At 47.3% G+C, this 284,947-nt stretch overlaps 8 protein-coding genes and 1 pseudogene across 18 annotated transcripts; 2 read left to right on the top strand and 7 right to left on the bottom strand.

Moving 5' to 3' along the window:
• Positions 1 to 15,439: 15,439 nt before the first annotated feature.
• Positions 15,440 to 19,342, bottom strand: LOC141562594 (14-3-3 protein zeta/delta pseudogene; annotated as a pseudogene).
• A 2,295-nt stretch (positions 19,343 to 21,637) lies between these two features.
• On the bottom strand, positions 21,638 to 27,219 carry GNG8 (G protein subunit gamma 8). 2 transcript variants are annotated; one of them, XM_074306969.1, is made up of 3 exons: positions 25,988 to 27,219; positions 24,126 to 24,245; positions 21,638 to 21,868 (listed from the first exon to the last, which is right to left on the bottom strand). In XM_074306969.1, exons 2-3 carry the CDS (start codon positions 24,207 to 24,209, stop codon positions 21,740 to 21,742), a joined length of 213 nt encoding a protein of 70 aa, XP_074163070.1. In that variant the 5' UTR covers positions 24,210 to 24,245; positions 25,988 to 27,219; the 3' UTR covers positions 21,638 to 21,739. The 2 variants fall into 2 exon arrangements, with proteins under 2 accessions (XP_074163070.1, XP_074163071.1); XM_074306970.1 differs by lacking the exon at positions 25,988 to 27,219 and having other exon boundaries at positions 24,126 to 25,409.
• A 21,983-nt stretch (positions 27,220 to 49,202) lies between these two features.
• DACT3 (dishevelled binding antagonist of beta catenin 3) lies at positions 49,203 to 66,072 on the bottom strand. Its single transcript, XM_074306968.1, has 4 exons — positions 63,511 to 66,072; positions 57,074 to 57,170; positions 56,768 to 56,917; positions 49,203 to 53,447 (listed from the first exon to the last, which is right to left on the bottom strand). Exons 1-4 carry the CDS (start codon positions 63,799 to 63,801, stop codon positions 52,072 to 52,074), a joined length of 1,914 nt encoding a protein of 637 aa, XP_074163069.1. The 5' UTR covers positions 63,802 to 66,072; the 3' UTR covers positions 49,203 to 52,071.
• A 144-nt stretch (positions 66,073 to 66,216) lies between these two features.
• On the bottom strand, positions 66,217 to 79,959 carry PRKD2 (protein kinase D2). Its single transcript, XM_074306967.1, has 18 exons — positions 78,856 to 79,959; positions 75,655 to 75,793; positions 75,171 to 75,302; positions 73,832 to 73,986; positions 73,408 to 73,630; positions 72,337 to 72,414; positions 72,099 to 72,252; positions 71,049 to 71,166; positions 70,875 to 70,952; positions 70,375 to 70,636; positions 70,211 to 70,263; positions 69,909 to 69,981; positions 68,998 to 69,104; positions 68,679 to 68,840; positions 68,225 to 68,323; positions 67,491 to 67,758; positions 66,877 to 66,962; positions 66,217 to 66,711 (listed from the first exon to the last, which is right to left on the bottom strand). Exons 1-18 carry the CDS (start codon positions 79,120 to 79,122, stop codon positions 66,469 to 66,471), a joined length of 2,697 nt encoding a protein of 898 aa, XP_074163068.1. The 5' UTR covers positions 79,123 to 79,959; the 3' UTR covers positions 66,217 to 66,468.
• Positions 79,960 to 80,996: 1,037 nt separating this feature from the next.
• STRN4 (striatin 4) lies at positions 80,997 to 94,228 on the bottom strand. The gene is made up of 18 exons (XM_074306955.1): positions 93,941 to 94,228; positions 90,718 to 90,821; positions 89,187 to 89,260; positions 88,958 to 89,036; positions 88,437 to 88,616; positions 87,852 to 87,993; positions 86,814 to 86,964; positions 86,191 to 86,304; positions 85,777 to 85,892; positions 84,798 to 84,973; positions 84,676 to 84,723; positions 84,177 to 84,298; positions 83,722 to 83,892; positions 83,469 to 83,609; positions 82,922 to 83,020; positions 82,727 to 82,813; positions 82,129 to 82,372; positions 80,997 to 81,925 (listed from the first exon to the last, which is right to left on the bottom strand). Exons 1-17 carry the CDS (start codon positions 94,211 to 94,213, stop codon positions 82,203 to 82,205), a joined length of 2,247 nt encoding a protein of 748 aa, XP_074163056.1. The 5' UTR covers positions 94,214 to 94,228; the 3' UTR covers positions 80,997 to 81,925; positions 82,129 to 82,202.
• Positions 93,760 to 98,842, top strand: FKRP (fukutin related protein). Of its 9 annotated transcripts, none has more exons than XM_074306960.1 (4): positions 93,760 to 93,829; positions 95,550 to 95,600; positions 95,755 to 95,888; positions 97,130 to 98,842. In XM_074306960.1, the coding sequence occupies exon 4, from the start codon at positions 97,171 to 97,173 to the stop codon at positions 98,665 to 98,667; it is 1,497 nt and encodes a 498-aa protein (XP_074163061.1). In that variant the 5' UTR covers positions 93,760 to 93,829; positions 95,550 to 95,600; positions 95,755 to 95,888; positions 97,130 to 97,170; the 3' UTR covers positions 98,668 to 98,842. The 9 variants fall into 9 exon arrangements, with proteins under 9 accessions (XP_074163061.1, XP_074163057.1, XP_074163060.1 ...); XM_074306964.1 differs by having other exon boundaries at positions 93,811 to 93,829; positions 95,553 to 95,600; XM_074306962.1 differs by lacking the exon at positions 93,760 to 93,829 and adding an exon at positions 95,059 to 95,097.
• Positions 98,843 to 99,047: 205 nt separating this feature from the next.
• SLC1A5 (solute carrier family 1 member 5) lies at positions 99,048 to 105,823 on the bottom strand. Its single transcript, XM_074306966.1, has 8 exons — positions 105,091 to 105,823; positions 102,563 to 102,605; positions 102,415 to 102,468; positions 100,912 to 101,078; positions 100,563 to 100,796; positions 100,065 to 100,259; positions 99,767 to 99,901; positions 99,048 to 99,678 (listed from the first exon to the last, which is right to left on the bottom strand). The coding sequence occupies exons 1-8, from the start codon at positions 105,609 to 105,611 to the stop codon at positions 99,438 to 99,440; spliced, it is 1,590 nt and encodes a 529-aa protein (XP_074163067.1). The 5' UTR covers positions 105,612 to 105,823; the 3' UTR covers positions 99,048 to 99,437.
• A 22,374-nt stretch (positions 105,824 to 128,197) lies between these two features.
• Positions 128,198 to 132,227, bottom strand: AP2S1 (adaptor related protein complex 2 subunit sigma 1). The gene is given in 7 exon segments (XM_074306953.1): positions 128,198 to 128,566; positions 128,682 to 128,741; positions 128,934 to 128,959; positions 128,962 to 129,012; positions 129,015 to 129,045; positions 130,823 to 130,972; positions 131,860 to 132,227. Coding segments are annotated over 7 exon segments (636 nt in total). The 5' UTR covers positions 132,076 to 132,227; the 3' UTR covers positions 128,198 to 128,464.
• A 7,138-nt stretch (positions 132,228 to 139,365) lies between these two features.
• On the top strand, positions 139,366 to 281,765 carry ARHGAP35 (Rho GTPase activating protein 35). 2 transcript variants are annotated; one of them, XM_074306951.1, is made up of 7 exons: positions 139,374 to 139,550; positions 200,918 to 204,792; positions 232,724 to 232,868; positions 265,720 to 265,797; positions 269,139 to 269,270; positions 273,677 to 273,782; positions 278,292 to 281,765. In XM_074306951.1, the coding sequence occupies exons 2-7, from the start codon at positions 201,112 to 201,114 to the stop codon at positions 278,647 to 278,649; spliced, it is 4,500 nt and encodes a 1,499-aa protein (XP_074163052.1). In that variant the 5' UTR covers positions 139,374 to 139,550; positions 200,918 to 201,111; the 3' UTR covers positions 278,650 to 281,765. The 2 variants fall into 2 exon arrangements, with proteins under 2 accessions (XP_074163053.1, XP_074163052.1); XM_074306952.1 differs by lacking the exons at positions 265,720 to 265,797; positions 269,139 to 269,270; positions 273,677 to 273,782; positions 278,292 to 281,765 and adding an exon at positions 244,292 to 244,458 and having other exon boundaries at positions 139,366 to 139,550.
• Positions 281,766 to 284,947: the final 3,182 nt, after the last annotated feature.

The following is a 284,947-nucleotide window of genomic DNA, read 5'->3' as shown; positions in this document are numbered from 1 at the left end:
AAGTTCAGAGGTCTGGCCCATAACAGGGGGCAGTTTGGAAAAGGAGGGGAGGCATTAAACTTGTAAGCCTCATATTGACTTAGAAGCCCACATATTAACTAAATTAACTAAATAGCATACTCAGATCCCAGGTCCAACACTCCCCCCCCAGGCAGTTGGGGGTAAGTGACTTGCCCAGGGTCACACAGCTAGGAAGCGTTAAGTGTCTGAGGTCAGATTTGAACTCAGGTCCTCCTGACTTCAAGGCTGGTGCTCTATCCACTGCGCCACCTAGCCGCTCTCAGGTCCAACACTTTAAAAAAATTAATAATGTTTTAATTCTCTGAATACATGCAAAGATGATAGCTTTTAACATTCACCTTTACAAAACCTCGTTTCCAATTTTTCTTCCTCTTCTCCCCTTCCCCTCCCCAAGACAACAAGAAATCCAAAATAGATTAAAATCTAAGTAAGTGGTTAATACTTATGATTTGCAATAAGCAATCCTTATCTTCAAGATGTTTAGTTGGTTATTGCAATTTACCTTGTAGATGTGCTTGTCTCTTCTATTAAGGACATGAGATTTGCAAATCATCAGTCGCTTTTATGCCTGGGTTGGTGGTTTCCAATTTTGAAGTTGTCGATTCATACAACTCTGGATCCACACCTTATAGTATAAAATGACAGTCAGTGATGGCAGGATAAAACATGAGAGATTCTTCTACATATATTTCCCTATTCATCAATAAGTACCCCCAAAAACCAGATCAAAAGGGGAAAAAACATGAGAAAGGAAAAAAAAAAAAAAAAAAAAACCAAGCAAACAATCACCAACAATGACAAGGTGAAAATACTATGTTTCAATCCACATTCAGTCCCCATAGTCTCTCTCTGGATGCAGATGACACTTTCCAGGCCAAGTCTATTGGAACTGCCTTAAATTGCCGCATTGTTGAAAAGAGCCAAGTCCATCGCATTTGATCATCACATAATCTCCATGCTGCTGTGTACATGTTCTCTTGGTTCTGCTCCCCTCACTCAGCATCAGTTCATGTAAGTCTTTCCAGGTTTCTCCGAAATCAGCCAGATCCAACACTCTTTGGAACACAACAAACTGATTTAAAAACAGAAGATTTGGGGCAGCTGGGTGGCACAGTGGATAGAGCACCAGTCCTGAAGTCAAGAGGACCTGAGTTCAAATCCAACCCCAGACATTAACACTTCCTAGCTGTGGGATCCTGGGCAAGTCACTTAACCCCAATTGCCCTGCAAAAAGGAAAAACAAAACAAAATTTAAAAAGCAGAAAAGTTATTTCTTTAGTGACAAGCAAGTTGAGTACACCAGGAGAGATGTTTCAAAGAAATACTTTTAATTTGCCTGGGAGTGATTTATTCTCTATTCTGAGAGCTAGGGGACTCCTCTCCCCCTCCAGTTGTGAGAGTCGGAGCATCAGAAGCTGGAAGCCTCTAGACACTAGAGACAGAACCTGCAGAATCCCAGACAAAAATAGGCAGAGATAGCATATCAAAGTAATAAGCGGAGAATCTGGGTGGGAGAGAACTGGAAAATAACATCTCCCAGGAGAAAACCAAAGTGGTTCCTGACCCCAAATGCCTTGGTTGCCTGCTTCTAGAGCCACTGAAAGACATTACGGATGTTGGCAAGACAATTCTTTCCCTTTAAAATGGAGAACAGCTTTTTGTGGTAACAGAGTAGATACCCATCAACAAGGGAATAGCTAAACAAATTATGGCACATTAATGTAATGGAATATTACTGTGCTGTGAGACAGAGCAACCATAACAAATACAGAGAAGTGTGGAAAGAGCCATATGAACAGATGCAAAGTGAAGTAGCAAACACAAGGGTTCAGTCAATAAAACACTCATTAGGAGCCTGTTAAGTGCCAGACGCTGTTCTAAGAGCTGGGGAGACAAAGATAAAAGACAGCCCCTGCCCTCAAGTAGCTTACATTCTAACAGGGAATCCAATAGGCAAACAAATTATACAGGATAAGAAATTAGTAGCACAGCAAAGGCTTTAGAAATAAGAGAGATTGGAAAGGACTTCCTGCAGAAGGTTTTGCAAAGGTGAATATAGAAAACTATCTTTGCATATATTTGGAAAAATAAAATACCATTAAAAAAAAAAAGACTTCTTCATGAACTGATGTTGAACGAAACAGGAAGAATCAGGAATACATCATACGCAATAACAGCAAAAATGTGATGATCAACCATGAAGGACTTGGTTCTTCTCAGTGGTTCAGTGATCCAAAGCAGTCCTAATAGACTTTGGACAGAAATGCCATCTGCATGCAGAAGAACTATGAAGACTGAATGTAAATCAACACGTTACGTTCACTTCTTTTCTTTTTTTTTTTAATCTCTTCCATGGTTTTTCCCATTTGCTCTGATTTTTCTCTTCTTGCATGATTCATAAAGCAATATAATATATATGTATATATATATATATATATATATATATATATAATATTTTTTTAAAAGACTTCTTGTGAAAGGTGAGATTCTGGCTAGAACTTGGAGAAAGTCAGGAGGCAAGGATGAGGAAGGAAGAGCATTTCAGGCTTCGGGAGACAGTCAGTGAAAATGCTTGCAGCAGAAAAATGAAGAGAGTTTTTCATTTAAAGAGCAGCCTGGAGGCCAGTGTACTGAATTGGAAGAGCATACTTGGGGGTGAGATGGAGTTGGGGTGAGAGTAAGGTTTAAGAATACCAAAGGAAGGCCAGGTTTTGAATGCCAGAGGATTTTATATTTGAGCCTAGAAGTGACGGGGAGCCAACGGAGTTTACTGAGAGATGACGCGGACATCTGAGTAAAAGCTGGACTGGAGTGGGGGGAGACTTGTAGCAGGCAGCCCAACCAGCGGGCTATTGCGTATATACATATTGTGTATACACATATACACACATACATATAATATGAGAGAGTCCCTACCTGGCAGTGTCAGGGAAGAGAAAGTGTCATTTGTGGGAGATGATACAAAGATAAAATCGACGGGCCTTTGTAACGTGCAACATAGGAGGTAAGAAAGAGTGAGGAATCAATGAGAGGATGGGATTACTCTGGAAAGTTACAGAAAAATTAGAGGGAGGGCAGGCCTTGAGGGGAAACATCACAGTGAATTCAGTTTAAGATATCTACCGGACATCCAATTCAAGATGGAGATGTGAGGCTGGAGATCGGAAGACGAGTTAGAGCTGGATAAGTACATAGAGATTAATGAGATCACCAAGTGAAATAATGAAAGGGGAGAAGGGAAGACCACCCAGAACAGAACCCTCTGGAGCCAGTGGTTAGCAGATCTGACCTAAGGAAGAGCCAGAAAAGGAGATTGAGAGTGTTTATATAAGTAGGAAAAAGAATCAGGAACAAATATCTTGAAAACATGGGGGGAATATCATTAAGGAGAAGAGGCTGACCAAAATGTCAAAGGCAGCAGTGAGGTCAAGCGGGATGGAGACTGAGAAAGGGTCATTCCGTTTGGCAAGGCAAGAGATCGTAGTTACTTTGGAGAGAGCAGTTTGACGAAGGATGAAGTCGGAGCCAGACTTCCCAGTGGAAGAGAGTGAGAGAAAAGAAAATCGTCAGTGTTTTCAAGGGGTTTAGGGAGGAGAGAGAGGGGACAATATAGGAGGGGTCAATAGCTCAAGGGAGGGGTTTTTGAGAATGAGGGAAACCTCTAAGCAGCTAGTAGAAAAGGGGAGTTTGAAGATTAATGAGAGAGCGATCATGACGAAGGAAACAATCTGCTAGAAAAGACAGGATGGATGGGATTGGAGTATTTAAAGGAATTTGTCTTGGCAAGGAGAAGGACCACTCATGGGAGACTGGGCTGAAGGAGGAGAGAGTGGCAGAAGACATCTGGTAACGATAGGAAGAAGCCCCAGCTCTTGGGGAATGGCCTACACATGGAAAGAACAACACAAAGCAATAGAGAATGAGTGTTGCGTTAAGGCTGGGGATGCTGTTTTTCCCATGTAGGTTATATGACGTGGTCTTTCTAGACATGGCTCTTAGGGAGGCAAAAATAGATCTTTCTAAAGTCTCCTTTCCATCCCCTTTTCTAAGGGAGACTTTAATTCTTGCCAAGAAAAAAAAAAAAAGGTTTGGGGTCATGAGATTGGCCACTCTTCTCTCCTCAGAGAGAGGGGATAGAACGATAGTAATCTGATCCCTTAAATAGTAGTATTATTAAGGGCATACACACACATATACACACACACACACACACACACACACACACACACATATATATATATATATATATATATACACATATACACACATCACATATAATATTTTCTATCTATCTGTATTAGGTTCAGGCTTTGCTTTGATTGCTGTCCCTTAATGGGGAAAAAGTGCTCCAAACTCTATAGCCAAAGCTCTGCTCATCAAATGCCCGTTTCACAAGGAATAACAGTTTACTGTTGTTTTTGTTCAGTCATTTCAGTTGTATCCTCCTCTATCTGGGATTTTCTTGGCACAGATTTTGGAGTCGTTTACCATTTCCTTCTCCAGTTCATTTTACAGAAGTGGAAACTGAGGTAAATGCTAGAATCACACAGCTAGCAAGTGTCTGAGGTCAGATTTTAATTCAGGGCTTCCTGACTCCAGATCCAACACTATCCATTACATCAGCTAACTGCCCAGTAATGAATAAGCATAGGATCAGCAAATAAACCCATTTATCCAAATCGATAGCAAACTGAAAACAGAGAAGGTATACATATGGGAATATATACCAGACAAATACAGAGTGAATTAATTCTCCCATTGGAAGCTTGATAATTCCGCTCAAACAAAAGAGAGAGCTTCAGATCTTATCCAGAGAGAAATTCCCCAAGCTCTCTAGGGTAACAAATTGAGGGGAAAGACATAACTGAGGTTCCAATTCTTCTGTGTCAGTTTTTTCCGGAAGTCTTTCTCTCCCATCAGGAATTTGAAGAGAGAATCAAGTGTCTTTTTCTTGAAGATGAAAGCCTAAAAACCATGCCCCCTATTCTCCCAAGCTCTCACTGATTCTGGGGTTCAGAAAGTGTGAGGAAAAAAAAAGAAATAATGAAGGGCCTGGTTTCAAAGAATGGGAAGATTTAAATCAACATCCTACTCAGCTCAAGAGAAAGAATTAATGGATTTGAAATGGGGACTGAGGCATATATTTTTGGACACGGACAATATGGGAATTTGTTGTGCTTAATTACACATCTTTGTAACAGGTTTTGTTTTTCTTGTCTTCTCAATGGTGGGGAGAGGATTCACAGTGGTGAGAAGTGAAAAGAAGAGGTTAGAATTTGGTAAAAACAAAAATAAAATTTAATTTAAACAAAAAAAAAAGGGAAACCCTGAGTGATTAATCTCCAGTAGTGAGATTTGCCTTATGCAAATGGGTAACATTGACAAAATTACAAAGTGCAAGCTTGGCCCCAAAGCAGGTAAATAAGAAGGCACTTCCCCTGGCTCCCTTGGGTGGATATGAAATATTGTATAGAACATCAGATTTGTTAATGTACTGATTATTGGTTTGTTTTTCTCTCTTTTCTTTTTCTTTATCTTAAAAAAACTTTATCTAAAAAAAAAATTTGTCATAATGAATAATTTCCTGGATAGATGGAGAGGGAAGGATACTAGGGGAAATTGAGGTGAATAGAATGAAAGATAATAAAAAAATCATTTTTTTAAAAATTAGGTGTAAAAATCAAACATTACATAATAGAGATATGTTTTGCATATAATCTTTCTGTTCTTTGGAAGTGGAAGTGATTCTTGATTTTTGTCAAATTCAGAACAATAAATTAATTATCCTTTTTCAAATGGAGTGCAATAATCGGCTCTCATTAAAAGGGTATCTAGATATACCAGGAACACCTAACCTAAGAATGGAAGTTTCCAAAGTAGGAATAGAAATGCTAATGTTGTGTTTTATAAACTCCAGCTTTGTGTATTTCTTTGGATCATTTGAAGTTTAGAAGTCTTTCTGATAAATTTATGAAAAAGAATGATGAAGCTGAATGGAACCTAGGCAGATATTGGGAAGCTAGAAGTGTTTCTTGGCTCCTGAACAGAGAACTGGGTAAGCAGTCTATATTTACCCATGTGAAAAAGAGGCCTGGAACTATTAACTCAAGTTTGGAGCACCACCTGGTGGTTCGTGCCGAGTTTTATTCTGACTAGGTATTCCAGGACACACCCCTGAGAGGAACATGGGCATTGACACCCATCCACCTGTCACTCCACTTCTACTTACCAGGTAATTTCTTTCCTCCACTTAACTGAAAAATAATTGTCTGAATTTCATTTTTTTATTTTGGTTTTGTTTCTTTTATCTTAAGGGAATTTTCTTTTTTCTAATTGCATGTAAAAATATTTTTCAACATTCGTTTAATTTTGAATTGCAAAATTTTCTCCCTTCCTCCTTTACTTCTCCCCTCTCCAAAGCAAGGAATCCGATAATATAGGTTATCTATGTACAATCATTTTCAACATATTTCCCATATTAGAAATGCTGTGAAAGAAAAATCGGAACAAAAGAGGAAAAAACAAAATAAAATGTGAAGATAGTATGCTTTTATCTGTACTGTTTCCATTTCTTTCTCTAAATGTGGTTGGGATTTTCTATTCCATATCTATTAGAATTGTCTTGAATCACTGTATTGCTGAAAACCACTGATAAGTCTGTCACAGTGACCATCACACAATCTTGCTGTTATTGTGTACAATGTTTTCCTGGTTCTGCTTACTTCACTCAGCATCAGTTCACATAAGTCTTTCCAGGCTTTTCTGAAATCAGCCTGCTCATCATTTCTATATATTTTGAAAATGAGGCCTTATCAGAACCTTTAACTGTAAAAATGTTTTCCCAGTTTATTGCTTCCCTTCTAATCTTGTCTGCATTAGTTTTGTTTGTGCAAAAGCTTTTTAACTTGATATAATCAAAATTTTCTATTTTGTGATCAATAATGATCTCTAGTTCTTCTTTTGCTCATCATTTCTAATAAAATAATAGCATTCCATTATATTCATATACAATTTATTCAGCCATTCCTCAGTTGATGGGGATCCCCTCAACTGAATTTCATGTTTTCATTTTTTTAATTTTTATCTTTTTTTCTTCATTATATTTATTTTTTGTTTTGTTGGTGAGGCAATTAGAGTTAGGTGAGACTTGCTTAATTTGTCATTTCCTTCTCCAGCTCATTTTACAGATGAGGAAACTGAGACAAATGGGTTAAGTGACTTGGCCAAACTCACAAAGCTAGTACATATTTGAAGTTGGATTTGAATTCGGGTCTTCCTGACTCGTGATCCAGTGCTTTATCCACTGCATCACAGAATATAACATGACTGTAAAAATAAAACCTTAAAAAGAAGTGTCAAACATTTGAGAATAAGAGTGGTAACTAACAAATTCAACCCAGGGTTTGCCATAGGAAGTGTTTGAAGCAAGATTGGAATACAACTCTTTTTGCCTCAAACACTCTATCCACTATAATGGCTTCAGGCTATTTTTGGTGTGAATTATCAGACATATTTGATCTTTCAACAATTTCTTATGTGGTAAGAGTAAAGAATAGTACTTGGAAACTTATCATTAAAGAAAGGAAAGACTACACATCTCAGATTGGCTAAGATGATAGGAAAAGGATAATGGTAAATGTTGGAGGGGAGGTGAGAAAACTGGGACACTGATACATTGGTGGTGGAATTGTGAACTGATCCAGCCAAAGGGCTATAAAACTATGCATAGCCTTTGATCCAGCAGTGTTTCTACTAGGTCTGTATCCAAAAAGATCATTAAAAAGGGAAAAGGACCTGCATGTGCAAAAATGTTTGTAATAGCCCTTTTTGTAGTGGCAAGGAACTGGAAAGTGAGTGGATGCCCCTCAGCTGAGGAATGACTGAGTAAGTTATGGTATATGAATGTTGTGGAATAATGTTGTTCTGAAAGAAATTATGATCAGGCTGATTTCAGAAAGGCCTGGAAAGACTTACAGGAACTGGTGCTTAATGACAGGAGTAGAACCAAAAGAACACTGTGCAAAGCAACAACAAGATTATATGATGATCAACTGACAGACATGGCTCTTTGACATGGCTGATGTTGAATGAGGTGATTAGAACAATTCCAATAGACTTGGGATAGAGAGAGCCATCTGCTTTCAGAGAGAGAACTATGGGGACTGAATGTGTGGATCACAACATAGTATTTTCACCGTTTTTTGTTGTTTGTTTGCTTGATTTTTTTTCTTTCTCACTTTTTTCTTTTTTGATCTGAATATTGGTTTTCTTGCTGTGTAGGGGAGGGATGAGAGAAAGAAGAATTTGGAATACAAGGCTGAAAACTAATTTTTCATTGGGATAGCTAGTTGGTGCAGTGGATAGAGCGCCAGCCCTAAAGTCAGGAGGACCTGAGTTCAAATCTGACCTCAGACACTTAATGCTTTCTAGGTGTGTGATCCTGGTTAGATGACTCATAATCCCAATTGCCTCAGCAGAAAAAAAGAAAACTATATTTGCATGTATTTTGAAAATAAAAATAAATCAAAATAATAAAAAATCTTCAAATGACTTCCCCCAAAAAAGAAGGAAAGACACAAGCATATTTTGAGCACTTACTATGTGCCAAGTATTTTATAAATATTTTATTTGATTTTCACAATCATCCCAAGAGGTAGATACTATTGTTGCCCCATTTTACAGATGAGAAAATAGGCAGACAGCAGGGAAGTGACTTTCCCAGAGTCCCACAGCTAGAAAGTGTCTGGGAACTCAATTCTTCACAGGCTTAGTACTCCACCCACTGTGCTATCTAGCTGCCTCCTTCTGAAGAAAAGAAATTGCTTAAATGATTGAAAGCTTTAATAAGAAAACAGGGTATATACTGAAAAGGTTGATTAGGTCTCAGATTCCTATTCACCAATTATATATCCTAAGAGGATCAAAGGACCATAGATTGATAATAGGAACAGATCTCAGACATTATCTAATCCTGAAGTGTCAAGCTTTCAGCAGCTTCCAAAACTCCAGAGTGAGATCAGAACCAGATTAAAATGCAATTGGAATATGAAAAATATGTTTCAAAGGATTATACATATATAACCTACATCAAATTGCTTGCTATCTTGGGAAAAGGGAAAGTAAAGAGAAAGGGAAAAAAAGAACTCAAAATTTTACAAAAATGAATATTGAAAATTATCTTTAAATGTATTTGAAAAAAATAAAATACTTTTTAAAAATTAAATTGAATACAAAATTTTAAAAAAAGAATAAAAAAGAAAGACAGAAAAGGAAAATAAAATAAATAATATCTTGTTATGTGTTCAGCAGAACATCAAGGAGGATTCAGAATATATAACAATAAATTTCTATTTTGTAAAAGCATATATAATAATAGAAGAGACTATATTCATGAGTGTCCATCTTTCCTTTGCTTCTTTGTAAGTTATTCTTTTGCTCTTTGCTGTATACTTTTTACTTTATCCCCTTTCATCCTCTCTCACATCCTCTAAGCAAGCTACAAATATAAAATACTATTACAAAAAAAAAAATGTAATTGAAACATATTTAACAAAATGAGTAAAAATACAATGCAATATGGTTAATTTGTGGTTTTCTAAGTCAATTTTCCTCCATCACTTTGTGAGTTTGAAACCACTAACAACCACATTTTACAGAGGAACAATTTAGGGCAGAAAGGTGAAACAGTTACCCCCGAGTCAAACATCAGAGCCAGGGCCTCTGCCTCCAGAATCCCTGACTCCACTCCCTATCTCTCTAGTTCTGGGATCTACATTTCTCTGACACCGAAACCACAGGCTCAATTTAGTTCTGAAAAGACAGCTGAGGAAAAATCATTAAATTTGTATCAGTCACATAGGCAAATTACAGTACTATGGAACTTGCAAGCTACTAAGTCAGATACAAGAGGGGAGAGGAAAGCATAAACATCCAAAGAGGGGCATCTTCTGTATATGTACCAACAAATACAAGGGCTTGCAAAAGCTAGAGCAATTTGGCAGGGAGCAGGATGTGCAGGAGACAGGCGCTAAGTTCCAGATAATTCCACTCAGCAAAATCAGAGAAGACCTCTTGAGCTTGTGGAGGAGTAGAAAGACAAGAGTGGGAAGGAATAGTGCAAACTGCAGAAATGAACAAGCTAAGAAGGGGCACATGGGCAAAGGCCTACCACACCAGACGGCATGGATGACACCCTTGTGCTGACTCGAGAACAGAAATGAATTGTTTGTAAGCAGGTGCTACCAAAACTAGGAAAGAGGCTCTGGTCTTCTAAGAGAGGATGGATACAGGAAAACAGTTCTTCAGCTTACTCCGAACATCTGGTCACATTTGGGCTATCAAAGCAAGGCAAGAAGGCATTCCTGGTCACCCAGACTTGAAAGCATAACCTCACAGAAATCCTTCTAATAAGTGGAACCATGAGCAGAATCCATTGTCCTAATAAAAATAATAAAGGCTCTTGAGGTCCCACTGGTAGAGTCAACCACAGAGAGCGTGCCACTGAAGAAACCACTCTGTCTTCTGCTGCAGATGTGGGACAAAGTACCCACATATGTAATAAGTGCCGGCAATGGGAGAGCCAACCACAAGTTTATCCGAGATTGAATGGAATGAGCCTACCTTTGGGAAGCAAGCATAGGATAAGAGGCAGAAGTCAGCCAGGTCCTGAAAACATTAATTCTGACTTCCTCACCAATGATTTCTGACTCTGAAAATTCAAAGTGTGCAGTATCCTGCTATGCTAAAGGGCAAGTCCCAAGTGACTGTTGTTTTCGAGACATTTTATGGGAATAAGCAAAGGAGACCAGATGAAAAGCCTCATCCCACGCAGGGATATCTAATAAATTTCCTTGCTGAGTTGTTGTTGTTCATACTTTGTTTTGGAAGAGGACCAGTGACACCGTGGGGGAGGTCTTGACTTGTACATGAATTGGAATTGAGACAGAGTTGCGCAAAGTTGTCAGCCTCCTCTCTCAAAGCCCAGTAGCAGGGCAGAAGTCAAAATGACTAGCGATGGCCCCAGATGACCTTAGCGTCTTCGGTATCTGACCTCGTCCTAAGGGCTCCAGTGCTTTGGCTTACTTTGTGGCCATTGGAAAAAACTGTTCTCATCTACCTGTTCTGCCAGGGGATGTTTTCCCATGCTTGGGATAGACATTCCCCTAATTTACCATCCAGTTTGAAGCCTCTCAAACTTTAGGTTTAAACCTGGTTTAGTCCATTTACAAGATGGTTTTCTGGGATATGGCCACTGTACATGCTTCTTGGAGCTCACAGGTAAGGGTGAAGAACACCAAAGGTGGATGAGCAGCTCTCATACCAAGGATACCCACATCCCTACAGAGAGAGGAGAAGAATAAATGCGATCAAACACAGTGTCAGCATGTGGCCTCCATGCCCAAGGTTAGCAACATATGGAGGGAGGATGAAGCCATGAAAGAGGGAATCAATACCTCAGACAAAGGTGCTCAGAGCATCTCAGGGCACATCCTTATTTAACAATCATTTGAGAGGAAGAACCAGTATAATGCCAATGAGAGGCTAATCCTTTATTTCTAGGCCCAGTAAAATGAAAATATTTTCTAAATAACCTAATAAGGAGGAAAGAATGAGGAACAGGGAAGTATGAGGTAGAGGAGAATATAAAACTCATCCAACACTATTACAGGAGAGGCTGAAACAGTGCAAGGCCATAGCACTCAAACCATTTTTCACCAGTTGACAGGATTGCATTTGAATAAAGAACCTCCGCAGACTATGAAAGGGCTAGGACTTTGGGGACTGATAAAAGCTAAGTATATTTAGAATAAACCTAAATTGTTAAGGGAATGTGAATGTAATCGAATATTATTGTTCTATAAGAAATGATGCGCAAGTTCATTTCAGAAAATCCTGGAAAGATTTACATGAACTGATTCTGAGTGAAGTGATCAGAACCAAAGGAACATTATATACAGCAGCAGCAGGATTGTTTTAACGATCCATTTAACCTATATCAGTTTGCTTGCTGTCTTAGGAGGGATCACGGAGGACAGGGGAGAAAAATTTGGAACACAAAGTTTTGTGAAGGTGAATGTTGAAAACTACCTTTGCATGTATTTGGAAAAATAAAATACCATTATATTTTTAATGTGATGAGCAATTATGATAAACTTAGCCCTTCTCATCAATACACTGATTCAAAACAATTCCAACAGACTTCAGATGGAAAATGCCATCCGCATCCAGAGAGAGAACTGGGGAGACTGAATGCAGATCGAAGCACACTTTTTTGTTTGCTTGATTGCTTTTTCCTTCTCATGTTTTCCCCTTTTTGTTCAGATTTTTCTTTCACAACATGACTGACATGGAAACATATTTAAAATGATTGTACCTATATAATATATCAGATTGCTTGCTGCCTGGGGAAGGGAGGAAGTAAGAAAGGGAGAAAAAAAGTTTGGGACTCAGAATTTTTTTTAGAATTTTTCTTTTCATTTTAATTTTATAAGGAGCTCAAAATATATACCAAAATTATGTAACGTTCTTACATCAACCCTAGATAAAGGAAAATTTTCATAATAGCTTTTTAGTTTTCAAAAGACATGCAAAGATAGCTTTCAACATTCACCCTTGCAAAACCATGTGTTCCAAATTTTTCTCCCTTCCTTCCTACCTTCCCCCTCCCCTAGACAGCAAGTATTCCAATATAGATTAAACATGTGCAATTCTTCTAAATATAATTCCACATTTATCATACTGCACAAGAAAAATCAGATCAAAAAGGGGGGAAATGAGGAAAAAACAAGCAAGCAAACAACAAAACAAAAAAGATAAAAATACTATGTTATGCTCCATATTCAGTCCCCATAGTCCTCTGCCTGGATGCAAATGGCTCTCTCTATCACAAGTCTATTAGACTTGGACTGAATCACTTCATTGTTGAAAAGAGCCAAATCCCTCACAGTTGATCATCACATAATCTTTTGTTTCTTCTGCTTTTGTTTCTACTGATTTCACTCAGCATCAATTCATGTAAGTCTCTCCAGACCCTGCTGACCATTTCCTATAGAACAATAATATTCCATAGCATTTATATAACATAGCTTATTTAGCCAATGCCCCAACTGATGGGCATTTACTCAGTTTTCAATTCTTTCCACTATAAAAAGAGCTGCCACAAATATTTTTGCACATGTGGGTCCTTTTCTCTTTTTTATGATCTCTTTGGTTTATAGACCAAATAGAGACACTGTGGATCAAAAGGTATGCACAGTTTTGTAGCCCTTTGGATAAGTCAAAATATTACAAAAATGAACGTTGAAAACTATTCTTATAAGCAATTTTATAAATAAGTATATTGAAAAAAATTTTAAATAAAACAAATGGTTAAAAGATTTGTGATCACCAAGGAGGTAGATAACATATTAAAAGTATGTCCTGAACTTGGTGGCCATCTGTGGACTGTCAGTATTTGATTAGGACCAAAGCCTTTTCATGATTTTGGAAGAGCATTCAAACAATATAATAGAATTTGTTACCTGAACTCTTTAATCATCTAAGTGACTTACATGAAAACTTATAACACAAAAATACTGACACCTCCATTCAGAATGGATCCATAGAATTTTAAAAAGCTTTTTTATTTTCAAAATATATGCATAGTTTTCAACATTCACCCTTGCAAAAACCTTGTGTTCCAAATTTTCTTCTCCTTCCCTTCCCCCCACTCTCTTCCCCTAAACAGCAAGTAATCCAATATATGTTAAACATGAGCAATTCTTCTATACATATTTCCACAGTGATCAAATTGCACAAGAAAAATCAGACCATATAATATAATTTATTCAGCCATTCCTTAACTGATAGGCATCCACTCAATTTCCAGTTCCTTGCCATTACAAAAAGCACTGTTACAAAACATTTTTGTACATGTGGGTCCTTTTTCCTTTTTTATGATCAAAGAGTTCACATTTCAAAAGGGACAATGACGTGCAAGTGCCTGTGTCCAACAAAGAGGGTGGCTGGTGACAAGGCAGAAAGAGAAAAGGTATACCGGACAAATTGGATCATGGGTTTAAAATCCAAGGGAAACTATAAGAGTAGCAATAAATGCTTTTAAAAAGAGACTTTGGAAGCACAAACCTGAGAGTTAACCAATGTCATCACAGACCATGAGATTAATAGCTTCTATAAATTAAAAATATGCCATACCAAAAATTTAAGTAGGACACACAATTTTATTCAGACCATTACCTTTTTTCTTTTACTCTTTCTTTCTCTTCTTCTTTCTTTCTTTTTTCTTTCTTCCTCCTTTCTTTCTTTCTTTCTTTTGTGACTAATCTGTGGCCACAGAGTTAATAATACCAAATATGTGAACTCAGATCCATTGCTCTCTCCACAATCCACCCAGCTGCCTTTACCTTTTTTGTTTTAAAGGAGAAACTGAAAACCAGGGGCTATCAAGAAGAGTAATGTTTGGAGCAATCTGAAACGCATAGAACTTTTGATAATTTACTTATTAAATTATTAATTATTAAAATTTTTAATAATTTTGATAATAATTAACAAATTTAAACTTGTTTGGTTATTTAAGCCCATTATAGCTACCAAGTGAGAAGTCTTCAAATTGTACAATTGCCTTCAGAGGAATTTCAGAACTAAACATTTGATTTACATGAAAATCTGAAGGGAAAGTAGTTGAAGAATCCATTCATAAAACTTTTGTTCCACTTAGATCACACATGTTCTTAATAATTATTCTTGGATTGTTCATGAACATTTTGTAAGAAATTAAACAAAGCTAGCCAACATCTCATATTTATGTGTTAACTACTTTTTTATGGTATGCAAATGTTAGGCAAGTATTTTTAGAAAATCAGAAAAGTAAAAAAACCTAAAATAAAGTTAAAAACCTGGTTTGTTATTGCTATGCTTGATACAGTGACTTTATGAAAATCGAGTAATGCTTTTTTGTGAAAATTGACATCATGTTTCTTCCTTTCATTTTATTTTTAATAATAATAGCTTTTTATTTTTCAAAATACATGCAAAGTTTTCACCATTCATCCTTGCAAAACCTAAATTTCTCCCTCCCTCCCACCCTCCCCTAGATAGCAAGTAATCCAACATAGGTTAAACATATATAGTTCTTTTAAACATATTTCTACATTTATCAAAACTTCATTTTTATTATAACTTTAGCTGTACGTTTGTTCTTAGGCTACCTACATCTTTTAAACTTTTTTTTTGAAACAATCAGGGTTAAGTGACTTTCCTAGAGTCACACTATAACTTTAGCTATACATTTGTTCTTTTTTTTTTTTTTTTCCCCCTGAGGCTGGAGTTAAGTGACTTGCCCAGGGTCACACTGCTAGGGAGTGTTAAGTGTCTGAGACCAGACTTGAACTCAGGTCCTCCTGAATTCAGGGCTGGTGCTCTATCCACTGTGCCTCCTAGCTGCTCCTGTACATTTGTTCTTGGCTACTTTTAAACTTTTTTTGACGCAATCAGGCTTAAGTGACTTTCCTAGAGTAACACAGTTAGTAAATGTCAGAAGCCAAATTTAAAACTCCGGTCTTCTTGAATCCACAAACTGTGCTCTATAACCCTTTGCCATCTACTTGCCCCCTAACCATCTAAATATAAATAAAATAAGGGTGACAAAAGCAATAAAAACAGTCGACTGGTAACTTTACTAATAATTCAATGTGAATCGTTTCTGTATATCTCCAGAGTAAAATGACTGGGCTAAAACTTTGTCTTAAGGACCATTTTCGCAATTGCAATCATAAAGATGTACACGTTGGGATTGTGATTTCCCAAGAGACACATGGAATGACACGTAATATCTGCGAGACATCTGTTTTTACCACGGCCATGAGTGCTCCAACTCTAAAGTAACCACAATAACGACACTGATGGTTGGAACCAATTAGCCCTTCTCCCCCTCCTCCCACCATGAGAGGCCAACATGGACACAGAAGCTGTTTTAATACAAACCTTGTGAGATATACGATGTGAACACAACCTTGTGAGATATATAATGTGTCCAGAGTACTATGACAGACCAGTAAAACATGCATAAAAATTCCACTTCCCCCTCTTTTCCAGCAAGGCAACTCCCCAGATGTTAACTGGCTCCACTCCCCTAATATTAAATATAAAAACCACATGGGAAATACAAAAATTCACAAAGAAGTAACATTAACTTGTCAAAAATCATAAACAAAAACTATTTGTGGTACAGTCTGGATGACTAATGGTCTACTGAATAAATATTAGAATGAGGCTGACAAAAGCTGGAAAGCTGGTTAACTCTCCCCTCCTCCTGCTGCTTCCTTGGCTCTATGATGTCCAAGGCATCTCTCAGTAATTGCATTAGTAGCTTTTGCCTTTGTACAATTCCTCACTTAACAATCAAGTCTAGCAATGGCTTCATCCAAAGCTGATTCTGCAAATGAGCAGACTTTCTCTGGAGAATTCTAATAGAGAATAGAGAAGGGCAGATCCAATCTTCTAGGAAGCATTGATTACATCTGCTTGGGTCTGATTTCAAGGCCTCCCAATATGCTCTTTGCAAGCGAGCAGCCGTTCCTTTCTTCTCCTCACCAGCAGCCACCTCAGTCAAAGAACAGTCTCCTTTTATTTTCAAATAGAAAACTTTGCTTTCTGCTTGTAAAGCTTTAGGAATCAAGAATTTTTCTAATAGAGACAGTACATCATGGGTCTCCATTTTCTTCCTGTATTTTCCTGCCATTTACTATTTTTCTCAGCTTTTCTTCCATCTTTTGCTTCATATTTGAAATGACCCTCCATGATGATCTTTGGACCCTTGTGACATTTTTGTAAGCAATAGAGAGAAGCTTCCTCTTCTCATTGAATAATTCAGCAACTTGTTCAATTACAGACTTCATGCAGGCTGCTTTTTCATTCTGGCCTTCCGCCTTCTCAGCCAATTTGGCCTTTTACACCAGCTCATTTTTATCTATGACTGAACACTCTGTGCCTGGAGTCAGTGGCAATGGAGGCAGATAGACCAGTGTTCAGTGGCTTCTGGAAGACAGTGGTAGCAGCAGCAAGGCTGGCTGGCTGTATATCTCTCAGGTCCTTTAGAAACCATTTGAAAATCTGTCTACCCGAAATCAGTCAGTAAACATTTAAGTATTTATTAATATAGCAGATACTGTATGGGACATGAGAGACAGAGAGACAGAGACAGACAGATGAGTAAATAAGTAGATATGTAGACAGGATAAATACGTAGATACGTAGATGGATGATGGATGGAGACAGACAAAAAGAAAGAGATAGATGGGTAAATAAGTAGATATGTAGACAGGATATATTGATCGATTGATTGATTGACATATAGATAGATAGATAGATAGATAGATAGATAGATAGATAGATAAAGAGAGACAGGTGAATAGATATGTAGGCAGATTGATTGATAGATGGATTGATGATAGACAGATAGATGGCTAGATAAAGAGAGACTGATATATGGGGTAATTAGGTGTGTAGACAAGATGGATAGATGGATGGATAGATAGATAGATAGATAGATAGATAGATAGATAGATAGATAGATAGAAAGATAGATGGATGGATAGATAAAGAGACAGGTGAATAAATAGACATGTAGACAGATTGATTGATAGACAGATGGATGAATTGATGATAGATAGATGGCTAGATAAAGAGAGACTGATATATGGGGTAATTAGGTGTGTAGACAAGATGGATAGATGGATAGATAGATAGATAGATAGATAGATAGATAGATAGATAGATAGATAGATAGATGGATGGATGGATGGATAGATAAAGAAAGAGACAGGTGAATAAATAGACATGTAGACAGATTGATTGATGAATGGATGAATTGATGATAGATGGCTAGATAAAGAGAGACTGCTATATGGGGTAATTAGGTGTGTAGACAAGATGGATAGATAGATCCATAGATAAAGATAAAGAGACAGATGAGTAAATAAGTAGATATATAAACATGATTGATTGATTGATTAATAAATAAACAGGTAGATGGATGGATTGATGATAAATGAACAGGTAAAGAAAGAGAGGCAGGTAGATAGGATAATTAGGTATGTAGACAAGATGGATAGATACACAGATTGATAATTAGATAGATGGAGATAGATAAAAAGAAAGAGAGACAGGTAAATAAGTAGATATATAAACATAAAGATTGATAGAAAAATAAACAGGTAGATAGATGGATGGACAGATGATAGAGAGATGGATGGGTAGATAGAGAGAGAGATGGGTAAATAGATAGACAAGATGGATAGGTAGATAGACAGATTATCTATAGATAGATAGATACATAGATAGAGGCAAAAGAAGTTTCTGATTTCAGGGAGCTCACTGGTCCACGGCATCACTATATAGTGCAACAATCTATAAGCATCATTAATAGCTGGGGTCCTGGTTGGAAAAAAAAAAAAAGACTACATGTTCATAGACTGGAAGTTTTGAATATGAAATCTAAATTGGACAAGGACAGCATGTCAGGAGCTAAAATGCCTGCATTATCTGCCAGGCAGCCCGGGCTTCTCAGTGTTGGATTTATGGAGCCCGGATCCTGCCAGAAGACAAAGAATTTGCCTGGCTTGGTTTCAGCAGTTTGAGCCTCTGCCCCAAGGTGTCTTGGGGGCACCTGCCACTTTTCTGTGGCTTATGGAGGAAGTCGTCGGAAACCTGAAATCTGAACATAATGAGGGCTATCTGAATGGCGTCACCTTTGAGAATGTCCTGCAAAAAAACAGGAGAAAAGCCAGATGGAAATGTGGTGTCAGCTACAGGAAATAGGTCTGAAACTGTGACAAACTTTAGTCAGGCAAAACTTCTGTCTAACATGTGAATCATGGAGCATCTCGGCAAGGAGAGATCACAGGAAAAAACAAAAATATTCCCCAAGTGGCCACCTTTGAGTCCGAAGGACTTCTCTGGGATTCGGTAGCCATTATCACAAATGAGTAATGGTTCTGCTGTTGTTGCTAAACCCACTGGGGTGATGCAATGGGAGAAGGGCCAGGTCTGGAGTCGGAAAGATTCATCTTCCTGAGGCAAATCTAGCCTCAAATACTTACTAGCTGGGTGACCCTGGGTCAGTCACTTCACCCTGTCTGCCTCAGTTTTCTCATCTGTCAAACGAACTGGAGAAGGCAATGGCAATCCACTGCAGTATCTTTGCCAAGAAAACTGGAAATACCCGAAATGACTGAGCAAGGACAACTGTCTCACTTATGAGCATTATTGAGAACCAGTAGACGGGCACTTTGGTGAGCTGCTGGAACCAGCAGGAGGCGGCCATATTGGTAAGTGTGTGATAATAACTTAGCCTGTGGCCCCCAGATATCCCCTCGTGGGTCTGGATGGTTCTAAGGGTGCCCTTTGACCTGCTTGCAGATCCATGCTAGCCTGAGAGTCTCGGGAGCTGTCCTGTTCCCACAAAGTGTCACCCATCACATTTGCCAACAGGATGGAGAGGGAGAGCTGGGGGGGGGTATCCTTTCTATAATCTAGCGTTCTTGGCCTTAAAGTGGGCTATCACTGAGAAGGTCAAAGATCCCAAGTGTGGACGGACACCGGACTGCTGGGCTGTAACCAGCACCAGGAAGCTGTTGGCTGCCAGAGATGAGCCGGAGCCTACGACTTCAGAGCAGGCTCCCCTCCCCGGGAATGAGAACGGGGCCGGATGACCAGACGTTAGGGTGAGCCTTGTTGTAGGGTGCAGGGGATTCTGAAGACCCAGGGACCCTGCCTGCCATCCATGAGAAGCACCAGAGAGTTCTGAGTCTCCGCAGAGTTCATCCGGCGTGTTTCTGCAGCTTGGGGACCAGAGTCCGGCACCACGTGGGCAGGAGGGAAGTAGCCAGGCCAGAGCCCTGGGCTTCATCCCATTCAGCAGCGAGCTCGAGAGGTCTGGACCCACAGGACACCAGGTTCCCCAGGCCTCCAGGGAACCGTCCTGCCTCTGACCTCTCCCCTTCCCTGCCCTAATGCTGAGCTTCCTGCCCCTCCCCTTCCTCGCATTTCATCTGTTTCAGGCCTCTCTCTTCCCATCCCAAGTCCCCTGGCTCTCTGGCCAACCCCTCACTTTATGTAAATCCAGTCAGTCCCCCCAATCTTTCCATTGGCTTTCCCAATGCCGTCACCTAACAGACTCTGCCTGCAGGCATGGGATTATAAAGTCAGGATGTAGAGACTGTGTGTGTGTCTCTCTGTCTCTCCCCTCCCCTTTCTCTTTCCCCCTCCCTTCCTCCATCTCTCTTTCTTCTTCCCTTCCTCTCTGTCACTGTCTCTCCCTCCCTGCTTCCCTTCCTCCCTTCCTCTCTCTGTCTCTCTCTTTCCCCCCCTTCTTTCCCTCTCCCTCCCTCCTTCCCTTCCTCTTTCTGTTTCTTTCCTCTCTCCCTTTCTGCCACTTTCCCTCTCTCTCCTTCCCTTCCTCTCTGTCACTGTCTCTGTCTCTCTCTCCCTCCTTCCCTCTCTCTGTTTCTTTCCTCTCTCTCCCTTTCTCCCACTTTCCCTCTCTCCCGCCCTTCCTCCATCTCTCTCCTTCCCTTCCTCTCTCTGTCACTGTCTCTGTCTCTCTCTCCCTCCTTCCCTCTCTGTTTCTTTCCTCTCTCCCTTTCTGCCACTTTCCCTCTCTCTCCCGCCCTTCCTCCATCTCTCTCTCTCCTTCCTCTCTGTTTCTCTTACTAACACACACACACCCATTGCACAGTTGGGGACGTTGAGGCCCCCAATCCGGACTGCACTTACCCAAGTCTACCCCCTAGCCTCACCTCAGAAGCGGAGTTGGGGGCCAGACCTCCCTGCATCGCTGGCCCCTTGCCCCTCCCCCACCCCCTGACCTCACAGCCCCTTTTCCCCCAGAATTTCACTCCTCACAGAAGAGTTGTTCTACCTTCCCCCCTTTGGGTCCTAAGCTGAGCCGATGGGACTCTAAGAAGCCCCCGGGGTTCCCGGGTTCTGGAGTTCCCGGGTTCTGGCGCCTCCAGCTGCAACTCTTCCTTTTTCCACCTAAGCGGCCCCCCCCCCCCCCGCAGCCCAGCCCCCCAGAGCGCTGCCTCGGTCGCGTCTCCCGGGGGACTCCAGCAGACATGATGCAAGCCGGGCCGGAGCCGGCGGCGGGAGGGGCTGCAGAGACATAATTACAGCTCGCGGTCCTCCCGGCAGGAAGGAAGGGACCCCGGGGACCCTAATCTAATTGTTAATAGCTGAGCAGCGACCTGTCCCCTCCCCCGCCTCGCCCGCTTCGCGGTCCCATCCCCGGGAGGAGGGAGGGCCCCTGCAGTCTCGCCCCTCCCGGCTCCCCCCGGGACGCCCAGCACGGGGCCGCAGGCCTCTTAGGGACGGGAGGGGAGGGGCCGTGTCGGCATCTGCGCCGGCGACGGCAGCCCCCGGGAGGGCCCAGCGGGGGGCGATGTCGGGGGCCACGCAGGGGCTGGCTTAGAGCCCGCCCGGACGCGGCGCTCCGCCTGCCGGGAGATGGGCCGGACACCGCACTCGGACCTCCGTCCGGGAGGGGCAGCGGGGCGGAGGGAGGTGCGGGTGCCGAGGAGAAGAGGGGAGGGGGCGGAGGGAGGGGGAGGGCGCCCTCCGCGGAGTCCCCCCCGGCTCGAGCCGCCCCGCCCCTGCCTCAGTTTCCCCACGAGTCCGGAGCTGCCTTAGCCACGCATTTTATTTGTATTTGGGGGCCGGGGGCTCAGAGCAGGACGCAGAAGAGCCGTTTCTCGCGGAAGGGGTTCTCGGCCGCGGGCAGCGGGGTCACCAGCGGGTCCTCCTTCACGTGCGCCTCGCAGAAGGCCAGCAGCTCGGCCGCGGCTTTGGACACCTGAGGCGGGACGTAAAGGGTTAAGAGCATCGCCTGCCGCCCCCCGCCCAAGCTCGCCGGGGCCCTCTTGGGAGACACCTTCTGGTCGAGTCTGGAACTGCACCGAGCAGTGCCACCACGTGGCCAGAGCCTCAACCGCAGTCTCCTTCCCAGATCCAATGATGGCCGCGCCCCCGCGTGGCAGAGCTTGGCAATGCAGCCTCACCCGGCTGCCCGTCAGGCTCACCCACGGGCGGGGCCGGTCTGGGGTCCCCATAGCTCCAGTCCCCGGCCAAGCCCTAAATCTCAGCCTCCCTCTTTTCCTCCCGCAGCGACACCCGCTGGCCGATCCCAAAACTGCAGCAGAGATGGAAGAACAGGAGTCTCTTCTCGCGCCTGATGTCAACAGTGGCAACAGCAGCGACCCCCCGAGTCCAGCGCTTCGTGCCACAGATCGGAAAACTGAGGTCCGAAGGGTCTCAGCCAGGCTACCAGGGAGTAAGAGGAGGAGCCAGGACCCAAACCCGGCCACAGCCCACGCTCCCCTCCCCCTGCGCTCCCACACACCCATTTTACAAGTGAGGAAACTGAGGCTCGGGAAGTGGAATGGTCCCATCCAGGGTCCCCCAGCCACAGCCCCTTCCGTCAATAAGGGCCCAAATTCACATCAAAGAACTTCCGCGCTGGAAGGGACCGCGGCAATCAGCGGGCTCAGCACCCCTGCAGCCCGCCCTCCAAACGGCCAAACAGCCCCTCTTAAAGTGAAGGGGAGTCCCCGGCCTCCCAAGGAAGCCCATTACATTTTCCTGTGTGCTCCTAGTCTTGCCCTTTGAGTACAAATAAAATAAGCCTAATCTCTCTTCCACATGTAAGTACTCAGAGATCTCCTTCCCAGAAACCCCTAGTCGTCTCTTCTCCAGTACAGATCACCGTCCTCCAACTTACAGCCTTGGAAAATGGGGGGGCGGGGATTGAGTCCCTGGCCCTGGCTCACATAGCCAAGATAGGCCAGAGGCAGGAGGGTTGAAAATCAGGAAAACCTAAATCCAAATCCTCCATCAAACCCTTACTAACTATGTGATCCTGGGCAAATCACTCTGCTGCTTTGTGACTCAACTGCCTCACTAGAAAGGTGAGAGGTTGGATTCAATAACCTCTAAGGTCCAAGGTTTAAATCCAAGCCCCTGGGATCATGGCTCTGAGGCTAGTCCTCTATTAAACCCCACGGGCCTATATGGCGTATATTGCCCTTTTATCCCCTAAAATTATGCTTTTCTTAATGTGACTCGTGATCCATTACTCTTTCCTTCCTTCTTTCTCTTTCCTCTTCCTCCTCTTTTTCTTCTTCCTCTTCCATATCATATTGTTGATTCATACCGAGTTTATAATCCATTAATGAGCCTGGTTTTTTTCCTCAGATAAATTTCTAAGCATCTTGAGTTCAAGAAAACCTAAGTATAAAGGTTTTCTTTCATCGTTATTTAGGCCTAGGTTCTGATTAGTGTGAATAATGAATCCCCTGAATTGGTCCTTTATTTGAATTTGCACTACTTATTTCCATTGGACTGAAACCAGTTACAATATTTTACATAATCGTATCTTCAAATAAATACATTTAACCTCTTCAGGGGATTTGTTATTTTCATTCATTAAAACCTGGCTGCCCATCTCTAGCCTGTCAAGATCTCTAGGATTCCCAAAGATCTTGACAGGCTTAGATGCGCAGCTCATCTAGGATTTGGGACTCCTTTCATTCAGAGCCAGCTTTGCCTCCCAGCTTTCTATTATCTCCAAATGCCACCTATGCCTTTATTTAAGTCATTAACTTAAAAATTCAACATTATAAGCCAATTGCAGATCCCTCAGACACTCCACTGGAGACTTATTTCAAAGTTGCCCAGGCCATTACAATCCATCCAATTATAGCTTCATCTAGCTCACATCGTGCCTTTTTTTCATAAGGATTAAATGAGATCCTTCACAAGATGCTTTTAGACTTATAAAGCACTCTTTTCTGTAACCCCTGCAAAGTAGATGGCACAAGTACTGTTATTATCCCCATTTCCAGGTTTGGCAACTGAGACTCTGAGAGGTAGGAACTTATCATTAATCACAGAGGAATAAGTATCTAAGGCAAGTTTCAAATCCATTCTCCTGACTTCAAGTCCAGTTCTTTTCTCTGATCCCACTGGATAATGCAAGTCCTGGGCTGAGGAATGGATCCCTTTATCCCTATTTTCCTAGCCTCCATTTCCATCTCCCAGTTCCCAAAGTGTACCTTCATACGTTCGATGTTGACTTCCAACTTCAGCTGCTCCACTGTCTTGCGGGCCTCGGCAATCTTGGCCATGTTGTTGGACATTGTTGGAAGGAAGTGGTTAATGCTCCCACAGATGCCCTAGGGACAAAGAACAGGGAACGGAAAACTGGAAGGAATTAGAAGGAGAGAGTCAGAGAAATGGAGGGAAATTTGGATGAAAGAGAGGGTTGGAAGACAGAGACACAGGAAACAAAAATGGGGAGAAACAGGAGTGGAAAACAGAAAAGAGACAAAATGGAAGAAAAGAGTCGTGAGAGAACATAGGGATAAGCACAAGAATAAAGGGTCAGGAATAAGGAATGGAAAAGGGATGGGGGCTGGGGATTAGAGAAAGCAGCCATGGAGGGGACAGATGGGCAGAGGGATGAAGGATCATGAATGGAAAAACAGAGGCTCGAAGGAAGAACAGGATGCAGAGAACTCGGGGTGGAAAACAGTGGGCCATTGAAAGGACGAAAGAAAACAAGCATGGAGGGGCAGAGAGAGATAGAAGGAGGGAGGTTGAAAGAGAATGATGAAGGACCAAGGGATAGAGTGTCAGCAATGAGAAACAAGGGACAAGAATAGAGGAAACAAGAATGGGAAAAGGGATAGATTTGAAGGATAATGATTAGGGAAGGGAAACAAGATAGGGGTGGATGATGGGGAAATAGGAATGGAAAACCAAAGGGTGAGGGAGAATGATGCAAGAAAATGAGCATGGGAGAGAAGGATGGAGAGACAGAGTGGAGGGGCAAGAGTGGAAGGAATTGGGGATAGAGACAGAAGGATAGAGGGATGGGGGGGTTGGATGATAGGGATAAAGAACAAAAGGATGACGGAAAATAGAAACTCAATGAGAGGACAGAGGGAGGGAAATAGGAACAACCAGAGAGATGAAGAGACAGAGGAGTGAAAGAGATGAAGGACAGTGTTGGGAGAAACGAGGAAGAACAGGAATAGGGGACAGAGGGATTAAGAGACTGAAGCAGCAAGAAAATGGAGGAAAGCAGTTATTGAGGATACAGGTAGAGAATGATATGGAAAATAAGCAGATAGTGATGAAGAAGAGAGTAAAGGAGAATAGGAAAGAATGGGGTTAAGAGGGAGGAAGGGAGACGGGACATAGAATTGGGAACAGGGAAGGGCGACTAGATGGGGGTGGTCTCCGTATTAGTTGCCCCTCACCTTGGTTGTCTATATCCTATCATTCCTCTGGAGCTTAGGGAGGTGGGGGATGGACTCTAATCATGTCTTTTTTGAGTGTCATGGCCAAGGTTGGGGGGGGGGGAGATGGAAAGGAGGGAGAGCACTGCCCACACCAATTAGCACCAGCTCTAAAGCAAAAGGGAATTAAGGTCCTGGTGGGAGAGGAGGGGGGGCCTGGGGAGGTGGGCTAATTAAGAGCTAAGCACCAGCTGCCCCCTTTTCTCCTCACCAGGAGGCCCCCCACTCTTCCCAACCTGCAGTTCCAAGTCACTGACTCATTAGCCAGCACTAGGGGAGAGAAGGGGCCGGCAAGCAGTTTCCCATCCCCCAGAATACACAAATCTTGAGCTCCCAATCCTGGGAGAGAAGGAAAGAGGGACAGAAGGAAGGGGACAGAGAGGTGGGGACAGAGGGATGGGGGCAGAGGGGTGGGGACAGAGAGATCTGACAACAACAATGGGGAATAATTGGATGGAGAAACAAGGAGATAAAAACACAAGAAGATGAGGGGGGAGAAGAAATGAAGGGATACAGATAGAAGGACGGAGAGAGAAATGGTTGGTTGGAGACCCAGAGATTCGGGGGCAGAAGGAAGACGAATGGAGTGGAAGGGAGCAGGAAGAGGCTCTTACCTGTTGCTCCTTCTCTGCCTCAATGGCAAAGGCTGAGGCTGGAGGGAGCAGCTGCCAGAGCACCCTGGGGACAGCCCCGCCCCTGCCCCCCTCCCCTCCGATCTCTCACACCCTCCCCTGCTCTCCCAGTCCCTAGGGCCTCCTCAAGGCCTGATCTCACACACGCACACTCAAGCGTGCACACGCGTGCGCGTGCACACACTGTGAGTTTCACACACGCAATCAGATGGGCAGTCACACACTGTCGCAACACCCGGCGCTGATACACTCGCAGAGACTGCCCTAAACACAACGGAACAGTCACAGGCGCCCAACCGGCGACCCCGGCATCCACAGGGGCACGGACACCCGGCTTAATGAGGGGCAAACAGTGTGAGACACGGTTAAAGGAAGCCAGTCCCACGTGCAAAATGTCACACACTCACATACACACTCACACACACACACACTCACACACACACACACACTCACATTCACACACACCCCGAGAACCATGATGTCTTTATCAGACAAAGAGATCCCGCTCTGCTCCCCGGCCCAGAACAGCCAGTTCTGAGCCCCTCTCTTGCTTGGAATGACCCCAAATTCCCCAGAGCCCAGGCTGCAGTGCCTGAAATAGCCACGGGGCGGTGACAAAGGAGCAAAAAGGAGGCCTCCTAAATCCCCAGAAGGCCAGTCTCAAAGATCTCAAAGCCCCTTTCTTAGCCGCTATCCAAGGTCTAAGTCTGGGGCAGAGTCTTGCACCCACTCTCTATGTATCTGTATATGACTGTGTGTGTGTGTGTGTGTGTGTGTGTGTGTGTGTGTGTGTGTGTGTGTGTGTGTGTGTGTGTAAGAGAGTGTATGTGAGTGTGTATGTGTGTAAGTGTGTGTGTAAAAGTGTGTGAGTGTATGAGTGTGTGTGTGTGAGTGTGTATGAGTGTGTGTGTGTGAGAGAGAGACAGAGAGAGACAGAGACAGAGAAAGAGAGAGAGAGAGAGAGAGAGAGAGAGAGAGAGAGAGAGAGAGAGAGAGAGAGAGAGAGAGAGTGTGTGTGTGTGTGTGTGTGTGTGTGTGTGTGTGTGTAGGAGAGGTGTGATAGTGAACACTTGTATCTGGGTCCATGCAGTACCAGAATATTAAAGCTGAGAGGTAGCTCAAATCATTGTTTCAGCCCTCTCATTTGATGCTTTTGGAAACTGAGACCCAGAGGGGAAAACTAGGTCACCTGAGTCAGGAGCAGAGTTCTAAAAGCCCCAAGCACTCAAGGAGAACAGACAGCCCTCCCCCTGCCCCCATCCACCCCAGCTTTCTGTCTCTTGTTCTTTTTCCTTCCATCCCATCCGTGGCCCCTTCTCGTCTCCTGCTCTCTATCTCCTGGAGATCTCGTCAGCTCCCAAGGGTTCAGGCATCATCATGATGGAGATGACGCCACATACCCAGCCCTAATCTCTCTCCGAGCTGCACCCCCAATTCTAGCTGCCCCCTCAACTTCAACAAGTCCAAAATAGAACTCATTTCTCTTCTCCCCTAAACTCCCCCTTTCCATCTCCAAATTTCCTTTTTTTCTATTTAGGATAGCATCATTCCCCCGATCAGTAACCTCAGAGACATCTTGGACTTTTCTCTCCCACGCCTTCCATGTCCACTTGGTTGACAAGCCCTAGCCATTCCAGGTGACTCATGTCTCCTGTATATATGTCTCCTCCTCTCACTATTGCCAAACCAATTCAGGGCCTCTCCACCTTTCCTACATTGTTCTTCTCTCCGACCCATTTGTAGATTTAGAAATAATCTCCCTAAGTCACAGGGCTGACTGTCATTTTCCTGCTCCAAAATCTGTAGTGACTCCCATGAATTCTGCAATTAAATAGGGACTTTTGGGTCTGCGTTTAAGGCCCTTTTCCTTTGTGGAGGCAATCGGGCAGGTTCACAGACTAGCCTGATAATTTGAGTTCAGATATTCCTGACATCAGGGCCAGTGACCTAACCACTGCCACCTGGCTGTCCCTATTTAGGGCCCTCTCTAATCTGGCTGGGGCTGACTCCTTCCCTTATTTCACATCACTCCCTTTCATGACTATGTCCCAGTTGCTTCTCAAGGAACAGAAGTAATAAAAGCAGTTGGTGATCTGAAGTCACCAAAACTGAGGTCAAATGCCAGTTCACTCTCCTATATGTGACCCTAGGTAAGTCACTTAAGCTCTGCCTGCCTTGATTGTTGAATGGGGATAATCACAGGACTTCCTTCCTAGAGTTATGAGGATCCCAGGAGAATATTAGGACACTTATTAGCGGGGACCTGACTCTTGTTTCCTCCCCCCAAGCCCAGATTTTCACGTTCCAGCTGTTCCCTAATGAACACAAGCAGTTAGATGGCAATGCAGTGAGCTGCAAGATTTGGCTTAAAGTCCAGTAACCCTGGACAAATCACTTAAAATCTCTGCCTTACTCTGATGATCTGTAAAAGGAGATTAATTAATAAAAAGTATCCCCCTCCTAGGGCTAAGGATAAATTGCTGGAACCCTATCTTTCCAGAAATTAGCAGGAGTCAGGACCACTAAATGTCTTTATTCTAGATCTTTACCTTCAACGCCAGGTCACGAGTGCGAGAGAGCGTGAGTTCCACCACCCAAGTTTCTCTTACTCCTCCCACACAAGTCACTTCCCCCTCTTTGTCCCACCAATCAAGTCAGCACAGAACAGCTGGGGAGGGTCAACCTTCAAACAAGTTAATAGGGAACCGTCCAATTGGCAATTAGTCTCACGTGCTTCATTATCCAAGTGCATTGCTCAGTTCTAGCCCTTTACAATAAATTGAATCAATATTTGTAAAATGCTTACAAACCTTAACTGATATACAGATGCTAACTATTTTGACGAGGAGATGTGAGACAGAGGAATAAGCATTTATTAAGCACCTATTGTGTACCAGTAACTATTTTAAGCACTTCACAAATGAAAATAGTTGAACCTCACAACAGCTGAAGATAAGTGCTGTTATTCCCTCTTTATACTTGAGGAAACTGAGGCAGATGGAGGTTAATGCCCAATATGCATTCTGAATCTCATTTTCATTGTATAGACAGGTGCTCCTCCAACAAAAAATGCTCATCTTCCTCTGTAATGTTGGGCCTAGCTTTCTGGAGGACCTCAGGATGAGCCTTGATCTTAGTGTAGGAGGCAGGAGGGCCACCAGGAGGCTGGCCAAAGATGGAATGTCTCTCTTCCAGTCTTTCTTAGCCTTTATATACCTTTTTGTAATTACATCATTACAGCATACTGATTATGTGTGAACTAGAGAACCATGACATCACCACGCTGAGTACTGAGTATACATGGGAACTAGAGAACCATGACATCACCACGCCAAGTACTGAGTATAGATGGGAACTAGAGAGCCATGACATCACCACGCTGAGTACTAAGTATATATGGGAACTAGAGAGCCATGACGTCACCACTCCGAGTACTGAGTATACATGGGAACTGGAGAGCCATGACATCACCACGCTGAGTACTGAGTATACATGGGAACTGGAGAACCATGACATCACCACGCTGAGTACTGAGTATACATGGGAACTGGAGAGCCATGACATCACCACGCTGAGTACTGAGTATACATGGGAACTGGAGAGCCATGACATCACCACGCTGAGTACTGAGTATACATGGGAACTAGAGAACCATGACATCACCACGCTGAGTACTGAGTATATATGGGAACTAGAGAGCCATGACGTCACCACGCTGAGTACTGAGTATACATGGGAACTAGAGAACCATGACATCACCAGGCTGAGTACTGAGTATACATGGGAACTAGAAAACCGTGACATCACCACGCTGAGTACTGAGTATACATGGGAACTAGAGAACCATGACGTCACCAGGCTGAGTACTGAGTATACATGGGAACTAGAGAACCATGACATCACCGTGCTGAGTACTGAGTATACATGGGAACTAGAGAACCATGACATCACCGTGCTGAGTACTGAGTATACATGGGAGCTAGAGAACCATGACATCACCACGCTGAGTACTGAGTATACATGGGAACTAGAGAGCCATGACATCACCACGCTGAGTACTGAGTATACATGGAAGCTAGAGAGCCATGACATCAACACGCTGAGTACTGAGTATACATGGGAACTAGAGAACCATGACATCACCACGCTGAGTACTGAGTATACATGGGAACTAGAGAACCATGACATCACCACGCTGAGTACTGAGTATACATGGGAACTAGAGAACCATGACATCACCACGCTGAGTACTGAGTATACATGGGAACTAGAGAACCATGACATCACCACGCCAAGTACTGAGTACAGATGGGAACTAGAGAGCCATGACATCACCACGCTGAGTACTAAGTATATATGGGAACTAGAGAGCCATGACGTCACCACTCCGAGTACTGAGTATACATGGGAACTGGAGAGCCATGACATCACCACGCTGAGTACTGAGTATACATGGGAACTAGAGAACCATGACATCACCACGCTGAGTACTGAGTATACATGGGAACTGGAGAGCCATGACATCACCACGCTGAGTACTGAGTATACATGGGAACTGGAGAGCCATGACATCACCACGCTGAGTACTGAGTATACATGGGAACTAGAGAACCATGACATCACCACGCTGAGTACTGAGTATACATGGGAACTAGAGAACCATGACATCACCACGCTGAGTACTGAGTATATATGGGAACTAGAGAGCCATGACGTCACCACGCTGAGTACTGAGTATACATGGGAAATAGAGAACCATGACATCACCACGCTAAGTACTGAGTATACATGGGAACTAGAGAACCATGACATCACCACGCTGAGTACTGAGTATATATGGGAACTAGAGAGCCATGACGTCACCACGCTGAGTACTGAGTATACATGGGAACTAGAGAACCATGACGTCACCAGGCTGAGTACTAAGTATACATGGGAACTAGAGAACCATGACATCACCGTGCTGAGTACTGAGTATACATGGGAGCTAGAGAACCATGACATCACCACGCTGAGTACTGAGTATACATGGGAACTAGAGAGCCATGACATCACCACGCTGAGTACTGAGTATACATGGAAGCTAGAGAGCCATGACATCAACACGCTGAGTACTGAGTATACATGGGAACTAGAGAACCATGACATCACCACGCTGAGTACTGAGTATACATGGGAACTAGAGAACCATGACATCACCACGCTGAGTACTGAGTATACATGGGAACTAGAGAACCGTGACATCGCCACGCTGAGTACTGAGTATACATGGGAACTGGAGAACCATGACATTAACACGCTGAGTACTGAGTATACATGGGAACTGGAGAACCATGACATCACCACGCTGAGTACTGAGTATACATGGGAACTAGAGAGCCATGACATCACCAGGCTGAGTACTGAGTATACATGGGAACTAGAGAACCATGACATCACCAGGCTGAGTACTGAGTATACATGGGAACTGGAGAACCATGACATCGCCACGCTGAGTACTGAGTATACATGGGAACTGGAGAACCATGACATTAACACGCTGAGTACTGAGTATACATGGGAACTGGAGAACCATGACATCACCAGGCTGAGTACTGAGTATACATGGGAACTGGAGAACCATGACATCGCCACGCTGAGTACTGAGTATACATGGGAACTGGAGAACCATGACATTAACACGCTGAGTACTGAGTATACATGGGAACTGGAGAACCATGACATCACCACGCTGAGTACTGAGTATACATGGGAAATAGAGAACCATGACATCACCAGGCTGAGTACTGAGTATACATGGGAACTGGAGAACCATGACATCGCCACGCTGAGTACTGAGTATACATGGGAACTGGAGAACCATGACATTAACACGCTGAGTACTGAGTATACATGGGAACTGGAGAACCATGACATTAACACGCTGAGTACTGAGTATACATGGGAACTGGAGAACCATGACATCACCACGCTGAGTACTGAGTATACATGGGAACTGGAGAACCATGACATCACCATGCTGAGTACTGAGTATACATGGGAACTAGAGAGCCATGACATCACCAGGCTGAGTACTGAGTATACATGGGAACTAGAGAGCCATGACATCACCAGGCTGAGTACTGAGTATACATGGGAACTAGAAAACCGTGACATCACCACGCTGAGTACTGAGTATACATGGGAACTGGAGAGCCATGACATCACCAGGCTGAGTACTGAGTATACATGGGAACTGGAGAACCGTGACATCACCACGCTGAGTACTGAGTATACATGGGAACTAGAGAACCATGACATCGCCACGCTGAGTACTGAGTATACATGGGAACTGGAGAACCATGACATCACCAGGCTGAGTACTGAGTATACATGGGAACTGGAGAACCATGACATTAACACGCTGAGTACTGAGTATACATGGGAACTGGAGAACCATGACATTAACACGCTGAGTACTGAGTATACATGGGAACTGGAGAACCATGACATCACCACGCTGAGTACTGAGTATACATGGGAACTAGAGAGCCATGACATCACCACGCTGAGTACTGAGTATACATGGGAACTAGAGAGCCATGACATCGCCAGGCTGAGTACTGAGTATACATGGGAACAAGAGAGCCATGACATCACCACGCTGAGTACTGAGTATACATGGGAACTGGAGAGCCATGACATCGCCAGGCTGAGTACTGAGTATACATGGGAACTGGAGAACCATGACATCAACACGCTGAGTACTGAGTATACATGGGAACTAGAGAACCATGACATCGCCACGCTGAGTACTGAGTATACATGGGAACTGGAGAACCATGACATCGCCACGCTGAGTACTGAGTATACATGGGAACTGGAGAACCATGACATCAACACGCTGAGTACTGAGTATACATGGGAACTGGAGAACCATGACATCACCATGCTGAGTACTGAGTATACATGGGAACTAGAGAGCCATGACATCACCAGGCTGAGTACTGAGTATATATGGGAACTAGAGAGCCATGACATCACCAGGCTGAGTACTGAGTATACATGGGAACTGGAGAACCATGACATCACCACGCTGAGTACTGAGTATACATGGGAACTAGAGAGCCATGACATCACCACGCTGAGTACTGAGTATACATGGGAACTAGAGAGCCATGACATCGCCAGGCTGAGTACTGAGTATACATGGGAACAAGAGAGCCATGACATCACCACGCTGAGTACTGAGTATACATGGGAACTGGAGAGCCATGACATCGCCAGGCTGAGTACTGAGTATACATGGGAACTGGAGAACCATGACATCAACACGCTGAGTACTGAGTATACATGGGAACTGGAGAACCATGACATCACCATGCTGAGTACTGAGTATACATGGGAACTAGAGAGCCATGACATCACCAGGCTGAGTACTGAGTATACATGGGAACTAGAGAGCCATGACATCACCAGGCTGAGTACTGAGTATACATGGGAACTAGAAAACCGTGACATCACCACGCTGAGTACTGAGTATACATGGGAACTGGAGAGCCATGACATCAACACGCTGAGTACTGAGTATACATGGGAACTGGAGAACCATGACATCACCATGCTGAGTACTGAGTATACATGGGAACTAGAGAGCCATGACATCACCAGGCTGAGTACTGAGTATACATGGGAACTAGAGAACCATGACATCACCACGCTGAGTACTGAGTATACATGGGAACTAGAGAACCATGACATCACCACACTGAGTACTGAGTATACATGGGAACTAGAGAACCATGACATCACCACGCTGAGTACTGAGTATACATGGGAGCTAGAGAACCATGACATCACCACGCTGAGTACTGAGTATACATGGGAACTAGAGAACCGTGACATCACCACGCTGAGTACTGAGTATACATGGGAACTAGAGAACCATGACATCACCACGCTGAGTACTGAGTATACATGGGAACTAGAGAACCATGACATCACCACACTGAGTACTGAGTATACATGGGAACTAGAGAACCATGACATCACCACGCTGAGTACTGAGTATACATGGGAGCTAGAGAACCATGACATCACCACGCTGAGTACTGAGTATACATGGGAACTAGAGAACCATGACATCACCACGCTGAGTACTGAGTATACATGGGAACTAGAGAACCATGACATCACCACGCTGAGTACTGAGTATACATGGGAACTAGAGAACCATGACATCACCACGCTGAGTACTGAGTATACATGGGAGCTAGAGAACCATGACATCACCACGCTGAGTACTGAGTATACATGGGAACTAGAGAACCGTGACATCACCACGCTGAGTACTGAGTATACATGGGAACTAGAGAGCCATGACATCACCACGCTGAGTACTGAGTATACATGGGAACTAGAGAGCCATGACATCACCACGCTGAGTACTGAGTATACATGGGAACTAGAGAGCCATGACATCACCACGCTGAGTACTGAGTATACATGGGAACTAGAGAACCATGACATCACCACGCTGAGTACTGAGTATACATGGGAACTAGAGAACCGTGACATCACCACGCTGAGTACTGAGTATACATGGGAACTAGAGAACCGTGACATCACCACGCTGAGTACTGAGTATACATGGGAACTAGAGAGCCATGACATCACCAGGCTGAGTACTGAGTATACATGGGAACTAGAGAGCCATGACATCACCACGCTGAGTAATGAGTATACATGGGAACTAGAGAGCCATGACATCGCCAGGCTGAGTACTGAGTATACATGGGAACAAGAGAGCCATGACATCACCACGCTGAGTACTGAGTATTGTAACGTGCTCTCCTGGCAGTTACAATTACTAGTCTGTCCTAGACCCACCAGAGTACCTTAGACCACTGTCCTTTGTAGTGTGAGCTCTACCCGGCTCGCCTCCTCTGAGGCCTTCTAAGGTCTCTGGCCACAATCTCTTGAATCTATAGCTTAATAATCGGTAGCGCACTCAAGAACAACCACGTGTAATCTTAAAAGCCTTTATTATACCTACTCACATAATGCCCTAACTGATGCCCTGACTTGTTGGTTCCCGAGTGAACACCTGGTCAGAAGACCCATGTGTTCACTACCAAAATCCTTACCTCTTTCGGCTACCCATCTTGGCTTGGCCACCCAGGCTAGGAGCCAGGGTGAACAGCAGGAGGTTAAAGAGGGCGGTTGCTGCCTGCAGTGGGCTTACATAGGGCCTGTGAGGTCACACACACAGCCAATCAGCGAGAGAGTCACCCATTACAAAACTATCTCAATATGGCCAGGATCCCGCCCAAGGGCAGTCCTAATATCCATAGAAATTACTTCCGGGCCTCAATCTCCCGATGCACTGTGTCCGCCCATTTAAAGGGCCCTTACAATTCCCTTTCTCTTGTTTTGCGGGAACCGCACATCTCACCAAGCTAAACTTTTAGCACCAGCTATAGTTCACTTGATCCATGAGATGACAGTGTTATGCCCAAGGAGGTACAAAGCAGCAGATCAGTAAACAGAAGTATGACAATAAGAACCAGGCTCAACAGTGGCCCAAGTGTTCAACCCATTCATCAAAGTCATACTCGAGATAATAAGCCAAAGAGGTTGGATGCCAATGAGGTAGGATGTCAACACTGAGGTGGGAAGTCAACAAGGTAAAACATCACAATTCTAGTTAACAAATATCAGTAGGTAGGTTGTCACAATTCTAGTTACATTTATCACAGTTCTAGACCAATTCTAGTTTCTTACAATTTTCTGTTGCACTTTTCACACTCCTAGAACAATTCTAGCTTATCACAATTCTCAATTGCACTTTTCACAATTCTAGAACAATTCTAGCTTATCACAGTTCTCAATTGCACTTTTCACAATTCTAGAACAATTCTAGCTTATCACAATTCTCAATTGCACTTGTCACAATCCTAGAACAATTCTAGTTTATCAAAATTCTCAATTGCACTTTTCACAATTCTAGAACAATTCTAGCTTATCACAATTCTCTATTGCACTTTTCACAATCCTAGAACAATTCTAGTTTATCACAATTCTCTATTGCACTTTTCACAATTCTAGAACAATTCTAGATTCACAGGTGCACATAAGCAAAGTCATGTCCAGTAACATTGTCTCAATAACAATGGCAGGTGGGTGTGTTGGTTTTTCACCCACTAATTTAAAAGCATAGTCCTTCAATAGAAAGCATAGGGCAAAGCCTCTTCCCAGGCCACCATATGGCAAGTAGCCACGGGAGAAGCAAGCAGGCCCATTGTCCATTTACAGTCTTTATATTGCGTATCACCCAAAACAGTCCATTTCAGCTGCAACACTGGAACTGTGTCTGCTGTCTCTGGTGTCACGGTCAGGAGGGACATTGCTGCCATCAGCGTCTGAAGGGCTGCTGACATCTGGCTGGTCCCTCTGGGCTGTTGTCTGGTCCTTCTCTTGGATCCCCAGGTTACAAATGTCTCTGGTGGGGATGAACTCTGCTGCTGGATCTGCACCTAGGAAGGAATGTCCCCGGGGCCCAACTTGGGCCTTTCCAAATGCCATCCAGGCCTTTCCACATCACAGTGGAAACAAAATTGTTGTCAAAAAGATTAACAAGTCAGACAAAAGTCAGTCTGTCACTTAGCTGCACTTTCTGTGTATGCCTGAAGTGCATTGCTAAGGTAAAATGCAAAGAATTTAAAAATGTAAAACCAAAATAGATTAAAAATATAAAACCAAAATAACTTTAAAATGTAAAATCAAAATACTTTGAAGATGTAAAATCAAAAATGTTTAAAAATGTAAAATCAAAATTTAAAAATTGTAAGCAATCACATATCCCAAAATTCCCTTCTCTTGTTTAGAAGAGAAGATCTTGGGGATAGTCTGTGCAGTAATGACTTTACTAGAACACTCGGCTATATCCCTGAATTCTTTTGCCTAAAAATCAAAGTTTGAGTTTCTGATACCGAATTGTACTCCAGGAGTGTGAATCAATAAATCTGATATTACTTTTCCTCCTGGGTCAAAGATCACACACTGTCTATTTATTCTAGTGATTAAAACAGCAATTTTCCAACCCATTCTAAACATAAACACTGTTTTATAAGTACCCGGAGGGGGTTGGGAAATCAAGCTCACCTGTGGAAGTGGAAAATCCACGAGGTAAGAAAAGAGGAGTTCCAACTCTCCAAAGACGATCCTAGCAGTTTTAAAAGTATAAAACTCCACTCTCTCTAACTGCAAGGTCTTATCCCTGTAAGGTTTCTTAGAAATTAACTGAACTGTATTTTTAAAACTTTTCTGATTATACTCAATACCCCACAATTCCTTTTTGCCTTGGGGCATAAAGCCTACTCCTGTCTTTTGAAAAGACACTGGAGTTTTAAATGGATTAATGGGCAGTGCTGATGATATTATCGCCCTTCCTTTTCCTCCTCCCCCTTCTCCCTTGGCCCAAGAAGGTGAGGCAGAGGGAAGAAGAATTGGAAAATTCCCCAAAGGCTGATTTAAAATCAAACCTGAGCTTTGCACATAAAACGAACTAAACTTCTCAATGAAAGAGTAATCAATAAATTCCTTAAAACAACAATGCACAAGGTAAACCAACAAAACGCTAAGAAGAATTTCTACAACTGAAGTCCATGTGATTCGTTTATTTCCTTCCTTAGTTTCAGCCACTGGTTTGAACTCTTCCTGTTCTATCTGTAGTAACCTAGCTTTTTCTTCTTTCTCTATCTCCATCTGTAGTTTAACCTGCAATTCCAGCAACTCTTGCTGTGGCATTTTATACTCTCTACTGTCATACAATCGCATTAGCTCTAGGTTGCTCCCTCTCCTAGCTCTATTTACTGGGTGTGGGGATAGCCTTTGTGGAGCTTGATTACAAGCTTCCTGCTGTTCTTCAGTGGTGATCTTTGTTAAAAGATCTTCCATCTGGCTCTTTAACCTCTTGATATAAGCATTATGTTCAGCTGTGTCCTTGAGCCTGATCCCAGATTTACCTGGGTCCATATTGCTTCTCTGTCTTCCCTCCTAAGTGGCGTTTCTACCGGATCTTTCAGAATCTTAATTCTGAATATTAAATATTTTCAAAACCTGATAATTCCTGATGTGTCCACGTTGAGCGCCATTTGTAACGTGCTCTCCTGGCAGTTACAATTACTAGTCTGTCCTAGACCCACCAGAGTACCTTAGACCACTGTCCTTTGTAGTGTGAGCTCTACCCGGCTCGCCTCCTCTGAGGCCTTCTAAGGTCTCTGGCCACAATCTCTTGAATCTATAGCTTAATAATCGGTAGCGCACTCAAGAACAACCACGTGTAATCTTAAAAGCCTTTATTATACCTACTCACATAATGCCCTAACTGATGCCCTGACTTGTTGGTTCCCGAGTGAACACCTGGTCAGAAGACCCATGTGTTCACTACCAAAATCCTTACCTCTTTCGGCTACCCATCTTGGCTTGGCCACCCAGGCTAGGAGCCAGGGTGAACAGCAGGAGGTTAAAGAGGGCGGTTGCTGCCTGTAGTGGGCTTACATAGGGCCTGTGAGGTCACACACACAGCCAATCAGCGAGAGAGTCACCCATTACAAAACTGTCTCAATATGGCCAGGATCCCGCCCAAGGGCAGTCCTAATATCCATAGAAATTACTTCCGGGCCTCAATCTCCCGATGCACTGTGTCCGCCCATTTAAAGGGCCCTTACAGAGTATACATGGGAACTAGAGAGCCATGACATCACCAGGCTGAGTACTGAGTATAGATGGGAACTAGAGAACCATGACATCAGCGTGCTGAGTACTGAGTATACTTGGGAGCTAGAGAACCATGACATCACCACGCTGAGTACTGAGTATACATGGGAACTGGAGAGCCATGACATTACCACACTGAGTACTGAGTATATATGGGAAATAGAGAACCATGACATCACCAGGCTGAGTACTGAGTATACATGGGAACTGGAGAGCCATGACATCACCACGCTGAGTACTGAGTATACATGGGAACTGGAGAACCATGACATCACCACACTGAGTACTGAGTATTATGGGAACTAGAGAACCATGACATCACCACGCTGAGTACTGAGTATTATGGGAACTAGAGAACCATGACATCACCACGCTGAGTACTGAGTATACATGGGAACTAGAGAACCATGACATCACCACGCTGAGTACTGAGTATACATGGGAACTAGAGAGCCATGACATCACCACGCTGAGTACTGAGTATACATGGGAACTAGAGAACCATGACATCACCACGCTGAGTACTGAGTATACATGGGAACTAGAGAGCCATGACATCGCCACGCTGAGTACTGAGTATTATGGGAACTAGAGAACCATGACATCACCACGCTGAGTACTGAGTATACATGGGAACTAGAGAACCATGACATCACCACGCTGAGTACTGAGTATACATGGGAACTAGAGAGCCATGACATCACCACGCTGAGTACTGAGTATACATGGGAACTAGAGAGCCATGACATCACCACGCTGAGTACTGAGTATACATGGGAACTAGAGAACCATGACATCACCACGCTGAGTACTGAGTATACATGGGAACTGGAGAGCCATGACATCGCCAGGCTGAGTACTGAGTATACATGGGAACTGGAGAACCATGACATCACCAGGCTGAGTACTGAGTATACATGGGAACTGGAGAGCCATGACATCGCCAGGCTGAGTACTAAGTATATATGGGAACTGGAGAACCATGACATCACCATGCCGAGTACTGAGTATACATGGGAACCAGAGAACCATGACATCACCATGCCGAGTACTGAGTATACATGGGAACTAGAGAGCCATGAAATCACCGTGCTGAGTACTGAGTATACACGGGAACTAGAGAACCATGACATCACCACGCTGAGTACTGAGTATACATGGGAACCAGAGAACCATGACATCACCATGCCGAGTACTGAGTATACATGGGAACCAGAGAACCATGACATCACCACGCCGAGTACTGAGTATACATGGGAACTGGAGAGCCATGACATCACCACGCCGAGTACTGAGTATATATGGGAACTAGAGAACCATGACATCACCATGCCGAGTACTGAGTATACATGGGAGCTAGAGAACCATGACATCACCACGCTGAGTACTGAGTATACATGGGAACTAGAGAACCATGACATCACCAGGCTGAGTACTGAGTATACTTGGGAGCTAGAGAACCATGACATCACCACGCTGAGTACTGAGTATACATGGGAACTGGAGAGCCATGACATTACCACGCTGAGTACTGAGTATATATGGGAAATAGAGAACCATGACATCACCAGGCTGAGTACTGAGTATACATGGGAACTAGAGAGCCGTGACATCGCCAGGCTGAGTACTGAGTATACATGGGAACTGGAGAGCCATGACATCACCACGCTGAGTACTGAGTATACATGGGAACTGGAGAACCATGACATCACCACACTGAGTACTGAGTATTATGGGAACTAGAGAACCATGACATCACCACGCTGAGTACTGAGTATACATGGGAACTAGAGAACCATGACATCACCATGCTGAGTACTGAGTATACATGGGAACTAGAAAACCATGACATCACCACGCTGAGTACTGAGTATACATGGGAACTAGAGAGCCATGACATCACCACGCTGAGTACTGAGTATACATGGGAACTAGAGAACCATGACATCACCACGCTGAGTACTGAGTATACATGGGAACTGGAGAGCCATGACATCGCCAGGCTGAGTACTGAGTATACATGGGAACTAGAGAACCATGACATCACCAGGCTGAGTACTGAGTATACATGGGAACTGGAGAGCCATGACATCGCCAGGCTGAGTACTAAGTATATATGGGAACTAGAGAACCATGACATCACCATGCCGAGTACTGAGTATACATGGGAACCAGAGAACCATGACATCACCATGCCGAGTACTGAGTATACATGGGAACTAGAGAGCCATGAAATCACCGTGCTGAGTACTGAGTATACACGGGAACTAGAGAACCATGACATCACCACGCTGAGTACTGAGTATACATGGGAACCAGAGAACCATGACATCACCACGCTGAGTACTGAGTATACATGGGAACTAGAGAACCATGACATCACCAGGCTGAGTACTGAGTATACTTGGGAGCTAGAGAACCATGACATCACCACGCTGAGTACTGAGTATACATGGGAACTGGAGAGCCATGACATTACCACGCTGAGTACTGAGTATATATGGGAAATAGAGAACCATGACATCACCAGGCTGAGTACTGAGTATACATGGGAACTAGAGAGCCGTGACATCGCCAGGCTGAGTACTGAGTATACATGGGAACTGGAGAGCCATGACATCACCACGCTGAGTACTGAGTATACATGGGAACTGGAGAACCATGACATCACCACACTGAGTACTGAGTATTATGGGAACTAGAGAACCATGACATCACCACGCTGAGTACTGAGTATACATGGGAACTAGAGAACCATGACATCACCATGCTGAGTACTGAGTATACATGGGAACTAGAAAACCATGACATCACCACGCTGAGTACTGAGTATACATGGGAACTAGAGAGCCATGACATCACCACGCTGAGTACTGAGTATACATGGGAACTAGAGAACCATGACATCACCACGCTGAGTACTGAGTATACATGGGAACTGGAGAGCCATGACATCGCCAGGCTGAGTACTGAGTATACATGGGAACTAGAGAACCATGACATCACCAGGCTGAGTACTGAGTATACATGGGAACTGGAGAGCCATGACATCGCCAGGCTGAGTACTAAGTATATATGGGAACTAGAGAACCATGACATCACCATGCCGAGTACTGAGTATACATGGGAACCAGAGAACCATGACATCACCATGCCGAGTACTGAGTATACATGGGAACTAGAGAGCCATGAAATCACCGTGCTGAGTACTGAGTATACACGGGAACTAGAGAACCATGACATCACCACGCTGAGTACTGAGTATACATGGGAACCAGAGAACCATGACATCACCACGCTGAGTACTGAGTATACATGGGAACTGGAGAGCCATGACATCACCACGCCGAGTACTGAGTATATATGGGAACTAGAGAACCATGACATCACCATGCCGAGTACTGAGTATACACGGGAACTAGAGAACCATGACATCACCACGCTGAGTACTGAGTATATATGGGAACTAGAGAGCCATGACATCACCACGCTGAGTACTGAGTATACATGGGAACTGGAGAGCCATGACATCACCACGCTGAGTACTGAGTATATATGGGAACCAGAGAACCATGACATCACCAGGCTGAGTACTGAGTAGACATGGGAACTAGAGAACCATGACATCACCACGCTGAGTACTGAGTATACATGGGAACTGGAGAGCCATGACATTACCACGCTGAGTACTGAGTATATATGGGAACTAGAGAACCATGACATCACCAGGCTGAGTACTGAGTATACATGGGAACTGGAGAGCCATGACATCACCACGCTGAGTACTGAGTATACATGGGAACTGGAGAGCCATGACATCACCACGCTGAGTACTGAGTATACATGGGAACTGGAGAACCATGACATCACCACACTGAGTACTGAGTATTATGGGAACTAGAGAACCATGACATCACCACGCTGAGTACTGAGTATACATGGGAACTAGAGAGCCATGACATCGCCAGGCTGAGTACTGACTATACATGGGAACTAGAGAACCATGACATCACCATGCTGAGTACTGAGTATACATGGGAACTAGAGAGCCATGACATCACCAGGCTGAGTACTGAGTATACATGGGAACTAGAGAACCATGACATCACCACGCTGAGTACTGAGTATACATGGGAACTAGAGAGCCATGACATCACCAGGCTGAGTACTGAGTATACATGGGAACTAGAGAACCATGACATCACCATGCTGAGTACTGAGTATACATGGGAACTAGAGAGCCATGACATCACCACGCTGAGTACTGAGTATACATGGGAACTAGAGAGCCATGACATCGCCAGGCTGAGTACTGAGTATACGTGGGAACAAGAGAGCCATGACATCACCACGCTGAGTACTGAGTATACATGGGAACTAGAGAGCCATGACATCGCCAGGCTGAGTACTGAGTATACATGGGAACTAGAGAACCATGACATCACCGTGCTGAGTACTGAGTATACATGGGAACTGGAGAGCCATGACATCGCCAGGCTGAGTACTAAGTATATATGGGAACTAGAGAACTGTGACATCACCACGCTGAGTACTGAGTATACATGGGAACTAGAGAACCATGACATCACCAGGCTGAGTACTGAGTATACATGGGAACTGGAGAGCCATGACATCGCCAGGCTGAGTACTAAATATATATGGGAACTAGAGAGCCGTGACATCGCCAGGCTGAGTACTGAGTATACATGGGAACTAGAGAACCATGACATCACCACACTGAGTACTGAGTATTATGGGAACTAGAGAACCATGACATCACCACGCTGAGTACTGAGTATACATGGGAACTAGAGAACCATGACATCACCACGCTGAGTACTGAGTATACATGGGAGCTAGAGAACCATGACATCACCACGCTGAGTACTGAGTATACATGGGAACTAGAGAGCCATGACATTGCCAGGCTGAGTACTGACTATACATGGGAACTAGAGAACCATGACATCACCAGGCTGAGTACTAAGTATACATGGGAACTGGAGAGCCGTGACATCACCACGCTGAGTACTGAGTATATATGGGAAATAGAGAACCATGACATCACCAGGCTGAGTACTGAGTATACATGGGAACTAGAGAGCCGTGACATTGCCAGGCTGAGTACTGAGTATACATGGGAACTGGAGAGCCATGACATCACCACGCTGAGTACTGAGTATACATGGGAACTAGAGAACCATGACATCACCACACTGAGTACTGAGTATTATGGGAACTAGAGAACCATGACATCACCACGCTGAGTACTGAGTATACATGGGAACTAGAGAACCATGACATCACCAGGCTGAGTACTGAGTATACATGGGAGCTAGAGAACCATGACATCACCACGCTGAGTACTGAGTATACATGGGAACTAGAGAGCCATGACATCGCCAGGCTGAGTACTGACTATACATGGGAACTAGAGAACCATGACATCACCAGGCTGAGTACTAAGTATACATGGGAACTAGAGAACCATGACATCACCACACTGAGTACTGAGTATACATGGGAACTAGAGAACCATGACATCACCAGGCTGAGTACTGAGTATACATGGGAACTGGAGAGCCATGACATCGCCAGGCTGAGTACTAAGTATATATGGGAACTAGAGAACCATGACATCACCATGCCGAGTACTGAGTATACATGGGAACCAGAGAACCATGACATCACCATGCCGAGTACTGAGTATACATGGGAACTAGAGAGCCATGAAATCACCGTGCTGAGTACTGAGTATACACGGGAACTAGAGAACCATGACATCACCACGCTGAGTACTGAGTATACATGGGAACCAGAGAACCATGACATCACCACGCTGAGTACTGAGTATACATGGGAACTGGAGAGCCATGACATCACCACGCCGAGTACTGAGTATATATGGGAACTAGAGAACCATGACATCACCATGCCGAGTACTGAGTATACATGGGAGCTAGAGAACCATGACATCACCACGCTGAGTACTGAGTATACATGGGAACTAGAGAACCATGACATCACCAGGCTGAGTACTGAGTATACTTGGGAGCTAGAGAACCATGACATCACCACGCTGAGTACTGAGTATACATGGGAACTGGAGAGCCATGACATTACCACGCTGAGTACTGAGTATATATGGGAAATAGAGAACCATGACATCACCAGGCTGAGTACTGAGTATACATGGGAACTAGAGAGCCGTGACATCGCCAGGCTGAGTACTGAGTATACATGGGAACTGGAGAGCCATGACATCACCACGCTGAGTACTGAGTATACATGGGAACTGGAGAACCATGACATCACCACACTGAGTACTGAGTATTATGGGAACTAGAGAACCATGACATCACCACGCTGAGTACTGAGTATACATGGGAACTAGAGAGCCATGACATCGCCAGGCTGAGTACTGACTATACATGGGAACTAGAGAACCATGACATCACCATGCTGAGTACTGAGTATACATGGGAACTAGAGAGCCATGACATCACCAGGCTGAGTACTGAGTATACATGGGAACTAGAGAACCATGACATCACCACGCTGAGTACTGAGTATACATGGGAAGTAGAGAGCCATGACATCACCAGGCTGAGTACTGAGTATACATGGGAACTAGAGAACCATGACATCACCATGCTGAGTACTGAGTATACATGGGAACTAGAGAGCCATGACATCACCACGCTGAGTACTGAGTATACATGGGAACTAGAGAGCCATGACATCGCCAGGCTGAGTACTGAGTATACGTGGGAACAAGAGAGCCATGACATCAGCACGCTGAGTACTGAGTATACATGGGAACTAGAGAGCCATGACATCGCCAGGCTGAGTACTGAGTATACATGGGAACTAGAGAACCATGACATCACCGTGCTGAGTACTGAGTATACATGGGAACTGGAGAGCCATGACATCGCCAGGCTGAGTACTAAGTATATATGGGAACTAGAGAACTGTGACATCACCACGCTGAGTACTGAGTATACATGGGAACTAGAGAACCATGACATCACCAGGCTGAGTACTGAGTATACATGGGAACTGGAGAGCCATGACATCGCCAGGCTGAGTACTAAATATATATGGGAACTAGAGAGCCGTGACATCGCCAGGCTGAGTACTGAGTATACATGGGAACTAGAGAACCATGACATCACCACACTGAGTACTGAGTATTATGGGAACTAGAGAACCATGACATCACCACGCTGAGTACTGAGTATACATGGGAACTAGAGAACCATGACATCACCACGCTGAGTACTGAGTATACATGGGAGCTAGAGAACCATGACATCACCACGCTGAGTACTGAGTATACATGGGAACTAGAGAGCCATGACATTGCCAGGCTGAGTACTGACTATACATGGGAACTAGAGAACCATGACATCACCAGGCTGAGTACTAAGTATACATGGGAACTGGAGAGCCGTGACATCACCACGCTGAGTACTGAGTATATATGGGAAATAGAGAACCATGACATCACCAGGCTGAGTACTGAGTATACATGGGAACTAGAGAGCCGTGACATTGCCAGGCTGAGTACTGAGTATACATGGGAACTGGAGAGCCATGACATCACCACGCTGAGTACTGAGTATACATGGGAACTAGAGAACCATGACATCACCACACTGAGTACTGAGTATTATGGGAACTAGAGAACCATGACATCACCACGCTGAGTACTGAGTATACATGGGAACTAGAGAACCATGACATCACCAGGCTGAGTACTGAGTATACATGGGAGCTAGAGAACCATGACATCACCACGCTGAGTACTGAGTATACATGGGAACTAGAGAGCCATGACATCGCCAGGCTGAGTACTGACTATACATGGGAACTAGAGAACCATGACATCACCAGGCTGAGTACTAAGTATACATGGGAACTGGAGAGCCGTGACATCACCACGCTGAGTACTGAGTATTATGGGAACTAGAGAACCATGACATCAGCACGCTGAGTACTGAGTATACATGGGAACTAGAGAGCCATGACATCGCCAGGCTGAGTACTGAGTATACATGGGAACCAGAGAACCATGACATCACCACGCTGAGTACTGAGTATACATGGGAACTAGAAAACCATGACATCACCATGCTAAATACTAAGTATATATTGGAACTAGAGAACCATGACATCATCATCCTCAGTACTAAGTATATGTGGGAACTAGAAACCATGACATCACCATGCTAAGTTCTAAGTATATATGGGAACTAGAGAACCATCATGTCATCAATTCCACTGAGCTAACAACACCTTGTTGCAAGTATCCTTGTCCAGCGCTGCGCCCTCTACACTCCTCGATGTCCCTCGGGGCTCCTTTCCCATGGCAAGTCCCCCCATTCTATCTCAACCAGTTGCTACGGTGTGGTGTTGCTTGGCGCTAGGAGAGTAGGGGTTATTTCATCTATCTTCCCAGCCCTAGCACTGTTCCCGGAGGTAGGGAGAGTTAGAATAGGCGACATTAGAATTTAAATGCCTGGAAATCTCGGGTCCTTTCAGAACTAATCCCCTTCCCCCTGGGCGTGGGCAAGCTGCCAGGGGCTTCTCTCCCCCGAGTTGCCTCGCTTGTCTCCTTCCCTTCCTCCCACACTCCTTTTCTTCTGTCCCGAGGCCTGCGCTTGGCTCGGCTCCCGTTTCGCTCTCTCCCCCCGCCTGTCTCAGTCTCTGTGTGACAAGCTGGAGACCCTCCAGATGGGGGTGATCGGGGCTTCGGGCTGACGCCCCGGAAGGCTCTGCCCGGGAGGCCATCCGAGCCAGAGCCGGTGCCCTGCAGAAGCCGGGGCGTTACCGGGCATGGCCACATTGAGATTCGAGGCCGGGAAAGCTTGCTCTCTCTCCGCTAGCTGCCCAGCCCGCAGAGGGAGGAGATCGCCTCTGAGGGAGCGAGAGCTCCCCCCTACCCCCCCCCCCCAGCCTCTCCTTCCAGCACAGACTCGAGCTGTCATTTGTCAGCGCTGTTGCGTGGCTGGTGCCCTGGGAGGCGCCTGTCGCCTGGCAAGATTGCGCTCCTGCTTGGATTTCAGGAAATGTTCTCAGAAAATAATGTTCGGATTCCAAGGCCAAATGACTTTCTCCTCTCTGGCCTCAGTTTCCCTATCTGAAAAAGCGAAGGCTCCACAGAAGAGCTTTGTGTCTTTTCTTTGTCTCTCTTTGCTCCCCGCAGCCCCACCTCCCGTAATTCCCCCAGTCTCCAGGGCAGGTGCGGAGCTGGGCTTCCAAATGATCTCGCGCCCCCCTGGGAACCGCGACCTGGGGGCTCGGGGGACAGACTGGGCTCTGGAAGGGGCCCCGGGGCGGCGGCATCTGGGAGGAGGAGATCCCCAGGGCCTGGAGGCCCTGGACCAATCAGGGGACGCCCCGGAGAGGCGGCGACAATGGAAGGTGGGAGCAGCCGAGGGACCGGGCTGAGGAAGGAGGAGGGCCCCAAAGAGGGGTGGGAGGGATGCTGAGAGAAGGGGGCGAGAGTTCTCAGCTCACCCAAATTCGGTGTTTATTTATAGGGGTTGAGTCAGCCGGCGCCAGGCCGGCTATGAAGTGGGGAGGGCAGAGAGGAAAGGGGGGGCCTTCTGCTGCTGCTCCGAGGCTGGGGGCTTCTGAATCCTTGGCGAAGCTGGAGTTTTGTTTGGGGGGTGGGTGGGAAGGAGGGAAGCCTGCGCGTCCCCTCAGCCCCAGTAGTTCCAAGTCTGGGCGGGGGGGGGGGTAGAAGGTAACGGCAGCGGAGGGGGAAGGGGCAGCGAGTCCAACATCTGGAACACATCAGGGGCGGCTGGAGCTGCCAGGAGGGATCAGGCCCCCCCAATCACAGCGCGTTTGGAAGCAGAAGTCGGCGCCAAGACCCGGGGGGTGGGGGTGGGGGAGCGGGATTGAGAGGGGAAGGGGAGGGGGGAGGGGTCTGTCCGCCGGCTGCTCCTTCCCCAGCCTCTGTTGCACCTCTGGGGCTCGAACATTCTGAGGGGGATGGGGGCAGGCTTCCCAACCCCCTCCTGGAGGAGAAAGCGGCGTCTGTGCGCGGGAGCGGGGGGGGGGGGGCGCCACTCCGAGCTTCTCCGCCGGCCCCAACATCTGCTTCTCATAAAGCCGAGCCGCGGAGAGAGGACGGCCTAGCCCTGCTCCCCACCCCCCAGAGCCAGGAGGGGGGCGGGGAGAGAAACCCCTTCGAGACGATCCAGTCTGTAACTAATTGTCCCAGGCCTCCCTACGCAGTTTCAGTGGGGTACTACGGCCTCCATCCTTACGGACCCATCCTAACAGCTCTGCCTCTCATCACCTCCCAGAAGCCTCTCGCATCCTTCAAGGCTCAGCCCAAGCGCCCTCCCGGAGATAAGGCCTTAGGCTTCTACGTGTCCAGGTCCCTTCCCCCCATCCCCCCTTAGAGTGTGAGCTCCTTGGAGGCAATCCGTCAACAAGCTTTATTAGGTGCCTGCTAGGGGCCAGGCTCTGTGCTAGGCGCTGGGGAAACAAAGACAAAGGGAAACAGTCCCTGCCCTCGGAGAGCTTCCATTCTGTCGGGGGAGACAACGCGGACATAAATAAATATATACAAGATATTTACCAAATATTTACAAGGCCATGGGGGAGGGCCACTTAGCAGCTGGGGGGAGGGGAGGAGGGAAAGAGTATTAGGGATGACCTCTTCAGTGGAGTCTTAAAGGAAACTAGGGCTTCTGGGAGATGGGAGTGAGAAAGGAGAGCATTGGAGGCACTGGGAACGGCTTCTCGGTCTCCTAATGCCTATCACAGTGCCTTGGAACATCTTAGATCAATAAAGGAATTGACCGATGGGTGAGGGCAGCTTCTGTGCCCGGAAACTGAACGAGTATCTCCCTGCCCACACAGGGCACTCAATAAATAGTCCGGGAGTGAGGTGGATGGCAGGACCACAGCTGGAAGGAATCCTGGGGACGCCAGACACACACAATAATCCGATGTCAGGCTTGGGAAGCATCCTGAGAGACTCAGCTTGTTCTCCCTTTTTTTTTTTTTTTTTTTAAGAGACAGAGACTTATTTCAAGAAGCCCTTCCAAAAGGCTTTTCCAGACTCTCCCGATTATCCGTGCTCCCCACCCGAATTACTTCCTATTTTATATGAGAGGCAGCCAGTCCGAGTAAATAGAAAGCTGGCCTCCGCACCAGGAAGACGTGGTTTCAAGTGCTCGCTTTGACGCTCCCTCGGCTGTGTCACCCCGGACAGTTCCTTGAAATTCTCCGTGTCTTAAGCAGCTCTAAAACTATAGTTTGCAGAGGTGTGTGTGTCTGCAATCATAGAGGGACTGTCCTCCCCTGGGAGTTACCTAAGGCCATGAAAACAGTCCCTATCCTTACCCTGAATGGTTTTTCCTTTGTATTTACTTGTCTGTGGACTCTTCGTGGGTGTTTCTGCCCAGCACAACCCAAGTCTCCTATTTCTGGGTCCCCAGCTGCTAGTTCAGTGCAGGGCACTTAATAGGCACTTAATAAAAGACAGGTGACTCAAATTGAATGCACTCTCTCTCACCTCCGCCTCCTGGAATCCCTGGCTTCCTCCAAGGTACCAGATGACTCCCCTGCTCAAGAACTCCTAGAGCTCCCTATTGGCACACTGGTGCTTCTCTGACGAGAAGCCTGGAAGCTTTTCTTGGTGTTCTTAGTTATCGATGTGATTTCTCTTCCTGGAACTGTCCTTCATATATACAGAAATGAAATCGGGTTCTGCCCTCGAGGAGCTTCCATTCTTGGGGGGGGGGACAATATATGTTGGTTTCTATGATATAGATCATGTAGCTCCAGCAGAATGGGAGCACCTTGAGGGTTCATTCATTTCCCCTTTATTCCCTGGGGCACGAGGCAGCAAGGCTAAGGGGTAGCCAGACGCAAGGACCACCTGGTTCAATGATCACTCCAGGCTGTGTGAGCCTGGGCAAGGCTGAACTCTCAGCCTTGAGACGGGAAGTAATCCTCTCTAACTAGCGGTGCTTGAGGAGAGGCTTGTCTGAAACGGTAGAGGATGGTTCTACAAGGGCTTTTCTTCACCAACAGAGATGGAGTACAATTCTGCAGCCGCTATGGTCTTAAAGAGTTGCCTAAAACATTGAGGAAGTGAAGTGACTTGTCCAGGGTCACACAGCTGGAATGAATCTGAAATGAAATTCGAACCCAAGTCCTTTGGACTTCAAGCTTGCCTCTCTAAACACTGCGCTATAGAAAACGCATTAAAAAAAAAAAAATGCTTATTGGAGCTCTCTCTGCCCCGCCATCCCGTCAGGACCAGGGCCAGAGCAAGCCACCAGGGGGATAACACGCTGAATTTATTTACAAAGAGAATATAGAAATAGACAGGGTCTGGCTCCCGCGGGGCAAGGCGGGGTGGGCACCGGACGAGATCCGAGTCCGCAGCCTTCCCACACGCACTCGCCCGGGGAGCCGCCGTCATTTTAATAAATACAGCCATTTAAAAACCAAAACTAATTAGGAATTGGTGCCCTCTGGCCCTCCTGCCTGGCCCTCTCCTTGGTCCTTCCCCCAGGCACCCTGTTTTACTTCTCGTCCAAGGTCACCAAGAAAGAGCGAAGGAAGCACCAGGGAGCTCAGGCCCTCGCCTACTTTTCCGCCTCCAAGCTGGATTATAAACAGAGCGATCCGGAGATCGCAGGGAGGCTCAGCCCTGCCGGATTCCACCTGAACCCAGCCAGCAGCAATCCACAGTGTACTCAGTCAGAGGTTAGGAGGGTAGTCCCACGTCATCTACTGGCTAGCTAGGGCTTCTGGGGGAAGTGGAAACGTGGCCCGACTGAACGGATTGTAAACTGGCCAGTGACGTGGGGAAGGGAGAAGAACACCAGTGAGGAAGGAACTGGGGGGACCCGAACTTTGAGGATTTCCTTGGCCAGAGAGGATGAGGAGAGTAGAGACCCCTTGAGTAGAGGGCAGGGGCTCCTTAGAGGCTCGTAGATTCCTAGAATGTCAGAGCTGGCAGCGACCGTAGAAATCGGACGTCCAACCGCCTCGCACTGCAGAGGCGACTAAGGCCTCAGGAGGGGAAAGGACTTGCTCAGGATCACTCAGCTAGTGAGTGGCAGAGGCGGGAGTCGAGCCCAGATCTCCTCGATCCAAATTTCTTTACAACACGCTGCCTACTTCATTGAGTCCATTCTACAGCCAGGGAAACTGAGTCCCCGAGTTCGCCCACCGCGAATCGATGAGCGAACTCTGGCGTTCTTGGCTCCCAGTCCAGTCGGTCGAAGAAGAGCTGGGCGAATAGCCTCGGCCTGCGCCGCACCAGCTCACACTGTGGTCATGACCTTCAGCGATCCGGAGCGGAACCGTAGGATCTTCTTCTTGAGCGCGTGGGAGGCCTTGATCTTGACGAAGACCTTCCCCTGGGCGCCCCCGGGGCCTCCGCCCGGCCCGGAGGCTGCCGACGCCGCCGCCAGCTGCTGGGGCCACACCAAGCCGCCGCCGCTGCCTTCCGAGTCGCTGGAGGCTGAGCTGAAGGCCAGGGACTCGCCGTCGCTGGCGCTCGACTCGCTCTCGCCGTAGGCAGGACCGTAGCCCCCCGCGCTGCCTCCCAAGGGAGGGCCCCGGCGCCCGACGGCTGCGCCGCGCCCAGCCGAGCACTCGGAGTCGCTGCCCGCGCAGCCGTACAGGAGGCGGCGCGGAGGGGCAGGCGAGGGTCCCGGGAGCCCTCCGACGGCGCGGCCCCCGCCCCCGCGAGGCGCCGCTTTGGGCCGCCGCCCTCCTTCGGCCTCCTCGCCGCTGATCTCGGCCGTGGAGCGCCAGCGGCGCGAGGAGGCGGGGGCCGCGCCGGCCGGGGTTCGACGGGGCCGGGCGGGCCGCGGCTCCTCCCTCTCCACGGTATGGTACTTGGTTTCGCCCGGGCCGGCGCCTGGCCTATTCAGAAGGCTGTTTTCTGACTGCGAGCGGGCGGCCTTCTTGCCCCGCGGGGAGCCCCGGCGGGCCGCGCCGTCGGGGAACCGGCCTTTCCTGGTACCGCCGGGCCGGGGCCGCTCCCTCGGAGGCGACAGCTCCACGCTGCGGCCCCGAGTGAGCGGGGGAGGCGGCGGCCCCTTGCGGCGGGCAGCGCGGGCCACCGGGGGTCCTCGGACTCCTGCGTGTGCCGCGGGGATGTACTGGGCCTTCACCAGCCGGCCCTCGCCCGGGCTGGGGGGCGAGGAGCTCACTGCGGGCGCCGGCTCGGCCGGGGGAGGGCTAGAGTCCCAGGGCGGCCAGCCCCCGGGGCCCGGAGAGCCGCCCACGCCGGGGTGCGGCTGCTCCTCGGACCGCTGCCGCGCGCTGTTCTGCCGTCGGAGGGCCGCCGGCGGCTCAGCCGGCCCGGGGCCGGGACTGGTGCGGGGTTGGCCCGGCCCCGGCCGCCCACGCAGCCGCCGCCGGCGCCTCAGAAGGCCCGAGATGTAGCTCTCTAGGTGGCGGCCCGGGGCAGCGCCGTCCGGGGGCCCAGAGACGGGGGAGTCCGGGTAGAGGCGGCCGCGCAAGCGGGGGCTCTGCAGGGCCACCGCATGGAGCGGGCTGGGCGACAGGAAGGAGGTCACGCCCCCGGGTCCGGCCTCCTGGGCAGCCGTCGGGTAGGGAGCGGAGAAGGATCGAGGCACCGCTGTCTGACCTCCAGCGGAGGCCTCCTGGGAGCTGGGGCCCGCTTCCCCTGCAGGGAGAAAGGAGACAGAAGGGATGGGGACAGTGTCTCCGAGAACGCGCCCCTTCCCCCATCTCTTGCTCTTGCCTCACCCCGTTCCCTCCCCTTCCCTCCCTCCTTCCCTCCCAGTGAACCCGTCCGTCAGTAAAAAGGCTGTGAAGAGATTCCAGCCCCATTACTGTACCGACTGGAAGTCAGCGTGCTTTGGAAGAGATCCTGGAAAGCATCTGGTCTCTCCATTTAGCAAATGAGGAAACTGAGGCACCCCGAGTCGCAGGGCCTTGTCCGCGCAGGCTACCAGAAGACCCAGGGATCTAGCCTGTCATTCAGAACCCCTTCCTCTGAGCTGAACCTACTCCATAAGGCACTTCTCTAGGAGCCCCAGGCGGGAGGGAATGGTTCCTTGGCCGTCTGGGGTGGCCACTGAGGGCAATTCCCGACAGTTCCCTCTGCGCTTCTCTGATCAGGGTTAGGAGGGGGCTAGCTGGCTCGAGAGCGGCCTCAGACACTCACTGGCTGTGTTTGCCTCAATCCATCCGAGAGGGGAAATGGCAAACCTGGCCAGGATCTTTTCCCAGAAAACCCCAGGGCCGGTGCTGGCATTAGTGTGACCACAGGGTCACAAAGACGGGGCAAGATTGAACACAAAGGAGTAGAACTGAGAGACGGCATGGCCCAGAGGAGATGCCTTCTAGCCTAAGAGCCAGGAAGACAGATCAGGGCCCCATCTCCCGCCCTACGTCTTCCAGGGCTTTGGACAGTTCCCTAAAATTGACCCAGGGGGTTCACCTAGGGTTCTGTTGCAGGACCAGCCCCTATTCCTATGCTCTGTATCCTGAGAACCTGGGAGCACATCTCGCCCCTGACATTAGGACTCCTATAAGGGCTAACAGGAAAGCCACAATCAGGTTTAAGTTAACAGGAAGCATACGGTATTCATGGGGTAGAACCATGATTTATTGAGTTGAAATCAATTATCTTGCTTAGATTAAAAACCTATTCCATTCATTCAAGACCTTTTTGAAATCATCCAGGGTATCACTCAGTCTCCCTGGGCCTCAGTTTTCTCCTCTGTAAAAATGGGGGGTGCATCAGTTGGGGAACAGCTGAATAAGGGATGCTATATGAAAGTTATGGAATAGTGTTGTTCTGTAAGAAATGACCAGCAGGATGATTTCAGAGAGGCCTGGAGAGACTTGCAGGAACTGATGCTGAGTGAAATGAACAGGAGATCATTATTATGTGATGATCAACTGTGATGAATGTGGCCCTTTTCAGCAATGACGTGATTCTGGCCAATTGCAATAGACTTGTGATGGAGAGAGCCATCTGCCCCCCACGGAGAGGACTATGGGCACTGAATGTGGAGCACAACATAGTATTTTCACCTTTTTTTGCTGTTGTTTGCTTGCTTCCCCTGCCCCTTTCTGCTTTTTTTTTTTCCTTTTTGATCTTTTTGATTTTTTTCATATGCAGCATGACAAATGTGGAAATAAATATAGAAGAATTGTACACGTTTAACATATATTGGATTACTTGCTATATAAGGAAAGGAATTGGGGGAAAAAATTTAAAACACATTTGAAAACTATGCATATATTTTGGAAAGAAAAAGCTAGCAAGAAAACTGTATAATTATATACATATATTGGATTTAACGTACATTATAACATATTCAACATGTATTGGATCACCTGCCAACTAGGGAAAGGGAGGGGAAGGAGGGGGAAAGTTGGAACACAAGGTTTTGCAGGGGTCAGTGTTGAAAAATTACCCATGGAGCTGAGCAGTGGAGTGGATAGAGCACCAGCATTGAAGTCAGGAGGACCTGAGTTCAAATGTGACTTCAGATACAACACTTATTAGCTGTGTGATCCTGGGCAAGTCACTTTATAACCCCAATTGCCTCAGGGCAAAAAAAAAGAATGAAAGAAAGAAAAGGAAAAAGAAAAATTATCCATGCATATGTTTTGTAAATAAAAAGCTTTAATAAAAAGTGAAAAAGAAAAGAAAAAGCTAAAAAAAAAATGAAGGGGTGGACAAGATAGTGGATTAAGTGGTGTATTTGGGGTCATACTTGGGAAATTTCAAATATTAGCTGTAAGATGCCAAATCACTGAAAATCTAAGTTTCAGTTCTTGTAAAATGAGAATACTCATAGCATCTACTCATGCAATGATCCAATGAGATACATAAAATGCATTGTACTTCTCAAAGCACTGTTACTGTTTGGTGGTTGTTTGGGGGCAGGTAGATGGTGCAGGGGGTAGAGTGCTGGGCCTGGAGTCAGAAGGACTCATCTTCCTAGATTCAAATCTGGCCCCAGACACTTACTAGTTGTGTGATCCTGCACATGTCACTTCACCTTGTCTGCCTTGGTTTCCTCATCTGTAAAATGAGCTGGAGAAGGGAATGGCAAATCTCTCCCAGGATCACTGCCCAAAAAAACCCCAATTGTGGAGAATGGGGACACAGCTGACCAGCCAAGCTCTTTGCAAACCTCAGAACACCAAGTTGCTGCTGTTCCCTGATGTCCTTCCAGCCAGAAGGTAAGAATTCTGAGGAGCCTTTGTTCAGAAGCAGCCCTGCAGCCCGGAACATTGGGCAGCTGGGCCCGCCAGGCAAGTGAGGGAGATCTCGCATCCAGCTAATTCTCCTGCCCTGTCCCCTCCCTGCAAGCCTGTACACAGAGCTGGCCCTATGCCCTTCTCCCTACTTGAACACACACACACACACACACACACACACACACACACACTCACACTCACACTCCACATATACACACACCACAGACACACACACACCCACACTCCACACATACACACACACACACACCACACACACCCAACAACCACAGACACACACTCTCACACTCCACACACATACACACACACCCCACATACACACTCAACCACCACACACTCACACTTCACACACACACCCCACATACACACACCCAACCACCACATACACACAAACACACACACTCACACTCCACACACACCACATACATACCCAACCACCACACACACACACACACACACACACACACACACACACACACACACTCACATACACATACACCCCCACTCCACATCACATGTATACACACACACACCACACAATGCACATGCACACATGCACATACCCCACACATACATATACACACAAACACTTATTTAAACACATATACACATGAACTTCCTTCAGATGCTCTTAGCTAAGTTTTTTTCGAGTTATGAAATTCCATGATTTAGTGGCCCCATTTCCCAAGCCTTTTCCTCCCATCCTCCAATCCATTCAAGTGTCTTTTTTCCTGTCCTTCTTACCCAGAGACTTGGGCCTCTTGCTGGCAAATACTCCCCGGGGCTCAGAGGGGCCTAGCCGGCTGTAGGAACCAGAACCAGAAAAGCCACTGTCGCCTCCAAATGTCGAGGGAGGGGAGTCTGGACCAGTCGGAGAAGGGCCTTCATAGAAACCTAAATGAGGTAAAGAAGGGAGAGACTGAAGGACAGAAAGAGGGGTGGAGGAGGCAGGGGAGAGATGGGTGAGAGACAAAAAGAGGGAAGGTAGATTGGGCCCTCAATTTGGAGAGCTGAGGAGATTTAGATTGAGGTTGCTGGGTTTCCTCTCACCTGAGCTCAGCCCAATATCTTCTTCCAGGCCTTCAGCATCCAAGCTCAGCTCTCCCAGGTGTTGACCCAGTTCCCACATCAACCCGGGCAGGGCCTCCTGGAACAACAATGGGTGTGAGGGGAAGGGAAGAGGAAGGACCCCAGGAGACACTCATGCAGACACAGTCGAGCTCTTGCCCTGTCCCCTGCAAAGAGCATCAGGAATAAACAGGACTGCAGGTGAGGAAAAAAAGAAGGAAAGCAAGCCAGAGGCTCCTTGGGGGAGCTAAGTTTAGGACCTTATACAATCTTCAGACTTTGGATGCTTAAGCTAAAGGAGCCTCGGAATCGGAGAATCTTCTGTTCAAAGCAGGAGGCATCTTTGCATACACTGACCATGTTGCTCCCCTGCTCAAGAAGAATCAGTGACTCCCTTTTGCCTCTACAAGGAAACTGTCCCTGTTGGCAGCACTTCTGCATTGTGTAATGGGCTAGTTCCAGGCTGATTATCCCATCATGATGTGCACTCCAGCCAAAGTGACCTTGCTGCATCCACTACAGGACTCTGGTCTCCTTGGATTTTACACAGGGTTTCTGTCAGTTTGAAATGCTCTTCCTCCTCACCTCCATCTCCCGGAATTCTAAACTCCCTCCAAGGCCCTGCTCATGCTCTCGAACTTGCTATTTGGCCCCCACCACCCCAGGTATTCATTTTGTATTTACTGATCTTTTTGTTTCTTCTCCAGTGAATTGTAAACTCCTTGAGGGCAGGAACTTTTACTTTTGTCTTTGCATTCTCAGCACCCTGGACAGTGCCTGCCACACAGTAAGTGCCTAATGAATGCTTGCAAGCTGCCTAAAAGCTAGAAGAATCGGAGTCCCTGTCTTGTGTTACTTTGGGCAAATTGATTCCACTCTGTACTAGACTACTTTGAAATCTGGGAATCTGGGTGGGGAGAGTTTTCACGCCTAGAGTTCCCAGCTCCCTGGATCTTGACCCTGGAGGACATTCCCTAAGGCTCCTCCCATTCTTAATCTGTTCCTGAAGGTGTGGGAAAAGACTGGAAGGGAATGAGCTTTCCCTAATCAGCTCTGGGAAACAACTCTTTCCAACCCTCCCCTATCCCCTGGACTGAGGTAGGAATTTTCAAGTCAGCTCAATCCACAACCCCTCATTAAGTGGCTAGTGTGGCTTGGGAAGCTGCAAAGCTCCCATAACCGCCAAGGATACAGGAGAAAGGGTCCTAGATTAGGAGTAAGAGTTCTTGACTCTGCTGCTTACTAGCTGGGTGACTGATGACTCCTTCAAGCCCTCTGAGTTTCAATTGCTCAAATGAAAGGTGTTGGATTAGTTGGTCCTGGAAGTTCCCCTCAGTTTCCCTTCTTTGTAAAAAAAAAAAATAAAAAAAAAAATACTGAGGTGGTTGGTCTCAAAGATCTTGCGATCCCTTCCTATTCTAAAGCTCTAAAGTGTCTGTTCTGAAGGGGTTTCCAGACTGGTAAAGGGCCACGACAAATGCACTTTTTGTGAATGCCCAAAGCGTCTGGTCAGTGTCAGCCATTGACAACTGCCATGCAAAGTATGAGAGAGGTGAAGGAAGGGTGCTCCGAGGAATCTGAAAGGCTTCCGGGGGGGAGGAGAGAATGAGCTTGGCTTTTAAGAACCCATAGGACCTTAGCAGGTATCCTGACGTCCCCTGCTGAATGCAGAAGGGAGGTAAAGATCATCAATCTTGGTCGCCATAAACTGAACTCAGACTTTTGGGACACCCTGGAGATACATTCTTGGGAGGGGGCTTGGATTATTATTGCAAGGGACAAGGCTTGGATTATATTGCAAAGGCCACCTATGCTTATCTCACCGAGGATGAGTGATTGATTGGTCTAGAGCTATTGTGCTGGGTCAAGAGAAAGGTGAGGGTAGGGACAGAAAAGACTTTTTAAACTGTAAACCCTTACTGACCAAAAAGCTAAGAGTTAAAAGGAGCTTCCAGGGATGCAACTGACCATTATAGTGGGTCTGAACTCAGGAGAACCCGAGTTCAAATCCAGCCTCAGACAGTTACTAGCTGTGTGACCCTGAACAAGTCACTTCACTTCTGCCTGTCTCCCTTCCTCATCTGTAAAATGAGAATAAGAATAGCCATTATTAGCACCTCCCTTCCAGCATTTGCAACTGCTTGGCACAAATAGGTGCCATATGGATGCTAGCTGTTTATTAATATTTTTACCAGCAGCTGCCTTGAGACAGAGGCACATGGAAAGTGCAGGTATTATCACCTCCAATTCCCTAGAGGGGAGTTGCTGAGTCTATATCCCAGGGCGGATTGATGGGAATTTGCTTGGATGCTTGAAGAATTCAGGGACTCAGCATTCTAGAGAAAGGTGGGAAAGCCTCACCTTGCCCACAATACCTCTCTCTCCCTCAGCCTATACTTTTCATCCAGGTTTCTATGAAGTCCTTCTCCTGAGCACATTGGGGAGATCCTTTGATTGTGCCCCCCCACATCTCCTCTCTTCCCCAACACACACACACACACACACACACACACACACACACACACACACACAAAGGAAAGGAAGTCAATACACAACTTAGGGAGAGAACACCTAGTCTTTTTCCTGAGTTATTGAGTTACACAATTTCAAAGGAAAGGGGGTGATCTCTTTAGTACCCTAAGTTTCTTTCCTTGCAGTGAGAGATGCCAAGGGCACCTGAGGATGGCGCTAGAGAGCCAGGGACCAGCATGGATCTCTAGGCTTGAGAGTGGGGCTTAGGCTAACCAAGCTGATAGTCCTTCTTGGACAAATTCAACCCCTTAGCTTAATAAAACTAGGCCTGAAGGTAACCCTAGGACAGAAGGAGACTCACTGAGCTGTCCAGGAGAGAGGTGAGATCTCTTGAGAATTTTTTTTTCTTTCTCATAAGAATACCAGTCATGGTAACATGACTTTGGGGAACTTTGCAGAACCTTGGGAGGAGATCAAGGCCTACCAAAGGAGAACAAGCCATTGTTCTTGCACCACTAGAACCTTTTATATGTTTTCTGAGGGGAAAAACAAAGATTTCTATAGTTGATATATGCAGTTACCTTTTCTGCTGCCATCAGAGTGGAGGACTTTTACCTACGGCTATGGAGCCCCAGACAAAAGCCATATTAGACATTACATTCTGAGTTTTCCCCAGAGGATACTGGGAGAAATAAAGTGAGCCAATAAGTGTTTTTTTCCCCTATATTCCCCATGGTTGAACCTGGTCTCTCTAAAACCAGAACTTAGGGGATGTAGGTCAATGTTTGTAAAACTTTATACGTTCATCAAATCTTTCACATAGAAACTTAAAATAGTGGATGTTTACATTCACAGAAACTTAAAATCTAGGTCTTTATACTTATAATTATACGCTTTAAATACCTCAGCATTAGATAATGTTGAAGCTAAAGGCAGACAAAATTGAAAAAAAAAAATTAGGATCCATAATGTTGAAACTAAAGGCAGACAAACTTGAAAAAAATGAGGATCCACAAGTAAAAATACAACTGCTTTTTGTGGCAGGGAAGAACTGGCAACTAAGTAGGGTGCCAATCAAGTGGGGAACGGCTGAGAAAACGCTGCTTAATGAATGGGATAGAATGCTCCTGGGCCATTGTTTGCATGCTGAACCCCTCTTTAGCCTGGGAGGTCTTTTGCCTTTCTTTGCCAGATTTTAGCGCCCTGTTGTTGTGGCTGTTGTTGGTCCTCCATTCTAGAGTTCCATGACATCAGGGAGGTGATGCTATGACATACAAAGGAATAAGGGAGGGAGGGCTGTGCAAAGTTCTCAGTCACTTTCTTCTCCAGAGTCAGCCGGCGGCCAGATATAGATCAGACTGGAGATGACACATTGTAGATTTTAATAACTGTTTATAGGCTGACCGACATAAGAAATAACAAAAAAAGAGATGGATTTAGAGAAACCTGGGGAGGCTTTCTTAACTGATACTGACAGGACGAGAGCTGGCAGGACGATTCATACAATCACCAAGTCTTTGAAAGACTTTGGATCTCTGATCAAGGCCATGACTAACTATGATACCAAAGGCTACAGAGGACACTGCAGAGAGGTGATGGATTCAGGATGGAGAATAGGACATTTTGGGGACATAATGTGGGAATTTTTTTTTTACTCTCATATGTGCTAGGAGGAGTTTGTTTTCCTTTTCTTTTCCTTTTAAATTGAGGATGGGTAAGAAAAATGAAACGCCTTCTTCATTGAAAAATTAAATTAAAAAGCCAAAGTGCGATGCAAAGATAACTTCCTTCAACACCCTCTTTGTACATTTGGGGAACTGAGGCCCAGAGTAGAAGAAGGTCGTGCCTTCCATCCGAAATCCAGATCAGGAACCAGGTATGAGCAGGGCCAGTCCCTGCCCCCTCCACGATGATTCCTGACCCTCAGACAAAAGCTTCCTGTCTGGGTGTTAGGGGTGGTCCGGGAGCTGGGCGGGGAGGAGGGGCAAGGGGCAGGGCTTCGCCAGAAGAGCCAGCTCCTTCCCTATTTAGGGCAGAGAAGGGGGCCCAGGAGGAGATTCTCCCCACCTCGCCCCAGCCCTCCCTTCCACTCCTTCAGGGCTGGATGCCAGAGAACACAGTTGAGAGACCCAGGATTTCATAACACTCAGCGCTTCCAGCTCCTTTATTCCAACCCCTCCTTTTACAGAGAGGGAAACTGAGACCCAAGGTTGCACAGCGAGGAAAGCCAACCCCCCCCCCCGCACTCCATTCCTCTTCTAGACTTGCCTAAGTGGCCCTTCATCCCCCCTGGAAAGTCCATCTAAGACTAACTTTGGTCTCCTGCTGCAGGGCAGCCCAGTCCCCCCACGAGGGTGCATTGTGCACGCGGGGCCCCAGCTGAGAGATGGGTTTCCCCCACTACCCCCTCCTCACCCTCTCCTCAGAGAGTATATTTAGCCCTCCTCCTCCAGCCCGTGCTGTCTCTCCCTCCCTCCTCCTCCCTCCCTCCCCCGCCCCCCTCTATGCTCTGCCTGGAGACAGCTCTGACTGGGGCGGCCTCTCCCACCTCCCCGGCGCCCCCCCTCAGTCTTCCTGACCCCAAGCGGATGGAAGAACCTTCTTCTCCGAGACTCCCCAGGGCGCCCAAGCCTCCTCGCGCCCACCCGCGGTGAGAGAGCCTTCTTCGCCCCCTCCCCCCACTTTCTCCCTGCCGGATATGGGGAGGCACAAGGGAGAGTCAGAGAAACGCGGGGATGGGGAGCGATGGAGACGTAACGAGAAGGAGCCTCAAAGCCAGAGATAGAGACGCGGGGATGGGGAGAATCATCTTCCCCTCCCCCAGCTTCCTGGCCACCGGGCTCCTGCACCCCCCCGCCCAGCGCAAGTTCACTGCTGGCCTGGGTCCTCCCCCCCCCTCTCCTTTCTCCCCCTGCACTCTCCCACCCCCATCCCCATCCCAGTGGTTCTCTCCTCTCCTGAAGAAGGGCCGAGGCGGAGGCCAGGAGGGGCGGGGCCTCCCACAGCTGTTTCTGCTTGGAGAGAGGAATGTGGCCAGGCCCTCCCGGGGGAAGGGGGGGCGCGGGGAAGGAGGTCTGCAAAGCCTAGGCCTGTTCTCCCCATCCCCCTCCATGGGTTAAACCTACCTCCCCCCCCCTTAAAAAAACGGGCTCGCGTTTCCTCCCCCGACCGAAGGCCAGGGCTGGGCCGAACCGGAGGAGATCCAACCGGGGAGCATCAGGTCGGGGAAATGGGGGTCCGGAGGGAATGTCACGGGCTTGGGGGGCCGGAGCAGCGCTGGAAGGAGAGAGCGCTGGATGCTCCAAAAGGGACGCCTAAAGGAAGGGAGACCAAGCGATGCTCGGCGAGACCCGGCGAGGGGCGCCAGGGATGCAGGGAGACAATGCCCCGCCCCCCTCCCAGTTAACCTTCGCATCCCCAGTCCAGGTCTGAGAGCCCCAGACTAAGCCCGAGTCCGGAGGGGGAGGGGGGGTCCAAGCCCCGGCCACGGGCCTCCCCCGGGCTCTGGCCCTGTCCTCCAGCGAGACCTCCAAGTCCTCCAGCGGGAGGGGAGCGAAGGAAAAAGAGGAGCCGGGCCCGAATGAGACCCGGGGAGGGGGAGTGACTCAAGTCCCCCCCTAACGGTGGAGCCCCCTCCCAGTGCTGCCCAGGCGGAGAGGGGACCCCAGACTCAGCTCCCGGAGCGGGAGGGACCTGAGGACGGCGTGGGGAGGGGTCCGCCCCCTGATTCTTCGACTCCCCCTCCCTCTGCGGTCCCTTCTAACGGATCCGCGGCCGCGGGAGAGGGAAGGGGCCGACATGCACCCGGAGGGGAGGTCCACGCACGGACGCTGGCTCAGACGGCGCGGGATCCGCCGCGGGGGGGGGCGAAGTCCGAGGGTCCGGCGGGGGGCGTCGGGAGGGGCCGGAGCCCCGGGGGGATCTCGCAGCGCCCGCTCCGCACTCACCAGCTGCTCCTCCAGCGCCGCCGCGGCCCGGCGCGCCGCCGCCTCGTCGTCGTCCTCCTCGCCATCGTCCTCTCCCAGGGCCTCGTCCTCCTGGTCCCGGCCGTCGTCGGCCGCCCCACCAGGCCCCGCGCCCGTGGCCAGCGGCTGGCCGAGCCGGAGCGCCTGGCGCACGCGGAACTCCTGGCGCTCCCGCAGCCAGTGCAGCTCGCACAGACCCGCCAGGCTGCCCTCCAGCCAGCCCCTTAGCCGGCCCCTCTCCGGGCTCACGGGGAACGAGAAGGCCCGGATCATGGCCGCGTCGTCCCCTCCGCCGGGCCTCGGCCCCCGCTCCCGGCTTCCCTGGGGGCCCCCAGCGCCCCGCCGGCCGTGCGCCCGCCCGCCGGTCCGGCCCGGCTGTCACCGTCTCATCTGCATAGGCCGCAGCCCATTGGGCCGCCGAGCCAATACTGATCTGCATCTCCCCGCCCCCTCGGCGCTGGCAGCGGACTGTCTATTGGTGACTAGACGGGGAGCCACGCCCCCAAGCTCTCCCAGAGGCAGGACCATTGGTGAATTTCCTGGGTCTTAGCTGTAAAGATCTGCATAGACCACGCCTCCCATCTCCAGACCCCTGAGTTGGGGAACATCGGTGGGCCTAGGGGTTCCGAGTCCTCATCGCCGATATAGCCACGCCCATTGCACATCCTCACTGTCCTCGGGGGTTGCCGGCCATTGGTGAGATTTGCGTTGTCTGCATAAACCCGCCTTCCCCTCCTTTCCCCGTTTCATTCGGCCCGTCCCACGCCATTCGGCCCTCCCGGATTTGCCACTCAGCTCTGTCCTTCAACGGCATAGTCCCACCCCCACGCCTCAATCTCTCTTTTCTTCCTGCGATTTGCTGTGCAAAGATAGTCCTTGCTTCACGACGAGCGCTGATTCGCAGGTCTGCGGACAGGGCGGGGCGGCTCCTTTGGACCCTCCCCATTATGGGCGGACATTCATAGACTGGTCTCTGGGATCTTGAATATTATAATTAGAGAAAGCTGGGCGGGGATAAAAGAGAGGACCGAACGCCCTTTCTCTTCTTCGCTCACCCAATCCGCTGACGGTGAGGGGAAGAAAGGCGGCCCCTCCCTCAGCTCCTCCCTCTTCCCTCCCCAAATCCTCGCGTCTCTCCGCCTCTGCCCCCATGCTCCAAACTCTACCACCGCCAGCAAGCCTTCGGCGCTTCCTCCAGCCTCCAGCAGCATCCTCTCCCTCCTGGGCCTGCTTCCGATAATGACCGCGACGGGCCCGGAGGGAGCAAAGCCTGGGGGAAAGAGCTCCGGAGGTGGCAGTCACGGAAAATGGAAGATGCTTGAGGGCAGACCTGGTTGGTCTGTTTCCTCCGGACGGAGAAAGTCCTCTCCCAACAGCCATCTGCAAGAGCCTGGACCTAGCCCGGGTCCCCCGGCCAGCGAGTGCCCCGGGGCTGGGGGCGCCCCAAAGCTGCCTCTTCAGAACGCGCGTTTCGTGCTCTGAACGCAAGCGTTTGGAGGAGTTGGTCATCACCCCGGCATTGATGTGATGCCCTAAGATTTGCACGTGGGTCGTTTGACCTTCACCGCTGCCCTGGGAGCGAAGGGCCGCTATTATCCCCATTTTATAGATAAGAAACAAAGCAGGCGGGTAAAGGGCCTTGCTCCGGTCACACAGCTAGCTTCTGAGGCTAGATTTGAACGCAGGACTTCCTGACTCCAGGATCCAGGACTCTGCCCCTGGATTGTCCTTTTGTCTATTTAATTCCAGAACAGGGGGGAGAGGGAGAGTAATCGAAGGCAGGTTTTTGTCCTCAGAGAAGAAAAAAGGGAGGAAGTGTTCCTTAAGCTAGGCCAGAGGATGGCCCAGAGACCATTGGCCGGTGCGTGCTCTGGCCAAAGGGCTGCATAGGGAGCCAGAATCTGAACCCTCGCCTGATGTGGGCGCAGGCAAACCATCTCCAGTCTGAAGGGCTGTTTGCTTATTTAGAGTGAGAACTGGGCCTCCATGGCCCACGAAAGTGCTTCAAAAGTGGCCTCCTTCTGTCTGCTACAGGGACAAGGGCAGGAGACAATCTCTGCCCATTTCACCAGTTATTCTAAGCAAATTCCATCCCATACAGACCTCCCTCTCTCTACCTACACGGTCTCTTAAGGTGCTCTAGCTCTGCTATTCCCTGTCCTCACGCCCTCCCAATCTGCTATCCCCTGTTCTAAGCTCCCTCCCAGCTCTGATACTCCCTAGTCTGAGGGCCCTCTCAGCACTGACATCCCATTCTAAACTCCCTCCCAGCTCCAACATCCCCAGTTCTAAGGGCCCTCCCGACTCTGATATTCCATATTCTAAAGGCCCTCCCCCGTCTGACATCCCCTGCTCTAAGGGCCCTTCTTTCTCCTGGTCTTTGGGAGCTCAGTTAGACTTCAGAAACGTGCTCTGAGCTTTACGCGTCCCTTCCTTCCCAGTCCCTCACAGGCGCATAGAAAGCAGAAGTCCCACTCCCCCGACCGCCAGAGAAGGAGGCTGCTGCCGACGGCCGGCCACAGAAGTTGTGGGACACCGCGTCCTGCGGGGGCGTCCATCCGGAGCCCCGGGGTCCTTATGCTGGGGGCCTGAGAAGGCCCCCAGAAGGCGTTCCTTCAGACCCTCGAAGAGTCACCCTCTAAGAGAAGCACGCGGCGTCGGGGGGCAGTCAGACCGACGGACAATGGGGAGGGCTCAGAAAGGTCCCTTTACTGTTCCAGGGGAGTTTGCTCAAGGGAGGGGCGTGGAGGCGGGGCGGGGTGAGCGCAGCCCGAGCTGCTCCTGGTCATCCCTCAGCCCACCCTGGGCCCTCCTCCCCCTCCAGCTGTAAGGGAAGGGGGCTGCAGGGGAGAGGGGCTGCAATAGGGCAGGCGGGTCCATCAGAGAAGGGGCAGCCTTGTGGCGGCGGAGGCGCTGGGAGGTCCCGGTTGCCAAGCAGCCTCAGAGGACGCTGACGCGCTCGGCCAGGCCCTGCATCTCGTGGTCCGGGGGCGGGAAGGCCTGGGCGGCCCTTTCCCCGCCCCCGGGCTCCCCGCCCCCTCCCGTCTCGCGCAGGTGTGCCGGGTAAGGCAGCGTGTGCTCGGCCGCGAACTGCTCCCAGCGGGCGTCGTCACTCTCGTGGGTGATGTGCCGCTCCCCCATCTTGCCCTCGAGCTCCCGCAGGTCCAGCCACGTCTGGTAGTCCTGGGAGGAGAGGGGTTAAGCAGGGAGGGGGCCGCCCGCCAGCCCCACGGCCAATGGGATCCGGACGCTCCGCCCCTCGTGGCCGCCCGGCCAATGGGAGAGGGGCCCCGCCCCCGCCCCTCGTGCCCGCCCGGCCAATGGGAGGGAGGTCCCGCCCCCGCTCACCTGCAGCCAGGGGTGGCTCAGGGACTTGTCCACGCTGTAGCGCTTCCGCATCTTCACCTGGAGCAGGTTGTTGATCAGGTCTATGGCTGTGGGGGCGGGAAAAGGCTGTGGGGGCGAGCCCGGCCACTCTAGGAGAGCCCCCGGGAGAAGCCTCCCTCCCTGGCGAGCCAAGCCCTCCTCAGGGTGTGGAAAGCGGCGGGTTCAGTTCGCCCCTCCACCCTCCGTGCATTTCCTCCCCTCCCTAGGGCTACCTCGCAGCGTTCCCCAAAAGCCCTTCAGTGCCACAGCGGGGCTTGCCTCCGTGCTCCCTGAGCCCCCCCAGGCAGGGATTCAGGGGCCGCCCCCCCAGGTGTCTGGCCCGGGGCCTCGCGGACGAGGAGCGAGCTCGCCCAGAGGAGGCCCCTCCGTCTCCACTCAGTTGCACCTAGAAGCCTCCCAGGGTTTCCCGGAGACTCTGGGAGGCCGGTCCACTGGCCAAGCGGGGAGGGGGGAGGGGGCAGAGATGCCGAAGCCTGATACCCAAGGCTCCCGCGTGGGAGGCTCGAGCTGAGCCATTACCCCCCCCCCCCACTGCCCAGCGGGGAGCCTCCCGTCCTGCCCTCGGGCCGGGCTACCTCCGGCGGAGATGTGGCTCCAGGGGCTGGCTGGGTACATGAAGGCCGCGTTCTGGATCTGGTCGTTAATGTCCTCGTCCTCGTTAAAGGGGAAGGTTCCGCTGAGGCTCACGTACATGATCACGCCCACGGACCACATGTCCAGGGAGCGGTTGTAGCCCTGATTCAGCAGCACCTCGGGGGCCAGATAGGCGGGGGTCCCCACCACGGAGCGGCGGAAAGACTTCTCCCCAATGATCCGGGCAAATCCAAAGTCACACAGCTTCACCTGCGGCGGGAGAGGGCCTGAAAACCCGCCTAGCCACGCCCGGGCCCCTCCGGAATGTCTCAGCATCGGGGCTTGGAGGAACTTCCGGGCATCCTAAATCCCTCAATGGGGGTGTCCAGCCTGGCATATGCGCCCCGGGGCCCCAGAGACCACGCCTTCCAGGCACCCCTCCCGGCCCAGGCCCCATCTTGTTCCAGGATCAGAGATCCAACCATCGCTCCCAAGGATCCCATCCCTGAGATCTCCCAGACCGATTCTCTTCCCTCCCGGACCATCCATCCCCTAATGTGTGTTGTCTCTCCCTCTTAGAATGTAAGATTTCCAAGGGCAGAGCCCATTGCACTCTTGTCCGGGCGCCCCCAGTGCAACAGGACAGGGCTTGGTACACAGTAGGTACTTAATAAATGCCCTTTCATTTACTCATGTTCAGGAGAGAGGCCTAAGAAGGGGCTCCCCAAGAGCTGACCTGGGGGAAGGGGTCTGCTGAGGCCAAAAGCACATTCTCCGGCTTCAGGTCACAGTGAACGATGTTCTTGAAGTGCAGATGTCTCAGGGCCACCAGGATCTGGGGGAGGGGGAGACAATCAAGCAGGGAGCCAGGGAAGAGAGCCCGCCTCTCCTCCAGTCAGTCCCCTGGCCCCTCCTTCCTCATCCCATCACCCTGGCCTAGGGGAGAAGGAATGGAGAGGAGAGGGGACGGATTAAGGGGTGAGGGACAAAGGATGGAGAGAGGAGGGGGGAAAAACTTAGGAGGGAGGGGAATAGGAGAGGAGGATTATAGACTGGGGGGCTAGGACAGAGAGAGGAGGGGGACAATTGGGAGTAGAAAATAGGATGGAGAGGGGAGGGGGACAGAATTAAGAATGGAGAAGGGAAGGATGGGGGGGACGGGCAGGGAGCCCGGGGCCCCAGGCTGTCACCTGGGTGATAAGGAACTTGGTGAGCCTCTCAGGCAGCCGACCCTTCTCACTGGACAGGATCATCTCCAGCATGTCCCCGTGAAGCTTCTCCATCACCACAAACACTTTCTCTGGGGTCTCAAACATACACTCCAGGTTCACGATCCCTGGGTGCCGGAGACTCTGCGGAGCCGGAGGGGAGGGTTCAGGCCACCTCACTGGCCACAGAGCCTCCCTCAGACCTCCCCCCGCCATGACCGGGCAGGAGCCAGGATGGGCACGGGCCGGGCCGGGCACCTGCCATCCACAAGGATTCTCGGCCCACTGCCCGGGGGCTCACCTGCAGGATGGCCACCTCGTTCCGGAGCTGGCTCTCCTGCTTGGTGGGGAAGCGCAGCTTGTCAATCACCTTCACAGCCACGTCCCTGCCTGTCTTCCTGTGCTTCCCTGCGGACGGCAGGCGTGGGGTCAGACTGCTCCCTAACATCAGCCAGAGGCCCTCATTCCGAGTCCCAGAAGGAGCGCCAGGCTGGGATCCTGGGGCTCACACTAACGGGCTAAGTCAAGTGAAGCCCTGAGACTCAGCTTCCTCATCTGCAAAATGGGGGTAATAATGACCTCATCCTATTTGCCCTTCCAGGATCATGTCACTGTTCAGTCATTTCTCTGACTCTGTGACCCCATCTGGGTTTTCTTGGCAGAGACGTGGATGGCATTCCTTCCCCCGCGCATTTTACAGATGGGGAAGCTGAGGCAGTCAGGGTTAGGTGATTTGTCTAGGATCACATGGCTAGCAAGGGTCTGAGGCCAGTTCTGAATCCAGCTTTTCCTGACCCCAGTACCAGTGCTCTCACAAACCTTCCCCGGGAACACCAACCAGTATTGTCGGAGGCACAGCTCGAACCCAGGACCTCCATAATCTGCAGCCAGGGTGGGAGGAGCCCCCTCCCATCACATACCAAGCATTCAGGGCACAGCTTCAATCGAGGAAAGCGGCTGACCGCCCCAAGACTTTGGGGACACCCCACAGAGGAGACCCCGATAAGAATTCGGGGGACACTGAAGTTTGCCAATTCACTCAGCCCTGTGCAAGGAGCGCTGCTCTTATCCCCCTTTTATAGACAAGGAAGGTGAGGAGACCTCCAACTCTGGTCTTCCTAAAGCCAAGGCCGAGCGCCACCTAGCGGTCTCACGAGGGGCTCTTGGGGGATGGGTGGCAGGTCTCCCTCCCCATGGGCCAGGCGGTTTTACCTCCGTAGACTACTCCAAACTGCCCAGAGCCCAGCACCTCGTCCGGGAAGATCTGGTACACTGTGGCGATGTCCTGGGGGAGGCAGAGCGGTCAGGGAGGAGGGGGGAGGTATGGGGGGCCAGTGGGGCAGGGCAGAGGGGGGGACTGAGGAAGGTGGGAGGGAGGGTGAGGGGCGGCTGGAGGCTGGCTGGCTGGCCAAGGGAAGGTGGGAGAAAGGGTGAGGGGTTACAAAGGGGCAGCTGGAGGCAGGCCGAGGGAAGGTGCAGGGGGCCATTCAGGGGGAAGCGGGGCTGAGTCTCACCACATTCTCCTGGATCTGGCTGTTGGACACAGAAATGCTCACGGAGGCCTGCCCTGCAGAAAAGGAAGGCAGAGATCAGGCCGGTGGCCCAGGCCCCCAGCCCGTGCCAGAGCACCCCTCACCCACCCAAACTTGCTGGGCTTCAGGGGCAGCCCGTGACTCACTGTGGGGGGCGTGGCCAGGGGTGCTGGGAGCGTCCTGCAGGATGACGGGCATCAGGGCCTGGCGGATGGCCGTCTCCCAGCCCCGGGCAGTCTCGGACCCCTGCCCGCCACCTGGGCCACCGGGAGCCAGGATGGGCGTCTCGCCAACGAAGTAGGTGGTGTTTGCGGTGACGATCTCAAAGCAGTGTGGGTTGGTGCCCGGAGGTACCAGCGAGAAGTTCTGGGCCGGCTCCACAGCCAATATCTCAGAGAGGGGGATCTCCTGGCAGAACGCAGGAGGGCACAGGTCAAGATGCCTCCGGGGACAATGAGAAGTTGGGTTCTGTTTCTAGAGCCCACGGTACACGATTCTGGCTCTCCGCCACACTACCCAACCCCCGTCATCAGCAATGTGCAGGGGGCTCCCCCAGGAGCCCAGAGAAGCCCCGGGTCCAAATCTGCACTTGCACCGAGGCGGGGTCAGGCTCGGGGAGTGGGGGTGGGAAAGGACCCGGAGGTACCTTGTAGTATCGGTTGGTTGTGTTGTTCTGGAAGAGGGTAAGGCACTTGCAGTCCAGACGCCAGTAGTGACGCTTCCTCTGGAAGGAGAGACAGAGCGGTCAGGCCAGAGGACCCCAGGAAAAGGCAGCAGTGGCCGCCGGCTCCCCGCCCCCGGGGGCCCCAAGCCCACTCACCAGCGTGTCCTTGTTGCTGTAGTGGACAACCCAGCCCTCCCGGAGGGTCGTGCTGGACTTCCGAGTGGTGTGTCTCACAGACTGGACAACGCGCATCAGGGGGATGTACCCAAGGGAACTGGGGGCAGCGGGGGAGGGGGGAAGAGTGAATCACAAGGGAGCAGTTAAAGTCAGTCACGGACACGTCACAGACGGAAGGGGGCCGAGAACACTCATCAGAGGCAGGAAAGAGCCAGTGACGGGGAGGCTGGGGAAGGGCAGGCAGACAGTTATTGGGGGACCTGTCGCGTGCTTCAATCATTACAGAAAACAGTTTGGAACGGAGCTCAAAAGGGCAAGGGCAAAATGATTAGCCCTGTGACCCAGAATTCCCACTTCTAGGCAGGGAGCCCTCGGCAGAAAGCGAGCTTTCCGGGACGCTCAGTATTCGCTGCAGCATTTTAGGGGCAGCCAAAAGTAGGGAACGGCTTCGTTTTCCACCCGTGGGGAATGGCCAGAGCTTCTGAGGGGGGCTGTTTCTGTACCGACATAAGAGCCAGCATAAGGTCGAGAAAAAGAAAGCTTAATGCTACGCAAAAGCCCTGGGCCTGGAGACAGGAAAACAGAATTCAAATCTGGCTTCAGACTTCCCAGCCGTGGGAGCCTGGGCAAGTCACTGCACCTGGTCTGGCTCAGTTTCCTGCTCTGTAAAATGAGCCGCAGAAGGACATGGCCAACCACTGGGGCCTCTCTGCCGAGGGGTGTCAGACACAATTGTGACCAAGGACACTCCCCTCTTTGCAGAAGCAGGAGCAGCAGGAGCCATGAAAGCTCACACAGGTTAGTTTGGATGGATTGTTCCTTCCTAACCTCATGGACACGGGATGGATGGCTTGTTGGGGACTGAGCTGGGGAATGACAAAAACCTGTCACTCTAAGTAAGGAAACTAAAAGAATCCGGTCTCAGAGCCAGAAAGGACCCAGAAGCAGAGGGTGTCGGGGTCTGGTGGATAAACTGAGGCCCAGAGGGATTCACCAGCTAAAAGTGGGGCCCGGCTTGAGCGTCCGCACCTCTGTGCCTTGCCGGCTTCTCCCTCCTCCTCCTCGCTGGCTCTCAGGGCGTTCTCTGCGTGGGAGCCGGGGATGACCCCCCCGTCGTCACACTCATCCATCAGGGAACTCTTGTCAGAGTCCCCAAAGTCGCTCGCCTCTTCCATGGGCACATCTGTGGGATGGCACGAGAGGGACCCCTGAGGCGCCTCCATCCCATCAGCCCGGCCCTTCCCTCCCTCCATGCCCCCCGACTCACCGCCATTGAGGAGCGCCTCTCCCAGGCAGTCGTTGGGGACTCGGGTGGCGCAGCGCTTGTGACAGTTAAATTTGCAATCTGTGGGAGGGGAGGGTTAATGGAAAGGCTCCTCAGCCCCCCTCTACCACCCCCGGCCATCCCCACCACCTACAGGAGCCAAGGAAACATCCATTTAGGCAACTTCCCTTCCCTGTTACCCCCAAACCCCATGACTAGTCCGGAGACCCTCCAACCAGCACTAAGAATCCCTGCTCTGGAGCAGACCTCTGAGAAACACCCACTGATGGCCCATCGGACCCCAAACTTCAATGTGGCTCCCGCCATCAGCTCTGTAAGTGGAGAACAGAGTCTGGAACCAGACTCAAGAACAGTCCTGCCTTTAGAAGTCAGACAGCCCCAGACCCTGAGCCTCTCAAACACCAACTCTGTGACTCAAGGGTCCCCTAATCCCTAGGGTTCTCTGGAAGAAAACCTAGCACCCGCGGAAGCGGGCATCTTGCTGCGTCACTCCATTCTGGGATCGACACTCTGGGACGCTGACTTTGCCAAAGTGTTTGTTTCCCCATGGTTTAGGGGGTTCGGGCTCTCCGCTCATTCGTTTAAAATTCTAACATTCTGAAATCTAAAACTAAGACTAAGAGGCCCTTTTAAGTCTCATGTTTCTATGGTTCTCTATTCTAGTATCTGACTCCAAGGTTCACTATTATAAATCTGACTTTCTAGGGGTTTGTTTCTATGGTTCTTTATTCTAGGTGTCTGACTCCAAGGTTCACTATTATAAATCTGACTTTCTAGGGGTTTGTTTCTATGGCTCTTTATTCTAGGTGTCTGACTCCAAGGTTCTCTGTTATAAATCGGGCATTCTAGGGATCTGTTTCTGAGGTTCTCTGTTCCAAGTCTAATGTTCTAGGTGTCTGGTTCCAAAGTTCTGTGTTCTAAGTGTGGTGTTCTACATGTCTGGTTCCCAGAATTTCCAATCTAACATTCTAGTATCTCTTCCTAAGCTTCTGAGTTTCTTTGCTTCCTGGGGAATCCATGACCCTTGTTCCCCTCTGACCTCTACCTGCTGACCTTTGCATTGGAGGCCTTGTCGGAAGAGACCCTTCAAGAGCTTCTTGCAGGCCTGGCAGACAGTAGGCCGAGTGTAACTGTGGATGAGGAAGGTGTGGGGGACCTTGACTTTGGAGAGCAGCAGCTTGTCCAGCTCAATAGGGCGGCCCATGTAGGACGTGGAGGAGGAGGAAGAGGAAGATGAAGGCAGGCGGCGGGAAAACGCCTCCGTTGAGCTGCGACTCTGTCCAGAGAGAAAGGAGATCACGGTCCCCTTTCCGTCTTCCAATGCCTGATAGCCCCGCGGCTCTCGGACTGAAGTCCAGTTATTTGGGGGAGTAGGAGGGAATGCTGGAAGAGGGAAGAATCCAGGGCCCAAAGCCTGGCTCCTTGGTCCCGGGGCCCCTCCCGCTGCTCCCACCAAGCCCCACAGCAGGGCCCTCACCAGCTCATCAGGCGTGCAAGGCAGAGACTCGGACGTGCCCAGCCGAAGAGAGTGCCCGCTGGCCAGCGAGGTGGAGGAGAGGCGGCGCTTTCGGGCCCCGCTACAGTTGTTGGGGATGCTGAAGGCACAGCGTTTGTGGTAATTCAGCCCACAGCCTGCAGGGAAGAGGTGGGGGGAGGAACATCATCGGGGGACAAGGGGCGGGTGGGGGAAGGAACATCGATGGGGGACAAGGGGAGAAGCGGGGGGAGGAACACCATCAGGGGACGAGGGGGAAGGAACATCATTGGGGATGAGGGGCGAAGTGGGGGAAGGGGCATCATCAGGGCACGAGGGGAGTGGTGGGAGGAGGGACATCATCAGGGGACGTGTCCAGATACTGCTCCTGTAAAGAACCAGCCATCCTGGACCTGCCTCCCACTTCACATAGTCAGAGCCCCTTCTGAACAGCAGTCCTCAGCCCTCTCATCCAATCACCAGCTCAGCCCAGATGTTGTCCAGGAAGTTTTCCTACACCTGAAGTCAGCCTAGAGCCCTTCCACCTGGCTTAATTCTTCCTAGAACACCTTCAAGATTCTCCCCCATGACCTCAAAGCCACCGACACCCCCACGCCCTCCTCTTTCTAGGCACTCCCCATTCCACAGCCTCCCAGGGTGCTCTCATCTCTCAGAAGGCCCCCCCCCAGTTGCCTGTCACGGAACCAGAAGATGTTCCACCTCTGAGGTGACCCAGTCCGGCCTTCTCCTCCTCTCTTAACAGGGTCCCCCATTCTGTCCTCTCTGGTTCTCACCGTGACTTTGTGACGGGCACAAGCAGCACAAAAGGCACCTCATCTCAAGTTTTTTTTAGAAGCTGTGAATGGGACAGTGGGAGGGCCCTCCTCACAGCTCGGGCTCTGGGACCGTCTCCATGCTCCTTATTCCTGGGACTGCTGCCTTCCCTCTGCCTGCGCTTCCTCGTCGGAACAGAGACTGGCCCGGTTCCAGGGCACTCTACTCTTAACGAGCTCTCCTTCCTAGCCCAGAGGGGCCCTCGGAGCCAGGAGCTCTTGGATCGCTACCACAGCCTAGTACCTGTGTGACCCTGAAGAAGTCACTGACCTCTCAACTTTCTAAGACCACAAGCTGAAGAGCAGATACTGATCTGTCCTGGTAGGGGGACTTGCTGACCAGGAGCTCCCTACACCAGAGAAATCACAAGTTAGGTAAGAAAAGAAATCTGGCTAATTAGGCCCTAAGCTCAGGGGTTCCTTTCTGCTAAAAGAAGAGCCCCTAAATTTCAGCAGCCCAGCCAGAGCCCAGATCACCCTGCCCTAGGTACGCCTCCCTCCCGGCTCACCATCGCACTTGAGTCCCTGGCGCACCAGGCCGAACAACATCTCCCCACAGTGGTCACAGAAAGCGGGCGCTCGGTAGGAGTGGACTGTGAGGGCGTGTGGACGGATCTGGAAGTCCTCGAAGGTAGCAGAAGCTGGGGGGGGGCGAGTGAGTCATGGTTAGAACTTGAGAGGAGGGAACAGGATGGGGGGCCCAGCCCAGTGGCAGTGTTAAATAAAAGCTTGTTTCCTTCCTTTCCTTCTGATGGGCAAGAGAGACCCCTAGAAAGGATCTCAGGGGAACCTGAGCAGGGCAGCGGCCCCCCGCCCTTATTCCTTACCCCTGATTCACTGTAGCCTGGGGCAACTAAGTTTTTGCCTCAATTTCCCCTTTCGTCAAACAGAGGAGAGATGCAAAGGGTCCTTCCCAGTTCCGACCTTAGGTCCTGGTTTGACAATTCTCAGACTCACAGGCTCCCGGGGGCAGAGGCCCCCCCCAGCCCTTACCGGACAGCACCACCTCCACCAGGTCTCCCTCCTGTATGTCCCCGGCAGAGCGGACCAGCTGCAGCAGGTTAGCAGAGGTGGGGTCGTGCTTGAAGAGCAGGATCTTGTCATAGAGCCCATAGAAGCCACACTCGGGGAACTGGGGGAGGGGAGTCTCCAGGTCATCTCCCAGGGCTGGGCCGTCCCCCCCCCAGACCCCCAAACCTCTGCCCCTCCCTTCCTTCCCACCCCAACACACAGACCAGGTGTTCTGGGAGGAGAACCCCGAATGGGCAGGGTCAATGTGAAGAGCAGATGGGGAGGGGGAGCGCGACACCTGGGGTCTGCTCTGGTTCTGGGGCCGGGCAGGAAAGCCTAGTGATCCCAACCAGACCCTTTCCCCCACCCCATTTCCTTCCGGATTCTATTGTTCTCCAAACACCTGGCCTGAAGCCCAGCCTTGGGAGGGGGGGAGGAGGGGGCAGGGATGACAGCAACATCAGGAATCAGGACCCAGAGCCCAGGGCTGCGTGCATGGGGGGGAGGGGACGCGTAGGGGAGGGATTCTGGGCTCTGAGTTAAAAGAGAAGAAAGGACTAAGTGCCCCCCAGACCCCCAGGGCCCGAGGGTTCACGCACACATTGCTGTTCCTGATGGGCCTCCACCCACAGCCCACAGGCTGGGGGGGGGGGGACAGGAAGTGAAACTGGCTAGAAACAGAAAATGAAACCAAAGCAGGTAGAGCATGGGGAGGTGTAAACATGCCTGGACTGGAGAGGGGCTGGCACCTGTCCTCCCAGCCTGACATTCGGAGTTCTAAGGCCCTCCCAGTCCCAATATTGTCTGTTCTAAGTCTCCTCCCAGTCCTGACATCCCCTGTTCTAAGGCCCTCTCAGTCCTGACATCACCTGTTCTAAATCCCCTCCCAGTCCTGACATCCCCTGTTCTAAGTCTCTTCCCAGCCCTGACATCCCCTGTTCTAAGGCCCTCTCAGTCCTGACATCCCCTGTTCTAAGGCCCCCTCCCCCCTCTGACATCCCCTGTTCTAAGGCCCTCCCAGTCCTGACATCCCCTATTCTAAGTCTCTTCCCAGCCCTGACATCCCCTGTTCTAGGCCCCTCCCAGCCCTGACATCCCCTGTTCTAAGTCTCCTCCCAGTCCTGACATCCCCTGTTCTAAGGCCCTCCCAGTCCTGACATCCCCTGTTCTAAGTCTCCTCCCAGCCCTGACATCCCCTATTCTAAGTCTCTTCCCAGCCCTGACATCCCCTATTCTAAGTCTCTTCCCAGCCCTGACATCCCCTGTTCTAAGGCCCTCCCAGTCCTGACATCCCCTATTCTAAGTCTTTTCCCAGCCCTGACATCCCCTGTTCTAAGGCCCTCCCAGTCCTGGCATTCCCTGTTCTAAGTCTCCTCCCAGTCCCAATATTGTCTATTCTAAGTCTCCTCCCAGCCCTGACATCCCCTGTTCTAAGTCTCCTCCCAGCCCTGACATCCCCTGTTCTAAATCCCCTCCCAGCCCTGACATCCCCTGTTCTAAGGCCCTCTCAGCCCTGACATCCCCTATTCTAAGTCTCTTCCCAGCCCTGACATCCCCTATTCTAAGTCTCTTCCCAGCCCTGACATCCCCTGTTCTAAGGCCCTCCCAGTCCTGGCATTCTCTGTTCTAAGGCCCTCCCAGTCCTGACATCCCCTGTTCTAAGTCCCTCCCAGTCCCAATATTGTCTATTCTAAGTCTCCTCCCAGTCCTGACATCCCCTGTTCTAAGTCTCCTCCCAGTCCCAATATTGTCTATTCTGAGTCTCCTCCCAGCCCTGACATCCCCTGTTCTAAGGCCCTCCCAGTCCTGGCATTCCCTGTTCTAAGGCCCTCCCAGTCCCAATATAGTCTGTTCTAAGGCCCTCCCAGTCCCAATATTGTCTATTCTGAGTCTCCTCCCAGCCCTGACATCCCCTGTTCTAAGTCCCTCCCAGTCCTGGCATTCTCTGTTCTAAGGCCCTCCCAGCCCTGACATCCCCTGTTCTAAGTCCCTCCCAGTCCCAATATTGTCTATTCTAAGTCTCCTCCCAGTCCTGACATCCCCTGTTCTAAGTCTCCTCCCAGTCCCAATATTGTCTATTCTAAGTCTCCTCCCAGCCCTGACATCCCCTGTTCTAAGTCTCCTCCCAGTCCCAATATTGTCTATTCTAAGTCTCTTCCCAGCCCTGACATCCCCTGTTCTAAGGCCCTCCCAGTCCTGGCATTCCCTGTTCTAAGGCCCTCCCAGTCCCAATATTGTCTATTCTGAGTCTCCTCCCAGCCCTGACATCCCCTGTTCTAAGTCTCCTCCCAGTCCTGGCATTCTCTGTTCTAAGGCCCTCCCAGCCCTGACATCCCCTGTTCTAAGTCTCCTCCCAGTCCTGGCATTCTCTGTTCTAAGGCCCTCCCAGTCCTGACATCCCCTGTTCTAAGTCCCTCCCAGTCCTGGCATTCCCTGTTCTAAGTCCCTCCCAGTCCTGGCATTCCCTGTTCTAAGGCCCTCCCAGTCCTGGCATCCCCTGTTCTAAGGCCCTCCCAGCCCTGACATCCCCTGTTCTAAGGCCCTCCCAGTCCTGGCATCCCCTGTTCTAAGGCCCTCCCAGTCCTGGCATCCCCTGTTCTAAGTCCCTCCCAGGTAGGACACTCAGATATTCTCTGCCAATGCTGGTCTTAGACATCAAAATCAGGATTCCCTGAACTCCCAAGGTGCTCCCCCACTGCAGGGAATGCTCGAGGCAGCACACACTCACCGACACACTCACTTACATTCACTCACACTCTGGCTCTCACCTCCCCAAGCCTCCAGAGCCCCCTCCCTCTCTGGGACCCAGCTCCAACGTCCAGCTTCCACCAAACCAAGGGGAGGCTGGGAGCCTGGAGCGGGTCGGGGCCCAAGCTCCTCTCTCTCCACCTGGGCCGGGCCCCTCCCCCCCACGCTGGCACACCTGGCCGGGGCTCCCACCCCCTCCCCCCTCCCCCAGAACTCGGCCTGTGAGGACTCGCCGCGGGCCCGGGGGCTCTCTCCGCCTCCAGGTCTGGAAGCCTGGGCCGCCCCCACCCCGGCGCTGTCCCCAGCTCCCTTCCAAGGAAGGAGCCTTGTCCCGGGGTCAGGAGACCTGGGTTTAAGGGTGGCCGTGACCGGGCCTCCCACTTGGGCTCCAGGGCCCCCGGGGCCCCCTCCCCTTCCCCGGTCCCAGCCCCACACCTTCTGGTCCACGATGGAGCACGCCAGCTGCTTAACGTGGGCCAGGTCCGAGGCGGCGGGCAGCAGCACGAACTCGCGCGTGAGTCCGATCTGAATGTGGAAGGAGACCCCGCCGGAGCCCGGGGCCAGCAGCAGGAGGGGCGGCGGCGGCGGCTGCTGGGGCTGCTGCTGGGACAGCTCGGGGCCCGCGTGCGCTGGGGGCGGCGACCCCGGCCCCGGAGACTGCGGGAGCCCCGCGGGAGGGGAGGAGGCGCCGGGGGAGGCCATTGGGGGGCCGCCTCACGCCCACATCCACTTGCGATCTGGGGAGGGGTCGCGTGGGTCGGGGGCAGGGAGGTGCAGCCCCGAGCAGGAGTCTCCGCGCCTGGGGGGCTCAGCCGGCTCGGAAGACGAGGGATGGGGCACGGGAAGGGAGCCCCAAGTCGGAAAGGTCCGAACACCCCCGCGGGCCCCCACGCGGGCGCAGCGGAGCGGACTCGGGGGGCCCTGGGGAAGTTTGGGGGAAGCGGGGGTTACCGGGTGGGCTCGGGTTCGGCGGGCCGGGGTCGCGGTGGCGGCGGGAGGGCGGGCGGGGGTCGTCGGACTCCTTTCCCGCCCCCGCCCCCCGCACTCAGAACTTTGTAACTCGGCGGCGGCGGCGGCGGCGGCGGCGGCCCAGGAGGAAGTGTCCTGACCGACGGCAAGAGCAGCCAATCAGCGTGGCCTGGGGTGACGTCAGCGTGCTGGGGGGGGCAGGACCCAAGGTCCCGCTTAGGGGTCCGGGGACCCCGCTGCCCCCAAAGCCCCGGCTGGTTCTCCAGGAGCGGACCGGCCTGCGAGGGCCCGGGCGGTTGTCTCCCCGGGTCCGGAGAGTGAGGCTGGGGGCCCCAGGGCGACTCCTCCCCCACATCCTGACCACGCCCCGCCGAGGTCCCGGAAACAAACTTTCCCCAGCGCGGCGGGAGCCCACACGCGTGGGGCCCCGGCCCGCCCAGCGTAGACCCCTCTGCCCGGGCTTCAGAGCCCAGGACGCCCCGGAGGAGGCTGCCCCGGTGGTGGGAAGGAAGCCGTGCGGCTCTAATCGGGCACCTCCCCCCCCGCAGGGGTGGGAGAGTGGGGGCCTCCAGGGCCGTAGTCCTGAGCCCCGAGATCCCCCGGCTTAACTTGGAAGGGAGCGGTGGGAGGCTGGAGGAGCTCGGGGAGGAGGGGCTCGGCAGGGGGCGGGATTTGGGGGCAGAGCGGGAGGCGGCCTGGATGACTGCCCCCCGCCGGTGGAGCGCCCGACTTCAGGCAGCAGCGGAGGACTTTGGAGACGGAAAGCCTTTCGTCACGGAGAAAGCTCCCGTGTCCCCCTCTTTTCCCCTGCCCCCCGGAAGCGGCCTTTCTTCCTCCGAGGCTGGGGACCCCTCCGCAGGCCCCGAGCCCCCTCCTCCAACTGCCCCCCTTCCGGGGGCTTCTAGTGGCCGCTCCTTCATTTCACACAAGAAAGTCCGTCCTAAGCCAGCCTCGAGGCCCCGCTGTGGGGGGCAGAGAAAGTGCGAAGAGGGGTGCTGGGGGAGGGGCACTCCTCGGTTCTGGAGGTAGTGGCTGTTTATGCCACATCCGGGCCGGCCCCGGGGAAGGAAGTCTAAGGCTTCAGCCTGAAACCCTGGCCAGCACGTGGGGGGGAGGGGGGCCTCCAAGCCCCACCTCGGTGAGCTCCTGGAGTCAGGCTGGGGGGGGAGGGGCCAGTTCTGGACCACTCCCAGCCCAATCTGTTTATCTGCACCAGGAGGGACCAGATGGTACCTGAGATCCCTGTGGGTCCCCCCCCCCCTGGTGGGAGCTGCCCCGGGCCAGAAGAGGGGAGGGCCTCTGGGCCTTGGAGCACAGGCTGTGTGAGCCAGCTAATGAGAAGCGACTGCTCCCCGACTTTCGGCAGAGAAACAGTGGCTGGGCTGCTGTGCGCTCTGACACCGTCACCGTCTCTGTCCCAGGGGGCCTTGGGCAGCCAGGGGAGATACGGTTCCTGGGCTTCACTTCCTCCCACCCCACCCTCCCCCAAGTTGCAAACTCCCCCCTTCTCACTGAAGAGCAAGCCGGCTTTGTCCCTCACAGGGGTCCCCTCCCCCTCAAGTCCCAGGCCCTGGATCCAGAGCCCAACAGTTCTCCCGACACCCAGGTCTTATTCCAAAGGTTTTATTGAGGCAGGTCTTCACATACAATGGGGGGAGGCAGGAAGGAGGCCGGGCGAGGATGGGGAAAGAGCTGAAATCAGGAGTGAAATAAATATACAAAGAAAAGCTTGGGAACCCTGAGGGGGGGGACAGGGGGACAGACGGACAGAGACTATCACACAGTGATAACAACCAAGGGAAGGGCTCTGGGAAGGCTGGGGGAGGGGAGAGCTGGGCTTCCATTTAAAATTGTATTGATTTATACAGAATATACAGTGTGAAAAAGGGGTTAGAGGGGGAAAGAAAGGATTCCACGTTGCTCCCTCAAGTCAATGAGGCGCCCCTCACGTCCCTTGTGGGCCCCTGGCCCCAGAGGGGTGCTGGGATGGCAGGAGGTGTCCCCCCCAGGCAGTCGATGCTTCTGGTTTGGGGGAGGGGCTAGTGTCTGCAGTACGGGTGTGTTTCTAAAAGTCTGAGAGGGGGACCGCTGTGGCCATCCGGGGACGCCATCTTGGTCCCCCCAACCTTTCCTTCCTCGGGAGGATGTGGGTAGAAAGGTCCTCCCAGGTGGTGCATCTCTGCTGCCCTAGAAGAGGGGCCGGCCAGGCAGAGGGAGGGTCTGCACTTTTCAGCATGAAGGCTCCCCCCCCCTCCACCCAGCCCTATTACTGTGGCTCAAAGACCAATGGAAAGCTCTGGACTCTTGAGTCCGGGCCCCAGTGGGGAGGAGAGGGGAGAAAAGGAGCCAGTTCCGAAGGGGCGGGGAAGCATCAGGCCCCTTCTGGCTGGAGAGAACGGCTCCCCTCCTCAACCCCAGTAGAAATGGGGAAGGTGACCGAGGAGAGGGCCAGCCCCACAGGCTGCTAGCACCATGAGGCTCGGAGCGGAGGCTTCTTGCTCCCCCATTCCAGACGTGGAGTGCAGAAAGTCACCGGCTGGAAAACAGGGGAGACGTGGTGGACAGAGACCTAACCCCACTCAATGAGAACCCCCTCCTGTCCCCCTCAGCCAGGGGACGCAACATTAGAACCAAAGCAAGATGAAGCCGCCACTTCCCCCCAAACCCCACTCCCAGCAGGGACCAGCAGCCCAGCGAGGCAGGACACGGTGTCACACATAGGGCGCCCGGCCGACTCACCTTGGGGGGCCACCTGCCCCGCCCCACCCTTCCTCGGGGAAGAAGGGGGAGGTGGCGGGGCACGGGACGGGGCGTCATACAAACACCTTGGCCAGGGCATCGGCCCCGGCGCTGGCAATGAGCGCCTTGCTGGGATGGCAGGCCACGGCATGAATGGCTTCCTCGTGCTTCTTGCGGTGTGCTGTGATCTCTTGCACGCAGGTCTTATTGTCCAGGCTCCAGAGGCGGAGGGAGCAGTCATGGCCTTGGGGGAAAGGAGCCCGTGACCAGAGTCCAGCCATCCCCCTGCTCCGGCCCCTCAAGCCCCCAGGCTGACCCTCTCCCCAACCATGTGCAGAGCTGGGACGAGAGCAAGGCACGCCCCCTCCCCTCCCTGCCATCCAGTCCCCACAGCTGTTCCCTTGCTGACATCCCCCCTCCTGACCATCCCCGGGCCCAATTCCAGCTTCTTTCCTCAAACTGTGCTCAGGGCCTTCCCTCACTGCCCTAGTCCAAACCCTTCTGGCCCTTCTTTGCCGAATGCCTCACCCCACACACTGTTCTACTCTATTCCCCCTTTCCTGGCTGGGCCGCTTCGCCCGCTCCCAGAAGAACTTACTTCCGGACATCAAGAAGACTCCATTCGGGTCCACAGCCAAGCAGGTCACCGCATCAAGGTGAGCGACCATGGAGTGCACAGATTTACCTGTCCAAGTAAGAGAGCAGGTACAAGTGTGGGTGTGCCCCTGTGTGCACACCTACCTCAGCGCATGCCGGGAAGGGGGGGGGGGGGATGCAGGCCACCCGCTCCTACCTGTCCGATTGTCCAGAAATCGGATGCCTCTGTCATCGTGGGCAGTAATGGTAAGGGGCTGGTTGGGGTGGCTCACCACCTGGTTGATCTGGGTGGGCCCTGAAAGGAGCAGAGTGAGTGAAAGACAAGAAAGCACAGGACTGGAGATAAAGTCGTGCTCACCCATGGCCACATTGGGTCACCTCCTAGCACTGGGCCTCGGTTTTCCCTAATCTGTAAAATGGGAGGTTTGGATAGCTTCTAAGGAAGTTTTTAGCTGCCGACTTGCCCATTCTGGGGGCCATCCAGTGATCTCTCAAGCAGAGCAAGGATAGCTTTGCTGACTGTACTAAGCCTGGGGCCACAGTGTAACCAATGGGGCCAGAATCTGCTCCAGACCCTTCCTTGAGGCCTCCGGGGGGCACTGTCGTGCCCGCCTCAGTTTCCCTTTCTGACTCACAGGGAGAACATGACCTTCCCCCCAGGGGGAAAATAGGCCTGAGTAACAGGTCGCACCACGGGGAGTTTGCTCAGGGCGAGGGCCCCGCCAAGCCCCGCCCCCACTCACCACTGCTCCCTCGGGACTCCAGAGTGAGAAGGGCACTGCCAGTCTCCAGGTTGTAGAGGACCGTGTCACCTGAGCGGAAGGAAGCGACGGCCTGGGCCGGCTCTGTGCTGGTGAAGGCCACGGAAGTGGGGATGCCATGCTCTGTCCGGAGTGAGAGAGGGGGAGCTGGCCATGCCTCCTCCCACCCCCACCCCATCCTTCCCACCAGGTTCTGTGCCCCTGGAGGATGGGGGCTCTCCCTCCCCCCACTCACCGCCAGCCGTGTGGAAAGTGCACAGGCAGGTGGGGCTGTGGCCACTAGGGTCCCAGATGCGAATGGTGCCATCCGCAGAACAGGAGGCCAGGCGGTGTGAGACGGGGCTGAAGGCGAGGCCCCACACGGCGTCCCCGTGGCCCTCCAGGACGCTGCTCAGCACACTGGGGTCTAGGCCCAAGCCGCAAGAAGGGGTCAGCGTCAGGGTCGGCTAGACTCTTCCCCCCACCCCCATCCTCCCGATTGGTGGTGGAGGGCCCTGGGTGAAATGGGGAGGGGTGCTAGCACATCCTGGGCTTGCTGCCGGGGCACGTCAGTGCCCCTCTGCCTTCCAAGACAGGCTTTGGTCTCTGAAGGGAACACAAGAGGCGTGGCCGCCACAATCCACAGCCTCCTGGGTCTCTGGGAAGGGGCTGGGGGGCAGGGGCGCTCTATCCAGAGGGAGGAGCCCTCACCATAGCCATCATAAGGGTCCATATTGAGGTCTGGGATCCTCCAGCAATGGATGCGGGCATCCGCGCCACCACTGTAGCAATGCTCGCTGTGACTGCCCATGGCCACCGCCAACACGGGGCCCCTAGAGAGGGGAGGAATGGCAGGTGAGCAGGACGGCAGGAGGGACGGTGGGTGATGGGGCTGCCCTCATCACAGCTCTCCTCCCCAGAGCATCAGGGACCACAGGCAGGTGCCCCCGCTTGCCCCTTCTCAGGGCATAATCACGAAAACATAGGACCCCTGTCCAGGTGCCCACTGTGTGCCAGGCACCAGGCTAGGCACTTTACACACTCTCCCTCGAGCTCAGGAAGGAAGTGCTGGGAAGTACAAGCAGGCAGTAGGGCCCCAAGCGCTCGATAAGGGTCGCAGGCCGGGTTGGAAGCCACATCTATGGGCACAGTGGCACCCCCCAGCGGCTTCCCAGCAAGTATGCCAAAGGACAGGCTGCCCGTTACCCACCTGTGGGCCCGGAAAGCGTGGATCGGCTCCACATCCAGAGCAGCATTCCTGCACGGGAGAGGACACGGGGTTAGTGGGCAGGCCGCGGGCCCCCGCCGCCCCTTCCCCAGGTCCCCACTCACTTCTTGGCCGTCACAGTCTTCTGTAGGTTCCAAAGCTTCAGGGTGCCGTCCTCCGAGGCCGTGAGCAAAGCTGACTCGCTGTGGTGGAAGGCCAGCGAGCGGATGCCGTCATAGTGGGAGCGGAGGGTGAATTTGGGGTTCCAAGTCTTCTTGAAGGCATCTTTGCTGTCAGAAAGCTGGGGGAAGGAAAGATAGGGAATCTCTGCGTTAACCCTCCACCCTCCAGGGATGCCCCAGGAACCTTGGAGCCATCCATCCTCCAATCTCTGCCCCTGCACTATTTCTGTGGCATGGACCCCACGGGCCCTTCCTCAGGTTTTAGAAAAGCGGGCCACAAAGGAAGCGGTACTCCCAGACATGCAGATGTTGAGGGAGGGGGCAGTAGCCGCCCCCAGTTGCAGGAGGCGGGAAGGGGGGAGAGACAGACACTTGTCCCAGCTGCTCTGCTCACTTGGGGCCAGATACCCCCAGCAGCCTTGGCTCCCCCAACCACTAGATTACTAGCTGGGGTCACCGTGCCCTCTCCAAATCTAGTTCACAGACCTGAGGGTGAGAACCGCCCCCCCCTGCCCTGGGAGCTCACCCTACCCCACCCAGGGACAATGGCTTCTGCCCACGGGCTGTCCTCCTGTCTTGGTGGCCAGAGGGACCCCAGCCTTGGCTCCTGCCTCCAGTGGAGGGTCAGCACCATGTCCCTCCCGTGCAGCCCTTCCCAGGCTCCTCTCCTCACTAGTCCCAGGGCCAAAAGCAATCTCAGGGCCACCTCCTTAAAGCCCCTCCTCTTATGGATGACAAAACAGAGGCCTTGGAGATATGACTTCCTGGAGTCATGGGGATGCTGACCGGTCAGGCCCCCCTCTAGGCGGCAGCCCAGGAGACTGTTTTAGAATCAGGAGGGGGCCTCCGGGGTCCAGGGTCGGGTCCCAGGCTCTGACTCAGGCTGCCCTGTTAATAACCTTTGGGAGGTCCCCACACTCACGTCACAGCTGAGGTCGTTGTCGTTGCTGACGGTGAGATCGGCCAAGTCCCCCAGGCTCACCTCTCCACCCCCAATAGTGTCCATGATAAAGACGTCGGAGGAAAAGCCAAGGGAACCTGCAGAGACAAGCCAGCTCATTGGAGAGTCCGGACAAGGCCTGGGCCTGGAGTCAGGACTATAACTCTCTCTGCTGCTGCTGCTGGGACCTCTCTGACCACTGACCCACCTGCCCCGCCTAGGGGACCTCCCACAACCTCCGGGGAGCTCCCCACCATCCCCGCCAAAGCGTGTTGACCAGAAGGCTCCTATCAGTCCAAATCCTCCTCCTACCTGGCCCCTGCAAGTCCCTCCCAGAGGCTTGGTCCCCATTCCCCAAAGGCAGGAGGGAGAGCACCAGAGCCCCAGCACCCTCACCGTCATGGGGCCGGGGCTGTGGCGTGCCAGGGGGCGGACCGGTGCCTTTTGGGGGCAGCCCATCAACATCCCGAAGATCAGCCAGCATGCCCTGCAGTTTCACCCGCCGACTCTCTGCCCGGGGTGGGAAAGGAAAGCCAGAGGGGCTGAGCTGCCGGGCCCCTCGGGGCTCCCCACTCCCTCTCTCTGCCCCATTCCAGGAAGGCGAGAGCAGCCTGAACCCACCTTCCCCCGGCCCCGCCCCCCAAGAAGCATAAGATGTCTGGGTGGGGCAGGGACTGGAAGTCCATCCCCATGCCCGGGGAAGCAGAGCTGGGGGCAGGAGGATCACCAAGCCAAAGAGCAGGGAGAAGAGGCTTCTCCCTCCCCCCCCCCCTGCCTCAGGCCAACCTCCCTCTTCTTCCGGCCTGTGCTGCTCGGGGTCCTTGGGAAGTCTGGCCTGCAGCCCTCTCCCTCTCCCCCAGGCCCCCCGCCAAGGGCAGAGGTCAAGCCTGCAGGCTTCCTCTAGGCCTCCAGAGGAGACTTCAGGAAGCCTGCCCGTCAGAGGAAGCCACGCACTGGGGCAGGAAGCAGCTGCGGGCTGGGCCAGGAAAGGCCGGCCCTCCATGACCCCCTTTTCTTACCCAGCTCAGTGCCGTCTCCGGAGCGGCGCGCCTCAGCAGACCCTTCCCCATCTTCCCCAGAGCCCAGAAAGTCAAATTCATTGATGGCATCCTCAGAGTCTTCGTCGTCATCTTCCTCATCCATTTCTGGGACCAGGGGCTTAGACGATAACTGAGAGAACAGGAAACCAGGGGTTGAGGGCTGGAGCTGCAGGAGGACACCTGGGGGCAGACCCAGCGGGTCTTGGACAAGGGGCTCCAGTCCACTTGCCAACAATCGTGCCTCCCTTATGGTGGTCTCCCCACCATGTGCACAGTCAGGGCTAACCCTAAACCCGACATTCAAGGCCCTTCCCTCTAAAACCACATGAGACCTGGCTCGTGTAACCCACTCCCCCTCAAAGGCATCAACCACAGAATGCCTGAAGACCAGAATGAACAGGCCCCTCAGCCAGCTTAAGTGACCCCCTGCATCACTCAAAGAAACAAACCAACAATCAGGAAACCGACCTGATGGGCCTCCAACTAAAACTCGAACCCAGGGTCCCAGTTCAGAGAAACCAACACCACCTGCCACTTCCCTCCCATCTCAGACCTCCCCTCCTTGCTGTGTCTTCTGTACCTTGCTGGACCTTAATACTCCGAGGACTGAGTTAGGGCCTACCTAAAAGAAGCCCAAAGTGGGCCGGGCCTGAGGCCAAAGTGGGCCGGATCCAGGCCTGAGACTGTCCTAAGCCTGTCCTAAGCCTAAAGCAAGCCAGGCCTAAGGCCGAGACAGGCCAGGCCAGAGCCCCAGATGGGCAGGGACCAGGCCTGAGACTGTCCTGAGCCTGAGCCTGAAGCTGGTCCTGAGATGAGCCCAAGGTGGGCTAGGCCCGAGACTGGCAGACTTGGGCCTGAGGCCAAGGCAGGCTGAGACCAGGCCTGAGCCTGTCCTGGGCCCAAAGCGGGCCGGGCCTGAAGTGAGCCCAAGGCGGGCTGGGCCCAAGGTTGGCCTCCCTCACTCCCGCCCTCCTGCGGCTAGGCCAGAGGCTGCCCCAGGCTGCCAGGTCGGCACACCTTGACCCGTTGCTTCTTGGGCTGCATGCTCTCCAGCTCCTCCTCCTCGTCGCTGTCCTCTTCCTCACAATTCTGCAGGAATGGGATCTTCTCCAGCACGGAGCTTCCCAGCCGCTCTGCACCTTCCTTGCCTGCAGCATTCCTGCCCAAGACACAAGTGAGGGGATGTAGCCAGAGCTCATCCCGTACCCCGAGCCCACCCACCCCCTCCCAAGCCAGACTGCTGAAACCCGGGGGGAGCCTGGGGAAGACGTGGCCTAAATCCCCAGCAGAACGAAGTTTGCCCTGGCTGGGCTCTTTGGTCCTAGGCCCCCTCCTGACTTGGCTGCTGCTGTGGGCGGGGGACACTCTCTGCAAGAGCCCACTCCCCACACATAATGTTTGGTAAATCCAGAGACTGAGCCATGACTATGGAAACACCCAAACCCGCCTGCCGGAGATCAGATGCACCACAATGCCTGGCACATAGTAGGCACTAAACGAACGTCCCCCGAAGCTTGATGCGGCCAGCAATCAGCTTTGGGGAAGGAAAGGGAAGCGAAGGGCAGACCCAGGCAGAATCGGGACGCAAGGCAGAGCCCTCACCTCTTGATCTGCTCCTCGATCTGCTTGGCCAGCACCGACTCCCCTGTGGGAAGCCCTCCAGGGCTGCTATCACCAGGCTCGGCTGCCCCGTTCAGCTCCACGGAGCGGCCCAGCAGTGAGCGCACGCGCTTCGAACGCATATCCAAGATGGTGTCTGTGTAGCCCACCTCCTCCAAGTACCTTTGAGGAAGGAGGAAGGAAGGTGGTCTGGGGGGAAACCTCTAAAGGGCTCAGAAGCTCCAGACCTGAGGCAAAGCCAACGAGGAGAAGGCAGGGGCCTCCTCTCAGACAAGGGGGGCACCTCCCAGGAAAGTTCTTCCCTCTTCTCGCTGCTCCCCCTCCCTCAGCCCAGGGAGGGAGGATCAAAGCGGGAGCTACGAGGCTCTCGGAAGAGGCTCAGCCGCAGGGAGGATGGGAGCTGGGAAAGGCTCCTCACCCAGGACCTCCCCAGCTCTTTCAGAAGCTCACCCCTGCAGCCTTCAGAGGCCTTTTGGGCCGCCCTGCACCCTCTAGACACTCACTGTCGGAGCAGCTGCCGGCCTTCCTTCCACACCAGCTGGCTGCTCTCCAAGGAGACTGACTCCACAGGCCCATTGGGAACTGAGCAGAGAGAGAGGGGCTCAGGACAGCGGCCACCCCCCCCCCACAAGGCCCCCACCCACCCAGGGGCTTGGGAAGGAGCCCCGGCCCCGCCAATCTGCCTCCCTAAGAAGGCTGGTCCCTGCTTCCAGGAGTCCGCTCCACACACACCTTGCTCCAGCACCTCCGACTTCTTCTCCCCTTGGTTTGATTCCGTCCCAAACTTCAGTTTGTGATACTTGGCTCTAGAAGAAAGGAGGCTGTCAGGGAGGCCAGCTTCAGTGAGCCAATGCACTTTCATTTCTAAACAGACGAGTACGCCAAAGCTCCGAAGGGAGGGCACTAGAGTGTAAGGGGGTCCTGACCCCAAAGAATTTTGGAACTGCTCAATTAATTCAAACTCAAAAGCTGGGAGGGCCTCTAGGAAGGCAGGCTGGGCATTCGAGGCCCTGAACTTAGAGTCTGGTGACCTTGGACAAGTCCTTAGCCTTCCCCCAAAGGAAAAGGAGGGTGGCGGTCTGGGTTGCCAGGGGAATTTCAGGGCCTCCCTCTCATTTCACTATTCGTCACTGCCTTGGTGCTACCTTTCCTGGACGTCTCCAGACTGACTGCTCAAGGAGGTAAAGGCGCCCAGAACCACCTCCAAGTCCTCCCAGGGAGACTTTGTGATGGGGCAGGGGCTTGGGTTAGGGGAAGCTCTAGGGGCAGCTCCTGAGGAAGCAGGGCTGCCTAGCCACCTGGGCAGAGAGGAGCCTCAGTTTCCTCATCTGTAAAATAAGCCCTTAAGGGCCCCCAGCTCCCGCCCCAGGGTGAGCCACAACTCTCCGTCCCCAAAACTGCAGCCTCCTGGATGTCCCCCCAAGAGTGGGGGGAGGAGGGATGCTGACAGCCCTTCAGAAATGTGAGGGCGGGGGCAGTGGGGCCTGGAAGACAGCGGGCTTCAGAGGGCCGCGGGCACCGCTGCCAGGGCCAGACTTCATGCCCCAAGGGCAGAGCGAGGAGCCCGGGCGCCTCGGAGAGGCTGGCTTCGGATCAATATGAAGAAAATCTTCCTGACAACCAGTGGCACCCAAGGGGACACCTTGGGAAATAACAGGCTCCCCCTCCCGGGAGCTGGGCTCCCACTGTGAAGAGGCTAATGCTGGCACGGAAAGCTCCAGAAAGCCACCATTCCAAAGCCAAGCACCGTACAGTGATCCCTCCTCACCACCCGGGAGAAGGCCGGCCTGCAGCAGGGGCACAATTGGCAGCTAGGACCCCTGCCCTGCCCCACCCTGGGCAAGCAGCTAGCCTCTGTGGCCCCAGAAAACAAAGAGGTCGGAGCAGAAGCCACTGCAGCTTTAGACGAGGCTCTCAGTGCTTGTGTATCCAGGCCACTTCTCGTTCCTGGATTTCCCCATGGTTTTCTAGCCCTCTAGCTGGTTATATATCCAGGCTCCCCAAGCAGAGGACAAAAGCCCTCTGGAAGCAGGGACTTCTCGTGCCCTCGGCCACGGCTTTGGCGTGGCACTAACGTGGCCAGGCTGTGCAGTCCAGACAGGGCCTCCACGCTGCCAGCCGGCAGAACCGCTCTCCCCACGCAGCCCCGTCACAGTCCTGGGCCAGCCCGTCGGCGGAGCCAGGGGCCCCCGCACTCCTTCTGGCTCCGATTCTGCCAAGGAGAGCCGGGGTATGTGGGCAGGGGGAGGGGAAGCTCACCCACCGTTCCTGCTTCAGTGCAAACTCTAGCATTTTGATCCGCCGAACCAGGTCTGTCTTAAGGTTCTCCTGTCCCTTTCTCTCCCCTTGGAGAAAAGCCACCTGGGCCTGAGAGGAGGAAACAAAGAGAAGTCAGGGGCAGGAGAAACCCTTCCCAACGCGACACTTCCGGGGTCAAAGCAACGTAAGGCACAGAGCCTCTAAATCGCTATGGCCTGCATGGCCGGAGGAGGAGGAAGGAGGGAGTGCCCGCTCTCTGGAAGCCTTTAGCAGAGAACTGCTGCCGAGAAGAGCCCGGCTCGCTATTCCCCGGCTGAGCCGCCTGCCCGGAGGTCCTTGTTACCACCAGCTCCTCCTAGGCCTGGCCCAGGCTCTCTGGATGACCACAGCAACCCCCCACAAGCCGAAGGGCTGCTGGGTAACGCCGAGCCGAGCCTCACCTGGGGCCCGCTTTACAGGACGCCCCCAACCAAGAGGCTCGAGGGGAGGCCAGGGGAGAGGCGCTTTAAGAGACAAGACACTCTGGGAGGCCCTTCCAGGTCCAAGATTAAGACTCTGTGACCCCTTGCTTTGGGAGGAGGCTCCCCCAGCATCTGCCCTCCACCATGCTGTCCACCCCGGTTAGGAGGGGTCCAGCCCCGGACTAGGGCGCTTTCCCTCCCCAGCATCCTTACCCTACATCCACATCCCCACTCAAGTCGCCAAATGACGCTTTTACTCAGTCCCCCTCTCTGCAACTCCAGCTGGAAGGCTTCTGGCCTGCCCACACACCGACCCTTCTGCTTCCCAGCCCAAACTCCGCATCCACACCTGCTGAAAGCGGGCCCTGCACTTGCCCTCCCAGGAGCTTCCTGCCTTCCCGCTTGTAGAACCAGAGCCGTGGGCCCAGGGTCTCTCTGAAACCTCTTGTAAGGGCTCGGCGTGGAGCAGCCCCCTCCTCGAGGTCTAGTCCTGCCCACTCACCCAGCACCGGACAGAAGGGCAGGGCCGGGGGGGGGCAATAAATCACCAGAAAAAGCTACAGGGCCCAAAGAGCTCTCACTAAGGCCTCCTCTTCCTCTTCCCTCCCACCTTGAGGATCACACTTTCCCCCGAACCCCAACTTCCTGAAATCACCCTCGATTCTGTCAACCAAGGGGGTGAGGAGGCCCCCAGCGGGAAGGGGAGGTGAGGGGGATGCCAGTCCCTGCCCAGGGCTGGGCACACTCACACTGCCCATGGGCACACACATACATCCCCCCACATTCACCCCCTCTCTTTGCAGGGTCCCAGGTTCCCAGACTCCCACCCACCCAGTCAGAGCTGAGAACCGTCTCCCACTTCCCTTCCTGCTGTTCCTCTCTCTCCTTCCTGTCTGAGAGACACCAGCTGGCTGGTGACTAAGCCAGGCTCCCTCTCCTGGGTGAAGGGAGCCCTAACGGTCACCCCACCTCCGCCCCCTGGAAGGGAGCGACCGCCAGGGTCGGCCTTCTGCCTCCTGCTCTCAGAACTACTTTTCCTCCCAAATGCATGGAAGGCTCTTCCAAAAACGCTGCACCGTGCCTCAGGGACGCTGACAGGCTGCTGTCTCCTCGGAGGGAGGGACTTTTACTTTTTCCCCTTTGGATCTCTAGCACACAGTAGGTGTTTAATGTCTTAAGATCCTCACTTAGTAGGAGATTCACCCATCAGGTGAATGCTCCTGATCACAAAGCTACATGGGAGATCCGAATATGTCCCCGAGTCCCCTCATGATGCCAGAACAGTCCCCGTCTTCAGGACGCCCATGCTGTGGCCCACGCTGCCCACCCATCTGGTCTGAGACCCTGAGGCTGGCCTCGGACAACAGCCCGCACCCTTGTCACGCCTCGCAGGGCTCCCGGAGGCCGGCTCCCAGCAGCCTTCTCCTCTCCTCTGCAGCCCTCCTGGAAAGCGGACTCAATCCCTGGGAGCCGGCCCGGGAAAAGCCGGGAGTCGGAGGCCCCTGGGCGGGTGGTACATAAAGCACTTCACAAAGGCCAGGAGAGAAGGGCCCGGGGAGTGTCCCCGGCCCCTCAGATAAAGACGAGCCATTGCAGGCCCAAAGGGAGGGTCCGGGCGGTCCGGCAGAGGGCCCCGAGTCCACCGCCCGCCCGGGAGGTCTCTGACAACAAAGTGCTCCCTGGCCTGGGGAGGAGCCTGGGGAGGAGCCTCGGGAGAAGCAGGCCCAGCTTTCACCTGCTTCCTTTTTCTTCCTCCCCATTATCCCTTTTTAGAGTCAGATTTTCCTGCCCAAGGTGACAAATCCAGCAATGTTTTCAAGGCCGGTCCCTGCTTGCATTTACAGGCGTGTTTGCTGCCTGGGAGGAGGGAGGGAGAATCTATCTTTAGGGGTATGGAGAAAACTAGAATGGAAGCCACAAGAATACGCTGCTGCAGGAGCCCCGCCCCCCGGGCCTTGCTCCTGTCACTGCTGGGACGCTCAGGGTCCCGGCCCGGCTGGGACCCCTCCCCCTCTCAGCAGGAAGCAGCACATTGGGGCTCCCCCCCGAAAGCAGCCTCGGGTAAAGGGGCGCCGGGCACTTCCGGAGGCGGGACGCCGCCTTCACGCCCACCTGCAAGCAAATCCCGGTGCAGAGCTACTTCTCCCACTTCTTCCCCAAGGCCCGAAAGCTCCGGCGGTGGGGGCAAGGGCCCCCCCCCTACCCACTCCTTCCCTTTCCCCTCCTCCATTCCAACAGGCCCCGAACGCGGGAGGGGGGAGTTCCCCGGTCCCCGCATTCCCCATTGTGGGGGGCGCCGGCCCCCCAGTCTCACTTCTCACCCGGTGATTCGCGTTAGGAAGGACAGAGGGTGGGGGAGAGCTGGGGTGGGGGTCTCCGCGTCTCCTTCCCCGGGGCTTAGAGGGTCATTCCCCCTCCCACGGTGAGTGGTGGGGGCACTTTCCGCGGTCCAGCCTTCTCCTCCTCCGCAGGAGTTCGAGGCCGGACCTGGGGGGCGCTCCCCGCTCCCCCCTCTCCCGCAGGAGCTCGAGCCCGGCCGTGGGGGGGTCGCTCCCCGCTCCCCCTCCCCTCCCCACTCCGCTCCCTCCCGCGGGGAGGGGGGGTGGCGGCCATTGCTCTCCAAGATGGCGGCGGCGGCGGCGGCAGCGGCGGCGGGTGAGGGGCCCGGGGCTCGGGCAACGGCGGGGGGCGGGCCGGGCGGGGGCGGGCCCTGGGCCGGGGGGGCGGGGGCGGGGGCGGCGGCGGCCCGGGCCGGGGGCGGCTCACCTGCAGCTCGGCCCGCTCGGCCTCCCAGCGCGCCTTCTCCGCCTCGAAGCGCGCCCACTCGTGCTGGATGAAGTGCAGGATGCCGGGCAGGCTCAGCGGCTCGGGGCCCGCCCCGGGGCTCCCCCCGCCGGCCCCGCCCCCGCCGCCCCCGCCGCCCTTGGCGGGGCTGGGGGCCGGCGGGCGGCAGGCGGGGGCGGTCGCGGCGGCGGCGGCGGCGGCGGCGGCGGCGGCTGCGGCGGCGGCGGCGGCGGGGGCCGCTCGCTCCTCCATCATGGAGGCCGGCGGCTGGAGCGCGCGCGCGCCCTCGCGGGCCGCCTCCTGCCCCGCGCGCCTCCCTCGCGGACGGCGGTTGCACGCGCGCACGCGCGCTCGAGCCCGCGGGGATGAGGGAGGGGGGAGGAGCCTCGCGCCCTACCTCCGCGCGCCAGCCCGCGCACGCGCGCTTTCAGCCCCCGAGGGAGGCGCGCAGGGCGGCGGCCGCGCGCCGGGAGGGCTGCCCTTGGTCCTAGCCCTTTGACACCCCTCCCCTCAGCCTCCTACCCGGCATCCCAGCCGGTCTATCCTCCCGGCTCCGCCCCTCGCCCCGGTTACTTTAGCAACCGAGAGGCCTTCCCAATCTCGAATCCAGCCCACCTCTCCTTGGCCCCCTCCCGTTCCAGCCCCTCCTTAGAGCTCTTTCTCTCCATCCTTAAATGGTTGCTATAGAAACAGGGAACCAGTCTGCACGCTGTCTCTTGGATCCCCCGCGGTTGCCATAGCAACTATGACCCTTCACACTACCCCTCTATCCTGCCCACCCTGGGTACTACAAATTGCCAATCCTGGATCCCTCCCCCCCCCATGGGTTGCCATAGCAATCCTGCCGGCCTCAGGGAGGCTCTTCTCCAACCCCCAGCCAATCTCCCCCCCCCCAACCTGCTTGTTTGCCATGATTTCAAACCCTTACCTTATTCTCTCCTCTCCCCCAGAACTTGAGGATACCCTGGGCCAGGATCAGTGGCCCTACCCCCATTCTCCTAGGCCAGTTGCCATGGGAACCACTATAGAGCTGTTACCATGGTCCCCTTAATCTTGCCCCTTCCCAGATATCTGCTGAGTCCATCCCTACCTCTGTTGGTTGCTATGGTATCCAGGCCCAGTACCACACCTAGACCCCAGTGAGCTAATGCCCAAAGAAAGAAAGGGTGATTGCCATAACCCCCCCCCACTATAATGGGTAACAAGCTGGGGCGAGGATTGGGAAGGGGTCCTGATGAGGAAGGATGGTTGCTGTGGTAACAGGCTCTTCTCAGTCTCTCTTAAGGTGTCCAGACCCACTCAGGGTTGGGAGGGAGAGGCAGTTTGCTATGGGTTACTCCCTCTTTTCCACTTACCCCTTTCCTAATTCTAGACTGATGCCAAAGGGGGAAGGGAAGTTACCAGTGGTTACTCCCCCTTTAAGGAGAGGCCAAGTCGTTCCCTTCCCCCGTCAGCTGCGCCAGGCAGAAAATCAGCCCTGTCCCTTTCAAGGGGGGCGGCTCACTGGGGTACACCTGAGGGGATAGGAGACCTGAGAGCGGGGTCCCCAAATCGCATCTAACTCAGGTTTTTTCCCTTCCTAACTCTTCAGAAGGAAAAGCAGTCAGCCTTGGGGATTTCTATACTCCTCTGTCCTAAAAAGGTAAGCTCTGGGGCCCCCAATCTCGGGCCTGCTGGACTAGGATAGAGACTGGGCTGGAGCGGGTCTGGGGGAGGCCACTCTCCCTTTACCACGATGCCCACCCTCATTTCTCAGCATCCTAGACCTTCAAAGAACCAGAACATCCCTTTTACAGACGGGGAAACTGAGGCCCAGAGAGAGGAAGGGACTTTCCCTAAGGGCACGCGGGAAGTCAGGGTCAGAGCTAGGATTGCCACCAGGGCCTTGGAGATGACGTCTAACGTCCCCGCTCGATCCAGCAGTCCACTGGTACGGTAGTTGTCTGTGTCTGTCTCGTCTCCCTCCTAGACTGACCTTCCAGAGAGGCCTGGCACTGGGCCAGACCCTTCTCCCTGCCCCCCATTCCGCCTCCCCTGCCCCAGCCCAGGGTCTCGCTCCCGGGGGGCACTCCTTGGTGATGAGTTCACAGAGGGGAGGCTGTTCCCACTGTTCGGGCAACTTACCCAGAACCCTTCCCTTCTATGCCTCAGTCTCCCTATCAGTAAAATAATAGGACTCAGTGATCCCCAGATGCTCTCTGTAGGGGCTCAGAGCCCCAGGAGTTGGCGGGGTTAGCCTGTGGGGTAGCAGGGAGCCTCCACAGTCAGTGAGCTTGCCCCCTGGCTCGAGGCCTTTAAATACTCGTGTCCTGGGACCAGCCGGGCTCCGTAGGAGAGGCCTGGGAAGGAAGCTGGTTTTCGGGGCTGAGGGCAGAGACGAGGAAGCTTCCTTGGGCTGGCTGAGGCTGCTGGGACCAGTCTGGGCACGGCTGGGGAGAAGGCGCAGGGAGCCCAGGCTGCCGACAGTGAGCCAGCCCCTCCTCCGGGAACGCCTGCCCCTCCTCCAGGAGCACCTGCCCACCTGGGTCCAGACCCCGTGTAGAAGAGGAATGGAGCAGCCACTGGGGCCTCTGGGGGGCTTCGGAATGAGGCCGCTTCCCTTCAGCGGCCCTGGGTGGAAACAGGCTTGCCGGCCTCTTCCAGAACTCAGCCTCCATTCTCTGGTCCCTGCCCCGGGGCTTAGGGCTGGGCACTGAGTCATCCTCCCAGGGAGAGTGGAGAGGCTGGCTTCCCTGAGGGGGGCTGGGGCTCTGGAGAGGGACAGAAGAAAGGAGCAGAATTCAGTCCTGGGGAGGAGCATGAAGTCCTGGCACGTGGGAGACCCGCAGCAGACCCCCGGGAAGGCGGGGCCCTGTGCTCCGGGACACCGCGGCTGGGCCAGGATTGGCGAGCTGTTTACGAGGGGCGTAAATTGGAACAGGGACCCCCCCCCCCCCCCGCAGGACCAGATGCGGCGCTGAGCTAGGGCTTGGCTGCTGGGAGAGCCACGAGCTAATGGCCCTCTCACGCCTCAGTTTCCTTGGTAAAAGAGCTCCGAACCCTGCTCTCCTTAGGGAGTCAGTCAGGGTGGGCTGCTGGAGGGGACGTGTTGGAGGGAGGGGAGGAAGGGGAGTTTGGGGGGTGAGCCCGGCCTCACCGTCTCCCCGCCTTTCCCCCCTCCAACTCCCCCAGGCTGCCAGGATCCCAGGGCTAGCCCCACTTTCGAAAGCCAGATGCGTCTCACCCGGTGCCAGGTCGCGCTGGCGGCCGCCATCGTCCTCAACCTCCTCGTCTTCTTCTACGTGTCCCGGCTGCAGCAGCAGCGTCGGCGGGGGGGGCGGGCGGTCCGGCCCCCCCGCCTCGCCCACTCGGCCCCCGACCCCCGGGTCACCGTCCTCATCCGAGAGTTCGAAGCCTTCGACAACGCGGTGCCCGAGGTGGTGGCCTCCTTCCTGCACCTGGACCCCAGCCAGCCCATCGTGGTGGCGGCCGACACGCTCCCCTACCCGCCCCTGGCCCTGCCGGCCGTCCCCAACGTGCGGCTGGCCCTGCTCCGGCCCTCCCTGGATCGGCCGGCGGCCGCCTCGCAGCCCGAGACGTACGTGGACACGGAGTTCGTGGCCCTGGTACCCGATGGCACACGAGCGGAGACCCCCGGGCAGCTCCAGCGCATGGCGGAGGAGCTGAGGAACACCCACGCCCGCCTGGTGGCCGCCCCCGTGGCCACCGCGAACCCTCCCCACTGCCTGGCGCTGGAGGTGAACGTGCGCGAGTGGACGGCCAGCTACGGACCGGCCCCGGACCCGCCCTTCTGCGACGCGCTGGACGGGGAGGTGGTGGTGGTGGTCCGCACCCGCGACCTCTTCAACCTCTCGGCCCCCCTGGCCCGGCCCATGAGCACCGGCCTCTTCCTGCAGACCTCGGTCCGCGGGTGGTCGGTGCGCCTCCTGGACCTGCCCTTCGCCCCCGCCCGGCAGCCCCCCCTGGCCACGGCCCACGCCCGCTGGAAGGCCGAGAAGGAGGGGCGCGCCCGGCGGGAGGCGCTGCTGCGGACGCTGGACATGCGGCTGGTGAGCTGGGAGGGCGGCCGGCAGGAGTGGTTCGGCTGCGGCAAGGAGACGACCCGGTGCTTCGACACGGTGGTGGGCGACACCCCCTCCTACCTCTACGAGGGCCGCTGGACGCCGCCCTGCTGCCTGCAGGCCCTCCGCGAGACCGCGCGCCACGTGGTGGGCGTCCTGGAGGCCGCCCGCGTGCGCTACTGGCTGGAGGGGGGCAGCCTGCTGGGCGCCGTGCGCCACGGCGACATCATCCCCTGGGACTACGACGTGGACCTGGGCATCTACCTGGAGGACGTGGCCAACTGCGAGCAGCTGCGGGGGGCCGAGGCCGGCTCGGTGGTGGACGAGCGGGGCTTCGTGTGGGAGAAGGCCGTGGAGGGGGACTTCTTCCGGGTCCAGTACAGCGAGACCAACCACCTGCACGTGGACCTGTGGCCCTTCTACCCCCGCAACGGCGTCATGACCAAGGACACGTGGCTCGACCACCGGCAGGACGTGGAGTTCCCCGAGCACTTCCTGCACCCGCTGGTGCCCCTGCAGTTCGCCGGCTTCTTGGCCCAGGCCCCCAACAACTACCGCCGCTTCCTGGAGCTCAAGTTCGGGCCCGGCGCCATCGAGAACCCGGAATACCCCAACCCCGCCCTCAAGAGCCTGGCGGGCAGCGGCTGAGGGGCGCCAGCGGCCGGCCCTCGGGGGGCTCGCCCGGAGCAGCGGAAGAGACCGAGTCTCAGTCGTGCATGGAGAGGATGGAGGCCGTCCAGGAATGGGGGGGGGTCGCGGGGAGGGAGACAGGGCAAGGGAAGCAATAAAAGACCCCCCTGCTACCGGGCTGGCCCAGACTGTGTGTGTGTGTGTGGTTCGGATCCCTTCCACCACCAGGGGGCGCTGTCCCCCAACTCCTGGGGCTGCTGGAGGGGGCCTGGGGAGAAAGAGGGACCCCCGGGCTGGGGGGGCAGGGGCTCCGCCTGCGCCTCAGTCCTTGGTCTTCAGCTCCCCAGGCCCAGTGGGCTCCGTCCCGACAGGTCCCCCACATAGCACAGGAGCCAGAGGACGGTTAGACACACATTTATTGCCTCAGACCCGCCCCTCCCCAGCCGCTGGGCCCAACGCCAGGGAGGAGGCCCGCCAGTCTGCTCCCCTCCCCCGCTCTCTGATGGCGCTGTCGCTCGGGCCCTGGCTGTCCCGGGCACGGGGAGGTGGGAGGAGACACCAGACCGGTCAGCAGGGGGCGCCGAGTGTCCATCTGGGGTCCCCGGGCAGCTCAAAGGCAGCCAGAGTGTTCCCGCTCAGTCCAGCCGTGTCCGGACCTGGTGGTCAGGGCCCCAGGGCCGTCCCCTCGCCCAGAACACTAGGGAGGGAGAGCCCCCGCAGCGGCCAGAAAGGGAGGGCCCGGCCGTCCACAAAGGATGTCCGCGAGCCCTCGGGAGCTGGCCCCGGGCCTACATGACCGACTCCTTCTCACAGGCGCCCGTGTCCCCCGCGGGGCCGCCAAACTGCACTTTCCTCAGAATGAGGGGGTCGGCCTCGGGGGGCAGCACCACCACGGCGGCCACGTCTTTGACCTCGGCCAGCTCGGGCTCCGGCCCGCCCGGGCCCGCCCCGTCGTGGTCCACGTAGCACTGCAGCAGGCCGGCCCCAAAGGCGTCCCCTTCCACGTTGATGATGGTGCAGAAGCGGTCCCTGGGGGGCCAGAGGAGGAGGCGTGAGCGCCCGCGGGAGGCCGCCCGACCCCCTCCCCCACTCCCACCCCCACCCACGGCATACTCACACCAGCCAGTCCACGGCCAGGATTAAGGAGATGTCTTTGGTGGGCAGACTGATGGCCTCCAGGATGATAGCCAGGGTCAGCACGCCCCCTGCTGGGATGCCAGCCGCCCCCACGCTGGACGCAGTGGCCGTGATGCTGCCCCAGGGAAGGGTTCAAGGGTCAGCCCCAGTCACGGCCGGGTCCCTGCCCCCACCCCCAGATGAGCCCCCCTCCCCCGGCTCCCGCCCTCACATCCCGTCTGCTCCACCCCCCCCCATCCTCAGGCCCCGTGCCCCCAGTCCCCGATCTCCCCGCTCACAGGATGGTGAGGACTTGGATGAACTTGAGGGGCACGTTGTTCATCTGGGCAATGAAGACGGCGGCCACACACTGGAAGAGGGCGGCGCCGTCCATGTTGACCGTGGCCCCGATGGGCAGGATGAAGCGGCTGATGTGTTTGGAGACCCCGTTTCTCTCCTCCACACACTCCATCATCAGCGGGAGCGTGGCCGAGCTGGAGACAAGCACGGGTACCGGAGTGGGTCCCGGCGGTCCGGCCCGGTCCGATTCTGCCCCGGCCGCCCGCCTCCCCACCCCCAGTTCAGAAGACCCGCGGGGCCTCGGACCGACGCACTAGAAGGCAGGCGGCCGAGTCGGGCCTCTTGGCTTTTCGCCAGCAGGCCACTGGGGCTCGGAAGATGCGGCCTTCGGGTGGGAGGTTCGGGTTCCGGAGCGCCCGGGAGCGGCTGCACTTGGCAGCCCAGGGGCTCTCGGAGCCCTTTGTCAGAAGGCACAGGAAAACGGCCCCGCTTCCTACCTGGAGGAGGTCCCGAAGGCGGTGGCCAGGGCCGGCACAATCCCCCACAGGAAGCGGTAAGGGTTCTTGCGAGTGATGACGAAGTAGATGAGGGGCAGCACGAGCAGCCCGTGGATGATGTGCCCCAGGATGCAGCAGCCCACGTACTTGCCCAGGTTGGCAAAGAGCTGGCCCACGTCCTCCATCTCCACGATCTTGCCCGCAATCAGGAACATGATGCCCACGGGGGCGTACCTGCGGGCAGCGAGAAGCGGCCCCTCCCCCGTGAGGGCCCACCCCTCAGCCTCTCCACCCCCGCCCCGGGAGCCAGACCCCCGCCTCCAGGAGGCCCCGCTCCCCACAGGCCTACCACATGATCCAGGACACCATTATCATCGTGGCCTCGTTGAAGGAGTTGAAAAAGCGGATGAGCAGCTCCCCTTCTGCGCCCATCTTCCGGAGGGCAACCCCAAGCACCATGGCGAACACCACCAGTCCCAGAATGTTCATCCCTTCCACTTCCTTGCCAACAGGGATCTGGGGCGGGGAAAATCGAGACAAAACAAAGGTATGTTGTACCATTAGTAAGCACCTGCTGCATACAGAAGGCGTCCCGGGGAGAGGTCCTGGAACGAGTGCGCCACAAGGTGACTCTGTGAGGGAGGAAAAAAATCGAAAAAGCCTCCTTGGGGGAGGTGACCTTCTAGTCGCGTTGCGAAGGACCGGTGAAATTATAACTGGTTCAATAGAAGGAAGAGCAACTGGACTGTCACCATGGGGGTGAGCCGCCTCCAGAGTGCACAAAATAAGCAGGGCTGGGGCTGGACACGGCCATCCCCCAAACGCCTCGGAGTCCCCAGGCCCCAGGCCACGAAGAGAAAGGCACCATGGGAGAGGAGCCAAGGTGAAAGGTTGTAGAGAGGAGCAGTGGGTGGAAAGGCCGAGCCTCAGTCACATCAGAGCCAGGCGCGAGCTTGGGTCCAAGGAGGACAGAAAGAGAAGATGCACAGGGCCTGCCCACGTGGACTGGACGGGACAGCTCATCTCAGGAAAGGCAGAATTCCAGGGGTCTTCTCACTGCCTGTGGGATCCAGACCCCCCAGTACCACTCGGCCTTTCCCAACTTGACAAGAACTGGCACGCTTCGTTTCCACTAACTCCCCTCCAAAAAACCCTCCTCCCACCACTTGCTTTGCTCTGATTTCCTTACAGTCACTGGGAAGCCCAGTCCAAGGCCGACTGAACAAGAAAGTGAAAAGCACTGGAAAGTCAATTGATGAGCTTGGGGGAGAAGAAAAGAGGGAAAGAGGGAAGAAGGAAAGGACGGTGGGGGAGGAGGGGAGAGAAAAAAGGGGGGAGGAAAAAGGAAAGGGGATAAAGGCAGACAAAAAGGAAGGAGAGAAAGGAGAGAGAGGGGAAGGAGAAAAAAGGGAGAGAAAAGTCACAGAAAGAAGAGAAAGGAGAGGGGAAGGGGAAGAGAAAGAGGATGAAGGGGGAAAGGGAAGAAAAGAGAAAAGAAGAGGGGAAGAAGGGAAAGGGAGGAAATGAAGAGAGGAAGGAGAAAAAAAGGGAGAGAGGGAAATAGGAGAAAGGAGAGGGGGAAGGAGAAAGAGGGAGGGAAAGAAGGAGAGAAGGGAAGAAGAGGGAGGGAAAGAAGGAGAGAAGGGAAGAAGAGGGAGGGAAAGAAGGAGAGAAGGGAAGAAGAAAGAGGGAGGGAAAGAAGGAGAGAAGGGAAGAAGAAAGAGGGAGGGAAAGAAGGAGAGAAGGGAAGAAGAGGGAGGGAAAGAAGGAGAGAAGGGAGAGGAAGGAGAAAAAGTGAGGAGACCCAGAAGGAGAGAGGGGAGAAGAGGGGAGATCCCAGCACCCCCCTTACCTTTATCGTGGTCATGGTCATGTTGGTCTCATACAGCTTGTACTCGGTGGAATACTGGGGAGAAAGGAATTGGGGAGAACAGGAGGTTATTTGCTGAGCCCACTCTTCGCCCTCCCGCCCTCCCGTTCCCTTGACCCTTGAGACTTACGGAGCGGAAGGCAGCTGACACAAGGTTATCTGGAAAGATATTCCTATAAAAAAAGACATGGTTGAGTACGGAGGAATCAAAAGGAGAACTCCCCGCGCAGCCCAGTCACCCGCTGGCCCCCATCCCATTCTCGGGGGGCTGTTGGCCCTGTCACCCCAGCGGAAGAAGGGCGAGAGGAAGGCTGGGATCAGGCTGTCCCCTCTGGCCGGGGAGGCCCGTGAGGAGCATCTTCACCATGGGGCAGGGGGGGGGGCGGAGCAAAACAAAAGGCAGCCCCTGTCCAGTCCCATGCTGGAGCCAGGCCCGGGGAAAGGGGGTAAAGGTGGGGAGAGGGGAGAGAGCCGGGGACACCAGGCCCAGCGCTGTGGGTTTAAGGGGAGGGGAGGTGTTCCTGAGACAGGCTGGGGGCGGCCTCCCCGCATGCCCCTCCCCCCAGCACCACCCCACAGAGCGGGGGAGATCGTGGTGACCAAGTGTGAGAAACTTGGGGTTAGTGACAGAGAAGGGGAAAGGGAAGTAGCAGGCTGACAAAAACAGGAGGCCTCCTGGGCCCGGAACCGCTCTGGACTACAGGGCCTAGATTGGGGCAGCCCCCGCGGCTCCCTGGTGCCCTCTACCACTCCCTCCCCTCTCCTGCAAGCGTCTGATTAGCTGCAAGCTGGCAGGAAGCGCCAAGAACCCCCTGAACCCCCTTTGGCTGCGGGCGGCCCCCGCCCTGGGAACCGAGAGTGGAATCTGCAGATCCCCTTTTCGTGGGTCGGAGGCTCAAGCCACCCTTCCTCCAGGAGACATGCACACATGTGAGCAGGAAACCTGCGTGCATCTGTATAAGAACACGCGCCTTTTGTACAGACTTGTTTCCGTAACTCGAGACGGCTGAGCATGGGAGGGGAAAAAGCGCCCCTCTGACACCTCCGAGACAGATGGCTGGGCCAGCCACGGGTGGGGGAGGGGAGCCGAGCACCCTCTCACCCTGCAGGTCACCCTCCTCTCCCTCCAGCACCTGTCCCAGGACAGATGGCTGCCCAGGAGACACTGCACAGGGAGCTTTGTTCCTGGGATGGCCCCGATATGTGTCAGGGAAAGAGCTTCCTGAGAAGCAAAAGGGGTGTGAGTGTGTGTCTGTGTGTCTGTGTGTGTGAGTCAGTGTGAGTGTGTGTGTGTGAGTGTGAGTGTGTGTGTGTGAGAGTCAGTGTGTGAGTGTGTGTGTGAGTGTGAGAGAGTCAGTGTGGAGCGTGTGTGTGAGTGTGAGTGTGTGTGTGTGAGAGTCAGTGTGTGAGTGTGTGTGTGAGTGTGAGAGAGTCAGTGTGGAGCGTGTGTGTGAGTGTGAGTGTGTGTGTGTGAGTGTGAGTGTGTGAGTGTGTGTGTGAGTGAGTGTGTGTGTGTGAGTGTGAGTGTGTGAGTGTGTGTGTGAGTGAGTGTGTGTGTGTGAAAGAGGAAGAGAAAGAACAGATGAAAAGACTGAGTGTGTGAGAATGTGCACGGTGGGGGAGGGTACGCGCCCTGGAGGCAGCCCCACGCTCTCTAAGCCCCGGGGAGAAAAGGCGCCGGGGCCTGTGGCAGGGTCGGGGGTGCTGGGAGGGGGAGCATGAGCAGCCCCTGGCCGGGCGGCGGATGTGCCTCTACCTGAGCTCCCTCCTGCCCCCTTTATCATTAGACCGCAGGCGCTCCGGGTTATCTGGGGCCGCCTGCTTGTGGGCCGGGCCCTGGGGCGCCCACTGGGCAGAGTAAACAGAGCCCCAGAAGGCCGAGCCGCCCCCAGTTCCAGAGCAGAGGAAGGAGAGGTCTGAGCGGCCGGATGCCAAGTGCGCCCCAGACTGTCTCCTTTACCCCGAGCCCTCGGGCCGCCAGCGCCGGCCGGCCTCAGCTTCCCTCCCCGGGCAGAGAGGAGGCTCAGAGAGCTTAAGCGAATGGCTCCAGAAGGCAGCTCTTTCCTAGCCAACATTCCATTTCCCTAAACAGAAATACTGAATCATCGGCGGAGGGGGGGGGGGGGGGGGGGATCTGGACCCAAGTGCCTGCTCCAACCCCAGGACTGGGCTTGGCTTCCAGCTGGAGCCGGGGGAAAAGGTCAGGCGGGCGGCTCCCCGGGCCAGTCAGGGGCGCTGACCCCCACGGAAGCGGTTGGAGGGAAAAGCCTCCGCCCCCCCCAAAGTCGCCCCGCCAGGTGGGAAGCATTGGAAAGGGCCCGGCCCGCCCCCGCCCCCAGGAGGAGCAAAGCACAAAGCGCATCCCGGCTTGGGCCGGCAAACGGGGGGGAGGGGGGGTAGGGACGGCGCCGGGCGAGCCCTGTCCGGTCGGTCCATCCCTCGCTGACGGCGGGGAGGGGGCTCCAGGGGCCGGGAGAGGGCGAACTTGCGCTCGCTTCCCTGGGCCAGACTCCCGGGCTCAGCCACGTTCTCCCGGCGGAGCCCCGGCGGGGGCGGGGCGGCGGCCGGCTCACCCAGTGGACAGATGGCGGGGGAGCCCACATCCGGGCCCCACGTGGCAGAGAGCCGCCCCACGCGGAGCCCGCGGCGGACGCTTACCTGAAGAGGTCCAGGAAGGAGTCGAGCACCTCCTTGGTGGGGGGCAGCTGCGCGCCCAGCGCCCCCCCGGCCTGCGTGCCCACTCCGGGGCTCAGGGCGAAGGCCAGTCCGACGCCCAGGGCCGAGGCCAGCAGCGTGGTGAGCAGGAAGAAGAGCAGCGCCCAGCCGCCCATGCGGCCGAGCGAGGCCGGGTCCAGGCTGGCGGCGCCGCCCACCAGGCTGCACACCACGAGCGGCAGGATGATGAGGCGCAGCAGGCGCAACAGGAGCTCGCCGGGGAACGAGAAGGCCACCAGCTGCGCGGGGTTCAGGCGCGGCCCCCAGCGCGCCACGGCCAAGCCCACGGCCGCGCCGGCCGCCACTCCGGCCAAGGTCAGCAGCACCAGCAGGTTGGCGCGCAGGCACGAGCGCACCCGCGGCGCCCGCAGCCCCCCGCCGCAGCCCGAGGGCTCGGCGCTGGGGGGGCCCGCGCCGTTGGCCGCGCCCCGCTTGGGGCTGCCGGGGAGCTTCTCGGCCACCATCTCCGCCCCCTGGGGTCCTCGGGGCCGGGGGCCGGGCGCCGCGGAGGGCTCCGTGAGGTCCGAGAGCCGGCTCCCTCGAGGTCCCCGGACGCCCGGCTCAGGTCTCCACCGCCTGGGGGAGGCGAGCTGCTTCTTCTCCGGGCTCCGAGCCTCCCGCCTCCGGGAGGGCAGGGAGACCAAAGCCCGGGCTCCCGGGACCACCGCCCGGCCCCGCTAGCCCAGCGCCGGGGACCTCCGAGTCCTGCGGTCAGCGGGGTCCCGGGGAGAGCCTGGGCTCCTGGCCGGCCGGCCCGTGGGTCCGCGGGAGCGCACAGCTGGCCGGCTGCGGCGCGGAGGCGGCGCCCGTCGGGCAGGGGACGCGACAGCCGGCGTTCCGAGAGCCAGTGAGCCAGGACCGAGGAAACCCGGGGATTAAGCCCGGGCTCCGAGACCGCCCCCAGTCCGGCCCGCCCACACTCACGGGGGCGGGGCCCCCGGGGCGCTGATTGGCCGAGGAGCGCTCCGCGCCCTCCCCCCCTTTTCCGGGCCCAGTCTCGACTCCCGGGCTGGGGGGCGGGGGAGAGGAAAACAATGCGCGGGGCGGGACTTGTGGGGGGCTCGGCCGAGGAGGTGGAAGGCGAGAGCCAGAGGTTTTCCCGCCAGAAGCACCAACCGGTCCACAACGGCCCCCAACGGTTCCGCAGCCCCAGGATCCTCCCGGACTGCACACGTGGAACCAACAACGCTGGGGGAGGGGCCTAGAGGGGTACGGGGAGAGGGAGCATTAGGAAGCCTCGGAGGATGGTGAGGAGAAGGACCTTGGGGAGCTACGAGAGATGTTGGGGACAGGGACCATTAGGATGCCTCCGGGGGATGCTGGGGAGAGGGACCTTGGGGAGCTACGAGAGATGTTGGGGACAGGGACCATTAGGATGCCTCGGGGGATGCTGGGGAGAGGGACCTTGGGGAGCTATGAGAGATGGGAAGCATTAGGAAGCCTCAGGGGATGCTGGGGAGAGGGACCTTGGGGAGCTACGAGAGATGTTGGGGACAGGGAACATTAGGAAGCCTCGTGGGATGCTGGGGAGAGGGACCTTGGGGAGCTACGAGAGATGTTGGGGACAGGGAACATTAGGAAGCCTCGTGGGATGCTGGGGAGAGGGACCTTGGGGAGTTAGGAAAGATGCTGGGGAGCTATGAGAGATGAGGAGGGGGAGCATTAGGAAGCCTCGGAGGATGAGGAGGAGAAGGACCTTGGAGAGCTACGAGAGATATTGGGGACAGGGAACATTGAGATGCCTCGGGGGATGCTGGGGAGAGGGACATTGGGGAACTATGAGAGATGTTGGGGACAGGGAACATTAGGAAGCCTCAGGGGAGGCTGGGGAGAGGGACCTGAGAGAGCCAGAGGGAGCCTGGGAAGCTACGGGGGAAAGCTGCGGAAAGAGACATTGGGGAATTATGAGGGATGCTGGGGAGAGGGAGACTCTTGAAGTTTCTAGGGTGTAACCAGAGTGGTCCCTTCCCCTGCAGAGCGAGGAGAAGGCTGGCTCCGGAGGTGAGACGATCCGGGTTCCCGTCTCCAAACGCCTATGGCTTTAGGCAGCTGCTAACTTTTCGGAACCTTTCGGAACCTCCGTCAATCAGCAAGCGTTCATTAAGCACGTCCTGCGAGTCAGACTCCGTGTGGAGTCCTGGAGATTGTTTTTCCTCCCTTCTAGAAGGCGACCTTGAGAGCGGGAGGGGGTACAGAGCTGCAAGTGAATTGGCTTTAGCGAGGTGCAGTCACCTGCCTCGCTTGTCCCTCCAGAATCAGCCGGGTCCAGTGGCCAGACACGGGTCTGGACGCCCGGAGATGGCCGCCGCTGTGTTGGAAGACCTTGGTCTTTTAGAACTCGGGACTTTGACAAGTCTCACTCTGCATGAAGTCACTGCCCCTTCAGGGATCGAGACAGATAAGAAATGAGGCAGAAAATGGCCTCTTTCACCAATTAAAAAAAAAAAAATATATATATATATATATATATATATATATATATATATATATATATATATATATATATAGGGGGGAAGAGACCTTCGGGGTTTCTGGTCCCAACAGGAGAAGGAAATAAAGGCAAAAGCAGGTCCTGCCCTCAAAGAGCTCATACTCTTTTTATTTTTTCTTTTTAAAATGAATTTGATTTTTTTTTTACTTTCAAAGTCACTTTACTTCCTCCCATAACCATCTTGCTCCCCCTCTTCAAGAGAGCCAAATAACAAGGAGTTTTTTTAAAGAGAGAGAAAAATCTCCCCAAAACAGGAATACCAGAAAACTTGTAAATATGAAAACATGTCATTACACACCAGTGGACACACCCCTACTCCCTCCCGGCAAGGAACGCTGGGAGGTGTCTGCATCTCCTGTCTGAGGCCATGCTGGTTTGGGATTTGCTCTTGTTTTGTGGCACCTCCACTTGCTTATTTCATTTGTCTTTGCATAATAATATTCAGTGTATTTTTTTAGTTCTTGTTTCACAACTTAACATTATAAAAGTGGACCACAATTTGTTCAGCCATTTCCTAATCCACGGGGAATAACTTTGTTTCCAATTCTTTGCCCTCACCAAAAGTGCTGCTATAAATATTTTAGTGTATTGTGGGGACGTTCTTTTCATCAATTACCCTTAGGATATATATCTAAACAGTGGAACATCTGAGTCAAAGGGTTTGGACTTTGAAATTCCCTAAATGGAAAATGCTTTCCAAAATGGTTAAGACTGGTGACCACAGCTCCACTAACAATGTATTAGTATGCCTGTCTTTTTTTTTTTAATAAAGTTTTTTATTTTCAAAACACATGAATAGTCTTCAACATTCACCCTTGTGAAACCCTGTGTTACAAATTTTTTTCTCTGTCCCTTCTCTCTCCTACAAGGCAAGCAATCCAATATATGTTAAACGTGTAATTCTTCTATACATATTTCCACAATTATCATGCCACACACAAAAAAAAATCAGATGAAAAAGGGGAAAATGAGAAAGAAAAAGTGCAAGCAAACAACAAAAGTGAAAAGGCATGTTATGATCCACACCCAGTCCCCATAGTCTCTCTGGGGCTCTTTCCATCATAAGACCACTGGAACTGGACTGAATCACCTCGCTGTTGAAAAGCAACCATAGCTCCACCAACAATGCATTAGTGTGTCTTTTTTATATATAAAGCTTATATTTTCAAAACACATAGTCTTCAACATTCACCATTGCACTCTTGTTAGTGATTTGGGACATTCTTTTATATGGTGGCAAACATTTCACAGTTCTAAGAACCATTTGTCCTTGTTTTTTTTCACCACTTATTTATTGAAGAATGGATTTTGCTCATATTTTGGTCTTCTGTTAGCTGTGCCTCTTGGATATTGGATGATTTTTCTTGTGCAGCATAATAAATGTGGAAATATGTATAGAAGAATTGGACATGTTTAACATACTCAATTGCTTGCTGTCTAGAGGCTGGGGAGGAAGGGAGAACAATTTGGAACACAAGGTTTTGCAAGGGTGAATGTTGAAAACTATTTGCATGTATTTTGAAAATAAAAAGCTATTTTTTAAAAGGATATTGAATTATCTGAGAAATATGATAAACATTTTTATTTATCATCACTACCTGGCACAATGAATAGAGCATGTGCCCCGTAATCAGGAGAATCTGAGTTAAAGTCCAGGTTTAGATATTTGACAATTACTGGCTTTGTGACCCTGAGCAAATCATTTAACCCTGATTGCCTTTTTGAAAAAAAATACTTCAGCCTGTAATTGTTTCTTCTCTTCCATTTTTTTAATGGTATGACTTAATTAAATTGAGGACTCACATTCAAAAGGGCAGTCAACTTGTAAATAACTGGGTTTATATAAGACACAAAGAAAATGGAAAGCAATCTGGAAGGGGGAGGGATTAGCAACTGGGGATCCTAGGAGATCAAAAGGAAAAAAAAAAGGAAAAAAAAAGGAAAAAAAGGAGAAAGAAGAGAAGTAAGATACAGACAGTGCTTTCTAAGTGTTTACAATCCTCAAACTCCCATGGGTATGCATTCTAGGTGAATTTCTAAGCCTGGGAGCCGCCTGACAGCCATCTCAGAAAGGACCTGAGCAGGAGTGGACATCCCACAGACCCAGGGATGATAGGAATCTGCAGATGTGCAGGACATAAAAATACTCCAAGTTTGTCTCTGTTCTAAAGCACCTGCTAAAGTCTTCCCCACCCTCTCCCAGAAGGTATCTGACTTCATCACTGCACTCAACTCTTTACTCACTGGACTTGATTGATTGATTGTTCCACTGATTTCTAGCCTTAAAAAAAGTTTTAATAAATCAGGTAAGCTTAAAGGTGTGTCTAGTGTACATTCTTTGCCCTGGAGAGAAGGTTAAGTACCTGTTTACCTGGATCTGGGGATCTCTCTCCACTATGCCCCTCATCTTTCCATCTGGCTTTTCTGGTTTGTCTCCCACCTTTAGAACATAAAGTCTCTTGTCTTTCTTTTTACGTATCTGTAGTCTCCATGTTGTCTGCCACATGCTAAGAGCTTAATGTTTTATGATAGCGTTTTATTTTTCAATATGCATGAAAAGATCATTTTCAACATTCTCCCTTGCAAAATCTTCTGTTCCAAATTTTTCCCCTCCCTTCTCCCCCCAGCTCCATCTAGACAGCAAGTAATTCAATATAAGTTAAACACTTGTAATCCTAGACATATTTCCACATTGCTCGTGCCACACAAGAAAAATCAGATCAAAAGGAAAAAATGAGGAAAAAAAAATAACCAAAAAAGGAGAAAATACAATGTTGAGATCCATATTCAGTTCCCACAGTCCTCTCTCTGGATGCAGATGGCTCTCTCCATCACAAGTCTCCTGCAATTAGCCTGAATCACCTCATTGTTGAAAAGAGCCAGTACATTGCAGTTGACCAAAATATCATCTTGTTGCAGTGTACAATGTTCTCTTGTTTCTACTCACTTCACTCAGCATCAGTTCCTGTCAATCTTTCCAGGCTTTTCTGAAGTCAGCCTGCTGGTCATTTTTCATAGAAGAATAATATTCCATTATATTCATATCCCATAAGTCATTCAGCCATTTCCCAACTGATGGGCATCTACTCAATTTCAGGTTCCTTGTCACTACAAAAACACTTTTGCGCAGGAGGGTTCTTTCCCCTTTTTTTGATCTCTTTGGGATACAGATCAAGTAGAGACACTGCTGGGTCAGAGGGTATGTACAATTTTAGAGCCCTTTGGGCATAGTTCCAAATTGAGGAGCTTAATATTTCAATGCTTGTTGCCTCCCCCCTTCCCTCCCTCTCTCTCTTCTTGGACTCAAATCAGTCTCCTCTGATGAGTCACTTCGACTCTTTTTTCCTTTGAATAACATTTTCCTCAGCCAGATATAAAAACAATTTTAACGTTTTAAACTTTAAATTTTTTACAAGTCTTGAGTTTTAAATTCTCGTCTTCCCCGCCTCTTTCCCTGATATAGGTTACACATGTTCAATCATGGAAAACATATTTCCATATTAGTTAATGGTCATCCAACCTCTTAAAAAGACACCGGATTCCAAGTTCTCAAGTCCAGCGGGCAGCCCGCGCACTCCATGTGCAATCTCTAAGCATTTGCTCCAGCAGTCCCCTTTGGGGACTTTGGGGGACTTCCCATCACTTCCATTTCCCAGAATTCATGATTACTTCAGTCTCAGTTCAAGCACCAGCTTCTACATTTCCTGATCCCCAGTGAAATGATGATTGATTTCCTCTGTTCTCTGGGACCCCGACTGTGTTTATAGATCATCCCAGCCTTAGATCGCAAACTCTTTGAAGGGAGGGAGCCATTCACTGCTGTCCTTGTGCTTAGGACATTGCCGGAACATAGCAGGTGATTAAGCAGTTTGTTAACTGACAGAGGACTGGGGCTTGTTCCCTCCATTCCCAAGGCTAGGAATCCTTCAGCACAAAGCCTCAGTCTCTGGCCTCCGACCAGGAGCTCCCTGAGGTCAAGGCTGAGCTTCCATACTCATAAGGGGTAACAGGAAGCTGCTGTAGATGATTATTCCACATTATCTGCAATTGAGCCCAGTTCTCTGGTTGTTCTGTGTAGTGAGGGGCAGACAAAGCATCTTCAAAAACTGTTCCTTCTCTGGGAAGATAAGCTCTCTAAGGTCCCACACAGCTCCTCTCCCTCCCCCCAGATTGTAGCTTTGTCCAGAACATGACAGATGTTAGAGATTTAATTGGGGGTGAGGTACATTATGACACTTGGATTCTAGTCACAAGACAAAGATTTAAGGCAGGAAGTCTCAGAGACACTATGCAATCCAGAGGAGCCTCTGCTGGGTCTCATAGGCCGTCAACCGGCATTTATTAAGGGCCTACTTTGTGTTAAATGCTGGGGATACAAAGAAAGTAAAAAGAAATTTCACATTGTAACAGGAGACAGCCATTCTGTGCAGATAACATAGATACAGCCTAAATGGGAAAGAAACTAAAAGGAAATTGCCTTGTAGAAAGTAGGATGGTTAGTTAGTTAAAGGAAGGACAGGAGGCAGAGATAAAGGAAAAAAAACAAAAAACAAAAAACATGGTCCAGGTATGGAGACCATCTTGCAGATGCTTGGAGTTAAGAGTGAGAATGTCCTGGGGGCAGCTAGGTGGCACAGTGGATAGAGCACCAGCCTTGAATTCAGGAGGACCCGAGTTCAAATTTGGTCTCAGACACTTAACACTTCCTAGTTGTGTGCCCCTGGGCAAGTCACTTAACCCCAGCCTCAGGGGGAAAAAAAAAAAAAAAGTGAGAATGTCCTGACAGAGGAATAGCAGGGAGGCTGATGTCCAGAGATCACAGGACAAAATACAAATGAAGTTCCCAACGGCTGTCAGGTTGTGTGTGCATCCCCTTTGGTCCAGTAGTGTTTTTACTGGGCCTGTATCCCAAAGAGATCATAAAGGAGGGAAAGGGACCCACATGTGCAAAAATGTTTGTGGCAGCCCTCTGTGTAGTGGCCAGAAACTGGAAACTGGGTGGATGTCCATCAATTGGAGAATGTCTGGGTAAATTGTGGTATATGAATGTTATGGAATATTATTGTTCTGTAAGAAATGACCAGCAGGATAATTTCAGAGAGGCCTGGAGAAACTTACATGAACTGATGCTGAGTGAAATGACTAAAATCAGGAGATCATTATACATGGCAACAGCAGGATTATACGATGATCCATTCTGGTGGACGTGGCTCTCTTCAACAATGAGGTGATACAAGGCACTTCCAATAGACTTGTGATGGAGAGAGCCATCTGCACCCGGAGAGAAAACTATGGAGACTGAATATGGAATCAAAGCAGAGGCTTTTTCCCTTTTTTCTTTGTTTTTTTTTTTTTTCTTTTTCATAGTTTTTTCTCTTTTGATCTGCTTTTTCTTGCGCAACAATGACAAATATGGAAGCATATTTTAAAAGATTATATGTATTTAACCCATATCAGATTATTTATTGTTTTGGGGAAGGAGGAGGGAAGGAAGGGAGAGAGAAAAACTTGGCTCACAAAGTCTTACAAAAACAAATGTTGAAAATTATCTTTACATGTATTTGGGAAATAAAATACTATTGAACGTTTTCAAATAAAATGAAATCTAAGTTGAAAAATAAAGATAGTACGTAAACTTCAGATACAGGATGAGGTCTTCTAGCTTTCAGACCTCAGCCAGGATCCTGACCTTCTCTTTCTCTTTTAAGAGGTAAAAGTGACTACGGAGACTATTGAGGCATGAGGAATAGCCCATGCCGAAGCAGGAAATAGAAAGGCAATATAGTAAAATAATCAGGCAAATTTAGCTGCAGATAAAACCCTGAACTTGGGTTCAGGAACATAACCTCAGGAAGGGAAGGCAGTCAATTGTGAAGGACTTTACACTCCAGACAGTTGACTACTTTGTGCAGCCACCAGATGCTAAGATATGGATTGGGATACTAAATATAAGAAAGAAAAGGTAGTTCCTGCACTCAAGGAACTTCTAAAGGAGGAGGACAATATATCAAAGGTAAAAAGTGGAGTAGAGGAAGGAAGAGATGAAGGTACCCAGCTTTGGGGTCATGGTGGGAAGAGACTGGAGAGTGTCCTGGCAAAGAAAGCACCAGGTGCTAAGACACTGATTGGGATACTAAATATAAGGGGGGAAAGGCAGTTCCTGCTTTCAAGGAACTTCTATTCTAAAGGAGGAGGACAATATATCAAAGGTAAAAAATGGAAAGGAGAAAGAAATGAAGAAAGCTACCCAGCTTGGGATCATGGTGGGAAGAGATTGAAAAGCATCCTGAAGAAGGAAGCACTGATTGGAATACTAAATATAAGGCGGGAAAGGCATTTCCTGCCCTCAAGGGACTTTTGTTCTAAAGGAGAAGATGATCTATCAAAGCTAAAAACTGGAGTGGAGGAAGGAAGAGACAAAGGTACCCAGCTTGGGTTCATGGTGGGGAGAGTCTGGTAAGCAGCCTAGAGAGAGATGAAGACTTAGACCTCTTCCTTAAAATGGGCCTCTGGGAGGAACCAGCTAACGGAAGGAGAGTCTGCATGGGTGAGGCCAATGGGAGATGTCCAGGGCTTTGGAAGCTTTGAGGGGGAATGGTTTCCAGAGCCTGAGATTCCAGCAGATGTTCTGGAGAGGAAACTGAGGTGTTTGTACTTAATCCTCAAACAACAGGGACACCAAGGAGGCCCCAGCGGCAGAGGAGGAAGCCACAAAGTTAGGTGGCCATTAGCCGTACCAGTTTGGCCGCCCTGTGGACTATGGGCTGCTCTTAGTTTCCTCTTCAGTAAAATGGGAACCCGGGGGAGGGTTGGAGCAAATGAGCACTCTTGAAATTACATAATCTTAAATGGCGACAGTGGCCAGTGACTCTGGCTGGAGGGGATCCAAGACAAATCCCCTTGGATGGACTCAAGTCACCTGGCAATATCTGGTCTTAACCGGAAAGCAACTGAAATCGGGCCAAGATTCTTAGAATAGCTCTAGCCTAACGAGGCTGCACAGCTTCCAGCACCCTTCCCTCTGTGTTCCCTCCAGCACCTCCCCACCCACCCCCGGGACTCCTCCTCTCAGGAGACCACCCATGGCCGCCCCAATCTCCCTCCAACATTCTCTAGCTCTCTGTTCTCAGAACCCCAGAACCTGAAGGACTCCATTTCTGACTGGGAAATCATGATTTTGGAACCAAATTATCATGTGTGTCAGTTTTGGTTTTCCCATCTATACAATAAAGTTCATAGATCCAATGAAGAGTCCATGAAATCTCTAATTAAGGAATGAAAAAGCATTTATGAAGTGCCTACTATGTGCAAACACTAATGGAAAAGCCACACAGCCCCAGTTCTCACAACATGAGATTACAGCAGCAAGGTAGCTGGAAAGGTCACATAAAACAAGGACTCTTCTTGAATGTCATTTCCATGGATAAAACTACATTTGGTGTCAAGAACTTTCTTTCCTGGGTCTTTAGGAGCTTTGGCTGCTTCAGGAAGCTTGTGGGAAGGTTGTAGACAGATCCCCAAAAAGCTGCTTTCCTGAATGATGGTTGGGGGGGTGTATTTGGATGGTAGACAGGTTGGTGGATTGGAGAAAAGAATACAACAACAAGGGATCCTTGGATTTACCTACAAGCAGGTAGTGCTACTTGGTTGGGAGGTGATGGTAAGAAGGCTGCTTGCTGGAACCCTGAAATTCCCAGAAGTTTATAGATTCTGACACTGGACTGTCTACCAAAGGAGTGCCATAATTTCCTTAGGCTACTTCAGACAACTGAATTGCCCTGAGTCAGAATTTGAACCCAAGTCTCTAGGTCCAGCACTCTTACATGTATTTGGAAAACAAAATGCTATTGAACATTTTCAAAAAAAATAAAATCTAAATTGAAAAAATAAAGATAATAAGTGAGCTTCAGATACAGGATGAGGTCTTCTAGCTTTCAGGCCTCAGCCAGGTTCCTGACCCTCTCTTTATCTATTAAGAGGTACTCTTAACAGTTACTGTTACTCTTAGGCCATCTCTAAAGTCCTGTCCTGTTTAGATCTGATTTTATCATTCAAAAAACTAAAGGGAGTCAAAGTCATAAAGAGAATACCTAAGGACATTTTTAATCCCTTCTCAAATCACACCTTTCCTCCAACAAGGACTCTCACTCGGTCTCTAGGACAAAAAACAAAGGTGGTGCTCAGGTCCAGAGAGCCACAGTAAGTGAGGAATTACAACTCCAATCAGTCAGTAAGTATTTATTAGGCTACTATTGTTTGCCAGGCGTAGTGCTAAACCCCCGAGGGATACAAAAAGAGGCAAAAGTCAACCCCTGCCTTTAAGGATCTTAACAATTTAATGAGGAAGACATTAAGAAAGATGAACAAACCACATAAAAGGAGCAAAGTCCCAGGAATGAAAAGGGATTGGGGATGAATTATAAAGTGATAGCCATCAAACAAACTGATGGAGGTTTAGATTACCTAATTTTCCCCTCCAGTATCTTTTTTAGGTAGATCAGTGGAATAGATTAGGAACTCAATATACAGTAGTCAGTTGTGTAATGTTTGATAAACCTAAGACCCAAGCTTTGGGGACAAAAAATTGCTTTTTGGCAAAAAGTGCTAGGACAACTGTTTTTTGTTGTTATTTTGGGTTGTTTTTTTTTTTTTCCCCAAGGAAACTGGGGTTAAGTGACTGCCCAAGTTCACACAACTAGTAATTATTAAGTGCCTGAGGCCACATTTGAACTCAGGTCTTCCTCATTCTAGGTTGAGGAGAACTGGAAAGCAGGTTAGCAGAAACTAGACATAGACCAACATCTGAGATAAGGGCAAAATGAGTACAGGATTTACACATAAAGGATAATGGCTTAAGACAATTGAGGGATGTCAGATCTACAGATAAGGAAAAAATATTACCAAAGATGGAAAGTATTATGGGATATAAAAGGGGTAATTTCAATTACACCAAATTAAAAAGGGTTTACCCAAAGAAAACCAAAGCCTCCAAGATTAGAGGGCAGCAGAAAACTGGGAGGGGGAAGATTTTACAGCAAGTTTCTCTGACAAAGGTCTCATTTCTCAAATATATGGAAAACTAATTCCAGTTTGTAAGAATACAAGTCATTCCCCAATTGATAAGTGGTCAGAGGGTATGAACAGAGAACTTCAGAAGAAGAAATCATGCTCTAAATCACTTTAGAGCAGGGGTTCTCAAACTACTCCCCGAGGGCTAGATGCGTCTGAGGACGTTTTTGGCCCGCCGGGTTATGGCAAATGGGCTGAGGGGAGGAGACAGAGTGGGAGCTTTTGTTTTTACTATAGTCCGGCCTCCCACAGTCTGAGGGACAGTGAACTGGCCCCCTATTTTTAAAGTCTGAGGAGCACTGCCTTAGAGAAATGAAAAATTAAGACAATTCCACGGTACCACCTCATCCCTACCAGGTTGACTCATGACAGAAAAAGAAAATGACAAATGTTGGAGGGAAGGTGGGAAAATCAGAACTCTGAGGACTGTTGGTGGAGTTGTGAACTGATCCAGCCATTCTGAAGAGCAATCTGGAACTGTGCCCCAAGGGTTATAAAGCTGGGCGTACTTTTTGAACTAATAATTTTATGGATAGTTCCAGACCTCAAGAGATCAAAGGACACCAGCCCTGAATTCAGGAGGACCCGAGTTCAAATCTGGCCTCAGACACTTAACATTTCCTAGCTGTGTGACCCTGGGCAAGTCACTTAATCCCAGCCTCAGGGAAAGAAAAAAGAGAGAGATCAAAGGAAAAGGGAGAAGGCCTGGAAGTACAAAGATATTTATAGTCGCTCTTTTTTTGTGGCGGCAAAGAATAGGAAATTGAAGGGAAGCCCGGGGACTGAGGAAGGACTGAGCACGGTACATGATTGTCATGGAGCACTGTTGTAGGAAGAGATGAGCAGGGGAGTCTCCATGAAGTGGCAGGAGCAGGACAGCATCGCACATAATATTGCGCAAAGGTCGATGGTCCCTGACTTTTCTCAGAAGCACAAGAGGATTCTGGGGCCTCTGATGAAAAATGCTTCCACTTGCAGAGGAGGAACGATGGGGTCTGACGGCGATTCAAAGCAGGCTTTTTAACGTGTTTTTCTCGTTTGTTGTCGGGGAGTTAGTGGGAGATGCGGGACTGGACCTGAGCAGAGCAGCGGGATTTGAGAATCATCCGCATAGAGACGGTGATTACATCCCTGGAAGCTTCACCACAAAGCAGCAGGAGAGAAGAGGTCCCGGGATAGGCCCTGGGAGACATTTAGGGTCAGAGAGCAGGATTCAGCCCAGCAAGGGGGCGGGGAGGAGCCATCAGAGGGGCACGAGGAGGGGGATGCACCCTGAAAATCCGGGGACAAGAGGCTCACGGAGGGGAGAAGGAAGGGCGGACCCAGAGCCGGCGGGCGCCCGGGGCTCACCCTGGCGCTGGGCGCAGGGTCTCCCCGAGAGGCGCCCAAAGGAACTCGCTGCGCCTGCTGCAGGAAGGGGAGAAGGGAGGACTGAGCCGGCTCTATGCTGAGGACCGCACCCCGAGGCCCGGAGGGAACCGGATGCCAGACGGGGGGCGGGGAGGAGAGGCCAGCCGAGGCCTCAGAGGAAGGCGCAGAGGATGTAGGGAGACAAAGGGGGGACTGGGGCTGGAGGGGGAGCGCCCGGGAAAGGGAAGTGTCTGAGCGTGGCTCTCCTCCAGGGCCTTCCTCCTGGGGCCACAGGCTCCCCTGCCCTGGAATGGGCCCCCACTCCAGAACCGCAAGGACTCGCCCCTTCTCCAGGCCTCGAAGGATGCAGCGGTCGGAGAAGTCCTGAGCCGGGTTCTAGAGCCACGGTCGGAATTCTGGACTCGCTGTGGGACACGGGGAGGGAGGGCCTCTCCCCCTCGGCCTTCCTCCTTCACCCGCGTAACTCAAGGAGTGGGACTGAGGGGCTCTGAGCCCCCTCCTCTGGGGGCGATTTTAACCCGCTAGAACCCGGGGTCTCTCCAGTCCGAGGCGCTGGCTCCTGCAGGGGGGGGTCCAGCACAAGTCGGGTTAAGAGTGCTCGGGTGGGGATTGGCCAGGACGGCCACACCCCCTTTCTCCCCGCCCCGCGGGGTGCTAGCGCCCCTTCTTCCCGCTGCACTCCCTCCGACCCAGACCCACCCCTTGGCTCCAATTCCCCGGCTACACTTAATCTCTAAGGGAAACAGCTTCGGGCTTTCCCAAGCCCCAGCGCGCTGCCAAGGGGAGGCCGGGCCGGGCCGGCCGGGGAGGAAGAGGCCGCGGCCCAGCTGCGCCCTTGCCAGGCTGCCATCGTGCGAGTCTCGCGCCTGGCCCGGCGGAGGGGGAGGGGGGGCAGCGACCCCAGAGCGCGCCCCCCCCTCACGGCCGCGGGGCAATCGACTCCACAAGCATTTATCGAGCGCCTACTGTGTGCCAGGCACATCGGGGAGAAAAGAAACCGGCCTGCCCTCAAAGAGCTTCCGTTCCACTCGGCCCTTCTGCTCTGGCATCCCCCGGAGTGGAGGTGGGGCCCCCTTCCCCCCTTTTAGGGGCGTCGAGTATCCAGCTTTCCATTTAAGTAGGACAGAAACTTCCAAGAGAAAGTGACGCCGAAGTGCATGTCGGGAGAAGACGAGACTTCGTCCCACGCAGCAGACGCCAGTGGGGTCCCTCGGGGATGGGGGCAGCTGCCTCTCCCTGCCCCAGAACCCGAGCCGGGCCCGAGGGGGGAGGGGCCGCCGGGGCAGCTCCCTGCCACATAACACCGGCTCCTAAATAAATAATGGTCAGAACCTCGGCCAGATCCTCAGGTGTGACCGGGCCGGGGAGGGCGGCTCTTTTCTCCGAGCTCCTTCTCCACCCACTTTCCAGATGGGAAAGTAAACAAGCCCGGGGCGAGAAAGGCCGCATTTCACTGCAGCCCCAAGGCTCCGGGAGCGCGACCCCCCCGCCCCCTCCGCCCTCTTCTCCCCAGGCCGGGGAGGCGGAGCAGCCAGTCCGCAAGCACTGGTGAGGCCCCAGAGCCGGGCACCGCGCCGAGGAAACTGAGAGGGGGAAACTGGGCGCATCCAGACCCGCGGTGCCAGCCCGGAGCCCCCAGGCCTCGGGCAGCGCAGAAAACAGACGGGGGAAGAAGGCGGAAGTCTCCGGCTCCCGGGCAGCTGGAGCCGAGCGCACTGGGGAGCGATTTGCCTCAGTTTCCCCAACGGCATTTCCCTAGGGTCGTGAGAACGGCCCGCGATGTGCTTCGTAAAGCACAAGCACAGTCCACCGCGGCACCTGATGAATGCCTGCTTAAGGAAACCTCGCTGGGACTCATTTCCTTTTCTTTTTTAAATGTAATTTTAATTTTATGTTATTTTCTCAATTACATATAAAAGTTTAAACATTTTTTTAAATTTTCCAAATTCTCTTTCTCTCCTTGAGAAGGCAAGCAATTTGAGCTAGATTATCCAGGTGCGGTCGATGCAAAATATTTCCATAACAGTCATGTTGCAAAAGAAAATACAAGCCAAGAAGAAAAAAGGAAGGAAAAAAGGCTGCTTCAGTCTGCATTAGTTCCTTCTTTGGAGGGGGAGAACATAAATCTTTGGGAGTTGACTCAGCCGTGGGCCTCAGTTTCCTCATCTGAAAAAAAGAGGAGGTTGGACAGGACGGCCTCAGAGGTGCCTTCCGACGCTAAATCTCATTATCCCCTGGAATCACTGGGCCCTTCTCATTGCCCCCAACACTGTGTCTAAGTAAGTTGGAAGTTTGTCCCAATCTTTCATCTCATCTCTTCTCTCTTTCCCTGCCTTCCTCTGTCTCTCCCCCTCCTTTTCTCTCTCTCTCTGTGTATGTGTGTCTCTCTCTTTCTGTCTCTCTCTCCCTCTTTCTCTTTCCCTCTCCTGTCTGTCTGTCTCTCCCTCTCTTGTCTCTCTCTGCCCCCCTCCTTTTCTCTGTCTCTGTATATGTGTCTGTCTCTGTCTCTCCCTCCCTCTCTTTTTTTCTCTTTCCCTCTCCCTTCCCTGTCTCTTGCTGTCTCTTTGTGTATGTCTCTGTCTCTCTCTTGTCTCTGTCTCTCCCTCCCTCCGTCTCCCTCTGTGGATGTGTGTGTCTCTGACTCTCCCTCCCTCTTTCTCTTTCCCTCTCCCTTCCCTGTTTCTCTCTCCCCGTCCTTTTCTCTTGCTATCTCTGTGTGTGTCTGTCTCTCTCTTTCTGTCTCCCTCCCTCTTTCTCCCTCTTCTGTCTGTCTGTTTCTCTCCCCCTCCTTTTCTCTGTCTCTGTGTCACACACACACACACACACACACACACACACACACACACACACACACACAGAGTTTACTTGGAGCAGGCTTGATGTGGTCAAGTCATCAAGCCGTCCTCAGGCTCTCCTGTAACCTTATACTCTGACCTCTCCTCTCTGTCCCCGAAAGAACAGGTGTTGACCTGCCTCCCTAAGCTCTGTCTCCTGTCTGCACCTAGATACTCCTTAATCACAAGGAAAGGCTGGGGGAGAGGGGCACGGGGAAGCCCAACTCCTCTGTTGCCTAGAACCTCGGAATCACAGAATCTGAGTTGGAGGGGAGCTCAGTAGGCATCTGGTTCAACCCGAAAGCAAAAGGAGCGCCCACCATTAGTCGTTCAGGCGGTTTTCAGTTCTGCCGACTCTTTGTGACCCCATTTAGGGTTTTCTTGGCAGAGTTACAGGAACCGCTTGCCAGTTCCTTCTCTGGCTCATTTTACAGACATCGTGAAGTGACTTGCCCAGGTCCCACGACTGGGAAGTGTCTGAGGCCGGATTTGAACTCAGCAAGATGAGTCCTGATTCCAGGCCTGGTGCTGCGGTGTCCCCTGGCTGACCTGTGGCCAGCTGAAGGACGCTATAAATAGTCAATTAAACCTGTGTTTAAGGTCCTCCAAGAAGGTAGAAGCGCCACCTCTCACTTTGGCCCGGTCCATTTGTGGACCGCTCTAACCACTAGGAAATGTTTCCCAACATTAAGCCTGCATCTGCCTTTTTACAAACGTCCTCTGTCACTTCTGGTTCTGCCCAAGTCCAATCCCAACCCCTTCCTCCATACTTGGATCCCATCATCCTTCCTTCTCCTTCCCCACCCAGTCTTCTCAAGTTAAATATACCAGTTCTTTCAACCAGGGCCACCTGACACAGACTGCAGGCCTTCACTCTCCTGGTTGCCCCACTGTGGGCACTCTCCAGGCAGCTTATCGATGCCCTTCATCAGCCAGAAGTGGATGTAACATTTCAGATGAGGTCTGATGAGGGTCCAGGGCAGCGGGACCATCATTCCCTGTTCCTGGAAGCCAAGATCCTCTTGAATTAGCTTTTGGCTCATTTGGGCCTGGATCCCCCTGCTTTGTAGCCCTTTCCCAGAACAGTTGCTGCCCCACTTTATATTCAGATGGTGATTTTTGTCTACCCGAGTGCAAGACTTTACATTCAAGCCCAGTGAATTTCATCCCATTATATTCTTCTCAGGGCTCCCATGTCAAAATTCTTTTGGCTCCTGGCTGTACTCCAGAGTGCAGCACGCCTCCTGGCTTGGTTTCATCTGTACATTTAATGAGCATCCCACTTATGCCTTTATCCAGAGCGTTGATAACCAGCTTAAACAGCACACAGCCAAGCTTGGGGCCCTTTGCGAGAGACTTCCTGCCACCCCGTCACTGAATATTTAATAACCACTCTTGGAGAATGGCCATCAAACCTGTTCTAAAATACATCCAGCATAGCTGAAGCAGCAAAGAACCCTTAGGGAAAGACATAAGGCAGCAGATGTCAAATCATCATCCCCGTCTTGAGCACCGTTTCCCTTCAGATCCTGATGGGATAGCCCAAGAGCCTGAAGCCAAGAGCCTTGGATTGAATAAGTGTCCCCCAAACCAGTCCCTATAACCATCACTGGGTTTCGAGGCCCTTATGTAGAAGCGATCCTCCTTGTTACCAGCAACAATCTGGTGCCCCCAGCCACCATCCCTGTGGAGATTGCCTGAAAATGGCTCCCACAGGGGCCTGAAGATTTAGAAAGAAAAGTTTTCATCACCAAGTGCTTGCTACTATCAAACCCCAATGTCAGAAACTGAATTATTTTATCAGAGGAAATGGCCTTCAAGGAAAAGCATAGCTATCTGCTTTGCTGCTGCCCCCTAAGGATCATGGGGCTTTTCTATCTCTGTAGCTGACATCTTCCCTGTGTTGTTATCTCCCCCATCAGAATGCAAGCTTCCAAAGGCCAGGGGCTGCTTAGCCCATAGTAAGCACTAAAGAAACACTGCATCCATCCAAACATCCATCATCTGAATGTTTTCTCTTCTCTTTGATGAGAATCGCACAAAATGTTCTGCTGAAAACTTTGTACCTAACTTAGATCCACATTATCTTCCTCAGATACCACGTAATCTCTTAAAAAAAAAAAAAAAAAAAAAAAAAGCCTAGACCAGTGTGACAGATTGAAGAGGAAGTGATGTTCCAGGGGCTGCTTAGCCCATAGTAAGTGCTGAAGAAATACTGCATCCATCCATCCATCCATCATCTGAATGTTTTCTCTTCTCTTTGAAGAGAATCGCACAAAATGTTCTGCTGAAAACTTTGCTAAAAAATACCTAACTTATATCTGCATTCTCTTCTTCAGATACCACATAATCTCATAAAAAGAACAGAGGCTAGACCAGTGTGATATATTGGAGATGAAGTGATATTCTAGGGACTGCTTAACTTATAGTATGTCCTAAAGAAATACTGCATCCATCCATCCATCCATTATTTGAATGTTTTTCTTCTCTGATGAGAATTGCACAAAATGTTCTGCTGAAACCTTTGCTAAAATGTACCTAAATTATATCCACATTATTTCCTCAGATACCATGCTAACAATCTTATAAAAAGAAGAAGGCTAGACCAGCGTGATGTATTGGAGATGAAGAGACTTTTCAGGGGCTGCTTAGCCCTTAGTATGTGCTAAAGAAATACTGCATCCATCCATCCATTATCTGAATGTTTTTTCTTCTCTGATGAGAATCGCACAAAATGTTCTGCTGAAACCTTTGCTAAAATGTACCTAAATTATATCCACATTATCTTCCTCAGATAGCACGTTAGCAAGGGGAAAGGCTAGACCAGTGTGATATGAGGATGAAGTGATGTTCCTTTTTTGCAATCTCTGCTTCTATTTCTAGATTTTTTTTTAAGTTCTCTTTAACAATCTATTCTAGAATTTTTCCTGGAATGGAAATCCAGCCTACCAAGTGGCAGGGAGCAGATTCTCTCCTCTTTTCCTTTAAAAAATCACGATGGCACCTGTCCTTTGCCAGCTTGCGCTATCTTTTGTCCTTTCATGATCCTTTCCATCACCACTCCTGCTGCCAGGTCCAGTGGTTCCCTGGAACCATCAAGGGCAGCCAGAAGCTCTCTTTCTAGCTCCTTCATTCTCTTAGAGTGTATCTTCTCTTTGTTCAGCTCTTTCATGCCATTATTTCCTCTTTGCAGAGAAAGCAGAGGAAAAAAGGATGGAGTAGCCCCGTGCTTCCTCTGGTGTCAGTTACCATCTTTCCAGCAAAGAGCCTCTTTGGTCCTCTTCCTTTCCCTGGGTGGCTAACACCCCCTCCCCCCCCCAGCAACTCTCAGATCTTGTGATTCTGAGATCCAAGGGAGGTCTCCCACACTGGCGACGGGGGCTCTGACCGTGCTCTCTGTGGTTTCTTCTCCCAGGCGCCTTCCAACTGGAAAGCAGTATTGGGGCGCGCTGGTAACCAAGGGTGCAGCAGCTTCAAGATTTCAGGGCTTTCCCCTGAGGGGAAAAGGGGAAAGAGGCTCTAGCAGTCGGGGAGTCACCTTGTGCACCTGGGGAAAGCAAGCTGTGTCCTCACAGGGTCACAGGACCAGGTTCAGAGTTGGAAGGGGATCCCTCCATAAATGATGGGCTTGATGATTACCGGTCTCACAAAGTACACCAAGGGATGTGCTTTATGAGAACGGTAATTACCTGAGCCCGTCATGTGACAGATGGGGAAACTGAGGCACAAGAGAAATAGAACATCTCACTCAGAGCAAGTCTCAGACCACAGGATTGGAATCCAAGTCCTTTGCCTCCAGCAGAGACGCTGTTCTACTCGGCTTCCCTTATCCAGTGCGAATGATGAGGTCGGATTTGAATCCAAGACAGGGTCATAGAATTACAATTGGTCCCTTGAGAGGTCATCATCTAGATCAATCCCTTTATTTTCCAGGCAAGGAAGCCGAGGGCCAGGAGTGGGTAGGGAGCTGCCCAAGGTCACAAAGGTCACAGAGCAGAGACTTAATTTTACAGACAAGGAAGCTGAGGCACCAGCAAGGTAAGGGACTCTCCCGAGGCCACCGAGGTGACTGACTGGTCCCCAGTGCCTCCCCAGGACTTTGGCACAGGCCAGGGCCACCACCCCTGTCACGTGATCACCAAGGTCAGAACAAGCCTCTGGACTCCTGGCCCCTGGCTTGCTCGACCACATTCCTTCCATGATGGCATGCTGCCTCCCAGAAAAGCTCTTGGAGAGGGTGAGGTCTGGATCCCAGCCAGGGGGAAAAGGGGCATGTCCCCCAAGTCTCTCGGACACCAGGAGATGCTGCAAGGCCGGGATCTGTTTCCATAGAAACAGAGGGGCCCTGCCCCACTCCTCGGCTGAGGGAAAGAGACACAATCACCATGACAACCCTCATCCTCAGCAAGATTCCTGAGCAATCCCACTTTCTCTTCTCCAGGTGACTCAGGAGAAAACCAGCCCCATTAGTGGCCCCCCAATGTACAACCTGTCTTCTCTGCCCGGGGCCCTTCCCTTGCCATCCTGTTTGCTCCTAGCAGGGGACCAGCCCAGAAGCCTGGGATGGGGGGGGGGGGAGGCCTTGGCCTGCAGGTCAGGTAACCTGGGCATGGGTACACTCTACTTCCTGTGTGGCCTCCGACAGCCCGGGCTCTCAGTGGGCAGGTGTGGGGGCAGATGAACCCACCTTCAGGCAGAAGTTCTGGGACCCTACAACTTTCCAAGCCCGAGTCTACTACTGAGGTCCCTGGATTCTTGGAAGTGCTGAAGGCCTGCTGGGTCAGGAGGGGGTGTGGGGTGGGTTAAGGGGTGAAGAGGTTCTCCCCAGGGGAAGTCGAGACTGAGATGGGGGCAGGGGAAGCAAAGGGGCCACCTGCCCAGGAGGAAGGAGATCGGGGAGGGTGGATGCTGGGAGATGGCCCCCTAGAGGCTCACACTCAAGATCCAGGCAGGTTGGGGGGGGGGTCCACAAGAAACCTGAGGGCACTGGCTAGAGCAGGGGTTCTCAAACTACTGCCCACCGGCCAGATGCGGCCCACAGGGTTATGGCAAATGGGTTGGGGGGCGGAGACAGAGTATGAGGTTTTGTTTTTATTATAGTCCGGCCCTCCAGCAGTCTGAGGGACAGTGAACTAGCCCCCTATTTAAAAAGTTTGAGGACCACTAGAGGGAGGGGAAGGCACCTGGAGCCTTGCTGACCGTCCCCTCCCAAACGCAGCTGCAGGGGCCCAGGGTGCATCTGACCCAACCACTTCAGAGGCCTAGCTCCTCCCCTCCGCCCTTTCAAAGGGCAGCTGGAGTCAGGAAGCCTGTCTGGCCAGAGCTTTGAGGTCCGGGATGAAAGGAGCTAGAGAGGGCCAGCAGCTGGTCAGTGGGTGGGGGTGGGGACTGGTGTCTCCTCCACGGCGCTCTACAGAAGACCCTGTGCCCCCCTCGCATCCTCAGTTGCCACTTCTAAACCAGCAGACTGCCAACATCTCTCTGCCCCGTCTCCCAAGAGCATTCTCAGTGAATAAAACCTTAGAGAAGCGGGAGATGCCATCTTGTCCTCCCTACCCTCCCCTGGGTGTGAGAGAAGGGTCAGCAGGAAGTGGGATGCTAGCATGTGGGGGGGGGACAAAGGGGTTTCATCCTCCACCCGCCCCACGACTGACGGGGCTTCCTCGGCCAGCCTCTGGAACACCTCGGCCCCCGGTAGTCTCACTTCCCAGCACGAAGTTGCTCTCCAACTTGGACCATCCTTCTGGGGAGAATGTGAGCATCTGCCCATGACCTTCCCTCATCCAGTTTAAAAATTATCCCCCCTGGCCTACAGCTCCCCTCCCGGAACCAGACCTTGTCCAGACTTTGTTAATGAATCCCTGAGTTGGGGGGGGCGATGGTAATCCTAAACCGGCCCCACCTTCCGGGTTCAATCCCTGCCCTCAATCCTTATTCCCCAAAAGCCATGTTTGGACCTCCGGGCCCAAGTGCCAAGCAGCTGGTGCCCTCCCTGGGCTGGGGGGGAGACCCCATCTCAGCCCCCTCCTCCATGCAGCAGGCTGTCCTTAGACTGGCACTCTGAGGTAAGGCCCGGCTCGGATCTCGACAGGGCAGGTCCTCAGCTGGCACCTCCTCCTCCCTGGCCCACCTGCCCTTGGGGAGTAGGCAGTTCCTAGTTTCTCTGGGGGTGGGGAGAGAATTAGATGCCGGGGGCAACGAGAATGATAACGTATGCTGCTTCCAGGATGGAGCTTGCCAACATTGCTGAGTGCCTACAGCAATTTCTTAAGCCCATTTCACAGAAGAGAAAACTGAGGGAGATCAAAGTGAAGTGACCCGCCCGGACAGGGATCACATCGCTGGAGTCGGAGGCCGGGTTCAAGCTCTGGTCTTTGTCCTGTGCCATCCACTGGGCCACTTGGTGCCCTAGCGAGTTGGGAGTCCTTAGAGAGGCTCTTTCCCTGCCAACCTGCAATCCTGCAGAGCAGGGCTGAGCACCTGGGCCCCCCCTGCCCCCAGGATGGCAGATTCACCAAGTGATAAGACTCCTCTGGGGCCCCTGGGGCCCATCTTGGCCAGTCTGAGGAGGCCATTTCCCCTCTCCCGGATGTCCCCAGACTGAGTCCATTCAGCCTTTGCCATGGTCTACAGCAGAGTGCACTCAAGACCATGAGGGCCCCTCCAGGGGCTAATCAGGCCGGAGAAGACTGGAAACCTGAGCACTCGAACCCGGCCCCCACAGCTGAGAAACTGGGCCCTCCGCCTTATCCCAGGGCTGTGCCCCACTGAGGTCCTGGCTAAGAAGGGCCCGGCTCCTCGGCCTCCACTCTCTCCCAACCTTGCCCCAAGTTGCATCATTCAGGACGCAGAACTTCAAAGCTCCCGGGGCCACCCACCTGGCCAGGCCCCAAGGGCCCCCCTCCCCCGCCCGAGGAGGCCAGGTGTGCAGGTGCCAGCTGGGCAGGGGGTGGAGCTTCCCCTTCTCTGTCCTTGCCACCCATCGCTGAGGAGATGTGGAGAACCTGCACTGAGGGGAAGGGGAGGGGGATGGTCTGGTGCCATGGGCCCGGGCTGAGTGTGGCTCTGCTGTTGGCCTCCATTTCCACCCCAGGGGGCCAGGGCTGGGATAGAGGGCCTCTCAAGGCCGCCATCAGCCCCTACTTTCTGCTTTAGGTCCCCGAGGACCCAGAGTCGTCCTCCTAAAAGGACGCCCAGAGGGAGGCCCCAAGAGCAGGCTGGGAAAGTGGAGAAGGGGCCCGGGAAGATCCCAGGAGAGGCGGCGCGGCGAGAGGGGCCGGGCGGGCCGGGTCCACAACTTTATTGGGAGCTCCAGGTACACACATATGTACATACACGCACGCAGACGCAGACACACGGGCTCTCTCACATGCTCACGGCGTCGCTGCCGTGACCGCAGGGTTCCAGGGGCTATGGCACCACACACAAGGGGCTCCCCTCCCCTGATCCCGGCCAGGGTGTGGTCCCGCCGTCCCAGACGGTAAACTCGAGCATCTGCTGGGGGAGGGGGGGGGCAGAGGGTGGGGGCGGGGTGAGGCCCAGCCGGGCCCCCTCACTCCAGGGACTGCAGCATCAAGAGCTGCTTCAGCACCTTTGTCTGGCTGGTCTCTCGGATCTCCCCGGCCAGGAACATCTCGTCCACCACCGTGTAAACCTGCAGGCAGAAGGACGGGGACTGGGTCCAAGGGCGAGCGGCTCTGGGGAGCTCTTCGCCTCAGCGAGGGAGGAGGGGATCCGGACCGGCCCCCCCGCGCCCCGAGGCTCCCTACCTTGTAGAAGTTGAAGACGAGGTCCAGTTCACAGACATTGTGGAAATACTCATTTAAGACCTAAGAGGCAGGGAAACAGGCAGTGAGGGCTCCAGAGCCGGAGGGATAGGATGGAAGCTGATTTGGTCACCGCCCCCAATGCCAGATGCCTTCCCCACCCCCATCCTGGGACCTCGCTGACCTCCCTGCCCCCCAAGGATGTGGCTGGCCCCCCCTCCCCATCCAGGGTCCCTGTGAGCAGCCCCGGCCCACCTCCACAAAGTTGTGGATGGCCTCAGGTAGGCCAGGTTGTTGTCATTGACATCCACGCAGATGCAGAAGTAGAGGCCGCGTAACGGCGATAAATGATCTTGAAGTTGCGGAACTGGAGGTAAGGGAGGAGAGAAAGCGCGAGGTCAGGGCAGCAGCCCCTCAGCGGGCAAAGGCCCGGGCTGGAGAGCTCACGTGGCGGTCACTGCTGGCAAGGGGCAGAGATGTGGAAGAGGGGAGAGGAGGGAGGGGGGAGGGGGGGAGGGGGAGGGACAGGGACAGAGAGAGAGAGGGAGACAGAAGCAGGCAGCCGTGAGGCTCCAAAGCGCCTCTGAGACCATCTGCAACAAAGCCCTTATTTGACAGGAAAGGTCCGGCGGAGCTTCAGAGCAGGGCCAGGCCGGGACAGCAGGTCAGACCGGCCCTGCACGGCCCCGGGCTCAGAGTGGGGAGGCCAGGCCCCCACCGCAGAAGGAGAGAGCTGTCCCATGGGACTCTCAGGTCAGTGCTAGGAAAGGGCCAGGCCCCGCCGAGGTTCCTCTCTCCTCTATAGAGGGATGAGCCTCTCACCTCCATCCCTCCTCCTGTCTCCCCCTCCCTGCCCAAAGCTTGCTGTGGGAGCACCGCCATCTTGTGGCCCACCTGGTAACTGCAGCGAGGCGCTCTAGGGGGGAGGGGAGGGGACACATAGATGGGGAGGCCAGGAGGCAGTGCCAGAGCTCCAAGGGGGCCAGAGGGGCAGCGGCGGAGGGTCCCGCCCCTGCTGACGCTGCCCTGCTCCCTCCCCCGTCCTTATCCTCCTACTGAGACTCCACTTCTCACCTCGGGCCGCCTGGACAGCTCCTCTGCCGCATGCCCTCCCAAGCACCCTGCCCCGCGCTGGGGAGACTTTCTTGGCTAAAGGGCCTTTCCACACCGGCACCTTGTACGAATACTCTCACTCTTGTAAACCCCGATAAATGGAGCGGGTTCACAGCTGGCCCTGAGCCATGCCGGGCCCAGGCTCTGCCCACAGGGGGGCGCCACAGAAGGCCAGTGGACCTCTCCTGGGAAGCACTTCACAGTCGAGGCGGGAGGGGGCTCCGTCCCCCAGGCAGACCAGCCTCGGGCTCCCTCCGGGCCCTGCGCCAGGGACAGGCCAGCCTCAGGCTCCCTCCGGGCCCTGCGCCCGGGGACAGGCCAGCCTCGGGCTCCCTCCGGGCCCTGCGCCAGGGACAGGCCAGCCTCGGGCTCCCTCCGACGGCTCCCTCCGGGCCCTGCGCCTGGGGACAGGCCAGCCTCGGGCTCCCTCCCACGGCTCCCTCCAGGCCCTGCGCCCAGGGACAGCCCAGCCTCGGGCTCCCTCCGATGGCTCCCTCCGGCCCCTGCGCCCAGTGACAGCCCAAGTGGCCTTAATAAATCCTTGCTGTAAGAAGGGTTGATTGGGGTGCTTCCGGATCTGCCTGCAGACGCGCCGGGAGCGCAGCTAAGGAAGCTGGCACTGCTGGGACAGTGAGAACTTGGAGCCGGGGTTTCTTACACAGAACCACACCTGTCGGTCAGCAAGATCCTGAAGGCCAAGCTTCCTCCGGGTACCCCCATCAGACTGAGAGCCCCTTCTGCTCTGCCCAGTGCCCTCTCAGGGTGATCCCCCCACAGGCAGCCGGGTTAAGTGACTGGCCCAGGGTCACTCGGGTAATAAGTGCCAAGTGCTGCCCTGGGGGCCAGCTTTTGATGCAAGAACTAACAGTCACATAGAGAGCTTTTATGTGGCGAAACATTTTACAAACACCTCATTTGATCCTCAGCTACTTCCCTGGGAGGCGGCCCTATTCGATTCCCATTTTACAGACGAGGGAACTGAGGCTCCCCATCTGCCTAGTCAACCTCCTTCCAGAAGGGGGGGCTGTCACCTCCACAAAGTTGGTGTGCTTCGCATCTCGGACCGTGACCACGGCGTGCACCTCCTCGATCAGCTTCTGCTTCTCATCGTCGTCAAACTGCATGTACCACTTGGCCAGGCGGGTCTTGCCCGCTCGGTTCTGGATGAGAATGAATCGGATCTGCAGGGAGACAGGCCAGGAAGCCATGAGCAGGGGGGGGGGGGGTCCGGGCAGAGCCTGGAAGGGAGGCCCCCTCTAGCTTTGGGGCTCTGGGCTGGGGGCGGGCTGAGTCACCCCTCGGCTGCCTGGGGGACGCTGCTGCTCCCTCCCGCTGCTCCCTCCAGCTGCTCCCGCCCGCTGCTGAGCTCAGGGGAACTGCTTCCTACCATGGCCAGGAACTGGCCCAGCCCGGGAAGTGAGGAAGCGCCCAAGGGCTGGGGAGAGGGCTGGGCAGGTCCCAGCCCCCACCCTCGCCCGGGGCATCAGGTCCGCCCAGGCTCCCGGCATCTAAGCTCCCCTCTTCCTTTCAGGTCCCAGCTCTAAACTCCCCCCCTCACGTTTCCAAATTCTACACTTCCTCCTCAGCTACTCAGGGTCCCAGTGCCCTCCCCCAAGGTTGCCAGGTCCCTCCCCTCCCTCCCTAGGGGCTCTCTAGGTCCCAAAGTCCCAAGTTCCCCCTCCCCCAAATTCTCCCTCCCCCTCCCCGGTGTCTTCTAGGTCCCCCAAACTCAAGCTCCTCCTCCCCCAGCAGGTGTCTTCTAAGTCCCAAAGTCCCCTCCCCCTCCCAGTGTCTTCCTGGTCTCAAACTCCCCCTCCCCCTCCAGGTGTCTTGCAGGTCTCAAGCTCCCGGCCAGATTGCGGGTTCTCCGCGCCCGCCCCTCCCCGACACTGAAGGCCTCCTCTGCTTCCCCCTTCCACTCCTCCTTGGTCCATTCCGGCTCCGTTACACCAGGGCGCGGTTAGAACCAGTGGACCCGGCCTGGGGGGAGGTGCGGGGGGGGGGGGGACAGAGGAGTCAGAGAAGACTGACATGGCCCAAGGATTCTCGCCCGCGTGATTCCCGTTACCATGGTGATCCCTCGGGGTCGAGCCCCCACCCCGATCTCCCCGATCTCTGGGGTCCCGCGGAGGCTGGGTGACTTCCAAAGCCGCGGCTTCAGGCTGCTCTCCGGGCCGCGGCCGAAACGGACATCCGGTACGACACCTCCCTTCCGCGCGGCGGTCGCTGGGATTTGTAGTTCAGGTCGGTGGGCATTGGAGCGCCGTCTCTCCCTTCCCAGCATGCTCCGCTCTTCCCAGCTCCTCTGGTCCCGGGAGTCATAGTTGTAGCAGCGCGAGCTGAGACACCAGGGGGCACCATTTCCCCACGGCCGCGAGTAGCGGAAAGAGCTCCGTAGTAGAAATCTGAAGTCCCACGTTTCAATGCCACTTGTAGCCTCCTAGCTTTGTGACGGCCTCGGCCGAACCTAAGAGGAAGCCCGGTGGCCTCTCTTAGGCTAAGATCCCGGGCTTGCATGCTGGGAAGTGTAGTCCTGGAAGCACAGACCCTCCTCCCTTTCGTCATCCTCCGGGAGAATAGAAGTCCCCGGATTCAGATCCGCTCCCCCTTGGAAGGAACCTCCACCTCGGGGTGGGAGAGATCCAGATCCACCCCTCCGCCTTGGAGCGGCCCAGAAGAGTCCGCACACAAAACTTCATTCTAATTGGTCTACTTCCCATCTCTGCCCACGGGCTTCTTCCTCCCATTGGCTTTCAGAAGGGCTCACTCTGATTGGCCAGTTTAGAACACCCCCCCCCCAGAGGCGAAACCTGGAGACCGATAGAATTGGTCTCGCCTCCCAGCCTGCCTTCGCGGTTAGGGAAAGAAGTGCTGACTGTGTGAGCCTGGACAAGTCACGTGGCTCCTCAAGGTCTCGGTTTCTTCGTCTATAAAATAAGGGATTTAGATTCAGAGGCCCTAAGATCAGGTTATAAAGCAAAAAAGGTCACCTATAAATTGCCTACTATGTGCTAGGCACTTGTGCTAAGCTAGGCGGGGACAAACATTCAAAGAAAACAATCCCGGCCCTGAAGGAATTCACAATCTAATTTGGGAGATAATAACCTTGTACAGGCGAGATGTATGGACAGAGGGAAGGGTTCAGGAAAGGCTTCCTGTAGAAGGCGGGCCTTGAAGCCGGGAGGCAGAATTACAGAGGAAGAGCACCCCAGGTATGGAAGATGGTGGTGAAATGCCCACGGGGGCCGCTAGGGGGCGCAGTGGATGAGCACCGGTCCTAAAGTCTGGAGGACCTGAGTTCAAATCCTACCTCAGACACTTAACACTTCCCGGCTGTGTGACCTGACAAGTCATTTAACCCCAATTGCTTCGGAAAAAAATAAAAAACAAAAAAACTACCTCAGAGTGCTTCTGAGTGTTTCACGCCTGCCTCCCTCCTGTTCCCGAACCCTTCCCTCTCTTAATCCAACCTGATTTCGCCTCTTGCCTGTGCACAGTAGAGTGCATGTTGTCCCCCTCGTTATGACAGAGGATTGGGAGCTAGGAGATCAAACTGGCCCCTAGGTGGCGCTGCGGGGATTAGTGCCGCCTCAGACACTTAGCGGCGGGGACCCTTCGCCGCGGCCTCAGTTTCCTCCTGTATACAGTGCCTGGGAGAAGGAATCACGAACCCCTCCGGTGTCTTCCAAGAAACCGCCTAAGACGTCACGGAGAGCTGAAGAATGACGCACTCCCCCCCGGGCCCTGTAGAAGCAGGCCCGGTTCCTCCTGGGCCGGGGCGGGCAGGAGCTCGGGCCTTGTGGGCCCTGCGGGGGTCCGGGAGCGGACTGCCGGCATGCCCACGTGGACAGTCCGGAGGCCTGCAGGCACTGGGGATGGCAGCTTCCGCTCGGTTCACAAAGAAGTGGTCTCAGAAAGGGGCTTGCTCAAGGTCCTCCCGCGTCCCAGCCCAAGCCCTCTGGGTCAGCAAAAGCTCCCCGTGGCACCAGCCCGAGGGGGCCGTGAGGTGGGGGCGAAGCCGCCTTCCGGGCCGGTCACTGCACGGAGGGCGCGCAGCCCCTGCTCGCCCGGCTCGGCAGCCAGTCTGAGGGCCTGCGGGGATGCTGGAGCCCGGAGAGCAGTTCCGGTTGGCAGTCCTTACTGAAGTCTGCTAATTGTTGACTTGTCTGTTTATTTTTCCTGGAGCCGAGGCCTGGCACGGGTGTGGGGGAGGAGGCTTCCTTCTGCTACATACCCGGAGGTGAGGTTTCTGCTCTCCTGATTCACGTCTGGTAGCACGGGAAAGCCCGACGGAGGCTCCGGGTTCTAATCCCAGCGAGGCGTGACCTCCCGCGCGGGACCTCCCTGCGCGTGACCTCCCCACATGAGACCGGGCCCGCGCGGGACCTCCCTGCGCGTGACCTTGGGCGGCTTCTTTGGGCCATAAATTCCTGGCCTGTAAATTGTTTGTTTTTACTCGCTAGCCTTTGAAGTCCTTTAAAGTTCAGATTTAATCTATATTCTTGCGATTTAAAGCTGACCGGGAGTAGCATTACTTTGAAGTCCTGGAAAGTCACTTGCCACAACTCGTGTCCTTGGGTAAGGGGTCCCTTCTCTGGGATCCAGTTTCCCTTTCTGTAAAATGAGGTGCTGGGGCCAGATTCAATTGGAGAAGTAATTATTAAGCACTTAACTGCGGGCCAAGATTTGGGGATAAAGGAAAAAATCCCTGGGGCTCTACCAACTCTAAATCCATCTACGAAATCAATGGAAATAATATTTGTAAAATGCTTAGAGAAGTGCCCGGCACATAGTAGGTGCTTAATACCGTCTTGTTCCTCTCTCCCCTCCCCCCCATTCCATCCTCAGCCTCAGAAACAAGGCCGGAGCTTGCTGGATTTACCAGCTAAGCCTTCTATACATCAGCCTGGGGTTCCCTTTCCCCTAAGGGGCCTCCTCATCTTCTCCTTGAGATAGCTTTTCCCACCCACCTGATTCCCCCACAATCTCTCCCTTTCCCCACTATTCTGTTTTGTATCCTGATTATCCCACATAGGAATGTAAACACTATGAGGACATAGCCTGTTCATTTTTGCCTCCAACCCTGGCAATCCACAAACATATATTAATCAACTGCTTTTAAAAATAAATCTTTTTTTTTTATTATTTTCAAAACATATGCTAGTTTCCAACATTCACTCTTGCAAAACCTTGTGTCCCAAATTGTTTTCTTTCTTCCTTTCCCCCCCATCTCCTCCCCTAGATGGCAAGTGATTCAATATATGTTTAAACATGTGCAATTCTTCTATACATATTTCCACAATTACCATGCTGCACAAGAAAATTCAGATCAAAAAGGGAAAGAATGAGAAAGAAAACAAAATGCAAACAATAGAAAGAGTGAAAATACTACGTTGTGATCCACACTCAGCACTTACAGCCCTCTCTCTGAATGCAGATGGCTCTATCACAAGACCATTGGAATTGGCCTGAATTACCTCACTGTTGAAAAGAGCCCTGTCTATCAGGATTGATCATCACAATCTTGCTGTTACTGTTTGCAATGTGCTCTTGATTGTACTCACTTCACTCAGCATCAGTTCATGTGAGTCTCTCCAGGCCTCTCTGAAATCATCCTGCTGATCATGTCTTACAGAACAATAACATTCCATAGCATTCATTTCCCATAATTTATTCAGTCATTCCTCAGCTGAGGGACATCCATTCAGTTTTCAGTTTCTTGCCACTACAAAAAGGGCTGCCACAAACATTTTTGCACATGTGTGTCCTTTCCCCTTTTTTATGATGTCTTTGGGATATAGGCCCAGTAGACAACTACTTTTTGGCCTAATGTTTAGAGATCTGGCTGTGGAGCAAGGAAGACTTGGGTTTTCAGTCCTCTGTTTGACTCCAGGAAAAAAAATCATTTAACCTCTGAGAGTGGGTATTCCCCAACAGGGCTTCCCAAACTTTTTCCATTTGCAACCCCTTCTTTGCCCAAGGCATTTTTGTCCAATCTTGGGTATATATAAGTATATAAAATAGATATACAAACCAAACACTGGTAATAAATCATACATTTATTTTAAAACAAATTTTTGGTATATATACAATGTTATTTATTCAAGAGAAAGTAAATTTGCATTCTAATGAGATGAATGGGCTAGTTTGTTTTCACATAAAGAAATTAAATCTTGGCAGAATATTTGATACCTTTTATTGTTGCCAAATTTTTTGAAATCCCCAGACCCCAAATAGAGACAAGATCCACAGTTTAAGAAGCTTTACTCTACAAAACTAGCTTAAAGGAAATTCCAGAGAACATGCTGATCTGAATCCGTAGAAGGAACTTTCTCCTCAGGTGGCTTGGAGCCAGCCAATCAATCCACTTTTATTAAGTTCTACTAGGTACAGGCAGTAGAAAGAAAGAAAGAAACAAACAAACAAAACCAAAAAAAAAAAAAAAACAACCAAGACAGTCTCTGCCCTCTAAGCTTATAATCTAATGGGAAAGCTAAATATGTATAAACAAATCACAGATTTTATTTTCTGTTTAGTATTAGGAATTCCAAGTAAAAATGAAATATTACCTTCCAAAGGATATAACAAGTAAATCTGAAGTAGTTAGGGAGAGTGGACACAGCCATTATGGGGGAATGACAGGGACAGAGGGTAGTGCTGAAGCAAAGTTTGAAGTAATGGATTCTATGGGGCCAGAAGTGAGAAGGGTTTAAGTTCCAGGCACAGGGACTGTGTTAAGGCACAGAGTCCAGTATGAGTTAAGTTGGACCTAATGTGGAATACATGAAGAAGTAGGGTAGAATTAGGTTGAAAACTGGGACTAACTTGTAAAGAATTTAGAATGCCAGAGTTTATATCTGACTCAATATATGCTTATGAATTTTAACCAAAACAGGGAACTCTAAGACCATCTCTCAGGTGTAGCAATCAGCAAGTATTTATTGTAAAAAGTAAACAAACATAAGGACAGGGACTGGATCTGGGGATTTCATTGTTAAAGGGAACATCAGGGTAGTGAAAATCCCTTCTCCTATACAGGTCAGCACTGTCTTTGCAACTTGGAAGGTGGTCCAGCCAGGGGCACAGCCAATATGTGGCAGGATTCAAATACAGGTTTATATTGTCTTGAAGGGATGGGAAGGAGGAGACACAGTATTTATTAAGAATCTTCTTCGTACTAAGCACTTTAAAAGGATCAGTTAAGTTATACCATCCCTCCAGGAGGACAAACACCATACATCATCACTAAATAGTATGTATCTAAAGAAGAAGAAGCTCGACTCCCTTGTCCCTAAAGGCCCTTCTAGATTTGAGTCTTACAATGTGGAGTTAGAAAACCTGGATCTGAGACCTCATTCTGATAGACCAGCTGTGTGACCTTCGGGCTTCTATTTCTTCAGGGAGCAGTTTTGTCTGCTGAAGGAACTGGCCTAGAGTCCAGGCCCTCGACTCTCTCGGAGGCCTATTCTACCTCTCGTTTGTTCTTTGTCTCCAAAGAGAAGGGGTGACAGCATCAGGGAGAACGGGACTGAGGCAGCGCTGTGCAGTCATCAGCCCGACTTTCTCCTCCAGTCACCAGAATTCAGTGGCAGGGCAGAAGGCAGGATGACCGGCCACAGCTGGGGAGGCGGTGGATGACCGAGGCAGCTTTGATGTCCCACCAAGCTCCCAGAACTCCACAGCTCTGCATTAGCTGCCTTCATGGCCACTGGAACAAGCTCTTTTCATTCAGTCATTCATGCTTGGGGTAGACTTCCCCCTAACTCACTGCTGGTTTGAGACCCATGTGTTACCCTCCTCTTGGTTTAGTCCAGCTGCAGAGGGGTTACAGAGGCTCTAATGCTGTTCTTGCTGTAGCTTTTCAGAGCTACAGCTGAGAGCTGGGGGCCAGGAGGACTCTACAGGTGGAAGAGTTGCCCTAAAAAGGGGAGGGTGTGTAAGCTGAATCACTGGAGGTCCTGGTTCTCGCTAACACCCCATACCTTCATGTTTACAATGGAGAGGGGCAGGACTGAACTGTCTCAATCCCATTCTCAGCCCTGCGCCTTCATCCAGGTCCGGGTCCTCCTCTAACTTTCACAACTTAGAATTCCTGCCTTCATTCAAAGCTCAGCTGACCTGGGACCACGGACCGGACTGACCCCGGGAAGTCAGCTCGGTCCTCCTGGAGGCTCCCAGGGAAAACAGGTGGTAAGTAGCGGGCCCCAAATCCAGGGTCCTCATTTTGACTTGGCCTTTCGTTCAATCTGACAAGCGTTGTAGTGCCTACTATGTGCAGACATGAAACAAGCCCTTGAGGAACCTGAACTGTACCGAGAGAAGCCATCCTCCCAACCCTGCAGACACGGAAAACTACACTGACGTTAAAATGGGGAGGGGAGAGGGGGAGGGCACCCGCCGCCGACTGTCCCAGGAGCCTTGAAGGCAGGGGGGCTTTGCAGAGAGGCCCGGGGTTCCAGGGTGCTTCCATGGTCTGGAGCGGAGCCGGGCCCAGCAGGGCTGGTTCCTTCCCATGTCCGGCTCGTTCTGCGCTGGAGACTGTGGGCAGATCCGGGGGCCTGTGCTGACCAGGCTCCGGGCGCCCCACTTTCCCGAGGCTGCCCAGCTAGTATCGGCAGGCCTCTGCAGTAGAACACGCGCTGCCCGGCTCCGCCCATACAGGGCCGGACCGACGGAATCCAAGTCCCTGATTGGGCGCCTGGGACCACGCCCTCTAGGTTCTCCAACTCCCTCTCGGGCTGCGGCCCTGCCCTGGCCCTCCCCTCCGCGTTTTCCTCGAGCTCCCTAAGGCGGCTCCGCGTGCCCCCTCCGCTCGCTCCCCACGGGGGGCTGCGACTCAGGCCCGCCCCGCGCTCTCATTGGAGGATCACACCTCGCGCGAGCCGGTGGGTTCGCGCTAGGCCGATATGCCCTCCCCTTTCCTCTGCTGCGGTGTTGCTGGGAGCTTCTATGCGGCCGCGCGCGCCGGCGTGAGAGGCCTCGCACCGGGCGCGCCCTCTCCCCTAACCCCGGCCTCTGAGTGCCTCCTGCGGTCCTAGAGTAGAAGCTGTCGCGCACGCGCTCCCCCGCCCCGCTGCGGCTAGCGCTTGGAGGGCGTGCGCGCTCTCAAGCCCCGCCCCCTCGTGCAGTGTTGTGTCGCGCGCCGGGCAGCGTGCGCGCGCTCGGGCCTCACTCCCGTCTCTCCCCCCCATTCCCCCCAGCCTCGCGCCGGGTCTCGCGCCCCTTCCTGCCCCTCCCCCCTCAGTCCAGCCTCGGCGGCGGTTGGCCGGGGTACATCGCGCGTGCGCTCGCTCGCGCAGAGGCTCACGCTCCCCCTCCCCGCCCCTCGGCCACCTTCCCACGGCCTCGTCGCGCGCTCTCGGGCCGGGTCTCGCGGCGGCGCCCGGGGCGGGCAGGGCAGGGCTGCGGCGCGGTACAGCGCGGCCCGGCCCGCCGTTTGCAGCGGCCGCCCCTGTCCTCGCCCCTCCCCCAGCGGCGGCGGCGGCCGAGCCCGAGCCCGGCGGGGTGTGAGGGAGGGAGCGGGAGCGCGGCCCCTCCCCCTCCCTTCCCGGACCCTCCCCTCTCCCCCGCCCGCCGCCGGCCCCTCCCCCTCCCGGCCCGGGCGGCGGCGGCAGCGGCGGCAGCGGCAGCAGCAGCAGGAGCAGCAGCACTATCACCAGCGGTAGCAGCGGCGGCAGCGGCAGCAGAGAACATGGCGCCGGGGCCGCCGCCGCCGCCTCCGCCTGCCCGAGCCCCCAGGCCCGGCCCGCGCTGAGCCCGGTGAGTGGGGGCGGGGTGGGCCGGGGAGGGGCGCCGCGGGGGGCTGGGGGGCCAGGCCCCGCCGGGCTCGGCGGCTCCCCCATTCCCCGGAGCTGGCTCGGACCAGGCTCCCTTTCTTTCTGCTGGTGCATCTCCCTCCCCTTCCCTCGAGTGGGGCAGCGAGGCTCCGGGGAGGGCTCGCCGGGGGGACCAGCTGTGCCCCCTTCCCGGCAGGGGCTCACGGATTGCCGGGCACCAGGGGAGCAAGCATCGGGGCTCCTGTCCTCCCCCCGTTCCCATGGATTCTCGGGCCGGGGGGGGCGCGGCGTAAGGGTCCAGATTTCCGAGCTTGGGAACAATGGAGGCATTCTTGGGAGTGGGGGGTGCGTCCCCCTCGGAGCCCCCAGGGAAGGCTTTCCCCGTGGAGCCGGGGGAGGGTTCCCCTCTCCCCTCCCCCTCCGAGCAGCGGGGCCTGCGCCCTCCCGGCGCCGCAATCCTCGGGCTGCGGCTGGAGTGCAAACACCTTGAGGGCAGGGACCGCGGCCCCGGCCTCGGGTACCGGGCGGGCCGCGCCGGGAAGTGGCCGCCCCCGGGGCCCGTGAGCCTCAGGCGCCCTTCTCCTCCGGCTCCCTCCAAAACTTAGCCGCCGTTTCGAGAAGGTCTCTTTTCCTTCATTCCTGGCCTTTCTCCCCCCTCCCCTCATGCTCATCCCCCCCCCCCCCCGCGGTCGGGAGCTCGCTGGGGACAAGCCGTTTGGGGGGGATCTGCTGCTGGGGGGGGCAGCGCCCTCAGCTTGTCCACCCTCCCCTCCCCGGGGGCCCTGGGAAAGCCCCGGGCAGCCGCGGGTCAGCCTCGGGTCAGGGGTGCAGACTTTGTTTTTGGACCGGACGAGTCCCTGTTGGGGTCCTTTGTGTCTTGGCCTTCCCGGCCTCTGAAGGCCCAAAGGGGCTGCCGGTGGCTCGTGGGGGGGGCCCAGCGCCCCGCTTCCCCTCGGTCCTGGGGAGGGGCTTCCTGGGGGATGGGGCTCCGAGGGGAGAGGGCCAGGCAGGAGCCCCCAGCGTCTGGGGGGCCCCTTCGGGCGCTGGGGGATTAGGGGCGTCGCAGCAGCTTGTGCCGGCGCCAGTCACTGCCCCCCGCGCCGGGCTTCCAGGGCTGGGGAAGGAGCAAGTGGGTCATGGGCCCTTAAAGTTGTGCTAAGGTGTGCGCGGCTACCGGAGGGGGAGGGAACTCTGACTCCGGGACGGAGTCCCCTGATTTCGGAGCACGAGGGGCCCGGGATCTGCCGTGGTTGGCCCGCTGCCCCCCAGGCTGCTGTCAGCCGGGGAAGAGGCGCAGGAGCCGCCTGGCCCGCTCCCCTTGGCCGGGTGGGGGAGGGGGCGACGCTGCGGCGGGAGGAGTGCGTGTCAGCCGGGATGCCAGTCCAGAATCCTCCGGGCTTAGCGGGGCCCTGACCGCCCCGAGCGAGAAGGCTTTCTTTTTACCGTGAATTTAGTGGACCCGTTAACCTGAAAGGGGGGGGCAGTGATCACCTGAGAGGGTCTTAAGTGAAGCCCCCATTGGTCACTTTTAAAGAAGTGGTTCTGGGTGAACACGATTTCACATGAAGAGCCCCAGTCAGGGGGAGGCTGTGGGGGAGGGTCCCGAGGCCTGGGTTCTAGCCCTGCCTCGGGGCCTTGGGGAAGGCTGGTTCTCCCTTTGAAAAACAAGGGCAGACTAAGTGGTCTTCAGGTCCCTGAGGCAGAGGGCAGGGTGTGTAACGGGTATCGGGCGAATGGCACTCGGGTGGGCATGAAGCGATCCAGATTTTCCTTAATGTGAGTGGGGGTAAAGATCCCAAGCTCCGAGATTCTGGGGAGGCTTTTTTAGGACCGCGGCTCTCGTTGTGTGGCCTTTTGCCTGGGAGCTCCTTGGGGCTCTCTGGAGACCTGGGTGTGATGCGGGAGCAGCGGTCACATGGGAGGCAGGAAGGGCCCGAAGGTGCTGGCACCGTCCTCCTGGGCAAGTTCTGGCACCTCCCGGACCCTGGTTTTTCACCTGGACAATTCCAGCTCACTGCCCAGATCAATCTCAGGACCCTGGGAGTTCCTTGATTGGAAAAAGTGCAGTCCCGGGCCTTGACATTGGCTCTTGTGACTTTTCTGTCATCATCCTGACCCTGTCTAGGAGCTTTGCAGAGCTTCCGTTGTGTTCTGAAACACACCCAGGCTGTCCCCAAGGGCTCCCAGGCAGATGTTCACAGTAGGAGCCAAATAGAGAGAGGCACGGACGGTGGAATGTTCTTGCCCGATAATTGGTGCACCACAAAGACCAGCAGATTCCTAGATACGAGGCCCCAGACCGGCCAGGTACTGCCACTGGCTCTTGCACTGCAGACTTCCGAGGTGTCAGCCTTGGCTGTCGGGCCAGCCAACGTGCCAGCCGGGGCTCTTTGTTTTCATAGTGGTGGCATTTCTTCATCTGGGAGCCGCCTGGGAAGACGGAGGCCAGGGCATGGCGCAGGAGCAGATCCCATCCAGGCATTTCTTTTAACCAGTCTTCCCTTGCTTCTCTTTTCCCCCAGGCTCTCTCCATTCTGGTCCATTCTGGTCCAGACCTTTGGGGTCCCTACATTGTCAAAAACCTAAAACAGAAGTGGGGCTCCAGTGGATCGGGGGAATGAGCTTTAAGGTTTTACTAGTATGTGGGGAGGGTGAGTCCTCCAGAAATACATGCCATCGCTTCCGGATGGGAGCAGATTTTGTCCCAAGTTTTCTTCCATCCATCCCTTGTTCCCGCCAGCCAGTCCCGGCCTGCAGTGTAGAAAAAGATCCCCGGGTTTAGAGCTGGAAGGAGGTTTAGAGATTACTTAGTGTCTCTGATTCATCTGATAGATGAGGAAATAGGCCTGGAGAGTTGAAGCAGCTTGCCCAGGTCATCGTGGGTAATGGGAGAGCCAGGGTTTGTCCCCAGATCTCCTGACCCCCTGAGAGGTGGGCTAATCGCACCCCAGGAAGAGAGAGGGGGGCTTAGCTCTAAAAGGGGTTCCAAAGGCCCTTCCTCCTCCTGGTTTCTAAATAAGTGCCACCCGCTGGGCTTGTTGCTAGGTCTACTGAGACCAAGTGACACTGTCCTTGCCTGGGGGGGGTGCATTCTCTCTGGTGGCACATCCCCATGAGGTTCCGGCACACTGCCTGGCTCTTGGAGCAGCAGGTCCTTGCTGGGGGACAGGCCAGTTTGCCAGGACCCACTGCACCTAAAGAAAAGCTGGTACCCTTAAGGCTGGCAAGTCAGAGCTGACAGGCAGGGTAGGGGGTTAATAAATACTTAGTATTGAAATGAACCAGGGAATCCCCCTAAGTAGTAAAGAAGCCAGATTGTAGAGTGTCTGAGAGGTGTCTAAGGAGCCTGCAGGTGTAAGCTGGGGTCAGTGTGGGAGGGGCTTAAATTGTCAAACAGGAGTTTCTTTTTGACCTTAAAGGTCAGCCCCGGGAGGAGAGCCTGGAGGCTGGGAGGACACTTGGGGAGTAGCAACCTGGGTCCGGGCCAGTGGTGTCAAGGGCCTGAACTCGTACAGAAGCTGGAGAAGAATGGGGCTGCTGCCCTGCCACCTCTCCAATCTCTTGCTGCCACATTTCTTCTATAGAGATGCAGGCTTGCTACTTCGATGTTTAAGTTAACCCCTAACTCTTGTGTGCCTGTGAATTTAGAGCTGGAAGTGGCCCTACAGATGATTTAGTCCAAACTCTCTAAAAAAAAAAAAATGGAGGTTCAGAAAAGCAAAGTAATATTCCGGGGTCCGAGTAAGCATGTGGCAGGCTCCTCATTTCTCTGGCTGTGCTCTCGTTTCTTGGGATGTGCTGATATGGGGCATGGGGGATATGGTTCTAAATCTAGGGTTTATGAACTAACTTTAAAAAAAAATTCCCACAACTGTATTACAGTGTAATTGGTCTCCATTGATGTATTTGATTTCATAAATGCCTTTTCATTTTTCTGAGAAGAAATAAAAGAGGGTCCCTAGATTTCACCATACTAACTGCCAAAAGGGTCCAAGATACCAAAAAAAAAAAAAAAGTGAAGAACCCCTCAAGTCTCAAGATATCTTAAAGCCCAGCAAGTCCAGTTGCCTTTGCAGAGATGCAGAAGCCAGGTCCACAACTAAGGTACCCTAAGGGGGCTTGGATTTGGATCCCTCATTCAAGGAGTGAAGGGCTTGAACCATAGCATCTCTTTTTGTTTTACCTATGGGTGCTTTAAAAAAAAAATCCAAGTGTTTTTCTTTGAGTTATCCATACAGAGATTTGTGTATAATTTGGGAAATAGTAAGGATTGGAGAAGACTTGCTATGGTGTGAGCCATGGCATGCATGCATCAGTGTACACCTCCGGGTACCTTCTTTGAAGAACACTAGGAATTTTTTCACAAGTCCCTGTTGATCTCAAATCTCAAATAGCAGTGGTTTCAATAGGGCTTGGGTTGCTCCTATAAAAACAAACAAATCCCTTATGTTGATTTTTCTGGGAAGTTTTATCTCTAATGTTTGGTATAATGAGCTTTATGAAAAGGAAATTATTCTTGCAAATAACTCAGAGCATAATGTGCATTTTACTTCGACTGCAAATAACCCAACTTCTGCTTTTTCTTACTCTTTTATTGTAACTAATATTTCCATCTAATGAAACTCATTTTGGATAATAGAATTATACATTTGTAAGCACTTTTATACATTTTTGATGTTGCTAATACCTGAGGACTTCTTTGGCAGCTGTGTGGCCTTCTGGCCACCTGAGGATATTTGTGTTTAGTGATTTCCTTTTGCATGTTCCTACTTTGCCCTTAGGCTGAGTTTGGGTACAGTGTGGTGGACTGCAAGCTCACTGAAGTGTTCTACAAACCTTGGCAACCAGAAAATCTAATGTTGTCTTAGGCTGCCTTGAAAGAGGTGCAAGGCCAGGGTCTCATGGCTCTTGGCTGAGACTATTGAAATGTATTGAGTAGTAGGGAGCTCTATGATGAGGCTTGGGCTTTTGGAATATCACTTAGATAGTTGGTTGAAGCATGAACTGGAGGGAAGAGAGATTAGAGCAGCAGACAGGAGGTTAGGGCTAGGGAAGATCTGAGAATCATCTGGAGAGAAGTGGTAATTGAATCCATGGAAACCACAGGGAAATAAAAATCCTTCTCTGACTACTCCAGGTAAAAGGCAGTGATCAGTGCTTTTGTGCAAATGATAATCAATTGAAAGTTTTACTTGAATGTGTTTCTCATGACTATCAAGATCTGGTGTCATGTCCACTCTGCTATGTTGTTGCTCGGATTGCACACAAGGACTTTTAATAAGTTGAGGAATTCAGTTGACTTCATGGGGGGAAAATCTATAAAATATAATTGTATTACATACCTGGATTAAAAACTCCCAGGTTTCTCATCTCTCAGTGAAAAAAAGTCTAAAATTGCCGTTGTCTTCTACCCAGTGCCTGGACCTGATAGACATTAAACTATTAAGATTCAAACCAAACAAAATGATTGCCATTAATTGCCACCAATAATTAAGAAACTCCCTTTGTTTAGCAACAGTTTGATTTGTGTACCCATTAAACTAGGTAATAAATTAATATGAAGTTTTATTAGCTTCCTGAAAATACAGGTTTTGGTCTATAATTTGCTTGGCCTTCAAGGAAATTATTTCGTTCAGGGTCCTTTTAAAAGGTTTTGTGATTACAGATATTTTAATCCAAAGTAATGAAGACATGATACAACTTTTTGAGATGGTACTCAGACCTCCTTGGTAGAGGTGCTACTCTTGTGATTTAATTCTTAATGACTTGAATTCATTGATGAGTTTCTTTAGGCATGTGGCTAAGTAAAATTTCCTATTTGTTAAAGAATAAAATTGAAGTCTTGTGAGAAATCCCAAAAGGTCTAGAATGTTGTAGTGGGTCTATGAAGCTCTATTTGACTGTAAGCAGTTAATTGCTATATACAAAGGCTTAGACATTTGTTAAAGTAGCAAGTAAGCCTGATGTTTTCAGATGTATAAAATACAGATCTTTTAATTTTTTAATTTAACAGACATTTTGAAAATTAATCTCTTTTCCCCCATTATTCTCCCTTCTTGTTTGAGAATTTTTTTAAATCCAAAAAATCCGGGCCTTACTACATACCTGCATATCCTGTCAAAAACAAATTCCCTTAATCTTGTCCAAAAATCTCTTTCTGCATTTTAAATTTATCATTTGTGGTATGTTTCAACGTTATTCTTCTGGATTTGTGACTTATTGCCTTGATCAGAATTTAAAAGTCCTTCAAAGTTGTTTTTCTCAATTTAAAAAATGGTGCTTTTAGTTCTGCTCCCTTTCCTTTCTTTCAGTTCTTAGAGGTCTTGCCAGTTTCCTCGGAAGCTGTCCTTTTCAACATTTCTTATGGCACAATGATGTTCCATTACATTCATATAACATAATTTGTTTAGTCATTCTTCAGTAGCATACCCCCTTAAGTTTCCAATTTGGGGCTACCACAAAAAGAGCTGCTACAATATTTCTGTATAAATAGATGCTCATCCTCTTTCATTCTTTTTAGGCATAGGCCTAATAATGGTATATCTGGGCATGCACGGTTCACTTTCTGGGAATTCTATATTAGTTTTCAGAGTGACAAACAAGTCACAGTATCTATTCCTCCAACATTAGTCATTTTCTTTTTTTCATACCTTCCAATATGATAAGGGTAAGGGTTCAGTTACTTTAAATTTTGTTTTGAAAAATATGGTGGTTTTAGCTTGAATTTCTTCCTTTGAAAACTATATATCCTTTGTCCATTTATCTTTAGGGAATGACTTAGTCCCATACAGTTGAATCACTTCTTTATATCTTGAATATAAGACCTTTATTAGTTGTAACAAAATTTTTCTCTCCATTACCTATTTTCCTTCTAGTTTTTATTATATTAGATTTGTTTGTGCAAAAACTTTAAACTTTTCTCTAATCAAAAAAGGGTTTCTTTGGTCTTGTATGATCCTATAGCACTATTTTAGTCATGAATTCTTTCCCCATCCATTGATTGCTGAGGTAATTTGTTCCTTTCTACTGTAACTTTTCTATGTAGGTTATTTATCCATTTGGATGTTATTTTGTTGTGTGGTGTGAGACATTAGTCTAAACCTAATTCCTATCATATAGCCATCCTTTTTCCTGGCGGTTTTTGCCTGATAATCCTCTCAATAACTGAGACCTTGAGATTTATTGAACACTATGTCACTGTGTTGTTTGTTTTAGTATGTTATTTCACTGACTGACCTCTTTGTTTAATCAGCATCAAATCATTGTAGGGCTTATGGGGTAGTCAGTTTTAGCTCATGGTAGGGTGCTTTATTTAGATCATTTCCTCTCTTTCCTCTTTTACATCCACTTAGTCACCAAAAATTTGAATATCCATGATGTGCAAGCAATAATGGAGGTGAAACATGCCATTTCACAAGTTTTAGAGCTATAAGCAAGCCTGGAGAATGTTTTGCTAGGTCTCTAGTTCTTCTTTTTTTTCTTTTTCCCTTTTTTATACCTTTTTATGTACAAAACATATGCAGGGGTAGTTTTTCAACATTGGCCCTTGCAAAAACTTCTGTTTCAACTTTTCCCCTCCTTCCCTCCACCCTCTGCTCAAGATAGCAGGTAGTCCCATACATGTTAAATATGTTAAAAGTATATGTTAAATACAGTGTATGTGTATACATTTATACAGTTATCGTATTGTATAAGAAAGATCAGATTTTGGAAGAAGATAAAAATAACCTGAGAAGAAAAAAACAAAAATACAAGCAAACAATAACAGAAAGAGTGGAAATGTTATATTGTGGTCTATACTCATTTCCCAATGTTCTTTCTCTGGGTGTAGCTGGTTCTGTTCATTACAGATCAATTAGAACTGATTTGGATCCTCTCATTGTTGAAGAGGGCCGAGTCCATCAGAATTGATCATCATATAGTATTATTGTTGAAGTGTGTAATGATCCCCTGGTTCTGCTCATTTCACTTGGCATCAGTTTATGTAAAGTCCCTCCAAACCTCTCTGTATTCATCTTGCTGGTCATTTCTTATAGAACAATAATATTCCATAACATTCATATACCACAATTTATTCAGCCATTCTCTAGTTGATGGGCATCCCTTCAGTTTCCAGTTTCTAGCCACTACAAAAGGGGCTGCCACAAACATTTTTGCACATGTGGGTCCCTTTCCCTCCTTTAAGATCTCTTTGGGATACAAGCCCAGTAGAAACACCGCAAGGTCAAAGGGTATGCACAGTTTCATAACTTTGAACATAGTTCCAAATTGCTCTCCAGAATAGTTGAATCCATTCACAACTCCACCAACAATTCATCAGTGTCCCAGTTTTCCCACATCTCCTCCAAAATTCGTCATTATCTTTTCCTGTCATCTTAGCCAATCTGATAGTTGTGCAGTGGTATCTCAAAGTTGACTTAATTTGCATTGCTCTGATCAATAGTGATTTGGAACACCTTTTCATATGTCTAGAAATGGTTTCGGTTTCTTTACCCGAAAATTGTTCATATCCTTTGACCATTTATGAATTGGAAAATGGCTCATTTTTTTTTTTTTTTTATAAATTAGAGTCAATTCTCTATATATTTTGGAGTTCTACAACTGGGGAAGTAGATTCAGGCCTGGGAAGAAATTTTTCTGAAAGTTGCATGACTGGGATGCAAGGATCTTGACTCCCTGCCTCCTGCTGCTTATTTATACGATATCCTTTTAGAAACCAGTTTCCAATATTGCCAATATGATTATACTTGTGTATATAGTAGGATAATTTTGTCCCACTTATTTTTCTTTTAAAATTGAATGTTTAGGATAATTAACAGTTGCCCCCCCAGCATTGGAGGCATAGATTTACTAGTTATATGCCTATTAATGTTAACTATATCTTTATTTTGTTTATAACTGTGTTTCATTTGTGAATTCACTTGGTCATACCACCTTGTTTTAGACTTTTCTAGAAAGGGAGACACACAGTGTTAGGCTGGCATCATAAACCCTACGCTGAAAGTGCAATCTGCTGAGCCAAACATCTTTGCAAGGACAGGCGCCCCGCCCCCCCATTGCAGTTGAGTAGCTTGAGATGATAGAGGTCTTTGAATACTTTGCTCATTTAGTCCTCCTCCTAAGCTCTATGAAGCAGGATAAATTACTAACAACCTGTGAGATGGGGATGGGAAGTGGTTTTAGCTGTTGGGATCCCCTTTTACAAGGAGGGATCTGGAGATCAGGGAGGTGAGATTCATCTATGCTTTATCAGTGGCAGCATCAAAGCCCTACCAAAATGATTATATCAAATTCATTTTTCAAAGTATCTAATATCTACAATTATCATATTAGAAAAAATGGTCACTTTGTCAACCCTCAATTTGTCCTTTTGTCAATAAGTTTTTGTTTTGTTGATAAATGAAGGTGATTTTAGGATTCTCTAGCTTTAGCTTAGTAAGATTCAGGAATTCCTTTCTTTCCTTGGACCTAAATAGGTCCATCCTGGGAAATTCCTGTGGCTGTGGATCACTCAGCTCAAAATTCTAAAATGCAATAGACAAAGTCCAGCAATAGTTTCCTTAGGGGGTGAGATTGGTTGGGTGCAGATTGGAAACAGAAGGAACATCCCAAAGCTTCCTTGCTGATGAGCACCAGGATTGGGCAGGGAATGGCCATTGCACATTCAGCTTGGACAAGATGCAGAGACCCAGGAGCAAACCAGGAAGAAATGAAAATGTAACATTTTGCTTTCTTGTAATCTAATAGTAAATAGGAATCTCTTTCTCTCTTGTGGGTGGGGGAGCTGATTGTTGTAAGCCTATGGAGATTTAGATCTTCTGTTCCTTCCCCAAAGGAATGTAGCTGGTGTAGTTTAATCATCCAACCTTTGAGATTCTGCTATGTGGTTTCCCTTAAGGACTGAATGAATAGTAAATCAGCTGAGTGATTTGTGATGAACTCTGGATTGATTCCTCGAATATGTTCTACCAATCATAAAATCACATTTCATTGAGAAGGAAGATCATGGTGATTATTTAGTCCTAGATAATTCTTCACAAGAGCACCAGGATTCAGGTCCCTTTTGCCCTCTATATGGTCTTCTTTGAGCCTGATTTTTCTCCTTAAGTGGTAAATCTTATGACCTTTATCCACATGTGCAACAATGTTTGTAGCAGCCCTTTTCTATAGTGGCAAGGGATTGGAAATTGCCCATCAATTGGAAATAGCTGAATAAGTTATGGTATATGAATGTTATGGAATATTACTTATTTTTCTGTACGAAATGATGATCAGGCAGATTTCAGAAAAGCCTGTAAGGACTAACTGAGGCTAAGTGAAGTGAGCAGAACCAAGAGAACATTGTACACAGCAACAACAAGGTTATGTGATGGACTTGGCTGCTGCTGCTGTTGTGCAGGTTTTTCTCTTTTCTCGTGTTTTTTCTCTTGAGCTGATTTTTCTTGCACAGCATGACAAATGGAAATATGTTTAGAAGAATTTCACGTGTTTAACTTATATCAGATTACTTGCTGTCGTGGGGAGAGTAGGGTGGGAGGGAAGGGAGAAAGATTTGGAACACAAGGTTTTTTAAAGGTGAATGCTTAAAATAATCTTTGCATATATTTGGAAAAATAAAATACTATTACAATTTAAAAATAAAAAGATGACTTTTGACATGTTCATCTACCCTTTACTTAGATGTCACTAATGACTGGGAATTTAATCCCATAGAAGTTTTTTATTCTTAGCTTCTTTCTATTGAGCAATCCTTATTGAAAGAATCATGACTTCTTACTTTTCCTGGAGAAAAGTTTTTAATCTTGTCCTCATTCTTAGCACTTCTGAGCTTTTAAGAAAGGTAGTTATGAGAAGAAGGTTAATTGGCTGTTCTCCTTTTCCTTTGGTTTCTAGAGAATGAGATAAAAATTCAAATTGGAGAATGTATAAATTATTCAACTTATATAAGGCTTTAAGAATAGCTTCCTAAGTAAAATTATTCTTTAAGGATCCTGAAATAAGTTGCTGGGAAAAACTCAGTTTCACAGAAAAGGTCTTAGAGTACTAAGGGACCATAATGGAACTAAAACCTTCTAATTGCTTCCCCTTTTACAATTCCAGGCAAGGAATCTCAAAGGTTGCAAGATGTCAGAATTTCTGCCATTTTCAAGCATAGTACATGCTGGGTATGATAATAGTATTATTGTAGGGATCTACAGTTGTGTTATCAGGTTACAGACCCCCTCAGACTTTGAACTAAACTGCTGGGGCAGCTAGGAGGCAAAGTAGATAGAGCACCAGCCCTGAAGTCAGGAGGTCCTGAGTTAAAATTTAGCCTCAGACACTTAACACTTCTTAGATGTGTGACCCTGGGCAAGTCACTTAACCCTAATTGCCTCAGCCAGAAGGAAAAACAAAACACACACACAAACATGAATTAGAAGGCCTACATATCCATTTCTGTGGAGTTCTAAGAGTGACAAAAGGTATTTCCCAAGCAATAGTGAGTGCAGATGTTAGCTGTATTTTACAGATGAATAAACTGAAGTTCAGAGAGGTTTGCTATTAATCACTAAAGTGAGTGAACTCAAATCCAGGTCTTCTGACTTTTGATTCAGTGTTTTTTGTTTTGCTTTTTGGTTTTTTTGTTTTTCCTGAGGCTGAGGTTAAGTGACTTGCCCAGGATCACACAGCTAGGACGTGTTAAGTGTCTGAGACCAGATTTGAACTCCGGTCCTCCTGAATTCAAGGCTGGTGCTCTATCCACTGTGCCACCTAGCTGCCCCCTTTTTGTGTTTGTTTTTTGGTTTTTGATTCAGTGATCTATGCTCATTATCACATAATGTAGTGTGGTATAAATAGACATTATACGCTGACCTGGTAATTTTACGTACTGGCCTTACTACTTAAGGAGATTTCTCCTTTTTCTGAAAGTTCTTTGGGTACAGTATATTTTATTGCTTTCCCTCCTGCTGCTGGTTATTTTTATTTCCATCCCACCTTCCCATCCCCTTTTATTACAAGAGGATTCTTCTGGCCTTTATATTGATGTTTAGAAATTCTAAATGCTTGTCTTAGCAATATGTATTAATTAGCTCATTACTGACTACTCTCAGTACTTTCTCCTTGACAGATTTTGTTGATGGATTGCTAAAATCCTCTGAATGAATCAATGGGTTACATTACTAATGCTCTTGGCAAAATGATAACAGAAAGAGAACTGTCAGTTTTCTGTGAATCCTGTGGTCATTACTAGTTTTATTCTGATTTCAGCAAGCTATAGTTAAAAGTTGCCATGGATTGGGGGAATTGAATTGCTGAGATCTAGGTTGTAAGAACTCAACCTTAGGTTTCTATTTGCCTGAATTAGAATAAAGTTTAAGTTCTAAGTATTAAATACCTCATTCAATAAGAATAGAAGGCAGGTAAATTATTATATTTCAGATTCCTTTATCAGGCTGACACATTCTACTTGTTTAACTATAATGGAATTCTGTTCTAGTGAATGAATTTGATACAGTCAGTTCATTTTTTTTTTTAAAACAGTTTTTATTTACCAGATATATGCATGGGTAATTTTACAACATTGACAATTGCCAAACTTTATGTTCTAATTTTTCCCCTCCTTCTGCCCCCCCCCCCCCAGATGGCAGGTTGACCAATACATTTTAAATATGTTAAAGTATAAATTTAATATGTATATATATGTCCAAATAGTTGTTTTACTGTACAAAAAGATTCAGACTTTGAAATAGTGTACAGTTAGCCTGTGAAGGAAATCCAAAATGCAGGTGGACAAAAATAGAGGGATTGGGAAATCTATGTAGTGGTTCATAGTCATCTCCCAGAGTTCTTTTGGTGGATGTAGCTGGTTCAGTTCATTACTGCTCTATTGGAACTGATTTGGTTCATCTCATTGTTGAAAATGGCCAGGTCCATCAGAATACATCCTCACAAAGTATTATTGTTGAAGTATATAATGATCTCTTGGTCCTGTGCATTTCACTAACCATCAGTTCATGTAAGTTTCTCCAGGCTTTTCTGAAATCATCCTGCTGGTCATTTCTTACAGAACAATAATATTCCATAATATTCATATACCACAATGTATTCAGCCATTCCCCAATTGATGGGCATCCACTCAGTTTCCAGTTTCTGGCCACTACAAAGAGGGCTGCCACAAACGTTCTTGCACATACAGTTCCCTTTCCCTTCTTTAAGGTCTCTTTGGGATATAAACCCAGTAATAACACTGCTGGGTCAAAAGGTATGCACAGTTTGACCACTTTTTGAGCATAGTTCCAAATTGCTCTCCAGAATGGCTGGATAGATTGACAATTCCACCAACAATTCATTAGTGTCCCAGTTTTCCCACATCCCCTTCAACATTCTGCATTATCTTTCCCTATCATTCTAGCCAATCTGACAGGTGTGTAGTGGTACCTCAGAGTTGTCTTAATTTGCATTTCTCTGATTAATAATGACAGTTCATTTACAGACATGAGGGAGGAGATTAGAGACCATTCCAAAAGAGGATCGGTGTAAGCAACTGGGATACTCAGGTTGGTTGGGAGAACACTCACCCTGAACATGGTGGATGTTGAAGTTTGTGGATGATACAGAGTAGGTGCTATCTGGAACATGGAAAAGAGGCTGGGGGTATTCCCGAGATGAAGAAGGGATGGATTGTCTCCTGTAGGAGTTCATAGTCTATCAGGAGTATATGATATGTACACAAATAATAGTACTTGCAAATAGAACCCAAGTGCATATGAGGAGGACAGACAGTGTCATTCAAGATGTGAAGAAGAGAAAGTGAGTGGGAATGGCAGGCTTCACTGAGAAGGGTGTGTTATTTGAGCTTAGTCTTGAAGGACAGGTAGGGTCTCAGTAGTCTGCTGAGGGGAAGAGAAGATATTATGGACAGGAAATTGAATCAGTAAACAGAATATTTTAGGGTTAGAGCAGGAAAAAAGCTACCCTTTTGGAGAGTTCCCTCCAAAAGAGAAGACAGTCCTTAACTACAAAGTACATTTTTTTTTTTTTTTTTTTTTTTTTAGGCTGGGGTTAAGTGACTTGCCCAGGGTCACACAGCTAGAAAGTGTTAAATGTCTGAGATCAGATTCGAACTCGGGTCCTCCTGAATTCAAAGCTGGTGCTCTTCCCACTGCGCCCCCTAGCTGCCCCTACAAAGTGCATATCTCCAAGAATTATAGAAGTAACTCTGGTGAGCCTCAGCTATCATTTGCTTATAAACAGACTAAAATTCCAAAAAGGAAAGTGACTGATCCAGGTTTACACAGCTGGTCAGGGCTCCTGGCTCCCACTTTAGTGGTCTTTCTAGTATCCCACTGTGCACATTACTACTCCATCCTGAAAGCATTTTGAATTTTTTGGATGACTTCAATGTTATTCTTAAACTTACAGGAAAGAAATCACCTACTGTTTAGATGACTAAAGAAATTAATCAATGAATTCAAGTCATTAAGAATTACAATAATAATATTTCTGCCAAGAGATCTAACTACAATCTCAAAGAGCTTCAAGTTTTTATTACTTTGTATTAACATACCTGTTATCACAAGGCCTTTTTAACTTCTGAGAGAACATTCCAAGTATGTTATAGACCAAAAATCTAGTACTAGTATTCAATAGGCCATGGCTCTTTTTCATGACGTGGTGGATTCTTAACTAGCTTAAGAATTAGGATATCTTCAAGAATAATCGTTTATTTTTGAGCCTTTTTTCCTGCTTTGATAGAAATCATTTATCATTGAAATGGAACCATATTTGGTTCTTGAAGAATCTATTTCTTGGGTAAAAACAAGACCCAGAGTGGCCTAGAATGACTCATTGAAATTTTAATATTTATCAAACTTGAAATATATCAAAGTAACATACCTTACAAAAATATATGTGATGAATTGTCAAGCCAAAGTAATGGATTTGTTACTTGGAGCTAAATCCAAGTTAGAATAGTCTAGCTTAAAATTACTTGAGTTTTTAGAAATATGATGGTAGCTAAAGAATATGTACATATGGAAAGATAAAATCATAAAACATTAGCAATAGGAAGGGGCCTTGGGAAAGAGAATGTCCAAACTGTCAGGGACTTTTGGTATAGGACAAATTTTCAGTATTAGAAAGCAGCTTAAAAATAATAAGTGGAATGCTGAAGATGGATCAGATTATTATAATGGAAAATATTTACACATTACTCTTACTATTTGCAAAGTGCTTTGATCACAGTTCTGAGAGGGAGGTAGTTTCCTTCACTATCTGTGTTTTACAAAAGAGGAAATAGAGGCTCAGAGAACTAATAGCTAATAAATATTAGAGATGGGATGGGAAGCCAAGAGCCTTAAAAGCAATTTTCTGCTCGTTCCTTGTATCATACTGCTTTTTATTATAGAACTTATTATATTATAGAAAAACTCTCCAAAAATGACTTAGTGCAAGCGTTCATTAAATGCTTAATATGAGCAAGGTGTTGGGAGAAGATAAAAAGAAAGACAAGCTATTGTTCCAGCCCTCATGCTGTTTATAACTTGTTAGAAGCTTGTATATATTTCCTCTCCCTTTGAAGGGGATTGCAAATTTTCCCCAAATCTTTGGAAAAGAATAAATATTTATCACATGAGCAGAGAGTGAACAACCTGTACGAGACCCTTGGACTGGTCTGTTTGCTGAGCATAGCTAGAAAGGAATGATCACTCTGGGTTAATTGGAACAGCCCTTTCAGATGGTTATCTTCATTAGATAGTGAGCTTCCTTTCCCTTTCTGATGAGGCTGACTCATGCTCTAGCGCCTTAATTTTATTTTTCCAATGAGGAGGACAAAAAGGGCCGCTCCCAGAGAAAGGAGCAGAGTCCTCAGTTGGGTGATGAGCAGTGGCCAGTTCTTTTTTGGCCACTCCTAGTAATCAGACACACAGGCAGCTGTGGTGAGCAGTGTTGGTATCTTTGTTCTCCTGGAGGAAACAAGCTTTATTCCAGACTGATGTGCTCAGGGCCTCAGGAGGGATGTCAGAGCCAGAGCTGGAGCTAAAATTCCTTGATTGCTAGGCTCCCTGCTCTTCATCCTATACCACACTGCCTCTCTTTGCTTCTATTGTATGTCAGAGCACTGGAGTTTACATTCTGCCGGGCACTGACACTTTCTGACAGGATGACTGGGACATGATCCCTTCCATCTTTAAATGGAGGTACCAGTGCTATCTGTGAAGTCTTTGGAGCATTTGTGGTGCTGCCCTGGGTCAGAAACTGACCATTCAGTCTTGAGAGAATATTTACAAATAGAGACAAATGTGTCTTTGTTTATTTACCTAGAACTTATTAAAGGGGGCATATAGGCACTCCCAGTTCATATAGCCTGCCATCCTTTCACCCCTGAGGATATGATCTTGAGCTGCTGTGGCTGGAGTTGGCCCATCCTTTCCAGCTTGGTAGGCCCTTGGGCCCCATTGGCCAGGCCTTTGAAAACCAAGGTCAGGCAACGGAGGAAGAACAAAAGATGTGGGCGTGTAGCAGGGATGGCAGGGCAAGTTTGAGTTTTAAAAAGCATGCTGCCTTTGCCATCAGAAGTCCTGGGGCCCTCTCCTGGCTCTGATTTGGGGGTACCTGGATTATCCTGAACTAGTCTCTTCACCTGAGCTCAGCTGCAAGGGCTTTGTCCAGCTTTGAAATCATTGGTGGATAGGCCAAGGCCATGACCTTGCTTCCTGGTGCAAAGTGCCACCTGTGACGCTCTTGCTCTCCCTGGTCTCAGTGCAAGATCATCTGGCCACAAATTATAAATGAATTGGGAAGAGTAAAGTGCTGATGAGAGCCTCAGAATCTTGGGGTTATTTCTTAGCTGATAATTGAGCTTGCTTTGGTGACAGGACCTGCAGTGAGAAGAGTGCTGGACTGGTGTTAGGGACACCTTGGGACAAAGTCTCTCAGCTCAGTCATTAATAAGCTGTGACCTGGGTGAGTCACTCATCTCTTGCCTTATTTTCCCCTTTTGTTAAATTAATGGAGTTATTCACTCACTAGGATTCTGTAGAGAGTTTCTATTTCTGCATTGAGAGAGAAATTTCATTTAAGGTGACCCCTTTCTGTCCTGTTCAGTTTTGAGAGTCTGATAATCAGATTTGAATGAGCTGTAAAATGGGGGTTAGACCTGTCTTACCAGCCTGTGCCAGAGTTGGGTATGGGACAGATTAGATTGTATATGGGAAAGTTCTTGGAAAACTATAGCACTTTACAAATATAATGATAGTACTTATTACTTTAAAGATATCTATGATCATTCACCAAGTCAGATTGCAACCTGACTTGCAGAATTTAGTTCTATCAGTCTTTGTCCTTCCAAGAAAGATGTTCCATTAGCAGAGACAGTGGTCAGATCATCTCTGGCTTGGGTTCCATGAACCGGGATGGGGTAACATGAAAGGAAGATTTTAGGGAAGGTTGACCAGTCACACTTTGGCTTTTTGAGATTTCTAAAGTTGTCAAGTAGGGAGTCTCACTGTCCCCATTTGGTAGATGAGGCACCAAAAGATTAGGCTGAGGAAGTGACCGTCATCTTTAGGTCAGTGAAATGGCTGGCAGTAGGTAGGTCTTAGTATTTCTGACTTTTGAGATTTAATTGTTCCAATTAGATTTGGAAGCCTGGGTTATCTTAGTAAAGAGATCCTCCCAGTACAAATTCAGCACTCTTTTCTCCACTATGCCATAAGGGAGATTGTAATCTGAGAATGGGAGACCATGTTAATTGTAATGGGACAACAAATGTAGACACAAGGACCACAGGCCTCGAAGTCAGAAGAGCTGGACTCTGTGATAGTGGCATTTTGGACAAACCTAGTCTGCCTTAGTTGCTCTCCACTTTTGCTGAATTTCCCATATTGGACACATTTCACATCTGCCAGCTCTCCTAAATGATTCAGTCTTGTGAATTATTTGCACACCTCATTGTAAGCAAATTGAAGCAGTTAAGAATCTTGCAAGAACCCAGTGCTAAATTATATTTCTGAAGTTCATTTTGGGATTAATTTTCTAAATGGGATACAGCAGAAAGAAGCAATGGATTGGGAAATCCCAAAATACCATGGGCTTTAAGGACCATACCTCAACCCCAGATCACTGGCTCTTGTTGATTGGCCAGCCACTGGTTGGAGCCCCAGCCTCATTTGGTCACTGTTTGGGCTGCACATTTCAGAGTAAATAGAGTTGTTTCTAGTTTGGCCAGAAACCCTGAGGATCTTCCCCTCTCCTACTAATTTTATTATTATTATTATTTTTGACCATGAGGCTAACCCCACTTCTTACCTAGCCCTAATCACTGAATGGCATTTGAGACAAACCAACCTGGGAAAGGCTTCAGCTCCAAAAGGCCAAGGACTCCCTGTGTACCCAGGATCATCTCTGAATCTATGTTGCCACTGGACCCAGAGGAGGAGAGAGTTGACCCCACATGGCCCTGCCTCCTTCACACATACATGGCACAAACCTCCATCAGCTGTCCGGGAGCATTGAAGGAGAAGGCCAAGTGTTCAGGGCTGCAGAAATCCCCAGTGGTGTAGGCCTGGACCTTCCCTCATTTTCCCAAATCCAGAGGGTTTTAGAAGGGGGTGTGTGTCTTTAATCAGGAATAGCATTTTACAAAAAAGGAGATTTCATTGAAAGGAACCACTGAGAAGATAGATCATGTTAAAGATGATGAGATATTCTTAGAACATAGAATTGGAAAATTCCTTAGAACACGGAACACAGGTTGTGAGGAATGATAGGGCTTGCAGAGATTATCCCATCCATTCCTCCTGCTTCACAGGTAGAACTGAGGTCAGAGACATAAGATAGAATAAGGATTTATGAATGTACTGACAGAGCCACTCTCTTTCAGAATGCTGTCAGTCACTCAGCAAATGTTTATTAAGTCCCGGCTATGCGCCAAGCACTGGGCTAGTTCTGGGAATACAAAAAAGGCAGAAAGGTAGTCCCTGTTCTCAAAGGGGACAACATGATGCTAGTGTATATCCAAGATATGTACAGTGTGAATAGGTCCCCAATAGGGCTGAGGGGAGGGGAAACCAAGGAAGGATTTCAGTAGAAGACTGGACTGAGCTGAGTCCTGAAGGCAAAGAGAGTGAAGGGAGAGCAGTGCAAATGTATGCAGTTAGGGGACTGTTAGTAAGGCAAGGGAGCTGAACTACAGAATCCACTGAGAGCAATAAAGGGTAAGAAGAGAAAGAAAGGAAAGGGTCAGGTCATGAAAGACTTTCATTGCCCCCCAGAGGATTTTATATTTGGTCCTGGAGGGTATATATAGGGAGCTATTTAATCTCCTTTATAGATATACTCAGAAGGAACTGGCTGCAGTGGTAGTGGGTGCTTTGTGGGGATTCAAGAATCTCCACTGAAACTGTCACTTTGAGCATAGATTGAGAATTCATTTGTTCTGTATGAGGGAAATTGGTCTCCATACTCCAAAAATGAAGAGAGAAGGATGAAATTAGGGTGTACTCTGCCTCTGAAGTGATTGTTCCCAGATTTAGTAGCTTGGGGACAAAGGCAGCTTTCCCTTCAATTATCAGATCTGATCAGTCATTTACAGTTTTATTAGCAGAAAAACCAAAGGAGTTGGGGAATGACTTGATGTCCCGAACTACTTTCTCTTTTTAAGTAAAACTCCCATTTCTAATCGATCTTTGGGGCTGTTTACCTCTTCTTTTTTTTGGACTTTAAAGTGGAATTGATTTTGTTGTGTTAACATTCTGCAGAGGCTGGATGAGGAAAACTTCCTTATGTGCTTCCCTTCTCTCTGCCAGAATCAAACAACCAGCAGAAATGAAGGCTTCATTTGGGTTTTCACAGAGCATTGGTTTTGAGGAGGATGTTTGCAGGGTCACCGGAGCTGCAAATGGAAAGGGTCTTATAATTTTGTCTACTCAGAAATCTTCCTGTTACAGATGAAGAAAACTGAGGCCTAATAGGAAAATGACTTGTTTCCATCATTGATTTATCTAGCTAGGTGCTTCAGCTCTATATCAGGGCCATGTCCATTGCTTCTCCTTGTGACTTTTTCTGCATCTAAAAGTATTGGTTGGGATTTCTCAAGTTAAGTGGGGAAGAATGTTGAGTAGATTGAGAGCCACCTGGGAGTCCAGTAGACCTGGGGTCACTCCTAGGGCCCTGGGCGTAACAAGAGGTTTTTCAGGGGCCTGGGCAACCCTTGCAGAACAGCCACAATCTGCATTGGTACAGAACATTTCCTCCCTGGGAATTCTCTGAATTATTGAAATCACAGATTCAGAGGGGAAAAAAGGGAGGGAACAGCAATATTGGGTGTAGTAGATTGAGCCCTGGACTTGGGATTGTAAGACCTGGATTCACGCTAGCTATTTACTAGCTTTATAACTTTTGGCAAGTCCTTAACTTTATTGGGCTACAGGGTCTTAATCCCGAAAAATGAGAATGGTCAGTGTCTTCTCTACCTTTCAGGGCTGTTGTAAGGCTTAAATGAAATGATAGATGTGCTATTGTTTTTTACCTGTAAAGTAATAGATCCATGTAAGCTATAATTAGGAGTATTCATGAAGCTGGTCTCAGTTACTCTGAATTTGGTAACAGCATTTACTATTGGCTGTGAGTGAAACTGTGCCTGCACCCTTCAGCTTGAGTGCTCAATGTGCTTTCAAGAGGCAGTATGATTAAAAAACTCTGGAGGAGGCATTAAAATACCTTCATTTTTAAGATTTGGCTATCCCAGTCATAGCTTGGCTCTCCTAAATCACCCTTTTTAATTCACTTTTGTACAAACTCTCTTTTTTAAAAGGGTTAAAAATGATGAAGGCTGAATTGTTTAGGATGCTATCTTGATTTAACGTCAGTGAAATGGAGATAACCCTGCCTGTCCTGCCTAACTTGCAAAGATGTTGTAAGAATTTGAATGGGATGCCATCCTGGAGAGCAAATGAATCACTTACACTTGTAATGCACAGAGGATCTGGGACCTCATTGAAAGGTGTATTCACATCATTTACATCTTCCTGTCCTACTTTGTCTATGTCTTCCTCTAAGTCTAAAATGATGGGGTTTCTAAGGATTCTCCTGATACTAGGTGAAGGCTGAGGGAGCACCCCACACTCTCCATCCTTTATTTCTTACTATGTTCCTGTATCATCTTTTCTTCTGATTTTCTCTGATGGTATCTTTTATATTGCTTGTCTTACATCATTATTTGTAATGTTCACATTTATGAGACAATTACATTGCCCTTTGGGTTATTCTGCAGTTGTTCAGAATTTCTTTATTAATTATTGATAAATAGTATAATTAAGATTGTTTCCAGTCACCCTTCTTTGACAGACTGGCTTCAATGGAAGGAAAAAGATGCTCAGGTAATTTAAATCTTTGTAAATTTTGAAGTGACTTATGTAAGCCATTAAGGTTTGCAAAGTGAGTTGTTTTAATCTACATCTCCACGATTTATTTCATGAATTGCAGTAAAAAGAAAGTTTTATTAGGCAGTGACCAATATTCTGATGTTAACTCTCTTTGAATTTAACTAAAGGGAAAGGGAAGGGGATAACCAATTATATAGGGTCTGTTTTGTGCCTGCATGTGCTAGCATTTTACAAATCTTTTTTCATTTCATGACAACTCTTAGAAGTAGGTGGTGTAATTATTTCCATTTTACTGTTGAGGAAACTGAGGCAACCAAGGTCACATAAGTAGGAAGTTCCAGAAATCAGATTTGATCTCCAATCTTTCTGACTCCAGACCCAGTGCTTAGAGCTAGCTGTCAATCTAGACTGCTTTTCTGGTATAGGCACCAGAATTTGCTTGGATAAGTCCTGTGAGATTTTGATTGCTTCATGTGCATAATCTTGAAAACCCAAGTTCACTCTTCATTTAGTAAATAAAATTTAGTAATAAAATTATAATAAAATGTTCATCAAATTAAGTTTTTAGGAAGGATTTTTTTTTCCCAGAAAGCAATTACTATTAGCAACATTCCAAAGCTCCAAAGCATACTTCAGTGCCTTGTGAATCACCAAAGATCTATGTTTGTTCTAAGTGGTAAATGTATTCCATGCTCTCATTTTTGAAAAAGTTGCTGACTTCTTTGATGATTTGGGATGGCAGGATGGTCTGCTACACAGATGATGTCATTTGCTGAGCACTTTTGTTCAGTTTGAATTGAGTGTTTTTGGTAGTCAGAGAATGTCGACATAGTGAGCTTAGATGCACAGTTTCACAGAGGGCAAGGCTACCTGGTGGCCGGAATGCCCAAGTGTCAAGTACTAAAGACTACACCATTTCTCAGGGAGCCAGTGACTGCTCTCCCAGAGCATGCTTTCTGGCAGTTTGAGCGATTATTGTCAGGGATGTTTGTTACAAAAGCCAATTTGTACCCTAGGTAAGAGTTGAAATTGATTGCTTCTGAGAATCTTTAATTAAATCTTAATTTATCTTAATTAAAGGTGAAAGTCTCTTCCCTTTTTTGGGCCTCAGTTTCTCAGTCCAGAAAATGAGATGATTTGATTGCATGATCTCTCATGTTCTCAGCTCAGTCACTCTGTGATCTGAGTACAAAAAAAAAAAAAAAAAAAAAAAAAAAGACAATAACAGATGACCCAGTTGCATCAATCAGACCTGAAATCTCTGTGAGAAGCAGATGTCTTTGTTTGGCCTTTGGGTTTTACATTCCTGAAAAGGTTTCCATTTCAGAAGGTGCTTTTGTTCATGTAGAACTAGGTTAGGAACTGAAGGGAGAGCACAGGTGTGGTCTTAATAGGTGTTAACCCTGCAGGGATTTTTTTTTTTTTTTTTGTACACCGTACTTTTTCCTCCTTCAGAGTCTTCCCTTATCTTTATCTTGGCCTAAAGTAATGCACCAATTTATTTGAGATTCAGATATAACCCCAGCAATTGGTTAGGAGAACTTAGACAGACTCTCCGGAGCCAGGAGTTTGAAACTTCTCCAGATTGACTCAGCTCTCCATGCTTCCCTTGAACATGAGAGTAGAGGTCCTAGGCATTTTTAATGCCTGGCTTTTGTGGTTTTCTTAAAAGTAAGAATTTTCCATCAGCCTCAAATACGGCAGTGTTGAATTACCACTACCTTATTTTCCCCCAAATTGAAAGGTGTTTTATTGTTGTTTTTTAGTAGTGAGAAGGGTACTTTTAATTAGTTAGAATTAGCCTTACAGAATCTCTCCCAATCCTCTTCTTTTACAAATAGATACACTAAGAGAAGAAGGAGGACAGAAAGGGGAGGGACGAGGATAGATGGGGAAGGAAGGAAGAGACTTTCTCAGGTGATTAAATAAAGTTGCAAAAGAAGACGAACTAGGTCCCAGTTCTGTTCTGTTGAGTCTCATCTCAGAGACTGAGACTGCTTCTCTGGGAGATGTGACACTTAGGTCCACAAAGAGCAGGGTAACTATTTAGTTTTCACAGTCCAGTCTTATTGGTTATTGAAGTTTTGTGTCAGTAATCATTTATCAGCCAGCATTTAATGAGTATCTCCTATGAATTTGGGACTGTGGAAAATTCAGAGACTCAGAAAATTTAATCTCTTTTCAGGGAAGTAAAAATCTAGTTGGGGAGACAGCCATCAAACATAATATGTTAGAACTAGAAGGGAACTACATCAGTAAGTCAATGAGTATTCCTCTAGCTTCTTTTAGCCAGAACATACCTACATGTTGGGGAGTCAAAGGCAAAGCTGTCCCTTCTGACAAGAAGCTTACATTGTAATAGATGAGACTATCTCCATGTGTGTAGGTATATATATACAAGACATAAAGCACAGAAGCAAGATTACCTTGGAGAGCACCAAGGAATGTCTCCTGAAAAGGGGTGGGGGGAGATTTAGGCTTGCTATATGGTAGGATGTTCTAAGGAATTTGAACCCAAAGCATCTTACTATACATTTGGATGTATACAAAGTTTGTACATAAATTGAATCTTTTTTTTTTTTTTTTAAACACTCTGATCTCAGAGTAACCTTATTTTCTCTTTCATTTGCCTCTCATAAGTGTTTTCCTAGGATCTTTCTTGAAATCAGTCCTATTGAAAATCACAAAACCTGAGCTGGAAGAGTTCTGAGAGATCATTTAGTTCAGCAGTTCTCAAACTGGACTTATTTATTTTCTTAAAAATTGTTAAGAATTCTCAAGAGCTTGTGTTTATGTGGGTTATCTCTATTAATATTTACTGCATTAGAAGTAAAACTGATAAAATTTTAAAATATTTACTGATATAATTAAAATAATTTTTATATTAAAATAATATTGTGGTGTTGTTGTTGTTGTTGTTTTAATGAAAAGTAGCTATTTTCCAAAAGAAAGAAAATTAGTGTTATTGGGTTTTTTCCCTTTGAATTTCTTTAATTAGCTTAATAGCTTAGATTTTCATGTTTGCTTCTATATTGATTCTGTTATGATATGCTGCTTTGGTTGAAGTATGTGAAGAAAACCTAGCTTCACACAGATACGTAGTTGGGAAAGGGTTTAAGAATATTTTAATAGCAAATAATGCCTCTTGGTGTTCAACCCCCTAAGTTTTCAGGTAAGGAAATTGAAATTTAAGAAATTTTGAAATTCTCCAAAAAAGAAAAAAGAAAGAAATTCTCAGTGTCTGTTTATATATCCTCTCCTCTCTATTCTCTAATAACAATAACAGATGCCCTTTGGGGGATCAGGAGAAATTTTCCGAGGTAAGTGCTGTTAGAGCTAGTGTAAAGGGAAACCAGAATTTTGAAAGAAGCCTTCAGGTCTCTTCCTTACCTGATACCATATGCATCCTTGGCAATGGGCCTAGATTGACCTTCCTCCCCATTCTCATCATGCCCACTTTTAAAAGCACATCTTAAATGCTCGCCACAGACAAAAAGCAGTTTTGATCCTCAGGGAGCTTCTCCTCTACTTGTAGCCAGAGAAGTAGATTCAAATTATGCACTAACCACAAAGTGATTGCATTGAAGGGAGGGCATATCTCATCAGGCCTCTTCTGGGGTGGGGGCTGGGGTTGGCATTTGAGCTTATTTGCCTTAAAGAAAACATCCAATTGGATCTCACCCAGTTGAATCCTTGGTGCACTTAAGTAATATGTTATCATGTTCTATGATAGTTATCTATGTTTGTGTCTAATAACCCTTATAGACTGTGATCCCTTCTGTAAGTTTGCCTGTGGGGAGGAACAAATTCTTGTTTCAACTCTACTTCCCCCAGTGCCTCCTAGTACAAAACACTATTGGGCATTTTGTTGATCGTTGACTTACCCAAGGCCATTTAGTGATGGAGCTTAAACTAATGCCCAAGTTTCCTGACTTTAGGCCTTTGATTTTTTAGGATTTTCATTTTTAAATTATTTTCTTTCTTTCCCAATTCATTGCCTTCTTTGGGGAGAAAAAAAAACAACAAATTCTTGTAACACAAATATGTATAGTTCACCAAAACAAATCATTACATAGGACATTTGGCATCTTGTGTCCATTACTTTCCTATTAGGAGATGATGGGAAGCATTCTTCATCACTGGTCAGAATTCTTAAGTCTTTCACATCAGGTTTCTCTGAACCCATTGTTCTTGTCATTTAAGTCTTAAAGCACCAATGGTATACTATTATATTTCTAATTGGTTTAGTTTTTCTCTATCTAATAGACATATTCTTAATTTCTAGTTCTTTGCCTCTGTTAAAAAAAAAAGAGGTGCTGTAATTATTTGGTATGTATGAGCCCTTTTCTTTTTCTTTTTTGTTTTTTTTGATATCTTTTGAGTTTGAGGCCTAGTAGTGGATCACTAGGTCAAAGGTACATGACTTTGGAGGCATAGTTTCAAATATCATTCCAGAGTAGCTGGAACAGTTGACAGCTTTGCCATTAGAGGCCCATGATGGTTCTCCACATTACACTTCTTCTCTTTTTAATGTCGAACTGTTTTGTTACATCCAAAACATGTCACCTCTACAGGGCCCTGTTTACTTTAAATGACACTGTATCTTAGCCTGATGTCAGTTATCTTGTTTTCTGTGTTTGGTTCTCTCTGCTTTAGGCAATCATGGTTTTTCATTCTGCTTCAGTTTCTAAAAGGCTTGTTGGCTATGGCTGATTTCTCTGTCTCAGCATCCATTTCAGGTCTAGAAACTGATTGTTATCACTGTTGATGAAATTCTAAAGCTTTTGGGTTGTCATCAGCCGCAAGAAGCTCACCTGCCTGCTGGAAGAACATAATTGTGTCCAGCAAGTCAGCTGATAGAGGATGTGCTTTGTCAAGATCACCAGGTCTCAGTTTACTCTTTAACAAGTTGTGCTTCTTTCCTCCTCCCCCTTCTCCCTTTTCTTTCAGTAACACATTTAATGACCCAGCTGGGGAGAAAGTCCAGGCCATTTGGCCCCTTTCCAAGTGTTCTGATGCCTGAAGCTGTTGATAGTTCTCTGTGTAAAATACCTTCACATATTTGCTAGTTCTCTTGAGTGACTGAAAACATTTTTATCATTTGTAGAAATTTATTTTAATGTACTGGGTAGGAGCTATTATATAATGAGGTGGCTTTTCCTACCTGCCTTTCCTGAATAAAATGTTTACTAATGGTCAGCTAAGTTGGCAATGAGATACTAGCAGAGCTTTGACAACAAGGTCATTTTTGAAGAACATTAGTTGAGTACTTCACATTCTTGACATTCTTATTGAGTGATAAAAGTTTATGAACTTTTATTAAGTCTTTAAAAACAAATAGTCTTTAATTAGAACTGAGTACCATATAAGTCTTGGTTACTTTCAACAACACTAAGTGCCTTGTAATGTGCAATTATAGATGTGTGTGTGTGTGTGTGTGTGTGTGTGTGTGTATGTGTGTGTGTGTGTGTGTGAAGAGGGAGAGAGGGACATGGGGGGGTTAGTCAGAAGAATTGGGTAAATTATACTGAATCCATTTGGGACTTGGGACTTTGACATTGACCCATTGCTGCCTGATGGTATAAATTTTAGATGTACAATTTTGTGATTCAGTTATTCATTGTCATTTAGTAAGGACTTATTAAGCAACTATGTACCTGGTACAGTGCTCAGTGCTGAGGATATAAAGAAAGACAAAAACTGTCCCTGCTCTCAGGCAGTGCACAGCCTGATGGGAGAGACCAGAGCAAACACCTATGTACGGACATTGGAGCTAATCTCAGAGGAAGACACCAAAATTAAGGATGACTTCTTGTAGAAGTTAGTACTTTAGCTGAGACTTGAAGGAAGCCAGGGAAGCAAAGGGGTAGAGAGGAGGAGAGAGAAAAATTCAGGCATGGGGGACAGTCAGGGCAGATGCCTAGAGGTGGGAGATGGAAGGTCTTGTGAAAAGGATGGCAAGGGACTAGAAAGGTAGAGCGGGCCAGGTTAGGATGGACTTGGAATGACACAGAAGATTATATTTGATACTAGAGGTAATTAGGAGTTTCTGAAGTTTGTTGAATAGGGGAGTGATGGGACATGGTCACATATGTACTTTAAGAAGATCATTTTGATAGCTGAGTAGTGGATGGACCAGAGTAGGGAGAGATTGGAGACAGGAAGGCCAATCAGTAAGATATTGTAGTGGTCCAGGCCTGAAGTTAATGAGGGCCTTGCACCAGTGACGGCATCTGGTGAGAGAAGGAAGCATATACAAATGGCAGGCCTTGGCAACAGCAAGGATAGGGGTAAGAGTGCGGTGAGAGTAAGTGAGGACTTGAGGATGACATCACGTTTGTGAGCCTGCTGGACTGAGGGGATGATATTGCCCATGTTAGTATTGGGAAGTTTGGAAGTGGGGAGAGCTTAAGGGGAAAGTTAATCAACTTAGCTTTGTATGTGTCGAGTTTAAGATGTCTATAGGACTTCCAGTTTGAGGTCTTGTAAGGAATTGGAGATACAGATCTAAATTAGGAGAGGAGTTGGGGCTGGGTGAATCCTTTTCATAGAAATGATAATTGAATCTCCCTGGGAGCTGGTGAGATCACTTAGTGAAATTGCTTAGAGAGAGAAGAGTGCAAGAGGGAAAAAAAAAGCCCAGGGCAGAGCCTTGGCTGAGGTACCCATTGTTAGTAGGCCTGACCTGGACTGACTAAGATCCTACTGAGGAAATGGGGAGTAGTTAAGAGGTGAGTGGACAGCAAAAATAGAACAGTGTTATAGAAACCTAGAGAGAAGAGTATCCAAGAGAAGAAGGTGGCTTAAGTCAGATACTACAAAGAGATTCAGAAAAATGAAGTTTGAAAAAAAAAGGTGATTAAGGCGATCACTGGTAATTTTAGAGAGAGAGCTAAACTCTGGGGATGCAAAAAGAGGCAAAAGATAGTCACGGTCTATTGTAAACAAATATGCACTGACAAACTCTGGGCAGAAAAAAAAGAAAATTTTTAAAAGGAAGGCCTAAGATGAAGAGAGATCAGGGAAGGTTTCCTGTAAAAGGAGGGATTTTGATTGGGACTTGAAGACAGAAAGATCCAGAGTTGGAGTAAGGTGGGAGAACACTCCGGAATAAGAGCTCTCTCTACAGAACTGTCCACAAAGCAGCCAAGCTGACTCCTCTATGGAGAGGGGATTCATTGCCTTCCCAGTCAGCCCATTCTACTTTTTGCCAACTCTTTGTTAAAATCCTTAGAACATCCTACCATATAGCAAGCCTAAATCTTTTTTTTTTTTTCCTTTGCAACGTCACCCCATTCTTCTTAATTGTTTTCTCTGAGACCAGACAGAACAAGTCTGATGCCCTTGTCTACATGAGAGCCCTTCAGTTCTTAAAGATAGCTATCCTGTCCTCTCTATTACTCTTGTCTAGAACATCTTCAGCCCTTTGGTCAGTACTCATGTTCAGTGTCAGACGGGCATTTCCCTGTCTGGTTGTTCTCCAGGCTAAGGTGTGACCTCAGAATTGGACTCAGATGGACTTTAACCACATCCAAGGAGAGCAATACCTTACGGAACCTCCCTAGTCTTGTACATTGCCTTCCACAATGTGGCCTAAGCTTGTATTTACTTAGGTTGCCATAAACACTGTAACTCATAGATTGGACTTGTAGTCCATTCAGCCCTCTAGATCTTTTTCAAATGAATCATTGTTTAGGCAGGTCTCCCATACCTTGTACTTGTTCATTTTATTTTGAGGGTCTAATCTTAAGGCTTTACATTTATCCTGACTAACTTTAATTGTGCTACAATTCATCCAAACTTTTAGTCTATTGAGATCTTTTCCAATTGCAGGTCTAGCACTACAAGATAATCTCTAAAGGCGCCAAGGCCACTTCATTTTATGGGATCTGGCTTTTAAACTAGCTTTCCTATGAATCTGATGCAAATGATAAACATGCCGTCTGTGCCTTCACGTGAGACTTTTCTGAAAACTTCCAAGGGTGAAGGAGAGATCCTTGAGATATTCTGCAAAAGACCTCCTGTGTTTCATTGATTTGTGTGCATGGCTTCTTCACTGATGCAAACGGTCATAATGGACACTTTGCTGGTGCTTATAGTTTGCAAAGCACTTGATCTCTCACTTCGTTTGATCCCCTTACATCTTCTTGTGTAGGTGCAGCAGGTGTCATCTCAAATGTTGGCTCAGGGGCTTATGTCTAATAAAGTTTTACAGAGAGTATTCAAATCTAGGTCTTGACTGTTGGTCCCCAGTGAATTTCATTTTATTTGCATCAGCTTGGTGCTCTGGCCTGTCCAGTTCCTTTTGGATTCTGACTCTCCTCTAGCATGTTCTTTGTCCCTGGCTGCTTTGTGTCATGTGCAGTTTGATGATCATATTCAGGTCACTGAAAGCAGTGCCAAGCTGAGCCCAGATTCATGGGAGTGCTCTATTGGAGAGCTCTTGTCATGCTGACATTGAACCATTCATACTTTCTTTTCAGTCTTGCCATTCATTTATTTGTTTCTGATCTACCTGATTATGTTATCATTCAACCCATCTCTGTCCACCTTCTCCACAAGAAAAGTATGAGATCCTTTATCAAAAGCTTTGTTTATAAGCTTGGTACATTGGTAGAGAATTCTAGTTTAATAATCTTGCCAAAAAAAGGGAACAAGGTTAGTCTGATGAAGCCCTTGCTCTTTTTAATCACAGTTTCCTTTTCAAGTTGGTCACCAACCACTTTTTTAATGATCCACTCTAGAATTTTCCCAGGAATTAAAATCAAGCTCTCTAGCTCATGATTTGCTGACTGTTCTATTCCCTTAAAAAAAAAAAAAAATAGGGACATTTGCCCTGCTTTATTTAGTCTTCCACTTTTCTCTGTTCTTTCACATATTACCACCAAAGACAGCGTGATAGCTTTTGGCTTCACATCTGGCAGTTCTTCAGGGATCTGAGTTTGTTACCTGGGCCAAATGGCTATCAAGGGCAGCTAGGTGCTCTCTAGTACCTGTGTTATTTTGGACATCAGCTTCTTGTTAGTCATGTGTCATTTTCAGTGAAAAGGTCACCTCCTTTGCAGAACAAACATCAGAAAAAAAATTGAGCCTTCTTTCTGTTGTCAGTCACCATCATCTCATCCATCCTTTGAACTTCCCCTTTTCTTCCAGTATAGTTTTTCTTAGAGTCTCTTTTTGTCTTCCTTAGCTTTCCTCACTAACTCTAGCCCATTCCAAGTTTTAGCAGTCCTGGTAATTATTTTTGTCGGATAGTATTACACTCTTACAATAATCTTTTTAGCTTTGCTTCTTCTTTATATTTTTGAAATTTAGGTTGATTATTGCATTTGCTGTGCATGCACATGAGTTTCTTCAGACAAATTCCATTTGGCCTCATTGGAATTATTTGCCTTGATGCTTCAGAACTTCATTCTCTAGTGTGTATATATCTCCGCCCCAGTCCACCCCCTCCCACCTGACTTCCATGAAGTCGTGGAAGTCATTGACTCCTACTGAGATCTCTTCTAAAGCCTTTTGATATCTGCTTTCCCCAAACCTAGGCTCCATTTTAGACTGCAACCAGATTTTCTCTCCATTTCTACGAACTATAGGATGGAATTGTCACTTTTCCCCAGGTTCACATTTCCATCCTGACAAATAATTCTGTCTTATTAATGAAAATCTGACCCAGAGTAGAATTTTTCTTTATTGGTTCTTCCCCCATTAGAAGAATGAAATTATCACTAAGACAAGTCAGGCTGTTCTGAGTTTGGCAAAGTGAGAGCTCTCTAACACATGTCTGAATAATTGGAAGTTCCCCCTTTGCTTGCATCTGTGCCAGGCTTGTGATCTCTTTGTTTCTTTTCCTTGTCCAGGTGCTCTTTGATATATTGCAACTTTAATATTACATCTGTTTCTCCTTCTTTTGACTTTCACCCAAATACTCTCTCCTTCTGGCTCCAGATTCCTGATTTTTTACCAGAATATGGGTTTCATGCCCCTAAGCCTAAGTGGTGCATATATCCTGAAATTTTTCCCCTTGCGTTAATGCCACCATCTTTGTTGCCTAAACTTTGGGCATTGGTGTATAGTCACCTGAGACTGTGGGGTACCTTTCTTGAACCCTGTCTTCCATGAATTTCTGGGTGACTTAGCTGCTTTCTTATTCCCTCTTAGGAATAGTTGTAGGATAGTCTCTGTAACATCTAACTTAAGGGTATAAGCTCAGCAGTTTTTTCTCTCTCTGTCTCATCCTGTTCAGTGCATTGATGCTCTCCTGATTCCCTTTAGTTCTCCACTTTACCCCCATTATTTTGTGTTTCTCTTGTATGTGTCCTAGGAACATGGTAGATCCTCATAGGAACAAGTGATGGATTCTAGTTGAGCCAAGAAATGACTAGTCGACAATCTCTGTTGTCTTTGTTTTTATAATAAAACTGCAAATGCTGCTTTCATTCTTTTTCATTCTTTTTTCTTTATTTTCTTTCTTAAACATTTAACAACTCAAAAAAAAGAGTAGAATAGAAATTGTCTGAGAATAGGGATAGTTTCACTGCTGTATTTGGATCTCAAATGCCTCTTCTTTATAGTACATGCTTGATGAATACTGGTTGATTCATTGTAGACTCAGTAGTTGATTGCTGGTATGACCAACTTTTCCAGTCAACTTGGACAGCAGACATGCAGTCTAGTCCTGGACTCAGACAAAGCAATCCTTTCTAATTTGACTCAGGTTAGACCTTTCCTTCAGATCCCTCTATTCCGTAGCAAAGTATCAAAGAAGACCTTAAGGAGAGGAGGAAAAGAGATACAAAATCTGGTGTCTCAGCTGGAGCTCTTAGCAGAGGAGTGAACCCCAGAAGAATCAGGGGCTGTGATGACTCTGAGCAGACAGCCAAATCCTTGGCCCACAGGGGCTTAGCTCAGTGCCCAGCACCTACCAAGAGTTTAACAAATACATGTATGTGGCCTTTTACTTTTGTGCTATCTCTTGTGAATGTGCCTCATCTCCTGCCATTTTGGCATGAGACTGATGAACTGGCATCACATGTAAGCTGTTTGCCCTTGGGCACCACCATTTGCATGCAGTTCCCCTTAAATTGAGAAGAAACACTTGCTTCAGTACTGCCTCTCATCATAGGACTATGAGGGATAGAGGTGCCAACGGGATAGTGATATTCCAGTCCTATAGCTTACAAATGCACCGTTTCTGCTTCCCTAATTCCAATGATTGAGTCACCATTTCTTGGGGAATTTCTCTCCTCTTCCCCTCCCCTCCTCCATTTTGTCATTCCCTGGACACTTCTAGAAATTCCCTTTGTTGACTGTGTGTGTGTGTGTGTGTGTGTGTGTGTGTGTGTGTGTGTGTGTGTGTGTGTGTGTGTGATTTGTGGTTGTGATTTTCTGACCTCCAGGTCACCTTTATTTGTTTTTTTTCAGTAGTATTTTTATTTTTCCAAATACAAAGATAGTTTTTAGCATTCACCTTTGCAATACCCTGGGTTCAAAATATTTCTCTCTTCCTTCTCCATCTCACCTTTTCCCAAGGCAGAAAACAATTTGATATAAAGTAAACATGTGCAGTTCTCCTAAATATATTTACATATTCATCATGCTGCTAACTCATACTTCTTTTTCTCATTTCATTTAGCACTAAAATCACAATGCTTCTTTACAGTCCAGTCTCTTCATAATTGGGAACGCCAGTAGACACATTGGTTTTCTTTTAGGTGTTCTGGTCTTGTTCATCTCTCTTCAGCTTTCATAATTATAATAAACTTCAATTTCACTCTACATCAGCTACATCATTATGCTATATCAGCTGTCCATCCATTTCCCTCCTGCTTCATTCCCCCTAAACCTATTTTTCATACTTTTCACAATATTCTTCATTCCTGTTACTTTTCCAATTTAATTGACCTCACTGTGCCTCCCAATTTTTGTCCTATTCTTCAGTCTATGTTATCTTCCTCCCTGATTCTGCTGCCCCTTTGCAGTTCTTCAATCCTGAATTACCTCCCTCCAACTTTTTCCTTCTCCATTTCTATATCCTGAGCTGCCTAGTAAAGGAAATGTGACAGCATCTTGCCAATCTCCTACACCACAAATTCGTGTTATCTGATCACAGCTGGCACCTCATTGATACATGACAAAACTTTGGGGAGTTAGTGACTCCTCCAACGGAACTTATTGTCTTCTTTTCTTTGCCCTTGATCCTTTGTTAAAATTTGCCCCCATCAGCTAAATTTATCACCATTATCTTCTAGTCTGTCTGGTTCATATCCTTGGAGTTAATGATGAGTTATTCCTCTCTCTCACTGACCACTCAAGTCTTGCCAGTTTTACACTTGCAGTGTCTGTTATCTTTCACATTTATTCCCCTCTTCCCTCTCTCCATTCACTCTACTATTATATTGATTGTGTTGTATTGATATTTTATTGATTCTGTCATCATCTTTTTTTGGAATGCTGCAGTTACTTTCTAGTTTGTCATCTTGTTCTCTACAATCCTTTCTTTACACAGCTGCCACAATTTTCCTGTGGTGTAGGTCTAACAATGTCATTTGCCTCAAAAACCGAAGAAAAGGAGTTGTTCATTTCTAGGCTTGTGGTCCAAATTGTAGAGTACTGGGCACAAATTAGAGAAATAAATCAGTGGAACAGAATGTACATACCAGAGATTTAAGCAAACATGCAAAGATTAGTTTTTGACTTTCAACAAATCCAAATTGGAAAAATGAATTATTTAACAAATTTGAGAAAATTAATTATCTTTTAAAAAAATAATAGCTTTTTTCTCCCCAAAATACATGCAAGGATAATTTTCAACATTACCCTTGTATTCCACATTTTTCTCTCTCCTCTACTCCCTCCCCTATTCAGCAAGTAATTTAATATAGGGTAAACATGTGCAGTTCTTCTAGACATATTTCCACATTTATCATGCTACATAGAAAAATCAGATCAGAAAGGGGGGAAAGTGAGGGGAAAAAGCAAGCAAAAAACAAAAAAGGTGAAAATACTTATGTTGTGCTTCATATTCAGTTCATATTATAAGCCCTCTGTCCCTTTAACATGGTAACTGTTAACACTGACTATGGCTCTAAAGTATTTGAATTGTTTCTGGCTGCTTGAAGTATTCTTGTATTTGACCTGGAGCTCAGGAAATTTTTTTTTTTTTTTTTCATCTTATTTCATTCAGGTGATAATCAGTGAATTCTTTCAGTTTTGATTTTACCATCTGATTCTAGAATATTAAGGCAGTTTTCCTTGATAATTTCTTGAAATATGTTGTCTAGATTCTTTCTTTGATCATGGCTCAGATGGTGCAGCAATTTTTTTTCCTCGAGGCAATTGGTTAAGTGATTTGCCCAGGGTCACACATCTAAGAAGTTAAGTGTCACATTTGAACTACTATCCTCCTGACTTTAGGTCTGGTGCTCAATCCATTGTGCCACCTATCTGCCCCAGGTCCAGCAATTCTTAAATCATTTCTCTTCATTCTTTTTCTAAGTCACTTATTTTCTTGATGAAATATTTCACATTTTCTTCTCTTTTTAATTCTTTTTGATTGTTTTATTGTTTTTTGATATCTGTGGAATCATTTTTTATTTGCCCACTTCTGATTTCTAAGAAATCTTTCTTTCTTTTTATCTTTCTTTTCTTATTTGATCAAATGTGCTTTTTAAGGAGTTCTTTTCATTATTAAATTTTTGTGCCTATTTCTCCATTTGATCAATTATTTTAAAAAAAAAATTTAATTTTTTTTTGGTTACATTTTGAGTTTCAAGCTGTTTCCCTCCCTCCCTCCCTCCAAACCCCATATTAGAGAAAACCAATATTTGGCTAATTGTTTTTTAAGGTGTTTTTGAGTCTCTCTTCACCTAGCTGTCAATGTTTTTTTTTCATAATTTTCTTCCTTTGTCCTTACCTCTTTACTTAGTTTCCCCTTTACTACTCTTGATTTTAAAAATAATTTTTGACTTTTCCAGATATTCTTATTGGGACGTATCCAATTCACATTTTTCGTTGAGACTTTGCTTATAGCTATTTTGATTTCATTATCTCCTTTTGAATTTGTGTTTCTTCTTGTCACTGTAGTTGCTTTTTAAAGTTAGTTTCTTAATTTTTTTTGCTTGCTTTTTCACCCTATTTCTTGATTTTGAATTTCTGTTCCTGATATTCAAGAAAGGGGGACTATCTCAAATTTCAGGCTTTTTCATACTGCTATTATCAGAGTTGGAAGTTTTCAGTGTTTTCAGAGTGGTATGATCTGGGAAGAGGTGTGGTCACTGAACTCTAGTCCTTACCCAGAAAGGGCCCCTGATCCCTTAGTAATGAAACTTGATACTGCTCCTTAGGAGCTCCCTTGAATCAGAAGTAATACTTTAGGGTCTCTGATCCCTAGTGATTAAAAGTGATATTGCTCTTTAAGGCTCTCACTGAAAGTAGAAAGTACTCTTTCCCACTCTGGAACCATATATGACCCATAAGTGGGAATGGAATATATACCAAACATTGATCCTGTGGAACTTGGGGGTCCCCTGTAAACTCCTTCAGACCAGTGTCCAGATCCCCTTCCTGGCTCTGGCTTTAGAGCCTTCAGAGCTCCCTGCTGCTTCTGTTAACACTAACTAGTTCCATCACTGGTGTTTCACTCTCAAGGAACCTAGGCCAGCCTCCTCCACTATGACACAAAGATACCCCTTTCTGATATCCTAAGCTATATTGGGCTGGAAGATTGTCTCCCTTAGACTGTTGGCTCTGCCACTCCAAAATTTGACTTAATGTTGCTTGAAGTTGAGTGCTTTCTCTACTCTGCCATTTTGATCCCAATCCCCCAGAACTAGATTGCAAATCATTTTAAAAAATACTTAACCTTCCCAGTAAATTAAAGTGATAAAAAGCACACTCATGGTTGACAGAGGAGTCTGAGAAGGAGTAGGCAGAAAGGTAGGAGAGAAAGCCCAGAGAGAACACAGCCCAGCCCCCAATCAGCAGCTTCCACTGTTGCTGAGACATCAAGAAGGATCAAAAGAAGGTAGAAATGTCAATAAAAATGATTTCATTTAGAAAAAGATGACTGGACAAAGAATCCCAATGAAAATTAAAGGAAGGAATTGTAAATGTGTTGATACTTTATGTATTAAATAACATTGACTTAAAAGTGAATATTAATGAAAAAAAACTTTACTGGTTTCCTATTGCTTATGAGATAAAATAATAACTTCTTAGTTTGGTATTCAAGGCTCTCCACAATTTGATTCCTGTCTTTCCTGGCTTTTTAAAAAAAACTCAGTTCAAATCCCATTTTCTGTTATAAGCCTAGTCAGGTCCTCTCTTCTCTCTCCTCCAACTGGCCTTCCCTTTGAGATTGTTGTTCAGTCACTTAAGTTATGTTTGACTCTCCCTGATCTTGGCAGAGATACTGAGGGGTTTGTCATATCCTTCTTCAAGCTCATTTGACTGATGAAAAAACTGAGGCAAACGGGGTTCAGTGACTTGCCCAGGATTACACAGCTAATAAGTGTCTGAGGCTGGATTTGAATCTTCCTGACTCCACCAGCCCAATGTTTTGTGCACTATGACACCCCATCTGCCTTTCCTTTGAGGTTACCTTCTTTCTTCTCTTGTTTGAACATCATCTGCACATGGTCTTTCCCCATTAGATGATGAGCTCCTTTGAGGGCAGAGATCAAGTTTGATTTTCTTGGTATCTCCATTAATGAGCACAAGGCCTTGTTACATAGGATGAGTATAAATGTTTGGGAAATGGATAATTTCTATCATTGAAGATCTTTTCTTTTCTTTTCTTTTCTTTCTTTCTTTCTTTCCTTCCTTCCTTCCTTCCTTCCTTCCTTCCTTCCTTCCTTCCTTCCTTCCTTCCTTCCTTCCTTCCTTCCTTCCTTCCTTCCTTCCTTCCTTCCTTCCTTCCTTCCTTCCTTCCTTCCTTCCTTCCTTCCTTCCTTCCTCCTTCCTTCCTTCCTTCCTTCCTTCCTTCCTTCCTTCCTTCCTTCCTTCCTTCCTTCCTTCCTTCCTTCCTTCCTTCCTTCCTTCTTCCTTCCTTCCTTCCTTCTTTCTTTCTTTCTTTTCTTTCTTTCTTTCTTTTCTTTCTTTCTTTCTTTCTTTCTTTCTTTCTTTCTTTCTTTCTTTCTTTCTTTCTTTCTTCTTTCTTTCTTTCTTTCTTTCTTTCTTTCTAAACTTTTATTTATAATTTTTTTTGACAGTATATATGCATGAGTAAATTTTTTTTTTTTATAACATTATCCCTTGTATTCATTTTTCCACATTATCCCCTCCCTCCCTCTACTCCCTCCCCCCGATGACAGGCAATCCCATACATTTTACATGTGTTACAATATAACCTAGATACAATACATGTGTGTAAATACCATTTTTTTGTTGCACATTAAGTATTAGATTCCGAAGGTATAAGTAACCTGGGTAGATAGACAGTAGTGCTAACAATTTACATTCACTTCCCAGTGTTCCTTCTCTGGGTGTAGCTGTCTCTGTCCATCATTGATCAACTGGAAGTGAGTTGGAGAAAATCTTTTCTTAAACTAGTACAACTTGATTTCACTAATTATTATTTATAATATAGTTTGAGGCTGAGAAGTGCAGTTCCCTTTTCAGCCATAACTTTTCTTATTACTGTCCTCAGTATCAGAGATTTTTGGTTCTTTTGGTTGATTTTTGTTATTGTTTAGTTCTTGTAAAGTAGAGGTGCTAGACTTGAGATACTCTGGCTTGAGCCACCTGCAAAACTCCCAAGTTCAGTCTGAATCAGATTAAAATGTCATTGGGAAATATATAAGAAAATGAAGAAAAATCCAGTATAGCATCGACAGTAATAGCTTGGAATTTTTAAGTCACTACAACACCAGCGGGGAGCTGCTTCTGTTTGACTTTGGCAGCACTGCTGGAAGGCAGCCATTTGGTATTGTGATTCTTACAGTACAAAGTATGTACGTTAAAAACATTCTACCCACCAAACTCCTGTAATGAGACACATATAGTCCAAACAGTAACCCAAGAATGGACCTGGGTCTGTGATTTCATTGTTAAAGGGAACTCTTGATGAGGAAACTCCCATCACCACAAAGGCACCTTTTCTGCATCTGTAAACAGTGATTATCTCTGTGCAAATGATTCCCAGCTCTTAGAGCTCCAGACTTAAAGATTCTGCTGAGCTACAGTCATGCATCACCAACTGCCTCTTGAACATCTCAAACCAGAGGTCCCAGAGGCAGCTTCAAAACTGAACTCACTCTCATTTCCTTCCAAACCCTCTCTTCTGAACTTCAGGATACTACCCATCCTTCCAGGCAGTCCTCCCCACTGACAGTGACGCCTCTCAGTCTTTATACGTGGCCAGTTTGTTGTTAGATGTTATTTCTACCTTCGCAGTCTCCTCTATACATTGCCTTTTTTCTCTGTTCAAAGGGTCCCTTTTCTCACCTGGACTTTTGAACTAGCCTGGTGGCATTTACAATTCTTCATCTGGCCCCTTTCTTCCCTTTGTTCTCTGATGTAGCTGCATGGACACACTGGCTGCTCCTGGCCCCGCCTTTCTGAACGGCCTCCCCCTGAAATCTGCTTCAGTTTTACTGGCTTGCTTCAGGCTTAGTTGAAATTTGACTTTTGAAGGTGAATCTCCCACATACCCCACATAGCTGCTAATTCTCTTTGCTTTGAAATGACTTTCCATCTACCTCAGTATAGACCTCCCATATACTAAGAATGTGAGCCCCTAGAAAACAGGAACCGGGGTCTCTCTCCCTTTCCCCCTTTCCTTTTCCCTCTCTCTCTCTCTCTTTTTTTTTTTTTTTTGGTTGTTCAGTTTTAAGTTCCTGAACTATCTTTCTCCCTCCCTTCCCATTACAAGTAGAGTCTGTCCATTTACAAACAGACAGACACAGACACACACACACACACACACACACGAGTGTATGTGTGTGTAAAATCATACTATGCATATTTCATTTTATCAGTCTTTGGAGATGGATAGTATTTTCCTTCGTAGGTTCTTTGTAGCCGTAAATTGATATTAAATATTTGTAATAATCAGAATAACCTTAAAGAGTTACTCTTTGAACAATGTTGCTGTTATTGTCTACATTTTTTACTCTTTAAACATTGTTGCTATTACTGTCTACAGTGTTCTCTTGGTTCTGCTCATTTCACTTCATATTTCATGCAAGTCTTTCCATGTGTTTCTAAAACCAACCTGTTCATTATTTCAGAATGACATTCCATCTTTTTGCTTCCTGAAATAGTCCTTACTACAATATACTATGCTCCCTTATATAAAGACATGACATTAGAAAAAATGGTAAAAATTTTTGAAGTAAATTATAGCTCTTAAAATTGCAGCAGTTTTAAGTTACTTACTACAATTGAGTTGAATTTATTTCTGCCCCTATAAAGATTGTTCAACATTAAGAAAACTCATTTTCAAAAGCAAAAACCTTCAAAACCACACTTCACCATCAGTAAATGGATAAAAAGCTTTTGATAAAGAATTGTATTGTACTCTTTTGTGATAAAAGCTTACAAAGTATTTACATGGAAGAATTTCTTTTCCTTTTTGTGTCAAACCAACACCTAGCATTATACTGTGGGGAGAAACACTAGAAGCTCTTCCAATAAACATAAGAACAAATAAGGATGCCCATTTCCCCCACTGTTATTTTATGTAATAATTCAAGAAATGCCAAGCAATAGAACTAAGAAGAATTAAAATGAATAATCATAAGCAAAGAAGAGACAACTATTTCTCTTTGGTGAAAATATGGTTTCCTTGGGAAATCCTTGAGATTCAGTAAGGGAACTAATTAGGTTCCTTAATAAAGGTGATGGATACACAATAAAATTTCAGAAATCCATAGCATTTCTATGTTGATGGACTCTTTGAATTCAGGATAGCCTTTAAAGGGGCACTTAGCTTTTTTCCATCAATGAGCAGTTTTAGTGTTTGCTTGTTCCTGTGCCCTTCCTCCTTGGCAGACCTGTAATCATTAGGGAGCCACAGGATCTCTGGTTTCAGAAGGGGAAGGAAATTACGGCCTTGATTATAGAGAAGTTCCCTCTTTTGCTCTTCTAAGCTGGAAAGCCTAGTGCCTAAGCAGGCTCGGAGGAAGAGTGGTTGCCCCCACTCTTGTGTTAGTATTTCCTTTGTAAACACATGTTTTAAGGTGCCTTTTGTACTCCTGGTTGTGAAATTAGCCAGTGGGTGTGGCTGTGGGGGATAGGAATGCTGGGGCCATTGTGGGTGGATCACTTTCTCTGCAGTACCAGGACCTTGGAAAGAATGGACAAATCGAGTGGCTCTAAGTTGAGTGCTCCCTGGAGGCTCCCTGTTCCTTATACAACAGAGGGTGATGGATCCAGACTTCAAAGGCTGTCTCGGGCAGTATTCCCTTTAAGGGGGAGGAACCTGAGGGCTAGGGGATAGGAGTGACCCACCCAATTTTATCAGAGTCTGGGTCATCCAGGTCTTGAGCCAGTGCTCCCCTTTTGCTCTGTGCTGTCTCTCTGTAATTGGTTGGCCTCACACAGCTGCCTTGCTTGCCAGCTATGGATTTTGAACCTTACTTCATCTTTCTGGGCCTCAGTTGCCTCCTCTATAAATTGGAGATAATGCCCCTTTAAGTCTGGGTATAAGTTGTACTTTTCTCTTATATCTGAAAAGTCTAAAAGTATGAGTATAATCTAAAATAATTTTTTTCTTTTAAAACAAACCTTTGGTACAAGGATGTAGCTTATTTTTTTTTCTTACATAGCTTTTTATTTTCAAAATATATGCAAAGATTTATCAACATTCACCATTGCAAAACTTTGTGTTCCAAATTTTTTCTCCCTCTCTTGCTTCCATCCTCTCTCTAATAGACAACAAATAATCCAATACATGTTAAACGTGCAGTTCTTCTATACATATTTCCATAATTATCACGCTATGCAAGAAAGATCATATCAAAAAGGGAAAAATGAAAGAAAGGCCTGTAGCTTATATTTGGAGCCAATTTATATTTTAAAAACTGTTTCTCTTTCTCTAAGCAGGGTGTGTATTAATTATCAGTGGAAGAGCTTTATACCCATAAAGTACCATTACTGTTAAAAAAAGAGCTTTGTAAGAGCACTGTAGAAGAAACTGGATACTGTCCAGCCTATATGTCTGAAGTTTATAGCATTAGATTGTAGAAAACTGAGTTTCTGATCAAACATCTAACCAAAACATTTGTAAAAAGTAAGTTGTATTGATGTGTTTTGCTTGTACTCCACAAACATTTTTGATTAAACTGCCTTTCATTTTAAACTTCCTTTTAACAAAGGCTATCACCAGTCAGTAAATGGACCTCATATGGTCAGATAGGCAGCTTCTGGTACTTAATAAATGTTGATTGCTTGACCAGAGTATGTCCTCAGTGCCCAGCCATGGCAGAGGCAGAGCACAGCCCCAGCCCACCTAGAGTTTATAGTCTACTGAGGGAAGATGTTGTGCAAATAGAAATAGGAGATAATACACAGAGGGAAAGCTCTAGAATTAAGAAGGCTTGGGGAAAGCTTTTTTACTTTCAAGAAGACCCAAGTTCAAATTTGCCTCAAAACTTCCTAATTATGTGAATCTCCTTAGTCTTAGCTATTACTGTTGTAGTTATAGCAGCATAATTTATCCCAGTTGTCCTCTGTTCTTTCCCTGTCTCCCTCACTTTTGAGGATCTATTTGCTACTAAGACTGTTAACTATATTTAATCAGAAATTGTTGGTCTTGGTTTCTCTTCCCTTTCTTGTATCCTATTGTAATTGTGTGTATCTTCTGGTTCAGTTTATTTTAGGCTTCTATTTCTCCACTTGCCATATTAGTTTTTTTCTGTGTAATAGTATTCTCTTTCATTAGGCAATTCTTCAATGTAATCATGAGTACCCATTTTACTGTTCTTCTGGAAAAAAAAAAAGCTAATGTGAATATTTTGGCATATATGGTGCCTTTTTTCTTTTATCACCTTAGAGCATGTTCTAATAGTGAGATTGTATGGTCAAAGAATCTGAATAGTTCAAAGTCAGTTTTCTTTCAGAAGTCCAAATTGTTTTCCAAAATGCCTGGAACAAATCACAATTCTACCTCTAGGATATTAGTATGTCTATCTTCTTAAATCCTTCTAACATTGATTTGATTTTTTGGGGCATGTGTAATTTTGCAGCATATAAGATAAAATCTTAGGATTATTTTAATTTGCACTTATTGATAATTTGGACCAATAACAATTCTTCAGAAGACTTTTCATATCCCTTGATCACTTATCTTCTGGGAAAATGGTTCTGGTTTATTAATTTCATTTCCCTGTATACCTTAGCTGTTTTGCTCTTAAAAATACTTAATATAAAGATTTTTTCCCCCTGCTCAGCAGTTTCTCAAAAATTTTGAAATATTACATTATTAAAACTGTATTTTTTGGTGATTTATCATCTCTTTTATGTCTTGTTTGGGCAATACACTTCCTTTTTTTTATGATAGCTTTTTATTTACAAGATATGTGCATGGGCAATTTTTCAGCATTGACAATCACAAAACTTTTTGTTCCACCTTTTCCCCTCCTTTTCCCCAGATGGCAGGTTGACCATCAGTTATGAGCCTGTTATGACTATGGAGTAATATTTTGATTCCCAACCTAATTTTTGCTAAATTTCTTTTTAATGAGGAGGCTTTCTGCCTGTTCTTGTAGTTTTGTTGTTTCTCAAATACTGGGCCACTATATTTTATTGCTTCTGAGTGTTTAATTCTGTTTCATTGATCTACTTTTTTTTTTTTTTTCACTAGTACTAAATATATTTGTTGCTTGTGGCGTTACAGTGTAGTTTGAGATCTGCTAATACTCAGCCTCCTCTCATTTCTACTTTTTTTCATAATTTTCTTTGAGTTATTAACTTTTTTATTCCACTCAGTGAATCATTTGGACTAATTCTATATATCATCTCCTTGTGCAGCACTTGATTTGTATATTAAGTAGCATTGTGTTCAAAGTATGTGATACCTTGTAAGGATGTCCTGGAAAGAGAATAGAGACTTAGATATGCCAGACACTGTACTGGCACTAGGGTGTCAAAGATGAAAAGTAAGAGTATACATTCTGCTTGGGAATCAGCATGTAAACCAAATATACACAAGCATATAAAGGATGACTGAGGAGCAGGAAGAAGTACCTGTGACTTTTCCAGTCATCTCAAAAAAAAAGTATCAGATCAAACCTTGAGGAGGAAAAAGGAGAAAAAAAATATCTCACAATAATTTTTCCACTGAGCCTTTGAATTGGCTGTGTCACCCACCTTTGCTTTTCCTCCTAACCTCTACCTGTTTCCTTGGTTTGCTTTAAAACTCAGCTTAGATCCTACTTTTAAAATTAAATTCTTCCTTCCCTCCTCTATCTGTTAATTGCTTCTACTTCGAGATAGCCTTCTTTTTACTCTGTATATTTTACATATATCCAATAATCTGTTGTCTCCCTCATAGAATACAAATTCCTTGAAGAGGGCCTGGTTCTGTTCTCCCCTTCCTTCTTCCCCCTTTCCCCTTTCTCTTAAACCTTTATATCCTTTTGACTTAGCACTGGGGGTGATGATAGTAAGTTTAAATGTTTGTTGACTATGAAAAATTATTTCCACTTTCTTCACCATATTCTTCAGGGAGCTAGGGGAGACTCCTTATTGCCACCCTCTGTCCTAGTGATTGGGAGGTGGAGCCATGAATTCCGAACCTTTCTGGTTTTCCCTCTTAGTTATAGCACTCTGGGGCTTGTCCAGCAGCCCCGGGACTTCAGCTTCCTTCCAGCCTCCCCTTTTCAGCTTCCTTTTGTGAGTTGCCTTCCTTTATTCCATTGTAAGGTCTCTTTGAGGGATTGGGGGGGGGGGACTCTTTCTCATTTGTTTCCTCAGAATTCAACAGAATGCTGGTACTTAGTAGGCACTTAATGCCTAATTACTGTTTATTATTACTAATGTATACAACTTATTAGATTTTTACTCTTGTTTGGGGTGTAAATTCAAACAATCCTTAAGAAGCAGGATAACGAACTTCATTGAATCTTGTGATGTGTTCAGATCCAGGTTGAGGGAGAATGATGATATGGGCTGAAAGATTGTCTTGAGTCCGAGATTTTGATTTCAGTAGGGAATTCTGTGACTGGGGATTTCTTCCCTTTCTCTAATCTGTGCTTTCTCCAGTAACCTGGCAAAAATGACAGGTTAGATGATTTATTCAAGAGGTTGACCCTTTGGATTCAAAGTCCATTGCTCTCTGCCCACTACTTGATTTCTTTTTAAGAACAGTTTATAACCTTTGACTACTTATTATTTGGTTTTTGATCTTAATTCAGGTCAATTCCCTTTTTATTTTGAATGTCAAAGTTTTATCAGAGATAATTGATATGAAAGACCTTTCTTCTAATTTTTCATTGTAGTGATACCAATTTTATGTAAAGGCTTTTACATTTAATATAATTATAATTATCTTTTATCTTCTGTTCCTTATCTTCAGTTAGGAATTTTCCCCTTAGTGGTAATGCCTGAAAGGTTCCTCTGTTGTCCTAGCTTTCTGAATTTTAGGTTCCTTATCCATTTGGGGAGTGTGGTGTGGGGTGTAAGATGCAGGTCCTTTTCTAATTTTATACAACTTCTTGTTTTTCCCATTTGTTCTCGCTAATTTGTTCTTGTGTTACTTGTGAATATTGTACTATTTGACTAGGTCTTGTTTTTCTAGTCTGTAATATTTGCCTAACTTTTCTAATTTTAAAATATTTTCCTTAATATAAATGAACATTTCAACATAGAAAATAGAAAAGATCACTTTTCCAATCCTCAGTTTTCTCATCTATAATATGGACATGATAATACTTTTACTGTTTACTTCAAGGGTTGTTGTCAGGAAGTACATTTGAAACCACCAAATTACTAAAGAAATGTGACCTTTGAAATAGATGATTTGAGGACTGGGGTATAAGAGATCCTGAATTGATTAGAAAAAGTGTAGCCATGCACAGACATTATATGGGTAGGAATAGTTCCTTCTCAGTTCTGAGCACACTTGAAAAAAATGCATATGATTAATCTTAGTTTTTAATTGCTTTGGCTTTCCATTCTTTATCTGTACTTATCCATACTCTTTAGGAAAATCACTTTATAATGTTAGCGTTGGGGAGCAGGGGAGCATTTCCACCTAACTTAATGTTGACACCAGGATTTTTTTTTTTCTCCCTCTTTCAACAAATCTTTTAAGTGCTTTTTATGAGACAGTGTGCTGAGTGCTGTGTAATTTTGGTCTGTCTTGGTTCTATGCCCAGTAGAAAACCACACACAATTAGGTACTCCTTACACACCAATGAAGGATCAGTTGTTGGGAGTTGTTACGAAGGGGGCTTATGCCTAGAGATAGATTAAGCATTTATGAAGCCTCACTGTATACCAGGTACTGCACTAATATGAGGAATATATATAAAGAAAAAGAAAGAAAATATCTGCCCTCAAGGAGGATATGTTCTATTAAGGAGAAAACAACAAATAAATTGGAGTTTGGGTAGGAGGGGAAGGAACCTGCCCATCTAGGAGTGATGTCATCTGGGAAATATCACCAATTACTAATCAGAGGAAGAGTCCATATTGTGAAAAGAGATCCTGTGACGGGAAGGGGAGAGATTCTCCTAGAAATTCTGCACTGATCTCTGTTTGCTTTAAGTAAGATATAGAATAGGGATTCTCTGAGAGGCTGCAGACTTGGGGATTCTGAGGAAAGACTTTAGCTGATAATAACTTTGTATTGTTGAACTAGCATTACTTGATATTAGGAACCCCTGGATGGATGACAGGGCTGATCGTGTTGAGCCCTGGGCAGTAAACTTTAGTGGCTCCCTCTCATCTGGAGGACCAGCTATAAAATCCTCTGTTTGACATTAAAAGCCCTCCTATCATCCTGAGCCTACACATATCTCTGCTGTTTTCTTACACCCTATACCTCACCACTCCCTGCTTATCCCCCGAACCTGGGACGATCTCTTTTCTCTTCCTCTCTGCATCCTGGCTTCCTTCAAGTTCCAGCTAAAATTTCACTTCCTGGAGGAAGTGATTCTTCATCTCTTTTACTGCCTTTCCCTCTGTTAATTATTTCCAGTTTGTCTCCTCTATACCTTGCTTGTACCTAGTTCTTTCTAGGTTATCTTCTCATTAGATTGTGAACTCGTGGAGGGCCAATACTGTCTTTAACCTTTTTTTGTTTGTGTGCCTAAAGGCTGCTCCTTTCCCCTCAATATAGTAATTGGTACATACTAGGAGCTTAATACATATGCATCTCATTTTTTGATACCTTTACTTAAAATATCAAGATACTTAAGATACCGTTGTCCTTATTTTAAGTCCTCTCACATGACTTTAGTGATTTTCAAATGAGATTGTAAAAATAATACACAAATGTAATAGATTGTCACAGTTATCTTCAAAATGAGTGCTTCTAAAAGCTGCTTATTGCTGAAGCAATGATTTACTTCAGGCACCCCAATTTCATCTGCGTGAGGTTTCCATCTGCTATGGTCTTAGTCTGTAAATGGTGTTTTTATTATGCGTTGTTAGAAAAAGTCCACCCTTTTCCCTCATGGATACTGACTTCTCTAATCAAGTTCTCCAGAGAGAGTTTTGTTAGTTCTCAGGTGGCATACCTAATGTCCATCCTAAGCCTGCGTATCTAGCTTGGAAGGAACTGCCAGAACCTGTCATCACCCCATCTCAAAGGAGACAATAATTGTTGGAAGAAAAGGAACCTGGTGGTCTAAAGCAGTGTTTGATTTCTAAATCATGTTTTGTGGCGTCTGGCAGTCATTGAAACTTAGCATGCAAGGAGCCTCTGCAGATAATTTGCTCTAGCTGGTATATTTTACAATCCTCAGCAGCACTGTGAAATGTGTGTAGGATGTAGACATTCCCACTGTGGCCTTTGCTCAGTGAAGCTTCTTTACATCTGCCTTAATAATAATTATATGGTACTTTAGCCTTTATCAAGGCTCTCACTTTTAATAGGTTACTTTGTTGACTATCATAGCAAGTCTGTGAAGTAGGTAATCCAAATATGATTTGCATTTAATCTTGAGAAAGCTTGTCCACATCAAGGAACTTGGGTTGGACTAAGGTCTTTTTCAGTTCTCAAATTCTAGTAATTCCAAATGTACTGATTTAGATGCCTAATCTCTTCCTTCTTAGATTAGACTGTAAGGCCCCCAAGTCTCACTGATCTTTTTATCTCATTTTCTACAGTGTCTACATATGGTAGGCATTTAATAATTTTTTTTTTTTGATCAGAGCTCTGCACTTTTAAGAATACATGTAGAGATAATTGTCAATTAACAAAACTTTGTGTTCCATATTTCTTTCCCTTCTTCCTCTTCTTCCCCCTCCCCTAAATAGCAAGCAATCCAATATAGGTTAAATATGTACAATTCTTTGAAATATGTTTCCACATATTGTGCAGTTGTCATACTGCACAAGAAAAACCAGATCAAAAAAGGGAAAAACTGAGAAAGAAACAAAAAAGCAAGCAAACAACCACAAAGGTGAAAATACTATGTTGCGATTCACTTTCGGTTCCCACAGTCCTCTCCAGTGGATGCAGATGGCTCTCTCCATCACAAGTCCAGTGGGATTGGCTTGAATCATCTCATTGTTGAAAAGAGCTGTGTCCCATCATAATTGCTCATCACACAATTTTGTTGTTATTTTGTAATATTCTCTTGATTCTACTCACTTCACTTAGCATCAGTTCATATACGTCTCTCCAGGCCTTTCTAAAACAATAACTTAATCAACTTTTAAATTGATATTTTATTCCTGCTCAGTTTTGGTGACTTTTTATATTCTTATATATAATTTAAAAGCGACTAATAATTGTACATTATTCATTAAAATGTCATTACTCCTGATAGAAACATGCTTTAGGATTGGCAGTTTTTAGGGTAATGCAAATGCAAGTAGGAATCATTAGAAATAATAGTCTCAGCCACACATGTCATTTTAAAATACCATCATGGGAATTGTAAGGCTTACTGTTAGACATGAAAATAAGCTGACCTATTTTTCCCTAGTCACAGAAATGATTTTTTCGTACCATCTTCTGTTAGTAATACATTTTGGACCTAGAATAATTCCTTCACTCTTTCATGTGTGTTGTGTGTTTCTGAAAAGATAAGAAAATTTTAATTGTTAGTGCTCGAGAATTAATTGTTTTAAAAACCAATGTTTGTATTAATTTGTATTAATATCAGGAAATTGAGGATTTGTTATTTTATATCTTTGCTATCAAGCTCAGATTCTAGCAGTAAAATGCTTGCTTGATGTGCTGTAGCTTCTAGGCCCATTTGAAGAGCTCAGTCTTGATTTTGCCTTGGCTCTGAAGTTCCTTGGTGAGGGGTTTAACTGTGTTTTACTTATTGAATAGTCCACAAACATTTAGAATCTCCACTGAATACACTGCATTGTGACTGGCATGGGGAAAAATGGGAAGACTATGGCCATATGACAGGTTTGCCTTTTTGATTTTTTGGTAACTACATTTCCATTGTGTGGTTTCCTTTGTAATCCTATATATTTTATTTTATACATTTAAAAACATGATTCAGAGAAAAGAAGATGGAGATCTCTAGGCTTCTTGAACTGCAAAGGGTTCCAGTTATATGAAAAAGGTTCAAAATCCTTGTTCTAGGAGTCGAGGGGATTAGGGAGCCTCCAGAACACCAGGCTGAGAAATTTGTTTGTACTGAGCAACAATGAAATTTGAGGCAGAGAAATTTCTCACCTGTAATTTGTTTTGATTTGAAAACACCCTTAGGATTTTCCCTTAGCTACCTGGATTCCTGACCAGTTGGAAGCTGCTGAGGAGAAAGCCTGCAGTATAAAGTTTAAGGAAGTACTTTGGCTGAAAACAGCCCCCCTTATTCATCAGTGGAATTTAGTTTCATCCAATGAACATCTTGGCTCAGAGATTTCCCTTCTTTGTTCCGAGTTCTGAATGCTTCAGAACAGGAGCAACTCTGTCATGGTGAAAACTCGGTCTAGTGCCAATTGTAGTCTAGCTGCTGGTCCTGCTTTCTATTCTGAATTCTTATGGATTCATTGTTACTTGGGCTTGAAAACAAACGGAATTCACAGGGGGTGGGACGTGTTTTCCAAACTTGAAATTTGTGAAGCTTGAGGGTATATGCTAAGGAAACATCTTTCATAGTTTCCTTGATTGAGCATTAGGGACGTCACTCTATTTCAGAATCCAAATTGTCCCTTAAGACAGGTCGCTTCCAAAATGGAAATTTTTAGGTTACCCTCTCTCCTTTCCATATTTTACAGTTTTTGTCTTCCTTTCTAGTTCTTTGCCAGGATGCTATACAGTGGGCCTGTTGGATGATACTGTTATGAGGCTGGATACACATGCCCTTTGCCCAAGAATAGCCCATCTGTTTGCATGAGATTAAGTCTTTCAAGTCCAGCTGGCTAAAAGCTTAAATCAGTCTTTCCAAAGCCCCAGATGACCCATTTCAGAGATTTCCTGTACCCTGGAGCCCTCCCATACATATTTCTTGCTTCAAGGAAAGTATATTTTTGCAGCAGGAATTATAGTATAGTAGTCTGGTAAAAGGAGCACTAGATTGGGAATTAAAAGATCCAGTTTCAACTCCATCCTTGTTTCCTCGTTTTCTCCAGGATCAAATATAAAATCCTGGATTCTGAAGTTCTTTATAAACTGACCCCTTCAGACATTATCACTCTTTTTATGCCTTTCTCCCTTTCCCATCCTCTCTAATCCACGACATTGGCCTCTGCCTGTTCCTTGCACATGACACTATCTTCCAGTGCAGAATTTTCTCTGGCTGTCCCCCATGCCTGGAATTCTTTTCCTCCTTATCTCTAGTTCCTGGCTTCCCTGACTTCCTTCAAGTCCCTGCTAAAATCCCACCTTCTGCCAGAAGCGCTAATGCTAGTGCCTTCCCTCTGAGATTATCTCCACTTTATCCTGTCTGTATCTTGTTTGTGCATAGTTGTTTCATATTGCTTACCCAAGCAGTCCTTATTGGGAGCACCACTCCCAATTTCTGGTCAAACCAGATTAAAGTATATTTGGAAAATGTTTAATAAGGTAAATAAAAATACAATAAAACATAGATAACGCTAATATGTGGTTTTCTAAGTCAATATGTGGTTCACAGGGATTCTTATATATCTTTCTGTTTAGTTTGACACCACTAGCCTACCCCCATTAGATTCTGAATTCCTTGAGATCAGGGATCTCCCTGTTTTCTGAGTGAAGTTTTTTGTTTTGTTCCTTGTCCTTTCTTTGGATCCCCAGCCCTTAGCACAGTGCCACTTAGGAAGAAATTGGCATTTATTATATACATCAGTTATGTACAAGGCCTTGTGCTAAGCTCTTCTCACAACTTTGGCAGGTAGGTACTATAATTGTCTCCATTTTAAAGTTGAGGAAACCGAGACAGAAGTGAAAGGCCCAGCACTATCCACTGGCATCCTGAGCGTTGACTGCCTGTCTTTGGCTTTGTTTTCCCAGCACTTAGCATAGTGCCCACATTAACAGAGGAGGCTTCACCAACTGACACATAGTAGGTGTTAATAAATGTTTGTTGACTTGTTGAAATTAGTGGTATGGCCTTGAGCAAGTCCCTTCCCTTGTGTATGGGTCATTTTCCTCATTGGTAAAGTGCCTGGGTCACAGGATCACCAATTCAGTATTGGAGGATCTAGTTCCCTCATCTGAAGATGGTAGGAAGCTTCAAGTTCATTGAATTCCTCCCGAGTCTTTTACATTTGAGGAAATTGAGATCTCCCAGTTAAACAAGAGAGCGGAATTGGAGCCTAGATTCTCAGACTCCAAATCCAACAAGAGAAATACTTGGGTTTACATTTGTTGTTGTGAAAAGAATGCTCTATAGAGGCTAAAGAGTCCAGATTTTCCTACGTTTTATTTTTTTACTTTGTATCACACTAAAGGATGTGGCAGGAATGAAATGTGGTATTTTTTGCTAAAACCTTCCATTCAGACATTTAATTTGAGGGGAGAGAAATTAGGAAAGAATGTGGAATTAGAAAGCCAATCATCAAAGTTGTGTGAGATCACATAAAAGTGAAAGCCCACAACCTGCCCTAATGGACTTGGCTTTCAACATTTTTTCCCCCTAGGCTTTTCCTCCCAGCCAGATAGACCGACTCCTCAGAACTTACCACTTCTCTATTTCCACTCCTGCTATTTCCCTTCCTTGGATTGCTCTCCCTCTTAGGACTGTAAATTCTTCTGAAATGAGCCTCACAAATGCTTTATTCTGCATTTTACTTGCAGTAAGAATTCTGTTTCTCAGACTGCTGACACACAGTCTCCTGTCCTCAGGTGGGCAGGAAGTCATTGCACTCCGGAACAACCCATTCTTCCTTTACCTGGCCAAATCCGGTCCCTGCTTCTCTGAGAAGCACCTCTCTGATCAGCCAAGTCTGAAGTATTCTTCCTTGTCTTGTATTCTCAGAATGTCATTTCCTAGTCTCCATTTGACATCATTTATTACTGTCTTGTGTTGTTAGGTAGGTGCTTCAGAAGTGTTCAGACTGAAAAAATACTGGAGGGTTCATTGAATTTTATGTCTTAAAAACATGCATTTGAAATGGAACTGACTAAGCCTTCAGAAAAAGGAATGTGTGGGCTCTTTCCTTCTTCCTTAGTGCTTTCATAGAATGATTTCTTCTTTTGAAACATGGAGAGTAAAGTTCATCTAACTCCAGCTTCCTTTTGTAAGCCTGGTGTTAGTGTTCTGCCCAGTACCTTCCTCCTCCTGGTATTTAGCTCTTTCTCCTTGTGTCATGGTGTTGGTAGTATGGCTTCATCTCACTTCATCAAGCATTCAATTAGCACCTGCTGTGTGTCAGGCATCATACTAGGTACTAGGTGTGCCAAAGAGAAGTGGAGAACAGAGTCTGTGTCCTACTTAGCTACTTGTCCCTCATGACAAACACAGCGCCTTGCTCAGAGAAGGCATTTTGTAAGGGCTGAATTTAAGCTAATACTTGCAAGTAATAGGAAAATTTAAAGCTATTGGGACTAGGACCCTTAGAGGTCATAGCTTCTGGACTTCTCATTTGACAAAGGAGAAGATTCACAAGATTATCCGTCAACCCATTGTTAAAGCTAGGATTAGAATCCTAACTTCTTGAGGCAGGAAATGGCACTCCTCTTCCATAGGAGTTGCTCTCCTCAACAGAGCAAAGACGGCCTTGTGTGTTGATGATGCCTTATCAGCAGCCCAGGCACGGCCAGTCTCTTGGGTGTGTGACTTCTAAGACTATGTGACTGAACTTGCACATTTTTATAAGGTCATAGTATTTAATGATAGACTGAACCTTAGACATCAGCCTTTGAGCAAACTGAAACCTAAATGACTTGCCATCCTCACCCAGGAGTAATAGAAACAGGATTCAGTGCCAATACTTCTGATTTCCATTCCTGGGTCCCTCTTTCCTTTGACCCTGACAGTAGTAGGCCATTCCTATTTGTCACATCCTTCCTTGAAAAAGAACTCTTTATGGGCATGCCATTGTCATTGAGTCTTAGTGCCCAAAGTACAACTTAAGCCTCCATTTGGTGTCCCAATGCCAGTGACTACTCTGTTTCCTCCTGTTACTGTGTAACATCATCATGCATTTCCTGATTCCATGGATTACTTTGTGTTTAAGCAAGAATTCTGAAAATCCTACTAAAATTTTTTCTGGGACATTTTTGTTCGTAGTTGGTTGTTCTATATGCACATATTTGCTTCTAAACACCAGCTCTAAGTGGTTTCCCCTTTATTTCCCAGCAGAAATAGCTCGGTAAAAATGAGAATAATAAAACACACTTTTGAAAAACTGTTTACTCTGTGTGGCTGCCTCCTCTCAAAAGCATCAGGCTGGCAAGTGATCCCCCCAGGTTATCTAATATAGGCATTTAAACTCCCCACCAGTCACATGTGAGATATACTCATGTACCTCTTAATTTCTTGCGGGTCTTTAAGCAGTTGATTGAGCCCTCTGGGATCTCCATCCAACAGTGACAGACCTCAGAGGCAGTAGAGTCCTGCACCTATATCATACAAAGCAGAAACTGAAGCCCAAGGACAAAGAGCTGGCTTAGGATCCCCCAGACCAAAAGGGTAAAGCTGTGGTTCAGATCTAGAGCTTCCTAAGCCTTCCTACCAAAGCTCACCATGCTGCCCCTCATGACACCAGGGATACTGCCCTCAGTCAGACAGCACAGTTCCGAGGATCGTAGCTTGTTCTGGTTCATGGGCACAGGTAGTAAGGGTCCTCTCAGGATGAGAAAAAAGAGCCGTTTTTCTTGATTGGGATTCCCTGTAGCTGCCTGGGCTCAGTGAGTCGCACCATGGGCTGTCTGTGGTGTGGGAAGGGGAGCATTCACTTTCGTTTCCATTCCACAAACCTGCCCTTTCCAGGGATGCAGAGTGCACTTGTCTGGACTAGATCTCCCTTTCTGGGAGAGAGGACCCCCGGCTCTGACCGCAGGGGGACCAGCCAGTCTTTGCTTCCTGTCAGACACTGGTTTAATGGCGAAATTTTTTATTAATTGAGCATTTGCAGCGTACAGCCAAGGAGGGGTTCTGAAGAACAGGCCGGATCTGACATGTAACAATCATGTTAGAAGTGTGTCTCTGAGAGGTGGGAAAAAAAACCCCAAAGGTGGGTCATTTCAGCCTGGAGGAGAGGGAATCAGAAAAGACTAATTAGGGAGGAGGGGCAGAAGGGAGAAGGTGCGTGTGTAAGTGCACACCTGTGTGTTTGTAGGGGGCATAGGGAGAGTAGGGGATGAGATTGGACAGTTAAACTGGTGTCTTCATTGTGCGGGGCCTTGTATGTCAGAGGAATTGGACTTGTCTTTTCAGAGGAAGTATTGAGTTAGCAGTAGCAGCCAAGGGGTGCCACAGCACAGAATGTGGGGCCTGGAGTCAGCAACTCATCGTCCTGAGTTCAAATTCAGCCTCAGACACTTCCCAGCTGGGAGACCCTGGACAAGTCACTTCACTCTGTCTGCCTTGGTTTCCTCATTTGTAAAATGAGCTGGGGAAGGAAAGACTACTCCAGTGTCTTTGCCAGGAAAACCCCAATGGAATCAGAAAAATTTGGATGAGACTAAAAGAAGCAGACAACAAATAGGTACCAAAGTAATATTGAAAACGACACTAAAAGGCAGCCGTGCTTGATCACTGATAGCTTCCAGTCTTGCTGCAGGAATAGACACATTACATGCGCTTCCCTCCCCTCTGGAGAAGTAGGAGGATGTTGGTGTGAACTTGGGTACACTGTCAGACATAGTTACTCTGTCATTTGGTTTTGCCTTTGTTATTATATTTGATTTTTTTTTTTTAAAAGGAAGACGGGAAATGTGTGTATCTCAACAGGTTTTGCTTTACTGTTTGTTATGGGGAGAGTTCAATGAGAGGAGTGTGTTAAGAAGTGACTGATGTATAAAGAAAAGACATCAACAAAACTTAAAAATAAAAATGCTGAGAGTAAGAATCACTTCCCAGAGAGTAGATCAACAGACATTTATTAAATGCCTATCTTGTGCCAGGAACTGATGCTTAGTCATTAGAGGTAGAAAAATAACATTGAACAGTCTCTACTTTCAAAGGACTCTCACATTCTACCAGGAAAATACATACTACATAGTCATAGATCACTATATAATGAGTACCCCAAAAAACCTAAAATGGCCTTGCAGTCTCATCCTTTTTATCACAGTGTGATCCCTAGTTCCTTGGGTCTCCTTTTCCACTCCTCTGCCACCAACATTGCAGAAGAAATAGAAGAGTATTGAGGGCAATTTTGTATTTTTCTTTGTTTCATGGGTTATTACCAAAGAAAAGTAATCCTGGGCAAGTCACTTGACCCCAATTGACTCAGCAAAAACAAATAAACAAAGAATTTGTGTGTCACTTAACCTCTTGGTCCCTTATTTCTTCCTATGTAAAATGAGATGGACTAATGATTTCTAAAGGTCTTTCTAGTTCTGGATCTAGCATCCTGAGACATTTAACTTCTCTGGACCTCAGTTTTCAACTTCGTAAAATGTTAAATGAGAGTTGGACTAGATGACCACTGAGATCACCTCTTGACTTTAAATGAAGAATTCTATACATTCATTGATTGCCAACCTATTGTTGTTCAGTATTTCTTGTACTTTGTGAAAATGGTCTTTGGAAAACATCTTCACCAACAGTGTGGTAATCCTTCTTTTTCTTTTGTCAACTTTACCAGTAGAAACCTATTATTTGCATTTTTCTAATTATTCACGATTTGGATATGGCAATAGACAGCTTCAACATCTTCTTTCTTCTTTTTGTATGTGAGGCAATTGGGGTTAAGTGATTTGCTCAGGGTCACTCAGTTAGGAAGTGATAAGTGTCTAAAGCCATATTTGAACTCAAATTCTGACTCCAAGGCCAATGCTCTATCCACTGCCCCTAAATTTTTCTTTAGAAAATTCCCTGTTCATATCTTGTCATCATTTATTAATTGGAAGATGTCTTTTATTCTTATGCATTGGCATAAGAAATCATAAGATTTTGATAAAATCTATCAAAAATAAATAGATAAATCTATCAAAAATAGATAGATCAAACTTGCTGCAATCATATTTTTTCCCCCTAGTTAACTTTTTCAAAATAAGAATAAACATTAAAGAACCAGCAAATTCATTTCAGGCAATGCATCTGTCTAACTTTGATGGAGTTACTACTAAATCACATTTCTTTTCCTTAAAAAGGAAATCAGCCTATGTTCTTGGTTCTGTTTGATAAACAAAATTGAATCATTAAGAAATTAGGATTTACCAGAGACATATAGGAACGTAGGGTAAATCTGGTACTACTAGTTGGCATTTCATAATTTGTCAAGTTAGAGACTTGAGAATGGTTTATATCATTTGGAGGATAATTTTAGTGAGAATCATTTACATGGCTTTTGTATTTATAAAGCATTTTCCTCATATAATATCACAAAGTAGATTATGAAAATGTTTTATAAGTGAGAAAACTGAATGGTAGGACAGAGGTGTTAAAATCATGCTGTAGTCCAAATCAGATCAAAATATAATTGAGAAATATTTAACAAATCTAAAAATACAATACAACATGGCTGACGTTTGCCATTTTCTATGTCAGTATGTGACCTCACAGATCTCTTTGTATTTGGATATGACATTATTTCCAAAGAGTTATGAACTTGTTTGGTCCAAAGTGTTTCCAGTTTTGTTTCCTCATCAAGGAACAAACTCCTGCCTTGAAAAAGAGGTCTGTTATTCTGGCAATCCGGATTCCCTTGATGCCCTAGATGATAATTCTAGTTGAGACTTGAATGATTTGTTTCAAGTAAAACAAAATTTTCCTACTTGGAGAATCTTACAGCTGGAAGGAATCTCCAAGGTTATTATCCAGCCCAAACTCTCCCTAAAATGCAAATCCTTTTCTTTATCTAGCCTCTAATTGAATTCTTCTAATATTGAAGAACCAACTACCAGTGAGGAAACCATTTTTGGACAACTCTAATTGTTAGGGGTTTTTTTATTATTGTGAGTCAACATCTGCCTCCTTGTAACTTTTCCTCACTAGTGTTATTTCTACCCCTAAATTGAAGCAGAAATGTCCCATTGGTAAACTAGAATGTAGTTAGTGCTTACTATGTGACATTGCTTTAAACTCTTGGAATACAAAGACAAAGCAACAACAGCTCTGCTCTTAAGAAACTCTCATTCTATTATTGTTCTGTTAGAAATGACCAGCAGGATGATTTCAGAAAGGTCTGGAGAGACTTACATGAACTGAGCAGAACCAGGAGATCATTGTACACTTCAACAACAATTCTATATGATGATCAATTCTGATGGGTGTGGCCCTCTTCAACAATGAACCAAATGGGTTCCAATCGTTCAGTAATGAAGAGAACCATTTATACCCAGTGAAATAATGATGGGAAATGAGTGTAGACTACAATATAAGCATTTCCACTCCTGTTACTGTCCACTTACATTTTTGTTTTCCTTCTCAGGTTATTTTTACCTTATTTCTAAATCCAATTTTTCTTGTGCAGCAAGATAAATGTATAAATATATATACATATCGGATTTAACATATACTTTAACATATTTAACATGTATCGGTCTAACTGCCATCTAGGGGAGGGGAAACGTTGAAACACAAAGTTTTGCAAGGGTCAATGCTGAAAAATTATCCATGCATATGTCATAAATAAAATGCTATAATAAAAAAATTTTTAAAAGATCAAAAAAAAGAAACTCTCTAACAGAGAAGACAATTAGATGTAGAAATCATATTAAATTTAAAATATAGAATAGATGGAAGGTACCCTTAGAGGTTAAAGTGCTAGTTGGCACTTTTCGAGGAAGTGGCAGTAGAGCTGAGTCTTAAAGGAAACCAGAGCTTGTATGAGGTAAGGAAGGAGAGCTTTCCAGCCGTTCAGGACAGTCAGTACAAAGATAAGGCAGGAGATGGATTATCCTGTATGTTAAATGACAAGTTGTCTAGTGGGGCTAAAACATAAGAGTCAATGAAAGGGAGTCATGTGTTAAAAGGCTAGCAAGATGGAAAGAGGCCATTTTCATTTTTTTAATATAAAAAATATTTTTCAATTAGCAAGCATTTTTTTTCTTCCACCTCCTTTCCCCATTGGAAGAATAAAAATAAAAACAAAGTTTTTGTAATATATGCATAGATAAGCAATACCATATTAGCCATGTCAAAAAATATTTGTCTTCTTTTGCACCTTGTCACTCCTCTGTCAGAAGGTATGGATAATATTCTTTATTCTCTGTCCTCTGTAATCTTGGGTGATCATTGCATTTAGCAGGAGTTCCTAAGTTTTTCAGTTATCATTTTTACAAAGTTGTTATAGTAAAAATTGATTTCCTGGTCCTGCTCACTTCACTCTGCATCAGTTCATACAGGTCTTTCTAGGCTTCTCAACCTATTTCTGTCATCATTTCTTACAGCACAATAGTATTGCATTATATTCATAGACAATCGCTTTTTAGTTCTTTGCTGCCACAAGAAAAGCTCTTAAAAATATTTTTGTACATATGGCTCCTCTTCTCCTCTCTCTCCCCCCCCCTTTTCTTTAGTCTTTAGGGTAAAGGCATTATATGGGTGGTACCTTGACTGAGTCAAGTCAAAAGTCAGGTATAAGTTTGTTCTTTTATGGCCTAGTTCCAAATTGTTTTCCAGAATGCAACTGGAATGGTCATGGTTTCATCAGTACAGCTGCTTTTCTACAACCTGGAAAGTAGCTTTTTAAACTTGTGATACCTCTCCAGATAGTTAAAGATAGTCATCCTGTATTCAGAAACATGTCCTTCCAATCATATTCTTTTTCTCCAGGCTAAATCCTGTTCTTTCCAACTTATTCTTGTGTTACATAGGTTTTGAGTTTTCTCCCCATCTTGGTCGATTCCTTCTAAACATATTCTACATGTTGTGGTGGTTCCCATCTCCTCCCCCCTCCCTCCCAGCATTAATAGATAAATTCTTTTTGTAAAAGAGTTCCTAGTGTAGTGATTAGAGCAAGGGTTCTAGGTTGGGCCTCTGTTCATGTGGATCAGTGATGTCACTTTTTGAGTCTCAGCTTCCTTTTCTTTTTTTTTTTTTTTTTAAATTAATTTTATAATTATAATTTTTTTTTGACAGGACATATGCATGGGTATTTTTTTTTTTTTACAACATTATCCCTTGTATCCATTTTTCCAAATGATGATCTGATTCTGCTCATTTCACTCAGCATCAGTTGATGTAAGTCTCTCCAAGCCTCTCTGTATTCATCCTGCTGGTCATTTCTTACAGAATAATAATATTCCATAACATTCATATATCATAATTTACCCAACCATTCTCCAATTGATGGACATCCATTCATTTTCCAGTTTCTAGCCACTACAAAAAGGGCTGCCACAAACATTTTGGCACATACAGGTCCCTTTCCCTTCTTTAGTATTTCTTTGGGATATAAACCCAGTAGTAGCACTTCAGCTTCCTTTTCTTAATGAGATGTACTGTTATTTGCATTACCTACAGAAGAGTCATACAGAGAACACTTTGTAAACCATAAAGTTCTATAAAAATGTGAACTGTGGATTTTGCAAACCATAAAGTATAATGTAAATGAGTAATGATGTTGACCAGAGCAAGATCATGCGAAATTACCATTTCCTTTATAGTAGACGTTCCTGCTAATTATGTAGCTGAAGATTGTTTTTAGCCTTTGGCTGCCTAATAATGTTTTGGTGAACTTAGTTTTAGATGATTTGACATTTTAAAAAAATTTAGTGAGATTTTAAAAATTTACTTCAATGCTCACACAGGTTTCTTGCTTATTTTCCATTTAGCATAAAGAGAAAACCCAATTTTTTTCTCTTGTTTCATTTCTTCCTACTGAGGCAGAAATCCTCTTACTGCTGCTTTAGGTTGTTATGAGGTATTTACTTGCATTCATTGATTTTCCTCTCTCGACTAGTTTAATGACTTCTTTCTAGCCATTGTCTAGCTAATTTGTATTTCTATACAGAGTTGGCCTCCATGACCTTTTAGGAAGCAGCATCTTTGATGGCATTGCTTAGGGTGGATAGCAATGATCCCAGGCTGTCCCCAAATAAGATAATGAAATTGGATATAGACCATTTGGTCTCTTCAGCAGGTCATTTCTTTCATTCCCACTGCTACAAAATTGTAAGAATGTTGGGCTTTTTTACAAGTTGTAAATTGAATTTGAAAGACAATTTGTAAGGTTTATTTATTTAAAATTTTGTTCATCATGGTAATTTCCAGAGATGGTGAATATTGCCGTGCTAATAATTAGCTGATGATTATTCTCGAGTCTTTGAATTATAACTCTGAATTGGTTAGAACTTTAGTCATGTAATCCAGCTTCTACAGCCCTCTTGTAGTCCTTTTGTGAATACTTCTAGTAAAATCTGCTTCCCTGTATTTTTCATATGTTGATTTTAGCATTACTTTTTGATATGGCAATAGGAAAAGGCTATTGAGCATAGAGTCAAAATAGGAACTCACATTTTAGCTTTGTTTCTGTCTGACCCTTGTGTTGGACACAAGTTTTTTTCTGGGCTTTGGCTTTTTCTAACGAAAATAAGAAGAGGGCTTCTTAACTTTTTTAGGCAGTCACAAACCCCTTGAGTGGTTTGCTAAAAGCTTAGGACTCCTCAAACTATTTAAATGCATAAAACACAATTACAAGTTATATGGAAATAAATTATCAAAATATTTTTTTAAATGTTTGTGAACACCAGGATATGAGGATTCCTGGATCTGGAATCTTTGGACCCTCTTAGCTTTAAATTCTTTAATCCTAAACAGAGTAAAACCATTCCTTTTTTTTGCAAACTCAATTCAGTTCAACAAATGTGCTACTTTGAGCAAGATACCATGTCAGAAGCTGGGGACACAAATAATAAGGACAAATATTAGAAGACAGTGATCATCTTCCTCCATGTCTTCCCTTCTCTTGGTTATGTAGCCAAAATTCTTTCAACTATTTCAACTAAAATCATTGACATGATTTTAAGGCCCTTCCCCATCCTGGTTTCGTTTTTGTAGTACTATTGAACTGATCACACTTTACTTGAAATATCATCTTACCCGGGCAGAATATCTAAATAAGGTGCATTATAAATGATAAGATATGATCATTGGTTATTGGCAGCCAAAACACATATGTCCTTGATCAGTTATTCTTACAAAAGAAATGTTCTTCTTTTGTAAAGAAATTAAATATTTAAGTTCTCAGAATATTAAATATTGGGATCCTTTTAGGAGACGTTTATAATAGTTGTCATTTGATAACTGTACTCTGATTTCAGAATTATAATGCTGACTGTGTCTCTGTTTTGTTTTTTGTCCTGTAGGGAAGTGCTGGCTGTTGAGAGATGAGAAACTTTGCTGGTACAGAAGCACTATGAGAACAGTCTGTCCTCCTGTTCGGGCTGTTTGCCTGCATTGGTAACGACTGCTCTTCCCTTGACCAGTGGGGAAGCTGTACTAGACACTGGAAGATACGAATCATCTTGAAAGTGGTTGACCCTGGCAGGATGTGTCGACGATGATGATGGCAAGGAAGCAAGATGTCCGCATTCCCACCTACAATATCAGTGTGGTGGGATTGTCGGGGACAGAGAAGGAGAAGGGACAGTGTGGCATTGGGAAGTCTTGCCTGTGCAATCGTTTTGTTCGCCCCAGTGCTGATGAATTTCATTTGGACCATACCTCTGTCCTCAGCACCAGTGACTTTGGTGGGAGGGTTGTCAATAATGACCACTTCTTGTACTGGGGGGAAGTGGGGCGTTCACTGGAGGACTGTGTGGAATGTAAGATTCACATTGTGGAGCAGACTGAATTTATTGATGACCAGACTTTCCAGCCTCACCGGAGCACTGCCCTGCAGCCTTACATCAAGAGAGCTGCAGCCACCAAACTTGCATCAGCAGAGAAGCTCATGTATTTTTGCACTGACCAGCTGGGGCTGGAACAAGACTTTGAACAGAAACAAATGCCAGAAGGAAAGCTGCTGATCGATGGCTTTCTTCTCTGCATCGATGTGAGCCGGGGCATGAACAGGAACTTTGATGATCAGCTCAAGTTTGTTTCCAACCTTTATAATCAACTGGCCAAGACAAAAAAGCCTATAGTGGTGGTTCTGACAAAGTGTGATGAGGGAGTAGAGCGGTACATTCGAGATGCACATACTTTTGCCTTAAGCAAAAAGAATCTCCAGGTTGTGGAGACTTCAGCTCGATCTAATGTGAATGTGGACTTGGCTTTTAGCACTTTAGTGCAGCTCATTGATAAAAGTCGGGGGAAAATGAAAATCATCCCTTACTTTGAGGCTCTGAAGCAGCAGAGCCAGCAAATAGCAACTGCAAAAGACAAGTATGAGTGGCTAGTGAGCCGCATCGTGAAAAGCCACAACGAGAATTGGCCGGGCGTCAGCCGAAAGATGCAATCTTCTCCCGAGTACCAGGACTATGTCTACCTCGAGGGCACACAGAAAGCCAAGAAACTCTTCCTACAGCACACTCACCGTCTCAAGCATGAACACATTGAGCGGCGCAGAAAGCTGTATCTTGCAGCTCTCCCACTGGCTTTTGAAGCTCTCCTCCCCAACCTTGATGAGATTGACCACTTGAGTTGCATCAAAGCAGAAAAACTATTGGAAACCAAGCCAGAATTCCTAAAGTGGTTTGTTGTGCTTGAAGAAACACCTTGGGATACCACCAGCCACATTGACAACATGGAAAATGAACGGATACCTTTTGACTTAATGGAGACTCTGGCTGCTGAGCAGCTGTATGAGGCCCATTTAGAGAAGCTGAGGAATGAGAGGAAAAGAGCCGAGATGCGAAGGGCTTTCAAAGAAAACCTAGACACGTCTCCTTTCATAACTCCTGGGAAGCCTTGGGAAGAGGCTCGTAGTTTTATCATGAATGAAGATTTTTACCTGTGGCTGGAAGAATCTGTATATATGGATATCTACAGCAAACACCAAAAACAGATTATAGACAAAGCCAAGGAAGAATTTCAGGAACTACTTCTAGAATATTCTGAGTTGTTCTATGAACTAGAACTTGATGCTAAACCTAGTAAGGAAAAGATGGGTGTCATTCAAGATGTATTGGGTGAAGAGCAGCGATTTAAAGCACTGCAGAAGCTACAAGCAGAGAGGGATGCTCTCATCTTAAAGCATATTCATTTTGTGTATCACCCAACCAAGGAGACCTGTCCCAGCTGCCCGATGTGTGTAGACTCCAAAATTGAACACTTAATTAGTTCTCGGTTCATCAGACCTTCTGATCGCAATCAGAAAAACTCACTTTCCGATCCCAACATAGATCGGATCAATCTGGTTATTCTTGGCAAGGATGGTCTTGCTAGAGAATTGGCGAATGAGATTCGAGCTCTGTGTACAAATGATGACAAGTATGTGATAGATGGCAAAATGTATGAACTTTCTCTGAGGCCAATTGAGGGGAATGTCCGACTTCCTGTAAATTCTTTCCAGACGCCAACCTTTCAGCCCCATGGTTGTCTCTGCCTTTATAATTCAAAGGAGTCTCTCTCTTATGTTGTGGAAAGTATCGAAAAAAGTAGAGAGTCAACACTTGGCCGTAGGGACAATCATTTGGTTCATCTTCCCTTGACACTAATATTAGTTAACAAGCGAGGAGACACTAGTGGTGAAACACTGCATAGCTTAATACAGCAAGGCCAACAGATTGCCAGCAAGCTGCAGTGCGTCTTTCTGGATCCAGCTTCTGCTGGCATCGGTTATGGGCGCAATATCAATGAGAAGCAAATTAGTCAAGTTTTGAAAGGACTTTTGGACTCAAAGCGTAACTTAAATCTTGTCAGTTCAACGGCTAGCATCAAAGATTTGGCTGACATCGATCTACGGATTGTAATGTGTCTAATGTGTGGAGATCCATTTAATACAGATGACATTCTTTATCCTGTTCTCCAGTCCCAAACATGTAAGCCTTCTCAGGGCGGCAGCAACAACTCGGTTTTACTTGAATTACCAATAATAGGACCCCACAAAAAGCGCATCGAATTGTCAATTCTTTCATACCATTCCTCATTTAGCATTAGGAAAAGCCGATTGGTTCATGGGTACATAGTTTTTTATTCAGCCAAACGGAAGGCCTCCTTGGCTATGTTACGTGCCTTTCTTTGTGAAGTGCAGGACATCATTCCCATTCAGCTTGTAGCTCTCACTGACTGCACAACCGATGTTCTGGACAATGACCTGAGCCGGGAACAGTTGACCGAAGGAGAGGAGATAGCCCAAGAGATTGACGGAAGGTTCACTAATATCCCCTGTAGCCAGCCTCAGCATAAACTGGAGATCTTTCATCCGTTTTTCAAAGATGTGGTAGAGAAGAAGAACATCATTGAGGCTACTCATATGTATGATAATGTTGCTGAAGCCTGTAGTACTACTGAGGAAGTCTTTAACTCTCCCCGTGCTAGCTCCCCTCTCTGCAACTCCAATCTTCCTGACTCTGAAGAAGACATTGAACCTTCATCCTATAGTCTCTTCCGAGAAGATACATCCTTGCCCTCTTTGTCCAAAGATCATTCTAAGCTTTCCATGGAGCTAGAGGGAAATGATGGTCTGCCTTTCTTTTCAAACCTTGAGAGTAAGCTCAACAACAAAGTACCTCCACCAGTGAAACCAAAGCCTCCTCTCCATTATGAAATAAAAGGGGATCTGTCTTATCTGGACCAAGGGCATAAGGATGCCCAGAGGAAGTCAGTGTCTTCTAGCAGCTGGCTCCCTGCTGATGGATTTGATCCTTCAGATTATGCAGAGCCGATGGATGCTGTGGTCAAGCCACGCAACGAGGAGGAAAATATCTACTCTGTGCCACATGACAGTACCCAAGGCAAAATCATCACCATCCGGAACATCAACAAGGCCCAGTCCAATGGAAGCGCTAACGGCTCTGACAGCGAAATGGACACCAGCTCTTTGGAGCGAGGGCGCAAAATGTCTATGGTGAGCAAACCCGTATTGTACAGGACGCGGTGCACGCGCCTCGGGCGCTTTGCCAGCTACAGGACCAGCTTCAGTGTGGGCAGTGACGACGAGCTGGGGCCCATCCGGAAAAAAGAGGAGGACCAGGCCTCCCAGGGATACAAAGGGGACAATTCTGTGATCCCTTATGAAACAGATGAAGACCCGAGGAGACGGAACATTCTGCGCAGTCTCCGAAGGAACACTAAGGTAATGTGTTCACCTTTGGGGAAAGTGGGGGGATTGGTCAGGTGTGGAATTTATCTTGGGATGCATCGTGCTGTCTAGAACTAAACCTTCCACATGTTAGGCCTTTGACCAGTGTTAATTGAATGAGTGTTTGTTCCCTGATAGCCCGGAAGTGATTTTGATCTAAACGAGTATCTTCTAAACCCACCGCTAGACTCTCCATAGAGGAGTGCCATATAGCAGTTAGTTGAGTAAAATGGAAAGACTTTTTCCAGGGAACAGAAGCTCCATAGTGGAGAATTTACTGATTAAATATTTGTTCATTTGTTAAATCTACAGTAGACATCTTCAATTTAATGTGTCCACAGTGGAACTCATTATCTTTTCCTCCCAAACCTTTCTCCCGTACTACTTTCCCTTATTGTAGATTGTAAGATTATCCTCCCAGTCCCTCAAACTCATAACGCAGGAACCATCGTGGATGCTTACCCTCTTGTCACCCCCACCCATATTCAATCTATAATCAGGGCCTATTGATTTCTCCTTGGAAACATCTGTTGAATACACACTACTCTTACGCTGTCCTGATCCTAGCTCAGGACATCATCATCTCATTTCTGAACTGTTGCAGTAGCTGCTGGTGGATCTGTCTGCCCACTAATTCATCCTCCATTTAGTCACTGAAATGATTTTCCTAAAGCACAGGTCCGATCATGTCCCACTAAGTAAACAAACCCTCTTTCTCAATAAACTCCAGTGGCTTCCCATCACCTCTAGGATTAAGTACAGAATTCTCTGTTTGGCATTCAGAGCTGTTCAGAATTTGCCCTCTCCTACCTTTCCATTTTTCTCAAATCTTAGCTGGAAGGGGATCCTAAAATGTAGAACTCAAAGAAGCAGAGTTAGAAGACTTTCTGAAGCCTTGAATATTGAAATAAACCATTGAAATGGTCTGCAAGGAGGTCTTTCACTGAGACAGGCTTGAAGGCGGTCAGAATGAACAGAGCACAGGCTTAACCTTGTATGAAAGACTATGTAACATTCTGAAGCAGTGTCGAATCCTAGAGACCTTAGCTATCCTCTAGCTCACTTTGTACCTGAAGCATAAAATATTCCATCAGCATCTCCTGAGATATTGGCTACTGAAATATTTTTGTCTCTGGTTAATTTTGTTCTGTTGAAGCTGTTCAGAGCTTTGTCTAGGGACAAACCTTTAAGTCATTTGAAATTCTTGAAGCTCTTTTTCATTGGCTTTGGATTAACCTGTAGAGGACAGCTAATTCAGAAGGTCAGGTCACTCATCTTGTGGTTGGGGTGGGTTGTGTGTGTGGAGGTAGGTGGTCATATATCTGCATATATTGCTTTAAATAGAGCATTCTGACTGCTTCCCTTTTGTTAAGGGATCGTTTTATTCAGCACCCCAAAGTAATAAATTGTTTCTGCCTCAGTGCGTGCCTGAAAACACCAGGATGTTAGGCACATGAGAGTCAGAGGCCTAGTTGACCTCCTGAGCTAGTCAGCAGCTGGTCAGGAGCTGCTTTGCCTGGTACATCTTCTCTGTCTCACAGAGTAGGCCATATGCTAAACTTCTACATAGGGTTATGTGCTCCCTGGCAGAAGTTTGTCAGGATGCCTGATGCAAGTAATGGTGCATCTCCAGCCCCATAAGGCAATCTATATCCCAATCTGCATTGAATAGCTAGTACTCTCATGGCCATTCAGCAACACATCCCACTAGCTCCTTGCTTTGATTTCAACCCCACAAACATCATGACTCTCCCGGTAGAGCTCATCATCCTGGAGATTATTTCAGTTTAGCCTTTTCTTGAGACCCTCAGTTCCTGTGCTTTTCACATTGGAGGGCTGTAGGAAGTAAATAAAAAATGTTCACTTTGTCCAAGACCTTCATACTTGCCCCTCTGTCCTTTCCAGTTTCTTACACCTTACTTCCCCACACACATATTCTTCCATATAGTGATACTAGCCTTCTGGCCGTTTTTCAGACAAGACGAGATCCTCCATCTCTTAGCTCTGAGTGTGGTGCTCTCTCCCTACCTTCCTTGAAGCCCCAACTAAAATCTTATTTTCTCCTGAAAGCCTTCTCCGAGCCTCTTTAATTCTAGTGCCTTCCTTCTGCTAGTTACTTCCTGTTTATCTTGTATCTACCTGTTTGCATTGCCTTCTTTGAAGTCAGGGCATGTTTTTTGCCTTGTGTCCCATACACCACTTGTGTGCCCGGCACACAGTAGGTGCTTTACAAATATTGAGTGATTGATAGTAGGGGTAGACCTGTTGAAAACAGCATTTACTCCTGTTGGCTCCTTCTCTCTGGACGTACCTGGGAGATGTCATTCACATGCAGCCTCCTGGGACAGTTGCCACCACTGAGGCCCCTTTCTGCAACTCCAGAATTGTAGAATTGCTAGAGGCCTCAGGTGAAGTGATTTTCTCAAGGTTACACACAGTACCAAGTGTGCTTAAGGTCAATATTAGGCACTGATCAGGTGCCAGGTGCTATGCCAAGTCTGAACCCAAGTCTTCCCAATTCAGGGGCCCCTTTTGATGCACTTATTTTGTTTTTTTAGCTTTAGTTTTTCCAGTGGTAAAATGAGTTAGTTGGACTATGCCCAAGGCTTTTCTTCTTTCCTTTTGTTTCTATAATTTTGATGTGAGAGCCTAAATAGCCCTATCTGCTGCAGTCACCTCTAGCTTGTCAAAGCTGTTTTTGTATGATGATGCTGGAATTGAAATGTTTTGGGGTTTTTAGCATTTTAAATTTTTAAACTTTCCTTTTTTATTATTAGTTTTTTTTAAATTAAAGCTTTTTATTTTCAAAACCTGGATGGATGATTTTTCCTTTTTTCTTTTTCTTTTCTTTTTTCTTTTTTCTTTTTTCTTTTTTCTTTGTTGTTGTTGTTGTTGTTGTTGTTGTTGAGCCAAGTGGGGTTAAGTGACTTGCGCAGGGTTACATGACTAGGAAATGTTGTGTCTGAGGCCAGATTTGAACTCAGGTCCTCCTGGCTTTAGGGCTGGTGCTCTATCCACTGCATCTAGCTGCCCCCAGGATGGATAATTTTTCAACATTGACCCTTGCATAGCCTTGTGTTCCAAATTTTCTTTTTCTTCCCCCTACCTCCTCCCCTAGATGGCAAACAACACAATATATGTTAAATCCAATATGTGTAAACATATTTATACAATTATCTTGCTGCATAAGAAAAATAAGATCAAAAAGGAAAGAAAATGAGTAAGAAAATAAAATGTAAGCGAACAACATCAAGAAAGAGTGAGAATGCTATGTTGTGATCCATGCTTAGTTCCTATAGTCCTCTCTCTGGGTGCAGATGGCTCTCTTCATCACAAAGACCACTGGAATTGGCCTCAATCACCTCATTGTTGGAAAGAGCCATGTCCACCAGAATTGATCATTGTATAATCCTGCTGTTGCCATGTATAATGATCTCCTGGTTCTGCTCATTTCACTTAGCATTGGTTCATGTGAGTCTCTCCAGGCCTCTCTAAAATCATCCTGCTGATCTTATAGAACAATAATATTCTATAACATTCATCTACCATAATTTATTCAGCTATTCTCCAACTGATGGGCACCCACTCAGTTTCCAGTTTCTAGCCACTACAAAAAGGGCTGCCACAAACATTTTTGCACACGTGGGTCCCTTTTCCTCCTTTAAGATCTCTTTGGGACATAAGCCCAGAAGTAACACTGCTAGATCAAAGGGTATGCACAGTTTGATAGCCCTTTGAGCATAGTTCCGTATTGCTTTCCAGAATGATTACATTTATTTACACTTCTACCAATAATGTATTAGTGACACAGTTTTCCCACATCCCCTCCAACATTTGTCATTATCTTTTCCTGTCATCTTAGCCAATCTGAGAGGTGTGTAGCGGTATCTCAGAGTTGTCTTGCATTTCTCTGATCAATAGTGATTTAGAGCACCTTTTCATATGGCTGGAAATGGTTTTAATTTCTTCATCTGAAAATTGTCCATATCCTTTGACCATTTATCAGGAATTGAAATATTTTGAGAAATTTTATTTTCATCATCCAGAGTATTGTCAGAATAGCTTATCTGAACCCTTGGCAGTCTTCTGACCAGTGAAAGGAATGGTCCTGGAAGAGAACTGCCTAACGAATTAGGATTGTTTCTGACTCTAAAGCCATGTATATGCTGCATGCTAAAAGCTTTGCTCTCAAAGCACATTCCCAGTGAGTTGAGTAAGTATGGCAGAAAATAGCAGATTCCTGTCAGGGCTCTCAAAGGCTTTGTTCCTCTCTGTAACTTAAAAACACTTCTGTCAGAGCACTGACAGCACGTCGGAAGTGAACTGTCCCCTCCCTCCCCTCTTTTTAGTTAAGTGGACAGGCTTCTCAAGCCAAATAAAAAATAATGATAACCTCTTCTAAGAGCAGTAGTATACCAGAAATCAATTTAAGAAGGTCCTTTAGAAGATTGAGCAAAAGGTGAAATGGTTGTCTTTCTGCCTTGGAAAATGTTGCTTTGAAAGATGAGTTCCTCTGTCATCCCGTTACAAAGATAAGGAAAATCTAATTCTCTTCCTTCTGAGAGCAAACCTAGTAAAATTTGGTAGTGCTAAGAATTCTAACGAGCACTGGGCTGAAAAGCAGTATAAGGTCAGGAGGAACTTGGGCTTGTGAGTCCTTCTTGTATGCCAGCCACTGCAGGTTGTAAAGTGGTAAAAATGATGGAGCATTTGGAGCCAGAAGACCTAGGCTTACCCACCTACCTGACTTTATTTCCTACTGAACTAAGCTTAGGCAAGTGATTGCTCTATATTTACTTGGGGTTTAATTTTGCTCATTGATAATGAATGACATGAATGAACTAACTGATCTTTTCTGTCCATCTTGGCATCCTGAAATACCTCTGTACATAAATTCCACAAGACTTAGCAAGCACAATGTCTGGCACACAAGATAATGCTTAATCAGTGTTTATTGACTAACTAAGATAATAATATCTGTTCTCTAGGAGCTTACAATATACTTGAAGAGATGAGATTTTCTGATTATGAAAAGGTAACTAACAATTGCGAGTCAGTTTGATGTGTTAGGAAAACAGACTGAGGAGTCAGGAGACTTAGATTTTGCCATTAAGTCACTGCAAAGCCTTGTGTAAGCAGTTCCCCATTTTGGAACTTCAGCCTTTGCAAAATGCTTATTTTTACAGTATCATAGATTTAGAGCTAGAAGAAATTTCAGCATGCAGTTCAACTTTTTTTTTTTAATTTTTATTTTCAGTTGACATTTATTTTCTTTCCTTCCTATTTCCCTTTTCTCAAAAAAGAAAGAAAGAAAATCAAAACTTTTGAAACAAATATGCAAAACAATTTCTCACATTGGTCCAGAATGTCTGTCTCATTTTGCATCATGACCTCCTTGCCTCTGTGTCACCTCTGGTGGGTAACCTATTTCACCTTAGAAATTGTAATTTTTTTATTGCATTGATAAGTTTTCAAAGACTTAAAGATTCTTTTCTTTTTACAGTGCTGTTATTACACTCATTGTTTTCATCCTGCTCTATTTCATTCTGTATCAGTTCATACAAGTCTTCCCCTATTTCTTTGAACTCATTTCATTACTTTTGTATACCTGATTGTTGGGCATACTTCCTTAATTTCTAATTCTTTGCCATTCTAAAAAAAACTGCTATAAACAGATTTGTCACAGGGGTGCTTTCCCTTTCTCTTGATGTCTTTAGTGGTAAAGGCCTAGTAAGTAATAGTACCCTTGGGGCAAAGGTTGTGCTTACTTTACTGACTTGGGGACCTAGTTTTAGAATATTTTTCAGAATGGCTGGACCAGTTTCCTGCCTTCATGTGCCTATCCAGTCCTCTTATTATAATAACAATAAGATCTAGACAGGTAATGTGATTTGCCTTATTCACAAGGGTAATAAATAACTCAAAAAAATGAAGCAATAAAAAAAAAAGTCTTGAACACATCCTCCAGTTCTAATTGAAGTCACCTGAATAATCTCCAACCCCCCACGCCCCTTTTCCCTTCCTCCTCCGCCCAGCTTACATTTGTATAGCATTTTGTTTACAAAGAATACTTTTACTAGAAGCCCACGATTTTGGTAGGACTTTTCTCTCTCATTTTATATTTGGGATTCCCAAGGCTCGGAGAGTTTTCAAGTTTGAACCTAAACTTGCTCTCCCCAGGCTTCAGCACTGGCCTCTCAGAGTGGCCAGACCACTGCAGAGAAAGAGGAAGAAGGGCTTCTTTGGACCTGGAGAGTGAAAGCTTGATAGCGTTTGACTGGAGAGAACCTCAGCTCAGCAGGCCACAAAGGAGAGAGCCTCAGATAGCCCAAGAGCCTAGAATGGGACAGGACAGAAAGGGCCTGTCAGGTTGACCTTTTGTTGTTGGTTCATCTCTTTCAAGCCTTCTTATTGGCATACTTCCCCTGCCCTGTATCAGACCAGTCTCTGGAGGAGAAAGGAGATAGGGTCTTCTCTAGGGTCCTGACTCCTTTGTTTATTTATTTATCTATTTGTTTGTTTGTTTATTTATTTATTTTTCTGAGGCTGGGATTAAGTGACTTGCCCAGGGTCACACAGCTAGGAAGTGTTAAGTGTCTGAGACCAAATTTGAACTCAGGTCCTCCTGAATTCAAGGCTGGTGCTCTATCCACTGCACCACCTAGCTGCCCCCTGACTCCTTTATTTATTAGAGGAGCTATTTGCCATAAACTTGAAGCAAAGAGGAAATTTTATCTTTGATGGTAAAAATGTGCAGCCTAAAGTGGCCACCTATTTGTTTTCTCAGCTAAAGCATTTATCGGCTGACCCTTAAACAAACAAATATTTGTGAAATGCATACTATGGGAATAAAGAGTATAAAGAAGGAAATCATTTTGAATTGGTTAAGATTTCCATTCTTTCACACCTTCTAGTTAGAAACCTTCTAGTTTTTTTTGTTTGGGCTTTATTGGTATGTAAAAGAAAAGCCCCTGAAGATATTAAGGGGCTATCTTGGGCGAGGCTGTTCCTTCCTGTCCTTTGGGCTCACAATCACAGTATCTCTCATCTCCCCAGCCCCATGCCTCATCCCCTAACTAATCTGGAGCCCTGGTCTATAGCCCCTTTCCTGTAACCCCTTTTGAATGTGCCCCTTTCCCCCTGCTGCTGCAGCCGCCACCTTGCCCAGACCCTTATCACCTCAGACCTGGATTCCTGCAGTAGCTGTTCTTGTCTGCCACTAAATGGAAGCTCTGGCTGCTCAGGTCACTCCCTACTTCATAAAGCCCAGTGGTTCTTCGCTGTCTCCAGGACAGATATGACAAGCTCTGTTTGATGTTCAGAGCCCTTTATTACCCAGCTGCCCCTACCTTTCCAGTCTTTCTGTGCCTTACACCTTAAGCAAGTTACTATATTTACTTTGGGCTTAATTTTGTTCATTGTTAAAATAAGGAAGTTTAATTAACTAAGTGGTCTTTGACACTGCCACTGTGACCCTGGCTTCCTGACTGTTCCCCAAAGAAGGCATTCCATCTCTTGGCTAAAGACATTCTTTCTGCCTGTTCCCCACCAAGCCTGGAATGTCCTCTGTTCTAATTCCTGCCTTCCCTAGTTGATTCCAGCCCCTTCCCTCTGTCAGTTACTTCCTATGTGTTTAGTATATAGCTCACTTTATATTTGTTTGCATTTTGTCTCATCCTTGGATTATAAGCCTCTTAAGGGCAGGGGCTATTTTTGTTTTGGGTTTTTTTTTTTTTTTTTTTTTTTTTTGAGGGGGGGTTTTGCACTTTTTTGGTTATTGTTATAAATCTACTCTTACAATTGTGCTGGATACATAGTAGGTATTTTGTAAATGTTTATTACTTAATGGGTTTGTGATTTTCTTTCTTTTAAAAATATATTTATAACTTTTTTTCATTATAATTGGTTTCCTTTGTAATTCTATGTATTTGATTTTGTGTGTTTAAAAATATTTTGAAAAGGGGTCTATAGCCTTCACTAGACTAATTGCCAAAGGAGTCCATGGCACAATAATGGTTAGAAACCCCTAGTCTAGTGAACAGAACGAGAAATTGAGGCCTAGAAAATCAAAGAAACAGGACCCAAGTCATTTGACCTCAAAACCAGTGCCCTTTAAAAAAAAAATTAAGTCACTTATCAAACATTTATCTTTTTCTCCCTCCTGCCTTCCTCCTTTCCCCCCAAACAATCGAAAAATCTATGCCACAAATAAGCATAGTCAAGCAAAAATAAATTTCCATTTTCAAAGCCAGTGCTTTTTAAAATTTTTTTTTTTAACTGTACCATGTTGTCTCTGAAAATCTAGGAATGTACTTCGTTAGTTTCCATAAGCTGGGGGAGGTCGCTACACAAGGTCTTTTCCTCCTAGGCCTGAGTGTTTGTGAAAGATTAGATCGATGTGATCAGTCACATGTTTAAGCCACAGGCTTGACAAAGAATTTGTCCCACAAAACATTAATTGAGACCAGCCCAATTGAATTTGGATGAATTTCCTCCTCTTCAAAGTTAGGCTAATAAATATTTGGATTTTTCCTCACATACCTTAGCTTCTGTGATTAAAGTGCCTCATGCAGTCTTATGCCTATAGAAATGGGTGCTGAGATTAGAAATATGGAGAATGGAGAATTAATTTTGCGAAGACTAAATGAGGGTATTCTTTCACTTACTATGTCTACACCAGAGATAGCCAGTTGAAAAGTGACCATTTCAATCAGCCACTGTTCCTTCTACCCCATCTACACAGCAACAGATTATTGGATTGACAGCTCCTCTGCTGCCTCTCCCTCCCTTCCCCCCAACCATTGACTTATTTCACTGAAGCAACTGAATCGACTGGTTGTTTTGGCTTTGTGTTGACACAGTCCTCGTTTTTGTTAAGGGCTCAGGACAGAGTTTAAATTTCCAGCATGAATACAAAGCAGCTGCCCCTTGGGACCCATGGTACATTTGGACAGACAGCTGAATGGTAGGGAATGAGTGACTTTTATAGTCACTTATAATAAATATTCTCCAAGCTTAGCTTGAATCAAGCCAGAAATATATTGTACCCAGTTATATTCTTGGTCTCAGGTCATCATTGTCATTTTCATTTCTTTGGAGGCAAAGGCAGTGTACACACGCCTGAGTCTGTACCATGATTTATAGTTAAAAGTGCACACTACGGAGGTAATGCAAACTTTAAGTAAAATATTGTCTGTTTTTATGCAGCTTACAATCCCAATAGGGGCTTTGTTCTATACATCTAACTACAATAATGAGTAGACTCCCGGCCTAAGTGAGGATTCGCATAAAGTCCAGATGAGGTTTAGAAAAGTCTTTTTCCCCTCAAAGGATCATGGAGAAGGCGGCATTTGCTGTTATGCAGTTTAGGGGATAAGCTAGACTTAGAAGACAAAGAACGTAGCAGGATCAGAGACCCAAGGGAAGAAGACAGTCATTGCCCTGTTTGCCTGGATGTGGACTAGTAAGATAAGCCTGGTGAATTATGGTGGGGCAAGAGTGTGGATGATCTGGGATGGATGGTAGGCTGAGGAGTTCGGCTTTATGTAGAGCAGGGTAGACACTGGAGCCATCGAAGTAAGCAGAGGAATGTGCACCAGGAACTTGTGAAAAATGGATTGTCAGTGGAAGTTGTTGCCATGGTCTGGTGGTGGTTTATTCATTCACTCTAGTTTTCCCCAGTTTTTAGGATGACTAGGCACCTCAGCTCATCCTACCGGAATGAAGAATAGTATGAGAACTAAGAGAACTTTTGTCCAGTTTGTGGAATAGTTAGGAACTAGTCATTTGTTTCAGTTATTTTAAGCTCAAGGAACTGCCGTAGAATGTGTTCAGAGACAAAAATAGAATTTTTAACTATCTGCCTTAGCTCAGCACACCTGGCAATGGAGGAAAAAAACAATAGGCAGCTAAAATGTTTTTTCCATCATAATACTGCACTGGTCCTTACTAAACCTGCCTCCCCCCTTACTTCCCCACTTTTATTCCTCTCAGTAATTCTAAAATCTCATGTTTAGAAATTAAGTCCCTTTTACTTTCCTTAACAAGTAAAAGAATTGGTCTTTGTGGGTAAACGTTATCTGCTTTTTGTCCAGTGAATTTGAGAGGAGTGTTTTAAAATAGGTCAGTCCATCTCTTGAGGCAGAACTGTCAAAAGGAAGAAACTCAGTTTCTGTGTAGCACACTAGGAGACAGTGAGGAACTTGGGGGGCTGGGGATACTGATTTCCACTTAGATCATAGATAGAATGGACCAAAAATAAAGAAAATTATGGTGTTGAGTTGAAAGGATCACATTAGACACTCCAAGTTGACCTTATTTGACAGACAAAGAAACTGCATTTCTGAGAATGTGAGGGACTTTACCCCTTCCCACAGTATGAGATAGGAGCTGACCCAGGATTTGGATTGCCTTACTACCTCCCCTTTTAATTTGGATCTCCTCATTTCAATTTCCCATCCAATAGCAGCCCCAGGACAGGGCCCCCAAGATGCTTGCTGCTTGCTTGGTTTGCCTCAGCTCAGAGGACTGGAGACAGTGCTGTGGGCTAAGACTGACCTTGGGCACCTTAAAGCCATTTTTAAGCAGGTAAGTAAAATAGTGTGATTAAAACTGACACCATCCTTAGACTGAAGACCTAGACCTTCGTTCTCTTCCCTGAGAAGCAACTGGAAAACCAGGGAGGGAGGGACTGGCCTGGATCACAGAGAGAGTAGAAGAGCTCAGGTTGGCACCAAAGTCTCGTGCTATTAAACCAGACCAGGTTCTTACAAGAGCACCCAGAATGGGTCTAAACTTGTTTTGTCACCTTGTTTCACGCCCGTTTTGTTCAAGAATTCTTGGGGATTATATTAAAAGAGGTCATACTTTTGTTTTGATATTTCAGAACCAGCAGAGGGAGCATAAGTTAATAAAGAAATATATGGAATTACATTGAATTGAAAATTTTGTACTTCTACTACTGGAAATAACAGACAAGAGAATTTAGTTGTTTGTGAAACAGAAAAGGGAAAAATCTGAAAAAGAATTTCTTAGGCTGCTTCTAGAAAATATGTAACAGAGTAGACAATCGGCTTTACCCCTAGCCTTAGTAGCAGGAAACTAGAGAATTGTTGGTCTTGCCTCTTTATTTGACTGATGACTGAAGGAAAAGAAGGACCTGAGAGAAGGGAGTATAATGCCTGAAGTCACACACAGGGCAGTTTCAGTCCTTTGTAGCTACTCCTGCCCCCATGGAATATGTGAAGCCTGCCATTAACTTGGGAAGGGACTTCAAAGGCCCTGGTCAAGTACATTCTCTTATTGCCCTCTATCTGCTTGCTAGGTGGCATCTCAGCTCTACTTCTTATCCTGGTGTTCCCTGGATGGGATTGGGTGTCAAGCAAACCAAGGAAGAGCTCGGTGGCAGGGCATAGTCTCTCTGTAGCAGCTGCTAATTGGAGCCGGAGAATTCCCATAGGCCACTGCTCAATGTTTACTCATTGAGTTCACTATCACTGAGCATCTTTCTCCGTTCTGTCATCATTCAAACCAATTGATCAAACAATTATAGATTTGGGGGATCTGAAACCAGGATCCAGAAGGCCTCCAGAAAAACTAGCTGAGCCCCAAGTGAAGGAGACAAGACTTTGAAGGAGACAATAAAGGATTTGGACTTTAACCCCTGGCTGCATTTGGGGTGGTTACTGAACTGAAACAAAGGCTGTTCCCAGAAGCTCCCCAAAAAACCTGCTCCCAGAGAATATTACATTTTAGAGGGAATATTACAGGGGAACCAGACAAAAATAAAACAGCCTTGTCCTGATGGGTGGTATAGTACATCAACAGATAAATATAACATATAAATAGATAAATACTGGATAATTTGGGGAGGGAAAGAATACTAGCTGAGATCAGAAAAAAGGAGGTATGTCATAAAAAGTGATTGATTAAAGAAAGTCAGGGATTCTTGGAGAATAGAAGTGAACACTACCTTCAAGGCCTGGAGAACAGACAACAAATTGAAGGAACCACAAATATAACCATTTGGCCAGTATGTTAAATATGAGGATCATTCAGCTAACAAACATTTATTGGACACCTTCTCAATGCCAGGGAAGAGTATCCTAAGAGACCCTGGAGATAGACAAAAATAAAATTGTCCTTTTCATCAAGGAACTTTTTGTTGTAGGAGAAATGTATGCAAGTTTATACTAAGTACATACAAAGTCAGTCCCCACAGAACAACTTTATTCAGAAGGTAGGATTTTAGCTGTGACCTAATAGAAAGCAGGGTTCACAGGGAGCTGAGGTGAGGGGGTAGGGAGTAGAGATGGCCAGTGCAAAAGGGGGTGTATATTGAACTGAGAAGTGATCAAGAGTCACTGGAATTTAAGCTGGGGAATGGAATTGTTAAATAGTACTTTAGATGTGAGGAAGCATGTAGAATAAACCGAGACTGGGGTGAATAGCATTCACCAAATCCTGGATGCAGAAACCCACAAATCATATTTGGAACAGAGAAACAACTGAGCTGGGGCAGAGAGCGCTTTGGGCAGGAGAAGTAAGGGTGAAGGTGGCTGTGGGTGTGCACTTGCTAAGGCTGAAAGCGCTGAGCTGATGTGTTGAATGGAAAGCCTGGACCTCATTGCACAGGTGATACATCGGAAAGAAGGTACTAAGATCTTGCTGTTCTGGTTTAATTCTAGATTCTTAATAGTAGAAAAGACTTTTGAGGTTATCTAGTCCACCTTTTCCCTCAAGTACAAATCCCTTTTACAGTGTCTGATAAGTAGTCATCTTGCTACTGTATGAAGACTTCCAGTAATGAGGAACTGATTGCCTTATGGGACATCATCCTATTCCATTTTTGGACACCTTTAGTTGTTAGCAGTTTTGGATTTTTTTTAAAAAGCTGAGCCATGGCAACAGACTTAAAAGCAATGGCTATAAGATCTTAGCATTGGAAGGTGATGTGAAAATTTAATGTTACAGCCTTATGAGGAAACATATGAGAAAACGGGGTAAGTGACTATTGCCATTCCAACTTCTCTACTTTCTCTTGCATCTCTCTGGCTCATTATTAACAGTTGGATTGGGATCTGGCAACCCTTGCCCCCTATATTGGCAGAGGACAATTGGATGCCTGAATATGGTCACAAGGAATAACATATATTTAAAAGTAAATGTTTATTGATATCCTTTGTTTTTACTACATTTAATATTTTCTCTTATTTCCCTCACTTCTCCATCTCTTAAAGAATTCACCATTGCCATTAAAAAAAAAAAAAAAAAAGTTGGCTAAAACTAAGCTATTGAAAAAGTCTAATATTCAGAGTTCCCCCCATGATCTCATACCCTTGAAAGAAGGGCGTGTAGGGAGGTGCCTTTTCATCCCTCTTAGAGGCCAAGCTTGGTCATTGTGATTTTCTAGGATTGTGATGGCTATTTTCTAATTGTTTTCCAATTCATTGGAAGACAGATTCATCAGTCTTAATTGGTTTCCTTGTATACTTTGTTTCTCTGGCCCTGCCTGCTTTCTCTCACTTCATATAAATCTTACCATGGTTTCTCAATTTCTCCTATTTATTTTCTCTTATAAAGATAGGCAAAGAAGAGCTAAAACATTAGCTAATGACACGACCTACTATACCATTCTTAAAGTTTTGGTGGGGACAGGGAATGAAGACGCTCTCTATCAGTATAAGTTGGTATCTTTTGTTCAGCTTTTTGTCTTCCAGAGTTGACTAGAATGTCAAGAGAGTTAAGTAATTTGCCAGGGTCACAGAAGCAGCCTGTGTCAGAGGCAAGACCTAATCCCTGGACCAGCACTCCCTCCCTCCCTCTCTTATGCCATGGTTGTCTCACCTTGGTAGAGGAGGAAATCCTCAGGAAGAGAGTCTCCTTCCTATGACTAAGAACATGGGGTGTCTGTGTGTGTGTGTGTGTGTGTGTGTGTGTGTGTGTGTGTGTGTGTGTGTGTAATCATGTATGTGCATGCTGCCAGGCATATATATACACACACTTGAGTGAAAACACACAAACTTGTGTGCTCACACCCATGGCTCAAGATGATTATTACATTACCAGTCACTTATGTGATGAGGCTCAGTCAGGATCCTGGTGGTGAGCTGCCCTTCAGTCCTTTGCTTTTTTGCTTGGGGACAAAGTTCACTGCCCCTAAGCAAAATCTCTTTCTCTTTCCATTTTTGTTCCTCTGTCTATTCCATATTAAAAGGAACCTCCGTGGTTCCTAAGCAGAGCTCTCATTGAGGAGGCCAGAAGAAAACAGTCTAGAATTCAAAGTGCCCCATTTTTGTTGTGAAGCCTGGGGATCAGATACCTGTTTGAAGGAAAGGAAGACACCCAAAGGTAGAGAGTTGCTGGGAGGGAGCATAGGTGACCACTCCCTGGCTATAGATTACTACTAGAGTGAATTGGACACAAGCAGACCCATGTCTAATTCATGCACTGGATTCCTCAAGTGCATGAATGCTCAACATGGACAACCTGCTTGGGGGTCAAAAAAGAGAGGCAGGGCAGGGGTGGGTCCACATGACAGTCTCTTGTCTGCATTCTGGAAAGAGAAAGAGAAGAGCAAGTCTTTGGCCCACTGGATTGGTCTTTCTAGGTTGGATAAGGACTCCCACCAGAAAGAATGGGGAATTGGCTTTCTTATGGACTTCCTGTCCTGAAGACATCAGACCTTGGTCTAAGAGTCTGTAGATCCAGGAAGGGTTTCTATTTTCCCACATCCTAGTGGCAACTAGATCTCAACCCCCAGTGTGCTAGGAATTCTGTCAGAAACCTCTCTGATAAGAGGGCTGCCATCCTTTGCCAGATGGAATTAAGAGATAGCCTCACTACCCCTTGTGCCACAGCGAGGAAAGTTTTCGATTTTCTAGACCTAAATTAATTTCTTTGTAGGTACTTTCATTGCTTCTGTTTCTATATGGTAGATGGCCTTTCATATAGGACGTGAAATAATATGTAACAGCAATCAAAAGAATGAGGCCTTCATGCAAAAATAACATCCAGCAAAATTATCCACAATATTGACTGGGGAAAAGAAAAAAAAAAAGATGGATATTCAACAAACTTGGAGATTTTCAGCACTCAATCAGACCCAAATTTAATAGAAAATTTAACATACAAGAGCCAGTATCAAAGAGTAATTTCAAGGAACACAACACGGACAAATTATGTTTTTGACATGGAAATGTTTAATATTGACATCAATAATTGGATAGCTCAAAAGTAAGATTGGGGCAGAGTTTAGTATGATCTGATTCTAAAAAGCAAAACTGTCTAGGAAAAAGTAAAAATAGTAATTATGTTATACAAATGAGAGGCAGAAGAATCAATACAGGCATTAGAAGGAGGAGGAGGGCTCATAGTTTTGAAAATTTACATCAGGAATGGATTAAATAGGGAATGCTATATATATATGCCATGAAGGGTATAACACCCTCCAAAATCTATAATGAAATAAGAATGGAGGGAAGGGTGTTTAGATTAACCAGGAGAGGAATAAGGTGTGTAGATTAATGGGAATGGGATAAAGAAGGAAAGAAAGAGTGGGGAGAGAAGATAAAGGAGGGTGGGAGGAGGTTAAGAAATATCAAAGCAAGTTATGAAGCATAATTAAAGTAGAAGAGTTAGGGATAGGAAAAAAAGAGATAGATAGATAGATATAAAACACTACCACAAGGATCATGAGTTCAATCTATTAGAAAAAAAGTAGGGCTTGTAATCATTGATCTTAGACAAAGTCAGACTCAAAGATTCAATCGAGAGAAATATACATTATATGTCAGTCATAATTAATAGTTTTAGATGCATGTGTGTGTGTATGTGTGTATTCATATTTAACTGTCGCCTGCTTGGAGGAGGTAGGAGATGAAAGGGGAAAAACAAGAATAAAAAATACACAGCAGAGAAAAAAATAACTAACCTACAAGGAAGCAAAGAAAAAATGAACAGTTATGAATATCTCTTCTTGTTATATATTTTGAATCCTCCCTGATGCTCCTCTAGGCACATGATGATGTTTTGTTTTGTTTTGTTTTTTCTTTTTCTATTCTGTTTTTTCTTATTTTATGTTTAAAAAAAAAAAAACTAAAGAAAATTGGCTCTCTTCAAGCTGAAGATGAGTTGAATGGGACATAGAGGTCAGAGATCCCTCATTTTACTACACATGTGGAGACAAGCTCAGGGGGAAGTGACTTGCCTTGAGATCACACAGGCAGGGTTTATTGGCTCCATTGATCCATGTTGTCTATAACAAAATAGAATAGAAAAATCATGACCACAAAAGATGAATAAAAAGTGTTCAAAGATCTAATATGGGAAAATCATTTCCAGTGGGAGAAATTTTAAGAGGAATGGAGGAAAGTTATGTGATGAGTAGTATTTGTAGTCTGTAGTAGTTGATTATTAAAAGAACCCAGAGTTTGTGAGCTTTCTAGTGATTGGAAGCATCCCCTTTTGAGTTCCTCGTATCAATTCAGCCTTATTCTTCCTGAACAAAAACTGATTTTCAGCCTCTGCTTCATTGACAGATAAAGCAGTTATTTATGGGAAACTTTTTGAGCCAAGTACCATTTGGAGCTTGGTAGAAAATAGTTATTGGAACTGAGACATAACTACTGTTCTGTCTTTATGAAGATCCTCCAGTCAATAAGAGAGTCATGGAAGAGGCTGGTTTGCTTCACTATTTATTATTGAAGAGTTTCAGAGCTTTGCTCATCAGCCTTCCCCACATGAGGCATTACAACAAGGGTTGTTTTTACCAGTTGCATAAGGAAACCTTGGGGCCCCTTATTAGAATAATGTTTTTAAATAATTGATGGAAATGGTAAATTCAGGAGAGGTTAGTGAAAATAAAAAATAAATTCAAGTCCATAAACTTGCCCCCTCCCCATTCATCCACTGGATCCCCCAAAGCTCAGGTTAAGAGCCCCTTTGCTAGAGGTCACCTTCCTCTTGCTTGAATGAAAGTGAAAATTGAAATGTTTGAAATGAAAATGAAAGTTTGTGTTTGTGTTTAACATATATCAAATTGTTGTCTAGTTGGAGGGTGGGAAAGAAAAATTTGGAACACAGGGTTTTACAAAGGTGCATGTTGAAAACTATTTTTGCATGAATTTGGGAAAAAAAAACTATTAAAATTAAAAAAAAATTCCACCCACAAAAAAATTTGGAAACACTTGGACTGCATGGTATAAAGAAAATGGGGAGATGTCCCAATGGACACTGATAGTTAATACCTTTAGAACTTTACACTCCAGAATTGCCTTAGGAATTTATCTTCCTTTTGTTTCCACTCTCAGACCCTTTCTGATTTTCTGGCTGGAGCATCAGGATTCATGAAACTGTCTTAGTTGACATGGTAGAAAGAGGTCTGGGTTTGGAGTCCAGAAGAATCTGCTGAATTTAACTTGGGTCAGGGTCACTTCAGTTTCATGAGTCTCAGTTTTCTCACCTATAAAATAAAGGAGTTGTTGTGGGTTAGATCATCAAGTCCCTTCCAATTATAAATCTATGATTCTTCTTCCTTTAAGATGAGATATGTCTAGTTTCATTTTCCCCCCTTTTTTCTCCTTTTTTTGTTTCACTCTCATTTACCTTAATTAAAGTAAACCTTGTTTATCTCTACTTCTTGAGCTCCCCTTAGCAATTATGGAATACAATCTTACTTCATAAAAAAGGCTAGATCTTAACTGCTCCCTCTTTCCAGTAGGATATTTCTTGACCTGGTCTTTAAGAAAAAACAAACAAAACATCATCTCTATTCTTTGGGAACAAACTAATAGTTTCCTCTTAGAGTTTTGTATTGAGAGAACTTCGTTCTGATGACCTTCAATTCAGTTCAACAAACTGAACATCTCTTAAGCACCTGGTGTATTCAAGGCACTCTCCAAGGTCCTAGGGATACAAGACCGATTTGTAACAGTCCCTCCCCTGGAAGAGCTGACAGATAAGAAAGGACAAAGTAAATAAAAAAGTAGTGGAAGTGAGAGTGAGGACAAAGAGAGTTCTAATAATTGGGAAGAGTCAGGAAAAGTCTTTTAGAGAGGCAGTGTAAAGGGGCCTTGGGATTCCAGGGGCCAGCATGGAAGTGAAAGGAGCCTCTTGAGGATGGGAAGCCCACTAGTTGTGCTGAATTGAGGAGGGAAAAAAAGTTTGTACAAAAAGGAAGAGCTTTAAATTCCTAATAGAGGTATTGGATCTAGAGGCAGCTGGGAGACACTGAAGCTTGAGTCAGGAGGAGCAGGATGGGATAGCTGTGTGGCCCTGAGCAGGTCACTTCACCCAGTTAGCCTCAGTTTCTTCATCTGTGAAAGGAGCTGGAGAAGGAAGTGGCCAACTACGCCATGTCTTTGCCAAGCAAACCCCATGTGGGGCGGTAAGAGTCAGACTCAGCTGAAATGGCTTAACATGAGGATTCCAACTAGAGGGGAGAGAGGAGGTAGTTGGTGAGGCTGGGCTGAAGCTCAGGAGAGAGGTGAGTTGGGTGGTGGAGCTTTGGAAGGCAACCAAGGAGTTTCACAAGGAGAATAGAGGACCTGAGACAGTAATAGGGTGTGTCTGACACAAAGAATGATGAGAGATAAGGATAGGCCTTAACCTGGAAATGGCCCACTTAGGATGAGGTGCTCATATCATCCCCATTTCACAAATGAGGAATGCTGAGGCTGAAATATTAAATTACTTCCCCAAGGTCACACAGTGAAGTGTCTTAGGCAGCACAGGGTAACATTCTGTCCATGTGTGCCACCCAATAACCTTATCATACAAGTAGCTGCTCTTGACAAAGAGGCTGCTTTCTCCTTTCTAGTAGACACAGAGACTTAGAATGTGTGTTCGCTTGTTCCTTCAGCAAAGTTTCCTGGATCAGTCTGTGGGCCTTCATTCATGTACTAAGCAACCATTTATTATGGAAACATTGTATGCAGACTCCTGTGCTTAGCACTGGGTGAGACCCAGATAAAGAAGACCGTCTCCTGCTTGTGTGGCCTCCCAGCACCAGCCCATGCTGGCTTAGAAAATCAAGTGACTGTTGTCTGTGTGGGGTTGTATATACTCTTATTCATCTTGTAAACATTTCCCAGTGACTTTTAAATTCAGTTCAGATGCAAGTTAGAAACCTCTAATGTGATTACTGTATAAACCGGACCAAATTCTTAATCAGATTGCTAACTCACCCCCTGGTCAGGCAGGACATCTAGCATTTCCCCTCCTAGCCTGCTCCATTTATTCTTCCTCTTTTCCCTTTCTGGCTGGATCAAAAACTTATAACCCCGGGGCAGCTAGGTGGTGCAATGGATAGAACGCTAGCCCTGAAGTCAGGAGGACCTGGGTTCAAATCCAACCTCAGACACTTCACACTTCCTAGCTGTGTGACGCTGGGCAAGTCACTTAACCCCAATTGCCTCAGCAAAAAAAAAAACCCCAAAAAACCCCACAATAACTTACATCCCCTCTCTGTGTCAGAGTGAGCCCAGAATCTCTTCTTCATTCTCAATGTGAGGCCTTCCTAGTGATGTTAGACTGTTCCTTCTGGACTGACATCACGACATATACTAAGGAATATGAGGCCTTGATATTTTTTCCCCAATTTTATTTTCAGGTTTAAATTCTCTCCCTTCTATCTTCTCTCCCCTTCTATATCCTTCCAACTCCCCCATTGAGAAAGCAAACAAAAATCTGTCACAAACAAGTCTTGTCAGGCAAAATAAATTTCCCCATTGGTCATAGAAACCAAATCACATGCCTTCATCTTCCCTTTTGAGGCTGTCACTTATGTTTTTGGAGCCAGATAGCATATTTCATCACAAAATTCTGGAATTGTGGTAGATCACTGTGTCGATCAGTGTTTCTAAGTCTTTCAAAGATATTTTAAAGTTTAAGTTTTTTTTATTTCTAGTATTGTTACTGTATAAATTGTTCTCTTGTATTTTGTATCAGCCTATACAATTCTTGTCAGGTTTCTCTAAAATTATCCCTTTCATCATTTAACAGACAGTACTCCATCACTTATGTATATTGTAACTTGTTTAATCATTCCCCAATTTATAGGTACCTCTTCCTCCACCCCTTCCATTTCTTTGCTATAAATGATTTTTGTACATAGAGGTCTTTTTTTCTTCTTCTTCCTTCTTTCTTCTTCCTTCTTCTTTCTTCTTTCTTCTTTTTTTAAGTCTCTTTAGGGCATAGATCTAGTAGTGAGTGGTATTGCTCAGGTAGAAGGACTTATACAGTTTAAGAGAAAAGATCTAGTCCAGAATGTCTGAACTCGTTCACAATTCCATCAAAATTACCTTAAGGTACCACAACCCCTCTAGCATTTTTACTGACTTGATCAGTCTGAAGGGTGTGAGTTGGAATCTTAAGTGGTTTTAATTTGCATTTTTTTTTTTAATATTTAGTGACTTAGAATTTTTTCATGACTAACGATAGATTTTTTTCCTCTAAAGAAATATCCTTGTTCAATTAACAATTGGAGAATTTTCCATTGGCTTTGTAAGACTGTTGGGTCTTTCCATCTGCTTTGTAGTTGAATTTACTACATGAGTTGTTTTCCCCAGTTAAACTGTGAGCTCAGAGACTGTTTTCATTTTCCATTTGTATTCTCTGCACTTAGCAGGATGCTTGACCCATAGTAAGCACTTAATAAATACTTTCATTCATTCACACTTTCTTTGACATTTTTTCCCATCATTCTAATATAAGCCTTTTCTAGTAAAATGGCCTTTTAAGAGACTATCTCTTCCTTCATCTCATTGACTTTTTTCCTTTATAACACTGCTAGATTAATTTTATTTAAATGTACCTCTGGTCATGTCATTCCTTTAATTAGAAATCTTCAGTAGATATCCTATCAGCTATGTAAAATATAAACTCCTTTTTCTATCATCAAGGTCCTCCTTTATCTCGTTCCAGCCTCCCTTCTCACCTTATCTTAATACTTCCAAGCATTCTGTGCTCTAGTCAAACTAGATAAACTTGCTTTGTGGTCTCCCACCTATGTGTTTTTCATCCTGCTGTGCCCTATGCCTGAACCACATTTTTTTCCCCTATTCCCAGTGGAATCTTCCCTATTCCCAACAGAGAAACCATTCAAGAATAAAAAAGACCTTAGATAATACCTTGTTTTTTTTTTTGTTTTGTTTTATTTGTTTGTTTGTTTTTAATTCCCTGATGTACTTATCAGTAATATTGTCTGCTTGTGTCTTAACAATCTTACTAAATTATAGCTGGGCCCCAGAAGGATTGAGGTTGTATCTTATTTAATGTTATCTCACCTCAGCTTTGCACACATTAATTTTATAACTAGATACCAGTTGTATGAATTAATGGCATGGAAGTTTTGATCCTGATTTCTCCAGAGTAGTGACAGTGAAATATGAGTTCTTGCAGATTATAAGAAGATAAAACATTATCTTATTATATAAAATATTTAGTCCTGGTGACAGACTGTGTGAGTCAGCTTTCTGATGACCAGCCTGGTGTATGAAATAAGTCATCATAAAAATACTTAACCACTAAGTGATGCATTTCTTGGCTATTATAGTACATGAAACAGGAATGTAATAAATACATGGATTTTGAAAGCTGACTCTCTTAAGTTTTTAGTTCTGCTCTAAGACTTAAACATGCCCAGAAGATGAAGAACTCTAGGTGTAAAGGCCTTCATGTGTTCACAAGCGAGTCTCTTTCCCTCTTTAGGCCTTGGTTTTCCCATCTGTAAAATAACATTGTCCCCTCTCTTCTGCCAAGCTCCTACTCATTGTCATTGGTTTGGTGCTCTGAGTTGATATTCATTGTGGGCTTTGCCTCCTCAGCTTCGTGTTTGTCAGCTGCATTGGTTGTTGTAGGCAAAGAAATAACTTTTTTCTTTGAGGTTTCCTTTGGCTTATTCTGATATCAACTCTTGTTCATGGAGGAAGTTTTCAAGAATCTCAGTCTAAACAGGAAGTGATCTGTTCCAGTAAGGCAGGGATCAGACAGTGCAGAAAGTGATAGAAGGGAGTGCCAGTTAAAAGCAGGAGAGAGTCAAATGTATGGATCTGGGGGACACAGATTGTAATTCCAGTTCTGCCACTTAGTAAGAATTTTAGAGAAATTCCTATCTTTTCCCACTCCCAACCCCTAGTTTTTTGTTTGTTTTTTTTTTTTTCTTCTGTAAAATATGTAAAATATGAGTGGTACCACCTTATTGGGTTGTAAACTTGTTGGGTGCAAGGTCAGTGTCATGTCCACCTGTCCTCAATATCCGGTGCAGTGTCTGCTATAGATAATGGATTCTTTCACTGAGAGGACCTTAGAGATCCCTCAGAACTAGGTAATGAAGTAACTGAGAACCCTCCGAGATTGAATGATTTGCTCAGGATTACAGAGCAGGAATCCAAATCTATGTATTTTTATTTCAAATTGTGTTTTTATACTCTCAGGTATTTCGTGTATCACCCCTCTTTTCCCCCCTCACTCTCTCACCCAGGTCTTTCAGTTAACCAGTATATATCCCCTCTTCTCAATGATTTCTCTCCTTTTAGCAAATTGTACTGTCAGAAGAGGGAAAGCTTCAGTTCTGATTCCTATTATAAGACTTCTTTCCTAATTGTCAGTTTTTGAGTTAACTTTTAACCAGATTTGTTGTTCAGCCATGTCTTATTCTTTGTAACCCAATTTAGAGTTTTCTTGGCAAAGACACTGGTGATTTGCCATTTTTTTCTCCAATTGATTTTACAAAAGAGGAAACTGAAGGGTTAAGGGACATGCCTGGGATCACACAGCTAAGAAGTTTTTTGAGACCAGATTTGAACTGAGGAAGATGAGTCTTTCTGACTCCACACCTAGTGCTCTTTTCACTCTGCTACCTAGCTACCCTTTACTCAAATTACCCTGAAACAACTTTATAAGAGAATTTTCTGGAGAATCTTGTACTAAATGGTTTAATTAAAAAAAAAAAAAAAAAAAAAGGTCTACAGTAGTCCTTTAAGCCATTTTTGTTTTTCCATTTCTGCTTTTAACAATCAACAAGTTTGTGTATCATAACTTGTTTTTTAATAGAACTATCCTGTTGACTGGCCATGACTTCATCATCTTCAAAGCTATTGTTCACTGATTCATCCAGTTTTGTTTCCACTACTTTACAAATTGTACACATCAGGTTTAACAAATGGAAACCTGATTCATATTTCCTTATTTTGTATTTTTACATTTTGATCATATCCAGTGGAGAAGGAAGAATATTGAAGCATGGAACAAATACTCAAAAAGAAGAGCTACATCTGCTTCTTTTTTTTTAACTCCAGGTATCCAATATCTATATGATTTCTTTGTAATAGTGCCATTTTTTCCCCAACTATACTGTGTCATTGGCTGGTTCCCGAGTATTTATTCCCTTTTAATTCCAGATGGAATTATCTCAAAACTTCTATACCGCTTAAGCGTTTGAGTCATATTTAATAATAGCTCCTAAGGTGTAGGGAGGATCAAGTGAGTTAATGTTTGTAAAGTGCTTTGCAAACTTTAAAACACTATATAAATACTAGTTAGTGTTATCTTTATTTTTAAAAATTTATTTTTTTTAACAAATGTTTACTTCTCTCCCATCATCTTCCTTCCATGCTAGAAAAACGCAAAACCCTTATATGCATAGTTCAACAAAACAAATTCCCTTTGTCCTTGGCCAAAAAATGTATGTTTCATGTGGCATTTTGCATTTATTATGTTATGAGGTAAGTAACCTTTTTTATTATTGATCTTTTGGAATTTTGATTTATCATTACCTTGATCAAAGGTGTAGTCTTTCAAAGTTGTTTGTCTTTACAGAGCTGTATAAATTATTCTCCAAGTTCTGCTTGTTTCATCTGCATCAGTACATAACAAATCTTCCTTGTTTTTTCTGAAATCATTCTATTCATTAGAACAATCTTAAAACTCTCTTTAAACTTGTTAAATGGCTCAGGCTTAGGATTTTCAAAGACTCAAGATCTATACTCTCAACTACTTCTTTCCTTCTTTAATATTTAAGATATAAATTTAATAGAATGGTGTTTATTTTTTAGCTCAGTTTGGAGAAATTTTACTTTCCTTATTAGCCATTTAATTCTGATAATTCTGCCTTTCTAGATATGACCAGGGTTATGAATAGTTTAAGGTAGAAAGTTTGAGGCTTATGGAGCATTGAGACAAGAAAGAGTGCCTCAGACAGTGACCTAGAACTTCTGTGGGAATGTGTGTGTCCAATGGCTGCAACCAGTTAGGATATTTAGGAAAATCAGAAGAAATGAGGCTGATACAATCAGTACTGGAGGCATAAGAAATTCATAGGTCAGATTTCAAGATATGACAAAGAATGAAAAAGTACCCTTTATAAATGATACTGTTATTTTTAATAGGTTACTAAGAAACCATAATCAATACCCAACCCATATGCCAACTTCAAATGTCTCATAAAAGCTCTTTGAGAATACCTTATGTACATAGAGAATATCCAGATAAAAATTTTAAAATGGAGCCAGGAGACTTTTTTCAAATGATTTTCTATAGTAAACTATATCTTCATAGTCACACAATTGAATCAGAAGTATAGAAAATATAAAATAGGGCTATGTCTATGATTTCTTAGTGGGGGGAAAAAAGGTTTGTTAAAACAAAAATTGAGACTTAAAGGAATAAGGTGCATCTAAAACATCTGTTAAGATGACAGATGCATCACAGAGATAACTTTGCTGGTGATGGTTTTTTATATAGTTACTACAATTCTCAGAAAGCTCTCCGAGTTGGTATATTTCACAGGGAATATATTAAAACCAGTAGGTGTAACGCTTCTTTTGGCAACCTTGTTAACATAAAATGTTCTTGTCATGCTTGTTGTCTAAATTAAAACTCTTATACGCTTGTTTGATAATGATCATGAGTCCTGCATTGATGAATTTTAGCATAAAATCCTTAAATGATAGCTTTTTCAGACTTGAGTGCAACTGGCCAACCATTCTGTGGTATATTTATTCCCAAGAGAGATGTCTACATAAAATATCTGGGGTGCCATGTTTTTTGTGGTGGTTTTTTTTAAAAAGAAACCATATTCTGCTATAAAGTAGGAAATAAGTATAAGGGAAGTAAATAAGTATAAGGGAAGTAAAAGGTCTACAAAGTTCAAACATCTTATCCAGTTATGTTATTATAAAATGAGAAATAGATATTTTCTATAAATCATGGGGGAGGAATATCACTAACATTTTTAATAGTTTGTCAAATATACAATTATTAGGATTACACCGAGATAAATTTGTTAATCTATCCATGGAGTATCAGTTTCAACTGGGCATCAAATAGGGAGATACAAGCCTAGAGGTATTCACCAGTATCATGGATCATGTGTCATGCCATATCCCAATAGAAAAGGGATTTGCCTTAATTGATGGAAAGTTATGCCAGATTTTTCATCAATCCCCAGACACTACAAAGATCTCCTTAAAAAAGGTTAGCCCAACTGTTCTTTCAGGTAAAACAAAATGGAGGAAGAGTAAAGAGCCTCAGGATCATACTTTATCAGGAGAAGATAAAGAAGCTGAAAAAGTTGAGGTGAAAGAAGAGCAAACTTAGTTGGGAGCATGATCTTCCTCCAAGTAGAGGTTAGACTTGTTTTGCTTGACACATGAAGGCAGTATTAGGAACAGCAAATAAAAGTTGCAGAGACATAAAATACATATTGACCTAGGGGAAAACTTCCTCACAGATAGAATGATACAGAAATAAAACAGGCTGCCTTGGCCATGATCGGGTTCCTCTCCACAAAGACTGGATGATGATTTATGTGTTGTAGAGGAGTTTTTTGCTCATGTATTAGTTGATTTAGAGAGTTTCTGGGATCCCTTCCAACTCAGATTATGTGAAAAAATCCTATCAGTGAAATTCTCTTAGGCACCCAGACATGAATTCCATTGAGTAACTCCATTTTTCTGTGTAGTTGCCTGTTACACTCAGAGGGAATTGATGCCAATAAATACAGTAGTCTGACATGTCACCTAATTTTTGTCAAATCCATGTCTGTTCAGAGGTGAAAAAATAGAAAATTTTCTAAGCTTTGCAGAATATGAGGTTTCTCTATGTAGATGAAAAATATTCATTCATGCTAGCTCTCTTTGAGAACAGAGATAATGCCTTAATTTTCCAGGTTTTTTTTTTTTTTTTTTTTTTTTTTTGTTTGTTTTGTTTTGTTTTGTTTTTGCAGCACTTGCCACAGAGTAAGTTTCATGGGAGGGGGGAGGGGGGAGGTGGAGAGGGAGATAGAAGGAGGAAGGTTTGGGCTAAGTTAATTGAAATCTGGTGTCCTAAATGAAGGTGGTTGATAAGCCCTCTGTTCTCTTCCTAAGTGAGACCACAGCTGAAGAGCTGGGTTGGCACCGGGGAAGGATCCATTTTAGGAAAGGAGTTGGTTGGAATGCATTCAGAAAGGAACTAGTAGAGGAAACTCTGTTATTGTCAAATGATAGAACTGGAGATTGCAAGCCTGGAAGAAGAGAAGACTTGGAGAATACAGACATGTTTACTGTCATCACATAGTTGAATGTAATCCCATGTGATGGGAAAGTGATTACACTTACTCTGCTTGCCCTTCCAAGTTGGTTATATATTGAGTCTTGAACTTCCTTTGGGGAAGATTTCCTATAATGTTCTATACACAGTAGTTAAGTAATCAGGGTTTTTTCAGATGACTAGATGATCAAATTGATGTAACCAGGTACAGGGTCAGTAACCCCCTGTTTCGAATGTTGTTACTCTGATGGCAAGTGAATTTTCTGTGTCAGTTCCTATTATAGTGTTTTTTACATAATAAGCTCATAATGCTTGAAAATTGATTGCTTCATGGATGAATCGTGCTAAATCATCTCAAAGGTCCCTTCCACTTCTGAGAATAGATGATTCTGTAAATTGGATAGTGCTTAAATTTTTGTGGGATTTGTTGTTGGCACTGTTTGGGAATAAGAGTACTTTAAAATACATAGGAAATACATTAAGCACATAGGAAGCCACACAGTGGTTGAAGCAGGATCAGAGAACCTTCTCCATGTGGTAAACTTGCCTTTGGAAGTGCTTTCAATGAAATTTGCCTGCTTTTTGAGAAGCTATACATTTGCTTGGCATTTGATAAAAGAAGGGAACAATTTGTTTTCAATTCTGTTCTTTATCTTTTAAGATTTACAGTTTTTCTAAGGCGATAGTACCCATTATCTGTGTGGGTGGCTTGGAAAACTTCCTGTTTACTACTTCACTGAATCCTTTGATAAAGAAGGAAGATAGTAATCACTTTGTTATTACGAGTGGGGAGTTGGCCTTTCCAGTGCAAAGCTTTTGCCAGCATCTTTCATTGACAGGGCATGGCCCAGAAGTGTTAGAGTTGAGTGTTTTCCCAGAGTTTGCTTAGGCCAGAATTGAACACGGAAAAATTAAAGAGTTAGGAAGGAATAAGTTAATATGTTTGTCTGGTTTCATATCTCCCCATCAGTTTCATTTTTCTCTGTCTTACTCTGGACATTTTGCAGATTGTTTTTAACTTGATCAACATTAACATCTGCTGTATGAGGAGAGTGCTTTTGCTCTAGCCCCTGCTCTTTGTGAGATTACAATTAAGTAGGCGTGATAGACCATGGAACAGATGCAGAGGGGTACATAAACAGTGCTCTTTGCTATCTAAAAAAGATCGCCTGTCCAAGGGCAGAGATAGACTCAAGCCATGTTAGCTCCAGACAAGAGCAGAAACATAAATGCAGCACCAAGAGGGATTGGGGATAGGATCAGAGAACAGGATGTGGTTTTTTTAGCCAGCTTAGAGCTCTATGGTGGGATGTTGGCTACAAGGGAGTCTATGGTAAAGCCTGGGGTTTTACAGTTGTTTCAATATTTACTGCAATCTTATTTTCTTCCATCACAGAAACCAAAGCCTAAACCCCGGCCATCTATCACTAAGACGACGTGGGAGAGTAACTATTTTGGGGTGCCTTTAAACACCGTAGTAACTCCAGAGAAGCCTATTCCCATTTTTATTGAGAGATGCATTGAATACATTGAAGCAACAGGTAAGAGCAGTAACTTGGTCTTGATTACAGTGGCCAGAATTTCTGCAGGATTCTTGTAAATAAAGAATCCTTTGCATGTGTTTAACCTGTATCAGATTGCTTGCTGTCTTGGGGTGGGGGAAGATAAGGGAGGGAGGGAGAAAAATGTGGAACACAAAGTCTCACAAAAATGAATGTTCAAAACTGTCTTTACATGTGTTGGGGGAAAATAAAATACAATTGAGAAAATTAAAAAATAAAAACAAAAGAAGGAAAGGATTCTTGAAGAATGATCAACAATATCATAAGGTATTTATCAAAAACCAACCCTCAGGTATGTGAGCTCTCCACTCTGTCATGCTGATCACTAAACTTTGATTGTGAGCTGGGTCCCAGTGAGGGACAGGGCAAGCAGATGAGAGAGCTGCTGAGGGCTAAGGAGAATCATCTCCCGACAGGCAACTCTAGTGACCCTTGTAAACACTTGAATTGCCCCAGTCCTTCATCGCTTATCATCCCAGGTCCCAACTGCTTGCTTCAGGAATTTTCTCAACTTCATACCCAAGGAAGTTGAGTAGTGGGGATAGAAGCCTGGGGACAGAAGTTACCAGGAAAATCAGTTGCTGCCACTGCTCTCTGCCTGTGATGAAAAAGACCCCAGAGTGCAAGGGATTCAAGAGTAGAAAACGGTATAGATGTATCTAGTTAGTTCTTTCATCATTCACACCTTGTCAGCTTCCTACCGTGGATTGGCTCCTTCCCTTGCTTCTGTTCACATGCTCTACAGGGTAGTGCGGGAGGAATTGTGTTGATTGGGTCTACTAGAGATTTATGTTTTCTCTTTTCCTTTGGATTTCTCAGTACAAGACATATGTGTTCCTATCTAAATTCATTTCCCTCTCTAAGTCTCCATAAACCTGTTCTGAGCCCTATGTCCCTTCCAGCTTCCCATATCAGCTCCTCCCTCCCCTCTCAGCTGAATATCTTTGCTCACACCTTACTAAAAGCTCTCTTTTCTCTTCATCACCCATTATCCCTATATCTACTCTTCTACTTTCATCATCTCTTTCTCAAAGAGATAGCCGTTCTCCTTCCACAGGTACAAGATTACCCCATCATTCCGATTCTTTGGCTCTTCAATCTCTCCATCTTGCCATCAGACATACCTCCATCTTTGAAAAGCCCTTGTTTGATCCTGCCAATTCCACTTTCATCTCATTATTTTTTTTTTCCCTTTGGCCATAAGTGGCGCAGCAATGAGTGTTAAACCTGGAGCTGGGAGATCTGAGTTCAAATCCAGGGCTTAATAACTATGAGATTCTAAGCAAGTCACTTTAATCTCGGTCTTAGTTTCCTCAACTGTAAAGTGATGATAATTTGAGTCCCTGCTTCTTAAGGTTGCTGTGAAGATCAAATCAAATAATTATAAAGCACTTTACACAGTGCCTGGCACATAGTAGGTGCTATAAAGGCTTGTCTCCTCCCTTCTTAGTTATAATTTTTTTTTTTTTTTTTTTCCTTTACACCTTAGACATTTCTTGACTCTTTCAGGTGGAATCTTAACTTGTTTTTAAAAAAAAACAAAACAAAAAACCAACTTTTTTTTTCAACAATTATTAATTATGATAATTATATGTATAGTGTACTGTCCTGAGAGTTCCTACTTTCTTTTTTTCTATTTCTAATAAATAAAGAACCAAAATGGGAGTGAGTGGGGTAAGGAGGATAAGTTAAGCAAAACTAATTAGTTTAAAAAGTCTGGTGTTCTCTGTTCTTTGACTTTTGGGCTCTCCCATCTTTACCGAGAAAATGTGGCAGGTGAGTCCTCATCTCTTCCTGAATCTCTGCTCCCCCAACCCAAGGGTTTCCCTAGACTATTGAAAAGGCCTGTTGTTTTCACCATTGCAATCTCTCTCTAATATGGCCTTTGTTTTTTCTGACAGTGACATCATCACCCTATGCCTTACTGTAATAGTAAGGGGCTGGGGGTGGTGGAGAGGAATCCTGCCTCCAATCTCTTCCCTCTCCAGTCCAGCTGGCAAAATTTTTTCTAAAGTACAGGTCTGACCATATTAGTTGTACCACCATCCCCCAAACTCAGGTGGCTTCACACTGCCTCCATGATTAAGTTCAATGTACTCCATTTGCCCTTCACAACCTGGCCTCCTCCTACCTTTTTGACCCAAGATTTCACTACTAAGAGGTCACCGATAAGAAAAGAGTCCCTGTATGCACTGATTATTTATGTATTACTTTTTGTGTGTACAGGTTCCAGAGAACCTGAAACAAAGGACATGCCCATCAACTGGGGAATGAAGGGAAGGAATAAGCATTATATAGTGCCTGCCATGTATCAGGCACCGGGAAAAGTGCTTTTTATACAGATATTTCATTTGATCTTTGTAGCCACTTTGGGAAGTATTATTATTTCTATTTTATAATTGAGGAAAGTGAGACAAACAGATAAAGTGACTTATCAAAGGTCACCCAGCTGCTAAGTGTCCGGAGGCCTGATTTGAACTCAAATCTTGCTGTCTCTCACCACTGTGCCACCAACTGCTGCTGTGGGCATCCAGATAAACTGGAGTGTTGTTTTGGGTAAGAAGCCAAGACTCTAAACTTTGAAGCCCCCAAACTGGCTGCTTGCAGCGGGCTGAGTCAGCAGCTTAGCTCGAGCAGGAAGCAAAGGGAAAAGGAGCCCAGCAGACAGGAAGCAGGGGGTGGGACAGAGGTCAATGGGGGAGGGGGTAAGGAGGCATGGCTTGGCAGTAGCCCCAGCTTGATTCAGATCCCACCTCAGATGGGAGAAAAGGAGAAGCAGGCTAAGCTGCTAATGATTTCTCTTTGGTCCCTCCTCAGTTGAAATAGAGGATCCTATGAAATAGGATCCTTCTGAGGAAGAGTGGGAATAAATGAGCTTTCATTGAGTCAACCTCTGGAGGCCTGGAGTTGTGATTCCCAAAATGGAGACTGAAGAGAATGAGCTCTGGACATCTTGTTCCTTAAATGGGCTTCAGCAGGTGGCACACTTGGAAGGTTCCTCAAAAGCCAGACTAGAGCCCTGGATTTTCCAGGCATGTTGGCCAGAACATGTCCACCTTTTTGCCTCAGTTTCCTCATTTCCTCAGTTAGGGGTTTGGAGTATGTGGTCTTCACAGTCCTTTCCAGTGCTCAATTCAGTGACCTTTCCAGACTTGTTCTCCTCTTTTGGCAGAGTTCTCTACAGTTTGAATGTCATTGCTATCCCCCCGTTTCAGAGGGTGCTGTGAAACATATAGTAGGCCACTGCAGCCAGTCCATATTTAATGATACTACATCCTTTTTTAATTATGTTGGGATTAGAGAGAAAAAATAAACTAAAAATCCTTCTACTTGTTTGAACAATCCCATTCAATCTTATTCCTGTAACCCTTTGGCATCTCTGTAGTGATTAGTTTTCTGGAGGTCTTAGGACCAACCTCTGTTTCAGCAGAGTAATCACTACAACAATAGCCAGGGATAAAGTCCAAATTCTTTATTATCTCCTTCTAAGTCTAGTTTCCTTGGGGCCTGGGCTAGCTTTCTTGAGGTCCTCTGGAATGTGTCTTGGTTTCTGTGGGGGAGGCAAGAGGACCACTGCAAGGGTCTCTGTCTTGAAGGCTGTCTCAGTCTGAGAGCTTGTGCTCCAGCCTCCAGCCTCCACAAAGATGGGAGATGGAATGAATCTGTCTGGCTGAGTTTGTCCCAGCTTATATGCAGTATACTTCATTATATCATTAGGGAACCATTATTTATTGTAAGATTAAATCAATCATCTGAACTAAAGAACTATTAATCACTACTTAGCACCTTGTAAGAATCCTTGTTTCAAGTACAGAGGTCTGGCCCATAATATATCCTTCCTTGCTTGCTTTCTTACTTTCTTCCTGTTCTTCTACTTGTTTGAAATCATCCTGCTGGTCATTTCTTTTTTCTTTTCTTTTTAAATTTTATTTTTTAACTAATTTTATAATTATAACATTTTTTGACAGTACATATGCATAGGTAATTTTTTACAACATTATTCCTTGTACTTCCTTCTGTTCAGAATTTTTCCCCTTCTTTCCTCCACCCCCTCCCCTAAATGGCAGGCATTCCCATACATATTAAATATGTTATAATATATCCTAGGTACAATATATATGTGCAGAACTGAATTTTGTTGTTCTTGTTGTTGCAAAGGAAGGATTGTATTTGGACCTGGGGAGAAAAACAAAAAATGCTAACAGTTTACACTCATTTTCCAGTGTTCCTTCTCTGGGTGTAGCTGATTCTGTCCATCATTGATCAATTGGAATTGGATTAGCTCTTCTCTATGTTGAAGATATCCACTTCCATCAGAATACATCCTCATATAGTATTGTTGTTGAAGTGTATAATGATCTCCTGGTTCTATTCATTTCTCTCAGCATCAGTTGATGTAAGTCTCTCCAGGCCTCTCTGTATTCCTCCTGCTGGTCATTTCTTACAGAACAATAATATTCCATAACATTCATATACCATAATTTACCCAACCAGTCTCCAATTGATGGGCGTCCACTCAATTTCCACTTTCTGGCCACTACAAAAAGGGCTGCCACAAACATTTTGTCACATATGGGTCCCTTTCCCTTCTTTAATATCTCTTTGCGATATAAGTCCAGCAGAAACACTCCTGGATCAAAGGGTATGCACATTTTGATAACTTTTTGAGCATAGTTCCAAATTGCTCTCCAGTAGCTACCAGGATTTTGACTAGAGGGAAGAGATGAATGGAATGAACCCCAAAGGAGAGTAGAGATCACTGAATGAACCTTCTGCCACTATCTCCTTTTTACCCCATCTCATATGCAGATGTAATTATTCTCAAAAAGGCAAATCCCTGTACACATACAAGTGGATCCTCTTCTATTATCTTTTCCATGAGGTTCTCACTCTTACTATGTCTACTCTCTTACTAATCCTCCCTTCTCCCTACAAATACTGTTATCTTTGTCTTTTCTCTCTGGTTTGGGTATCAGGATCATAGGATGTGCCAGTTACTAGCCTAAGCCTTTTATAAGTGTTCTCTTATTTCATCCTCACAACCACCCCAAGAGTTATTATTATATTATAAATAATTGTTACCTTATATCCCCATTATACAGTCAAAGAAACTGAAGCAGAAATTAAATGATTCAATTGATGAACCACAGCCAGTTAAGTAACTGAGACTGGATTTGAATACAGGTCTTCCTGACTTCAGGCCCAGCACTGTTTTCTACATCATGTTAGGTTGAGTGATTAAGTGACTTGGCCTAATGTAATACAGTTAGTGGGCATTGCAGGTATCATGTTATAATCTAGTGATTTGCTACACAACAGAAATATACTTAAAACATATAATCAATACATAGAGTAAGTGGATGGAACAAAATTTGTTAGTCATGCAACTTTAAAAAAAACCCAGCTTTAATTATGCTTTTGCTAAAGATAATTGTGTTGTTGTTTTTTGTTTTTTTTTTTAAATAAAGCCAAGAGAGCTGGAAACAGGAAAACCATATCATGCTTTAAAATATCTTGGACAAAGAAAAATGATAATAGTACGAAATTATTCATCAAACAGCCTAGTCGGTAATTTTGTAAAAAGTGAAGTAAAAAAAATCGCCAACATTCGAAAAGTGACAGTGATATTAGCAGACTTCAATATTCCTCTCTCAGAAATAGATAAATCCTATGTTAAGGTAAACAAGAAGGAAAATCCAAAGCTAAAGCAATTGATGGATATACTGTGATTGACCAGGGATAACTTATAAGTGGAAATTTTGGAAAATAGACATCTCTCAGTATCCCCTTGGGCCTTTAGAAAAATTGATCATATGCCTAGGATTTAAAGGAATCATACATGGATATAAAAAAGGGCAGCTATGTCAGATGCTTCTTTTGTTGATGAAAGAGTAATGAATAACATAAATATAAGCAAAGAATAGCAACCTAAATGAGAACTGCATATTCTTATCATGACTGACAAGACGAATTCAAGGAAATAAAATCCTTTATTCATGCATACTAATGGAAACTAGAATGGGCAAAGATATTTGTCTATACCAATGAAATTCTTTTTTGTTTGTTTTGTAGTAGTCAAGGGTCTGCTGTGTTCTGTTTTTTAAAATAATTTTTCTTTTTCTTTTTTTTTTAACATCATAGTTTTCCAATCCAATTCTCTCTTCCCCTCCCCCTAGAAAACTGTCTCCTATAACAACTAGTACCTTTTTTTTTTTTTTAAAGATAAAAGAAATAAAGAAAAATAAGAGGAAAAAAAATCCAGTTTATTCAAAGTTTTCAAAAAGATGTGCAACATCTATGTACCTTCCACCTCTTCAAAGGGTATGGGTTGGAAGTATCCCCTTACATCCCTTCTTTTGAGTCATTCTTGTTCTTTCTAATTCTGCAGTGTTTATTTTTGTGTATGAGTAGTTATTTTTCCTGTCGACATTGTTGTAGTTGCGTTTATTGTTTTTTTGGTTCTGCTTACTTCCCTTTGTATCAGTTCATATAGATCTTTCCAAGCTTCGTTGCATTCATCACATTTGTCATTTCTTACAGCACAGTCATATTCCATTTTTTCATGGATCACAAGTTTAGCCATTCCCCTTTGTTTCCATTTTTTTTGCTGTCATTGTAAGCAATGCAATGTTGTAAGTATTTTGGTAGGTATGATTTGCTTAGGGTCTAAACCCAGTAAGGAGAGTTTTGTCAGAGAATATGAACCTTTTCAACACTTTGTTTGCAGGCTTCCAAATTACTTTCCAGCATGATTTTACTAGCTCACAGCTCCACCAGCAGTGAATCATTTGGGCCTATTTTTTTTTATCTCCTCTCCAACACTGACTGTTGCCATTTTAGGGTCCTCTTTGCTCATTTTCAGGGTGTGAGATGAAACCTCAGCGTTGTTTGAATGTGCATTTCTCTTTTGATTAGTGATTTGGAGTATCCTTTGACATGGTTATAAAATTTTTTCCATTCTTTGGGAAACTTTATATCTTATGACTTTATTACCATTTTTTAAAAAAATCAATTTCTTAGTTTATATCTGTTGATTAGGTCAGTTTTCTTATATGTAAAACAAGATGCTTGCATGAGATGACCTCTAATGCCCTTTGCAGCTTTCTGAAGGAATGAAAATCTGGGTTTGTTCTCCATCACAGCCTGATGTCTCATAGTGACTCTGTTTTCTGATTCTCCTTTCAAAGAACTTTCTATATGAATTTTTCTTCCCCTACCGTATCTCTAACCTCATTTATATGCCACCAGATATCAGTGTCTGGTGAATGAAGAGATGAGGAAGTGAAAAAAGCAGTGCTAAGTCTTGAGAATGAGAAGACAAAAACAATCATGGCTTCTGCCCTCAAGGACTTTACCTTCCAGGGAGAGAGACAGTATATTGAGGTATCATCATCTACTTTTCTGGAAAGCCCTCTTCCTTTGTCTGTGCAGCTGGACATCTTTCTTTTTTTTTTTATTGACAAAACATATGCATGGGTAATTTTTCAACATTGACCCTTGCAAAACTTTCTTTTCCAAATTTTCCCCTCCTCTCCTCTACCCCCTCCCCTAGATCGCAGGTAGTCCCCATATATGTTAAACATATTAAAATATATATTAAATCCAATTTTTGTATACCTATTTATACAGTTATCTTGCTGCACAAGAAAAATTGGATCAAGGGGAAAAAAACAGAGAAAGAAAACACAATGCAAGCAAACAACAACAGAACGAGTGAAAATGCTTAGTTGTAGTATTGTTCCCACAGTCCTCTCTCTGGGTGTGGATGGTTCTCTTCATCACTGAACAATTGGAACTGGTTTGAATCATCTCATTGTTGAAGAGAGCCACTGGACATCTTTCTTGCTGGCCCACTGCTGCCACAGGATCACTTCCTGTCTGAGTGTCCCATAGGGCTCTGTCCTAGGCCTTTTCTTCTGCCTCGGTACTCTTTGGTGATCTCATCAGCTCTCATGGAGTCAGTGCTGATGATTCTTAGATCTGCTGCTCCTGCCCTAACCTCTCTGCATGTCTACAGCTGCTTGTTGGACATCATATTAACATCCAGAACTGAACTTGTGGTGTTTCATCCCCAGACTCATGTTGTCCCTTCCCTCCACTTACCCTGCTAATACTTTACTCCCCACTATCTATTCTGTGAACACCTCCTGGGTATTCTCTTGAACAAGATACTCTGTCCCTCTCTGGGCTCCCAGCATTTTCCCTGGTTATTTCCCAGGCCTAGAATGACCTCCTTTCTCACCTCTGCTTCCTGGCTTCCTTTAAGCCTCTGTCAAAGTATTACCTTCTTTAAGAAGCCTTTCTCATTCCCTTTCAGTTCTAGTGCCTCTTCTCTGTTGTTTATTTCCTATTTATCCTGAATATATCTTGTTTGTACAGTCATTTGCGTATTGCCTCCTTAGATTATTTACTCCGGGAGAGCAGGGAGTATACTCTCTTGCTTTTCTTTATATCCCCAGTATTTATCATAGTGCTTGGCATATAGTAGCCACTTAATAAATGTTTATTAATTGGCTGGCTGGCTATCTATTACTTATCTACCGTATATGGAAGCAGCTCTTTTGTTTGAATCAGAGAGTCTCGCATGCACAAAATGCGGAGGGTCTTCATCAAAACCTTAGCATATATACCTTTCTCCTTTGCTTCGTACAGATGGAGAAATTACATGCTGCTGCCCAGAAAGGGGAAGAATTTACATGGTTTTCATTATTTCTCTTATTTGCCAACTACATGCTGCTGAGGGTCAGTCATAAGAGGAAGTGACAGTTATTGGGTTTATTGTATTACAGAGAGGGATAGGGATGTTCTCTTTGTCCTAGAGTAGTCATTGTTTTTAATTCATGGGTGTTAAAGGTGGCAGTTGGGTCCATTACTTCAGTTGGCATTCCTCCTGTGTTTTCTGCCAGTCCCTTTGGAGGGATGAAATGGGAACTCCACAGAGGTTCTTTCCTCTCTTCTGAAGGTCCAAGATGCTGCATTACAAATTAACTATGGCCATGAAATCATCAAGTAAATTGATTGAACCTGCTTCCTAAATTCCCTGGTTTCTGGCCATTGTATAGCTGTATATGCCAGTTTGAGCTTTGAGCAGAGGAATAGAACCATATTCATCTTGATCTCAGGTGTTATTGGGATATTAGTTTCTGTGTCCTAGCACCATTTACTCAGCAGGACCAACTGTCATGGCCATGTCACTTGGAAGCTAAAGATCTCTCTTTTGTCATTGGCAGTTCTACCTGCACGACAGAGTTGGCCAGTGCCAGGGCATAGGTCAGCACTGTGTCTTATTAGAATGTTTTCTATATGGGAAAGATGCTTCCTCTATGAAAATCTGCTTTTTTTGTTTGTTTGTTTGGTTTTTTTGTTTTTTTAAGCTGTTTCTGGAAAATGCAGCCTAGCACAGTGCCTGGCACATAGCAGGCACTTAATGTTTATTGATTGAAAAGAATCATTAGCCTTGCACAGACTAGGAGCTAATCTTTTTAATGGTTCATCATACCCAATAGAATAATTCCATTTGGGGGTGGGATGTCCTTTGATATAGAGATCTGGATCTGATGTCAGAAAGACCTAAATTTGAATCTCAGCTGGTCACTTGTTACTTGACCATTTTTTTTAAAATGTGAAACGTGGATTGAACTCCATCCTCATGTAGGTAGGGTTCATTCTGAGCCGAGCAGTGTGAGCTGGACAGGAGACAGCTTACTTTCCATGACCAGAACCGGCATATTCAGATCATGCTGTATAAATAGCTGAGCAAGCCACAGTTTTGTTAGGGCATCTTGATTCTATAAAGTTAGTACCCATAAAAGGGAAATTCTCTTATTGATAGCAACCAGACTTCTTTAGATAATGAGAAAATTTGAGACACGTTACTATTTATCTACATCTCAGCTTTCTTCTCCCTATTGTCTCTTCCTTTATTTTCTCACTATCTTTCTCTCTTCCCCACCATTCACACATAATTTTAGTTCTGGAATTTAGTAAAGATTGGAAATGCCTTTGAATATTCATCTGTCCACTTCAACCAAACTGTTTGACTCTGTACAATTACCATATCCTTCATGTTCCTACATCTGCTTTTTATTGCTTGTATTGGTCCCTTATTCCTAACATGTTCTCCCTTCTTCCTTCACCTCTGGCCTCCCATTGATCTATTCTTCTAGGTCCAGGTGCTAGATCTAAATTAAGACCTGAGTATTTCTGATTTAAATTACAGTTATTCACACCCTCCTCAGAAGGGGTATTCCCTCCCCTCCTCTGAAGGGGAACGTTTTGACTTACTGTCTTAGCCCTTCCCCAGTGCCTAACATAGGTCTTATATTATTTAATATTATAGGGACTGGATCAAGGAATCAAGGAAAAACTTTTTTTCTTTTAGGAATCCATTGTAAAATTTGGTATAAGAGCCTGTATCTTTGATTTTACAACTCTTGGAAACAGTATTTGTTGTCTCTCAGTTTCTGTTTCTTTATGTGTAAAATGAAGCTAATTATATGTGTGCTACTTACCTCATAGTGCTATTGTGAGGCTCCATTGAGAGAATGTCAAGCCTGGTAGAAATTTCAGATTACTGAATGTCAGAATTAGAATAAACCTTTGCCACCTATTCATCCTCCCATCTAAATGAAGAAATTCTCCCAGAGGGAGGCTGAATCTCACCCAAGATTACATAGCAGGTCAAGAATAAAGTAGGGCCTGCAACCTGTGTCTCCTGATTTCAGGTCTAGGGCTCTTTTTACATCACAATTTCTTTTACTTGCAGTTAAATTTCAAATCCTTTTAGCTTCATTGAATATCCTAGTACCTTTTAAGGAATCTGCATTGTCTGAACAACCCTAATAATGGCCAGAGTCTAGGTATCTTTGGAGTAGCATCTTGCTATGATGAGAGAAGAGAGGTGAGATGTTGGAAGGGTATCAGTCTTCCCATTTTAGTCAGGTGAAGTTGAGGTTCTTTAGAGTCATAGAATTTCTGATTTTGGAGGAAATTTAAATTGGGTTACTTGTAAAAACACGAATTTCTTTTTCTATTTTATGTTTGGGGCCATCTCAGCTTTGCTACAAGACCTTCAGTAATGGAAGCCCCTTCCAGTTGTCCTGACACAGATAATATTAATTAGCCATGGAAATATTACTTAGAATCATGATTCCCCTGGGCATCAGTAGCTTTTGGCTCTTGGGGCTGGTTTATTTGAAATGCAAGAAGATGTGACGTATCATACTTGAATTCCACTCTTAAAGGCCATCAGAAGATGTATTCTGATGGAAGTGGAAATCTTCAACATAGAGAAGATCTAATTCAGATCCAGTTGATCAATGATGGACAAAATCAGCTACACCCAGAGAAGAAACACTGGGAAATGAGTGTAAACTGTTTGCATTTTTGTTTTTTCTTCCCAGGTTATTTTTACCTTCTGAATCCAATTCTTCCTGTGCAACAGGAGAACTGTTCCGGTTCTGCACACATATATTGTATCTAGGACATACTATAACACATCTGACATATATGGGATTGCCTGCCATCTATGGGAGGGTATGGAGGGAAGGAGGGGAAAATTTGGAACAGAAGGGAGTACAAGGGATAATGTTGTAAAAAAAAAAAATTACTCATGCAAATGTACTGTCAAAAAAATTATAATTATAAAATTAATTTAAAAAATAAAAATACTATAGTTCTAGTAAAAAAAAAAAAAAAAAAAAAAGTTGTCAGGACCAGCTGTTGTTCATGCTTTCTATGGCCTGTTTTGCTCTCCCCTCATCTCAGCTGGTGTGCATCACTTAAATAAACTCAATGACTTCCAGAAAGTTTTTTTTATGTTTGTGTATACCCAGACTATTCTTTCAAGACACTTCTAGTGCTCAGTCCAGTTTTCAGTAACTGGAACTTCAGTTGCCGGTGCTGTTATGTGATCTGTTTTTCATTTCCCCACCCTGCCACAGAAAAGGCTTTTTTCTACATCAGGTGTTAGGAGCCAACATTTGGGCTGGGGCAAGCAGTAGAGTGTTTAGAGAAACTTAATCTAAGTTTAGGCATTGTAGTTCTTGGGCCCAGAGAGATACTGAAAAGTCGGATCTATTTCTCACAGGTGAGAGGAGTGGAGTGACCTCAAATCCAGTCGTTCCTCTGCAGCAGAGCTTTGAAAGTAGTTCTGAGCTTTGCCTGCCTTGGATCTCATTGTGCCTAAAAAGACTCAAGTCAGTTCTTCTAGTCTCTTGTTTGAAAACTGTTTCTAATACAGTTAGATGAGGAATAGTGAAGTAAAGAATTGCTTCCTGAAACTCTTCTAAACAATACCCTCCTTAACAGCATGTATATAATACAGTAAAACCTTGCTTGTTTGGACCCTTTCCAAATCTGGAGGAACAGTTTGCTCAGAGTTAGCAAGAACAGGTTTACAAGGGTGCCATCTAAACCCCAGGAAATTACAAAATATAACCTAGTGATCTTCAGCTGCCTTAATAAAAGCATAGAGTATGAAGCAAAGGAACTGGTCATTTTCTTGTTGATGGTCCTGGTCATGTCCCATCTGGCAATATTTTGTTCACTTATGGCCATCCTGTGAAGGTTATTGATAATCTGGAAATAAATGTCCAGAAAGGGACATCCAGTATGGTAAAGGGACCTGAAGTCCACATCATATATAGATAGAGATGTCTTAATTGGAATAGAAGGGGTCATTTTCTTTAAATATCTGAAGAGGTATATTATGTGAATAAAGGATAATACTAATTTTACTTGTCTCTAGAAGAAAAGATAGATTGATAGATGAAATTTTGGGGAGGCAGATTTCAAGAAAATTTCCTAAGAATTAGCAAACAACTTGAATTGAACAAGTTAACTTTACTCCTGATTATACATTAGCTGACCTGGGCTGTGGCAATAGACTAAAAACTGAGAGTGTAGTTTACACTTTCAAGTGGCATGTTTGACTAGTCGTTATAAATTGCTCGTGACAGTTCTGAACTTTTGAGGTGATGAAAAGCTAACATTACAATTTAGTATTTGAAATGAGGAGGCAAAAGTTCCACTGAACTCTGTCCTGAACAGATCCCATCTGACATCTTGTTAAACATTCAGTTCTGGAGACATCTGAACAGTGACATGAAATTGGATCACATCCAGAAGAAAATGATCAGCATAGTGAGGCAACTGCAGACCCCTCCATTAGGGATTCAATTAAAGAATTAGTGATACCTAGCCAAGAAAAAATAAGACTTCATGGAGACAATCTGATCACTGCCATCAACAAACCGAAGGATGATCATGCAGAGTGAAAGGTGACACCTTTTCTGTTTGTAATGGCTAGAGAGCCTAAAACTGGCAGGTACCTGCAAAGTGCATTCAGCTACTAGACTTGCAGAGTGACCTCTGTATGCAGAAGTGTAGCCCGTGCCAAAGAGGCATCTTCTCTGGGATGTGCTTGGCAAATAGTTGTCATGTAGCTTCTGCATGGGGGTTTCTGATGATCAGAGAATTCACCATCTCTCGCTTTGGACAGGGCTAACTCTTCAGATGATCAAGATGACATCAAGCCTAAATTTCTTTCTTGCAACTAGCAGCCATTATTGCTGATTCTGTCTTCTGAGACCAGAGAAAACAAGTCTAATTCTTCTTCATGTGAACCTTTCAGTTAACTGGAGTCAGGGGTCCTGTTATCCTCTTTTCTGTGAACTAGCCAGCCTTTTTTTTTCTTTAACTAATTTTTAAAATTCAATTTCTTTTCAGTTCTGAATTTTTTCCTTATCCACCTCCCCATCAAATTGACTACTGAGAAGTCAAGACAAAGAAAGCCCATTATAAATATATACATATTTATACAGACATGCAAAACTTTTCTGTATCAACCCCATTCCAGGAAAATAAAAAGAAAGAAAATTTGCTTCAGTCCATTTTCTGAATCTATCAGCACTCTACCTGAAGTGGATAGTATGTTCTATCATGAGTCCTTTGGAACTGCAAAGGGTCATAGTGTTGATCAATTGCTAAGTCTTTCGCTCTTTGTGTGACATAGTTTCAGTGCCTTCCTCTGATGCTCTACAGATTACCAAAGTCCTTCGCAAATGAGATTGCACAGAATAGAACACAATATCTCCTATCTAGTCCTAGCAGAGTGTAGTCCAGAAAATCTCTTCCTCTTTCCTCTTCCTGGAGGTTCTGTTTCTCTTAATATAACCCAAGAAGGCTGCTGCATCGTCCTAATGATTTAAACTTGCAATGCACTATGAACTTCCAGATCTTTCTCCAGTCAGGAAGAAAGGATTAAAACACTACTTAAGTATCTGTGTACAAAGCTCAGTATACAAGTAAAAATATAAGATTATTCCCGGATTTTGTGGAGGATTGGGGAAAATACTTAGGAAAGGGTCTTTGAAGCAGTGGCAAAGCAGATGTTCATTGAATGCCATTTCCACTGGTAAAATCATATCAGTTTTGATGTTGGTCCATTTGGCAGGGCCAAAAACTTTGTTGAAAAGACCTTTCTTTTCTGGGTCTTTAGCTGTGGCTTGACTGTCTCTCCACATGGGCTACTTCTCAGGATGATGGCTAAGAGCACTAGGCTGGAAGCCCGACCCACATATCCTGGATAGTTCTACCTTGCTAGACAAGTTTTGAATATGGTTCTGGGAGATCAGGCATTTGGTGATAAACTCTTTGGTAGTGACAACTCAAGAAGAAAAATACAAAATGGCATGGAATAGGAGGCAAAAGGTTCTAAGAATCATATTTTTTAGAAAATCTACAAACTTTAATTTGACTACTGGTAGTCTAAATATGAGGTTCTTGTCCGGTGATTAGTGCCAGAACCCCTGAATCATATTGTCTCTAACATTTTCATAAATGAAACTGCAAAAAAGGAAGAAATTGAAGCTAAAAGGCTCACAGATATTCTTTGGAGGGAAGCAAAAAAAACAAAAACAAACTGATGGATTGATTTTATTGTAATCCCAAAGGTAATAAGAAACATTCTTTGGACATTAATCATTTATTGGAATACTTGTGATAAATATTGAAAAAAGACTATTGCAAACATTTGCACCTTATGAACCAACTTGTGTTGCAGAGAATGAGGAGATAGAGAAAGTCTATAAAGAACAGTGCACACTGTGATACATTATGACTTTGGAGTAGAGATGGAAATAGTTAAGAATGATAAGAAATATGACAACTATGCAACGCCCTCAAGCAAAGTTCATTCAGACGGCCAAAAGCTTGTAAACTACACAGAAGTTACATATCCAGGATAAAAAGGAAAGAAGTAAGGATTTATTAAATGCCTACTGTGTGCTAAGTGCACTGTGCTGAGCATTTTACCAAACATTATTTCACTTGATCCTCACAACAACCCTGGGGACTAAATGCTATTATCATCCCCATTTTTAGTTGAGGAAACTAAGACAAACAGAGGTTAAGTATTTTACCCAGGGTCAAATGGCTGGTGTCTGAGGTCAGATTTGATCTTCATGGCTCCAGACCTGCTTCTATTCATTGAGCCATTTTTTCTATCTCTACATCATAAACAGTTTCTTCGGGAAAACTTTAGGACACAAGCAGATGAACTGGTTGGAACAGTATTGATAACAAGAGTACTGGGCATATTTAACCCAGATTAACATCACAGACAAGAAAAGACTCATTATTGAATCGTCACTATTTTGGTCAACTGCATATAGTCAGATATAACTATACAAATAAAAATTAATATTTTTATAGTGCTTCCTATGTGCCAGGCACTATGCCAAACACTTTAGAGTTATTATCTCGTTTGATTCTCACGACAACTGTGGAATGAGGAAGGTCAGAGTTCAAATTCAGCTTCAGATACTTCCTGTGACCCTGGGTGAATCACTTAACCTTCTCTGCCTCCATTTCCTCAACTGTAAAATGGTGATAGCACATAGTAAGGTCAATAGAAATGTTAACTATTGTTAATTAACAGCCCTTCCCTCCCACTTCACTGGCTGCCCTCATCATTAAGTTGTTAGAAGGCCAGAATTTGATGTTTTCCTAATAGATGATTAATGAGGGGGGAAAATGACATTTTTTTCAAAAAACCTAAGCCTGAACTATTTATACAAATAATTGATAATGAAAAATAGATCATTGACAAAAGAAATTACTGAAAATCATTGTAATTATTTCATGCAAAAGTTTAGCTGATAGAAGTGGATTGCCATGACAGAGACCAAAAGAGCTCTAGAAGCAGCTAACAAACACTAGACTTAACTTGCCAGCTGGAGAGGAATGGTACCAGTATTGTAGGTAGTCTGTAAGCATTTATTTAGCACCTACTATGTGTGCGTTGGAGTGGGGAGGAGTGCTGTACTAAGTGCTGGCAATTTAAATACCAAAAAAGAGACTGTCTAGTAGGTTACTGTCTAATGGGGAAAGACAATACACAAAAGGAAATTTAAAGGGGCTGGAAAGCATGGAAGAGAAGGCTGAAAGTGCAGCTGGGGAGAAATAAGATGTCTGAGCTAAGCTTTCTCTTTAAGTGGAGCTTTAGAGTTCATGGCCTCACTCTTCAATCAGAGAGGCAGAGGAAATAAGTTAAAGAACAAAAATGGTGAGGTTATTGCATGAACTACTGACTGGTTTAAAATATAAACTTGTTTATAAAGTCTTGGGAAGAAGAATAATGTGTTACAAAACAATATTACTCTTAAAGCAAGGGAGAGCAGAGCAGTATAAAATTAGTTTAAAGAAAGCTAGGCAGGAGAATCAACTAAACAAAGTCATTCTGAGGGTATTTGGGGATGAAAATGGAAGAACCAACAGAAGAATATTGAAAGAGATCTGCCAAGATTTTGAGAACAAACTGTTTTTACTATTAAGGTATTCAATCTTATACTGGCTAAAAAGTAGATAAGTAAAATCAGTGGAGTAGATTAGATATAGAATGCATAGCAGTAAAGAAACACACTATTGTAATGTTTGATGAGCCCAAAGATTCAGGCTTCAGGGGCAAGAACCCATTCTGACAAAAACTGCTGGAAAAACTAGAACAATCAGGCATCCATCTCACACCAACATCAGCTAATATTGAAATGGGCAGGTGATTTAGAAATAAAAGATGATTTTTTTTTCCCCCCCCGCCTTAGGCTGGGGTTAAGTGACTTGCCCAGGGTCACACAGCTAGGAAGTGTTGAGTGTCTGAGACTGGATTTGAACTCCTGAATTCAAGGCTGGTGCTCTATCCACTGCGCCGCCTAGCTACTCCCTGATGATATCATTTTTTAAAATTAATTTTATAATTATACATATGCATGGGTAATTTTTTTTTTTAACAACATTATCCCTTGTACTCACTTCTGTTCCGAATTTTCCCCTCCTTCCCTCTACTCCCTCCCCTAGATGACAGGCAATCCCATGCATGTTAAATGTGTTATAGTATAAAGGATGATATCATAAGGAAATCAGGGGAGCATGGAAAATTTTACATGTCAAATCCAAGGAGAAGAGTTTATGATTAAATGAGAATCAAAGGAGATAAAATGGATAATTTTGATTGCATGAAATTTAAAAATTTTAGCACAGGCAAGACCAATGCAATCAAATATAGAAACAAAGTAGGAAATTAGGGAGAAATTTAAGCAGGTTTCTCTGATAAAGGCATCATTTCTCGAATATATAGGGAACTGAACCAAATTTATAAAAACTAGAGCTATTCCCCAATTGATAAATGGTAATAAAAGATATGAATATTTTCAGAAAGAGAAATCAAAACTGCCTGTAGTAGTCATCCAAAAAAAAAAATGCACTGAATCACTATTGATTACAGAAATGAAATTAAAACAACTTTGTGGTACCCACACCTTATACCTATCAAGTTGACCATCATGAGAGAAAAGGAAAATGATAGTTGCCAGAGGAATGTGAGAAAATAGGAATCCTTTGTTGGTGAAGTTGTGAACTGGTCCAACTGGACAACAACTTGGAAACTGTGAGAAAAATGACTAAACCCTGCAGATCCTTGGCCCCCTAGATCCTACTTGTGGGCGTGTGTCTCAAAGGAGGCACAACCAGGAAATTGCCATGGACACCAAAATACTCATGATGCAGTTTTTAGAAATGATGTGGAATGTCCACTAATTGGAATGGCTGAACTTGTTGTGCTCTTTGAATGTCATAGAATATATTATTGTTCTATAAGAAATATATTTGTGTGTGTGTACACACACATACACACACACACACACATAAGTATGAAGGAGTAATGATAAATATAAGTTATATAAATGTATAAATACATAGCTCACTGATTACAGTGGATAAAGTACCCAGTCTGGAGTCAGAGGACTCAGTTTCCTGAATTCAAATCTGGCCTCAGACACTTCCTGGCTGTATGACTCTGGACATGTCACTTCACTCTGTTCGCCTCAGTTTCCTCACCTGTAAAATGAGTTGAAGAACGAAATGGCAAACCACTGTAGTATCTCTGGGCAGAAAATCTCAAATGGGGCCATAAAGAGTCATATGTAACTGAAAATAACTGAACAGAAACTCTGTAAATATGAATATGTTTGTATGTCAAATAAATATGAAGAAGTCAGAGAAACATTAGAAGATATCCAGGACTACAATAATTCAGATGAACATAACAGTAAAATGCAATCCAACTCGGTTTACTAGGCCTGTTCCTGGCTCATCCTGGAACTTCCCTCAGCAACTCAGACTTCCTTGACCTGTAACATCCAATTGTCTATGCAACCTTTTCAACCTGGAATACCCCTTTGTAAGTAAGGCCTGTCAACTGGAGGGACGCATATTTCATGGAGGCAGCTCATATTCCCTCCTTAGTGATGTTTCTAGCTTCTTATAGGCTTTAAAGTCATTAGAATATAAGCTCTTTGCTGGCAGGAACCATTTTTGTGCTCTTATATTTATATCCCCAGCACAATGCATGGCATTCTGTAAGTGTTTTATACATTTATTCTCCCCTTCCCTTTCTATCTTGCATTGACAGTTGCTGCTACTGTTTTGTTTGCTTTTACTGGGCTCTTTTTCTTTGTTCCAGAGGAGACTTCACTAGGGAAAGGAATGTTTATTGAAGAAATGACTGGTATAAGGCATTAGTAAAACTTTTAAAAATGTATTTTGTCACCCTGATTTTTAAAAATGGAAAAGAACTGAAAAACCACAGAATGTTTTCAAGAATGTTGTGATGTGGACATTGTACTACATTAGAAATATGTTGTGGAAAATAGCCAATCAATGATTGATGGATTAAGTTGTGACTGGTCAGAAAGACTAATGGAGAGCCAAAAGTATGATTGAGGATGGTGCCGGTGGAAATCCCCCGGCTGACCACGAGAGAGAGACTGGAGGAAGAAGGGGCTTGGAAAGGCCCTTGGAAGGGGCTGGGAAAGGCCAACTTGAATGAAAAAGAACTCTGCTTAGGGGGGAGGTGGGGTGTGGTGTGCCATTAGGGAAAAACCAAGGAAAAGGGAAGCTCAACTAGGAAAAGAATGCCCAGAAAGGGAAGGGACTTCCTGAAGGTCACATGGTGAGTTGCTTATAGAATCAGGTCTTTCCCACTGCCATTTGTTTACTACTTCTTTATCTTCTCCCCCTCCCCCTGCTTTTCCTTTCCTGATAATTTTTTACACTTTGGGAGAACATTAAAAGATTGCTGTACTCCAGTCCCCTGCACACACGTGCACACTCACACATCCCCCTTCATCCTCTCCTATCCTTCTCAGGGCCAGCTCACCCTTGGCCTTGCTGCCTTGAAGCTGGTGTCCATTGTAGTCATGGCAAGAGCAGCTGTTTGGGAAGTCCTTGGTCTGTCAAGACCCATTTATCCTTAACTAGATAAATCTTCCGCATCCTCTTTGAGTGATGGAAGGGGACATTTTATGAGTAAGGGGACAGAAAACACTTTGTTTGCTTCAAGAAATCTGGATGGGAAGAAAAGGTCCTGCTGAGACCCATCCCAGCAGACCCCATAATACTCACTTTCTCCTTTTTGGACCCTCTGTTGCCTAAGGAAGTAGCTAACCACATGGCAGAGTGGGAAAGAACAAGGGGGAAATGGCTTTGTGGACCATGGCACAGTGCACAAATGTCTGACATTGGGTGAAGGGGGGAATTCGGATCTCAGCTTGTTGCTTTCCTTAGTTGGATGAGGAGGGAGCTGTGTTTCCAGACCTTTTCTGTGGAATGAGGAACGTGGGTAGATTTCTAAGTTCTCCTCTAGCTTGGACATCCTGTGAACCTTTGAGACTGGAATTCTGACCTGGTCTCTGTCACTGACTCATTATGTTCCTAGCTTCATTTCAGAGATGAGTGGGGAAGGGGAAAGGCAGGTAATGAGCATTTATTAAGTGTACCATGTGGTAGGCACGGCACTAAACATTTCATATTGCACGACAAGCCAGGGAGGTATATACTGTTATTAGCCCCATTTTCACAGTTGGGAAAACTGAGGCAAATAGAAGTGACTTGCCCAGAATCACACAATGAGTCTACAGTCATTTTTTCCCTGAGCCAATGGCTCCCCTCATAGTCTGAGATGTAAGATAACTGAACCATGCTTTTCCCACTCGGAGCTCTGGGGATCCTCCTGGTGACCCCCTCCATCAGGAGCAGAGGAGCCCTAGGCACTGGACTTATTCACACTGGGCACCATCACCAACTCGCAGACAATTGGATTTTAGCCCACAAGAACTGAGAGCAAAGCCTGGGGTCTCAGAGGCACTTAACTTGGAAGAACAGAAAGGAACCAGAAGCCAAGTTTCCTCCCTCCTGATGGTCCAGCCTCTCAGAGCTGACTTGTGTGTTATGGTGCTGCTGAGGAGGACAGGAGCCCAGGCCAGAGAACCTACAGGGACCTTGGGCCCAGCGGATCCCATGTGTGCTTTGGGTGACGTTGCTGTGAGGTGAATGACTGCAGTCACCTGTGTTTTGTGTGGTTTTGACTACTGAACTTGGGGAAGTATTTCCTTAAAGTAGAGCTCTATAATTTACATTTTCTCAGAAAGCAGCTGATTTTAGCACGTTACTTCATCTATCACCATAATAGCTTAATAGGCTCAGTTATAGTTGGATGGTGCCAGCAGGACAGATTAAAAAGTGCCATCTCTGTGTTGCTTTTGGTTTCAGATAAAGCCCCAGTAGACATGTGGTGTAATTGGTGAGGGGGATCTCTGTCGTCTCACCCTGTTTTCCACCCTTTCTGACTTTCCAGCCCACCACTTCCCTCCCTTTCTTCTTTTTCCTTCCTGTGTGAGTTAGCCTCCGATCACTTACATGCATTCCAAAAATTCCTTCTTGCCAGAAAGGCCGAGTGCGGCGGTCATCCGGCCCTTCCCCCTCCCAGAGAAGCCGAGTCGGTCCAGCTTGTGACTCTGCATAACTAACATCCTCCGGACCCGAGAGTCTGACTGGCACGGCGTGCTCTGGCAGTCGGCCGGCATTGCAGCAGGCAGGGGAAAGTAGGTCTCTCTTAGCCTCCCTCCAGAACCAGTCATTCAGGGAGCGGCTGAAGATCCAGGATTGGCTCTGTGGCCCTGACCAGCTCTGCTTCTAGGGCTGCACCTGCCTTCTGCACACCAGTTAGCTCAGATTAAACTCCTGTAACCTTAGGGATTGTGCTCCTTTGAAGAGAGAAAATAAAAAGGGGGCAGCCTTTGCACTAGTTGACATAACCCACAAGATTCTGGGGTAGCAGCCTTCTTCTGTAGGCGCTAAAAAGAGCCTGCCATCGCAATGGGTCCCTGATTTCACAGTGGTGCCCTTGGCCCGTGTGGCTCTTAGTGGCAAAAAGCTAGAGTCTGAAGGGCCTTATCCTCCCTCCACACCCCATCTGATCTTCCAGAAACGCAGACCGATCAGTGAGCTGGTTTGGGCCCTGGCACTCCATTCTCGGTGCTCTTCCCAGTGAACCACATTTTCCTCTTTTTCTCCACCCATGAAAAAGAAGAGCTTAGTTTTTTAAAAGCCACCAAGTGGGAAGGGGGAGGAATACTCATAGCTGAGTTCAAGACCCTCTGTCCCCTGAGGGTTTCCTTCTTATCTGATGTGCCACATGTGACGGTATTGTGATCTCTCAGACTAGTCACAAATCTCTCTCTAGTCCTAGATTTCTCTCAGAACCATTGGCAGACATTCCATGAGATTCAAAAGAAAACTAAGGAAAAATTAAAGATCTAGTACGTTGCATGACCCATGACATGTTATTAAGTATTTGTTGAATTGACAAGTAACATCTGAGCAAAAGGATAATACCCTGCAAACAACTGTGGACAGTTAAAAGATATACAGGACAAATTAGAAATAATGTCAGAGGAAAGGCACTAGAAGTAAGAGGACATGGGAAAGGCCTCTTCCAGATGTGGAATTTTAGATGAGGTTTATTTATTTATTTTTTTAATTTATTTTTTTTCTGAGGCTGGGGATAAGTGACTTGCCCAGGGTCACACAGCTAGGGAGTGTTAAGTGTCTGAGACCAGATTTGAACTTGGGTCCTCCTGAATTCAAGGCTGGTGCTTATCCACTGCGCCACCTAGCTGCCCTTAGATGAGGTTTAAAGGAATCCAGGAGGTGGAGAGAATTCCAGGCCTGGGGGAAAGCAAATGCCTGTGCTGCAGGTTGGGAGACGTAGAAGATGTAGAAAGGAGCTTGGTGAGCCAGAGAGAGTGTCATATGTGATCCTCAAGACAGGAGGGAGTTGAGGGCTTTACAGATAGGATGGTCAGCCCTAAGTAAAGACTTGGAGATGAGGAACAACCATTAGGCTATTGCAGGAGTCCAGGAGAGAGGTGACCAAGGCCTCTTGGGAGTGTCAGGGTCAGAGGAGAGAGGAAAGGTGAGCCGATGGCTGCCCTCTCTTGACATCAACCAGCCTGGTCAGGAGCACCTGTGGCCCTTCTACTGTCCAGTGATGTGACTGTTGTGCAAAGGAAGCAATGGCAGATCAAGTACAAGTGACTGGCCTGTCTTCTCAAAGCCGGTGTCAGAGTCAGGAGTCAAACCTAGCATCCCTCCCATGAACATTTCTGGACAGAGTGACTTGTCTGTGATTCCACAGTGAAAAACTAGGGGATCTCAGGGCCTCAGATCTAGATTCATTGCTCACCTTTCTGCCTTCACACTATACTCTAGTCCCGATCTTTCTTCCAAACACTTTGGAAATCTCAAATTGGACACCTCTTAGGCATCTCGGAGCATGCCCAAAACAGAACTTGTTAACTTCCCTTTCAACGCACCTTTCTCCAACTTGTGTTATTGTTGAGAACAATTACCCTGGCTCACACCCCAAGTCTCCAGTCTATCACCAAATCTCATTGCTCGTACCTTCACAACATCTTCCGAATGTCTCCTCCTCCCTCAGATCTTCCCCTGGCACAGCCTCATCACTTCCAGTCTGGTGTGGTCCTTCTTCCCCTCAGCTTCCAAAGTGATGTCTTCTCCACATCACCCCTCCTGACTCCTTCAGATCAACTCCGTGGTCTCCTTGTTGCTTTTCTGTGGCAGTAAAGCCCCTTGCAGATGGCCCCTTCCTGCTTTATTCTCTACCACGCATGAGGCCAGGAGTTTCAAACTCAGTAGATAGAGGGGCCATTAAACTGTAAATAAAGATCCTTGCAGACTGTATATGGACTAATTTCAAAATATTGTATTATCTAAATTTTGTTGTATTTATATTTATTTTTGTAAATATTTCCCAATTTCATATTCCACTCTAAGACAAAGCCCTACTCCCATGGTTGAGTTCCCTCCAGAGCCTACATTTTGTAGAGAGGCCCAGGTCAGCCTTCATCCTTTTCCCTGCCTGGCTTTCTCTAAACTTGCCCCATTCTGGAACTCTCTTCAGCATTTAGGATCTCCTTGCCCTGGACCATCTGGTTTCTCCTAGGGGTTTCTCCTGTGGCTTTCTCTACTCATTTTGGGTGTGGTACAAAGCAGCTTTATTCAAAGAGAAAGGGCTGGGTTGTAAAAGGCCTAGACAAAGTCCTCTTGGATAAGGGGAGCCTACAAAATTGTGTGTCCCTGTGGGGAAGAGTGACTTGCTCTAGTAGGCCCAGCAGGGGTGTAAAAATTGCAAGGAGAGAGATTTCAGCTTGATAAAACAATCATTTTTTAGAAATTGGTACTGTTCTGGAAAGACTTAGATGAAGTGTTGCTAAATGAAGTGAGCAGAACCAGGGGAACACTTTGTACATAGTAACAGCAAGATTCTGTGATGATTCAACTGTTGTGATAGACTTGGCTCTTCTCAGCAAGGCAGCGATTCAAGGCAGTTCCAATAGGCTTGGCATGGAAAAGGCCATCTGCATCCAGAGAGAGAACTAGGAGACTGAATTTGGATTGAAGCATAGTATTTTCACCTTTTGTTTGTTTGTTTGTTTGTTTTTTCTTTCTCATGGTTTTTCCTTGTTTTGATTTTTCTTTTGTAACATTACTAATACAGAAACATGTTTTAAATGATTATACAGGTATAACTTATCAGTTTGCTTGTTGTCTGGAGAGGGGAGGTAAAGGGAGGGAGGGAGGAAAAAAAATTAACTCAAAATCTTACAAAAATGAACATCAAAAACCGTCTTTATCTATTGAAACTGTTTTTCAAAACTGGAATGGGTTGCCTCTTAAGAAGATAATCTGTAAGTTGCTCGAAGTATTCAAGTAGAAACTGTATGTGTACTTGCTAGATATTGTCCAAGTAATTCCTGTGTTGGGGAGCAGGTGGGAAAAGATAAATACTGTTGACCTTCCAAGTCTCAAATTGTGAGATACACATTTGGAACTGAGCTTGTATTTCCCTATTCCATTATCATCCCCCAGAGGAAAGCTTTCCGGTCATTTGGTGACCAGTGGACAATCAGTCATGAACTGTCATCGGCTCCACCCCTGTTACTGGATGGGCAATCAGCTCTCCTGTGCTCAAGGGGTAGGGATGGGCTGTCTCCTTGATTAGACTTGGCTTCTTGGAGGCAAAGATTTTCATTTCTATCTTTGTTTCTCCAGTGCTTGTCACATAAGAGCTTATTAAATGCTTTTTTATTTGCGCTTTCAGTCAATAAGCACTTATTATACACCTACTATAAGCCCAGAAAGTGTTGTGGACCTCTTCCCCCCCCTTCTTTCCTTCCTTCCTTCCTCTCTCCCTGCCTTCTCTCTCTCCCTCTTTTCTTCTTACCACAATTTGTGTTGCATTTGATATTTCAACATTGACTGTTCATGGCCCACTGGCAAGTCACACACCTTCTCTGAGACTCAGTTTCCTCCTTTGTAAAATGGGATTGATGACAATGATGATGATGGTAAAATTCATTGCAATTTTATAAACTCTCCATCCCCATATAAATGGGTCTTCCTATACCTTACTCCCATGGTGAGGCACTCCTGTTAGTCAGTTGAACTCACTAAGCACTAACTCTGTGTAAAGACTATCTGGGACGAGATATCAAGGCTAGATAACACTTAGTCCCTGCTCTCATGTCTATCATGTTCTCAAGCTAACTCCAGGGCTAGGGAATACTAAATCTGTTTTATTCCAAGGAGAAACCATCACAGAGAGAACTTGTGAAGCTTATAAAGGGTTGCACAAGTGAATGAAAACCCTTTTAGTGCTTACTGTGTGCCAAGGACTGGAACGTGGGCTCACACCCTTCTCAGAACTCACTCTCTGTGTGACCCTAAACGAGTCATTGAGTCATAGTAGACTAGATGGTTTCTCTAAATCCATGGTCCTGTAAATGAGAAGTGAAATGGTTTTCATCCTTGGAGATCCCATTATGGAGAACAGCAATACTTGAAGGGGAGTGGTGGCCAAGGAAGGCTGCTTTGGTCTGGGAAATCATGTGGATTGTGAGCAGAACAATGTGGTGTTCAGTAGACGAGCCTTTTCCAGATGCATTGGTAGTGTGGATATAGTTAACAGTTCTTAGAGTAAGAAGTAGAATCAGGTATTGGGGGGGGGGGGGATTGTAGGAGGTAGGGAGGATGGAAAGAGGTCCAGGGTCACTCACCTGCTCTTGGGCACGGCCTTTGGAGGCCTAATGGGGCAGGAACAACCACCAAGCTAAAAAGTATAGGGCTGAGGAATGGGTTGGATTTCTTTCTCTGGTGAGTTTCATTGATCGGCTTTGGCTCTTTAATCAAATTGCTTTGTTGACAACTGCTTTCTAATATAGTAGGGGTACTTGTGTTCACACTGTATCCCCTCAGTAGGTTAGAATTTCCCGGGCCAAGGATGCATTAGCTTTGGGATCCCTCCAGATCTTATACATAGTAGGAATTTAAGTATCACCACACTATTGGTTTGAAAGAAATAAGGCAAAATATGTCAGAAGTAAAAGGGCCCTTAAACAGAGAATAAAGACGCTCTGAACCAGGATGGTCTCTCAGTTAGCGGTAGGCTTCAAGACTAGATTTTTTAAAAACTCCCTGTCCGGCATTCTTTCCCCTGCCCCTCCAAATGGTCTGTGGAATGATTTCAGGTGTTATTGAGAAGAGGAGTGTCTTTACTTTCACTAATCTCTGATATTCACCATTTCTTTCAGTGATGAACTTTTTGAAATTTTTTAGAAAGGGTTGCTAGTTTTTTGTTGTTTTTTTTTTTTTTACCAGACTGCTAGAGGAATCCAGGACACACAACTAAGAATCCCTGCATTATATATTACCAACTTCCAAATCTAGAAATAAATCCATAAAATCCATTTTACATTGTTTTATAGTGTAAAATTTGAGGCAGGGAGGTGGAGAGAGAGAGAAGAAATTGCTGAGCTTTTATTATCTAAGTATAGAAAACAGAACAGTCATTTGAGGTTTGCCAAAGAGAATGCACTGACTTGTGGATAGAGCTCTCATTGATAAACCTTCTCTGAAACTAGGTAATAGTAATAGCTCCTTAAGAGACACCTGACTACATCATCGGTTCTGGGTAGAAATTGAACTCTGTAATCTTCATAGCCTTCCCTCCATTGCATATTGAATTATCCTTCCAGCTGCACCTCCTTTTGAGATACATTTGTGTATCAGAAAATCTATGTCAGTTTGGTGCATCAAGGTGGGAGCCGATTGTTCTCGTCTTCCCCAAGCCATTACTAAATTATTTTCCCCCTACAAAGGCTTGTGCTTTACTTCCTCAGAACATGAATGGTTGTGCCATCAGAGAACAAATGGGGCAAATTATACTATGGTGGAAAGGCTTCCTTCAAGTACAGCCCCAGCAATAACAGACTGTGTTTGATATCCAAGGACCTACATAGCTAAGAAAAGACAGGCTTCGTGATAGGTTGGCTCTGGATCAGTAGACCTTGTGTACATGACAACCCATGAATCAGCATAAGGCATGGCCCTAAGTCCTTGGTGGCTTCCTTCTACTTTGACAGTGACAGGAATGGCGAGGGACAGAGAGCGCTTCTTTCCACAGTGTTTTGATTATCACCTATAAACACTTATTGTAGATATCTTAATGATCTGAACTGCTGTATCAGTATTGATGTGCTCATAATAAAGCCAGCAGACAAGTGAGAGGCTGCAGTCGGGGCTTTTCTTGGAGGGACAAATAAAGGAATTGTCAGAGTTTGTATTGAGGGCACAGAAACATCATTTCATGGGGCATTTGCTCACCTCAAATTGCATTGCTCATGATACGCCTTAAATATAATCATCGCTTATGAGTAAAATAGGGATCTCGCTGTCCCGTAAATCAGCCAGTTCAATTATTGAACAGTTCTGAAGAGAGAAGAATCTTTCTCTTTACCACTGCTACCCTTTGTGAAGAGTTCTGGGGCCACAAAGAACCAAAGGTGACCCTCCCTGCCCCCCGTCCTTGAAGACAACTGTCTGGTTTTCCCCTAAGTTTCTATCACAATGTCCTAAATAAGCAGCCGTTGCTACCTAGTTTGGCATCAGAAATATGTAAAAATCTTCATCAATTTCACCATCACTGGAGATCTTCAAGTTGTGATTGGACTCGTACATTTAAAAGTATTATCAGGTTCCCTCCCCAAAAAAACACTTAGAATTGATAATTCCTCGAAGTCATTTCTTTCTGTGTTCTTTTGATAGATCAAAAAGTATGGAAAACTGGAGAAGTGGGGGTGAGAGGCTGTGGGCTTTTTTACCAAATAGGGTCTCTATTTGATGTTAACTTGGAACATTTACAAAATTGAACTCATCATCCTTCCTCCAAAAAAATCCCTTCCCTGTACCTCCTTCCAAATATCCCATTTCTATGGATGGTAATACCATTCTCCCCTCCCCCCAAGCTCCCCTTCAACCTTTCCGTCTAATCATTTCCCAAATTCTGTTGATTTCTCTGCATTTCTTTCACGTGTCCCCTCAGCCCCATCACCCTCATCTATAGATGGGAAGAGGAGAGGCTTAGGAAAATCAGTGGCCACTCTGACCTGGAAATGGTCATGAAATGATTTGGTAGACTCAAAATAGGTCAAGATGAGTTGAAATGTTCACCAGTCAGAATGACAGAGGGTGGGGAGCAGGGATGGCAAAGGGAGTTTGAAATCAAAAGTTTTAAAAGACAGTATCTGGAATGGGAAATAGCCTTGAAATGCATTAATTCTGCTTTTTAAATCTTTTTGCTGCTATCATTTGTAGATGAGCTTAATTTCTAATCCATCAAGCCGTCCGTGGTAGCAAAGATTTAATTGGAAAGAAGAAAAAAAGAACTTGAGCCAAGACACCAATTCTGTGTTACAGTATATGAGATGATCCACGACCATCCTTACCATCTCTGCAGTGAGGGGAGGAAAGCACAAGAACACAGTTTTAGAATCTACTTCAATGCTAGGCATCTTACTCAGCTGCCTTCTAATTGCTTAACAAGAAATAAACTTGGAAATTGGTGGGAGGAGCAGTAAATTTGGAGTCAGAAAACACAAGCTCTCTCTTGACTCCTTGTTCGCTTTGTGGCTGCCCACAAGCAAGCTTAGGGTTACAGATGAAGAGTTGGAGGGCTTGTAGTCCAAGGCTGTGGAGAGACAGGGCCGTGGAAGCATACGGCGGGATCACACGGAAGGATTCTGGAGGGTCACCCCATTGTCACATTTGTGTTTAATTCTTTTTTACGGATTTGGACTGTGTGGAGCATGTGTCACTTCTGACGAGTCCAACCATCTCCGCTTAAATGCCTTGCTCAGGGTTGTTCTGGGAGGAATGGAGCTGAGATTTGAACCCAGGGCCTTTGGTCCCCATTCCTCTTTCCACTTCACAGTCTCTCTATCTGAAAAAAAATGAATTGTTTGGTCTGTATGACCTTTGTATCTTGCTCTAACATTGCATATTGCTTGCATGGCAGTCATACTTTATTCCCGAGATCCCTGACAGGCAGTTTATTTTTTGTTTCTGTAGTAAAACAGGTGAATAAATTGAATCTCAGAGAGGAGAAAGGACTTTTGCCCAGAGTCTCCCCATCCCACAGAGTGTTGAGCTTCTGCTGCTCCCCTCTGATCCAACCCCCCTTATCTGTCTTCCATCATCTGTCTCTGACACTGGACTGTGTGGAATGAATGGCTCATGCTTCCCTCGGGCTGCTTGTCTTCTCCGGGTTATCTGGGTTATCACTGGGCCCTCATCTTGTCAGCACTGTTAAGTTTGGCCTTCCGCAGGAAGGTTTTTGTTTTTATAATTGGCATGTAATTAGTGGTTGTAACAATAGTGTGGGCCAAGCAAATGATACCTTTCCCTAAATTATGCTTAGGTGTTAGGCAAGATGGTCTGAGTTGCCATCTTAAATGGCAGCAAGATTTCATAAAATAAACAAAACTTCAGGTTGAAGGAAATATTTTGTGGCTGATTCATCAGTGCTGGAAAGTGGGACTGAGATTCTCATGTGTCAGTGTCAGCCACAGAACTGGTGGCAGGACTGCACTTTGTATAATTTCTTGACAGCTAATTTCCAGTTTGTTCTTAGCTATAATGAGGGGTGTTTATTTTTTAAAATTGCAGAGAAGTCCTGGATTTTCCTTCATTCGATGTCCTTGTTGTCCAGAGACTGATTGACTAATGCTTGCCAGAAGCATCTGAGAAACTCCTGGCTCAGCCTTAAAAACTGAGGGACGTGAAGGGGATTGTCCAGAATGCCTCTTGTGATGTGCCATCGTGGCTGTGGGCCACTGAGTTGGACTGATGTAGTGTAGTTCAGGGCGAAGGGAGTTGGCATTCAGAAGTTTTGGGAGCTGGTGACTGGAAGCAGCCTTGGAGTGCCAAGCAGAGGGGCATCTAGGAAAAGCTTATTAGGTGTCATCCTTCTCCTTACTATTCTTCATCCATGTTCTTAATGTCCATCTACATCCCTTGCCCTCCATCCATCCATCCACAAGCCATCCCTCATAAAAGATTTCATTGAAAGGAAAAAAAAGGATGTGAATAAAACTGACCCTCACACCAGCTATGTCTTATGGGGCAGGAAGTATTCCTCAGCAGACTCTCCCCAATCATCCTTACTGTCTCTGCCCTGAGGGAAGGGAGGTGCCAGAAAACAGTTTTAGAGCTAGAAAGATCTAGCATTCCAAATCTTTCATTTGACTGCTAAGGAAACTGAGTCCTGGAGGAGCACATAACTGCAGTTAATGGTAGGGCTAGAATTTGAAGTCAGGCCTTTTGACTCTGGCTCTTTTGGAACCCCGCTCTTCTTGCCATCTTGCCCTCATGCCCAGAGTAGACAAGCCGCACCGAGATCCATTTAGTGACATTCCTCCTCCTGGTGGTACTCTTCCAGTATGGCCCTCCCTGACCCTTCTCTCCCCCTCCCCCCTCCCCAGATGTCTCATTTTTCACAGGGGATGCTCCTGGACCTCAGCCTTTAATGTATCCCTTTTCTCCATATATCATGGCTACTTGAATGCTTGTTTTCCTCCCCTCCCCCCTTCTCCATTAGGTTGCAAGCTTCTGGGAAGTAGAATAGAGTCCCTATCATCTGTCTTTGGGACCTTGGACATGGTGACTATTTCTTGCCTGTTTGTTAAAATGAATTGAAAATGAGGGAGTTGCTCTCCATTGTATCTAGACCACAAAGTTATTGATTATGGGTGCTCCTTGACTATCTTTTGTCTTTTTATGATTTGTAATGGAGCCATCCTTAACATTTCAGTCAGTACCAGCAATCGACTTGGAAAATATAGCTTTTCCTATTGTAGAAGGTAACTCCGCAGCTGGCCTCCAGTGGTTCCTCATGGGGCAGCTGTGGGCCATCCCACAGGTTGTAGCTCTGGCAGGTACTAGTGCTAAGCAGGAACAGCCTCTGGTTTGGGAGCCCAGGGATGAGCTGCGTCCGTGGTCGGGCATGATTGTCACCAGACGGGCCCTTTTTCAGCCGTAATTACCATAAAGGAGCAGGATTGGAAGGAGGAAGTAGCTCACAATGAAAAAAAATTGGAAAATAGCCAGTGAATCTGTGGCAGATTCTAAACATCCTTATGTCGGTAGGCTCAGTCCTGGGATCTTGGAGCCAAGCGTCTCAGAGCTGGGTATAGGAATAATACTCGTCTACAGCTCCGTGCGATCATTGGCCCATGTGCCAGCGCAACCTCTGCCTTCAGAGATGCCCTGTTCTAGACCCTAAGGGAAAGCACCCTGGTTCTGAGGTCTTGAGTTCCATTGTTTTCTGGGGTTTGCATCCCTGAGGTGTTTTCTCTTTGGACTTCATTTGGGAGGGAAGCTCTGAGCACCAAAAAGGCCAGACCCGGCCGACAGTAGTCGCCAGTAGCCCAGGCCAATTGCCCTTCAAGGGTTTACATTCAGGGACGGCGCTATGGCCATGAAGCACAACATGCACACAGATTGGTAAGTTTTTAAATACATAAAAATTAATTGAGATGGGCAGAAGCGGGGATGAAAAAGGAACTAGATTCTAGGCATGGAGGCTGGGAACCATACGTGAGTTGGGGGGATCGGTGTGAAAAGAGCTAATGAAAACCGTGTATGTCATTCATTAAAACCTCTGGGTTACCCTCAGACCATTTCTGGAGAAGCTCGGCTTGGGGGAGACGGGAGGATGTGGCCAGACCGTAGAGGGAGGAGTTTTGTTCGTCATGTGGTGAGGACCCCAGACCCGGGAGGGCTGTCCGACAGCGTTGAATCCAAGGTTCTCAGTGCAAGCCACCTCCTTTAGAGTCAGGGCTGGAGGCTGTGTGCTGTCCTCTCAAGGGCTGGTCCATTAACCCTTGTTTTCTCTGGGGTGAAACCAGTCTCTGAAGCTAGGCCTGTCCCATGAGCAATTAAAAGCTTTTAAGCCAAGAAATTGATGACTTCTGCTGTGGTCTACAAGTGGTCTGTGCTTGGGATCCCACCTGCCATCAGAATGGGGGAGGGGGCACAGTGCACCAGAGCCAGCCAGCTCCTGGCTTTTATCTTGCCTAATGCAGGCTTTGTTGTGATTTAAAGTGGTGACACTTGTCTCTCGGAGACTGGAGATCGACTCCAGGGTCTGAGACTCCCAGCAGCAGCTGAGCTTTTCTCTGGGCAGTGGTCGTAACATCAGATGGTCATGTGCATTAGCAGCTCAAAGGGGGAAGGGGGGTGGGAGTGGGCTCATCAGCCTCTCCAAGGACAAAGTTGATGGAGCTATCCAAGCAGGAACCCAACGGAGATGGTGTGAATTTGGATTTCTACCTTTGGTTTTCCTTGTGTCTCAAGCAAGTTGCTTTAAATCTCTACAGGAGCTTGCACCCCTTCAACATAGTAGTTAGTGCGACAGTTAGCTCTAGTTTAGAGGAGGACATTGAGCAGAAGCTGGTGATCAGCCATGGGCAGAACGGCCTAACGGGGGCCGAGTGATGCCCCTGACCTGCCAGCTCCTCACGCATCTCTCCCCGAGCTGCTGGAATGCCAAAGTAATCGATTGACTTTCTCCCCTCAGGGTTGAGTACCGAAGGCATCTACAGAGTGAGCGGAAATAAATCTGAGATGGAGAGCCTTCAGAGGCAGTTTGATCAAGGTAAGGTTTGTGAATTCAAAGCAATATAAACTAAAAGTAGACTTGCAGGAACTGGAACCTGGTAACCAAAACTTCTATGGGAGGGGCTGCCTAAGCCTGGCAGCCCTCTCCGGCCAGACCCTCCTGCAGAAAATGGTGAAGTCCTCCCCTGGGCCGAGTGGGGTGCTCTAGAACTCCAGGGCCAAGGAGGCGGTGATGATGATGGGCACCGAGAGCGTACTCGTGACCTGAGTTCATGTTGTCCACATCCTTGAGGACTGGCTCAGACCCACAGGTGCAGGCAAGCCTGTCTGACGGCAGTGAACACGATGAGTTTACTGGGTGAACCTTGGAAATCTCAAGTGGTCGGGCTGAAATCTAATGGAGGACCCGGGGCTTCTGAGGTTTGGGGTCTCTGGGGTGTCCAGAAATTTTAGTCATGGTCAGTTTGATGAAATGAACAAGACCAAGACCATCAGAAGCATAGAGTCCATCTTAGCCGTGCTGCTCGGGGAAGCTCCTTCTAAGACAGCCGAAACAAGGAGCCCCTTGCTCCAGTCTCCAGGCCTTGGAGCCTCTGGCAGGGCCTGGCCTTGTGGAGGGTGCCCCCATTAGGGGGCCCTCAGCACCATGCATGCCCAGAGACATTTGCCCCGCGACTCCCAATTCCTTCTCTCTCTTGATTCCAAACCCTTGGCAGTTCGGCTCTAAAGTTAGCAGGGATTCTTCCTGAGCTCCCTGAAGCTTTGGACTCTGCTGGTCACTCTCCCCTCCTGCACAGATATTCTCATCTTTCTAGGTTTGGGAGACACTGCTCTGTGCTGGCTTTCTTCCTGTCCTTGCGACTCTTTGACTGGATCTTTATTCAGGTCGTACCCACCCATTGTAGGTGTTCCCAGCGGCTCTCTCCCGAGGGCTCCTCTTCTCTCTGCCATCTCGCAGGGCGATCCCATCAGCTGTGTGGGTTCAGCTGTCTTGTCTACGTGGGTGATTCTCGGAGCTTAAACATGCCGACCAGTCTCTCTCCTGAGCTTCAGCCTAGCATTACCCAGGCTCCCCCAGCGCCCCCATTCCCTCCTTCCGGTCCCCCAGCCTCACTTAGCTAATCTCTTCTTGCCTCTGACTCCCCAGTTGGCCTCCCTTCTCCCCTGCAGGACTGGACTGCAGCAGCTGCTGGCGGGTCACCAGCCTTAAGTCCCTCTGCCATTCCGCCACCAAAGTCACTTTACTAAAGCTTAGGTCAGATGCTCTCCCCCTACTCTGCGCTGTCCTCTTTTTTGGCCTGCAAAGCCTTTCACCTGCTGATCCCTCCTACCTTCGGCCTCCTTGTTCTCCATCTTGCCCATTGACCCTCTCATTCCTTCTCCCTTGTGACAGCCAGCTCCCGACTTGGAGACTTTTCATAGGCCGGGCCCCCATGTTCCTGTTCCTGCCTTCTTTCAAGGCTTAAATTCCATCTTCTGCAAGAGGCCATTGATCACCCCCCCACACACATGGAGCCAGAGCAACCCCCCCCCAACACCAGCTTCCATAAGTGCCCCCCCAATAAAGCAAGAACTGCCTGAAGGTAGAAAGTGGCTACTGCTGCTCATGGGTTGGCTCGTTTGCCCTTCTTGTATCCCCACCGTTTAGTCCGGTGTCTGGCGCATCGTGTTTAATAAAGGTTTGTTGTCGGCTGACTGGCCGGCTGCCAGCACGGTGCCAGGCTCCAGGGGTGCCAAATGCAGGCAGGGGGACAATCCCTGCTTGTGAGGAGCTTTCGTGGGAACGGGCTGAAAACACAGCACGGGAGTGTAGATGGAACAAGGGGGAAAGATGTGCACGGATGTGCCGAGTCGTGGGGGAGACACGGGAAGGCCTTTGTGCAGAGTTCGCTGGTCGAGCCGTGTCTTACAGCAGGAGGGCAGGCCGGAGGGCAGGACAGCCAGAGGGCCCCACGGCCACACACTGCCCCCTTCTGCCCATCTCATGTCACCCTGAGTATGTGTGTGTGTCTCCCTCTCTCTACTCTCTCCCCCTCCCCTCTCTCCTCCCCCCATTGGCTCATGTCATCCTCTCCTGTCCAAAGCATCCTGTGTGGGCTTAGCTGCCTTGCTTGAGCCCCCCTGGAGCGCTGGGCTGAGTGAATACAAGGAGCTCCTCCTCGGGCCTCCTGTTCATCCTCGCCTCCCCTGACTGGGTCCAGACACACTCCTCACCTCCCCCCTCCTCCCGTCCTTCGCTGGGCCTACTTCCTCATTTCTGAAGCACGTGGACTCTCTCGGTTGCAAGGTCTCTTCTGCCCCCCAGGGACCCTGTGTAGTCTGAAGGCACCGACAGGATGGGGGGCCTTGTGAGCTGGCTGGGAAAGGAGGCTCTCCTCCTGGTGAGAGCTGATGTTGAGACAAATCACATGGCTGCTTGTCCCTTCCACAGCCCCCTGCCCTCCCAAAAAGCCTTGCATTTGTCACAGAAATGGAATAACTTAGGACCTGTGTGTAAGAAGTGGACTCTGAGCTTGGTTCTTTTTTTCACACCAATTAATTGATTTTTCTCTGAGTCCTGAGCCGATGACCCAAGTCGGATGGAAGGCGCCCCCTCAGAGTGACCAAGGGATGAGCTGGGGCACAGGTGGGATGGGAAAAGCCCTTGGGGCCTTGGCGCCAGAAGCCACAGGTCTGAGTCTTCGCCCAGCTCCATGGTCCTGCCAGCCGGAAGGCCGGCCCCTCTCTGTCCCCCCTCCACACTCTCTTCCTTCTCTGCCGGGAGCCCGCTCCCACCTCCCCTCCTCTGCCTCCTGGAGTCTCTTCCTTGAATTCTCAACTTAAGCAGCATCTTCCACCTGACGCCTTTCCCTGTCTCCCCAACTGTTTCGGCTTGAAGCACGTGGCAAGTGCCCGCACTTGGGGACCTCACCTTGGGTGGCAAAGATGGAGACGTCTGCTGCTTCCCAGCAGGTCAAAGTCTCTCTGAGGGGCAGGTTCCCGGTGCAGGCCCCCTTGCTGGTGCCCAGGACTTGGGGGCCGGAAACTCTGCATTCTGGGTCTTGAACACAAAGCAGCAGAAACCCCGGTCGGGTGACATGGGCACAGGGGTTCCTCCCTGGGCATCTGGGCCACCAGGACTGGTGGTGCCGAGGAAGGTGGACCACGGGTCCGGGGAGAGGTGGTGCTCTGGACAGACCGCATGGGTCCAAGACTGCAGGCTGCCCCAGGGGCTAGCCTGGCACAGGCTGCTTCCTTTGCTGTCCTCCGGCTCTGCACGCAACAGTCACCCTCCTCGGTGGGCTCAGACTGTCTCACACCTGGCACGCAGTGCCCTTTTCCTTCGTCCCAGCAGCCTGGTATAAGCTTGCTATTTGCATATCTCTTGTTTCTTTACAGACCACAACCTGGATCTGGCTGAGAAGGACTTCACCGTGAACACTGTGGCAGGTGCCATGAAGAGCTTCTTTTCCGAGCTGCCGGACCCCCTGGTGCCCTACAGCATGCAGAACGACCTGGTGGAAGCCCACAGTGAGTGCAGAGGCAGACCTGGGGGGAGGGGGGAGCTGGCTGTGGGTCGCCCAGGAGCCACTCCAAGGCCAGAGGGGGCCCTAAAGGGCAGTGCTTCTATACCCTGGCATCTTGTCCCCTCCTAGAAGAGTCTTCCTCTTCCCTTTGCGTCTCCCACTTCACTCAGTCCATTTCCCAAACACTCAGCTTGCTGCCCTGATCCTGGCACAGCCTCAGTCCCCTGTCGTGGAGCCTTCGAGAGGGGACGCCTTCCCTTCCCAGGACTGGTGCTTCAGGCCTGCTGTCTTCTGGCCAGTCAGGGATGCCCTCGTGGAGCTGCAGTCAGACCAGGGTGACACTGCCCGCCATTCTTTGTGGGGTGAGGGCTAGGTTTGGCGCACCTCTGGTGGGTCTCGTAGTCTCCATCCTTCGGACTTTGAGTTGTTGCCTTCTGGGAAGTTCTTCCCCATATCCTGCAGCAGTTTGTCATTAGCTGAGCCTGCCCCCTACTTCAGCTCTCCCTCCCCCATTTTCGTGGCTCCCAACCCAGAGGCAGCTTGGGATGACGGAAGGCGGGCTCTCCACACAGACTGTCAGGCTTCCCTCCCTCAATGGGCAGGTAACGGAGCCGCTCACCAGGAAAGATGGCGACTTACTCAGGTGGCCCCTGGCGTGGCTAAGACTCATTCCGGTGGGCTTCTCAAGGCCAGGCCTCCCTGGCGCTCAGTCCTCTCCAAGGTCACAGTGTGAATCGATGTGGAGCCATCGATTTTAGTGTGACCTAGGGGAGAGCCCTCGCCCAAGAGGCAGCACAGGTTGGGTGGCTTGACCACAGTCCTCGGCCCACCACAACATCGAGCCACTAAATGATACCCAAAGAGAAAGCCAGGCTGGCGTGCTGGGCAGAACCAGCAGACCTCGCCCCCACAGGGCCCAGGTGACCAAGACTGCCTAGGGCTCCCTTTACTTTGTCCCTTCCCAAAAGCCCCTTCCTTGGATGTTGAGGGAGGAGCCATCCCTGCCTGGGGCGGTTTGGTTAGAGTCAGGCAGAAAAGAGCATCTTGGGCCTCTTCCAGCCTAAACCTTGTGGTGCAGATAACTAAAGTGAGGCCCACAGAGGGAGAGGGGCTGCCCGGGGCCACGGGAGCTTCGGGGGCTCAATGAAGTCTAAGCACATCAGTGAGGTTAAAGGGTCAGGGAATTAACAGGGACGCTTGGACAGCTGATGTCCAGGGCTCACCAAAGATGCCATGAGATGGGGGCAAGAGCTAGCTCGCAGCTGGAGGAGCCGTCCCTTCTGGGAGCCCCCAAACGCAGCCGGGTTGGCTTCCAATAGGCCTGCGCTGAGCTTGGGGCTGGAGGGGTCCCTGGTAGTCAGTAAGGAATCTCTGCTCCCTCAGCCCTCACCCTTTCCCAAACAACTTTCTCCTCTATTAAACTCAAACCATTTAAAAGGCAAGGTCACAGAAAAAACCGTGAATCCTGGGTTTGCCGGGCCGGCTGCGGTCTTCAGAATGCCCTTTGTGGGCAGGGCATTGGCTTCCCTTTTCAGAAGAGAAGATGGCCCCTGGTGGAGGGTTGCCACAGCCGGCAATTTTAGAGGCCAGGATTTGGACCCATTGCTCAGACATCCTGGCCTGGGTTCTTTGCATCATGTCCTCTTGTCTCTTCCTCATTGAGAGAGAGGCAGGTATTGAGTCACTCAGTGTAAGGCTTGCTTTCTTTATTTTTCCACCTGAGTATCTTTCAGAAGTCAGTTTTGCTACATCCTGCTCAGATGTCAAGTCAGAAACATTGATGGAGCTCTTAGTAAGTGCCCGACTAAGTGCTAGGGACGCCAGGAAGGGCAAAAGTGCCACTCCTGCCTTCAGGTAACTCCGAATCTGAGGCAGCAACATAGAGCTGCGTGACACGTGTGCACGGTGCCACGGGAGCTGAGCTCAGACTCGGGAGCCCGGCCTTGCCTTCCCAGGGCCCTTTCCGACCCTCACACTCAACACGGACTTAGCTCCTCTGGCGGGTGAAAGATGAAATGACTAGAAGCAGAGATTTGAGCTTCCGAGCATTTTGATACAGTGCTCCATGTCAGCATCGGACTCCTTCCTCAGCTTAAAAGGTGGATCCCGAACACGGGGAAGACAAACTTTTCTTCATTAAAAACAACGAATCAAATAAGAACAATTAATTAAAAGAAAACAACCAGGATGTAAGATTAGGTCTTCTGAGTTCTAGATGAGGAACTTTGCAAGTTGAGAGAGGGACAGCACAAGTACAGTTCTCTGAATTCAGAAAACGAGGTGTCCCACTCCCCCCCAAGTGTCTGCAAATAATCAAAGGAACATAGAAACAACAGCTGTCGAGCGCAGAACCAGTTTTTAGATGAGGTCTATACGTTGCATGAGCTGTGCATCCCTCTTGGTCTGACCGGGTTGCCTTCAGCATAGCCGGGGTCCTTAGGCGCCTCTAAGCAGCAGGCCGGGCTTCCTAGCGAAAGCAGATTTTCTCCCAGTTCATACAGTTGAATAGTTTTCTCACAGAAATAGGATTGACCCATATAATTGAACAGAAGGGGAATTGAGCTGGTTTTAGATTGGACTCCTAAAATGGAATTAGTGGGGCTCACTCATTGCCCATAATTCTCTCACCCCGAACACATTTCCTAGATCACTACTTGACTCAGCATTTCCTGCCTGGGATTCTCCTCCCTGAGCCTCATGCCTGACAGAGAATAAGCACCTAAGAAATGTTGATCTGACCACTCGTCCTTGAGTGAATAGCTTGAACCCATCTTCAGACAGTGATGTCTCCTCTTCATGTTCCTCACAAAGAAAATCGGGGCTCAGAAAGGCTATCTATCTGAACACAGCACTTAGGAGCAGTCTGCTTCTAGGGTCCAGAGCAGGGCTGCTAGGGTGGGGCAGGAAAGTGGGGATCTGATGGTCAGGGGAGTTAGGGTCCTCTTCCCTAGAGGTTTTAGCTCATCAGACGGGTGTACAAAGGGTCCACAAGTGGGCTGAGGCAGGCCGTTTCTTGCGTCTTTTCCAGTTTCCGAGTTTCTTCTCGTCTTTAATCGGTGTATCCAGGCAGCTCTTGACTCTTTTCTGTTCCTTACAAACAAGATCATGGATCTAAAATCCCTTCTCTCTTTAGTCGTCCTTTCTCTCTTTTCCCTTCCCATGTACATCCCGTCCAGTGTCCAGAGGAGTAGCTATTCCAGCTGGATTTCAAGCTGGGTTTAGGGAACATAAAATGTTTGTGTCAGTAACCCAGCATGCTTTCTATACACATTGCTGAGTGAGGAAATAAAGGCAACTTTTTAGAACTGAAAAGGTGACTTCAGATTGGCACCAGAGATGGAAAGGACCTTACGTGATCAGTGTTTAGACAAACATAAAGGGTTAATATAGGAGAGAATTATAGAATGTCAGAGCTGGATCTGAGTGAGGGGGGAACCTTGCAAATCAGAGACAGAACTCAAAGGGACTTAGAAAAATGGATTGTCCATGGCATGTGAGAGCTAGTCCACCTAAAATTCAGCCCCAAAGAGGAGACGGGCCTTGCCTAAAGCTGCAAAGCAATCCATTGGCAGAATGGAGATGGGAACCCTGGTGTTCTGGCTCCCACCTAAATGCCTGTTAACACACCATAATGTTTAGTTAGCTTTTCTTCTGTTATTTAAAATATTCAAATTATCCAAAAAAGCTGAACTCTAAGGCTAGAGAATAGAAGCTAGTTGTCAAGGATAAAATACCAAATGGTCCGAAGTGCCAGAGCCGTCCAAATGAGCCCGCCCGACCATCCTTTCTCAGCCTCTTTCTAGCTTTCATTCTGCAGTTTTATCCTTGGAGCCGTCCTCCAGGAGAGTGAATAAAAGGGGTCAGACTTTTTAATGTGCTCCATTGGAATTCCTTTGTAGTTATCAACCACACTACCAGGGAGCTTTGTATTTGTTCCATGTTTCTCAAAGTCATCCAGGATCCCCAATCTTGTATGTTCTTTCTGGGGAGATTATTCTCGTGTGAACGAGAATTTCCTTATCTGGGCAGAAAGACAACGTGCTCTCTGCCTGGGGATGCACGTCTCCCTGGGCAACGTGATGAGGGAAGAATGGCTTTCTTTCTAGTAGGGAGAGCTCCTGAATCGTTCATTATTGTGCAGCCGTGGCCAGAGAGCCCCAGCCCACAGCGCTGCTTTCAGTGCTGTCAGACCCAGGCGGGGATCCCAACACAAAGTGGCCCCGTGGCTCCATCCCGTGATGAGTGGGTGGCACTGGGGGAGCCTCCGCCTGCCCGTCCGAGAGCAAACACTGGCCTCTGCCCAGCTTCCCAGGAGGTCCGGCAAAGCTGCGCCCTCACTTCTGGTAGCTGCCCCGGGGGGCCTCTGCCATCGATATGCTTTCACCACCTTGGTTCCTTTTACTTTGGCAGAAATCAACGACCGGGAGCAGAAGTTACACGCTCTGAAGGAGGTGCTAAAGAAATTCCCGAAGGAGAACCATGAAGTCTTCAAATATGTCATCTCTCACCTGAACAAGTACGTGGGTGGGGCTCATCATCTGGCTCTTCCCCACTCGGAGTGTTTCCTGTGGTTCTTGACTGATTGATAGACCACTGACGCTCTTGGAGTGGAGGGGTTTTCTGCTTCCCCAAATGCTTCCCTTACGTACCCCTGTGAAGTAGGTTTTAGAAATGTTATTTTCCAGATTCGTTGGAAGAGAAAACTGAAATGAAAAGCTAGACTGCCTCTCCTTGGTCATAGAGAACGGGTGTTGGGCCCAGGACCCACCCCGGGTGCACTGTCTGTGGGATGCTACTGGCTGGCTCCTGGGAAGTTTGGTGTATCAGAATTTTAGTCCCAGGCTGGGGGTGAAAGTGTGCTGTGTCTCAGTGGTCAAGAGCTCACTTTGCCTCAAAGTTGAGAGATTTGCCCGTGTCTGCGATCAGTTAGAGAATCCCTCTGTGATTCAGAATGGGTTCGCTCTTGGTCAGGCCCAACTGGCCTCTTCGGATGGATGGGGATGCTGGCCTGCCATCCCGAGGGGTCAGAATTCTCTCTGTCCACAGAGAGGATGGAGCGACCTCAGCGGTGTGTGGAGTCCCCTTTCCTGGAGGTTGTGGAGGAGCTTCCAGAATAGGAACAGGGTGGCTGCCTCCGGGCTTTCTGAGTCCTATGGTCAGTGGGAGCAGCTTCTCCCCAAAGCTCAGTCACCATTCTCTAGGCCCCAGCAGGACGAGTCTGCATTCTCTTCCAGGGACCAGCCTTCGGTTCCTTTGGAGTAGACCCCAGTCTGGAGGTTTCTCTTTTCCAGGCCAGATGTGCAAAGTTTTTTCCGGCCATTCCTCATAAGGCATCCCTTCTGCATTCTCTTGGCCGATCTCCGGATATTCAGCAGCTGATCAGTGTCCTTCCTTAAACCACCAAAGGACTGAACCTGCTTCTCCAAAAATGGCGTCTTGCAGGGCACAGGCCAGCGCACGGGCACGGCCCCTGGCCTAAACACTTGATGCCTCAGGTAGCCAGGGACCTGGCCACTGGTGGTGACCTCTGAGCTGGTGCAGACCTCCCGATCGTTTCAAACACCTCTCAAGCCATGGTTTATGCCACTGGCTTACTCTTGCAAGAAAGTGGATTTTTTTTAATCCAAGTAAAGGAATTCACATTCATAGCTGCTAGATTTCATCCTCCTCGATTTGGCTGCTGGTGTAGCTACCGAGGGGCTTGGAGATCCTGACCTGTCCTTCCTGGCTTTGTGTAACTGCAGCCTTGGTGCTTTCATCTCAGTCAGTGAGAGGAGCCAAGCAGGACCCCAGAACCCTCCACAGGTCCTCTAGCCCAGCCAGGCCCACACTTCCTGACACCTTGTCCCTACGGCTCCCAGGAGAGGTTCTCCCTGACCCATGAGGTTGGCCTGGCGTGGCCTGTGCGCCCAAAGCTGCCTTCAGCTGACTGCCACAGCCCTTGTCTGAGCTTGAATCCTCTTCAGTCACCCAGAGCATTGTTGAGATAGCCTTTGTCCCCCACTCTTGGGGCTCACAGAACCAAGATGACCCCAGCGAGCTCAGACCCCGACAGCCCAAAGGCTGCTCAGGCCAAAGCCCCCACACAGTGAAGGAAAGCCACACAGTGGCTGCCATCTAGGGCCTCCCGGGGCCTTTAGAATCGTCTCACTGCCTTTGCAGTCTTGTGGCAAGACTTCACTCGCATTTTGGATCATGGGGTCTCCCTGGCCTTTCTCTTACTCCTTTGAAATCTCTTCTCTAAACCCATGGGCTGCGGCTTGGTCTTGACCAGCTTTTATCTCTTTTCCCATCACTCACTGGTCACTTGTCCCCTGCCACCATTTTACTTCATCCTCCTTCATGAGAATTGGGTTTAAAATCCTCCTGAAGGATCGGATACCCCAGGGCAAGGCAGAAAGCCAGAGCATATGCACCCCCCCCCAGGCCGGGCACACTGCTCCTCTGGGTTGCCCAGGGAATCCACATCCTCTCCTGACACGGAGATTCTTCTGTTGCTGCAGCACTGGTTCTCGTCCATGCTCCTGTGCCTGCCCTCTGCCCACCTTGGATGTTCAGTCCCCTTACTGGGCCTTTGTGGGTCTGATCCCACTTAGGCTACAATAACAAGCCTCCTCTGCTTTAGGGCCTCCCATTGGTCTTGTGCACAGACATCTGAGCTTATGGGCCTCCTCGCTTCCTTTACTGGTCTGCCTCCACAGCTTCTTTTTGAGATTCTGACTTTCTAAGAGTTCTTTGTTTCTAAGGGAAAGTAGACAAGGCCCTGGACCTGGATTCGAGATAACCCAGACTCCAGCCCCACCGCAGACACTTAATTCCTGGACAAGCCATTTCACCTCAGTCTACCTCAGTTTCCTTCTCTGTAAAAAATAGGAGGATCCCAACCATCATATCTTGGGGCTACTCCTATTTGTAGAATTCTTTGCAAATATTGAAGCACTGTATAAATGCTCTCACAATGAATTTTCCTGCTCTGAATCTGCCCTTTTCTTCAGCCCTTGCCTTCAACCCGTAGCAGTCGGTTGAAAATACCACATAGGGTTTCTGGTCTGTTGTCCAGGATTTCCATTCTTTATAGTGCTTTCTTGGTGCACTCTGAAAAAGGGGAAAGGGAACATGAATTTATTAAGTGTCTCCTGTGTACAAGTAATCATGTCGTTTGATCCTTACGACCACTCTGGGAGGTAGATACTACTATTATCCCCACTTTATAGCTGAAGAAACTGAGGCAGACAGCATAAGAGACTTTGCCCAGAGTCGTCTAGCTAGTAAGTGTCTAAGGAAGGATTTGAAATCAGGTCTTCCCACCTATGTGAATTACCAAAAGTATTTCCCGTACCCGTCCCGCTTGACACTTTTGTGTTCTCAGCCTTCCCCAGGAGACCAGCATGCTCTCTTGCTATTATCAGAAGAACTACCACCTTGGCCACCGCCATTCCCCATTTTCCTGTTTCTCCCGTCACAGCCCCTGTAGAGCCACATGGTGGTTCTTGGCAGGCTGAGCGGCTGCCCCCTCCCTAGGGGGCCCAGCTCCCTGACCTTTTGCTTTGCTGTAGCTCCAGGTTTTCAGTGGCCCTTCTTGTCCTCTTCCTCTGCACCCATTAGAATTTTCCTTCCTCCTTCAAATCCCCCCTTCCCCTGCCGCCTTTTTTCACATGTAAGCTCCTATTCTTACTTTTAAAAGGAAGGTTTCATTCTGTCAGAGAAGCAGGGAGAGGAAAAGCACATTTTCAGCTGCTCTCTTCATCATGCCTCAGACCACCCTTCCACTAGCGATAACAAAAGGCGACTAGTGCACATCCTGTGCAGATCACCCCAGTATTTTGCCTGTTCTTCATACTTGCTGGAATCAGTATCCTCCATTCTCGGTCATCCTTGCCGGTAGCTTACGCGGCGCCTGCTTGGAGAATTCCAAAGGAATGCCTTGGGTTTCTCCGGCCATGACCGCTGTCTGCCTTGCCCTGTACCTCAAGACCCCTGCCTTTGCAACCCATTTCTCCTGCCCCCTTTGTGTGGAAGCCTGCAGGGGCAGTCACCGGCAGCCTCAGGGAGGCCATGGACTTGTCCCTCAGCTTGCCTAAGTTTTAAAAAAGGTTGTAGGAGGAGAGCCGGGTGGGGCAGTGGATAGAGCACCAGCCCTGAAGTCAGGAGGACCTGAGTTCAAATGTGGTCTCAGTCACTTAACACATCCTGACTGTGTGACCCTGGGCGAGTTACTTAGCCCCAATTGCCTCAGCAAAAAAGAAAGGCAGGAAGAAAGATTGTAGGGAAGAAGGGGAAAGAGAATTCTCTACTAAAAGTGAATTTTAGAGCCCAAGATTTACCTGGAAAGCCTCAAACCTGGGACCTTGTCATGGACCCCGGCCTCCCCTTATATGACAGAGGAGGCCTGTGGCCCGAGGTCACACAGGACATCTCAAAGAGTTAGAAGCCGAATCCTGGCCCTGGGCGCCCTGGGCTAGGGGTTTTCCCAGGGGGCTTCTGGTCCGCCCCCTCCTTCCTGCCCTACCATCTCAGAAGGAGAGGCTTCTCCAGCAGCTGTCAGTGGCTGCCGTGCGGCGGCACCCCCACTTACACTGCTCTTCAGAGGGTGCCCTGTCACAGCGGAACCGAGGGGTGAGCCCATCTTTGCTAGCTCCAGACCGTGCTGTTAGCAGCGCTGCGAGCCCTGCCACGTAGAAGAGGCTCGCTGTGGCTCTGGGCACTGCTTGGGCCTTCGGGCTCCTCATCCGAGGGGTTCGTGTTGGAGCAGACCTCTGTGTCCCCTGAAGCTCCTGTGATCGCCCTCGGCTGTTCCCCTGGGAGTCGAGTCCAGCCCTAGTGGCTGCAGAGCCCCTCGCATGGAGGAGGCAGGTGGGCAAACATGGCGTGGGTGTCCTTCCCCCAAGGTCAGGTGCCTCCGACCCCTAGGGCGGGTTTGTGCTTCCTTGGGGATGATAACGGAAGGGCTCGTTTCTCCCTCCTACAGAGTGTCGCGCTTTGTTCTCCGCCAGGAGTACTGACCACGGCTTTGTGTCCTTTGCAGGGTCAGTCACAACAACAAGGTGAATCTCATGACAAGTGAGAACTTGTCCATCTGCTTCTGGCCCACCTTGATGAGACCGGACTTTAGCACCATGGACGCCCTCACGGCCACACGGACCTATCAGACAATCATTGAACTCTTCATCCAGCAGTGCCCCTTCTTTTTCTACAATCGACCCATCGGCGAGCCTGCCGGGGCCACGCCCAGCTCCCCCTCCTCGGTGGCTCCCGCCCTCCCCTTCCTCACCTCCACCCCCGTCATGAGTCAGCCTTCCCCCCCCCAGTCGCCTCCTCCCACGCCTCAGTCCCCCCTGCAGCCCCCCCTCCCGCCCCAGCTTCAGGCGGAGCACACCCTGTAGAGAGCCGGCTGCAGGGGGACATCGATCCGGGCTGGAGGAGCCTTGGGCGTCGAAGAGAACCGAGGCCCGGCCTCCAGGGAGGATGGGGCAACTTCTCCCCTCTCCCCATCTTGCCGACCTCAGCCGGGAGGGCAGCGTGTGGGCAGGGGCCGGACTGACCTTTGACACCACGCTGACTTTGGCTCAGAGGGACCCCTGGCGGTAGTCGGTGCCGATGGGCTGTCTGCGGGCCGCTCGGCCTGACAGCTTGTACAGAGCTCTCTGGGCTTGTCCCTGGGCCAAGCCCGAAACCCTGGAGAGCAATTCCTTTCTCCCTTTTTTCCTCCCCAACCCCACGTTCTTTCTCCCACTGTAAGGAAGTGTGGTCTTGCCGGAACGCCGGGCTTCGAAGGCAAGAGCTCGGCCGGTCCGGACAAAGGGCAGAGAAACGGCCACGCGGATCTTTCTGACTTCACCGGGTCCTAGTCCGTGGCAGCGACCCGCCTTCCGAACAAAGAACACTGGAAACGAATTTTTAAAAACACCAGGGAAAAAACACAGAGAGACCTCGACTTTGGGTTCCGCAGCTCCCAGGGGCACGGAGACCACGGGTGCTCTGTCTCAGGCCCACGGCGCCGGCGCCTCGCTGGAACCTCGGCGCTGAGCAGCCCTGTCGGGCCTGGGCCGGACTCGCACCTCCCTCGGGAACGTGGGCCGTGGCTCCTCCGATGCCATGTGTGCATGGGAGACGGGGGAGGGGACCCCCAAACACTACAGTGGAAATGGGCTACTCTGGCCTCATGCGGCCGGGGGGCTCCCACCCCTTTCCTGGGTAGCATCCAGGTACCAGCCCCTCTGTTTGCGGCTCCTAGTGCCGCCTTTAACACTAATGGCCTGGTGCCGGCCCATTGTGGAAGCCCAGGGCTCGGGATGTCACATAGCACCCCAGCCTCCTCTCGGGGCGCCCCGAGCATGCCAGCCCTGTATAAGAAGTCCCTGGGGCCCCCCCCAGCGGCCTCCTGCACCCCCCCTTCCCCAGCAGCATCAAGGCGCAGGCGGGGGCCAGGCAGCTGCCAGGGCCGCATGTTGTCTTTGCACTTTAGGAAGCCAGGATCTGTGGCGCGGGGCGGGCAGGGTGGGCTGGGGGAGTCAGCTGCTGCAGTAACTGCCCACCCGTGGCACACGGTGCTCGCAAGAAGCATTTCCTCGAGTCCTGTAGCCTTATTCCTCAAGAAAACGGACGTGTCAGATGGGCGGGGCGTTGTTGACATTGGGAGCTTTGTCTTGGGGTACTTGGGGGGGGGGGTCGCAGCTTTGGCCCCTCCCCCACCCCATCACTCTTCTCGGGTGGGTGGGAGGAGGGGCCTGCTGTCTCCAGTCTGTGTTCTCTCTGTGCCTTCATCCGCTGCTCTGGCACCTTTGGCCTAAGGCCTCCGTGAGGGGCCGGCTCCTCGCTGAGCTTTGGGGCAAGCGTAGCGGGGTGGGAGACACCCCCAGGAAGAGGTGCTGGATGCCTGGGGCCTTCCCCTCCCCCCAGGACCCTGCAGATGTAGCTTCCCCATGGCCTTGGGTGATGAAGTCGCATCGTGTCATCATGCGTCCGTCCCCCTCGCCCTTTCTTGCGCAGAGCCACGCTTGTTTGAAGGAGACACCAGTTCCCAACATCTCTGAAGCGAGAGGAGCTGGGGGTGAGAAGGGAAGCTCAGAAAGCTCCCCTCCCCGCCCCCCAGCTCCGGGCCCCCCTTCTGACTGCACGTCCAGGCCCCAGCATTCCGAAATAACCCAAACAGAACCCATCCGATTGCACGGGGGCCGAACCTTCTCTGAACTGAGATCCATTCGCTCCGGCACGTGGGGGTAGCTTTGGAGAACTGTGCAAAGACAAGCCAGGGCTTGGGGTTTCCCTAGCACCAGGGAAGCCGTGGGGTTGGGGGATCAAGGCGAGCTTCCTGGGACCCTGCTGTCCCGACCAGGCCCACCTTTAGTGCTTTATGATCCCAAACTTTAACCCTTCCCACGGCCAGGCAGACCACGCCGAGCATCCTTGTCCCCATTTTAGAAATAAGGAAATAAAAAGCCTTGGAGGAGTTTAAGGGACTTTCCCATGATCCACCAACTTCCTGCTGATAGATCCAGGCCTGGAACGCCGGTCTGACTCAGTCCTTTGTTTTCACTCCCTAGATTTGTAGATGATTAGAGCTGGAGAGTACCTTAGAGACTATCTCTCCTTTACAAATAGGGAAACTGAGGCCCCTGAGGTTGCAGGGCTTGCTCAACTCCTGCATGTGTGGCACCTGACGTCCAGCAGTGGATTCAGTGACACCCCCCCCCCCCAAACACACACACACACACACATACACATCCCCCTCCTGGGGAAGCTGGGCTTGGGCAACTTATTGGCCCCTTTGCTCTTATCACATGTTGGCACGGTGGTTCTGAATTAGACTGGTCTGTCCACTTTTCCCTTCCCTCAGATTTGGGGTTTGGTCCCCCAGACCCCTGCTGCCTGTCCCTGGAACTCCCAGAATTCCTGGAGGCCAAGATGGAGACAATTTCAATCTGGGGGAACGCGGGTTCGAGAGCTGAGAGAGGCTTGGAGGCACTGAGCCCAGGCACCTGACCGGCCCATGAGGGTTCTAGGGCGGGGGGACAAGATTGCTCAGCATCTGCCAGCTTTCCTTGCTCTTATGTTCTTTAAACAGGAGAAAACGTAGAGATGGGCCCTCCCCCAAACGCAATTCCAGAATACTCTTTAAAATCATGTCCGAAAAGCTTGCCTTTTGTTTGAATCATGTGAGAAGGATGCAGGCGGGAGGAAGTGGCACGGCGCATCCTGCTGATTGAGGGCCTTCCCTTCTGGTGCTGCTTACCATCCTTTTCGTCCTCACCCCCTCTTAGTCACATCCGTGCTCCCTGTAGCCCAAAGGTCCCAGGTGTGATCACTGCCTCCCCGGGTCCATGCCCTTTCGCCACTTGCCCCCCTCATATTGAGCAGAGATGTTTCCCATTCAATGTAGTCAAGACGGCCTAAGTTATTGTTTTCCGTAAAGAAAAGATCTTCAAACTTCCCTGTGTACATTTAAAAAAAAATCTGTCTCAAGATTGTATGGGAATAAAACTCGTTTGAACCTTTGGAATAGTGCTGCCGCCGACTTATTTTTCTGGTACTAGTATTTTTCACATGTTAAATGATCTTTCTATGTGTCGAATTAACACATTTTGAGTTTTCACAAGAAAACAAGCATACTAAATGGTATTAAAATGTGTTAGTCCAGCCGTGTGCCCAGATTCAATGTCTCAGCAAACATGGAGAACTGTATGTAAAGAAAAGTATCCCGGTTATTTCTTTGTATCGTTAGGGACGTAACCCAGTACAACCCTTAGTTAGTGGTGTTAGGAATGTTTGCTGCTCCCTGCCCCCAAAGAAATTTTTTACACCATGTTTTTTTCAGACCTAAAAAAGCAATTCGTGCATGGTCATAAATGCTCTGCGACAGACATCTCCAGCTGAGGTCATTTTTCTTTCCAGTTCTGGTTTTTTGTTTTGTTTTGAAATCATGTATTTGCTACAAAGTATTGTACTTGTCTCAATGGGAATGGTGTAAAAACTGAACAGGCCTTATGTGACATGTATCATAGTTAATAAATGAATCTTGTAAAAAATTAAACCAGAAAAAGAAAGTTGCGAGCTGCCTGGGGGGTCTCGCCCATCTCCTCTCTCCCCTCTCGGCCTGGTGGCCGAAGGACCTTTCTGTGGGGAGGAATGCTACCGATGTCACTGGATTTCCGGGGCGGGGGTCTGGGTCCTGTGCTCTCCACCGAGTTTGGGGACGTGCCTGCAGCGCCCGGGATCCCGAACCCGTCCCAGGCAGAGAAGATGGCAGGGCGCACCCCGTGGGTGCCTGGGAGAGCATGGCGAGCGAGCGTCCCGGGTGCTGGGGATACAGAGAATGGCCCTCCCGTAAAGGCAGGATGGAGACAGGGTACAGGAGATCCGAAATGTTGCCACCCGGTGCCAGGCCCGAGTAGTTGTTCCAAAATCACCTGCGTCTCCTCCGGGCAGCTCTGGGTTCTGAAGGCTCGCCGATGGACTGCCAGAGCGGGGAGAGGATGGTCTGTTCCCTGATGCAGCATTCACGCGCCGCCATCCTGTCCCTCGGCCTTTGCTCCTTCTGCCTGAACCAGAGCAATCATGGGTCTCCCCATGGGACTGGGCTCATCAGCCCTGGAACCAACTGGTTCTGTTCTAAACAAAAAATGTGGTTGCCGCTCCCCACACCCGCGGTACTGTCGTCCCCCCCACTTCTGCAACAGAATAGCGAGCTGAACCCCATCTTTGCCCATGACATCCCTGAATCCCTAACTTGCTGAACTCGGGCGCCCCTTCTTGGACCGGCTTCCCTGGCCCCGGACTAGTTCATTTGCGCAAAACTTGGTTCTGCCCGAGAACAGGGAAAGCCACAGGCCAAAGCGATTGCGCTCAGACCCCGGTGCGAGTTCGTTTCGGCCTGCCCGGCCCAGTTTTGAAAAATGGAAATGTTTTGAAGCTTAATTTCCTTACTCTGAGTATTCTTTCCACTGGTCCAGTCCTAAAATAGCTCTTCCCAAGGCTGAGACCCAGGAGGTGGGGGAGAGTGGAAAGGTGGGGTTTTTGTTTTTTTTGCTGAGGCAGTTGGGATTAAGGGACTTACCCAGGGTCACCCAGCCAGGAAGTGTTAAGTGTCTGAGGCAGGATTTGAACTCGGGTCCTCCTGACTTCAGGGCCGGTGCTCTCTCCACTGCGCCCCCTAGCTGCCCAATAGTACAGCATTGTTCATATTTCTTCTCAGGCAAATAGAGATGTGGACTTCCGGTGGGGGATTTCCCTACAGGGAGTTTTTAATGCTCTCTCCAGAGAGCAAACGAGGAATGGAAGTCTCCCCAGGACCCACAAAGCAGTGGTTGATGCCCATCCTCTGGGGACACAAATGACACTAGCCTTGGATTCAGATATACAAACGAATTTGTACAAAACCTATAAAAAGCCGTTTCTGAGGGAAGCACCAATAATTGGGGGCCAGCTCTGCTGCTCCGAGGCCTCACAAAGACCCTTCGAACCCCGGGCCGTTCTCCTGGAATTGGCCTGACCCTTGTCGGTGTCGAGGGGGCCATCGTCCGTTTACCATCCTCTCACCAGTCCACTGGTCAGCCCGCCTCTGTCTCGGTGGTCCGACAATTCTGATTTGTAGCATGTAGAAGTCTGCTGGGTTCTTCCTCTTCCTCTCCATCTGGGTTGCCTGGAACTCGAATTCCCCGACAAAGGTGGTCTTTCCCGGGGTGTTGTGGTTGTAGAAAAGAGAGACCCCCATTCAGGACTAGGGAAATGCCACGTCTCAGTGGCCTCCGCCAAGAACTTAAGTTAGAGAAGGCCGTTCGCGCCCACAGCTCCCTACGCTATTAAATCTCAGGGAAAGACAACAGAAAAATCACTTGCCTAACAGTCGTCCTTTGGTCCAACCCCTGCAGCCCCGGACCCAAAACGGAGCGCAGAGTTACCGTGGGACAGGTTAGTTCTCACTGGCCTCTAGGGTGCAAGCGCTCCAGTTTCCTCCTCTGTAAAGGGAAGGTGATGCTAATAGCCAGCCCCTCCTCGCAGGGACAGTGGTGTCCGGCTCGGGGGTGGCTACAAGCACGGACAAGAGAAGGGTCTGCGTCAGCAGCGATTGCAGATGCAGAAATGTCTCGTTTCCTGCAATGCTGAGAGACCAGATTGTAAATCTCCCTAAATGCTGATAATAAAATAATATTACACAACACCATGTATAATTTAATTTCTGACACTAAATGCTAATAATATGCAATATTATAAAATAGATACTATGGAATAATAAATATATATGATAATATTCATAACAAAATAACAGTAATAGTCTCCCACAATCTAAATGCTAAGAGAGCTCTCCTGGGGCTAAGGACAGGGATGGCAGCGGGGCCTTCCAGCTCAGAAAGGAGCCTCGGCTGCCTGCAGTCTTGCCTCTGACCACGGGGTGGCGGGGCCGTTCCATCGTCCAGCACCTCCGCTTTGGGAGAACTGAGACGTCCCGGAGCGCCATCCCCACCAAAGAGGAATTGGGAGCTGGAAGGGCCGAGCTCAAGAGGAGATCTCTGATGCAAAGGTGGAAGTGACTCTCGTCCCCGCGGCAAACTCGGCATCCCCGCTCCTGTCCGACATTCCCCCCACAGTTGTCCTCTCTCTCTTTGCTCCCCTTCCTCCTTCCTCTTCTCCACCTCCTTTAGCCTCCTTCCTAAAGGACAACCTCTGACTTAAAGCGAAAACCCT

This window comes from Sminthopsis crassicaudata, chromosome 3 (genome assembly GCF_048593235.1).
Source record: "Sminthopsis crassicaudata isolate SCR6 chromosome 3, ASM4859323v1, whole genome shotgun sequence".
Lineage (NCBI taxonomy): Eukaryota > Metazoa > Chordata > Mammalia > Dasyuromorphia > Dasyuridae > Sminthopsis > Sminthopsis crassicaudata.
This window is presented reverse-complemented; position numbering and strand designations above follow the sequence as displayed.

Coding starts and splice junctions, on each gene's coding strand:
- GNG8 (XM_074306969.1), bottom strand. CDS start 24,209: ATGTCCAACAACATGGCCAAGATTGCCGAGGCCCGCAAGACAGTGGAG. Junction 21,869..24,125: donor TCAACATCGAACGTATGAAG/GTACACTTTGGG, acceptor GTCCCGCCTCAG/GTGTCCAAAGCCGCGGCCGA.
- DACT3 (XM_074306968.1), bottom strand. CDS start 63,801: ATGATCCGGGCCTTCTCGTTCCCCGTGAGCCCGGAGAGGGGCCGGCTA. Junction 57,171..63,510: donor CGGCGCTGGAGGAGCAGCTG/GTGAGTGCGGAG, acceptor TTGTTGTTCCAG/GAGGCCCTGCCCGGGTTGAT. Junction 56,918..57,073: donor AGATATTGGGCTGAGCTCAG/GTGAGAGGAAAC, acceptor TACCTCATTTAG/GTTTCTATGAAGGCCCTTCT.
- PRKD2 (XM_074306967.1), bottom strand. CDS start 79,122: ATGGCCTCCCCCGGCGCCTCCTCCCCTCCCGCGGGGCTCCCGCAGTCT. Junction 75,794..78,855: donor GCTCCATCGTGGACCAGAAG/GTGTGGGGCTGG, acceptor CCCCTCCCCCAG/TTCCCCGAGTGTGGCTTCTA. Junction 68,841..68,997: donor ACGAGGTGGCCATCCTGCAG/GTGAGCCCCCGG, acceptor CCGGCTCCGCAG/AGTCTCCGGCACCCAGGGAT.
- STRN4 (XM_074306955.1), bottom strand. CDS start 94,213: ATGATGGAGGAGCGAGCGGCCCCCGCCGCCGCCGCCGCCGCAGCCGCC. Junction 89,037..89,186: donor GTCGGAGGTGCTGGAGCAAG/GTGTGTGTGGAG, acceptor CTCTCTGCTCAG/TTCCCAATGGGCCTGTGGAG. Junction 84,724..84,797: donor AAGACTGTGACGGCCAAGAA/GTGAGTGGGGAC, acceptor TCTCCCGTGCAG/GAATGCTGCTCTGGATGTGG.
- FKRP (XM_074306960.1), top strand. CDS start 97,171: ATGCGTCTCACCCGGTGCCAGGTCGCGCTGGCGGCCGCCATCGTCCTC.
- SLC1A5 (XM_074306966.1), bottom strand. CDS start 105,611: ATGGTGGCCGAGAAGCTCCCCGGCAGCCCCAAGCGGGGCGCGGCCAAC. Junction 101,079..102,414: donor TGACCATGACCACGATAAAG/GTAAGGGGGGTG, acceptor TCCCCGCCCCAG/ATCCCTGTTGGCAAGGAAGT. Junction 100,797..100,911: donor ATGGTGTCCTGGATCATGTG/GTAGGCCTGTGG, acceptor CGCTGCCCGCAG/GTACGCCCCCGTGGGCATCA.
- ARHGAP35 (XM_074306951.1), top strand. CDS start 201,112: ATGATGATGGCAAGGAAGCAAGATGTCCGCATTCCCACCTACAATATC. Junction 269,271..273,676: donor CGACCTGGTGGAAGCCCACA/GTGAGTGCAGAG, acceptor TTACTTTGGCAG/AAATCAACGACCGGGAGCAG. Junction 273,783..278,291: donor GTCATCTCTCACCTGAACAA/GTACGTGGGTGG, acceptor TGTCCTTTGCAG/GGTCAGTCACAACAACAAGG.